Source organism: Ammodytes marinus, assembly GCF_949987685.1.
Source record: "Ammodytes marinus genome assembly, chromosome: 11".
Taxonomy (NCBI): domain Eukaryota; kingdom Metazoa; phylum Chordata; class Actinopteri; order Uranoscopiformes; family Ammodytidae; genus Ammodytes; species Ammodytes marinus.
Genome location: NC_137215.1, coordinates 30,875,856 through 31,164,213, shown reverse-complemented (window position 1 = coordinate 31,164,213; position 288,358 = coordinate 30,875,856). Strand labels below are relative to the sequence as shown.

The window sequence follows — 288,358 nt, the reverse complement described above, 5'->3', positions numbered from 1 at the left end:
AGCATTAACTAATGGTGTTCATGTTAACTAAGGTATTAATTACTACATTATTTAATGTTTATAAATATCCTTTATCAACCTTAGTTAATGCATTAATTAAACATGGACCAAACGTTGATTAATATAATAATAAGCATTAATTAACTGTTAAACAATGTCATTTTTGTAACATCACTTAAGCATAATTAAGCATTTATTAATGGACGTTGTGACCCTTATTGTAAAGTGGGAACCATTTCTCATGAATTAACACTTTATAAAGGCATACTGGTGCTGATTAAGCATCACTTAAGCATAATTAACCATTTGTTAATATTATTTGTGACCCTTATTGTAAAGTGGGAACCATTTATCACTTATTACACTTAATCAATGCAAAATAATGCTGAATAAGGATTATCTAAGTACAATCCATCAGTCAATCATCGTCTTGAAAGGTCACCGGAAATAACTGGGAAAAGCCGTGGAGGAGGAGTGTGTTTATACATCAACAAGAGGTACTGTAACACCGTTAAAATAAGGGAGAGGATATGTACCACTGATGTAGAATTGCTTTCGATCTCACTCTGCCCATTCTACCTCCCTCGGGAGTTTCAACAACTATTCTACACGATTGTTTACATTCACCCGCAAGCCAACGCGTCAGCTGCTGCCCAGCTGATCGCTGACACAGCACACAAACTGGACGAAATTTGCCCCGACGCACCCAAATTCATTCTGGGGGATTTTAATAAATGTGACTTTGGTAAAACTTTGAGAACATACGAACAATATATAACTTGCAGCACAACACAGAAACATACCACCATTGATCTCTGCTATGGTTCAATAGGTGGAGCTTATTGTTCCATACCCATGCCTGCCTTAGGGGCCTCTTATCACAACAATGTTTACCTCATGCCAGTGTATAAACCGTACTGACTGGGATTGTTTTCAGGATAGCACAGAGAATATTGATGCATTAGTAGACACTGTTTCATTATACATTACATTCTGTGTCGACACAGTCATCCCAACCAGGAACTCTGTCCATTACCCAAATAACAAACCATGGGTTACTAAAGAACTTAAATCCGTGATAAATAAGAAAAAGAGGACATTTTACACTGGGGACCTATGGGAGAAAAAAGCTGTCTCCAAGGAAGTGAAAAGGGAGATTAGAAAGGCCAAAATGAAATATAGAGAGAAGGTTGAAAAACTGTATAGTGGGGGCGATCTCAGAGCTGCTTGGAAGGGAATTAAGTCAATGGCATCCATAAATCAGAATTCTTGTGAATCCAGGCAGCTGATAACTGTTAAAGGTGTTGATGCCTCTGATTTGCCAAATGTTTTTAATGTGTTTTACTCACGTTTTGAATCATCTGATTTCTCTGAGAATATTTCTATGTTGAGGGAATCTCTTGTCCCTCACAATGTCATTGTGATAGCCCAGGAACTAGTAACAACTCTGTTAAGGAAAGTGAATATTAGCAAAGCTGCTGGCCCTGATGCTGTTTGTGGACGTACGCTGCATTACTGTGCTGACCAGCTTAGTTTGGTATTCACTTCACTTTTTAATACGTGTGCTAAGATAGGCCAGATACCGCAGATATGGAAAAGGTCCATTATCATTCCAGTAGCAAAATCAAAAAATCCGAAAGAGCTAAAAGATTTCAGACCTGTAGCACTAACATCCTTGATAATGAAAATGTTTGAGAAAATTATTAAGAATGAAATCATGTCTCTGGTTAGTGGAAAACTTGACCCATTACAGTTTGCTTATCAAACTGGAAAAAGTGTAGATGATGCAAAACTCTTTATTTTAGATACAATGTATAAACATTTTGAAAAGCCTGGATCTCATGTTAGACTGTTATTTGCAGACTTTTCTTCTGCTTTTAATAAGATGCAGCCGCATATTTTAATTGAGAGACTAGCTGCAGAGTTTGAGCTACCCCATCAGATTCTGCTGTTGCTTTTACATTTCTTAACAGACAGAACTCAGAGGGTCTCTGTAAATGGGCACTTGTCCCAGGCCATTATTTCCAATACTGGTTCACCCCAAGGGTGTGTACTGTCACCCCTGTTGTTCATTATGTACACAGATAGATGTCGGTCCTCTCAACCGGAAAGTTATCTAGCTAAATTCTCAGATGACACTGCGTTGCTGTCTCTTTTCCAAGGTCCACACTGCAACCATGGCCTTGCTTTGACATCATTTGTTAAATGGTGTGATGACAACTTCCTAGATCTGAATGTAGAAAAAACAAAGGAATTAGTCATAGATTTTAGGAAAGTGAAGGGAGAGCCTGAACCGAGTGTTATCCATGGGGAGGAAGTCCAACTTGTAGACACCTACAAATATCTAGGCACAGTATTTGATAACCAGCTTAAATTTCATGCACATACTGAGGTCATTGTGAAAAGGGGACAACAAAGAGTTCACTTGCTGAGAATGCTCAACTCTTTCAGTGTCTCCAAAGTTATTTTGAGAACTTTTTATCAGTCTTTCATTGAGAGTCTTTTAACTTTTTCATTTACATGCTGGTTTAACAGTCTGTCAGTAAATGAACAGAAAAGTTTAAATAACATTGGAAAGATCTGTTAAAAGATCACTGGAATCCAGCTGAAGAGCATACGTTCATTATGGAACAAACATGCATTACAGAAAGCTAAATGCATTATCAGCCAGCCTGACCATGTCCTCAGTGAGGAATTCACACTATTGCCCTCCGGGCGGCGCTATCTTTCAATCAGGGCAAGAACAGTGAGGTACTCACACTCTTTTATTCCTGCAACCATCATGTTACTGAATGATCACAAGAGTCAGGAGTAGGTGGAGAGCACCAGTGTAGCTGGGTGGTTGTTCTGACAGGTTGAGTTGAAATTAATGTGAGTTGAATTTGTGTGTTGGACTGCTGTTTGTCTATTTATGTTATTTTCTACCTCGTACTGCTTTTTATAGTATTTATTTAAATTATTTTTTACTGCGAACTGGAACTGTGAACTAAATTGCTCTTCTTGGGATAAATAAAGTTTTTTCTGATTCTGATTCAACAATGCTCTTTATGACCCGTGTAAATTCTATATAATAACAATATCAAACATACTAAAATATTTCCAACTGGAAATCAATTCATGATAACAATCTGTTATCGACACAATTCAGTCACAAAAAAAGAAAGAAAATGCTATTTTATTTAGAATATTTAGTTTAATTTGGAAACACGGCTCTCACATTTGACATGAATACCGTCAAAGAACGGTTGGTTACGTTGTAACCCAGGTTCTCTGAGTGGAGAGACTATCTCTCCACCTTACATATTCCATATGTACGGGGACTGACCCCCACGGGGGCAGTTGACGTGGATACTCTTTAAGACACACCACTTGTGGCGGCCACGCATGATTGGCCAGCCGTGGCTATATAAGCCACACGCATGCGTGGCCTCTTCGGTTAACCTTGATTGGAACGCGTTTCTGAGCGGCATCTTGGCTGGAGAGATAGTCTCTCCACTCAGACAACCTGGGTTACAACGTAACCAACCGTTCTCTATCGTGTCAAGACTATCTCTCCACCCTACATATTCCATATGTACGGGGACTTCTGTAAGACACACCGCGAGGAAACCTAAATAAATAAAAAATAAAACCTAAATAAAAAAGGCAGTTGAGTTCGAATGACACGTCACCACCACCAGAGTGTTCACCCAGTATAAAGGAACTATTTACAATTATACATTATGTACACACCCATCGCCAAGGCGCCAGACGCTACCAAGGCTAAACTGGCCCTGCAAGACGCTAAGGCTAGCCATGAATGGGTAGATGGCCTAGCCCAAACGCGCACCGTCCTACTGCATTGAGCCCAGCACTCGCTCCGAGAATGGGGTGCTGGCTGCCACATTCATGCAGTAGAACCGGATAAAAGTGGACGGGGTCGACCAAGAGGCCGCCGTACAAATCTCCGATAGAGGGGCCCCTCGCCATAGGGCCCATGACGTAGCAATGCCCCGTGTGGAGTGCGCCCGCACCCCTACTGGGGTCGGCTTGCCTGTCCTCTCATATGCCTGCTGGATAGCATCCACAACCCAGTGGGAAAGCCTGGCCTTGGAGACTGGCTGTCCAAGACGGTTAGGCTTGTAACAGACAAAGAGCTGGTCCGTTGTCCTATGGCCACGTGTCCGATGCAGATACACTGTTAGGGCCCTGACTGGGCACAGTAGTGACCGCCTACTCCACCCTGCTTCACCTTCCTGAGGAGGGTGGAAAGGGTGCAGCTTAATAGATCGACCGGTGTGGGACTCAGACCAGACTTTAGGGTGGAATGCAGGGTTCGGGCGCAGCACCACCCCAGCACCACCTGGCAAGAAGCGGCAGCAGTCCTCATGCACTGAAAGAGCATGCAGTTCTCCCATTCTCTTAGCAGACACAATTGCGAGCAAAAACGCTGTCTTGAGAGAAAGTCATTGTAGCCTAGCTGTATCCAGGGGCTCGAATGGCTCATTCTGCAAGGCCGACAGCACCACCTCCAAATCCCATGGGGGGACAACTGGGCTTCTGCGATGTGGAGTAACCCTACGAGCACCTCTAAGAAACTGAGCAATAAGGTCGCAACAGCCTTCTGCCAGCTTCCGAGGTCCAACACGGGCTGCCTTTATGGCTGCCACTATTCCCCTCAATGTCGAGGGAGATTTGCCCACCTCCAACATTTCCTGGAGGAACTGGAGAATGTCATGGGCTGTGCAGGCGAGGGGATCCACCTGTCTCGAATTGCACCATGATTGCAAGGTTCACCTGACCCGGCACGTGCATCGCCCTGAGGGACTTGAACCGTGGATACGCCCACTCCCATATAATCTGAGCCAATCTGCAAAGGCGCGGGGAACCCAGGCCCCCCTGCCTGTTTATGTATGCCGCCTACCAGGGAGGCGTCGGCGGACACCACCTGGCGACGCAACACCGGCCCCAGTGCATTGCCCCGTGCTAAATTGGCTGGTTCCTCCCACCAGCGGAGAGCTATGCGCAGTCTGCGTGACACCAACACTCTGGCATACAGATCTCTCTGTGGACAAAGTCCCAGGCTCAGGAGGCAACGCTGCACTGGGCGCATGTTCAGAAGGGCCAGGGGCACTATGTGCGGAGGAGGCAGAATCTCCAGGTCAGTCTGGCCCCCAAACGAAACTGGGACAAGCACGCCCTGAGGGCGGCCTGTCTCGCAGACGTGAAAAAAAGAGTTCCTGATTTGGCATCCAAACACATGCCCAGGAACTCTGTCGATTGCAAAGGCTGCAGCCTGCTCTTTCTCTTGTTGAGGCGCAGGCCCAGGTGCTCCAGGTGCTGCAGAAGCTGGGTCACATTGATGCGACACTGTTCCTCTGAGCGAGCACACACCAGCCAGTCGTCCAGGTAATTCAGGATGCGAAGACCTTCCTGCCGCAAAGGACCCAGGACTGCATCCATGCACCTTGTGAACGTGCGAGGGGCCAGTGATATCCCGAATGGGAGGACGCAGAACTCGAAGATTTGGCCGTTGAAGGCAAACCTGAGAAAACGTCTGTGTCCCTCCCATATTGGGATCTGGAAATAAGCATCCTCCAGGTCGATTGTGGCGAAACAGTCGCCTTGGAGGAGAGCCTGTCGAACCCTCTGCACCGTCAGCATCCTGCATCGTAGGGGCCTCAACCACTTGTTGAGCCCCCTTAAGTCCAAAATTGGTCTGAGTCTCCCATCTTTTTCCGGGATGAGGAAGTACCGTGAGTAGAACCCAGCCTGCAGATTGTTTTGCTCCACCTCTCTGATGGCCTTCTTGGCGAGGAGAGTGCAGATCTCTGCGGCTAGAATCTCCCTGCGCTGTGGGTCTTTCACCACTGTAAATGTGGCTGACCTCATCAGCGGGGGTGGGTGCCGAAACTGCAACCGATAACCCTGAGTCATGGTGGACACCACCCAGGGATCCCCCCCAAGGGTCTCCCAGCACCGCAGGCGTCCCGAGGGACGGCAAGGGGGGGCTGGGTTCCCACAACTGTCAGGACTGAGGGGAGGGCCTGGGGCTCTTCGGCCCCCGGCCCCTCCCCCTTGGCTGACCCCGTCTAGCCCTACCCCGCCGGCTGGCCTCCAAGTGGACCCTTAGGTCACCTGGAGCCCCAGACCGCAGGGGTGGCCCGGCCCTTGGAGTTGTTGGGGCATGCTGTTCACGGCCCTGCCGGAGCATTACCGTCACCTCCCGAGCACAACGGCGAGCCTCTTGGCCCTGCTGGAGCATTTTACTTGCATCCGGCCCAAACAAGGCCGATGGCACCACAGGCAGCCTGAGCAGACAGGCCTGGTCCTCCCCTTGTAGGCGTGACTGACTCAGCCAGAGGTGGCGCCTAACCATACAGAGAGAGGCCATAGCCCTGCCTGTTGCCACTGCTTGCTCCTTCATCAGCTTAGCTAGGATCGAGGACACCTGCTGTATCTCAGCAGCTAGAGCGGAGCCTTCCTGCTCCAACCGTTTGGACAACTGGCGCTGATACAAGGCTAGAATAGCCCCTGTATTGACCAGCTGTCCCTGGGTTGCCATAGCTCCGTGCACTCTGGTGAGCATGGCATCCATCATTTTAGTGTTTCTGCTTGGGCAGCCTGGCTTCCCCAGAACCGACTTGGTAGGACTACTATAGCAGCGTTAGCATGCACTGGTTAGCTTCATAGGTAACTTTTAGCAGTAAATGTAGCGGTGGCTAAATAAAGTGTGTGTTCATGGACACCAACCCGTATGTGAATAAATGTTAGCATTATTCCATATTCAAAGTGCATGTTGTTATTTCAAGCTAAAATGAGCTAAATCGGAGCATGTGTTGTGTAGAATGGTCATAGAGATTACATGTTGTTTGAATGAAAAAATAGTGTCATCTTGTTAAAAGTTCAGTGAGAATTTTCTTTGATTAAGGTACCAAAGATATTTCAGTTAAGCAATGCTCGGCATGATATTATAATGTTATAATCATAATAATAATACATAATGTGGAACCGTAATGCTTAGATAAAGGAAACAAAAATGCATTTGAACTGTTTAGTGATTATTTTATTTTTTTCTATGTAGCCTAGGGGAGAATGGGGTAAGTAGGCACACTTCTTACTCTAGTGAGAATTGCTTATCACCTAAACATCTTTCAATAGTCATTCCTACATTAAATTGAAGCTTAAGGTGTTGGCTTGAAATGTGTACCGCTCACTTTTTCTATCTTATTGTAATAAAGAAGAAATTAATCATCAAAGACACCCTTACACATTGTGACAACCAACCCCATCAAGGGGTCCGTTGTCAAACACTATGGGGTTGTTTGTCACAATGTTATCTTAATGGGAATAATCTTAAAAAGAAGGCAAGAAAGTAGAACTAAATTTGAAAGTTTAATTGCATTGTCAAGTTGACAAATAGGCCTACATAACTTACTGTAGCCTTGGCAGCTGGTCTAGTTTGGGATGCACTGGGTTGTTTTGATTTTGTTGCCCTTTTTTCTTTTGCATGCTAGCTGCCTTTTCCTGCTCTATTCTTTCCTTCTCTTGGGTGTCAGTGAGGATACAGCTTGACAATTTATTTATTTATTGGGTTCCATTTCTGGCTGCAGCCTTGAGATAATATGTGACAACCAACCCCCCAAAAAATGTGACGACCAACCCCAACTTGAATTTCTTGCTAGCATCAACAACCATCTGACAACTACTTAGCTTGCTAACCACAATCTAAACTATAGTTTACCCTTCACACTTTGTATGGGTAACAAGTGTTTTGTTATAAACCCATTGTGTAAAAGCCTAGAAGAAAAATACCGAGGAGCTAAATATTTGCAATTTGACATGAAAAACACAAACAGTCGTCTCACCTCAAATTCAGCAGTCTGACTCCAAGGAAGACTATGTAGGTGACCTCTGATCCCAATTCTAGATATTTACATACCAAAATTTCACAGACAGCGCCTTCTGGTTCCGAGATATAACGATTGTGACAACCAACCCGTGTGACAAATTACCCCGTTCTCCCCTACATCAACTGGGTGACTAGACGAGATTCTTGGATTCCAGCTGCTTCATTTGGAGAGGAGCACAGCAGGCCTGGAGTGGCCAGCAAACCCAAGAACAAGATCTAATGAGAGCTAGAGACTATAAATGAGGCTCACCCCTCAACTGATCTTTTGAGTATAAATAAAGGTTAAATTAAATACATATGTGCTCATTCAAATAACAATGATAGGGCCAGGTTAAACTAGTGTTTAGTCACAATAGAGTGATCATTATTTAGTTTTATCTTCAGTCCATAATTAAACATGGAACTGTTATGTTCTTAGTGTATTTTATTTTTGTTTATGTTGCAACAATGATATACACTTCAAGGAAGAGAGTAGAAAATACATATATTTATCATTAACCTCTTAAACCTAACTGTCGAGTCAGTGTGTCTTGTTTCACCATTGCTGTTAGTGATCCATTTCCTCCTGTTTGTTCCTTTACTGGATATAATTTGTTGAATAAACAATTTTAGAGTTCTTTGACGGTATTCATGTCAAATGTGAGAGCCGTGTTTCCAAATAAAACTAAAGATTCTAAATAAAATAACATTTTCTTTCATTTTTGAATTGTGACTGAATTGTGTTGATAAGAGATTGTTGTCATGAATTGATTTCCAGTTGGAAATATTTTCGTATTTTCAGTATTTTTAATATTGTTATTATAGAGAATGTACACGGGTCACAAAGAGCATTGTTGATTGATGGATTGTACTTAGGTAATCCTTATTCAGCACTATTTTGCATTTATTAAGTGTAACAAGTGATAAATGGTTCCCACTTTACAATAAGGGTCACAAATAACATTAATAAATGGTTAATTATGCTTAAGTGATGCTTAATCAACACTACTATGTCTTTATAAAGTGTTAAATCACAAGAAATTGTTCTCACTTTACAATAAGGGTCACAAATAGCATTAATAAATGGTTAATTATGCTTAAGTAATGTTACAAAAATGACATTTTGTAACAGTTAATTAATGCTTATTATTATATTAATCAACTTTTGGTTCATGCTTAATTAATGCATTAACTAAGGTTATGTAGTAATTAATACCTTAGTTAACATGAACACCATTAGTAAATGCGTACTTGACACATTAGTTAACAGTTAACTTATGGTTAGTTAACCTTTATTATTATTATTAACTAACCATTAATTAATGTACCCTTATTGTAAAGTGTTACCACGATGGAATTGAGCACATAAAATGAATAAACACAATACAAGCCATTTAAAACATTTTTGGGCACAAAATGAGCTGACTGCAGCTTCACTGAATGACTATAGATCCCTCTCAGAGGAGCCTGGTCTGGCATATTGGTGTGTTTATGTGAGAGGGGAAATGTAAACATGGCTACACAGCTTTCTGTGTCGCAGCACAGTTCTAAAGCATAAAGAATAGGCTAGCCAAGTTGTAAGACACTCTACAACAAAACACTTACAGCATGTAGCAGGGAAGTGCAACATTCATCAGCAATCTTCTAGAACATTTACACACCCAGTGTCAATATTTCTGAGACAGAGAGGAAATAGTGGAGCAGAGAGAGATGACCAAGACAAAGAAGCCAAAGAAAAGGAGAACCATGATAAAGAATAGCTAAACTTTGCCAAAATTGTGGGTATTGATTTGTATATTGTGCCAAACTAAGCCAATTAGAAGCTATGCTAGTGTACCATGGTTGGTTGAGTTCATGTTAAATCCAGCTAATTGGTGCCATCTACTGTCGTAAATGTGTACCTGCAGGGAGCGGTTGGGTCTTTAGGGCAATGAATTCTGTATTGAAGATTTTCCAAAGACATTGAGAGAATTCCATGAGGTAATACGTGTGTTAAGTTTGTGCGCATATTTAAATAATTAACTACATGAATTGGAGTTAGAAGTTGAGCTGTTAATGTTAAGTAGGAATAGATATGTTAAAGATGTGTTTTACCATGTTTTTGTTTGTTTTCAAGTCGTCTTTTGTATGTTTTATTGGTCAGGAAAAATTCCCCTTTAAGCTAGCTCACGTTATATGCCGTCCTTACAGTGAACACACTGCTCATCCATGCCCATCTTGATGACTTTCTCTGCACAGTAGCCGAGGCCGGCGCCAGCCAGGGGCCAGGGCTGTGCCCACCCAAATGTGCGTCTTGCCCACCCAATCAAAACTTAATAAAATTTTTATTTTTTCAGCCAATTAAAATATGTGTATTTACTATATCAAGACCATTCCTAGCTTCTGATTGGGTGGGCACGACGACAGCCCGCCTCCAAATTCACCCATCATCTGCTTTTCTTTGGTCAACCGTCTATCACGTCCACAGAGCGCAGTCTCTCCTTTACAAAGGCAGTTAGAACACTACCGCTACTCGCAACTTTTTTTTCATACGTTAACCTGTTCTTTCGGTTAGTAAAGCTGTGCGCAAAAGCTCATTTACTTCCTACTTTATCCAAACCGACTTACAAAACGTTCTGTGTAATGTATCGGTTATTTAAGCCTGTAAACAAGCCTAGTGCTGCTCCTGCCTCTCACAATGCTGCTGCATCAGCGGGGCGCTGTTTGTGAACGTTACTGTCCGCGACCTCGGCTCTATGAAGGTATATTTGGTGCATAAGTCTTTAGCACATGTAACTGTAGATTTTGAATACGTACACTAAAGTCACAAATGTGTAACAGTAAATTTTAAGTCGTAAATATTGTTTCTACCATTGTGGACACAAAATAGGGGCTACGAGTTCACAAATCGTTGTTACGGGTGCACAAATCCTATCCAGTGCATCACAACTTCAAGTAATCATGCACTTGACACTTTTGCTACAATCATTGCAGAACAGTTGGTGCAAAACACATTTGCACACCCGTGTTTCATAATGTGAGAACATGCCCAAAAATGTGTGCATATCAGCACTCCTTCAGAACGCATAGAACGTCTCTCGTCCAATCAAATCACTCGCTCAGAACCACTGCTGTATAAAGTGAAACAAATGTTTCGGTTTCGGCCCGGCCTCACGGCAGGAAGATAAAACTAATTCTTACTCATTCTGATAAGGCAATTACGTTCACAGCTACAACATTGGTCTCATAGGAAAACTTTAAAAAGCTAACTTAAGCATTTGAACATTTGTTTGGTTGATTTCAATAGTTAATTTAAGCACCATGGACCTATAAAGATGTGACACACGCTCTCAAAACAGCGCTAGCCCACTATGGTGCAGATGGCTGGAGGAATCTTTGTTTAGAACTTGTTAACCACTGTATTGCTTTACAAAAACGGAGTGTTTAAAGATCACATACAGCGATCACATATAGCAAATCATCGGGGGGTTAGTGACTTATACGCCTATGGTCGGTAAACAATGCCACTGTGCTCGTTAAGACCTTTAGCTTACAATGCTACAGAACGAGAATGATTCTACATCCGCTCCGCTTGCCGCCCTCTTTCTTGATAGGTTAGACCCTAACCCGTCCAGTTCTGTACTTGTCTGTGAAAATGTGGCCAGTTAGCCCTCTTTTTCTAGTTTGTGCTGAGTACTAAGCCTTAGTCTCTGTGACCTGGGCCAAAATGTCCAGTGAGGTAAATACATTCTTAGAAAGTAGGATGCAGGGATGCTGTGAAAACCATTTTGAACACGCACTACGTTCTCCATAAACCTTTTACAGTCATATGAAAAAGTTTGGGAACCCCTCTCAGCCGGCATTATAATTGACTCTGCTTTCATAAAAAAAAGATAAAAGTGGTATGTCTTTAATTTACCAGGAACAGCTAACTACTGGGATGTTTTCCAAACAAAGATTTTTTGAAAAGCAGTATTTGGTTGTGTGAAATAAAATAAAATGTGAAAAACTGGCTGTGCAAAAATATGGGTACCCTTGTGGTTTTGTTGATTTTAATGCCTGTAACAGCATGTAAAACTGATGACTTTAAACACAAAGTTGGTTGGATTATGTTGTTAAGCCTTGAACCTCATAGAAATGTCTGTTTAATCATGAGAAAATGTATTTTAGGTGCCTAAATGCAAGTTGCACTTCTCTTTGACTCTCTGCTGAAGTGAGACAGAATGGGACCATCAAAACTGCTCCCAAAATATCTTAAAAACAAAGATTATTCATTATCATGGTTTAGGGGAAGGCTACAAGAAGCTTTCCCAAAGGTTTCAATTGTCAATTTCTACTGTAAGGAACGTTGTCAGGGAATGGAAGGACACAGGCACAGTTGCAGTTAAACCCAGGTCTAGCAGACCAAGAAAAGTACAAGAGCGGCATATGCGGCGGATTGTGAGAATGGTTGCACACAACCCAAAGATCACCTCCAAAGACCTGCAAGAACATCTGGCTGCAGATTGTGTATCTGTACATGGTTCAACAAATCAGTGCAATGTTGCCGGCTGAGAGGGGTTCCCAAACTTTTTCATATGACTGTAACTAGTAAATGAGACAGCATTCAATTTCTCTTAGAGCCTGCATGAACGGGGCCTAAGATGATTTTGTTATGTTAACCTATTAGTTAAAATACATATGCAACCTCCTTGGTCAATGTTCGTGTATACGTAGGTGCAACCTTGTTTATTGTTTCTGTGATTAACAGTTACTGGTCACTTTGATATATTGCAGTTCTATAGCTGTTTCATTGCTATTCAGGCATACCATTTATATGTTAAGGTTTAAGGATTAAAAAGCTAGGTTGTAAGTTTGATTACATAATTACATGGAAAAATGTTGAGTTCACTAAATAATTTAAAAAACATATACAAAAAAATATATAACCCTTTAAACATTTAAAAAATATATTTTATAACAATATTTATGATGAAACAGTTGCTGTTACTAACCTCTGTCTGCATGCTCATCAAAGTTCAAGTTCAAGTTTCTTCAGCATTAAAAGATAGTGTTGTATTTGCTTGCACTAATTTATATTTTCAGTTTCATTGCAGGCTCCGCAGTGTTCTGTCTGTCCTGTTTTCCCTTTTTTTCCCTCTTACGTCTTGTGCCTTTTATTTTTTTTAATGTTTGTCCCGTCTTATATGTTCCCACTCCTGGTCTGCACCTTGTCGTGGTGAGTGGGCTTTCGACCAAGACTGGCCATTCCGAATCTTTATCATACCTGCTGTAACCTGTCATCTTTTCTTCAGGACACTTGAGTGTTTATCTTTCTCAAACTACTGAGCTGTCTCTCTCTGTCTCCCTAGTTTCCTCTCTGTCCTCTCTTCTTATTTAGATCATGCGTGCTGTTCAGTCAACCTCGAACCAGGTTCCCTCCTGCTGCTGGTCCCATTCATCAAGTTGATTTGATTGTACCCGGTAAAAGAGCGACAGTGTGGCCTTGCAGCGCACAGTGAAGGCTGCTGGATGGATTATCGGTGCCCCACTCCCCTCTCTCACATTGCCCCCAAGAACCCTGGACTAAGAACTCTGAACCAAGAACGCTTAATGTATTCAATATCAAAATGCCTTAAATGTCCCCAAGGGGAAATTATTTTTCACTCCACAGTACATTTATGGGCCGCACACCGACAGAAAATAGACAGATGGACAACAAACACAACAAAATAAACATGCAGACAGAATATATACACAGTGGGACAGGGGTCCAGTTGACTGCATTTTGCAGATATTGTAAATATTTTTCATCATATTGCACATTTCAATTTAACTTATCTACTTTTTACTTTCTATTATATTCTATACATACTGTCTTATATTGTAAAAAATTAATTTGCACTACTTAGCATTTAGAACTTATATAATGTTAATATTGTTTAGGTTATGTTTATCTTATTGCACTCTACATTTTTTATCATTCCTATTGTACTATTTTGATTCTGATGTATGTGTCTTGCAAATATCAGAACTGACAATAAAAAACTTTGACTTGACCCTTCATCTGGCAGAATCTGTAGTCCACCTACATTCACACTATTCTCATCTTATCTGCTTGTGATTATGCCAAAAATATTTCATACTTACAGCTTCTCCAATTAAAATTTCAATGCATAACTTGTATTTTTACAGTTTAGTATTTTTACTTTTACTTCAGTAAAGGATGTGATTATTTATTTCCCCACTGGTTCATATTTGAGTCTACCTTATACCAGCTAAATCGTTTTCATACTTAAGTACTTTTAATATAATTTCATTTTCTACTTTTACTCAAGTGATATTTTAATTGGTGACTTGTAAAAGATTCAATTATCTGATATGATGATGGTACTTTTAATGACAACACATCCAGGCTGGTGGAATTTGTTTTCAGTACAGCTCCTTGGTACAGGTTCCAATTCAATTAAATTTTCTTTTTTGAGATTTGTGATATGGAATCTCTATCATTACTCAAGTATGGTCTTTACACCACTGATGGACTGTAAAGCCCACTGGACAAATGTGTCTTTGTGATATTGTACTATATCCAATAAAACTGATATGATTTATAACGGCTGGGGCAAGGGATCTAAAAATGGTACCATTATGAGCTATTCTGGTCCCCTCTTCAACACAAAACATACTGGAGCCACAAAGTCTATTCGTTCATACAACTCAACTCTTGCACATGAACATAAAAACCTGCTCTAAATATTTTTTATTATATATACATATGTATATTATATTCCGAATTATAGGGTTCACATCTGTTAAGCTCTTATTGGGATTTAAAGGTAATAAACTCAATAGAATCAATCTGTTTTTATACTTTATTGACTCAACTTTGACATAAAGACTCACATTTCAATCACGCTACTTCAATCAATAAGTAAGTAATACATAGATGTATAACAGTCTGTTGGTGATCTCTGCTCCCCCTTTGCCTACTCCGTGCAAACGAAGGACACCTTCTCTTTCAAGATTCAAGATGGCAATTAAATTCTTAAGCTCTTCCAACAGTGCAATATAAGAAAAATAAAAAGTATAAGAGAAACACAAGTGGGAAGCTGAGACTTAAATAATAAAAAACAACAATAATAATAATACTAATAATAACTATAACTGCAAGCAGTTATGAACGGGGGGGCCAAGCCTCCCACGCTACTCGGGAACAGGCGTCGTTGTCGTTTTTGTTTCCTCTTCCACAGAAGCCCTGCTCCCTGACAGCAACAGGAAGCCCATTGCTGTGGAGAAAACAGAGCAGCACTATTATTTCTTTAACCTTTTGCATTGTAATGTGAGGAGCTGGCATCATTCTCTTTTCTAATCCAGTTTGTGTCTAGTGTAGTTTGAAAAGTGACAGGTTTCATAACAGTGCATCAGAGTTTTTTTTTGCAGCAGCAGCTTGATGAAATTATATGATCACGATTTTGTCAGATCTCAAACCATCTCTTTATGTATCAACTGACCATTTCCCAAAAACAATTCCATTAAATTTAAAAATAATGTCATAATATATCATATAATGGCCGAAGATTGCCTTAAATCAGTGGCGCTTGAACAATATCAAAATAAAAAACTAGAACATTTCAGGAAATTTAAAATGTGATCGCGACATGGTGCCATCCACTAAAGCAGTGCTTCTCAAATGGTGGGGCGCCCGTGAGTTGTCAGGGGGGGCGCGGGCTGCCTTGATTTCCAACTGACCAACATTTTTTATTTTTTTTAAAGTGCTAGCAAGCGTGATGTGTGCTTGTGTATGGTCATATCCGTGCGAAAGGCCGCGATTTGCAGTAAATAAATGTCCACATGTGTCTCCAAGTGTCTCTATAGGCTATTTAAAAAGAAATCAAGCAAGTAGACTAATAATAACATTAATGGATTATTGGTTATCGCATCACAGAAGGCCTATGGCCTATAATAATAAAAAAACACCACCTTAACTATGTTTACAGTTTAAAAATGTTTTGAATGAAATGCAAACCTCAGTGAATCATTTGCTCTTGTTTCTCTGTCCTGAGATTCACACAGACTGAGCAGTCTTGTTTAAATGTTACAAATTGAGCTAATAAACTGAACTTTGAATTTTTTTGCTGCAGAAGTTATCTCAGGTAATTTTTGTTATCTAATTTGATAATAAGGTGATTGTATGCAGAATGCTCGTGCCAGAAACTCATACAGTGGTTTTGTACAGATAAATAAATAAATATTAGCAGGTTCTCAATAGTATTTCAATTTAGGGGGGGGGGGGCACGAAAACATTTCTGTCCCCTAGGGGGGGGCATGACAGAAAATAATTGAGAACCACTGCACTAAAGCAAAGGACAGGCTTGGTAGAGATGTGTGTCCATGGTTGTGACAGCGGTATATAGTGTGAAGGTCAATACCTGTTGGTCTTCACAATCAGCTCCATCCATCCATATGGAGCCAGAGACTAGTGCAGTGGGATGGAGACTTTTACAACACGACACCCTGGGCAGGACAAAGAGCAATAAAAAAAGATTCACAAATCAGAAACTATGTTTTCTACAAAGTATAGCCTCCCTGTGATATTCTAGTCCAGATTTGAAGAGTCTGGGTGCAGTGGTTTTCAATCAGGACCAGATCTAATGCGGTCTGGACCCCAAAAAAGCGTTGACATGTGCCTTTATTTCATTTTCACAAATAGAAAAAAGGTTTCACAAATCAGAAACTATGTTTTCTATAATCTATTGCCTCACTGCGATATTCTAGTCCAGATTTGAAGAGTCTAGGTACAGTGGTTTTCAATCAGGACCAGTTCTAATGCGGTCTGGACCCCTAAAAACCATTAAAATGTGCATTCTTTGCATTTTCACAAATAGAAAAAAAGTTTCACAAATCAGAAACTATGTTTTCTATAATCTATAGCCTCACTGTGATAATCTAGTCCAGATTTGAAGAGGCTAGGTGCAGTGGTTTTCAATCAGGACCAGTTCTAATGCAGTCTGTACCCCAAAAAAAACATTAAAATGTGCATTCTTTGCATTTTCACAAATAAAATAAATGTTTCATAAATCAAAAACTATGTTTTCTATAATGTATAGCCTCTCTGTGATAATCTAGTCCAGATTTGAAAAGTCTAGGTGCAGTGGTTTTTAATCAGGACCAGTTCTAATGCAGTCTGGACCCCAAAAAAACCTTGAAATGTATCTTTATTGCATTTTCACAAATAGAATAAAAGTTTCACAAATCAGAAACTATGTTTCCTACAAAGTATAGCCTCTCTGTGATATTCTAGTCCAGATTTTAAGAGTCTAGGTGCAGTGGTTTTCAATCAGGACCAGTTCTAATGCGGTCTGGACCCCTAAAAGGCATTAAGATGTGCATTATTTGCATTTTCACAAATAGAATAAATGTTTCACAAATCAGAAACTATGTTTCCTACAATGTATAGCCTCTCTGTGATATTCTAGTCCAGATTTGAAGAGTCTAAGTGCAGTGGTTTTCAATCAGGACCAGTTCTAATGCGGTCTGGACCCCAAAAAAACCTTGAAATGTATCTTTATTGCATTTTCACAAATAGAAAAAAGGTTTCACAAATCAGAAACTATGTTTTCTATAATCTATAGCCTCACTGCGATATTCTAGTCCAGATTTGAAGAGTCAAGGTGCAGTGGTTTTCAATCAGGACCAGTTCTAATGTGGTCCAGATGCAAAAAAAGCAGTGAAATCTCCCCTCTCTTTCTTTTAAACAAACTTAATAAAGGTTAAATCAATTTTAAACAGTTTTTAAAGAATGGTTAGACTCTCTTAGATAATCTAGACTAATTAATGTGGCTTTACTGCGGCGATTTAGGGGGTTAAACAACGGAGAATCAGTCACTTCGCCGCTCCTTAAGAATCCCTTAACTTTTCCTTAACTGCCGAATCGGCTGCTGCGAATCAGCTGCCAACTTCAGCGTCGTCACCATTATTGCAGTCTCTAATTTATCAAGTTTGCAACAGAGCGCAGCAGCCTCGCGCTTGGTGCAATCTTTTTCATCTGCGTCTGCTGCCAACCTTCCAAATGCCTCTCTTATTGCACCGTAGTTTTCTTTCAACGCTTTAGTAGAGTCAGCCCTACAACTCCATCTTGTGCTGGACAGTGATTTAAGAGTCCTGCTGATTTTCACATCCTTGTTGTGAAATATGCGATTCCAACGGTGAGGGGAAGCCGCACAAAATGCATACAGTGACTGAAGTAGATCAAATAAATCACTTGCATCTTTACAGCTATTTTCAATGCTGTTCACACCTACAAGATTAAGTGAATGACCAGCGCAGGGCACATAATGAATGAGGGGATTTGCTTGTTTCAGATGCGCCTGAAGACCGTTATATTTTCCGGACATATTACTTGCATTGTCATAACTTTGTCCCCGGCAATCTGAGAGGTCTAACCCGAGATCATTGACCATTTTGACCACACATTCAGCAAGACTTGCTCCAGTGTGGCTGTGAATAGGCTCGAAACCAATGAATCACTCCACCACTTTTCCTTCCTCGCTGACAAATCTAAAAATGAATGTCAGCTGGTCAACGTGCGACAAATCAGGGGTTGAATCTACGATGATTGAGAAGTACTTAGCATGCTGTAGTTCGGCTGCAATGGTTTTTTTTACTTTCTCGCCCATCAAGTGAATGAACTCCTCACACACAGTAGATGACAAGTAAGATGTTGTGCCTCTTCCTTTTTGACCATGCTTCTCTATGTGTTCTTTTAAAAACGAATCAAACTGTGCAATGAGTTCCAAAAGTCAGACGTAATTGCCATTACTAGATGAGCCCAAAAGCTCATTTTCACCCCTGAATGCTAAGCCTCTCTCACTCAAGAACTTGATGACAGCCACAATGCGTCGCAACACCTCCTTCCAATATTTCCCCTCCGCATCTCGCTGCCGCCTGAGCGACGCATCCACTGTGCCCACATCGCTCGATCTGCGCAATAAGGCAAGCATGCTGTGCCGATGGTTTGCACTCTTCTCGTGGTCCGAAATACGCTCAGGATGTCTCCAGTCACAGAAACCAGACGTAAAAGCATTATGCTGTGATGATAGGAGTTTACAGGCAAAACAGTAGACCATACCTGCGGATGGTGAATAAATCAACCCGTCTCTTGGCACTACCTCCTTGTTTGGCAAGCAACAATGCAACAAATCATTTGTAAGAGCCCGCGTTTTACCTCCAAGACCAATGTCCCGCACAGATGCCGGGTATTTGGGAGCCCTGTTCTGGAAGGCAGCAGCACCTTTAGAAATAGCCATTTCGACAAGTTCCTCCGTGATTTCTCCCCATAGTCCAGGGTCTGATGAGATGGTTAAATCCTCCGGCGGCTGCCGATCGTCCATTATATCTCCATGGACCTCGTCCTCCCGATCACCCTCGTCCTGACTGCCTCCATTCACGACAGAAGCCTCGGCTGCCTGAGCCGTGTCTGTCGGAGCTTCATTAACGCCAAGGTTAGCATTGTTGCTATCAACACCAGTTGGTTTGCGCATAAAAAAGCTTCCGATTGATGGGACATTTTGAATTGCGGCTAAGTGTCGCAATTCTTTCTCTTTTTTTAGCTTTCTTTTTGCGAAACCGCTTTGCTGAAGCCTGTTCATTTTTGAATTTTTTGTTTACATATATTTTCGCACCGCTGCGTTGTTGTGGACTCGTCCATGATTGGGGGGAGGGGGGCCCTTAGTTTACACCCAAATAACAATATTTTTTTATTAATAATCCTATCAGTGGTTAATTTTGTATGTGTTTGTATCTCTTCTAGTGTATTAGGCTGATATAAAATATGTAAAATATAACAAAAATATGTTAAGGCTCTGGACATTGTCCTGATCATTTGGTGCCCCCCATTGGCTCAATTTGTCTGGTGCCCCAGGGCACTCGCCCGACTGTATACATGGATAATCCGGCCTTGGCTATCCGGGCTAGTGGTATAAAACATTTAAAGAGGAATTGTCACCACTTCTTTTGAACTCTTTTAATGTAACTCTGACAGAGGGTAAAGTGCCCCCCTCTTGGAAAGAGGCAGTGGTCTCAGTGATACTAAAGGGAGGTAAAGAAAAGGAATTATGTGAATCTTATAGACCTATCTCGATTTTAAATGTAGATTATAAGATTTTCACGTCAATCATCTCTAAAAGGTTTGAAAATGTTATGTCTGATTTGATCGATGAGGATCAATCAGGATTTATTAAGGGGCGACAGACTCAGGACAATATTAGACGTACTCTACATATCATAGATCACATCCAGAAACAGGGACTGGAAGCAGTATTAGTGAGCCTTGATGCCGAGAAGGCCTTTGATTGTGTCAATTGGGAATTTTTATATCAGGTACTGGAGAAATTAGGTTTTCAGAAACAGTCAATACAATGTATTCAAAGCCTTTACAAAGAACCCACAGCAAGGCTAAAAATCAACGGCCACTTAACCAATAGTTTCAATCTACAAAGAGGCACTCGCCAGGGATGCTGCCTTAGCCCCACTCTATTTGCCATATTTATAGAACCTTTAGCACAGCTGATCAGACAGGATAGCAGTCTGAAGGGAATCCAAATAGGAAAACAGGAACACATCATAGGACTTTTCGCCGATGATGTTATTGTGACTCTGCTGCACCCAGATAAAACCTTTCCTAACCTGATGGCAATACTAGATGACTTTGGTAAATACTCTGGCTATAAATTAAACATGGCAAAAACACAAATCCTCACTTTCAATTACTCTCCTAATAAAGAAACCAGAGAAAAATACAAAATTAAATGGAAGGCTAAAGTATTAAAATATCTTGGAGTGACATTAACAAAAACTCTTGGCAACACGTCTGAAATCAACTATAAACAGGTCAACGAAAATATTGAAACAGATGTCAGGAGGTGGTCAGCCTTTAACCTAGATATGGGGACACGTATAGATATAGTGAAAATGAACATACTACCAAGACTACTATATCTGTTTCAATCTATTCCACAGATGATCCCAGAAGCACAATTCAGGCTGTGGGACAAATTGATTTCTAGGTTTATCTGGGCCGGCAAGAGACCAAGGGTCAGGTATAAAACACTTCAAATAAATAAAGAGGAGGGTGGTGTGTCACTGCCTAACTTGAGGCAATATTTCTATGCAGCCCAAATTAGATTTGTAGTATGCGGAAGCTGCCCGCAATATGAAGCCAGATGGAAAGACATAGAAGTCAACATAGATACCTCTCCAATCCAAGCAGTGTTAGGGGACACAGTGAATAAAATGCGCCAAGAAAGCAACAATGATATCATCAAACAGACCCTGGGTATTTGGAACAAGATGGTAAAAGACTACAAAATGGAGGGAGACGCAAAGATTTTGACTTGGCCTGCCCTGGATCACAAATTTAAACCAGGAACAAATGATATTGGTTTCAGACAGTGGTGGGACAAGGGTATAACGGCTATATGTACACTCACACAGGGTGGGCACTTCAAGAGTTTTGAACAATTTCAAAAGGAATTTGATCTAGATAATAAAGATTTTTTCAGATATTTGCAAATTAGGGATTACTTTGATAAAAAAAAATTAAACCAGAACTATCTGTAGAGGGTAATGTAGTGGTTGAAATCCTAGTTGAAGCTTATAAAAAAAAGAGTAATAAAATTATTTCCAAAATATATCAGGGCCAGAAACAAAATGGAGAAAACACAGGATATGTTAAAGCAAAATGGGAGAAGGAATTAAACATACAAATATCACAGGAGGATTGGTGTTCTATGTGGAAAGCACAGCATTCATCCACAAGCTCAAAGAAGTGGAGAGAATTTGGTTGGAGTAACTCAATTCGTTATTTTATAACACCACATATTAAAAGTAAGCAAATTCAGTTAAAGGAGCAGTGCTGGAGGCTGTGCGGAAACACGAACGCCCATCACTCTCATATTTTTTGGCTATGCCCAAAAATTCAGATATTTTGGGGGAAAATATGTCTGTCTTTAAGTAAGATTCTGGGATATGAAGTCACAAACAATGTAAAGGTGCTTTACTTCTGTATTTTAAAGGATGTCATCTCAGGAAAAGATTTGTATCTATGTAAAATATTGCTCATGGCCTGTAAGAAAACAATCACTAAGAACTGGTATCAAGCGGACACTCAAACCCTCAAACAATGGATGGACATAGTAAAACAGATTAAGGCAATGGAAAAAATTACTTTCTGTCTAAGATCCAAAGGAGCGATTTTCCCAAGTAAATGGAAGAAATGGACTACCTTTATTGAAGAATTAGATGACGCTTCATTTTCAGGATAAGCTTTGGACAATCAAAGAAAATGTATATAAAACAGTTATACTGGTGCGCCCCCTCGCTATTGTTTATGTTATTGTACTTGTATTGTGTGTATGTCCTTTAAAAATGTGAAAAGACTTATATAAAAAGTTACAAAAAAAATGTACATTTAATGGGTTATGGGTGCATTATTCTTTGCCATTACAGCCTCGGCTGTATGTGTGTGTGTGTGTGTGTGTGTGTGTGAGTGAGTGAACAAGTGAAGACTGAGTGAGTGAACGAGTGAGTGAGTGAGTGAGTGAAAGACAACTTATCAAGTGTGTCTCAATCAGACTGAACTAGTGGTACTTCTCTTTCTGACCACCATGTGTCAGAAGTGACTTAGGTTGGGTGTTGGTGAATTGTCATAATGCATGCTGACTCACATGCTGAATCTTAATCCAGGGGTTGCAGCCTAGGAAGGCTGCATTTGAAGACCGATTGCGTCATAGCGGCGCGCAAAGGCTTGTTCCATTAGCAAGGCTCCTCATATGCAGCCGAGAAATGCAGCCTTCGTTTCACGGTTTTGAAGGCTGCATCAGATGTATCCTTCGCGGCCCAACATATCCCAAGATTCATTGCGTTTTTTTCAGAGATGGCATAAAATAAAATAAAAAATAACAAAACAGCAACGTGTTGCTCCATCTTCTTAACTTTTATCTTCCTTTCTTTTTTTCTTGTACTTTTTTTTTCCGTCTGGTAGGCAACTTCTTTTTCTTTTTTCCTCCGTTGACAAGGCTGTCTCCGTTGGCAGCAATCAGGGTTGCTAGGCAGCACAGGAGCGGCGAGTCGTCACGCAAGATAACGGCTTGTTACGCAAACCGGAAATGCTCGTAAACGTAAATAGTTGATTCTCAACAAACTATCAGTCGATATTCAACTAAGCATTAGTAGAGAGGTCTTAGGACTGTCAAATTAAAGTGAAAACAGTTTATTGTCTGTAGACACTCTACAAACTAGTAACAGTAGAAAATAGAGACAAGTTTTGCTCAACTGATGAGTAACACTGGATGACCCCAAAGTAAAGTTAAAAAATATATAGGCAGCATATCTGAACAGGAAAGAACATTTATTTGAAGTAAATTTAACTTTTTTCAGTAGTTACACAACATGTAGGTACACAGCAAGTACCATCAATACCTCTAAAAAAGACAATAAAACTAATGCATGTATTTATTTAGGTGTCACTTAGGCAATTGTTTAACGACAGATCGTCCAAAAATTGACATTCAAAAAGCTCAGTAAAGTGTACCATAACACCCAGTACCACTAGTTATGATACTGAGCAAACATATGTAATATATAACATCAGTTCTCAAGAAACGCTTTGTTATGGTAAGAAAAAGATATATAATTTTGTTATGGACCAGAATATCTGAAGCTCCTAGTAGCTCGGGAGAAAATGGATTACTAACAGCAATGGTGAAACAAGACACACTGATTCAGCAGTTAGGTTTGACAAGTAAATATAAAATACTTATTTTCTACTCTCTCTTCCTTGAAGTGTATGTCATTGTTGATTCTCAGTGCAACATAAAAAAAACAAAAAAACACAACAGTGCCATTTTTTTCATTATTAGTCCAGGCAAAATAGCATTTTACGACAGACAAATTGTAAAATAATTTTTTCAGCTCAGATCATTTCTATGAGGTGTCCAGAACAACATACTAAAAGTCCTAAGAAATCCTAGTTGAGGAAATATGTTTAATTCTCATCAATCCAAGGTGTGTGCCAATAAGGCGAGACACCAATAAATCCCAATAGGGCTATTTTTTTCCTTTAGTCCTATCAAAATGAAACTTTACACAATGAAAGTATCCATGATAATTAAAACATTTTGTATTACAAGTTTCTTTGAAAATTTATTTTAATATGCAAATGAGCTATACACTAATCGTACATGCCCAAAATCAACCCAAATAGGCTTAATGTTTTCCTTTACTCCTACCAAAATAGAACTTTACATAGTAAAAGTATACTAGAAAAGAAACTTTTTTTGTATTACAAGTTTATTTTTAAATGCATTTGAATATGCACATGAGCTCCACACTTATTGAATATCCAAAAGTTTGTGAACCCTGAGCTGCATTGGTTAACAATTTAACCAATGCAGCTCAGGGTTATGTTTACCTGCTCAATAGCAGGTAAACATAATCAGGTGGGCCAAATTGAGTGATGAAATGGACCAATGTAATGAGAGATCTTTAGGGTAGAAATTGGGTGGCACTAGATAAAACAGAGATCAAACCAGGTCAGTGTAGGCCCACCAAAGTGAACCCATACAGATCAGACTTGCCACAGATCAGACTTGCAACAAGAGTACTAACAAGTCTGTGTCATCACCTACTGAGACTGTGTCTTTTGTTCTGACAGAGGCAATGGCAGTTTGGACAATGAGCACATCTGCATCGTGCTTTGCATGGTTTGTGAAACACCATTTTTTGTCTTACAAGTTTCTTTGAAAATGAATTTTAATATGCAAATGAGCTATACACTTATCAAATATAGGCTACCCAAAATATGTCCGCATAGGCTTAATTTGAACCTTTACTCCTACCACATTAAAACTTTACACAATGAAAGTCTAAATGAAAAGTAAAACATTTGTATTAGAACAGGGGTGTCCAAACTTTTTTCACTGAGGGCCACATACAGAAAAATCTACGAAGGGCCGGGCCACTTTGCAAAAATAACACATTTATCAGGACATGTAGCTGCTCTGATGTTTAGTTTCATAGTGTCTTCGTAAATTGTAATCCTTCTTCACGGTAACACTTTCCTTGCACATTAAACAGACACATTTCCCCTCTTGCTTATATGCCAATGATACATCCAGTGTTTTCTGCCTTTGCGTCCAATATCCAGCAGGGTGAAAATAGTATCCAGCCGAGGTCTCGACCCTCCTAGGGGGGTCCGGGGGTATGCCCCCCCGGGAGATTTTTTTTACGTTTTTAAAGTGAAATGCATGAATCTGGTGCACTTTGAGAGGGAAATTAAGTTTTAAGTATTAATTTTGTATGAAAAAAAAATGGAGACACTGTGTCAGATGAATTAGAAGCTATTGGAGAAGGACATAGATTTTCCATAATAATATTAATTTAAAATAAAATATTATGCAGGGTCCTCTGGGATGGGCTCTTTTTCTTTTATGGGACATATTTCTCTGTAATATAATGAGTGCATTTAAATTATTTAAAAATTAAAAGCGCCATATTACATTATATTTTTAAAATGTGCCACAGGCCAATCAATCAGTGTTTGACACCCCTGCACTAGTGGGTTAACTAAGAAATGCAAAAAAAAAAAAAAAAAAAAAATTTTTTTTTTTTTTTTTTAAAGGGCCATATTACATTATATTCTTAAAATCGGCCGCGGGCCAATAAAAAGCGGGCCGCGGGCCGCAGTTGGCCCGCGGGCCGTAGTTTGGACACCCCTGTATTAGAAGTTAACCTATAATGGTCAAGGCTTTCCAGAAGGGGTTGGTTGAACGTCAGAACAGGGGTCACATCATACTGCAGAGCTTGAGTTGCCAAACACCTCAATGTTGAGTATATGCAGGATTCATCACTGGGATCAAGATCAATCATTGGAAGTAATGTTACTGAAGCTCTCCCAGGGTGTTCATCTAGAAGATGCAGGATCTGCATCATACCAGACCACGATGGCCTTTGAGAGTGAAGGAGTAGGGATGTCTTCCAGAAAACATCCAGCTGTAATGTTTTGTTATCTGCTGGCAACAGAGCCAGTGGCTGATACTCAATAGGTTCACGTATAGGAGGAATCATAAAGTACTGAATGTGTATGCGACCAACCGCAGCAATATCTGCAGGAGTCACTTGGATCTCTAAAGGAAAAAATGAAGCCTATGCGGATATATTTTGGGTAGCCTATATTTGATAAGTGTATAGCTCATTTGCATATTAAAATACATTTTCAAAGAAACTTGTAAGATAAAAATGGTATATCACAAACCATGCAAAGCACGATGCAGATGTGCTCATTGTCCAAATTGCCATTGCCTCTGCCAGAACAAAAGACACAGTCTCAGTAGGTGATGGCACAGACTTGTTAGTACTCTTGTTGCATCATGCTGATCTGAATGCACACGAGCTGTTTCTGGCACAAGAACCAAAGAAAGCAACAAAAATAAGACGGATATGGTGCATAAAGTAGACAAAGGAGTTACTTGGTCCCAAGGTGCGTGACAATCTCCTCTTTCTCCATGCCATTTCAGGTTGTGATTCTACATCTGGCATAGGAAAGGGAATGGCACTAGCCTGTAAATCCAGACCTGGCACTAGCCTGTAAATCCAGACCTGCCACTAGGCGCTGGCAAATTAAATGTGCTGCGCCTGTTGGTCTGGGCACTCTCCATTGAAGCTCATTAAATATGTCAAGAAATCCTGAGCTACGTTTCAATTGGTTCTATCTGATATGGGCGGGCCAGAGCCCTATGTATGGTGCTCTGGGGCGGACGTAAACGGATGACGACAATGCGCCGTCGAAGCCGTGATAGTAAACATCAAAGATGGCTGCGGATATGTTGTTTGAGTTTGAGATGGCTTTGGCCTCGACCCTTTACAATTTGGAAGACGGCACTCAAATCTTTCATTAGCAAGTAAGTGGAATGTTCGGTTTTGCAGACGACCACGGCAAAAGTTAAATTTAACAGTTAATCCCACTGTTCGCTAAATGAACGGGGCTTAATACGTCACATTGTTCATTGCTCTGATTGGTTGTAGTGCTATCAAATTGCGTGCAGTGGCATTTGAAGAGACAAATCTAAGTCATGAGAGGCACCTGTTATACCCCTGGCAGGTAAGCCAGGCAGTTTTTCAGGTTTGAGGCCAGTCTAAAAGTAGCATTGCCATCACCCATTGGCAGTAGGATGATTGGATATTCAATAAGTGTGGAGCTCATGTGCATATTCAAATTAATTTAAAAAGAAACTTGTAATACAAAAAAAGTTACTTTTCTAGTATACTTTTACTATGTAAAGTTTTATTGTGGTAGGAGTAAAGGAAAAAATTAAGCCTATTTGGGTTGATTTTGGGCATGTACGATTAGTGTATAGCTCATTTGCATATTAAAATTCATTTTCAAAGAAACTTGTAATACAAAATGTTTTCATTGTCATGGATACTTTCATTGTGTAAAGTTTCATTTTGATAGGACTAAAGGAAAAAAATAGCCCTATTGGGATTTAGTGGTGTCTCGCCTTATTGGCACACACCTCGGATTGATGAGAATTAAACATATTTCCTCAACTAGGATTTCTTAGGACTTTTAGTATGTTGTTCTGGACACCTCATAGAAATGATCTGAGCTGAAAAAAATTCTTTTACAATTTGTCGGTTTTTTGGCCCAAAAATGGGTTACTTTGCCTGGCCTATATGGACTCAAGATAAAACAACTTAATTATCACTCTCCTGTGACCAACCACTAGTTTAACCTGGTCCTGCCACTGTTATTTGAATGAGCACATTTGAATAATTTTTCGCTCTCTTTAGATCCAGTTGTTGCGTTACTAGCCACTCCAGGCCTGCTGTACTCCTCTTCAATTGAAGCAGTCGGGCTGAAGAATCCAGGAATCTTGTCCTATCACCCAGTTGATGAACATAGAAAGAAATTATCTGAGAATTACCACAAAATTGTTTGCACAAATGCATTTTGATTTCCTTTATCTAAATCATTATAGCATTGTGGTTCCACATTAAAACACATAATGCTTTATATTGCTTTAATGAAATATATTTGGTACCCTAATCAAATAAAATTCTCACTGAACCTTGTACAAATTGAATTTTTTTTAAATTAAAGAAACATGTAATCTCTATGACCATTCTACACAACACCACATGCATAGACTCAGTTTTTGCTCACTTTAGCCTGAAATAGCAATGTGCACTTTGAATGTGGAACATGCAAACATTTATTCAAATACAGTTTAGTGTCTATAAACACACTTTATTTAGACAGATACTTGTGAAGCTAGGCAGCGCTAACGTAATGCTAACGTTGATAATATAGCTAGCGTGCTTGGCGCGGCGCTAATGCTAACGTAGCTATGCTAGCGGGAGGCCGCTTCGCGAATATATATCACATTATACATACACAAAATGATATCTCACAAATACCTCAGTTAACTCACCAATTATTCCCTTTGGCTAATGGCAGCATACTTGTGACCACCACGGGTCTTCAATGCGAGATGGATGGGTTGGTCAAGCTGGCTTTAGCACATAGCTGCTGCTTTTACTGACCAAACACACAACTTTCTCTTTAGCTGCCAGTAAAGAACGAGACCACTCGCTTAAACAGCCCTTACCAACCAAGCTGGGGGAGTTCAAGTGCTTGAAAAAAGTGGGAAATCGTAATGTCGATACAGTTAGAAATTAAATATGTTTCCTAAATAAAGTCTCTCCAAACATATTTTCACCTTCCCAAAGTTTAAAATACACATTAATAGATCAATATATATTTTTTCATATAATTTCTGCTCACAATATTATCAATAATGTCCTACAGGTTATAGTTGTTATTTATCAGTAACCACTATACGTTCTCATTGTATTGCACACCACTCTATGTAGGCCTATTTAGGTCCTCTAATCTTGAGAGGTTTATACAGCCATTGTTGATATTAACAATTATATAAAAAAAACATAGATACATCTATAAATATGTATTTTAAACTTTGGGAAGGTGATAATATGTTTGGAGTCTTTATTTGAAAAAAAAAAGTATTTTCGAATCTTATCGACATTACGATTACCCACTTTTTTTCAAGCACTTGAACTGCCCCAGCGTGGTTAGGGCTTTTTCGAGAGAGAGGGCTCGTTTTTTACTGACCTGGGCAGCTAAAAAATGGATGTGTGCCTGGACAGTAAAAGCACAAGCTATGTGCTAAAAGCCAGCTTGACCAACCCATCCATTTCACACTAAAGACCCGTGGTGGTCACAAGTATGCTGCCATTAGCCAAAGGGAATAATTGGTGAGTTAACTGAGGTATTTGTGAGATATCGTTTTGTGTATGTAAGAATAATGTGATATATATTAGCGCCGCGGCCTCCCGCTAGCATAGCCACGTTAGCATTAGCGCTGCGCCTAGCGCGCTAGCTATATTAGCAACGTTAGCATGAGCCTAGCGCTGCCTAGCTTCACAAGTATCTGTCTAAATAAAGTGTGTTTATAGACACTAAACTGTGTTTGAATAAATGTTTGCATGTTCCACATTCAAAGTGCACATTGCTATTTCAGGCTGAAGTGAGCAAAAGCTGAGTCTATGCATGTAGTGTTGTGAATAATGGTCATACCTAGGGGGCAAAGTGATTTTTTGGACATGGGCTGTTGTAAAAGGTTGTTCACCAGAAATGATATCTAGGACCTTCAAGGATCACAACCTGGGTGGACAACCTGGTCAACTACCTGCTGGAAAGCTACAGGGGGCCGACATAGAAAATCAGAACCATGGTTTAATGCGAGGGTAAAATGGATTTTTTTTTTAACTTATAGATATCATCATGAAACTTTGCCAGTTGATTACTGGCATTAAAACCTACAGGGGGCCGACATAGAAAATCAGAACCATGGTTTAATGCGAGGGTAAAATGGATTTTTTTTTTAACTTATAGATATCATCATGAAACTTTGCCAGTTGATTACTGGCATTAAAACAATGATTTTTTGTATTGCAGTTTTTCTCAAGAATGTTTGAATATATATGCAAATTTAGCATATCTCACAAATGTGCACATCTTTAAAAAACTAAAATCTAGATATTGGCTAAAGCAACAGTTGAAATCTTTATTGCATTTTGACTTTATATAAGTGTGTTAAGTTTCTACATAACAAACTTCCTCTGTGAGAAATGGTGTGACAATTCTGGTCTGATAAATAACGTGATTTGATAGTTTTTTTCATTACTCTGACCCAGAAATCTCAACTTCTAAATCACTTACATCAACTCAACATTCCATAATCATTCTTAGCACTATTCTGTAGGTTATTGAAGATGGATTTTTTTCATATGTTGTTCATAGTCTGATTTATGAGACATTTTCTTCTTCAAAACCTGCCGTAATGCATTTTTAAGACCTGTACATAGTATTTTTTGATTTATAAAATTTAAAAAGGCTGCGTAAAAAATCCTTCTTTAATAACATTCAGAATAGTGCTAAGAATGATTATGGAAAGTTTAGTTGATTTTTGGGTCACAGTAATGAAAAAAACTATCAAATCATGTCAATCTAACCACTATCAAACCAGAATTATCACACCATTTCTCACAGAGGAAGTTTGTTATGTAGAAACTTAACACACTTAAAAAAACTTAACACACAATAAAGATTTTAACTCTGGCTTTATCCAATATCAAGATTTTTGGTTTTAAAGATGTGAAAATGTGTGCATGATTTGTGAAATATGCCACATTTGCATATATATATATATATATATATATATATTCAAAAGAAATTGAAAAAAAACTTCAATAAAAAAAATCATTGTTTTAATGCCAGTAATCAACTGGCAAAGTTTCAAGATGATATCTACAAGTTAAAAAAAATGTTTTACCCTCGCATTAAACCATGGTTCCGATTTTCTATTTCGGCCCCCTGTAGCTTTCCAGCAGGTAGTTGACCAGGTTGTCCACCCAGGTTGTGATCCTTGAAGGTCTTGGATATCATTTCTGGTGAACAACCTTTTACAACAGCCCATCTCTATTTTCCAAAAAAAGAGGGTTTTGCCCCCTGGGTATCATAGAGATTACATGTTTCTTTAATTAAAAAAATATTTCAATTTGTACAAGGTTCAGTGAGAATTTTATTTGATTAGGGTACCAAATACATTTCATTAAAGCAATATAAAGCATTATGTGTTTTAATGTGGAACCACAATGCTATAATGATTTAGGATAAAGGAAATCAAAATGCATTTGTGCAAACAATTTTGTGGTAATTCTCAGATAATTTCTTTCTATGTTCATCAACTGGGTGATAGGACAAGATTCCTGGATTCTTCAGCCCGACTGCTTCAATTGAAGAGGAGTACAGCAGGCCTGGAGTGGCTAGTAACGCAACAACTGGATCTAAAGAGAGCGAAAAATTATTCAAATGTGCTCATTCAAATAACAGTGGCAGGACCAGGTTAAACTAGTGGTTGGTCACAGGAGAGTGATAATTAAGTTGTTTTATCTTGAGTCCATAATGAAAAAAATGGCACTGTTGTGTTTTTTTGTTTTTTTTATGTTGCACTGAGAATCAACAATGACATACACTTCAAGGAAGAGAGAGTAGAAAATAAGTATTTTACATTTACTTGTCAAACCTAACTGCTGAATCAGTGTGTCTTGTTTCACCATTGCTGTTAGTAATCCATTTTCTCCCGAGCTACTAGGAGCTTCAGATATTCTGTATGAAGGTATTATTGTACCATAAGTCTTTAGCACATGTAACTGCAGATTTCGAATGCGTAAACTGAAGTCACAAATGTGTAACAGTAGATTTTAAGTCGTAAATATTTGTTTTGCATGTGTACTCCAAAGTCACAAATGTGTAACAGTAAATTTGAAGTCGTAAATATTTTTCTACCATTGTGGACACAAAATAGGGGCTACGAGTTCACAAATCGTTGTTACGGGTGCACAAATCCTATCCTGTGCATCGCAACTTCAAAGAGTCATGCGCTTGACACTTTTGCTACAATCATTGCAGCACAGTTGGTGCAAAACACATTTGCACACCCGTGTTTCATAATGTGAGAACATGCCCAAAATGTGTGCATTCGTAAACCCAAATGTGAACTAACGCATCAGAAGTTGCACATCTGTGAAAAATGTCCTCACAAATAAAATTATATCGAGCACAGCATTTTAATGAGCGAGCACAAATCCATCGATACAACTGCTCGAATCTGTTCCTACAAGTCTAAACTGAGGGTTTTCTCTGCTCGAATCTGCTCCTGCAAGTCTCAGCAGTGGGTTTTTTGCAGGTAGATTTGCACCACGTCCAGCTGCTATTTGGTGCAAAAGTATTTCGTACCTGTAGAACAGAGTTGTATCCGTAGAAGGTGGGAGGGACAACATTGTCGTATCATCCAATGAAAGCACCGGTTGGGACCTGTGACGTCAGCATTTAAACAGACTGAGGGAAAGCCTGTTTCCGTCGTCTCCCTCATATGTCCATGGCTGGTCCATGGTCGTCTCTTTTCACCAGAAAATGTAGGAAATGTAATAATAAGGGAATTGAATAAGAGGGAACTACAGCGGAGCCTTATGCCAGTAGTGAAAGTCATAAACAAGTTTACTTTAGCAGATATAAGGGCCAGCGTCGACGTCAGTTAACGTCTGCTGTGTGATTGGCACTGGTGTAACTGTTTAAACCTGCTGTTTTTCTCTTTAAAACCTTTACATTTTAATAAAAGTAGTCTTATTAAATAGAGAATGAATTTCCATTATATATTTGTTTAACCTTTATTTATACAGGTATATCCCATTGAGTCCGAAGACTCTTTTGCAAGGGAGACCTGTTCCCATTTACACGTTACCATTCACACACATTCATACACCGATAGCAGGCTAACTATCAACAATAGTTTATTGTCCCGCAGCCGCTGTCAAGGCTCCTGGCTGTTAAAACTATCTATGGTTAAAACACACCACACGCAGGGGGTGAGGAGGACGTTGCAGGCATTGAGGACCAAAGTAAATAAAGTAGGCCTACATATCTTGCTGCAGAGTATTCAGCATGTATCTAAATCCAGAAATATGCTTATAAATCATACACTTAGTCTTCTAAATGTAGTAAGCTTAATTAATTTAAACGTGTGAATAGTGAAGTGAATAAGTAACCTACTCTACAAGGCAATAGAAAAGTATAGAGGACACATTAAAACTGAATTGGAATAATTGTTTCTCTATCTCACATTTTCCATGTGAAATTATCACTACTTGTATCACAAACTGATAATTAGATGATCAGGTTTAACTAGTGTGCCTATCCCCCGACAGTTCTGCTATACACCTTACCTCATGTGACGTGTCCAGAAGAACAGGGTACAAAGCTTCATATAACCTCATTTCAGTGATTACTTTAATTAATCACAATCACAAAGTGTCACACCATAAAATGTTATGCAGTTTAGAACATGTTAATTCAGATCACGTGCTGCATTAATAAGTAGGTCTGCATGCTGCTAAAGCAAGACTAATAAATGCCCTATATCAATTATATTTATGATTTGCAGTTATCACATCAAAGCACAATCAGTACAAATGTATAGTAAAAGCTTACCCCACAAACAAATCACAAGATTTGGACTTTTTAAAATATTTGTGGATTTACTAAACATATACATACGGTCAAAATGAAAAATACAAATCAACCAGTTTAAAACTAGAATGCACTCACAATTGCATACCTCCAAGTAAAGTTTTGTATGGCGATATTTTATTAAGAGAAAATGAACAAAATACCCAAAATGCTCTGGCATGTGCCGGAACAAGACTTTATAAAACAAAACATAAAACTAGTAACTTAGTCCTTGGTCTGTAGCCCAACTGTTTACCATATTTAATCAAAATCTCCCCTACCTTTTTAATATGTCAAACAAATAAACATGACTGAGTATGTCACCTCATTTACTGCAATCAATATGATTATGAATTGAGTATGATCTGACTTTGTCTAGATTTATAATAATCACAATCTAAAAATTGAAAACAAATTGTGTGTAGAGTGTAGAGTCAGACTAATGTGCTGTGACTGCCAGGTGAGTTCCACGCTGCTCCATCTTCGGAGATCTTCTCAAGGCAGCAGCAGTGAAGTCTTCAGTTATCTGGAGTGTCCTTCCCTCAGCAATGCATACACTGGGGACGGAAACAATTGTTAGATCCCATTAGTGATGTTATAGTAAACACATGACGGATAATAGTTAGGACTGACTGTAGCTGCTCACTGTACAATGGCTTCTCCCTGGAAATCCCAGACACTTGTGCAGGACAGCCAAGATGAGTCTGTGGAAAAGCAGATGTCCCGTTCAGATGTTAAGATAATGTTAAAATTTATAAAATAAATAAAATACATGTAGGTTCGAGTTGATGAAGAACACAAAGCTAAAAACTAATCAATATAGTTTGTTATAACAGCCCTGCAATTCATTCTCTTCGTGGGGGGTATCTTGTCATTAGTGACTTTTAAAATTTGTTGTAAATGTTTTTTTTCGGGCTGGAAAAACAGATATAAAATATGATTTAAACACGATGGAGCTGCACAATTAAAAAAAAAATCCTTTGCATAATGGGACGCTTGTCTACCTGTTTTTATTCAGAAACAGCAACATGATGTTGAGACGGGCTGAGCAGAATAGTATACTGCTCACATGTGTTTATTTGGATCTTCATAGCCACTATTAAGACAGAAAACGCTCTATATGAGGTCGACACATGCTAACATTACATCCTGATGTAAAACTAGTAGGCTATGTATGAAGGTGCCGATGTCCCAGAAAAGCAGACATACAGACACGCTGATTATTATTTTAGCAACAAGACTCCAGTATTCAGCTGACTCATATTTCCCTGGCTAGCGCCGGGATTATTTTAACTGATTAACGGAAGGATTCATTGGTCAGCCTTCTTATTTTATGTTAACAGTTAATTATTAACATCCTTAGAAGTGACCAAATGCCTTAAAAAACGGTACATCCTTTAAAAGAATATGCTAACGAACATTAGCTGTTATACCCATTATCAGAGGTGGGCAGAGTAGCCAAAAAATTTACTCAAGTAAAAGTAAGTTACTTTAAGATTATAATTACTCAAGTAGAAGTAAAAGTACTGATAAAAATTATTACTCGAGTAAGAGTAAAAAAGTATGCAGTGAAAAGACTACTCAAGTACTCAAGAGTACAAGTAGGCCTACTGCATTACTCCGGATTTATTTTTGAAATATACAGAGCAACACAAACGGTACAGAATAGACACGAACATAATATAAAACAGCAATGTTCAAATAAAGATATGTTAAATAACATAATTTTAAATAAAACAATAAATAAGGTATTTAAAAATCAAATGAATAACCCTTGAACTCAAACAATAATAAATTAATTATCTGCCAAATTAAATACATCAGCCTTCAAATAAAATGATAATAAATTAGGCTTGTCCAAAATTATATTAATTAAAACCCTTATAACACTGTTGCAATTGTTTTGCACATACACATTTTAAAACAAATTCCTATATGTCACTGGCCCTGAGAAAATTATCTAGGTTGTGTTTAGCCCCAAAAATATAAAACACAAAATTAAACTTCGTTACACATCAAAACCTGCTAGCACACTCACTTAACGTATGAAACTACAGAGTGGCTGAACAAAGAGACCACTCTCAGACTCTCACACAGCCAGACTGGGGCATGCGAAGTGAGTAGGCTACAGGGAGAACAGGACATGTGTCAAAGAAGAACAGTTTCTCTGTAATTGCGAGTGTGTCGGAGTCTGTGTCACTGTGATTGTGAGTGTGTATTTGAGGCCACGGGTGTGGCTATTGCTCCTCGGAATCAGCGGTTTCTTCCATTTTCTCGACTCACCCAGATAGTCGGTAAAATATGCGTTTAACCTACATGGCACGGCCACAACATCGGTGCGGAACTGCAGCCTTTAAAAAAGTCCGCGGACATTGTTGAGCCCATGGTTGAGCCATGGACATATAAAGAAATGGACACCGTATTGAAACATGGCGCCCATTCATTCCTATGAAAGCTGCTCATAGGCGCAGAGAAGCAACAAGGAAGTATAATCCGGAAATTCCATGCGGCCCAAAGCATTACGTAGCATGGACGTAGTGGCATTATGGACCTATCAAGAAAGAGGGCGGCAAGCGTAGCGGACTGGAGGCGGGTGTCTCGTTCTGTAGCATCTAGCCTGGCGAAAACAAACTGAAAGCCGTTAAAAGCCGTTGGGCTAATAAAACGCTTGAGGTGGCGTTTTGAAATGAGAAAACTTACATTTTAATAGTATATGGTCTAAAGATAAGTATGAGCCTATGATTGATATCCAGAAAAAATGTGCAGAGACACAATCTTGTTCGCTGCTTGTACTGTGTGGACAGGGACATCTGCCTACGGGCCGCATGAAAATAAGCTCCACCCCTTATCATGCAATACCAATGGGTTGGCCACATGTCCATGCTGGCTGCTCGGAGAAGGCAGCATCCTGGGGGCCTGGGTTGAGCCCTATGACAACATGACAACACTTGTCATGTGACTGAAGTGGCTGCATTTGATTGGCAAGCTTTTGTAATGTGGTTTTTATTGGTTGAAATAGTCACGTGATAGAGATGTTGGCTGAAGACGTCCCCGGGGAGAGAAATCATGAGAGAAATAGCTCTTGCATGTAATAAATAAAATATATAAAAAAATAAGGTAACGACCGTCACGTAGCCAAATGGAACGGCGTAAAAGTACCGTTCTTTCTTAAAATATTTACTCAAGTAAAAGTAAAAGTATGTTGCAATAAAACTACTCCTAAAATTACAATTTATTCAAAAAGTTACTCAAGTATTTGTAACGGAGTAAATGTAGCGCGTTACGACCCACCTCTGCCCATTATGACTTGTTAGCTAGTGGTTAGCTATGCTGCCTGCAATACATTATAACCACACGTTGCTTCTCATCATTGAACGTATTATACCGACCAACTTTGAAGTTTAAAAACATAAGAAAACCAGACTTACAGTTCATAGTTTCCGTGGGATGGCTCCGTGTCCTGTAGGCTCTAGCTAAACCCTAGGTCTGTGTCCGAGACCGTCAGTCCAGACACTGCTGTGGCTCCGGACAGAGATTGTGAAGCAGCTCAACTGTTTATTAAACCACCGCAGGTCCTGGTGTTTAATGGGTATCCCCTCCTCAACTTCACCGTGTCACATAATAAGCCTCCTGTCCTGTCTAAAATGATCGGGAAACCACCTCAAAGCTAGCTAACGCGGCTTATTTACTGTTACAGACACCTTGGACTAGGCTACTTTTCCTCAAAGGCTGGAGTACATATAATATAATTCTCCATTACTTAAAAAATGCAATGTAAAACTACAGAAAAAGAGTTCAATTCACTACTACCTACTACTTCGCATTAGTTTGATAGTTGTTGTTGCTCATTTAGTCATTTCCTACACTTTCTGGTGAAAAGGGACGAAGGAAAAAGGCTTTTCCTCCGTTTGTTCACATGGTGACATCACAGGTCCCAACCGGCGCTTTCATTGGATGATGCGACAATGTTGTCCCGCCCACCTTCTACGGATACAACTCTGTTCTACAGGTACGAAATACTTTTGCACCAAATATAGCAGCTGGACGTGGTGCAAATCTACCTGCAAAAAACCCACTGCTGAGACTTGCAGGAGCAGATTCGAGCAGAGAAAACCCTCAGTTTAGACTTGTAGGAAAAGATTCGAGCAGTTGTATCGATGGATTTGTGCTCGCTCATTTAAATGCTGTGCTCGATATCATTTTATTTGTGAGGACATTTTTCACAGATGTGCAACTTCTGATGCGTTAGTTCACATTTGGGTTTACGAATGCACAAATTTTGGACATGTTCTTCTCACATTATGAAACACGGGTGTGCAAATGTGTTTTGCACCAACTGTGCTGCAATGATTGTAGCAAAAGTGTCAAGCGCATGACTCTTTGAAGTTGCGATGCACAGGATAGGATTTGTGCACCCGTAACAACGATTTGTGAACTCGTAGCCCCTATTTTGTGTCCACAATGGTAGAAAAAATATTTACGACTTCAAATTTACTGTTACACATTTGTGACTTTGGAGTACACATACAAAACAAATATTTACGACTTCAAATCTACTGTTACACATTTGTGACTTCAGTTTACACATTCGAAATCTGCAGTTACATGTGCTAAAGACTTATGCTACAATAATACCTTCATAATTCTGGTCCATAACAAAATGATATATCTTTTTCTTACCAGAACAAAGCGTTTCATGAGAACTGATGTTATATATTACATATGTTTGCTCAGTATCATAACTAGTGGTACTGGGTGTTATGGTACACTTTACTGAGCTTTTTGAATGTCAATTTTTGGACGATCTGTCGTTAAACAATTGCCTAAGTGACACCTAAATAAATACATGCATTAGTTTTATTGTCTTTTTTAGAGGTATTGATGGTACTTGCTGTGTACCTACATGTTGTGTAACTACTGAAACAAGTAAAATTTACTTCAAATAAATGTTCTTTCCTGTTCAGATATGCTGCCTATATATTTTTTAACTTTACTTTGGGGTCATCCAGTGTTACTCATCAGTTGAGCAAAACTTCTCTCTATTTTCTACTGTTACTAGTTTGTAGAGTGTCTACAGACAATAAACAGTTTTCACTTTAATTTGTCAGTCCTAAGACCTCTCTACTAATGCTTAGTTTAATATCGACAGATAGTTTGTTGAGAATCAACTATTTTCTCTGTTTTGCTTTGTTGATAGTTTGCAGACACTAAACTGTTTTCACTTTAATTTGACAGTCCTAAGACCTTTCTACTAATGCTTAGTTGAACATCGACTGATAGTTTGTTGAGAATCAACTGATAGTCAACTATTTTCTCTGTTTTGCTCTGTTAATAGTGTGTAGACACTAGGGGTGTGCACGTGTACACGTGTAACCGTTTAGTAAATCATAACCGTTAAGGAAAAATCAATAAACGAAAACCGTTTTTTTTTTGTTTTTTTTCTTCAAATTTCAAAGTTTTTAAATATGTTCTGGAGACACGCGTTTATTGATTTTACATCACTAATAAACTAATTGGGGAGGATAAAAGCTAGTCTGCCGAGAATCTGTCTGTCCCTCGGCGAGTGTGTGTGTGTGAGTGAGTGTGTGTATCGGCGCACACACACACACACACACACGGAGTCGCCGTGCTGGGGCTCGACTCACAGCCGCGGAAGAGTGATGAAAGATAACCTAAAGATTAAAGTTACCCGGTTGACGTGAACTACGCTCGTAAGTAGCCCGAACTTTATAACACCTGTTCAACATGCATTTAACGTGGACATGTAGAAAGCGATAGGCTATATTAATCAGGAAATGAATGAAGCGCGATTATGACGGCGAACGTGTGTGTGTGTGTGTGTGTGTGTGTACCATGGACCTATTATAAGAGGTGTGTAAACGAGCGTAGTTCATGTCAATTGTGTGTTTACAGGCGAACGAACGCGTTTGCGTGTGTGTGTGTGTGCGCGCGCCTACAAGACGGCGGGGGCACGAGGACAATGACGTCGCGGTTAACCGTGTACACGAAAAAAAAGGGGTCGTGTAACCGTTTACAATTTTTTGTAACCGTTCACACCCCTAGTAGACACTAAACTGTTTTCACTTTAATTTGACAGTCCCAAGACCTGTCTACTTATGCTAAGTTGAATAGTTTGTCGACAGTCATATGACAATCAACAGGTAGTCACCTACACAGGGTGCCTATTGATTGATAAAACATTCTCATCTTTATTTTACAATGAACATATATGATCAACAGAGGGTTGAATGTTCATTCATTAGATGTGTTCCTTGTGAGTGGGGGAAAGTTGATCCATATGAAACGTAATTTGAGAATTGGTTAATAACAGCAGTTGATAGTCAACTTACTAGAAGTTGACACTCAACTGATAGTTGAATATTTGTAAAGAACATGTAATAAAAAGTACAATGTCTGTTGCAGACTGTATTTGTAAAAATAAATTAACAAAATAAAATGATCGTATAGTTAACTAACACTTAGTTGAATGCATGTTACATATTTGATGACAAGCTTTGTTAAGTATCAACTAACCATCTACTAATAATGCAACTAATAGTTAACTGACAGTTAGTTGAATGCATGCTACGTGTACAAAACAACATCTACTAAACATGCAACTTATAGTTAACTGACAGTTGAATGCATTCTAAATATGTATCAACTTACTCACTGTTGAATATCAACTAAACATCTACTAATAGTGCAACCTATAGTTAACAGACAGTTAGTTGAATCCTTGTTTTTTTATCTGTTGAACAAGCTCTGTTGAATATCAACTAATCATCTACTAATAGTGCAACTTATAGTTAACTTACAGTTAGTTGAATTCATGTTACTTATCTGTTGAGATATGTAAACTCATTCACTGTTGACATGCAACTGCGTATCAACTGATGGCTTGTTGAGTGTCAACAGTGGACTATCCAACTAAAGTGTTACCAATGTTATTTGCAACACAGTTCTTGTCCTGTCAAAATGTCTCTGGAGAAAAAGGCCTAGCATGAGCCTTATTCATGTTTATTATGAAAAAGAGAGGAAGTATTCTCTGCAGAAGAGTTGTTGGTACCTTCCTGATTTATTTTATTTATTTATTTTTGTTTATCCTTTGTTTAACCAGGAGAAGTCTGATTAAATTAGCCATTTATTGTTATGCTGAGGTCTACATTTTCTACACCTCCCATTCACTAAAAACAAGTAGCTTGGGTCAAAAGTAATTTCAGGATTGTCCTAATGCAATTCATATTCTGATGACTGTACTTTGTAAACGGAAGTTGGATCTGACACTGATTAGATAGCTTAAAACAGTTTGAACAATCATTCAATGACAAAGTATCACTATTATTATTTAATGTATGTATCTTTCAATTATTTGATAAGGCTCACGTCAAACTGGATGTTGTATAAAAATCATTGTAGCACAATGACTGCACAGCTCCTTCACACAACTCTGATACAGTCTGCAAAATGATTGCATATTGAGGGCTTGGTAGAGTGATTTTGTTTAATGATCAATGCTAACAAGTAATATGACTTTACAATAAAAATATGATAATAAAAACAAGCATAAATATTGGGATTTCAAATCATAGTTGATTTTTCTTTTACCGCAATATACAATTATTAAAAATATATTTTTTAAATGTTCACTTCTGTTATGCATGCACAATGCAGTCCGGTCCTAAGGTCCTGACATGTATTCATTGTTGGTGTGTGTGTTACCATGCTGACATTATGGGCCGGTGTAGTGGAAACATAAGGTGTTGACCGTGGCCGAGTGGGCCAATTGTTCCACTACATTTGATATTACTTGAGGGAGAGGAGACATCTCAACAGGCTTCAAGATAGACACGGAGGAGAAGGAGATCGGTCTAACAGGATTCACTTTATTCAAAGGTTGACATAACAGGGTATCAGCTTAGTAGACAACTTCTACTATAAAACACAGGTATTATCTTATACGTTACAATAGATCAGATCTTTATCCTACCCTGCCCTACTCTTGACAATTGGGGGTACAGAGTTTTCATAAGCAGCTTTCTTCCCCGGGCGTAAAGGCGCCGATTCTAGTGAAGCCCTCGGCTTTATACTATCTGTGTGTGTGTGTGTCTGTGTGTGTGTATGTGTGTGTGTGTGTGTGTGTGTGGGTCTGTGCGTGTGTGTGTGTGGGTGTGTGTGTGTGTGTGTGGTGGGGGTGTGTGTGTGTGAGTGTGTGGGTGTGTGTGTGTGTGGGTGTGTGTGTGTGTGAGTGTGTTCTTTCTAAATGTCAGATCTGTGGCTATTCGTGGCACGATGTGGCAAGATGTGTCCCTACTTTCTGCTGTGTCTGCGTCAGCTGCTTGTTGTTGCAGTTTGTGTGCTGTGTCTGTCAACAAGGTTAAACCTAAAGGTTGCCCTGTTTTCTGATCACTCAAACCTTACTAACTTATTTTAATATAACTTAAATATGTTGGAATCCCACATACTCCCTCCTTGCACCGCAAAATGCGGTGCACAAAAGAATTCCAACATTTAAACCTTAAAGCATGAAAAATGCACAACCTTTAAACCCTTCAAAAATCACAAATCAAAAATGATAAACTTTGACAAAATAAAAATACAGTGGCCACTGTTAACTATATAGTATGAAACTTAATAAACCTATTCAGGGCTCAACGCTAAGGTTTTTTTCCACTGGCCCTTTCGGGCCAGTGGGTCTAAATTCTACTTGCCCGAAGTCAATTTTCACTGGCCCCAAATATAAATAGTTTTTTTTATTAGTGGTTATCAAATAACGACAAAGACTGAAGTAAATTGTTATATTTGATCTTTATTTACAATGTATGAATGCATCTGACATTGTTGGAACATTTGTATTTTTTATTTTTGAGGTTTTAACCCATATTTTAAACTTTGGCACTCGTAATATATTATTACATCAGTGATTCTTGAGAACCGGGACAAAAGGCTGTCTTCCATATGTAACGTTATGTTATGATTCTTAACAATAGATTGTGTGGAGCACAATTATCCCCTTAAATTTAATTTGATATTTTTTATGTCAAATATATGACACTTGTTATCTTCTCACGACTTACAAAACATGTGTCCTCAGAGAAGGTTTCAATCTTTCATATGCTACAAAACCTATTAAAAATGTACTTAAATGATTAAAGAGTTTTTTTCATCAAAAGCAACACACAAATAATCTCTCATATCAATAAAAAAACATTTTTCTACAAGACATTCATGTTTTATAAGGATTCTAAGTGGTGGGACCACTTTACTGTAAGTCAACACCGTCAAGACATTTCATTATGTAAAATTTAATAAAATCAGGCGAAATAAGGGGCAGCTGTCACTTTGAAGGACCTCTTGTCAAATTCTACCTCTGCAGAGTACATTAGAGTCAGACAGGCTCTGATAAGTGTAGTTTTAGAATATTTTACATTACATTACATTTTACAGTAATTTGCAGAAACATAGGGTTTGTATTTTTTCAACATTGCACCCTGTTTTGTCCCACTTCTCAAGAATCACTGACATCTAAAAAAACAACTAATAATCCTCTCACACCCGACGTGCCCTCTGACCTGCTGACAGCCATCGTCCTACAACACGTTCCGCATTGAAGTTTGCAACTGCTGGCCCCTCGATGCTAATGTATAGCAGTTTCCACAGCATATCAACGGCAAGGCTGCTACGCCAGTCTGTTTTTATGCGTTTCATTGCACTGAAGCCACGCTCACAGGCAGCAGTGGAGAGTGGGAGCACGAGGATTAGCTCAACCACCATCAGCAGGTTGGGGAAGCTCTGTAGCCTGTCAGGATCTTTAAAAAAGTCTGCCCATACCTTGCTTTGTTGAGCCTGGGGCAGCGCTTTTATGACCACTTTGGCACTGGGCCACTCTTGGTGTCTTGCCTGACTCCTGTCACAGCCCGCTCTATCCAGTATCTCTGCAAAGTGTTCTGTGATCACATGTAGATGGTCCGCTCCAAAGCTGGCCAGCTCTGCCACCTCTGTGGGCCACTCCCTTGGGTCCACCAACCTTGCAGCCGCCTGAAGGATTTTGTCAGACTCCAAGCTCTTGAACCGGCTCTTCAGGCTTTGGATGACCTCGTCAAGGAGTTGGCTCTTCAATCTAACAACATAAGATGTCTTTTTTAATTTTGTTTTATAGGCAGGGACACTGTTCAATTAAAACATTTAACACAGTAAACACAACTAAATGAGCCCTTTTATGAACAACAGGCTAATTGAACTGTTCTTATTTTCTCTCTTTAATTTACTACCTGTTAAATCTATCCCTGCTCTCCTGGTTAAAGCTCTGTAGCTGAATTGCATGAAACTGGCCCTCTGCTGACTCCTGCAGAAAGGTTTCAAGGCTCTCTCCGGCTGTTGTGTGCATGCTTGTAAGCATGAGCAGTGTCGTCTCAAAGGCCTGTATGGCCGTGGGGAGTGTAACACCGTCCTCCTGAAGCTTCAGACTTAAACTGTAATGGATTACAATGTCACCTATTTGATAAGACTTACTAATACTACACTTTACTATTCACTCAAAAGTATACAGAGGAAAAAGTAATAAGTAAACTGACCAGCTCAAAACATGCAGGATATCCTGCACCAGGACCACAAACAGGAGGCGGCTGTAGTCCTTCAGGATCTGTACACACTGTTTGGCTCTCCCGATCATGTCTGCACTGGCAGATCTGGAATAAACACAAACAGCGTATTGTTGTTCAGTGAGAATATAACTCAGTAATGATTATACAAATTTAAGGAAAATATTGCTTCAGAAAAACAACTTGCCTCGTCTCAATTGTGTTTTCCATGTGTGCCAACACAACAGGATAGTCCTTCATGAGGGTCTTAAGAGCTTTTTCAATATGTGGGAGCCACCTTGTTCCCCCCAGATTGGTCGGCTTCCAGATCTTCTGCTGGAGGACCTCGCTCAGTGCTTTAAGCTCTCTCCAGGCTTTCGGCGAATAATGATATTGTTTGTAGAGGCCTTTGAGGAGATCAGTCACCTGCATGAATAGGACAAAATAACTATAGGCAATAAAAAAATACTGTGTTAAACACACATTCATTTCAAATAAATTAATTCAGTGCTGTGACTTACTTTCTTCATTCTCTCATCCCCGTTTATGGCGTCCATGGCTGCCAGTTCTAGTCCATGGGCAAGGCACTGGATGTTGATGAGGTGGGGGACTTCTTCCCGGAGTAGAGTAGAGACCCCCCCTCGCCTCCCGACCATCACTGGGGCTCCATCCGATCCAAAGCCGACTAACCGCTCCTTCCACTCTGGGAGGCCAACTTTCTGAAATACTGTAGAGAGTGACAAGTTAATAAAGTATTTTTTTTAAACTACCATTTAACATATTTACATCTATTTATGTTTATGAACAAAGGTTATGTCCAATGAGTTTCAGCTTACCCGCATTAAGAGCTGCAAGGTGCCCAACTGCAGTAGCCTGCTGTAGTTCCTCTACTGCCAAAAAAAAGTTTTGGGGCTCCCCGTTTTGCAGCATCCTGACGTACACCCCCTCGAGGTCACGGGTGCTCACATCAGTGGCAGCGTCTGCCAGGACACTGAATAACTTTTTGGCCTTTAGGAGGCTCAAAAATGGATCCCAAAGGTCATCAAATATGACCATAGCAAACCTTAAGAGAGACAAAATGGATAGCGTTCATGAATCTTACTATAATTTGATGGCTGTCACTCACAACATTTTGCTTTCAAAATCAAAGCCACATACACACACACACCTTGAACCTAAGCACCATAACATAACTCTAATCACATAATTACACAACTAGTGTGTGTGTGTGTGTGTGTGTGTATATATATATATTTTATATATAAATATAAAATAAAAATGTAATAACTGTCTGCACTTTTCTGGAGATCCGGATTTTCAAAATAAAACGGGGAAAGCAGCAGCTCTAAACTGCTCCGCTGGATTAATGAGGAGCCCAGGCTCAAACGTAGCAATACATTTGATATATAAATAAATTCACAACGGGCCCATTTGGATGTAGCCTCAAAAACCATGATCAAAAGTGGGCTGTAGCTATGCATTTCATAACACGGTTGCTTCTCAGTTTATTTTTGCTGCGAGTTTGACTGACTAATTACAATAGAGCAACTTTACATAACGCTGATAAATTAACTACTCACCGTCGGCAAGCCATGTCAGTGTGGTACTGTGTACCCAGCCCAACCCCGTTCTTCTGTTGAAGAGTAATCACACTGGGGTACACGGTGAATGGTTGTCCGGTCTTCGTGATGTGATAAGCTGTAGTCATCAGCTTCGTAATAACCAGATTTGCCTCCGCGTTCTGTTTAGTAAAAAGAACCGGCAAGGCACCGGAGGACGGGTTATCAGCAGCCCGCTGAGCTGCCATGCAAGCAAGATGCTGTTTGCTTTTTTCGTGACAGTCCAGCATCTGCTTTCTGAAAGAGGACGTTCCTTTAAAAAACGAACCGCTTTTATCCGCCGTTGACGGGAACTTGAGGCAGACCTCGCAGAACATATTCGGTGATTCCTCTACATCCTTGAGTATAACCCAGGGGAAATCCTTCTTCCAGGATGCTTGAAAAGTTCGTTTACGCTTGAGCTCATACGCAGCCATGTCGGTCCGAGTTCTTCATCAACAGCGGGCCCGCTTCCTGCTGGCAGTCTCGCGATCGCGATTTTGATTGGCCGAAGCCACATTCAAATAATACACCAAGCATTACAAGCATTATCCGACGTGGGCAAGGGGAGGGGGCAACATAATAACTTTATCGATGATGATCATAAAAAAATATTTATATATATATATATATATATATATATATATATATATTTTTTTTTTTTGCTTCGAGTCCTCCACTTGCCCGGACGGGCAAGTGGGTTGTCATAGTTACTTGCCCGACGTGGCGTTTTACTTGCCCCGGGACGTTGGGCAATCCTTATTGTTGAGCCCTGCTATTAGACCCTCTTAAAATTCAACAACAATAACAATAATTGAACAGCATATAATGACTTTCACAATTGTCTTTCAGTCTTCGTTCTTCGGACTGATTTGGCCAGTCCCGCAAAACACCCGCGCCTTCGCGAGAAACGACACGAGCATATTTTTAGAATTGCTTAAACAGGCAATTCTTTCTGTGCGGAAAGGCACAAACGCAACAGCCCCCCCCCCCATTTCAACTATGGGGAGGCTGTGGGGAAGCCCAGAGGTGCACCCAGGCCTTGGTGCATATGGGTATTGATGACTTTGCAACTGGATTCGACCGGTGTCGAGTTGCTCCTCCAGGCGACAGGTGGCACCCTCCTGCTGGCTGTGTAGTTGTCTGGACAGAGCTGGATGGGACGAGTTGACGACCCCCGGTTTCTGGCTGGGATTGGGTTGGGCTGTGTAGAGGCGAAAAGCGACCCCCCTAGGTTTCGGCTGTCAGTTGTCCTGTGACATCACGACTTGGACACGGCAGTGACATCACGCTGATAGCACGAGTTGAGAGCGTAGCTTAGCATCAGATTACAGCACGATATTTCCCCAATCGTTCACAGCAGGAATCAGGTTCTGCACCTTGGTTTTATCGAGGCCATCGGAGAAATAGATATAGACAGAGAAAAGACAGATAGGGAAAGAATCCTACCTGACACAAACTTCTAAATAACTTCTCAGTTCTGGGGAGTTTGTGTTTGTTTTACTTAATTTTGTAACCTAGGTTTACTGTATCAATACACAAACGTGTAATCTAATCACACTTGATGTCAACTATGCAGTAATACTTTTTGGAACAGCTATGGATTATGACATTAACAACAACACTACAAGTATGTTTTGTTCTTACTTTATTTTAATAGAGTGTTGATCCTGAACCCTAAATAAATTACTTATAACTTACTTATTAACTTAAATGGATATTAAGTATTTTGATCATTCTCTCTTTTTAAACTTACTTTGTTTGTATAGTGCTTTCTCTATGTGGGCTTCTCATAATATTGTAATTATTACCTTTCTTTAACATTTACTTATATTATGTTTAATTAATGTGCTTTCTTAAACTCTTTACCATGTACTTCTATTATTTTTAATTTAATGTGCTCTCTCAACCTCTCCCTCCTTTTTCAAATTCCTATTTGAAACACAAAAAGGAGCATATCAAGTTAAAAATTCAGCTAAAAATAAGATGCTCACTTTGTGTGAGCAATTGTATTCAAACAGGAACAACAAGCGTGGCTTTTCCCAGCCCCCTTAACAATAACCCCAAAACGGTTTATACATTTAGAATGCTAACCCTTTTTCAAAAAATCCAATTTCTTGAATCGGTAAAATGTAAAGAGCAACCCTTTAAAAAAAAAAAAACTCAGGTATTCTGAAAGTGTGAGAATGAGATTGGTTCAAAATCCTACTTAATCAACAACTATTTCATTATTTATCCTTAATACAACTTCACTTGGGAAAATGTATCCTTTATTAACTTTGTTATCTTTAAACTTTTTTACTTGGGAATATTTAAAACACTAATCTCTGTCTGAAAAAAAAACATTCAAGTGTTAAACCTCTGGTCATGCTTGCTTTCTTTTTTTGCTGAGAAAGCAACAACACAATCTTTTATTGATTTGAAAACGGTAAACACTAGTTGTATTTTTTATTTGGAAATAACCCTAAACATGCTTTTCTTCAATGCATAAAAGGGGAAACCTATTAGTTATCAAAATAGTCCTTTAAACTTTTAATCTTACATCTCTTTTCTTTACAAAATCTTATGTTGTCTTAAAGGCATAACTAGATTAGTTTATGTCCAAAACAGACCTATTCCACTTGCTTGCACAAATCTAAATGTAGGGGAAACACCATTAATCAGAAAATTTTCACAATTTAAGTACTTGCACTTTTTTTTTTAAGTGGAGCAGTTGATTCCACCCTCCTTTTACAGATGGAATGTCCACTTTTTCAGTTCAGAAGCAAAGGAAACCCATCACATCGGCTCCTTCAATGTCTCTTTCTTTCCTATAACACAAGGCAGAAGTCAGCAATGTCATTATGGCACATATTACTTGCCATCCTTGTATTTTCTCCCATCCTGTAGTCCACACACAGGGCATTGAATGTCACTTTTGGCACGGTGTTACTTAGCCACGTGCTTACACGCCTCCATTTTTGTAGTTCAGTCTGGCATTGGCAGAGCAATCTCTGCCGGTATGCGTTGGCTCCAGTCAGACTGTTGGCTCCAGGACCATACTGCAACTGGAACTGTTCTGAGCTGAGCAGAGCAGTCCTCAGCTAAATGTCTTTTTTGCATTTCAGTCCATTTTTCTTATATATCTTTTTGTCTTTTGTCTTTTTACGGCATCGGTAATGCCAGGCAACTTGTCTTTTCGTCTTTATACTTTCTTTCCTTCTTTCTTGATATTAAATACATTTTGTGTTCTTCTCTTCTTCTTTGGGCAGAGAAAAAGTACTGTGGCCTGTGACAACCTTCGAATTTTAGTGCCCCAAAACCAATTGCAAGCATAATAATTTCTTCTAGAATGGTTTTTATAGATAATCTTTTATCAATAGTGAATTCTTTTTCAATAGTAGCTCTTACCATCCTGTCAGGGGATTTTTTTTTTTTTTTTTTTTTTAACTCTACAAACCAGATGCTAAACCTTCACTTTTTAGTGTACTGTAATTATTTTTTCCAGTGACTGTCTCAGTTAAACAGCTTCTGGAAGAGAAAAAAGAAATGTTACACATTTATCATAGAACCAAGGGATTCTCAAACCTTCAAAACTGTTGCTCACAAAATCTCTTACTCTTAAATTAATCACGATGTTATTCAAAAGATTTTATTACTTACCCCAAAAACCACAAGGTTTACTGTAATTTAGAGCACACTTTTTAGCCTACTCAGATGTAAACCTTAATTAAAATCACTTATTAACTTAATTCTTTTTAGTTAATCTCAACAGGTCTAACCCTTTTCTAACAATTCAATCTAGCTCTTTATTAGACCTACAAAATCAAAGATTCTGTTTTGGTTCCTTTTGGAAATAAAATATGGCAAATCACACTTCAATGATTCTTACTAGATTTAAGAGATCATTTTTACTTAAACACTGAACATTTTTACAAACAAAACAGACATTTTCATCCTCTTTCAATCACATGAACAACATACACTCACGTTTTCACACATGTTTCAGAGAACTATGTTTCAAATATCAGGTGACAAGGTAATTTAACGCTTCTATACAGCTTTCAAATCCCAATTGAGAAACAAATAGTTACACATTAGTGGAAAGAACTTCACTGTTGCTTCTTTTGTCTAAAAACTGAAAAACCTCTGTAAGGTTTTTTTTTTTACATAGTTTCAAGAATACTTATGCATACTTAGTCTAAATAATGCATGTCCTCACAGCTTAATAAACCCATATTCTTTCTTAGTTTAATTCTTACTAAACACACATGTCACCTTTTCTCTATTTTATCATAACTTTAGTGTCTTATAGGGCACAGACAACTTAACTTTAATGTTTCATTGTATCATATCTCCAGTGTCTTAAAACACAGGCAATTTAACTTAGATGCTTTATTTTCAGTACAAACCAATTCTTATGTTAAGCCAAATCAAAGAATGTACCATTAGATTTTATTCCCTAATCAATTTATTAACTGCAAACCGCTCTGTTACAGATTTTAAAATGAAAAATCAGAGCTACTGTTCAGTCTCTCCCTCAGCTGCAGGCAGCTATTATTAGCCCGGCCTGCATGTGAATTTGATACTCAGGCTTCAGCAAGAGGGAGGAGGGGGGAAGGGGGGCAAGGGGGGATTCTTTAACGAGGAGAAAAGACTGCCAAGGACTCGGTCCCCCTACCCAACACGATGAAATCAACACTTTTGACTGCTCTGTCCTTTAATCTGGCAACCATGCCACAGAAATTTTCAGGCTCAACACACAAATTCAGAAGCCACTCTTTTGCTTCAACAATATGGCAACACAACAGCTGTATCATAATACAAAATTCAACGCAACAAACAGCATACAATAGTTTTACTTGTTATTCCTTTTTCAAATTAAATTATTCTCTTTAATTTTCAACTCTTTATATTTTATTATTAATCACATTTAAAGCGCAAACCCTTCATCTGTCGGTAATCAACGTCCTAGACTCTGTAAAATGTCTATTTTGGGGAGAAAACGATGATCAGCTGGAATCTCTTTAGACAAAAACAGATTAATGCTGCTTACTTTTAATACGTTAAAGCTATCCCAGACTCTAACTGGAACTTCTTTGACGCAGTAACACTGTCATTAATTAGAACAGCAAACGTCTCTTTCCCGAATCGTTTTATGTTTTTATTTTTAAAGAGCATTACGGGTGTAAATAATGCCTTTCTTGACGTAATGTCCACCGTGGAAAACGGATCTCTCTGTACCAGTCAGAGGTTCGTGTGCTCATGGACGGGCCCCAAAACTCATCAACAGGTATCTCAGTACTCTTATTTTTTTTCTTTTCCTCAACGGGAAAGCTCATCACGCTGCAGCGATATTCATTACAAAATGGAATGACAAAACACGGAAAAAACAGCAAGAGTGGCCAGCCAAACTAAAACAACACAACCATTTCTTTTTCAACAAAACAAGTTTCTTAACAATCCACAGAAAAGCCAAGATCAGTTAATAACGACTAGCAGATATTTTTTACTGACAGTCTATGATTCTGCTTTCCTTATACAAAGCACGCAAGTTTAACAGACTTCAAAGAAAAACCACAGACAGGTTGACATTGGTTATGGGCAAAATATACATTACCCATTCCGCCGTTTGTCTGTCTGCTGCAACTTGTGAAGTCTTCCGTTACGACAACGCCATTTATGTAGTGGAAACATAAGGTGTTGACCGTGGCCGAGTGGGCCAATTGTTCCACTACATTTGATATTACTTGAGGGAGAGGAGACATCTCAACAGGCTTCAAGATAGACACGGAGGAGAAGGAGATCGGTCTAACAGGATTCACTTTATTCAAAGGTTGACATAACAGGGTATCAGCTTAGTAGACAACTTCTACTATAAAACACAGGTATTATCTTATACGTTACAATAGATCAGATCTTTATCCTACCCTGCCCTACTCTTGACAATTGGGGGTACAGAGTTTCCATAAGCAGCTTTCTTCCCCGGGCGTAAAGGCGCCGATTCTAGTGAAGCCCTCGGCTTTATACTATCTGTGTGTCTGTGTGTCTGTGTGTGTGTGTGTGTGTGTGTGTGTGTGTGGGTCTGTGCGTGGGTGTGTGTGTGTGTGTGGTGGGGGTGTGTGTGTGTGAGTGTGTGGGTGTGTGTGTGTGTGTGAGTGTGTTCTTTCTAAATGTCAGATCTGTGGCTATTCGTGGCACGATGTGGCAAGATGTGTCCCTACTTTCTGCTGTGTCTGCGTCAGCTGCTTGTTGTTGCAGTTTGTGTGCTGTGTCTGTCAACAAGGTTAAACCTAAAGGTTGCCCTGTTTTCTGATCACTCAAACCTTACTAACTTATTTTAATATAACTTAAATATGTTGGAATCCCACACCGGTTTCACAGACAGGGCCTAGATTAAGCCAGGAGTAGGCCTTAATGTGGACTAGTTAAACTGGGACATTTAAGTCACTGTCATGGATATGGCTTAAGTTTGGCTTAGTTTGTCTGAGACTATGAAGTCCTGAGGGGTATACTACGAAGCAAACTCAACAGAGCCCGGCTCTCTTTTCTTGATCTAGTTCAACATGACACATACCCTCGCTCAGAGCTAACCGGTATCACGAAGGAAGTTATCAACCTCTTATGTTGAACGAGGGTTTCAGCTTCAGGCTCTGTGCGCGTCCCCGTGAAAGGGGGCATTTGACCCGTCATTTGACTCTGCTTCCGCACAGACTGGACTGATCTTGTGCCGCTAACTTTACAGAAACGGACTGATTGCGAGCAGCTGAGTAAAAAAATAAGTGTGTCGCTGACTTCATTCAAGAGGAAGAGTTTGTCAGTCTGAATTATTACAGCAGAAAACAGAGAGCCGACAAAAACTCTTACTGCAAATAAGGAGAGTGGAATGCTGCCAGCATTGAAATGATTTATTTATCTTGCCGATCGTTCTCGCAGTGCGTATAACGTGACATTATAAAACAATGACACGTTGAACTCGGATTTAAAAACTATAGGCCTACATTTAATAGCCTAGATACAAAACCTGTAGTCAGTATTTTTCGGACAAATATGAATCTACTGTGAGAAGCTTAACCTGCGAGTCTGCAGCGATGTCCGAACTGTGACAGCTGTCACCTGTCACATCCCAACTGTAATCATTATTTCATCGCCCTCATCCTCCACTGATTTTCCAGTGACAGCCTATTCAAAGCCCCTTTTCATATTGTAAACGTCATACACTGATGAAAAGAAAGAAGCCCACAGTGAAATAATGTTGCAACCTGTGGTTTTATAGAACGCTTCATTAAGAGTGTAGATCGCCAGGTAAAATCATTTGGGAGGAGAGCATAGAGTGGCGCTGCGTACAGTAGGTCTAGGCCAGGGCTATTCAATTAGTTTTGAATGGGGGCCGGTTGGTGGAAATGATCCAAAATGAGGGGCCAGAAAAAAATGCCTAAAATTGATGAGCATCACATCAATAGCTACATATACTGTAAATCACTACAACGACATTGGAGTGCATATATTGTCTTTATTTGATCAAATAGAGTTCACCAGCTTATCAAAAAAAAATCCCTATTTGATTAACATAGGTTGCCTGTTGTTTAAGTGTTTAACAATCTTATCAGTTCAGGAAAACACAATAGGTTAACTCTTCAAAAGTTTATCAAAATACACAGAAATAAATGTACTCTAAGTGCAACAGCTTATCAAAATACAGGTAGGCCTAGGTTTACTAAGAGTGCAACAGCTTATCAAAAAACATATAAATAAATGTAGGCTACTCTAAGTGCAACACCTTACAGTGGTTCCCCCCCAAAATGTGTTTGTCAAGGGGTCACTGTCCAGGGTCATGGGAGGCGCGGCGCAGAGCGGCGCGGCAACATTTTTGGCTGTATTTTGCTCAAAGATGCCAATGCACAGTACAGAAATAAACAACTGCTTATTTGAATACAAAAAAACTACAGACACTGACTTTACAGTTGTGCAATTTTGTTTGCTATGTGAAGGTACAAATTTTGTGCAAACATGCAAAGTTCTACTGGTGCAATATTATGCAGACACACTAAATACAAATAATGGACCATACACTTACACTGCGGTACAATCGCGCCCGCAAAGCTGCATACACAGAGCAGCTGATAGAGAAAAGCTTGGAGACACATGTGCACATTTATTTACTGCAGATCGCGGCCTTTCGTGCAGTTATGACCATGCAAAAGCACACATCACACGAGCTAGTACATTGATTGTGCACCACTAAAAAAAAAAAAAAAAATGATTTTTTTTTTTTTTTTGGTTCGGTTGGTAGTCAAGGCGGGGGCCAGTAAATATTCCTTCGCGGGCCGCACCTGGCCCGCGGGCCGCCTATTGAATAGCCCTGATCTAGAGTTTGGTCCACATGAACCGCTGCTGTGCATAGTGTAGTTAGAGTTTTGCACTTGTCGTTCCAGTTGTGCCCACTGTGGTTTAGCAATCGAAAAAAAACTGTATAGACACAACCCCCTGGTCTAATGACTTCTAATAAACAGACACACATAACAGTTTTTCTCACAAGAATGTGGGAAACTGGGGGCGCCCTTAGCTCAGTTGGTAGGGCGTCCCCCCCGGGCCGGGCCCAGCAGCAGACCCGGGTTCGATTCCCGCCCGCAGTCGTTCTCTGCATGTCACTCCCCTCTCTGCCCCATTTCACCTCTGTCTCTCTGCACTATCAAATAAAGCATAAAAATGCCCCCAAAAAAGAGAACGTGGGAAACTGGGGTGGGGACCCTGGACCTACTAGAGGTGTCTGGGGGAATGCTCACCCGGAATTTATTTTTGAACCTGTCCAATTGAGACAAAAAGCAGAAAGAAAAATCCTTCTTTCTTTGAAGTCTTTGTTTTTTTTTACTGGCTCAATATAGGCCCCTGATCTTCGTATTTATTGATGGTCATGTCAGCATGGGCAACACACTGTAAAAAAAATAAAGATTTTTAGTATTTTTCCAAAAGGGCACTTGATTGGTCCAGGGGGCAAAGGGCAGGTGTTTAAGCACCACAAACCCCGGAATTCCATTGTCCGTGCGTGCGTTGTCCAACGGTTTTGCTCCGTGCGCCCACCGGCTCCGTTTTCAAAGCAGGCACGGCCAGCTCCGCTGAACAGCTGGAGTCGCAAGACCGAGGAGTTCCCGCGGCAATAAAAGTGACGGGCGATCGCTCTTGATAATATGATTCTCATATATGGTATTTACACAACTACGAACGCATGGAAGGTTATTGTTCCCATCCAAACGAGTAAAAGAACAGTGGACATGCTTGTATGTGTCTCTGTTTTGAGATTGTTACCTGCAGTGAACACCGAGTGTCTTATTTTGAAAATTAACCAGAGGTTTTATTGTTTTGTCGGCGCCTGTGTTCCTGTCCATTTCGATGTGTTCTGTGCTAAATTGATGCGGTGAGCTCCGGCTTCCAGCAAAAATAGAAGCAGTGTGTATTTCACCGGACAGCTGGAGCAGCAGCGGAACAGAGAGACGGTGCAGCGGAGCTAGTGGACGCTCACGCACTGACTAAAGTAAAAACCTGACCGAAGAAGGACCGGACAGGCAGCCGGTGGAATTAGGCCTTTAGGGTCTACCTGTGCACGCCCCTGCAGCTAGCGGTGCCCATTATTAAAGTAACAAGACTAGATTCCACAAAAGAAACCACTACCCCAACTCTGGTTGTCATGGTGTCCCTAAGTGAAACAAGTTCAATACAAATTGAAATATTTGTAGTTCTTACCATCTGGTAGGCCAGCAGTTAATGATGTTGGTGACAGTTTACATGTGTTTGATTCATTCATAGAATATAGTCAGATTTTGAGACCTCAGTATGTGAAGAAGTAAGAAACCATACTTTTCATTTTAAATCATTTATTATCGAACACTTATTTTGATAGTTCATTAAAGCGAAATAGAGCGGTCTAAGCTCTTACCTTGGTGAATAATGTTATTAGTACTGAGGAGGAGAAAGATAAATGAACTGTAAAATGACTGTGATCCAAGGGAAAAGTCAAGCATCGCTGAGTCCAGGGGTTTGATGAATAAAAATAACACAAAAACCTTGTGTACTCCTATCCCAGACATGAACAGGTATTCATAACAGGATGATGTGCAGTGACTCAATGTACACACTGGCCTTTATTTACTTATAAGTGTGTGGAAATGTTCCTAGTTGCCGCAAAAATAAATTGAGTACGCAATATCATTATCAGATTTACGAAACGTGCGTACCAGCCGATTTTGTTCTTACCACCATGCGTATGTAAGTAAATCAGAACCATTCTAAACTGACCGGCGCATGCCCGTTTTCTGCAATCAGCCTACAGAAACGCCCTAATTTCTCTTTATAAAGAAATCAGTTTGCCGAGGAGCGCAATAAAGTAAAATAATGTTTAAAAAAATAATAATTTCACGGCTGAAGTAATAGACAGTGTGTCTGAGGTGGAACAAAGAAAAGGCTTAACTTTTCCAAAGTGTTTCCACGGGGGTGATGCCGGGGAAGGGGGGTTAATAACAGAGGTGGTAAACTTTAAACGTTGTCACCTGATATACATGGCTAAGGGGAAAAAGAAACGGTTTGATATCAAAAGAGAAAAAATTAAACCAGTGGAGGACGGGGGCCACCTGCTCTGTCAGGCCAATATGAAAAAATGACTGGAATAATTTGACAAACGTCCAACACTGGCATTTTGCAATGAGGGAGAAAGTGATGAAATCCATTAAGGACTGTCACTTAAAAGTAATTTATTTCATAATTCTAAGATATTTTTTTCAATTGCCAATGTTTTTTCTTCTATAATGAACAACAATAATGAAATCAGAACACTTAAAATTTTATTTGAAAGAAAAGAGAAATGCAAACAATAGAAAAAATAAACTAAATGGTTATATTCTAATGTGAACATTCTCGCAATGCTGCAATGCAAGCAAGGACTGGGATCTCACCTTTAATAGTGGAATATTTTAATTATATCAAATAAAATAAATTATGAATATGAAATTGCATACATTTTATTGTTATTCAATATTTGGCCAATGCATTATTAAATGAACAGTTAATAACATATTCTAGTAATTTTTATGAATGAATGCGGTTTTAATATGCTATGCATTTAGTTAAAAAGTGTATATTTATATTTTCTAAAACAGTCAACAATGTGTCATTTGTGCGTACGCATGGTCTGAGGCAGTTCTAAATTAGTTCTCAGAATACTAATAAATTCAGGTACAAAAATATTGATAAATCACCGATTTGTGAGTGAAACGTTCGTAAACAAATCTGTGTGTACGCAATGTTAGTTAAAGTGACTACGAGTAACCTTGGCGTCTGGCGGCCCCTTTGGACAAAACCGGTAGTAATTTTACGACGCCAGCTGTCGTAAAGCTGTTTGCTAGCGCGTACTGGCGGGTGCGGGTGTCAAATGATTAGGACAAGTGTGAGGGCACGGAATCTTTTCACCTCTGTTAGAGTGGTTAGTGACACTGCATCAACTAATGCCAGTCAGTGCTACACACACCTGATTGCAATGAGTTGATGCAGTGTCACTAACCACTCTCACGGAGCTGAAAGATAACGTGTCCTCACAGAAAGCAAATGAGAGACGGCAGTATGGATCATGATGAGGTAATGTGTTTATGTTGTTGTAAATAAGGACTATTTCAGATGAATAATGGTCATCTGATGATGGTGAAGCAAAGTAAACTTTGTTTTAGTACCGCTCATTCATTCAGAGTAAACACTGCAGTCTAGTTCACTCCCGTGAAATTTTTACACGTTGCTTGGCAACGCCCTCCTCCCGCCCGTAGCCTATATCACTCTCCCTTTTAGCTTTTCTTCATTGCATTTTCTTTTTTTCTTTGATGGTTCAGCCCCCTTATCAGTCATTATGACGACAAATAACTGTCTCAAACAAGGCTCCCGCTCCCCTTCCCTTACCTGGAGGGATAGGCTACACTGAAATCTGCGACCAATACGAATATGTGACCATAGAGCCTGCATGCGCAAGCCGAAAATCGGACTGGGTGTGCCACCAGACCAAAGGCATTAACAAAAAACTACATAAAAACTGCTTTCTTTGCACTGATGGTCTCGTTTGCTGTTAAAGGTCATTTATGATTAATATAACAATTGTTGTGGTTAAAATTATAGGGTTGACGTGAAATCTGAGAAGAAACGTGACCTTGCCCATTTCACTGATTATATTATCAGAGTCACTGTTTGTCAGTAAATGTATTGTACTTTTCAACTTTTCTCTCTCTCAATTATCTTTCATTTGTATTCTGATTTGTAAAGATTGTAACACAATCTGTGGAATAGCACTGCTTCATTGACAGGTTATGTAAGGGAGTGCTGGAAGTATCAATATGCAATCCACTGTGATTGAAATATATAACACTAACGACAAGACAGCTTAAGCATATTTCTGTCTTGTTGCGTGAACACAGTTTGAGTGCAGGCACCTGCTGAGGTGGTGTTTGGTCCATTTGAGCACAACAGTAATAACAGTAGACGGGAAAAGAAATATAAGTATTGAATGACTTATAAATGGTTAAGGTACAGAAGAAGAGCTGTCTAACTCAAATGAAGCATGTTCCACACCACCGTAGCCGTTGATCTTCTTGAGCTTGAGCTGGTCCCCATGGATCAGGCCCTGGGTCTCCAGCACTGCTTTATTCTTACTGAAGAGTCGGCTGATCTCCATGAAGGTCTTGTTTTTGGTCTCTGGGATCACCACGTAGACATAGACGGCCACGGTCACACACACAGTGGCAAACACCAAGTAGCAGTAAGACCCCGCAGACATCTGATGGCATGTGGCAGATAGATGGAGGATGATTGGAATGATTAGAGAACAAGTAAGAGAAAGACTGAGGCTCTAGGGGTTGGTGTATAGGTTGGTGACATTAGACTACTAATAATCAGGACACAGGTGATCTATGAATTGTCAAAGAAGAAATTATTATTTTTGATAAAGCAGAGGGGACATCAGACAAGATGAAGCAAAAGTATTAGAGTACAGGGAGGTCAGTGATCAGTTCAACCAACCAAGTCTGATCATATACAATAGGGGATTGTTAAACACCTAAGCACCCCTTGTGGAATCAAAATGTTGGATGTATACAAGCATGCACAGGACACAGTGTATATCTTTCACCTGTAAGAATGGGAACACAAAGCCCACAGTGAAGTTGGACAGCCAGTTGAGTGATCCTCCGACAATGTAAGCTGCTGGGCGGTGGGACTGTTTAAACAGCTCTGCCGTGATCAGAAATGGTACTCCCGCTGGATAAGGAGCAAAGCAGAAGATTTGAAAATACTAATTTACGTCACACATTTCTGTTGAAGTGCTAAATTCATTGTGAGTGTCACAGTAGCCATTGAGTTATGCATTAGGTTAAACAGTTGGTGAGAGATAGTTAAAAAAGAATAGGAAGTCTGTAAAGCAGAGGCTTTGAGATACTATGATATTTTACTCTTTCAATAGGTGAAGCTTTTGATCCTCAATTTTCTACAATTCAAGAAGACAATGTCTTTCATAAGCTCATGACCTCCAGTTTATAATGTATGGTCTCCATGACCAAACTCAGATAATCCTTATTACATCACCATGACAACATCCAGGCTAGTTTATTCCAGAAACACAAAAGAGATCGCCTGACTGTTTTCACATCCTGAGGGGTATTGTCCATTATGAGGGGCGCTACTCCGTGAGTGACTTGCGGCGTGCGGCTCTCTGTGTGTTTGTATGTTTTTATGGTCATTTGTGTGTGAACGTCAAAGGCGAGGAATCAATTGCAACAAGTATGACTAACACATAAAACATTTAGCAAGTCTAGTGTTTCTGATCAGCTTTATAGAAGTAGTATTTGCGATCGGAACAGCCCCATGGAGGAAGTCACACCTAATCACGAGTGACTGCTGAATCTGTGGCCTGCTTCCCTGGATCGAAGAGGGTCATCTTTCTTAAATGGAATACCTCTGTTTCTGCTAAGGAATAATGATGGCCGAAAATCAAAACCTCTTATCTGAAAAATTTTCTTTTTTGAGAAATTGAAAAAAACTGTGTGGTTTTCTTGCAAAATGTTTTTTTCTTTTAGGAAACCCGATATAATACACTGTTTTTGGACTATATAACTATATTATGTGTTAAAAATGCTGAAAAAGGACTTCCGGTGACGCAATGAGAGCAGTGGCTGTGTAGCTGACTCGCTCGTCGAGAAACCCTCTGAAAACCAGCCATATATACAGAAAAAATAGAGGCAGATGCAAATTTAAGAGCTCTAACCACTAATTTAACAAAATGAGTCAACAAAAAACAAGCGAACGTGGAGTTAAGAGTAAGAGCGACAAACAAAGACAGACGGAAAAACCGCTCCACCAACCCACCCAAGATGGCGGTGACTCGGATCGAGAAGGATCGCTAATTCTCTCCGAGCTCCGTACGCTGAGAAAGGAACACAAAGAAGCCTCCGAAGATACCAAACAGAGGTTAGCGAGAGTGGAAGAAAATATGAAGGACTTAACCACCTGCATTGAAACGCTCGAGGGGAATTCAAAAGAAATGGAGAAGAGAATAAGCTCAACTGAAGACAGAGGAATGTGCCATGAGCGAGCCGTGTGGCACCTGTTACACAGAGAGGCTAAGCTGACAGAGAAATGCCTGGACTTGGAAAATCGGGCGAGGCGCAAAAATCTGCGGATCTACGGAGTTGCGGAAGGAAAAGAAAAGAACGACATGATAAGGTTCGTGACTGAGTTCCTAGCAGACTCACTGAAACTACCAGAAGACATAAATATCCGCATAGAGAGAGCACATAGGTCCCTGGCAGAGAAACCGAGGGCAGCGCAAGCTCCGCCGCGATCTATCATAGTCAGATTCTTGGACTACTACACAAAAGATGTGGTGTTACAGCAAGCTCGGAAACAAGGGCAGATAACATATGCAGGAGACAGAGTCTGTTTTGACCAAGACTACTCTCCAGAAATACAGAGACAGCGCAAGGAGGTGCGGCACGTGATCAAACAACTGCGGGAGAAAAACATCAAAGCCAAGTCTTCCTTCCCAGCGCAGATCAAGATCTTTTTGGACGGCGGAGTCAAGGCTTTCAGGACACTGACCGATGCAGCGCCTACTTTGGAAAAGATGGGGATCGCCGTCAGAACCGATGTCAGAGAAAAGCTCAACAAGGAGCTGCTAGAAGAACGGTGATCAACTATTAACAAAGGAGCCAGCAAGGGGGCAGCACGGACTAACAGATGAGGGACTGTAGTCAGGTGTGAAACAACTAAAGCAGGGGTGTCCAAACTTTTTTCACTGAGGGCCACATACAGAAAAATCTACGAAGGGCTGGGCCACTTTGCAAAAATAACACATTTATCAGGACATGTAGCTGCTCTGATGTTTAGTTTCACTGTGTCTTCGTAAATTGTAATCACAATGTAACACTTTACTTGCACATTAAAAAGATACATCCCCCCTCTTGTTAAATGCCATTAATACACCCTGCTTTTACGTCTAATGTCCAGCTTGGTGAAAATAGTAGCCAGCCGAGATCCCGCCCCTCCAAGGGGGGTCCGGGGGTATGCCCCCCCGGGAGATTTTTTTAAGTTTTTAAAGTGAAATGCATGAATCTGGTGCACTTTGAGAGGGAAATTAAGAGGCTAAATCTGAAGAATTTTGTATGAAAAAAAATGTAAACACTGTGTCAGATGAATTAGAAGCTATTGGAGAAGGACACATGGATTTTCCATAATAATATTAATTTAAATTAAAATATTATGCAGGGTCCTCTGGGATGGCCTTGGTGCTCTTTTTCTTTTATGGGACATATTTCTCTGTAATATAATGAGTGCATTTAGATTATTTAAAAATTAAAAGGGCCATTTTACATTATATTTTTAAAATGTGCCAAGGGCCAATCAATCAGTTTTGACACCCCTGCTCTAGTGGGTTAACTAAGAAATGCAAAAAAAAAAACATTTTTTTTTTTTTTCAAAGGGCCATGTTGCATTATATTTTTAAAATCGGCCGCGGGCCAATAAAAAGCGGGCCGCAGTTGGCCCGCGGGCCGTAGTTTGGACACCCCTGAACTAAAGGTTTGAATGATAACAGAAAGTTTATGTCACTACTGATTTGACAAGGAATTATTCTATAATATATGGGGTGATATGGTTTAATGGAGCTAAGTTATGCCATGTATTACAATACATATTGAGGCTGGTTTTGTATTTTATTTTTTTTATTTGAAGATTATATCTACCAGAGGGTTCTCCCTGAGTAGAGGGTTATAATTGTCAATCACTTTTTGTAACTGTTAGTATTCCCTGAGGGGACTTAGAGCAACACTATAGTTGCATCCACAAATTGTGGGCTCACCCAGGAGAGAGCTAGTCACATCTCTTCACCTTCACACAAGGAGCTGGCACTCAATTTGGTACAGGGGGCTCAGCTGGGTTACTTAGGTTGGAAGTATCCTTTTTTCGTTGTAAAGTTCAAATGTTTTTTCAAGTGTTTTTGCAAATGTTTTCTTATATAGTAATCAATATCACAGCAACGCATACCTTCTTTTTTCTACTGAGATGTAACGGAAATACGCAGACCAAACAACAACAAAAAATCAAAGACGGCTGTTTAAAGCAAACTCTAGAATATATTAGATAATGACTAATCTGAAGCCAATAAGCTATAATGTTCATGGGCTAAATCACCCAATAAAGAGAAAAAAAATACTTGCTCAACTAAGGCAGCTTGGATGCGGAGTAGCTATGTTACAGGAGACCCACTTGTTGGAAATTGAACACAAAAAACTTGAAGAGGGTGGGTAGGCCAGGTATTCAGTGCATCCTATGGTAAAAGGAGAGGGGTGGCAATTCTATACAACAGAGGTGTAGTTTTTTCTGAAGAAAAAGTGATTAAAGACAATTTAGGGAGATATGTCATGGTCATTGGTACAATAAGTGGTAAAGAAGTATCAATTGTGAATATTTATGCTCCAACAGAAGATGATTCTTCCTTTTTTTGTGATATTGCAAACATAATTGCAAACAATGCCAAAGGCATGATAATTGTTGGGGGAGACTTCAACTGCGTACTAGATGGGAAGATCGATAGGCTGCCGATGGAACGCAACCAGTCAAAAAAATCAAGAATACTGAACAACATGATAGGAGAGCTGGGTTTGGTAGACCCTTGGAGAAATAGAAATCCAAAGGGCAAGGACTTTAGTTTTTTCTCAAATGTCCACGGAAGCTATTCACGTATAGACATGTGCTTTTTCCCTAAACAATGTATGTATCAAGTAGTAGATTGCAAGATAGACTCAATAACAATCAGTGATCACGCACCTATAATCCTTACCCTAAATTTAGGAATAGAAAAATGCTTTAAATACTGGAGAGCAAATATCTCCTTACTGAATGACCCTGCAGTGACTAAGGAAATTAAAGAGTGTATAAACGAGTACTTTAATATTAATGATAAAGGGGATGTTTCACAGTCTGTCCTATGGGATAGTGCTAAAGCCACAATAAGGGGAAAAATGATAGAAATATCCAGTAGAATTAAAAAGAACAGGCTAAAAGAACAAGTAGATCTGGAAAGTAAAATAAAAATATTAGAACTAGAACATAAAAATAATAATAAAAACCATGATCTTTTGGCGGAACTAAAACAAAAAAGACACAAATTAGAGGAGCTCTTGACATATAAAGCGGAGGGGGCCCTACGATTTTCAAAACAGAAATATTATGAGAATGGAAATAGAGCCAGTCGCCTCCTTGCATTCCAGTTACGTAAAGAGCAGGCAAGTCGAGTCGTTTCTAAAGTTTTTCACCCAGCTATAAACAAGACAGTTACACGGCCAAGCGAAATAGCAGCAGCCTTTGCAGCCTTTCATGAAAATCTATATGACTCCCCTGAAATTACAGAAAAGGAAGACAAGATAAAACATTTTTTCTCTAAGTTAGATCTACCCTCCCTCTCCAAAGAAGAAGCAGAAAGTATGTAATCACATATAACAGAACAGGAAATAAAGGAAGTTATTCTAAAATTAAAGAACAATAAGTCCCCAGGGACTGATGGGATCCCGGGAGAATTTTATAAATGTTTTAAGGAAGAGCTCACCCCGACTCTTGCAAAAGTATTTAACTATGCCCTATTGGAAGGAGACCCCCCTAAGTCATGGGCAGAAACCATAATATCTGTCATTCATAAAGAAGGGAAGGACCCTACTAAATGTGAAGGATATAGGCCGATAAGTCTTCTGTGTAATGATCAAAAGATACTTAGTGCTATTTTAACAAAAAGAATCCAAAAAGTTATAACAAAACTGTTACACCCGGACCAGATGGGGTTCATACTAGGTAGACAGGGATCCAACAACATCAGACGTGTCCTTAATATCATGTCACATGCTAAAACAAAACAACAGCCATCTATGTTACTCAGTCTTGATGCGCAAAAAGCCTTTGACAGGGTAGATTGGGTTTATCTCAACCATACATTAAATAAGATGGGATTTCACACTAAGTTTATCGACTGGGTCAAAGTGTTATATTTGGATCCAAAATCAAGAGTGAGGGTGAATGGATGTTGTTCTCAGTTTTTCAAGATCAAAAGGGGAGTTAGGCAAGGTGACAGTAGCCCCTTTTACACAGAGATTGCTGCATATTGACGGAACAACATCACTCCAATATGCCGGCTTTGCTTGCTTCTGTGTTATTTACACAGAACCAAGCAACGCCGGCCTGCTGGCGCATCAGTAGTCCCTTTTACACAGCGCTCCGGAATGAAAGAGGTGCTTGTAAACAGCGTCAGGTGTGACGTAAACATTTAGCGCCGCGCCGGTCAGCTGCTTTACAACAACAACAATGGCCGGTGAATTGAGAGCAGAAGTGCTGGAGCTTGCAGTAAGAGGGCCGTATTTTACTGTCCCCACGATGTGCCAGTTGATCTCGCTACGCGCTGAGTCCAACATCACTGGGACTGTCCCAGGTTAACCAAACTGACTAAATCAATCCGACCGCTTCACCTCTGTGTGTGTGTGTGTGTGTGACAGGTTGGTTGTGAGCGAGTCTCTTTGTGAGGGCAGCGATCTGCCAATCAGACATACACATACACACAGTGTGTGAAGTCACGTTACTGTAGACAGAAATAAAGTGTGGATATACGCTCAGACTTAGGATATAATAGCGGCGGCGGAATGTGTTAGCAAAACAGTAGCTCTGTGGCTAACAGCTGAGCCGGAGCCTTCAGTCAGCTGAAGCAGACAGTCTAGCGGGGCGAGCAGACTATTCCCCCGTTACTAGGTCGACCTTCAAGCTGAACAAGAGCCCTCCGCTGCGCGTCGGGCTCCTGCTTCAGCTTGTCGGTCTTTATTTCTAGCAAGTGACCCGTTCGCTATACTTTATCCCTTACTTAGCCTAGCCTAGCTTTCCATTGTACAACTTCTCCTGGGCAGAAATAGACTCATACACTCTGCAAAATGAAGCGCGGGGGTTTGGATTGAGCAACGGACCTTATGATCAGTTAGATTATACACCGTTCCTTTTATTTGGTGATTTTTACGGGACATCAGGCCGCCGTGGTTAATGTTAAACACACGTCCTTCAACTGCTAACATGGTCGCATGTTTAGAACGTAGACTATGGAACGTCAAACGCCCCCCTGTTCCGCAACAACAAGCTGGAGCATTTAAACAGAGAGGCGGAACTGATCGTGTCGGGAATCTTACTACCCCCCGAGGTAGTAAAATTCCCGGAACGATCACTCGCACCTTTCTTCCCTCGTTCCGCAACTGTCGCATTTACACAGCTGGGGGGAGGGCCGAAAGGCCGGCATATTCCCGGCTTTCACTGGCTGTGTAAAAGGGGCTAGTCTTAGCCCCTTGCTCTTTGACATTTGTTTAGAGCCACTAGCTGAAACTATAAGGCAGGACAATCGTATAACGGGTGTAAAGGACGGTAGAGGTGTGGAACATAAAATCTCAATATTTGCAGATGACGTCATGTTGTATTTGAGCCATCCTTTCTCCTCAGTTCCCCGTCTGATTCAGGTTCTGGGCGAATATGGACTAATATCAGGCTACAAAGTAAATGACTCAAAATCAGAAGCAATGATGCTTTCGGGTACTTGGCCATCACAATTAGATAAGACTGTCAAATTTCATTGGTCGAGGGAGGGGTTTAGATACTTAGGCATTGTGATCACTCCCTCCACCTCAAAAATGTATGAGGCCAATTATGGAAAGCTAATAAGGGAGATAAAGGCAGATGTCCTTTAGTGGGAAATTCTCCCCCTATCACTAGTTGGGAGAATTGAAACGGTGCGAATGAATATCCTGCCAAGACTGCTTTTTCTATTTAACTCTTTGCCGGTGAAAGTCCCCATGGCAGCATTTGGCAATCTAATCTGGATAAATTGATATCAAGATTTGTTTGGCAAAACAAAAAAGCCAGAGTCAGACTCAAAACGTTGCTATTACCAAAACAAAAAGGGGGCCTGAACTTACCCAACATTAAATACTACTACTGGGCAGCACAGCTGAGGACCCTAACAGCATGGATAACAAATTATATAGAAATGGGTTGGGTGGGTATAGAACAGAACTCATGTCCAAGTATGCCCCTTGCAGCGCTGCCATTCATGAGCCCAGCTAGTTGGAAGAAATTAAAAATAGACAACGAATGGATAAAATTCACAGTGAAAACTTGGATGGTTATTAGAAAACAATTAAGCATCTTGAACTCTTTGTCAAGGGCATTAAAAATAGCAGTTATGCCGGAGTTTCCACCCGGAAAGATAGATAAAGGCTTTCGAATGTGGGCAGAGAAAGGGTTAATCACAGTGGATCAACTTTTTGTTGGGGAAACTTTGAAATCTTATGAAAACTTACGTAAAGAATTCTGTCTGTCAGGGATGGATTTTTTTAGATTCCTTCAAGTGCGACATTTTCTGCAGACACATGCTGATTGGGAGCTGATACGTAAACCACCGTCTAATTTGGAAAGGATGTTCATGTTAACAATGAAAGGAACAATTAAAAAGAACCTGATATCCCACTTTTAGTTTATTTATTTATTTCGATCAAAACATATTCACAACATCACTTACACAAGTTAAAAAAATAAAATAATAAAAAACACACAAAATAACACAAAGTTGTCATCGTAATTTATATATTAATTTCTTATAAATAGTATTGATCGAAAAGGTGTAGGCTGAAGCCTTAGCTTATTGCGCCTACCCTTTTTACATTATGTTTATTTATTAAATTTTTCGTTGGTCCCTCAGGATCTTATTTAATTATTATATATATATATATTTGTTTTTAATCATTTGTTTGATAGTTATTGTAAATATTATTGCTATAATTAATTCCTGTATATGTTAAACATATTACATGTAAAGTTATGACACAAGACAAAATACATCCACAATACATATTCACAGTGCCATTCATGCCTCACTTTTATATTTGTTAAGCATCTTCTTTTTCAATATTTTTTAAAATCTTTGTACCGTGTCACACGTTTTTTTTTTCATCCAAGACATTCCACGTTTACTCCTTGTACCGATATACATCTTTGTTTTACATTTGTTCTTATATTTATCTTGGTTTACAGGCGGCTTCAAGATAATGTAATTGGAAACACTTGGGAAACGAAACAGAAATGGGAATTATAAATGAATATTTGTATCACAGATGAGATGTGGGAAAATTCGCTCCTTAAAGGTCATAAATTAACCAGTAGTCCTACCTGGAGGGAATTTGAGTGGAAAACTAAAATAAGATTTTTTAAGACCCCACGTATGTTAGCGAGATACAGCAACACCTCAGATCTATGCTGGAGAGAATGCGGCAAGATTGGAGATCATACTCACATTTTCTGGGATTGCCCCAAACTTGATCAGTACTGGAGAGATATTCAGTTTGAGATCAAACTAATTATGGGGGTAGACCTGCCACTAGAGCCAGACATTTTTATATTGGGAAAGACTCCAGGAAACACAACAGGCAAAAATCTGGCTTATTTAATCTGGGTGTTGCTGTTGATCGCAAAAAAGATGATAACTGTGTTATGGAGGAATGTTAAACCACCAACTGTCCAACAATGGAGGGTAAGAGTAAAAAATGTATATCTGATGGAGAGTATTACAGCCAAACTCCAACTCAGGACTGATGTTTTCACTGCTAAATGGGAACCTATAATACTACAGCTACAGAGACTGATCGAGGGCACAAACTCTCCATAACAGAGAGGAAGTCTCTCCCGACGAGCACGTGATGTGGTAAAAATATGTTGAAACATGGTTGACTGAATATGGACTTGAATTAGACTAATTGGGTACCTGCTGTATGTGTATTATGATTTTAATTTGAAGGTCAATGTGGAGCGAACAAGTGCTATGTGATTGTTGTATACTTGTATTTTGTATGATTGCTGTATATTTGTTCTTTGTATGATTGCATATTGAAATAAATGTGAAGTAGCAAAAAAAAAAAAAAAATACTGAAAAAGTATTAGTGCCTTGTAAAGTGCAGATAGGAGGTTTTCCTTGGGCCAACGCTGGTTTGCAGCCAGTGAGAATGTGCTTCAAGTTGGGACTTTGGACATCACAGAGACTGCAGATTGTTTCTGTGCCGTACCAGAGATGTATGTTCTGGGGGCTTGGAAGGGTGTCATATGTGGACCTGATGAGGAAGCTAAGCCTTGCCTGTGGTATCTTCCACATGTCAGCCCATGTTATGGCTCTGGTTGTGACCGCCTCCCAGTTTGTCCACCTTCCCTGTTGCCTCTGGCTCACAGCTCTGATTGTGTATGTTTCATCCTCCATTCTGCTGACTTCGGAGACTACCAGCTCTTTCCTTTCTTTCCTTTTGGCTTTGGACCACATCTTCCAATCCAATCCAATCCAACTTTATTTATAAAGCGCTTTCATCAAACCAGAGCAGAGACAAAGTGCTGTACAGGCCTAAAATAAGGTACAATAAAAATAGATAAAAATAAGTAAAATAAGGTACAATAAAAATAGATAAAAATAAGTAAAATAAGATACAATAAAAATAGATAGAAAAATGAATACAGCTAAGGTAAAACATAATATCTAAAATAACAAAAATAAGGTACAATAAAATAACATCAAAACATCAAAAATCTCACACTGGGTCGAAAGCCAGCGAGTAAAAATGGGTCTTGAGGTGTTTTTTAAAAATTGTGATTGAAGGGGCCTGTCTGATTTGGAAGGGCAGATTGTTCCACATTTTTGGAGCAGCGATGGAAAACGCTCTGTCCCCTCTCAGCTTCCTCTTTGAGCGGGGTACTGCCAGGAGGAGCTGATCAGCTGACCTCAGAGAGCGAGCAGGAGAGTACCGGTGAAGCAGCTCAGAGAGATACGGTGGGGCAAAGCCGTTTAAGGATTTATAAACAAATACAATATTTTTAAAATGGACTCTAAAATGCACAGGGAGCCAGTGGAGCGAGGCCAGAATTGGTGTGATGTGATGCCTCTTTGGTGTCCCAGTTTAAAGTCGTGCAGCAGCATTTTGAATGCGCTGAAGACGGGAGAGGGAAGACTGGCTGACTCCTAAATAGAGAGCATTGCAGTAATCCAGCCGGGATGTTACAAAAGCATGGATTACTGTTTCGAAGTTTTTAGTGGACAAGATGGATTTTACCTTTGCCAGCTGCCTTAAGCGGAAAAGGCTGGACTTCACTACACCACTAATCTGCGTGTCAAGTTTAAATCACAGTCCATCTTGAAACCTAGATTTGTAACTGTTGGCTTTATATACTGTGCCAAGGGGCCTAAGTCAACTGGGGGGGGGGGCTCACGGGAGCTACTGGGACTAAACACTATGACTTCAGTTTTTGTGTCATTCAATTTTAAGAAATTTTGGGACATCCAGGCTTTAATGTCACTGAGACAGTCAAGTAAAGGTTTCACTGAGAAGGCATCCTTGCGTTTTAACGGTACATACATTTGTGAATCATCCGCATAGCAGTGGAAGGAAAGACCATGTTTTCTCAGAATGGAGCCCAGCGGAAGTAAATAGAGGGAGAAGAGCAGTGGCCCTAGAATTGAGCCCTGTGGGACCCCATAAAGCAAAGGAGCAGAGGAGGATGTAGAGCCAGCAATATTTACACAAAAAGTTCTGTCTGTCAGATAGGACCGAAACCATTCCAAAACAGAGTCATTTATACCCACAAGGTGTTGCAGACGAGACAATAAAATGCTGTGGTCCACTGTATCAAAGGCAGCTGTGAGATCAATTAAGACTAAAACCACATAGTCACCGGAGTCCGATGCCAGCAAAATATCATTAAAGACTCTTAGTAATGCTGACTCAGTGCTATGAAGGGTTCTGAAACCGGATTGGAAAACCTCAAACAAATTATGCTCAACCAGAAAGGACTTCAGCTGATTATGAACAATTTTCTCCAAGATTTTAGATAGAAAGGGCAGCTTGGATATGGGTCGGAAGTTAGCCAACACTGAGCGATCAAGACCAGGTTTCTTAATGAGGGGCTGGACTGTTGCATGTTTTAAACTAGTAGGGACCACACCGGAGGACAGACTGCTGTTTATAATGTTAAGAACTGATTGCCCTATGCTGGAGAAGACTTCTCTGAAAAGTTTTGGGGGGATAGCATCAGAAGGTGAACCTGAAAGCTTGATTTTTTCAACCACCTCCTCCAATAGGGGCAAAGTCACTGGTTCGAACTGATGAAGAGCAGCAGAACACGGGACAGAGACAGAGACAGAGGGGTCATAGGCAGCATTTGAGATCAGAGCTCTTGTGGAGATGACCTTATTAATAAAAAATGAAAGAAAATCATTGCAGAGTTCAGTGGAGGATTCCAAGCAGGCAGTCTGTGAGGCATTAAGAACAGAGTCAATGGTTTTAAACAATACTCGCGGGTTATGACGATTTGATGAAATTATGTTGGACAGATGTTCCGTTTTTGCTTCTTTTACAGTGTTTTGATAGTGACGCCAGCAGTCCTTTAAGATTTGATGTGACACCTGCAGCTTGTCTTTCTTCCACCTGCGTTCAGCTTTGCGGCATTCCCGCTTGACAGCTCGAGTTTTGTCATTGAACCAGGGTTCAGGCTTAGCTTTAGGTTTTTTAAGTTTAACTGGTGCCAGAGAGTCCAAGATGTTTATGCAGGAGGAGTGAAACCAAGAATTTAGTGCCTCTGTATCAGAGGACATCTGGTTAACTGCGACACACTGTTTAAATGCAGCAGAGAACTGACCGGCAGTGAGTGGGTTAATGCTCCGACAGTACCGAACAGGAGTGGGAGCTTTAAATGTAGCACATGAGAAGCTGACCTCAAAAAGCACAGGCATATGATCAGAAAGAGCAATATCACAGATCTCGAGGTTTAACACAGACAAACCACAAGAAAGCACAAGATCTAATGTATGTCCGCGTTCATGTGTAGGAGCAGACACAGACTGCACCAGGTTAAAAGAGTCGACAATGCATAAAAAGTCCTTCACAAGGGGCCTATCAGGACAGCACACGTGAATATTAAAATCACCAACAATAAGAACACGATCATGAACAGACATAATGCCAGCTAAAAAGTCTGAGAAATCATTTAAAAATCCTTATTGTATTTCGGGGGTCGGTAGATGACAGCGAACAGCACCGAGTCAGAGCGACCCACCTCAAATACTGTCGACTCAAAGCTCGAGGAAGAGAATGACGGAACGCGCTGTCTACATTTATAGACATTTTTGAACATAGCCGCTGTTCCACCTCCTCGGCCAGAACTCCGTGGACAGTTAAAAAAGCAACAGTCAACGGGAAGAAGTTCTGAAAGAGCACTTGACTCACCATCACCCAGCCATGTCTCGGTGACGCAAAGAAAATCCAGGCAACGGGAGCTGAAGAAATCACGTAGTATAAACGTTTTGTTAGACAACGATCTGGCATTTACCAGACCAATCCGGGTAGGAGCTGGAGCTGGAGTTTGTAGCCCACTAGGCCGCAGATCACGGGCCAGGATCCTCAGGTTTTGGAGATTCACCCCGCGCTGGAAGATCCGGGGAAAGCAGTGGCGGCGAGTCTGTGGTCCCTCAACCAGGCCGATGACAGGTACCGTGCAGGCGTCAACGGGATCCAGGAGACGCCGAGACATCAACATCATATCGAAATAATCCAGTTTCCGTACAGAGGCGGTGGACGAACGCATCAGACAGGTCTTCAGTCTCACCAGCCGACCGCTGCGTTTGCCACGGCGACGGTGACGCTTCCGCCGGGAGGCTGGGGCCGAACACCGGCACAGGTGAGTCGGGACTCCCGAACGGGGGTAAAAATCTCTGCTCACCATGATTGTTTGCGGCAAGTTTGTTGCAAGTAGATTTAATGTCCAAGAGTGTTTGGCGATCATTCACCAGCAGAGACTTAATTTGTTGAGAGACAAGGGACAAAACTAATAGAAACAACAATAAACAAATCGGGAGAGGGAGACGGCTAGCCACACACACCGGCGCCATCTTCAATCTCCTATAAAATAATCTTTGGGGCTGGTCCCCACCCCAGCCCTGTCTTTCCCTGCTGCAACCATCCTACTACCTCTTGATGTTCTAGTTGACTGATGGCCTGGTCAACTTCTTGTTCAGCCCTCCATTTGCGCCCTGTTCGGACTGATGGTCTGGCTTGGCTTACAACTGGATCAGTTGAGTCTCTCAGCTCGAACACGAACCTCACCTTTTCCAGCTTGTAGCCTAGGCTGATGGACTTCAGTGGTAGTTGGAGTGTGTTCCTATCAAATAAGGCAACATTGAAAAGGCAGCGAGGTAGACCCAGCCATTTTCGGATGTAGTTGTTTGCTTTTTGATCCATCCTCTGTACTGTTGACGCAGAGATCTCGGACAACTTCAGTGGCCACATCAGGCGATGATAAAGGGTGAATTGATAGCACCAGGTCTTGAATTTTCCTGGGAGGTGGCTTTCGTCTATCTTCACTAGGCCTTCTGAGAGTTGTGTTATGACAGAGTGAGCCATGTGTTTGTCTGAGAGGTCAGCAGTGTATTCTCTCCCAAGGCTTCTCACTGACTGCTCTGTCAGCAGTGGATTCTTCTCTACGTCGACAGCAAAGACGAATTATCATTTCTAGACCCTTTCCGGATTGACAGGCTCCGAGATTTGGCTGGTTTGATTTTCATCCTCGCCCAGTTGAGGAGCTCCTCCAGTCTCTTTAGCAGCCTTGATGTGCAGGCAGCGGTTTGTAGGAGTGAGGTGACATCATCCAAATAGCTTCTTAGGGCTGGGAGGCGCTGTCCTGACTCAGATCTCACTCCTCGGACCATCTGTCTTGTGCCGATGAGGATGACTTCAAATGCTGCTGTGAACAAGATGGGTGAGATCGAGCAACCCATTGCTATACCTTTCTGGAGCTGCTGCCAACCGGTTGTGATTTCCTGGGTTGTGTAGAAGGCATAGAAGTTATTGAAGTAGGCAGGGACAAGGTTTTTGATGCAGATAGGTATGTGGAAAAAATTGAGAGCAAAAGTGATAAGCTGGTGTGGAACTGATCCGTATGCGTTGGCTAGGTCCAGCCAAACTACATGGAGATCTAACTTCTTGCGCTTGGCTGTCTGGATTTGCTCCCAGATCATGGCTGAGTGCTCAACGCAACCAGGAAACCCTGGGCCGCCTGCCTTTTGGCAGCTAGTGTCGATATAGACTTAAACCCTATTGAGCATCTTTGGGGCATCCTCAAACGGGAGATAGAGGAGCGTAAGGTCTCTAATATCCACAAGATCCTTGATGTCGTCATTAATGGGTGGAAGAGGATTCCAGTGGCAACCTGTGAAGCTCTGGTGAACTCCATGCCCAAGAGGGTTAAGGCAGTGCTGGAAAATAATTATGGCAACACAAAATATTGACACTTTGGGCCCAATTTGGACATTTTCACTTAGGGGTGAACTCACTTTTGTTGCCAGCAGTATAGACATTAATGGCTGTGTGTCGAGTTATTTCAAGGGGACACTACATTTACACTGTTATACAAGCTGTACACTGACTACTTAACATTGTATCAAAGTGTCATTTATTCAGTGATGTCCCATGGAAAGATATAATGAAATAGTTGAAGAAATGTGAGGGGTGTACTCACTTTTGTGAGATACTGTAAGTCTCCACCTTTATTGGGCAGTCTTCCGTCCGGTATAGGCTTCTCTTTATAGGCTACTCATCTACTTTTTAAGTGTATAATTGTAACTCAGTTCAAAGAGTACTGGCTGTAAATGAACTTAGTTTTTACCTAAAAAGAGCTAGGCTAACAAAAACGCGTATTTATGGTGATCAGAGCTGTTTCAAGTATTATCTATATAATATTTTAGATCAACTCACCCTCTTGGTGAAATAAAATGTTCACTATTGGGCGATAATACCATAGATATCTATGGTTTATACAGTAATACGCTGATGCATAATAGCAATAATACGGTACCCTGCACGATTCATATTATTCTCATCATCTCAACAAATACTTAACTAGTAAAGGTGGAAGACAGATTTGATTAAGAAAACAATTGATTACTGCAATCTGACAGACATTAAGATTAGTTTACATACCTCAGAAGTCTCAAGTTTTGAGATAGGAAGTTTTGAACTTAAACATTTTCCCTGCGAACGTGATAGGTTTTTTTCATATGACTTTTCTGTCACAATGAAGGGCGGGAAAATGTTGCAAAACTACTGAAGAGGAGCAGCCTTCCTTGTTTTCATCATTTGGCTGATTGGCCAGAGACTACCGTCTGGCCAATCAGTGGCCGGCCGTCTGCCGACGCTTCTGATTGGCCAGAGACTACCGGCTTCATTCTGTTGTTTATTCTCCCCAACTCTCCGGGACTTTTGAGTGTATTTTGTCTCGCCGCGTGCAGCCTTCTCTGGCTCTCTTTCATTTGATTTGCATCACAGATCCGATTTTTTTTTTTGCCATATATTCGCTAAGCTCACCCAGTTGTGTTGGTTGTTGGGGAAGTTACTTTAAACATACGAGAGGAGACATGTAGGGCAGCTAGGCTAAATAGCCTATAGAAGCCAGCTGGGACAGACATGATAGCGAGCGATTACATTAAGCCTCGGACTGAACTGATTACCTCAATAAAATATTCAGGCTGAGACACGGCTTACATTTGAAAACACGTATCCTGAAACAAGCACTAAACAGTCAACTTTATCATGCCCGTGTTTACGTGCATAGGTACGTGACGCATCCCTACAGCTGACTGTGGCAGAGTCACACATCGGGATACCAACCCTCCCTTTTAATGGCACAATATTCTTCTACTTATTTTAGCAAACAGATACAAAAAAAAAATAATCATCCGTGTTTTTGGCGGTTGGTTCAGTTAATAGTGCAACAACTGCTCGTAATTTCTGCTTTGCTACTTTGCTCCGGAGTTGGCTTTCAGCCCCTTTGTATGACAACCCCGCCCACGTCCAGGAGGTACTATTTGCAGTGGAAAACGACCCGTGCTGCTATCAAACCAAGTTGAATTGAGTCGAGTTGAGTCGAGTCGAGCTATGTGTGCGGTGGAAAAGCGCCATAATACAATGGATAAAGGACTTCCTGCAGGACCGGCCCCAGCATATGGTAGTGAATGATTTTAAACACTAGAGTCCCCCAGGGCTGTGTTTTATCCCCGATTTTATTTTCCATTTACACAAGATAACATGCAATATCAATGACAATATTAAATATGCTGACGACATGGCCATGGTGGCCCGCGTCAAGGACAGGGACTCCCTAGCTGCATACCACCAACAGGTAGGGAACCTAATGTCCTGGATAGAAGAGATATCTCCAAGACAAAAGAGCTGTGCTGTGCAGGGAGCCCTCTCTTTGAACCCCTGTTAGTGAATGGGAAAGCAGTGGAGCAGGTGGAGTCCTTCAAGTACCTGGGTACAGAGATTGACAGCCTGCTGTCCTTCTGTCAAAAAACTGACTGTCTACAAAAAAGCACAACAACGCCTGTTCCTGCTGAGGAAATGTAGAAGATTTGAAGTACAAATCACTCATTGAATCTGTCTTCACTTTCAACATCTCATCCTGGTTGAATCTCATTTATGTTAAAGATAAATCAAAGTTTTTTGGATTGTTAATCAAGCAAGCAAAATAACTGGCCAAACCTTAACTGCTTCATCGGAACTTCATACACAAGCCAAACACATTACAACAGATCCCACTCACCCCCTGCATAGGTCTTTACAGTTATTACCATCAGGCTGTCACTATAAAGTCGCTCTTGCGAAGAAAAACAGCTACTCAACTTCATCCCTCTGCCATAAACATCCTAAATAGGAAGTAATCAACAACGCCCCTACAGAAACACTATGCTACTTTGTACTCATATTTAACACAATTTAACTGTTATCCTGTGTAAGTTATTTCTATTAGGTAATATACTCTGCACTATATGTTGTTTGTTTGAGCAACGGTTTTCTGTCAAAAAAGTGTTTCTTTTTATGCCTGGCCATACACTTAAAATACCTTTCTAACATATTTTATATGCACTTATTGGGTTTGTGGTTGATCAAACATTTATACATAATTATTATTGGTCTTTAGTATTATCATTGAGGAGGTTAGGTGTTGCATTTTTAAGTTCAAGGCCTAGTTATTGTTACAAGGCAATCCATTCTAACAATCAAACACACATGACCCTATGACCTGACCGTGGGGTCATGGGAATCACTCATTTAGTAAATAGTTTTTTGTAAAAAGTAGCTTATTTTTGCCTATAATTGCTTGAAGTCTTTTTTTAAACTTAAAAGAAGGGGAATTTAAAGTGTGCCTGTAACCATTAGCTGGATGCTGTCCCCCTCCAGCTAGAAGATAATGCTGAGCCCTGGACTTGAAATTATGTTTTGGTCATGTTTCTTGAAAGATCTTGCTAAATTTTTAAAGACATTTTTATAACAGTCCCCTAAGCCCGCCTATCAAATTTTGTGATAAAAGGTTGAAAATCCAAAACGTATATTTCCCATAACTGTATTTCAGTCTATGCAAATTAGATCAAATCTGTAATAACAATATTTTTTCGGGAGAACATTAAGCTGGACTTAAAATGGCACGCTAATTGGACTAACATTCTGAGGTACAATTAAATTATTATTTTCTTCACTTAATTTTGGAATCAGATTACAAACACACATATTAACTCACTTTCATGTAGTGGTATATCTCCATAGAGATAGTACTGATTGTCTTTGCCTAGATTTAAAGATATCTGTATTTGACATTTCTGCCTTGACCACAATACAACTTTGGTTGACAGAGTTTAATTGGCAAAACCTATAAGTCATTTAATCAATGTTTTAAATGGCAACTATTTTTTACAAATGATTAATTAATTAGGTCATTACTTTAAGAAAAAGTGCCTTAAGGTCAGTGGTCCAAGTTTTATAGCCAACACTAAAATAATAAAATTCTCTTTCTGGGATGAATCAGGTATTAATTATATCTATCTATCAAAAATACACTATAGAGCAACTTGCCTGGACCGATACAGAAGCCAGCGATGATGCCAACCATACAGCAGACACTGATGTAGCGCATGAAAGATAAGTGAGCCTGCAGGAAGGAAGAACAGCACAACATAAAGCAGCCAGTCTGATCACATTGATTTTTATGGGAATATTAAATCCGTTATTTTTCATAATTTCATGAAGATAAAATGAATAATAGTCCCAGTAGATCGCGCTTTTTGAAAGTCCTTGCGAAAGGTTCAACAGCACTGAACAAATAGGAAGGGGACTTGGCAGATCCATGGCCTAGGCTCTTAAGCAGTGCCTAGATTTGACACTTGTCCATTAGAAGCAGTTAACATCATCATCACCCTTACTGGAATGGTTTGGGTCACAAAACTTTAAGGGAAACACACACACACACACACACACACACACACACACACACACACACACCTGTAGAATGAGGGTTACTGTGATTCCAGCACTGCAGATTCCCATCATTGCAAATCCCCCAATCACGAGGGGCCTCCTGCCTAGCTTCTCTATGGTAAAACACTACAGGAGGAGACAGAGTGCATGTCAAACAATGCAACATGAAAACACACGATAATGCGATTAAAAATACCACAGTGTGCTCTAATACAATGAATTTGCATCTCACTAGTTTGTAAGTTTACCCCAATGAGTCCAGCGATGATCTCTATAATTCCTGTCCCTGCTGTGGTATACTGTATCTCTGGTCCTGGGATACCTGCATTCTTCAAGATGTCATTGGTATAGAACCAGATCTGTGGTGAAAAAATAACCACTTAAAGATCAGAGAGGTTAAACACAATGAGTCAGTCCAGTCACACTTCAAAGCGTTCAGAGGTTAGTTTGAAAGCCAGTCTATTTCTTACTCTGCTATGTTCTGATGTCATGGCATGTTGAAGACATGAAGCAAGTGTGTTTTCTATGATTCTTATTTCTCATCATAGGCTTAATTTTTTTTATTCTAAAAGGTGTCAATGACATTGACCATCTTTTGACCATTTTTCTTTTGTTATTACTAGGGCTGTCAAGCGATTAAAAAAATTAATCTAATTAATTACAGGCTCTGTGATTAATTAATCTAAATTAATCGCATACTTATATGACACTTTTACACCTGTTTATAAACAGCTGTATAGCCTACTACAGTTTGTTTCTCTGTCTCTCTCTCTTTCTCTCTCGCGCGCTCGCTCTCCGTCTCTCGTAACTTCTGTCTCCTCCCCTCAGCCAGCTTTATACATGAACTAGCGCCGAATTTTCTCAAAAAAACAAGCAGACAAAATTACAACTTTCCATCTCACACAACAGACAGCGCTGCACTGCCACCATTTCGTAGCCTACTCATAGGCAAAAATATTGAGACACACACACACACGGGGCGGGTGCTAGACAGCTAGCAAACAAAATTGGAGGAAGATTGCATACCTGCAAACTCGTCGCTTTTCGGCGAAAATCGCCGTTTAGAATCAAAATATATGACCCACGTGAATCGTATAGATCCGAAGAGTTTTTGTTTTTGGGAGGGGGGGGGGGGGGGTAGCGGCAACTGCCAGAGAAGTCAGCCAGCGCATCCCAGACTGGACTGTGTGGGCGAGTTACCGTAGTGTGAGACAAGGGAATAACGTTATCTTGGCAATAAAACATCTTTGGTAGACGTCATGAGTATTGTCCAATCAGCGTTAAGATCGGGCAAAGCATCACTGCTGCCGCTGTGTGTTCAGACTTTAGAATTGGCTAAAAGTCTCAATCAAAGCCCTTTTGATAATAAAAAATTAGAGGCTTTGATTAAACACTGTCAATGCTTCAGAGGTTAATGTAACAGCCTACTGAAACAGAAACTATACGGAGGGACGCAGCTACAGGTACAGTCCCTTTATTTCGTCGCGCTGTCAGTTTGCCGACATGGCTCTCTGTTAGACTCGAGACATAGAAAAAGATCGCGGAAGCCGTTCCCGTAGACAAAGTTAACGGGCAGGATATCCCCAACTGATTTCATCCATCAAACCACAGAGTTTTTTCTGAGCGGCGTCTCACTCGCTCACTGGGTCTCCCGGGTCCCGGTGATTTTCACCGTCACAGCGATCGACTCGCTGCTTTGCTGGGGCGGAGACTTTGTGTGAAGGTGATTTAACATCACGGTCGTAGACGAATGTTATAACTTTATGCTGCATAGTTTGCACTGCACTGTTGACCCACACAGGACTCTTAAAGGCCTACTTCACCGGTGGGAATATGAAGGTGTATTGAATTCTGAGATCCTATGTAGTATAAATGTGCGAAAAAAATTGAAATTGGTTCATCCTAGCCTGAGAAAAGGCAGAAAGAGTGTTTTTTTTAACCCTATAATTCTCTTTCTCGTGACATCACAGAAAGAGAAATATAGGGTTAAAAAAAACTTACTTTGTAAATATTACTGTGATGTCTTTTACTGTGACATCACAGTAATATTTACTAAGTAAGTTTTTTTTTAACCCTATATTTCTCTTTCTGTGATGTCACGAGAAAGAGAAATATAGGGTTAAAAAAAACACTATTTCTGCCTTTTCTCAGGCTAGGATGAACCAATTTTAATTTTTTTTGCACATTTATACTACATAGGATCTCAGAATTCAATACACCTTCATATTCAAACCGGTGAAGTAGGCCTTTAAGTGAAGCTGACAGTTTAATGAGCGCACATTGCAGAAATGAAGTGTCTGCAGTGCGCTCACAATCAGAGCCGACCGACAGGCCCCCCTCCCCCCCAATTTATTTTTATTTTTTAGTTTGTGTGTTTGATATTAACATCATATTATTATATCATACAAAAAAATTAATACAATGTTTTGATCTAGATAGCCTAGTTAATAGCCCAATAATTTAATCAGTTCATCTGGGAGGTAATCCAAGTTTAACTGATCACGTCACGTTCACGTCCAGTGTGTATTGAGTTTATTTAAAAACATTTGGAAATGGGGCTCAGATGCCCATGCACTGTATAACCTATTTCAGCCTCGTCTGTGGAAAAAAAGATAGCTGGACAACAGAGTTCTTCTGCTTCATTCCTCTCACTGCATTTAAATGTATTCATTATATTACAGAGAAATATGTCCCATAAAAGAAAAAGAGCACCAAGCCCAACCCAGAGGACCCTGCATAATATTTTATTTTAAATGAACATTTTAATGGAAAATCCAAGAAGCTTCTAATTCATCCGACCCAGTGTCTCCAAAGTATTTGTTCACACAAAATTCCTCAGATTTAGCCTCTTAATTTCCCTCTCAAAGTGCACCAGATTCATGCATTTCACTTTAAAAAGTTTAAAAAAAATCTCCCGGGGGGGGGGGGCATACCCCCGGACCCCCCTAGGAGGGTCAGGATCTCAGCTGGCTATTATTTTCACCCAGCTGGACATTGGAGGCAATAGTGGAGAACTCTGGTTGTGTGAATGATATTTAACAATAGCCAATCGTTTGGACAGTGAAAAACACCCGACCCCCCTAGAAGGGACGGGTGTTTGTCACCTTTTTCACCTCCTATGAGTTTGCAGGTCTGAGATTGAGAGATATGGCCTACTACTGTTTTGAACCTAGCCTACATTGTTGCACCCACTAAATAAATAATGCACGGACACTGCGGAGAATTAAGTAAGATGTCTTCCTACCTTCATGCATCCCATAAACCGTCCATAGAGCCCTCGAGTCGGCCCCTTTCCCTTGCTTCTCTCTTTACCTTTCTCCCTTTAACCCCGCGCCCGAGCTACAGGTGCAGCTCCGCACCACTTTTGCACCGGGTCAAAAGGCATTATAGAAGTGCGATTAATCTGCGTTAATTTTTTTAATCGCGTTAATTTTTCTGTGATTAATTAATCGAAATTAACGCGTTAATTTGACAGCCCTAGTTATTACGTATGTTTGCTACTGGATGTCTGAATTTCCTCCGGGATCCTATCTATCTAATCTTTTGATCAAGCTACCCTGAGATCCACTTTGATACGGTGTGGAACCAGAAATAATACTTTACTATCCCACTGTGGTGCATGACCAGTCAACCGAATCAGTGCAGTCAAGGATAGCCTTAGTTTGGCCCAAATTGCAGGTTAGACCAGAATAAATATGGCATGGCAAGGCAAGTTTATTTCTATAGCACAATTCAGACACAAGGCCATTCAAAGTGCTTTACAGGGGCAAGATTAAAATACACAATACACATTAGAAAAGCGAATGAATAGAAATAAAACATTTAAAAGCGAATGAGTAGAAATAGAACATTTAAATAAAATAAAAATTACAGGTTAAAATGGAAACAGAAAAGTCATCAGACTTGATTTAACAGAGCTAAGAGTTGCGGCAGACCTCACGTTTTCTGACAGATTGTTCCAGATATTTGGTGCATAAAAACTAAAAGCTACTTCTCCTTGTTTAGTCCTAACTCTGGGTACTTGTAAGTAGACCTGTCCCAGACGACCTAAGAGCTCTGGACGGTTCATACGTATCAGCAGATCAGAATGTATTTCGTCCCTAAACCATTTAGTGCTTTATAAACCAACATCAATATTTTGAAATCAATTCTTTGAGTGACAGGAAGCCAGTGTAAAGACCTCAGAACTGGGGTGATGTGATCCACTTGTTTGGTCCTAGTGAGGACTCGAGCAGCAGCATTCCGAATTAGCTGAAGCTGTCTGATAGATTTTTTTGGAAGGCCTGCAAGGACACTGTTACAGTAGTCAAGTCTACTAAAGATAAATGCATGGACATAAGCCATTTAATTCTTGATATGTTTTTAAGGTGGTAGTAGGCTGACTTATTGATTTAATGTGTTTCTTGAGATTCAAGTCTGAGTCTATGACAACACCAATATTTCTGGCTTGTGTGGTTTCTAACATAACATATTTAAGCTGTGCGCTGACATTTAAATGTTCATCTTTGGCACCAAAGACAATTACTTCGGTTTTGTCGTTGTTAAATTGAAGAAAATGTTGGCACATCCAATCATTGATTTGTTCAATGCACTTGGATCGGACTATAGTCTCCTGGTGATATGGTTATGTACATTTGTGTGTTGTCTGCATAATTATGGTAGCATAATTTGTTCTTATTCATAATCTGAGCTAGTGGGAGCATGTAGATGTTAAAAAGAAGAGGCCCAAGAATGGAACCTTGGGGGCCCCTGCATTCAATATTTGTTCGCTCAGATGTGAAATTGCCTATTGACACATAGTAGAAAATCACAGCAAGTTAGATTTACCAACACAGTATTTATTCAAACTGTTAATTATATTCGAGCAAAAACAGAGCTCAAAGCCAAACAAATGTGCATTCAAAAACCACTGACAGGAAATAACGATCATAATACAAAACTAAATCAAAGTGCACCTTTTTTCCATCATGTTTGTTATGACAAAGCCACCAAAAAACTGCATTCAGCAACACCTAACAGAAGAAAAACTTATAAACTAATGGCGCTTTTCCACCGCATGGTATCAGCTCAACTCGACTCGATTCAACTCGCATTTTTGGCGTTTCCACCGCAATTTCATGGTACCTGGTACCTGGTAGCGGCTGCTCTTTTGGTATCGCCTCGCTCTAGGTTCCAAGCGAGCTGAGCCGATGCTAAAAGGTGACGTCGGCAGACGGCCGGCCACTGATTGGCCAGAGACTATTGTCTGGCCAATCAGTGGCCGGCCGTCTGCCGACGCTTCTGATTGGCCAGAGACTACCGGCTTCATTCTGTTGTTTATTCTCCCCAACTCTCCGGGACTTTTGAGTGTATTTACGCCGCGTGCAGCCTACTCTGGCTCTCTTTCATTTGATTTGCATCACAGATCCGATTTTTTTTCCATATATTCACTAAGCTCACCCAGTGATGGTTGTTGGGGAAGTTACTTTTTTTTTTAAAGATATTTTTTGGGCATTTTTATGCTTTATTGATAGTGCAGAGAGACAGAGGTGAAATGGGGCAGAGAGGGGAGTGACATGCAGAGAACGACCGCGGGCAGGAATCGAACCCGGGTCTGCTGCTGGGCCAGGCCCCCGGGAGGGGGACGCCCTACCAACTGAGCTAAAGGCGCCCCCCGGGGAAGTTACTTTTAACATACGAGAGGAGACATGTAGGGCAGCTAGCAGCTAGGCTAAATAGAATATAGCCAGCTGGGACAGACATGATAGCGAGCGATTACATTACAAGCCTCGGACTGAACTGATTACCTCAATAAAATATTCAGGCTGAGACACGGCTTGCATTTGAAAACACGTATCCTGAAACAAGCACTAAACAGTCAACTTTATCATGCCCGTGTTTACGTGCATAGGGATGTACTTGACACATACCTACAGCTGACTGTGTGACAGAGTCACACATCGGGACAACAACCATCCCTTTTAATGGCCCGTAGCAATATTCTTCTACTTCTTTTAGCAAACAGATACAAGGGGGGTATTTCTTAAACATTTTTCATCCGTGTTTTTGGCGGATGGTTCAGTTAATAGTGCAACAACTGCTCGTAATTTCTGCTTTGCTACTTTGCTCCGGAGTAGGCTTTCAGCCCCTTACGACAACCCCGCCCACGTCCAGGAGGTACTATTTGCGGTGGAAAACGACCTGTGCTGCTACCGAACCAAGTTGAACTGAGTCGAGTTGAGTCGAGTCGAGCTACATGTGCGGTGGAAAAGCGCCATTAATTGCATATTTTTGCATTAGTATTTTTGCAACAGTTAAACAAAAAGAGAGTATATACCGTACTTTTCGGACTATAAGCCGCAACTTTTTCCCCATTTTTCGACCCTGTTATTACACAGCACAGTATATGTTCTGTAGCTACTAGGGATGGGCGTTAGTAATCAAGTACTCGAGTACTCCTCGTTTCAAATGAACTCGATTGGTGGATGAGGAAAATCTTTTTTTTGTTTGTTTTTTAGTGTCTGTAGCCTTTAGGCTGGCGGGCCGCTTCTATTTTAAAATGGTATATACAGTACGTGTACAAAACGGCACAAAACGGATAAAATAAAGTTAACAAAATGAAATATTTTGATGCAAGTGCAATAAACTGAGCGTTGTGTCAAACATCAACTGCAAACTAGAAATCCCGCGGAGATTTTGAAAGTACGGGCCGCCCGCGTAAATCGGGGAAGGAAAAAAATCACGGCCGACCCCCGCGGTCCGAGAGGCGTTACCGTAGAGCGACGCGAGCCGTGCACGTCTGACAAATGATAAGTCGATCGGAGTCAGGGGGAAAGGGCCGTGGCCTGTCAAACATTGCATCGGTGAATGACGGTTTTCGCATTTGTGGCGCCCCCTATGGGTTAACCTCGACAAGCTTAGAGGGCCACGCTAGCACATGTCTTCTGCACGTATCCTGCAAGTTTCACGATGATAGGACCTACGGTCAACGAGTTATGGCCAATTTGTAATTAAGCCCCGCCCCTGCGTAAACGTTTTAGTCAATGGCGGCCATGTTTTCCAAGCTATCCTACTAATATTTTTCGGAGACGTGCGTCATAGTCCCCCGGGGCTTCGTGAGACATTTGGTGTCGATACAGTAAAACTGGAAAAAGTTGTGGTTAAAACCCTGTTTTTCAGTTTATGTTAATTAGCCGAAAATATTTCCAGGTTGACTTTTATGGTCCAAGAGGCTTTTTTGTAGAGCACCCTAAAATACACCTGTGTGAGAAATTTCAAGTCAATCGGATTTACGGTGTGCGGGGCGCGGCCTCTCAAACTTTCTTCAGTCTGGGTTTAATTACAGCGCCCCCTAGCGGAAAAAAAAAAAAAAATTCCTTGAGGCTATATTGTAGAGCACCATGAGCTGTACAAGTGTAATCAATTTCAAGTGAATCGGAGTCGGGTGACATTTGTGGCGCCCCCTATGGGTTAATCTCGATAAGCTCTGAGGGACATGCTACCACATGACTTCTGCACATACCCAGAAAGTTTGATGATGATAGGACCTATGGTTAAGGAGTTATGGCCAATTTGTGTATAGGCCCCGCCCCTGCGTAAACTTTTTGGGCAATGGCGGCGAAAAAAATAATCATGGCTGACCCCTATTGTCCGAGAGGCTATATTGTAGCGCACCATGAGCTGTACAAGTGTAATCAATTTCAAGTCAATCGGAGTCGGGTGACATTTATGGCGCCCCCTATGGGTTAACCTCGATAAGCTTCTATGGACATGCTACCACATGACTTCCGCACATACCCAGCAAGTTTCATGATGATAGGACCTATGGTTAAGGAGTTATGGCCAACGTGTTATTAAGCCCCGCCCCTGCGTAAACGTTTTGGTCAATGGCGGCCATGTTTTTCAAGTTGTCCTACTAATGTTTTACGGGTATGTTTATTGTAGTCCCCCGGGGCTTCACGAGAAATTTGGTGTTGATACAGTCAAATTGCAGAAAGTTGTGGATAACACCCTGTTTTTCAGTTTATGCTAATTAGCGGGAAATATTCCCAGAAGAATTTTTATGGTCCCAGAGGCTTTTTGGTAGAGCACCCTAACATACACCTGTGTGAGAAATTTCAAGTCAATCGGAGTTACGGCGTGTGGGGCGTGGCCTCGCAAAGTTCTTTCAGTCGGGACTTCATAACACCGCCCCCTAGCGGAAATTCAAAAAACTGTATAATAGCACACCCCGTGGGGTGGGGACGCACGTTGTGTGAAATTTTGGCATGTCTGCGTGCAACGGTGTGGGAGGAGAAGCAGCTAGAAATTTGAGGCAGAAGTCAGAAGAAGAAGAAGAAGAAGAAGTAAGAATAAGTAGGAAACAGAGGACCTCTGTAAACAGAGGACCCGTACTTAATAACTGCCACCTCCGTGCCACCGCAGCAGCCTGTGTTCTCCACAGCACCGCGGAGCTGAACACGGTCTCTCCTTTCTTCTCCAGAACATTTTCAGGAATATAACTGTCCAATTATTTCAAAGCAGATGATAAAGTTACGTTTATAAAAAGGGGAGATGACACCTGTTACTCTCAGTTGGTAATGAGTAGACTCCAGGTGAGCATGCAAGGTGCTCTCCGCATGGAAAGAAAAGAAGAAGCAAGGCTTACTTCAGACACATTCGCTCCGAGCCAACAACAGTTAAGAAGCCTTCAATAGGGAATATGGGGATAAGATTCAAAAACCGACCGATGTACCGTTCCGTTAATGAGGAATTAGTCGCGGTAATTATTCACAGACATGGAGTGAGCATTACGAGGTTGGATATAGGCCTACAACTATCTGCTTTGGTGAGTTATTTATATGTATTTAAATTGTAGGACAATAATTTTATATTATCTGCTGCCCTTCTTATTTTAAATGGTGACTTACGGCCCCCACACACATCCTACCTCTACTGCGCGTCTACCTCGCGTCTGCGTCTGACTTTTTGTCACAGACTGTGAAATCAACGTAGAGCGAGCACACATCCAACCTCAGACGCACTGCTGAGGCGCGTCGGAGGCACGTCTGCAGCGACGCTCCCCTTCACCTCAGGAGGCTCGCCTATTTTTTTTCTGAGAGCAGCGCGTCTCTCTCGCGTCTGTGCTTTAACTGATAGAGAAATACTCTGCTGACAGTCATACCAGCAGTATTCACTCTAGTTACACGTTTACCCGGTGTGTTTATTTCAAAATAAAACATCCCTCAGTCGTATACGCGAATAATCCCTTTATTTCACGATTTAATTGTGCAATCAAAATCCGAGGGATTTAAAACCTAATTTTCAATTAGTTCTGGCATTTCATTTTTGGATAATTGACACATATAGAGATCCAATATAGTGAAGAAATAAAAAAGATCATGATGAGCGCAACAGTTTTCCGTTGCTCTATCTGTGTCTACGGCCTTCTTCTTCCCCGACCACACCCCCCTCTCTCTCTCCCGTATAAATCAGTAAAGTGATTTTTGAAATACTCTGCTGAGAGTCATATTGACTTCATACTGGCAGCTTTCGCTGTAGTTTCACCATTTCCTGGTGTGTCCCCTTCAAAATAAAACTTCCAACAAGCGAAAATATGGCAAAAAAAAGAAAAAAAATGGCAATCGGGCGCACGGATTACTGTCCAGACTCAATATTAATCATATGCATCATAGATGACATGAAATAACTTCATTTTTAATGGGAATTATCTATGAAAACTCTATGTAGAAAGATAGGGCTTTTAGAAGCAGCGCTGCAGCAGCAGTAGCTGCTGAGACGTTGCATGTGTGTCCGAGAAAAGTCCGAGAGAGGCAGCAGTAAGGTAACGCGACGCGCTCCAGAGGTAGACGCAGGATGTGTGTGGAGGCCGTTAGGCAATTTTTTTTGTTACAACTACAGCCCATGCTTTGTTTCTCTTTTTTTCTCCCCATTGCAGACCTACTGGATCGGTTTAAATTGTGGCCCGTCTATTTAATTACTTTCAGTGAGGAAAATGTGTTTTGAACTTGTGGAAAAAAATCCTTAATATCATATGGCAACTGTGACTGTTTGACATAAGCATTGAGCGCTTTATTGTGGTCAACCGTTGTTCTGTAGACAGATGCGTTGCGTTCTAAAAATAGAAAAAAAGTTTAACGAGGAATCGAATGATCCTCGAGGAATGCAAGCGATCACACGAGTAGTGAAAACACTCGTGCCCATCCCTAGTAGCTACTATTGCACTAAATGGTAACACTTACGTACGTTATGCAAATATGCAACTTGTTTGTTGAAATGTTAATAAATGGGAGCTTCTTCAAGCAGCCATCTCTTTCCCGACAATCCCCTCTGTGCACGAACTCTTACATATGGTAATTAAACATAATAACACCTGCGGCTTATAGTCCAGTGCGCCTTATAGTGCGGAAAATACTGTAGCTTTTTTTTCTGTCGGAGCCCAAGACTTTGGAAACGGCACGCTCCTGCTCCAGCACCCTCTCAATAATTTTTTGTCTGGATCCCCACCTGGTAGGAGACTCGCTGATCAGCTGGTGTTCAGGAATGTTCAGCTCTTGCTGAGCTTTGGCCAGGTCTCTCCTTCTTTTCCAGCTAAAAGAGAAGCTGCTCACCACCTTCTTGCATAGGCTGACAGCACGGTCGATCCGGGGGTCTTTCATACTTCTCTCTCTGAGATTAAAAACAAACAAACATTTTAATGTTATAATATTTGTAAAGAAATCCATAATTCAGGAACACCAAATTAATTTTTTCAAACATAATTTAAAATGACCTTTTCATCTTTTGTATATTTTCTACAGATATCATTTAGATTTTAAAATCAACTCTAACTTCGAATAGTTTTTCTTTCAATATACACATGAATATGCATAAATCACATACAATGTTTAATTATTATTGTATCCCATAACACTATTTGAAGCTCTCTTAAAGTTTTAATAAACAGTAGGATGGCTGATAAAAAAAAATCTAAAATAAATGATGACTTTACTACCACTAGGTGGAGACCAGAACTCACCAATTGCCAGGTGCAGCCGGTGGCCAAAACACTGCAGTCTTGTCCAACTAATCAGGTTACAAGCTTTAACGATGTTGGCCCTGTTATCTGTGGTGATGGAGACTTGACGGGCTTGTTGTAAATTCCATGCTGCCAGTGCTTCTTCCAAGTCGTGCGCCAATATCTCGCCGGTATGATCTTCCAGGAAAAAGCTTGTTTGAAGGCACGCGCTCTTCAACTCCCAGTTGGCAATGTAATGTACTGTGAAACTTAAATAAGGATCACACGTCCTGCTGGACCACAGATCGGTGGTAGAAGAGTACAAAGTCACGTCTGTGAGCGTGTGGGCCAGCTTCTGTCTCTCTGATAAGTATAGCTCTGGTAGAGCTCTTTCGGCAAAAAACTTGCGACCAGGCAACTCATATTTAGGGTCAAGCGTCTTAACAAGGTTTTTTTGAAAGGCTTTTCAACGACACTTATTGGGGCCATATCTTTGGCTATGTAGTGTGTGACAGCGGCCGTAATTTCGGACTCTTTTTTCTTCGTACGGGACTGCTTTGGAAAATGACAAAGCCAAAGTAATTTGCTACTGGTCTGGTTGTTTGTGTGTTTTATTTTGTTATATATATTTCATGCACTGTTTTTGGCATTCTTCGTTTTGCAGTGAGTGGTGGTTCTTCAAATGGTGAAATAAATGTGTGGTGCTGCTTGCTCTCGTGGCAATGGTTTTGCGGCATATTTTACATATTACCGTTGTTTGTTCCACATCTTCCTTTCGGTGGCCAAACCACTGCCAGACGAAGGATCCAGAGCTATTCTTTTTCGAAACCAACTCCTCCTTTTCCATCCTATTTTCTCTCTTGCAGTCCTCACTCACCGGTTGGAGGTACACACACCTACAGCAGCGCTCCTTCCAGACTACATCACACACGCGTGCACTGCAAACTACGTCACACGCGCGCGTCCATGAGAATCTCGCGGACTCGCAATGGACGGGGGTGGGGGGCGGGGGGGTGAGTGTGTTTAATGCATGTGAGTCAGTGAGGCAGAGAGCCGCAGGAAAGAGCGAGATAAGCGAACACTAGCGAGTATACCGGCGGTGGCCGCAAAACAAAACATTACCTGCCAATTTGTATTCGATGTCCGCGACAAGGGCATTTTATACATCCGGAGAACATATCGCGATATATCACATATCGCGATATGTTCTCCGGATGTATAAACATACTTTGTTTGATTATTTGTTTGCACAGAGATTGTACTTTTAAAAAATAAACAGGAATGATCGGAGATACACACATCAGACACTGCTACTTTTGATATGTCCATGCCCCAGAGTGTGCCCTTTGTCAACATGCTGATAAAGCTCATAGCTTTCAAGGACACAGCACAATTCTTTTGCAATTCTGTCTTCGGGTTTGTCAACATGTATATTAAAGTCTCCAACAATTAATAAACAGTAAACTCAATACAGATTACAGACAGCAGTTCAGCAAGGTCATCAAAAAAGTGTGCGCAATATTTAGGTGGTCTGTAGATATTAATAAAAATGTCTCTAGAGGCTGACTGTAACTGGAGAGCCAAATATTCAAACGAGGCATAATTTTCATAACACATATTTTTGCATTGGAGAGATTCATTAAACAAAATAGCAACTCCACCCCCTTTCTTATGAACTCTGGCCTCACTCATGAAAGATAAGTTTGGGGGAGTTGATTCAAGACGAACAGCTGAGCTGTTATCTTGGTTTCAGTTAAAAACATATAATCAAGATTGTGCATAGTAATAAAATCATTAATAATCAATGTTTTACCTGCCAAGGAACTGATGTTTAATAAAGCTACATTTAGTATGTTCAAAGCATTGTCAGCCCGATTTATTTCTGCAGACTGTGGCTGTAGAGAAATAGATTTTAAAATTGCAGGATTTAACCTTGTTCTGTTTCTTGAGAGGAGTTTCCTGTTACTTGAGATAAACTTTGAGGTATATATCAACTAGTGCTTTTGTTCTGTAAACAAGCAGGCTCATCAGGCTTAGGAGGCGGTGGGAGGGGGTGTTTGTCAAATGTTTTTAAAGGATGGAACAATATGTTTAATGCCAGGGTCTCTCGTAGTGACTAACCAACAAATAATGATCTCGAAATGTTAGCCTCTTTAAACTCTTTTCTTTTCTTCTAGACCACAAACTTAATTTGCAAATAAGAAGCTCTTGAGCTCTTGTTAGTGAGAGATCTGCGCAACAAGCCCAGCACTGAGCACTATAGAAACAGCAACAACCTATGAAATCTAGAACAGATGTCAATGTATCATTCTCATTTTATGAAGAAAAAAATTCAGCTTGAATTACGTAACAACAGCTCCACCGAGCTAACAAAGCATTTCCCCCAAAATCAATAACACATTTCACGGGGAATATGACTGGCGAACATGGGCTACAGCCTGAAGTTACGTGAGGCAGTGACTGACAGCAGTAGCCTGTGTCAAGATAGACAGTGAAGCCGGGCTTTGGTGGCTGAACACATGTAAACTCAGTTACAAACCTTTTTCAAATTAAACAGGGGTCTTACTCACCTTTTTAACGAGATAACCATTAAAGCCAGAGGACATTAAGTTTAGCCACTTTATTTTACTACTATCGTTACTAGTTGTGTTGCGAGCGCCATCCTGTGGTGGTCAGAGGCTATTGCACGGCAGGATATTTTAGGATTTATAAATCCCTTATCAACACTGTTTAATCAGCGGCGACCAGTGTTGGGAATGTTACTTTAAAAAAGTAATTAGTTGTAGTTACTCACTACTTGTTCCAAAAAGTAACTGCATTAGTAACTGAATTACTTTATAATAGAAGTAACTAGTTACCAGGGAAAGTAACTATTTGCATTAGCCTACTGTAAGATAATTTGGATTTTTCTGAGCAGTTTTCACAAGTCAGTTGAAATGAGTAGAACAGGTCGGCCTACTTGTACATAACCTTCGATATTTATTGCACATCAACAGACAGCACAAGGTTTATCCTGCACTTCATGTAGGCCTAGGCCTATTTTGTTCTCAACAAAAGTAAACATTCATTGACCTCAATGAATTAGAAGTAGTGCTCATATCGCCACCTTTGTAGTAGAGGAAACTGGTGGATGTACCGTTACAGCGCTGATCTGCTATATCACTGGATTCACTTCAGGGGTGTCGGCCAAAAACGTCAGACTAAGAAGCATGAGACGATGAGAGGAGGAGTAAGGATTTATCCGCTGTTTATTTCTTCTTTAACAGCAATACTCCGCTCGTGATGACACGTTAAACAGCTGTTGCGACCCGCGAATCGCGTCCGTTTAATAGCGTGCATAAATTATAGCTTAATACAGCGATCGGGAAACTCCATGCACTTACTCACAAGGGCGATGCAAACAAACTCAGGGAAAGCACTTTTCAACCGTGGAATGATACTGCGGCAACTTGCACGCTCACACAACAGAGAGAGAAAGGAAAGGAAACTTCACTTAACAGACACTCCGGCTGACTGACGTCATCCACACTGAATAAAACACATCTTAAAACACTATAAGAAACAACACACACTGTAACCTATAAAAACGAAACCCACCTGGTCTCCTCACTAGCAGTTTGTGTATGGAGCCAGGGGTGCGTTCGGATTACAGTGTTCTCAATCAATTCAAAGTAACTCACCACATTTAACGTTCAGTAACGATAACGGCGTTGTTGTAACGACGGAAACAGTAATTAGTTAGATTACCCCGTTACTGGAAAAATAACGGCGTTACCTAACGCCGTTATTTTAAACAGCGTTATTCCCAACACTGGCGTTACATTCTTTCATTAAAGTGGAAAGAATGTAACAGTTCCATCTAATGTAGGTGTCCATACATCAGGGGTTAATCCACACCTATGGAATGTTCTTCAGCCAATCAGAATAGAGTATTCACACAGACTATGGTATAATTAGTGTGAATGCTGGAGCATTCACACTATTGTTATCCAAATCTTTATTATTTTTACTTCTTCCGTACGTTTTTTGGACCTTCATACCTCCTTCAAATCTTCAGCTATTTTAACCATACAAATACCAAAATGTTCAGCTCTTTAAGGACATGTGTGGACCTCTTTTAAAATGTTTCTACCTTTTCAAATATTTCAAATATTCAGCTTTTTAACAAATTATTTTAACATTGAAGTGGATAGGAGCAGCATTCCAAACCGCTAAAACTTCCTCTGCTTTGAAACCTATCTCCTCCCGCATTTTTTCAGCTAGAGACTCCATTCAAACGTTAAACAATTCACATTAACTACAGCTATTAAATTCTTATTCAACTTTTTAAAATCTTCAACTGTCTTTGAACAAACATAGTTTTAGTTTTAAGCTTTTTTCAACCTCTTTCTAAATTTATAATGGGATCCAGATGGGACGGAATGTTCAGAGGCAGAGTGGGGAAACCAACTGTTAAAAATACACCAAAACCTTCCACATAATTGCCTCTCACTCCCACAAATTAAACCCTACGTGGATAATTTTTACATCAAAATGTAGGACATATTCTGCCGGTCGCATAGATGTGACTACTGAAGCAATCGGACCTACACAATGGGAGGTCTGGGTTTCCAAGCTAAATGGTGTCCAACCAACTGCCGCCTTGATAACTGAGACATGACATTTCTGGAGAAAGGCAGACTGTACCACACTTTTAAAATGCTCTGGTTCTCATATTCTTCATATTACAGGCACAATCTTCACACTGTGTCTTCATCAGATTCTTCTGGTTCTAACAATAAAATAATTTTGTCAGTTAGACTCACGGTCCGTCAGTTAGAGACAGTGGTTTGAGGTGAAGTTTCGGATGAAATTACCTCTCTGAGGCCTCTAAAAGGTGGGATTTCTGCCTGATCAAAGACCCTCAATAAGACATACACTCAGCTGGGTGACTCACTCTGCCCATTAAAGGGCAATTTCACTTTTTTTTCTAGATTTTTTTTCTTCTTTTTTCCGCTTTATTAGACAGTTTGGAGAGACAAAGTTGAAATGGGGCAAACACTCTGCTCTTTGAAGGCCTATTTCACACATGAAAAACATTTTCATGTCTTTCAATAATAATTTTATCTAGAAATGTTTAAATATTCCACATTGTTTCAATTAGAGTTCAACAATTCACTACCGTTCATACTTTAGACTATTTCTTACTTTTCCACATCTTCATAGTCCTTTAGCTGATTCATATACATTCTCTCTCTAGGTCGTCTCCATCAAGCCATCAATGTACTTTAGCTCCAAGTCTATTCAATTACTATTTCACAGTTTTAAGTTTTTTATCCATATCTTTCAACGTATTCATAATTTCAGAAATAAATATTATTCAAACCTCTATATATTCAACGTTTCAACTCCCTTTAAACTCCTTTTATACAATTATGACCTTCATAAACTTTTTCAAATCTTCATACTCAGCTATCCAGTTTAGCGTAAGCTGTTTCAGCATTCACACGCATTTTCAGCAGGAAATGCATTTTCTAGTTCAATTTATTTATCCATTTATCTTATTTGTTCCAGTGTGTATACACACTGTATCAGTACGACTAACCTTATAGCTGTGTTGACACTTTGATAAAAATGTAGGACATAAATACTAGTGAGTCAGACTCCCCGTTCTTTTAGGAAACCATAAATCAGTGTCCTTACAGCATCAATCCCAGACAGCTGCATGCCGATGTTAATGACCACCACACTGATGACCTGCCAGCGGACGGTGTCATCTTGCAGCAGCTTCCATACTGACAGTGTGTCTACTGAGGATAGGGAGCGCTGCTCCTCCTGCATCTCTTCAATCTCAGCCTGGATGTTACACTTGGCTCTGTACCACTTCAGGGCTGAGACAGGGGACAGGAGGAACCATGGTTACACACATCATTAAGAGATACAATGTGATACAACAGCACATACGAAATTAAAGGTCAATGCATACAGCTACACCAGTTGATGTATTTAATAAAGGTGTGCAGATATGTCATTTACTGTATCTGTTCAACTTACAAATGATCTGTATCTGTAATCGGGTAGAACACCGTTAGTGGGGAAGAATTAGTACAGCTAAAAACAAGATGGGAACAGTCATAATCAAATAAAACATATGAACATTGGATAAAAGGGAAGTCACATTAAATCTTGCAAATGTATTCACTGACTTAATTTTCAAATGTGATGCAATAGTAGTGCAAAGCATTACGTTGATTTCATATTGGCATATCATTAATTATCAAACATATTTCAACCTTCACATTCAGTTCTCTTCATCTGTTTTAACTAGGGCTGTCAAGCGATTAAACAAATTCATCTAATTAATTACAGGCTCTGTGACTATTTAATCTAAATTAATCACATACCTATATGAGACTTGTAGGCCTGTTTATAAACAGCAGTATAGCCTACCGTTTGTTTACCTCTCTCTCTCGCTCTCTCTCTCTCTCTCTCTCTCTCTCTCTCTCTCTCTCTCTCTCTCTCTCTCTCTCTCTCTCTCTCTCTCTCTCTCTCTCTCTCTCTCTCTCTAGTAACTTCTGTCTCCTCCCCTCAGCCAGGTTTCTACATGAAATAAATTTAGGAATTATGGCCGCATTTTCTACTTAAAACCACAAAAAAAAAAAAAACAGGCTAAATGGCGACTATCTATCTCCCACAACAAACAGCACTGCTAGAGGTGCGCATAGCCTGTGTCAAAAATATTGAGACACACACACACAAACAAACAAAAGAGGAAAAAAGGCAGGCATAGGCTAGGAAGTGACATGGGGCACACGTAGGAAGATTGAGAGATACTTTGAGTTTTGAACCTACATTGTTAATTAGGCACCCACTAAATCAATAATACGCAGACACTGCGAAGAATAACATCAGATGTCTTCCTACCTTCATGCTTTCATAACACATCCCTCGGCCCTTTCTCCTGCTTCTTTCTTTACTCTTTAATCCTGTGGTGCGGGCCGTGTCCGCAAGCTACAGGTGCAGCTGTGCTATCATCACAACCCCTTTTGCACCGGGTGAAAGGGCACTATAGAAGCGCGATTAATCTGCGTTATTTTTTTGTGATTAAATAATCAAAGTTAATGCGTTAATTTGACAGCCCTAGTAAGAATCTCTCAGTAAAAAATAGATTGTATGAACTAAACAGGCAAAATGTTTGCAGATCAGATATTTAAAGATGGAGTTTGACTATAAAATGACAGCCGGCAGATACACAGCCCGCTGCCTGCAGGAAGACAAGATCCTTAAAATTTAGCAAATTACTTTTCCATGTGTACAAGCTCCAGTGAATTCAAACACGTATATTTTTGAATGCCAACGTTTTTTTTTAAAGATAATAAGGAGCATTTTTGGTAATAAACAAGGCCTATCTCATTATTATTTATTTTATTTTCTAGGTGTATGCCCTATTTAATATATTGATGGCTTTGATCATTGACACATAGCTACTGTATATCTCGATTTAATTGTAGCAGCTGCTATGGAGGTAGACGCAATTCAAAACTGTCATAGTGCAAGAACCGAAACCTAACTTTGACAAAAACCAAAATGTTCTATCCATGATGCCTGTTATGCACGTTTACTCAAATTCAATTGTCTTTTGTGCACAAAATGTTTAACCAAGTTTTTTCTTTTTTCTTATAGCTTCCCCCTTGTTCATATGCAGCATTCTGACAAAACTGACCTGTGATGGTGGCATGGACATTGTGCTTCTCAATCAGCAGGTACCTGGGACTCTCTGGGAACCATGGCAACAGCATCAACTGAATAAAGGTGGGTACCACCACCACCGAAAGAAAAAGGGGCCAGTGCTCCTCCTGTAATAGTTAAATACAGTTAAACATACACACATTCTAAGAATATTACTTTCTTCTGGTCATTTTAAAAGGACAGTAGGGCAGACGTAAAAACAACAACATTGCCATTATACAACCCCAATTCTGAAAAAGTTGGGACTTTCCTAATCCTTTTCAACATGTATTCAATATAAAAGAGTACAAACACATCATATGTATTTGTTTAAACTGATAAACTTTATTGTTTTTTGTAAATATACACAAATAAAAAATGTGGTGCCTGTAACACGTTCCAGGAAAGTTGGGACAGGGGGCAGGTTGTCCACTGTTCTACATCACCCTTTCTTTTAACAACACTGAGTAAGCGTTTGGGAACTGAGGACATTAATTGTTGACATTTTGAAAACAAAATTATTTCCCATTCTTGCTTGAAATACAACTTGCTCAACATTCCGGGGTCTCCATTGTGATATTTTGTGCTTCATAACGCACCACATCTTTTCAATGGGAGACAGGTATGGACTGCAGACAGGCCAGTCTAGTACCCTCACTCTGTTCCTATGAAGCCAAGCTGTATTAAGACGTGCAGAATGTGGCTCAGTATTGTCTTGCTTAAATAAGAGGGGACGTCCCTGAAATAGACGTTGTCTGGATGGCAGCATGTTGCTCCAAAACCTGTATGTACTTTTCAGCATTAATGGTGCCTTCATAGATGTGTAAGTTACCCATGCCATGGGCACTAACCCACCCCCATACCCTCACAAACACTGGCTTTACAACTTTGTATTGGTAACAATCTGGATGGTCCTTTTCCTCTGGAGCCCTGAGTCCATGATTTAGCGACGCACTGTGTTTACTGACAATGGTTTTCTGAAGTGTTCCATGGCCCATGTACTAATATCCTTTATAAAATCATGTAATTGTTTTAATGCAGTGCCACCTGAGGTCATGGTCATTACATTTTCATTTTTGACCTTGCCCCTTATGTGCAGAGATGACTCCGGATTGTCTAAATATTTTAATTATATTATAGATTGTAGATGGTGAAATCTTTGCAGGAATGTTGTTTTTAAACTATTGGACTGTTACCTCTTTTCTTCCCAAAGTGGTCAGCCTCACCCCATTATTGCTTGTGAAGACTGAACCTTTATGAGATGCCCCTTTAAATCCATTCACGATAATATCACCTGTTACCAGTTAACATGTTTTTGTGGGTAATGTTACAGGTATTTTTTTAAACATTCTACATTCTTTCCCAAACCTTTCCCTTTATATTAATACAGACATTTCCACCTGAAAGTGTGCAAAGAGGGGGCGCCCTTAGCTCAGTTGGTAGGGCGTCCCCTCCTGGGCCGGGCCCAGCAGCAGACCCAGGTTCGATTCCCGCCCGCGGTCGTTCTCTGCATGTCACTCCCGTCTCTGCCCCATTTCACCTCTGTCTCTTCAAACCATCAATAAAGCATAAAAATGCCATAAAATATCTTAAAAAAAAATAAAAAAGTGTGCAAAGAAAGTCACAAATTGGTGCAGATGTGTTGAAAGGAAAGCTACGCCCATGGTTTTGCTGAAATCCTAGAAAGCAGTTTTGACTACCTTCCCTAGAAGCTCATGTAGGCCGAGGATTTGGGCAGTGAAGACTCCGGTTCCAATAAAGATACTTGGCACGAGACCCAGGAATCCTCGCAGGTTCTTTGGTGCTATCTCACCCAGGTACATTGGAACAACACTTAGAGAGATGCCTGCAATAAAGAAGAGGAAGATCTCTGCTACTATGCGCTGATTTACTTTGGAGAAAATGTTCCATTAAGATGTCATAGTGTAATTCAACTAAACTTAGCAGAATATAAGGCAATTTGTATTAGGACGAGTATTTCTTTGTTGTAAAAATGCTTCTTGGCGACATGAATCCGTTGGTAAGCCTGTTTATTTCCCTTTTAAATGGAGCCACAATTGTAGATAAAATATATTTATGGGTTGAGCAACAGAGTTGAGTATGTGGGTTGCGCCCATGAAAAACAAGCCAGATATTCTTTGCCAATGCCAAACAGCTTATTCTGCTATTGACGCTTATCTGCTGTTGTTTATTGGATTGGATGAAGTCTGAAGAAACAAAACATATTGGCAATTTAACAATGTATTCATTTCACAAACAGGGGCCTCAGTAGCATGTGGAAGAACATACACAGCCCGGCACCTGCAAACAAGCTGTTTGGCATTGACAGAGAAGATGTGGCTTGATTTTCATGGGCACAACCCACATACTCAACTCTGCTGCTCATCCCACAAATGCATTTTATTTTTTACAGTATTTGTGGCAAGGGAAATAAACAGGCTTTTTAACAGTATAAGATGTATTGGCAAGAAGCATTGTTACAACAAATAAACACTAGACCAAACACAAATTGCTTTACTTTTTGTGTTAAGTTTATATTGTACAAATAGGGAGCAGCCAAGCAAACAGAACCAATAGAAAGACACAACAAGTACCAAAGTACCTGGACACTTGATCGAAGTGCAGATGTCAAAACACCAAAGCCGTACAAAATTGTAATTTAAATGTATGTGAAAAATGTGTTTTAAATGTACTTTATTACAGTAAAGCTGATCGTGTGCCTTTTGTGCTGAAATGATGAGTCAATGAATTGATGAATTCATCACGAGAAGATCAAACTGTTTGAAAATCAATCATTTCAGTCTATAATCAGCCAATATGTTATATGCTGGTTTTATCTTCATCTAAAATATGAAGATTTGTTGCTTGTAAATTAATATCTTGGAAAATATCTTGGGATATTTTAGACTATTAGTTTGACAAAAAAAGTCATTTTAAGTACATTCCATTAGCTCTGGGAAATTCTGGCATTGCTCACTATTATGTGAAATGTTTAAATACGACAATGCACATACATTTTTGGGATCAGTGAGGTTAGGTTTTGTTTATGTTAGGGTAAGTCTTCAGCCAATGAATGTATAATTAAAGGAATACTTTAATTCCGATACGGAACCTGCGTTCTATCATTTTAAAATCGCTATTATAATACGTATAATGAATGAGGTTTTTCTTCCCTCAGTCTTCTCTTGGCCCAGCTATGCTGTTAATCCTAACCCTACATTTTTACTAGTGATACACTAGTACACTAACTAGTAAAATGTACGGTTGGACAGTGAGACCATAAAACACTCTTTCTGCCTTTTCTCAGGCTAGGATGAACCGATTTCAAAAATGTTTGCAAATTTATACTAAATAGGATTTCAGAGTTCAATACACCTTCATATTCCCACCGGTGAAGTAGGTCTTTAATTGTGTAAATGTGGCATAAGTAAACGTGTGTGTGTGTACCTGAATGAATTCCTGTGATGAAGCGACCAATAATGACCATCTCAGGTGAACCACAAATCCGGCTAAAGCCCATGAGGGAGCCAGCAATGAACACCAGCACTGTTGTGTTTACCACTGTGCCTTTCCTGAAAGAAATGGCATACACACACACACACACACACACACACACAGTAGTCCATTTCTGCAGGCTCATTACATTGGTAACTGCACTAGCCAGCTCTTAAGGATCATTGAATATTATGAGAAAAGATGGATTCATTTGTATTGTTGATATAGAAAAGCAGTTGATAGGTGTATTTAGATTTAATTTTTTTAAAGTGTAGGTTTTTTTCAACTTTGATCAATCTTCAATTAATTAGGAGTAGCCTACTCTATAACGACACTAGCTGTAGGATCAATAATAACAGTTATATTTCTGTGCCCTTATCAAGAGGAAAAAACAGGGATGCCCCTTGAAACCATATTTATTTATAATTGTAATGTTGCATCCACACCAAACATGAATTTTCACGTTGCGCCGCAAGATAATGTGCCTCGTGTACAACTGACAATAAAGATAACTTAAACTTTATGATGACTTGTAAGGCAGGGAATGTTTAATTAATTTTTGTCATTTATTTTACATTATTTTATACATCCTTTGCAGCATTCAGAAAAGAGGGTGTAAACTAATGGAGATCCCTGTCACATGTTTGTCATCAGACTCAAGCAGTAAAGAGAAACGATCCAAACAGAGCTGTGGTGTCCTGGTGTGTTTCTAACTCGTTACAAATTTGGTGCCTTGACCCAGATCAAGAGATCCGCTGCTGCAGATGGCCGGGGCCAGGGCTGTACGCTTATTTTTTTAGGTGGTAGCTACGGTGGCCCTGAGAGGTCACAGCACGCAACATCAGAAAACACATGCAAGAAGACAAAACACCAGCAAATTAAGAAAACATCTTCATCAATTTGACAATATGCGCAGCATTTAGAAAACGCACAGCAAAGACCACAACACAACACATTAAAAAAACGCTGCAAATAGGCCACAACACAACGGAAATAGGCCACAACACGACGGAAGTGTTTCCAGAGGACACTTAAAAGTGATGCACACGTCCAGGCAGGCTTGTTGTTTACGCATATTTTCTATATGGTCTAGATGCAGCCGCTGCCGCCTACCAGTGCAGCTCGGCCAACATGCCAAAAACGCCCATATCTGCCAAACACGCCCATATCGGCCAAAAACGCCTACAGCTTGTTGCTATGGTTGCTCTGCACTAAGCTGTGTGACGTTCTTCCTGTTCCGTTCTGTTGGTTAATATCGCGCTAGCCAGCTAGCTGCTCTTGCTGCCGTCGATGTTGAGACCATTTCACCAGCAAAATGTTTAAAACAGGACATTACAGCACAGTTAAAAACAAGAGAATCAGCATCCGCAACATTAAACATGAATACTAAGTGCTCATCATAGTACAGGAGTTACGTCTCCAGCGAGAGTATGGATTACAACAGTCAGCTGGGACTGAAACAGACACCCCCCTGCTCTTCTATATCAGGTAAGTCAATACAAATGTTTTATTCGCCTACTTCGTTACCTAATGTTATGTTTGTGTTATTCAAAGGATTTTGTTGGTTAGAAAATAGCTTAACGTTACAGACCAAATAGCTTCTTTATAAGTCTTATCTGAATGATAATTAGTATATGATAAAAATGATTAACATGTGTTTGTTTATATATTAAATTAGACTGGCATCTGGTCAGCATATGAGGTAACAGGTTAGGTGTTACTGTTAACATTATTTTGGTGGCAATGTATAATTTATTTGACTATGTTAATTAATGACTAACATGATTTTTATGTGATGTGTCTTTTGTGAATAGATTTGCAAGCTACGAACACCTGATGACATTTTGGAGCTTTGCATCAACAAAATGGTCAGGGTCTCCATAGCCAAATCAGCTGCCTAAAGAAATTAAGTTGTCACACCTGCACGTCCTTCAAGTTCAATGGTGCTTTGTTGGTAGTTACATACTTTATAATACATAAACAAGATGTCATTGTATTTGTGTAGACTTAAAGGCTAAACTAGCGACTCAGTCCCCTCAAATACATCAGTGTAATTAAGTGACTGTTTTTCTCTATTTTTAGGTGCACATGAACTTTGTACAACATTTTGTCAAAATCAATGAATATCTCTTCACAATATGCTACCTGTCCGTTCTGTCTGAGCGCTGAACAAAAATCTGATGTTGATACACAGCCTACATGCTGTTTTCGCACATCATTCTTTTTAGTTTTAGTTTTATGTTTCTGTGTACCTTGTGTTAATGTGTATGCTTTACTGCACTGCTGTGTGTCGGCCATGACCCTCTTGAAAAATACCTTTCAGTCAGAAGAAATGGATTAAGGGCAGTTATATATGTTTGATTGCAATGAGCCTCATGAGAGACTCTGCTTCTGTTCCACATAGCGAGTCTCAGAGCTATACATCTGAACATATTTAGTGGGCTTTTTCTAAAAGCTCCAGCTCTTCTATACGTGCAGTAATCACAATTAAACAGTACTTGCTGGGTTGCCAAGGTGGTTGTCCGCAGGTTTGGGGGCTGCCTTTATTTAATATATTGTGTATTTTCTGATAACGAAGGTTTTTTTTGTCCCAGAGAGCCTGCAATTCATATCAAATCAAAGATGTCACTGACCAATGGGTCTGCCATATTCAGTGTCAAAAACTTCTTGTCTGATTTTGCTACACTTTGCATTTGATGATTTCCCACAAAGTGCAATGTTTCAACATATTTTTAAAACAAAACTCATTTTCATATCATTGTTGAGAAAATATATTCATAATTGTTTTGTCTGTAAATAAACTATTTGAATATTTTTGTCAGTGAAGTCCATCATTTAAGAACCTGGGAAAGTGTCTGACTACACAACAACAAAAGCAGAACAGTTCATCAAAATAATATTTTTTTTTTAAGATACTTAGACACTTTACAAAAAAAGTGCATTATGCACATACAATCAGTATGGAAAAGCATGTGAGATGTAATATATAGCCTATATATAACATTATTATAATTTAATAATACTTCAGTCTCTTATAATATTATTAGCGACTGAAGGCTATTTACTTTTTATACAGTCACATAACTGTTAAATCTAAACTTTCACGAAGCATCTCAGTCCTGGGTAAAGGAAAGCATATATTGGATCACAAATCATTGCATATTCTTTACTGCCCAATGATCTTACCTTATTTAAATTACTGTGTGGAGGTCTGGGGACCACTTACAAAAGCTCACTGCAACCACTAGTCACACTTCAAAAACGAGCCATAAGAATAATCAATAAAGCTGGATATTATGATCACACCAACCTCCTCTTTTTTCCTGCATCATAAAGTTCAAGGACCTGGTTGAATATCAAGTTACACAAATCATGTTCAAAGCTAGAAACAAACTGCTACCAGGTAACATTCAAAAACTTTTTTTTGACAGAGAGGGGGGTTACAATTTGAGGGAACAGTTAAACTTTAAGACACTGGCTGCACGCATGACTTTAAAATGTCATTGCATCTCAATTGGTGGCGTGAAACTGTGGAATGGTATGAGCACGGAGCTAAAGCAATGTCCAAACATGATTCAGTTCAAAAAAAAATTCAAAGCAATGATTTTTAACAGGGATAAGGGAGAGATTTAAGACGGAAAGTATGTATGTGTGGATATGGATATGTGAGTTGTACAAATATGGAGATATGGACATATGAATTGTGCTGATGCATATGGTGGATGGATGTATTTTTGTATGGATGTATAGTGGATATTTCATTTCATTTTTCGTTTGATTTTTGTTTATCCTCAGGAGACCAATTGAGGGGTGGCCCTCATTTGCAATGGTGTCGAGTATATATGGATATATGGATTGTATAAATATAAAAATAATAATAATAATAATAATATAAAAAATTATTATAAAGTTATTGAGCTGTGGAAAAGGGGTTGGATCAAATAAGTTTATACTTCTTCCTACTCCTTTTCAGGCATATCAATTCAATATGTTATTTGTTTATTTTTTGGTTTTTTTTGTTTATTTTTATTTGTGAAATCATTTGAACATATTTTTTATTGTATTTTCATGCTTTTAATTTGTCTTTTTTTGATATGTCTGAAATAAAATTGAATCAAACAATTGCATAGAAAACCGACGTGATAATGTTAAGTCTAGCAGTAATCATACATGCTCACAGTTTCAATAAGCACTACTCTTAAAAGAGGGGTACTACAACTGCTAATAGGGATGCTAAAGGAACACTAGAGCAGAGAGGTGTGTATCTCCTGCTCTGTCCGCAGCTGCGAGGGACTGCTGCGCGAGGACTCTGCCGCCTGTCAGTGCTCTAGGAAGGGGGACAGGCAGGGGAGGCACCCGCTGATCGTTGATTAGAGTAAAGAGCGATACTTGAGCGAAAAAGTCACCAATAACACCAGAAAAAGTAGCTAGATTTGTCTCTGGTCGCTTTTTTGAAGAAAACGTCGCCAGAGGTGTCTGAAAAGTCGGTAAATATAGCGACAACATCGCTAAGTAAGCAACAATGGGACTGAGCTGCGGGCTTGAATTAGTTCTGTAGCGTTACGCATGCGCACAAGCTGTAGGCGTTTTTGGCCGATATGGGCGTTTTTGGCAGATATGGGCGTGTTTGGCATGTTTGGCCGAGCTGCACTGGTAGGCGGAAGCGGCTGCATCTAGACCCTTCTCCATATTTTGACCATGATTTTGACTCACAGTGCTATTAAGGTTATCTTTCCGTCTACACTAGCCTACGCTGTGTAGCAAATGTTGGCAATCTAAAAGTGTGATTAAAGCCGTTTTACTGGACTGTGGAGGAGAAGACTGAGACACCATCTGTCCGAAATGTAAGTAGCCATATTTTTTAAATAATCATGGCCCATTGTTAGTTGAATGTCTGTGATGTCCTTTATCATATCCCTCCTATAATAACCAACACTGACTGAAATTAGATAATGCTGTGGGGTTTAGTAGTTAGCTAGTGTAGACGGAAAGATAACCTTAATAGCACTGTGAGTCAAAATCATAGTCAAAATATGCGTAAACAACAAGCCTGCCTGGACGTGTGCATCACTTTTAAGTGTCCTCTGGAAACACTTCCGTCGTGTTGTGGCCTATTTCCGTTGTGTTGTGGCCTATTTGCAGCGTTTTTTTAATGTGTTGTGTTGTGGTCTTTGCTGCGCGTTTTCTAAATGCTGCGCCTGTTGTCAAATTGATGAAGATGTTTTCTTAATTTGCTTGTGTTTTCTCTTCTTGCATGTGTCTTTTCTAAATGCTGCGCATGTGTTGTCAAATTGATGAAGATGTTTTCTTAATTTGCTGGTGTTTAGTCTTCTTGCATGTGTTTTCTGATGTTGCAGTGCTGTGAGCTCTCAGGGCCACCGTAGGTAGCACTGGTGCTAGCAATCAAAAAAATGCAGTAGCACAAAAACAAATTTGGTAGCACACAAAGATCGAAAACTTGCATAACCTTAACCCTTACATTTTGCTCTAATTACCTTTGAGCATGTCATCCTGGTCTCATTTGAGATTCTCAATTAATATGATATCCTAGTGTGTGCAGTAATAATTATAGAAGAATTAATAGGGGTGCACTGATTGCAATTTAGACAAAAGAATCTAACCTCCAATTGCAATTTTTTTCTGATTCAGAATTATTTCTCCCCATAAAAATATAAAAATAATATCTATATCTATATATTGTTTGTATATACATATAATTATTATATTAATAATAATATTTTTTTTTAGAAAATGTCCTTCTGTTAATTAAAACCAAACTTTAAAACATTAAACATAGCCTATTAAATAAATAAGTATACATATTGGTACAATTTAGGATAAATTAAATAGGTTGTTGTGAATATGTTGGGAGTAGTTTTTCAGTGGCTTATTGTGTAACTTACACAAAGTTTGAAATAAGTTATTTCAAACTTTGTTTAAATAGACTACTGTTGACTGCTCTCTGCAGCTGAATGAGTTGTCTTTCAAGCTAGAGCACTACAGTGCTGTAAAGCGCTAACTTTCTGTTCTTACCGGCTTCAAAATAAAAGTAAACTCACGTTTGGCTAGCAACAGACTTTTAATGTGAAGGCCCACAGGAAATGTTCTGTTTGCACACACGCTAACTTAAAGGTGCAGTGTGTAATATGACATCATCAAGTAAGTTCTAGAAAGTTCTAGAATGCAACGCTCCCTGGGTAACCCCACCCCTTTCGAATAATAACAAGCTACAGTGGCCTTCAAGGACAAGAACAATTCTAAATTTTAAACAATGCACCTGATGACATTCCAACTATGACACTTCCAAAATGGCGGCGAATAGGCCTCAGTCCAAGGTATGGAGAAATATGGACATATATGAGACCCTTACTAAGGGAAAAAAAAATAATTCTAAAAATGTTTTTCAGCTATTATGCAGTAAATTAAACGTACTTCTGGTTATTATAACTATTTTCTACAAAATCTGCTTGGAAATAAAACCCAAAATTCTACACACTGCAGGTTTAACTGCGGTAATGTAAAGAGAGCAGAGAGCAGAGAGTGTCCTTCCGGTACCGTTGGTGAAGTTTATTAGACGCTAGAATCGCCGCACAAGCACAGATCCCGAGCACACATCTTTCACCAGCCAAATTGGAGGGTGGACTCAATAACTTACTTGCCTAAGACTCATTTACCCGCAGTGTTAATGTAGAGCCCTCTAAGCAGTGTTGTGCAGCGCTCCTCTGTGTTTCAAAGACAGCCTCTCCTCATTAGCACTAGTGTGAGTGGACTTGTATTCATCATCACACGTGATCAATTTCAGTAGCGATCAAAACTGTCGCACAGTCATGGACGTCGATTTGGCTAAACAAGTGGGGGGGACAAACAGGCAAGCTGGAGTGCATTTTCAAAAGTGGGGGGGACAATGAGGAAACATCTTTTTTTCTCTTTAGTGCAGGTAATGAACGGTTCTGAAAGACGGCATACCCGCTCACTAATGAATAAAATGTATACAAAACACTGATGTCTGATAGGCATTTTGACCGTGCTCAAATCGAGCCGAAGCACGGCTGGACTGTCGCACAACAATATTACTCCGCCTCGGTCTCCATGGCAACCTAGCTAGTAGCATACATCAGGTCGGTACTACTAGCTAGGTTGCCATGGAGACCGAGGCGGAGTAATATTGTTGTGACACATACTTTATCCCGCTTATTACATGGCTACTACAAAAAAGCAGCAATTCATTTTAGCAACATGTTGTTTTTATGGTTTTAACAGCCAAAAACAGTCCGCTACACGGTCGGAACTCACTCAGTAGCAACGGTTACTATGTCAAGCTGCGGCCAACCTAGAAGAGTTTAACAAAAAACAACTCATTTCCCCAGCAACCCTGAGACCTTGTCTAACAACTGGAATAGTCATTGCAAACCCACTAGGTTCTTATGTAATGAAAACGTAGTTTAATACACCAGTAAATAGGAACGACCAAGGATACGACCTAGTAACGGGGGAATAGTCTGCTCGCCCCGCTAGACTGTCTGCTTCAGCTGACCGGAGGCTCCGGCTCAGCTGTTAGCTAGAGCTACTGTTTTGCTAACACAACTCAAGACTCGCACACTGTACAAATAATAATTGTAATCGGCCAATATGTTTAACAAGAGCTCAATCTAGCTAACAAGCATCATCCCCCAACATAAATAACACAATTCACGAAGAAAATGACTGCGGAACAGTTACATTGCAGGCTGCAGCCTGAAGTTACTGTCTAACTGTCAATATGCGGCCAAAGTAGCCTACTCACGTCGTGTTGACTGGAGTCCTGTCGGACATTAACCATGACTCCTGTGTTCCCTGCTCTCCTGATACATGCAAAGTCATGTTGAAAAAGTATTCCATTGTTTTCTGAACGAGTAGTAGCCCTGTTTGTGGACGTCTATCCATCAAAACTGTGACGTAGGTCCTTAGCAACGGCCCTTGACAGCGGTCTGTCTTGCTGGAAATAACAGACCTGTAGAATGCTGTGATTTACATAGGATTCTCAAAGTGCCATGTAATAATTCTTGATAAACAACATCGTCAGTATCCATGTGCCGCGACACAAGCTGCTGTTAGTGTCCGCTACATTTACAGTCATTAGTGGGCATAGAGGATGGTAATCCCTACAGTTTACACTTCACAACGGGACACTCGCCGTTGTCTCTCTGCTGCTGATTGAAATGCATCAGTCTTCTCTGGTGTGCAAACTAGCGGAGACTTCGGAGCATGTTCACTGTTTTGACGTTGGTATCCACTGCTGTTGTGCTATTTAAAAAAAGTTTACGGTCTAAGCCTACTAGTGCCGAAACAAGGATAGGCGGCGGCCAATCACGGTCGCGCGCGCCCGCACAGAGACAGAGAGAGAGAGAGACCTTGACGCTGTGTTTTAATAGGGCTGGACGCACTCCATGTCCGGCTTAAAAAGTGGGGGGTACAAAATGAGTCTTGACGAAAAGTGGGGGGTACATGTACCCCCCATCCCCCCCGTAATCGACGTCTATGCGCACAGTACAGCCCTGGCCGGGGCCCTTCTCTACACCTCCTCGACATCACAGGTGGACCATAGTTGGAAAGACAGACTGCACAGTATGGTTTCTCCAAATAACGATGACCCTCAAGGGGCTGCACATTTTTTCCCCTTCACAATATGTCAATATGCCGCAACCAGATGGAATTGTGTCAAATAGTGATTTTGTCTCTGTGAATGTTACTCCTGCTTGCAATGATGGTAATATTTTGAAAAACAAAAATGGGGATCCATAGGGTGGGTCCAGGTGGCTCGTATTTTAGAACACTTGTCGGAGCCTCCCATGTTCTGTCCCCAGCAGGTGACCATGGTTTGTCAGGTAAAAACCCAATGGGGGGTACACAACTCAATCAGCTGCAAGATATTGCAGACTTAATCAAGCAGTTAGGCATTGAGATAGGGAGTCAAATCTCAGCTAAAATGTCACAAGCAGGTGACATAACCTGTTATCTTCAATATTCTCAAGAGAACACTTTGGAGATGCAATTTCATCGGCCACCCCATTACAGGACTTCTATGAAACCAAACCAAGGCAATCAGAGAGTGGTTTAAATGACTGGATCAGACTCAATAAATCTATTGATCTCGCAACACTCAGACCCTGTTTCCACCTGGCATTAATATGTGGTTCTGAGGAATCCGATCGTTATATGTAAATAATAATAATAATAATAATAATAATAATAATTGATAGGTTTTGTATAGCGCTTTATTGCCTAGGCACTCAAAGACGCTTTTCATTTCCTGGTTCAATTCGTTCACACTCAGTCATACCGGTGATGGTAAACTACGAGAGTAGCCACAGCTGCCCTGGGGCAGACTGACGGAAGCGTGGCTGCCATTCAGCGCCAACGGCCCCTCCGACCACCACCTCAAACATACAGCAACCATACACATTCACACAGGGCAAGGTGGGTGAAGTGTCTTGCCCAAGGACACAACAACCATGACACAGGTGGCCGGGCGGGGATTGAACCGCCAACCCTTGGATCGTTGGCCAACCCGCTTAACCACCTGAGCCACAGTCAAATGTAATATGCTTGTTCACACCTGGCCTTAACAATGCGTCTTCTATGCGCGTTTGCGATCCGGATTCAAATTCCCCGCGCTGTAAATCAGCTCGTACATCATTTCCGCTTATACACTCCATCTTCAATGTTTTCTGTTGTCTGTTTGGTCTGTTTACCTGCAACGGTGCGCTTTTATGACGTGAATTGTCGCGTGAATGAGTACGCGTTTCCGCCCAGTCACTCGCCGCCGTTGAGTGGGCGGGGCCTAATGTGTATGAGATGCGCATACGCGTTTCCACTGTTAATGGGTATGTGGATAAGTGGTCTCAAACCACCTCCGAATGTGGATAATTTCAATGCGCATTCAATGCGCATTGAGCGTGTTTCCACCTGTAGTTAGCGCGATCGGATCCTAAAAACCACATATTAATGCCAGGTGGAAACAGGGTCTCAGCTCATGCAGGGTCTGTAGAGCGCCAGATCATTCAACCAAGGCACATTGCTTCAAAGAAGGCCTATGTTTCAGGTGTTATAAGACGGGACACAGGGGCAAATGTAATCACAGCTCATGTACCAGACCCAGCTTTAAACTAGGGGGCCCACACCCAAAGTGGCCTGGTGTGGGCGCATACAGGGGCGTAGCACCAAATTCTGGGCCCCTATACAAAAAATCCTGATGGGCCCCCTGAAAGCCAGACAACTCCACAATATTTCATTTGATGAATGACCAAATCATTACTTTTACCAGTGTTTCCCCAAGAAAGTGTCTTAGTCAAGGTGGTCACTGGCCAGGGCCACATTTTGGGGGTATTTTGCTCAAAGATGCCAATGCACACTATAGAAATAAACAACTGTTTATTTGAATACAAAAATACAACAGACACTGACCTTACAGTTGTGCAATTTTGTTTGCTATGTGCAGGTAAATTTGTTGTGCAAACATGCAGACAGTACAAAACACAATTAAAGAAAACTTCTACTGTTTTGGTGCAATACTATGCAGACACTAAATACAAACAATAGACCATACCCTTTATGGATGGGGGGCTGTGATTATTGTGGACAATAGGCCTACTGTGATGCAATTCATTAATGGTTATTATTAGCCTACTTTCTTGATTTCTTTTTAAATACAGAGGTTATTGGTCGTTTTAGAACATGTCTTTCCCAATTTAAAACATAAAAATAAAGCAGCATTGAAAATTCAGAAAATAAATCTTGTTGGCTTACACTAGCATGCTGTTTGAAAAATAACTCAATAGTTGAAATAATAAATACAATGTGTTTTCCCCTTAAAATGTCTAAATGCATTTGAAAGACAGTAACAGTGTGGCACTTCTTTAAACTGAAACTTGCAGGGGCCATCACTCTCATGTATAGTATTCATCAGACTAATCTTTGCGCTGTCTGAGCGGATAGATAGGTTGTGTTGCCACAGTGATGTGGAGTCTTAAACTGTTCTAGCTTTGCTAGCACTTTTTCTGTACAGCTAAATATCCCCATAGAAACATCGCTGTGTTTATTTTCGCCACCAGTTAAATTCAATGTCGGCTTGCTCCTGCTTACTCTCCCGCATACATGCCTTAGTCATGAGCAGGCCCCTGATCTCCTTTCAAGGGTCAGGGCCCTTTCATGAGCCAGTCAATTATTTCTTTTTTTGGAATGGCATTGTTCAGGGCCTTCAAAGATCGGAGCCCCACATTTAGCTTGTTAAAAAAAACAAGTGCCGTCGCACTTGCCCCCGCAGTCCGACGGCCCTGGGCGCATATAATTACACAATCCCAAATAGCTCAGCTGATGTTAAACCTCAATGTGAAGCTTATTCAAAGCAATATGTGATCAACAAAAAAATATCCACACCCCTAGCAGCAGCCTCCATTGGTCTGATGCAGGAGAATCATTACCATAAAATAGGTGACGAGGATGATCTTTTAATAATAATTGATTGGATTTATATAGCGCTTTTCAAGGTACTCAAAGCGCTTTACAGGGTTCCAGGTTCAATTTGTTCACACACAGTCATACCGGTGGTGGTAAACTACGATAGTAGCCACAGTTGCCCTGGGGCAGACTGACAGAAGCGAGGCTGCCATTCCGCGCCAACGGCCCCTCCGACCACCACCTCAAACATACAGCAGTCATACACATTCACACGAGGCAAGGTGGGTGAAGTGTCTTGCCCAGGGACACAACGACCATGACACAAGTGGCCGGGCGGGGATCGAACCGCCAACCCTAGGATCATTGGCCAACCAGCTTAACCACCTGAGCCACAGTCGCCCCGACTATGTTTTTCTATGCCCCAGCCCTAGTTGAAGGACAGGTAGAACTTTTAGCTCTTGTAGATAGTGGGTCCACAACCTGCACCTTGAGCAATTCCGCTGAACAGATCCTCCGAAGTGGCAAAGTCATAGATGAAAAATCGAGCCAGCCAACAGACAAATTCCTGATTGGTTGTGAGGTAAAACCTAAATATACTTATGAGTTGAACATCGATTTCCTCAATTGCTAAATGACAGTCTCTTTCCTAGTTGTCCCAGGGCAAGTAGAGGATATGATAGTGGGATCAAATGTGATGAGACACATAATGAGACTCATCAAAAGTGACTGGTTTTGGGATCAGGTTTCACAGCCAGCCAGAGCAGACTCTTGTGAACCCCTACTTGGTCTGCTGTCCAATGTGGACCGCTGGCATGGGGACAAGATACCAAAAAGAGTGGGAACTGTTGTGCTTAAGCAGTGTGTGACATTGGAGCCACAATGGGAGCATTTACTTTGGGGAGTAAATGAGGAAGTGCCAGTGTCCGTGGGGAGCACTGTTATGGTAGAACCCAGTGAATCAAGGTCTGCACCAAGAAATCTGTTGGTAGCATGCACAGTCTGTCCCTTGCGGGGGGATGAATGGATCCCCATGAAAGTAATCAGTCCCATCCTCCTCCGTCGTAACACTAAGCTTGCTCAGTTACACCCATGTGTGGCCCTTGAAGAACTACAACCTGATGATTATAGTGAAAGTTGTAGTGGTAAGGCAGAGGCAGTTTTGAAGAATGTGACCCAGGCTGAGACACCACACTCAGAGTGTTCTAAGAAAGTACAGGAGGAGTACATTTCCAAATTGCACCTAATAGGGCTAACAGAGATAGATGTCCAGTCTTGTGAAGTTTCTGATTTCTGGAAAATCAAACTTGTTGACTTGGTTTCTCAATATGACGGAATCATCTCCCGTAACGAGCTTGATTGTGGAGAAGGAAAGTAAGTTATCCACAGAATTAGATTGAAGGACGAACGACCCTTCCGACTGCCATGTAGAAGGGTTCCACCATCCGACTACCAGAAACTGAAGCAGACTTTGGATGCAATGGAGGAGTAAGTGGCTCAGGGGTAATGTAACAGCCCAGTAACATTTGCCAGAATGATGACGTCAATATTTGGAGATAAGAATTATCTCTCTCTTCTCTGTTACCTGGGTGATCTTCTTGTGTTTGGAAAAAGTGAGCAGGAGGCACTAGATCGTATAGAGATGGTGTTCTCTCGCCTCAGGGAGCAAAACCTGAAGCTGGTACAAAAAGATTTCCTCACACAGTCAGTCAAGTTCTAAGGTAATTTTGTAACTGCAGACGGCATCGGAACTGACCCAGAAAAAGTGTCCGCTATCAACCAGGTAACAGCAGCAGATTTGATGAAAAGTGACGGTGAAACCCCTTCACTAACCAAGATAAGATCCTTTCTTGGTATGGCTAACTACTACTCAAACTTCATTGAAGGTCTGTCAGGCATTGCAAAGCCATTATTTGCTCTGACTGCAGGACAGAAAATCAAGATGAGGAATGGAAACTATGTGCCAATAGGCCAAAACGTCTCAAGCCAGAGGACTGGACTACTGACTGCGATAAAATCAAGACCGCAGTTACTCAGACCGCTATTCCGGCCCACCCAAACTTCAAGAAGCCATTGTCCTTTATACAGATGCTTCAATGGATGGGTTAGGAGCTGTCCTCAGTCAAATACCTGATGGTAAAAAGAGACCAAGACCTGTAGCCTTTGCAAATACGTAAGTCATTGTCTAAGTCACAGTCACGATACCCGGCTCATAGGTTAGAGTTTCAATACTGAATGAGGCTGCGGTGAAAGCCTGGAAAAGCATCACAAAAGAAGAATGCAAAAGTTTTGTTATGTCAATGGGTCACAGGCTGGATGCAGTTATTGCAAGCAAAGGATTGCAACAAAACATTAAGTCTTATTCACTTAAATGTATTTTAAGTCTATCTGTTCCAATACTTTTGCTCACCTAAAAATGTGGTGTTCCTTTACAAATAATGCTTTCTTCACAGTTGTGTATCAGATCCAGATGTTAATACCTGGAAATTAAAGTTGAAATGTTGATCTATTGTCTCATATTCATATTTTGGTGTCAAACCCAAATGTTTCCAGTCTACAGCAAAAATAAAGGAATTGGCCTCACTGTTCCAATACTATTGGAGGGGACTGTACATACTTGGAACACAGAATGTACCTGCTGATCTTCTGAGCTGGCGCCCATTTGCCAAAGTCTTGGATGCTAGCGAGGCATTTTGGTTGTCTGTGAATGTCCAGACCAATGACAGTGACTTACCACAAAACCAAATTGGAGGTCAAAGTGGTATTTCTGAAGATGGAGTGAAAGCCCTCTTGGAATCTTGCTCAGAGTGGCAAAGTGGCCGGCAGGTACACGATGTCAACCTTGCCCAGTGTCCTAGCAGTCTGCTTCAAATGGGCCTGCCAGCCCTCCCAGCTTTGTCTACAGCAGACATCGAAAGGAGCCAGAAAGAATATTTTGTTTTATAACGTGTAAGATTCTTTGTTGAGAGGAAGAGGAGGCCCTCCCGTACGGAGAGAAGCCATGAGTCTACCCAGGTTCTGAGGATGCTAAAACACTCGGAAAAACCTGAGATGATAAATGATATCCTTTACCGGAGATCCAAGGACAGAGCTGGTAGGAAAAGGTATCAGCTAGCCGAACTCACTTAAGATGGTCACTCTCAAAGGAACCCATGACGATGCAGGTCATCAGGCCCAAAGCAGAACACTTCATCTGGTCCACCAAAGGTTTTTTTGGTCTGGAATGGATGGAGAAGTTAAAGCTACTACGAGTAAGTCGGCACGTTGGCGACACCTTTGAACAAAAGCGGTAGTATTTTTACGACGCCAGCTGTTTTCTAGCTCGTGCTGGGAGTCCAAGATTCAAATAATCAGGAAGCAATATGGTGCGTGTCCGTGTGTTGAAAGTGTGAGGGCACCGGACTCTTTTCGGCTTCCAGAGAGTGGTTAGTGACACAGCTTCAACTAATGCCAGTAAGTGCTAAACACACCTGATTGCAATGAGTTGATGCATTGTCACCTCTCACGTAGCTGAACGAGTCCGTGTCCGTGAGATGGCAGTTAGTTAGTAGTCTATGGATCACGATGAGGTAATGTGTTTATGTTGTTGTAAATAATGACTATTTCAGATGAATAATGGTCATCTGATGATGCTGGTGAGGCAAAGTAAACTTTGTTTTAGTAGGCTACCGCTCATTCATTTAGGAGTAAACACTGCTGTCTAGTTCGCTACCGTGAAATTGTGTATACGTTGCTTGGCAACGCCCTCCCGCCCGCCTATTACTCTCCCTTTTCGCTTTTCTTCATTGCATTTTCTTTTTTTTCTTTGATGGTTCAGCCCCGTTATCAGTCATTATGACTACAAACAACTGTCTCAAACAAGGCTCCCGCTCCCCTTCCCTCACCTGGAGCCATATAGGCTTCTCAATTCACGTTCCTGCGCCACACTGAAATCTGCGACCAATGATATGTGACCATAGAGCATGCACGCGTGAACCGAAAATCGGACTGGGTGTACGACCAGATCAAATGCAGTAATAAAAATTATATAAAAACGTCTTTCTTTGCACTGATGGTCTCGTTTGCTGTTAAAGGTAATTTATGATTATGAGAGGAAACATGAGGCTGTTTAAAAGATATTTAAAAGTTACTCGTTGCCGCTTTAAGTAATATGTTTCTCACTGCAAACGCTGTGAGGTTAGCAAAACACCTGAGCCAGAGGCCAGGGCGCCATTGGAATCTATCAAGACAAGTGCACCACTCAAGCTGGTTTGCACAGATTTGTGGTCAGCTGAAGGGAAAAGAACGGGAATAAAGTTGACAAGAAAAAGAAAAAATAAATTGTTGTGACGGATCATTTTACAAAACTTGCCCTTGCTTTCCTTGTCCAAACCAGACCGCTAAGGTGTTGGCACAAAAGTTATGGAATCAGTTTTTCTGTACCTATGGCTTTCCTCTATGGGTCCATTCCGACAGGGGGGCTAATTTCGAGAGCCATTTGATTTCAGAACTGTTACAGGTCAGTGATTCTTAAGAAGTGGGACAAAACAGGGTGCAATGTTGAAAAATTACAAACCCTATGTTTAGGCACATTAAATAACATGTATGTATCCAACATATAATAAACTCAGTGATGCCGGTAACGCGTTACTTAGTAACGCGTTACCGGCATCGGACCTCTTTTTTCAGTAACGAGTAATCTAACGCGTTACTGTCTCCAAACCAGTAATCAGATTAAAGTTACTCATCAAAGTCACTGTGCGTTACTTTTTCTGTCATTTTCCTTAGTAAAATGTTTTACATAACTGCACAAATGGCTGCGATTGCGATTTAATGTAAATAAATGTGCGCGCATGTGTCTCTAAACGCTCCAACTGCTCCAACCGCTCCTCTCGTCTTTTTGGTAGCGCCCCTCGTCTCTGACATGCAGTGTGTGTGTGTGCCTGTGTGTGTGTGTGTCTGTGTGTGTGTGTGTGTACGGCAGCATTACGGCCGAGTCTAAGCTGAACTGTGGCGCAAAACAAACGTTTTCCCCCCCCATGAAATATAGCGTCTGCTATGGGGATATTTAGGATTCGGGTACGGTGACGTTGAAGAGATAGAAGTGTTTCAAACTTGAAAACTTAAAGTCACGTGGCGACCGGTGGCCGCACACACCCAGTCTATCAACACATGAGACATTGCAGAGAAAAGTCAAATTAATGCATGAGAGTGAAGGGCCAAGCACGTTAAATTTAAAGACACTGCTACATGTCTTTGCACTTTGGAGGAATGCATTTATTTTCGTGGGGGGAAAACTTTTTTTTTTATTAGGCTACATTTTTTAAACCATAATTTTTATTATTTTGAAAAAAGTATGCCTATAGGCTACTAGCCTACACGCTTTATTTGATATATTTTCAATGATTCTTATGTGCATGTTTTAAATTGAGATATATGGGTTTCAAAACCTGTAAAGTAACGTTGAAAGTAACTTGTAATCTAACGTAGTTACTTTTAACATCAAGTAATCAGTAAAGTAACTAAGTTACTATTTTACTGAGTAACTAGTAATCAGTAATTGGATTACTTTTTCAAAGTAACTGTGGCAACACTGAATAAACTACTGAGCTAAGCTTGACACAATCTCCCAGCTTTTCTCCTTTTTATCAAAATGGGCTTTTTACCTTGCCATTCCTTATTTTGTGTCAGGCACCAAAAACACAAATTAATTTTCCCTCAATGTATGCTAGACCAATGAGATGCACAGTGCTGCTTGAAAGTTTGTGAACCCCTTGAGCCTTTTCGAATTTTATTTATTTTAACCATAATTAATTCATTTTTATCAATACCAGTATTTTTTATATGAAATAACAGATGTTTGTTTATCAATTCAACATTTTAGCATTTTGCATTCAGCTTTAAGAGTGACTGAACATCTGCCTAAAAGTAGACTTCCTTCAAAAATATCCAGAAGCGCCACAAGAAAAGTTATTTTTCAGGTAAAAGCAAACCCACACATTACATCTAGTGATTTGCAGACCTCTCATGCAGCATCTGGGACAGATGTGCATGGTTCCCAGTGTTGGGAATAACGCCGTTTAAAATAACGGCGTTAGGTAACGCCGTTCTTTTTTCAGTAACGGGGTAATCTAACCAATTACTTTTTCCGTCGTTACAACGCCGTTATCGTTACTGAACGTTAAATGCGGTGTGTTACTATGAATTGATTGAATAAACTGTGTAATTCGAACGCACCCCTGGCTCCATACTACACAAACTGCTGGTGAGGAGACCGGTGTGTTTTAAGTTGTGTTTTATTCAGTGTGGATGACATTATAACTGTCAGTTAGCGCCGTCACGTCAGTCAGCCGGAGCGCCTGTTTGGTGAAGTTTCTTTTTCTTTCTCTCTCTACTGTGTGAGTGTGCAAGTTGCCGCAGTAACCACCTATCAATCCACGGTTGAAACGTGCTTTCCCTGAGTTTGTTTGCATCGCCCTTGTGAGTAAATGCATGGAGTTTCCCGATCTCTATAAATTATAATTTATGCACATTATTAAACGGCCGCGATTCGCCGGTTGCAACAGCTGTTTAGCGTGTCATCACGAGCCGAATATTGCTATTGTTCTTTTCCTGGGATCTGTGTGCTGCTGTGCATGTTAAAGAAGGAAATAAACATAGGATAAATCCTTACTCCTCCTCTCATCGTCTCATGCTTCATAGTCTGACGTTTTTGGCCTTAAGTGGTGTTTTAGCCGACACCCCTGAAGTGAATCCAGTGATATAGCAGATCAGCATGGTAGCCTGCATTCAGCAGTTTCCTCTACTACTTTTGTTGAGAACAAAATACTTGAAGTGCAGGATAAACCTCTTGCTGTCTGTTGATGTGCAATAAATATTGAAGGTTATGTAGCCTACAAGTAGGCCTACCTGTCTGTTCTACTCATTTCAACTGACCTGTGAAAACTGCTTAGAAAAATCCAAATTTTTTGACATATAGCAACCTTTTATCTTTTTTACAGTAGGCTAACGCAAATAGTTACTTTCCCTGGTAACTAGTTACTTCTATTAAAAAGTAATTCAGTTACTAACTCAGTTACTTTTTGGAACAAGTAGTGAGTAACTATAACTAATTACTTTTTTAAAGTAACGTTTTCAAAACTGATGGTTCCACAATAATAAGAAAACTCAGTCAACATGGCTTTCAATGGAGGGTTGCTGAAGAAGCCTCTGCTCTCAAAAAAGAACAACACTGCTTGTCACAACTTTGCCAGAGAGCACCGAGAGATACCTGCAGTCTTATTCTGTGGACAGATTAGTCGAAAATGTAAAGGTGAAGTAAGTGATTTATTTATATTAATATAAGTGTTAAGTCGCTCTTTATTCATACAGTAATCACTTACACGATGTGCGCGTTTCATAAAGCCAATCTCTTAGTCAGCTGCTCTGCATGTAATAAGCATATAAACTTTATGTAGTATCCCGAAATTGTATCCAATCACAAGAGAGAACGCTACAAACCGACACCCGTCCGCACCCGTCTCACTCATGGTCTCACTGCCGGTGCACGCCAGAGCGACACATGGGTGAATGTTTATGCGCCTACAATGGCGGAGCAGGTAAAAATCCTTCCCAATGTCTGTTTTGATGGTTTTTATCATGTTTTATCACACTTATGGATTTGAGATGATGCTAGATAACTTGCTGCTCGAAGACCGCAGTGCATTAATGTGGTGACGTAGGGACGAGTGAGGGGACTGCTAACTGCAGTAACTGACAGAAAGTTAGCTAAAAGAACCATTCCGCTTATAGCTCCTTTAACTGTTTGGTCATAACCAAAACCGCCATGTTTGGGCAGAAACGCAACTCTGCCTACCACCATGAGAACCTTCCCCCAAGTGAATAATGGTGGTGGTAAATGATCTGCAAATCTCCAGATGTAATGTTTGGGTTGGCTTTTACCTGAAAAATCACTTCTCTTTTGGCGCTTGAGGATATTTTTGAAGGAAGTCCACTTCTAGGCAGATGTTAAGTCATTCTTAAAGCTCTCCATTTGTAGATGATTTGCCTCAAGGTGGACCGATGGAGCTCAAACTTTTTTTAAATGAATTTATAGCTGTCCCCAGACAAATGTGCAGCATCAAAACTCTATTCCTGAGATCCTCTGAGATTGTAAAAAAACAAACATGAAAGTTTTAGTTTAGAATGTAGAATCCCCCCTTGAAAAAGATGTGGAAACAACTGTTTTACCTGCCAAAGCGAGTGACCAGAATGCCCACGATGAGGGAGCCCAGCAGACCTCCAATAGCAAAGACAGACACAGTGAGAGAGTACATGAGGGTCAGGGTCTCCTTGCTCAGTCCCGTCCCATTACGACCCAGGGCCGTCTTGTTGTAAAAGTCCTTTATGTACTGAGGAGTGAAGGGATACAAACAAACAGGAAGGAGAGGTCAGAAGATGGTGCGGGAGGTGGCAGAAACATTTAAACTCTCAAACATAGTGATAGCAAGTTTGTATAGTGACTGGCCAGATGTGAATCAACGTGGATCCACAAGCTCTGCCAATTCTGTCTGGGGCCTTGGTTGGGTTACACCGGCTGAGCTAGTGGCGGACTTCCTCCACTCTGAAAGGGGCAGGGTTCATATCCGGTAGGGGTGTAACGGTACACGTATTTGTACCGTACCGTGACGGTACAGGCACGTATTTGGTGTTACAGAGGTGGACCGCGGTCCGTTCGTGGCGTACATAGCGTTATGGCGAATGTACAGGCTTGTTTTGCGGTGTGGAACTTAAAACTTGTGGTCGGAGTTCCCCCCGGACCATTTAGCCTGCGGCTCAGCTCGCACGTGCGCAGTAGCAGCCAGCGATAATGAGAGTCTCTTATCTCCATGGTGAGCATGAGGGTCAGGCAGTGTTAGCAACTTAGCCGCTATATTCAGCGACTTTTCAGACCGCTCTGGCGACTCTTTTTTTAAGAAAGCCACCAGCGACCAATCTAGCTACTTTTTCTGGTGTTATTGGTGACTTTTGGAGACCCTGTGCTGTCGCTAAAGCATGTATCGCTCTTAACACTTCTAAACAAGCAGCGGCCAGCGGGTGCTCAACGGCCACTCCCCCCGGTCCCACAGCACTGACAGGCGGCCGAGTCCTCACGCAGCAGTCCCTCCCAGCTGCGGTCAGGGCAGGAGATACACACCTCTCCGCTCTAGTGTTCCGTTTGCATCACTATTAGCAGTAGCAGCGTCTCTCCCCCCCCCCCCCCCCCCCCCCTCTTTTACTGTCTATGAGTAGTGCAAGTCAAAATGTTATACAGTGCTTTCGAACAGAGAGCGAACTGCATGGCGAAAGACAACAGGAAACCGGAGCGCGCAGGCGCCCCCCTGTCATTCAAATCCCGTTTGAGGGATAATTTCGGATTCCAGGTGAATTATGAAAACAGTGATAGACGTGTGGAACAATGTCGGCACACAGGTTATTGTTTCACCGCGATCGCTTATGTAGGAGGCAACACGTCGAACATGCATACGCATTTGAAAAGGCACCATCAGGTGTTTGGCTACTCTCACCATTACTGTGAAGAAAGACGAGCTGGGCAAAACCCAGACATTATTTTCTTTTTTATACTGAATACAAACAAGCTGTCATTTAATTAATGCTGCAGTAGCACTTTTATTTGATAATTTTTATATTTATAAGAGCACTTTAGAGTTTAAGAGAGCTGCAGCAATATTTTATTTTTTTCAAAGAGACCCTTAAAGAAGACATACCCTTTGTTTACACCAGCTTACAGAGCCTGCTGAGCATTAACACTATATTTTTTCATTGCAATTTTAGTTTATGCTGCACCTACACTGGTATTTAATAAGTATTTTATTTATTGGAGAATTGCAGCAGTATTTTATATTTGTTATGCATTTTATTTATATCAATCAATCAAACTTTATTTATATAACACTTTTCATAGAATCAAATGTAACACAAAGTGCTTAATACAACTCCCCCCCCCCCCACATCCCCCACCCAGAGATATGCATACATGCAAAAACATCCCCGTCCCACCCATCCATACCCCAAAATAAGAAATTCATTAAAAACAGGAAGGAAACTGCGCTGAGGAAACGCCATCAGAGAGAAAACACTAGAGACTGTAAAACTAAAACAATTCAAAATAAATATATGTTACTGTCAGCTAGTTACTGACAGCTAAAGCTGTTCATTCTCCGTTAACTATGAACCGTACCGTACTGTACCGTACCGTGACTTCAAAACCGAGGTACGTACCGAACCGTGACTTTAGTGTACCGTTACACCCATAATATCCGGTGAGGGTTTTTACCATCTGAAAGGCTTATTTTGTGTTTGTGTTGCTATACTTATGCTCTAGTTTGTTTTTGTATTTTGGCCATGAAGATTTTATTTTTAAAGGCCGAATTCCACCGGCTGCCTCTCCAGTCCTTCTCCGCTCCAGCACGGCAGCCGTCTCTCTGCTCCGCTGCTGCTCCAGCTGTCCGGTGAAATACACACTGCTTCTATTTCTGCCGGATGCCGGAGCTCATCGCATCAATTTAGCACAGAACACGTCGAGAGACAGGACACAGGTGCCGACAAAACAATAAAACATCCGCTACATTTTCAAAATAAGACATTCTGTGTATGCAACAGATTGTATTTCTCTTAACTACATCGACCAAACGTCATAAAAGGCGGAGCCTGTCAAGAGGTTACAGGTCAAGGGGCCTCGCGAGGTGAAAACAATGGACCAGAGGCTGATCATCGAGGTGGAAAACCACAGAATTATTTATGACACAACACATCCTTTTTATAAGGACAACACTAAAAAAGAAAAGGCTTGGAAAACCATATCAGAAGTTGTGGGAGTGGATGGTGAGTAACTAATTAGGCTATTTTCAGTAAATATTGATAAAATGCTCATTGTGTAGTCATGTAGCATTTACTTGTGTTATCCATTTTGAAACCCCTATTAAAACTGTTAAATAGCCTCTCATCACAGGGTGATTATTTGCATTTAAAAGCAAAATGTATGTATAAAGGCATACAGCCGTGGAAAAAATTAAGAGACCACGCCAATTGTTCAGTGTCTCTTGTTTTACTATTTACAGGCATATGTTTGAGTAGAATGAACATTGTTTTTATTTTATAAACTACTGACAACATTTGTACCACATTCACAATAAGAATATTGTCATTTAGAGCATTTTCAATAAGTAATGTAGAGATGAAGATTGAAGAAAAATCCAGACTGGTCCCTTACTTTTTTTGGTGGCTATATACTGTATATCAGCCATTAGATCATTTAAAGTTCAGTTATATCTATGTTAACCCTTAGTTACTTAAATGACGTAGCCATTGCTTTGCTATGATATTATATGTTCCTAGAAATATATAATATACTGTGGGGAATGTCTTGTACTTACAACCTACCTTGCTTTAATTGATGTCATAACCTCTTTTCATAGGTCATGACACACTCGTTAAAGATTTGAAAGGGCTCACAAGAATTTGGCACAACAAATGTTTTTAAAAAAAACTAGATTTTTATTTTTTTTGGCATTTTTATGCTTCATTGATAGTGTAGAGACAGAGTTGAAATGGGGCAGAGAGGGGAGTGACATGCAGAGAACGACCGCGGGCTGGAATCGAACCCGGGTCCGCTGCTGGCCGAGGCCCATGGGGGGGACGCCCTACCAACTGAGCTAAGGGCGCCCCTTCATCCTTTTTTTAACAGGGGAGACCCACTGAGCCAAGACTCATGTCAGGGGTGCCCTTTGACACACAAACAATATATTGTATTTACATCAAAACATAAATCATAACATCAAACATAAGAATGTGCATAGTGTAATAAATACCCACACTTTAACAATTATTTGCATCATACAGGGAAAACAGCAACATCCATCAATGAAAAAATACATAACAACACAACTATTTACAATTATGTACAGTAATTAGATCATCCTGTCCTGCCAGGACACAGTGCCTTCAGGGGAGGTAAAGAAAGTGTCAAAGCACTCCCTCACAGCACAAGCCTCTCTCGAACCCCTGTTTCCTCCCATGTTCCTTGTCGGTGCCATGTGTCTCCCCAATTCTTCCGCCTCTTCCAGCAGCCTGGTATTCTCATTTGGGGAAAGGAGGAAATTGTGGAGAATGCAAGCAGCCATAATGAGGTTGTCTACATTCTTGAGGTGCAGGTTAATCCTGTGATGAAAAACCAGCCACCTTGATGCCAGAATGCCAAAGGCTTTTTCAACGACCATCCTCGCTCTAGAGAGGCGGTAGTTGAAGACCCTCTTTTTGTGGGGAAGATTCTGGCCAGGGAAGGGTCTCATAAAATAGGGCTTCAGAGGGAATGCTGCATCACCCGCCATGACATACAGCACATCACCAACATCATCAGCACCAGGCAGGGGTCTTCTCTCTGGCACATGCAGTGTACCACTCTCCATCCCTCAGATGCTGCATATGCCCCTCCATCACTTGCTCTCCCGAAGTCACCCACCGGAATATAGCGGAATCTGGTTTCTGCATCCACAAGAGCCAACAGCAGGATGGAGAAGGTCTTCTTATAATTACAGTTTTTTACGATTGCTAAACCACAGTGGGCACAACTGGAGCGACATGTGCAAAACTCTAACAACAGTATGCAGAGCAGCGGTTCATTCGGACCAAACTGTAGCTCGTTTTTCATTGCTTAAACACAATTTTAAAAACTCTACACACTTATCTCATGGCTTAACCACAGCCTGCACAACACTGTGGATTTCCAGCACTTTTTTCAAATGCTAACACACTGCTGCCACAACTGTAAACCACACATTCAAAACAGAATGAATACCTAGTGCATTTCAAACACTGCGGATTGCAATTTCAACTGAAACACTAAGAAGGTGTCTTGTTTTAGACTTGTTAGTGAACATACTGTATATACAGTATAAAGGGAAAGCTTTTTGTTGGGGAAATGGACCAATGAAGACAGGTTGTTGGAGGGAGAAGAGTGGCAGTGAGAGTGTGGATGTGTGGAGGAAGACCTAGAAGACATAGAGCTGTAATGTCTGATGAAATACAGTAAGGGCTACACAGATAGACCCTGTTGTGAAACATGGTCTCACATTGAGAGAGGCAGGGTTGAGAGTGCAACCCAATCTGCAAAAATCTAAAGTTGCATCTGTAATACGAATTTTCCAGCAAACAAACAGCTTAGAGTTGCATACTTACAGTAAATGACAACATTACAGGAATTGATTTCTGTATTACAATTATAGAATATTTACACAGATAAATACTACATTTGGAAATGTTTTCAATAAAATATTCAAAATGTGTATGTATTGAAGCAAACTTCTGATTTTAATTTCTTTTTGTTTTCCTAAAAAAACTGGTATGTTATAAAATAAACAATTTCATGTGAAAGAATTTCACCCTTTCATCAAAGAAAATATTTGTGCGAAATAGCTCAAATTATTCAAACTGTAAAGATTAAAAGTTTGTAATTTGTGTATTGGGGTTTGATGCTAGTGTTTGTACTCTGAGCATGTTCTGAGTGACAGTGTGTGTTATCTCAATGAGGCTGGTTCATAGTGTTTGCTGCACTGAACCTGTTTTGCAGGTGAAGTGAATTGTTCAGCTCCAATGACTGTTGGTAGTGCAAACTGTAGTTAGAGTTTTACACATTGAGCTACAGTTGTGCCCACTGTGGGTTAGTGATCGAAAAAAACTGTAACACATTGGCTGCCGGACATAGGTGGTGCCTGGATAACAACATGTTTCCCTTCAAGGACTCCCAGACAATTTGGAAAGTTCCATTTGTCCCAGATGTGCCACCTCCTTCCATGTGTCTGGGGTTGGCTTTGGGAGGAACGTCTCCATCAGATTGTTTGTGATAGCTGCACACACCATATGTACTGAGTTTGACACTGTCGTGTGAATAAGCAAAAAAAGATCAATTACATGTGAGATTACTTTAATAATAATCTGTCTCTCTTCTTTGTTTCAGCTGAACTTTGCAAATCGAAATGGAGGATATGGTTAGAGTGAAAGATGCCTTTGTCAAAAACCGGAAGAAAACCTTTGGAAGTGGCTAAGCAGGAGGCACTCCAAAGGAGTGTAAATACAAGGAGATCAATGTATTTTCTTGTGCCCCACCTACAGCCGAGAAGGTATTTTTGAAATTATATAATCCGCATTTTGATGACAGTATTAATTACAATATTAATTGTATCATTCTTCACTTTGCAAATAAACTGATTATTATAATTATGCCATCCCTAAGGAAATACTTGTGATAAATGAATCCCAAGGACTGTATAATGCATTTTCTTATGTGCTTTTTTTCTATATAGTTCAAAAAGCTATCTATGTTATAATCCAGTGGATGAGGAGAGATCTTCAACTCCACTTTTTGACCAGTCCAGAGTGACTCCAGCACCATCCCTGTCTGGACCTACTTCCTCTGGGGAGAGGGACAGGCCCCTGAGGTCCTGTAGCCCAAAAGAGCAGGTGAAAACAGCGAGACGTGCAACACTGGAGACGAAGAAGGGCCACAGATCACAGGCAAGCGAGGTGGAAGAGCGGAGCCACATCCCAAACCAGAAACTGACCTGGACGAATCTTATTATTTTGCAATGAGCCTTGTCCCACTATTAACCAAATTGGAACACCACAAGAGGCATCAAGCCAAAATTGGAATTTTAAACTTTCTTGTTAGCTTGGATAGTTTATTCAATGGGTCAATTTACCCAAATGCTGGCTTCAAGCATCAACCCACAGTGGGAAGAAAGCACCCCCTATGCAGACCTGTAAGGCAAAGTCGCCATTTGTACTGTACAGGAGCGTCAGATATGTTTAAAGAACAAAATTATGGAAATTGCTTATTTAAGTTATTGGTACGGATTTTTCTTTAGTTTCAATAAACCTCTTTTGCAAATTGCATGTTGTGTCCTGTGTTTGCTTATTAGTGTGCACATCTTTGTTCTGTCTTGTAGGCCTACAATATAACCAAAAACAATAATAATACAGAAACAAAGAGCATGTATTATATATTATATATATATTTATAAATATGCTACTTACCCATGGTAGACATAGACAATATCAGAAAGGTCCAATCCAAACAAGTAAGCCTTCACCTTCCTTCTACTCTTTCGGATGGGGACAATAATTGATTAATTGTTGTGCTATTTATACACTTCCAACGTCACAACATCTCACACGATCGCACGTGATTTTGTAATTACCGTGGGAACTCCTTGGTCTCGCGACTCCAGCTGCTCGGCGGTGCTGACTGTGCCTGCTTTGAAAACGGAGCCGGTGGGTGTTGACGGACATGAGCGCGTGGAGCAAAACCGTAGGACACTGCACGCGCAGCCAGTGGAATTCTGGGGTAATACTAGAAAATCCCTCTGAGATTTTTAAAGTACAGGCCCCCTGGCGCCACCCACCAGACCTCACATTTGTGGCGCCCCCTATGGGTAATGCTTGAAAAGCTTTGGGGACATGCTACCACACGTGTTCTGCACATATCCAGCAGGTTTTATGATGATAGGACCTATGGTCAATGAGTTACGGCCAATTAGCTGCTAAGCCCCGCCCCTGCGTAAACGTTTTGGTCAATGGCGGCCATTTTTTTAAAGCTATCCTACTAATCTTTTATAGACATTTTTATCTCATTCCCCCGATGCTTCGTGATCAATTTGGTGTTGATTGCATAAGATGTGAGAAAGTTATGCGAATTGGTGAAAAATATTTCCAGGTGGACTTTTATGGTCCCAGAGTTTTTTTTTGTAGAGCAGCCTCACCTTTACCTGTGTGAGAAACTTCTAGTCAATCGGACTTACGGTGTGAGGGGTGTGGCCTCTCAAACCTTTTTATTTGGGGCTTAACAACAGCGCCACCTTGTGGAGGATTCCTTAGAAAACAAATTGCACACTCCCCAGAGTGGGGACACACGTCATTACATTTTTGGCATTTCTCTCTCAAATATTGAATTTTTGAGCTATGTTTTTCTTATTTGTGGCGCCCCCTATGGGTTTAGCTCGAAAAGCCTAGAGGGACATGCTACCACACGTGTTCTGCAAATATCCAGCAAGTTTAGTAATGAAAGGATCTATGGTCAATGAGTTATGCCCAATTAGCTGCTAAGCCTTTGGCCATAACTCATTGGCCAATGGCGTATATTCTTAACCGTTTTGGTCAATGGCGGCCATGTTTTTCGAGCTATCCTATTAATCTTTTACGGACATCTGTATCTCATTCCCCCGGTGCTTTTTGATCAATTTGGTGTTGATTGCGTAACATTTGAGAAAGCAGTGGAAAAACCTGTTTTTCAGTTTATTCTAATTAGCCAAAAATATTTCCAGGCGGACTTATATGGTCCCAGAGGCTCTTTTGTAGAGCGCCCTCAAGTGTACCTGTGTGAGAAATTTCAAGTTCATAATAGCACATCCCGTGGAGTGAGGACGCATGTTCTGTGAAAAGTCTGCATGTCTAAGTGTAACGGTGTAGGAGGAGATAGAGCTATGAAATGTGTCGGAAGAAATAATAATAATAAGAAGTACTGTACTTATTGTTATCCACCATACTTCCTATTATTAAAGAGGACCTATGATACTTTTCGACTTGTATGACCTATAAACGTTGTTATAATGATTTATAGTCATGTTTAACCATACTAGAGTATCAAATAATTACGTACATGCATTTCGACGTATTCCCTGCTGACTGTCTGGGGTGGCTATGCAGAGCACTAAACACTATGGCAGCCGGTCGAGAACTAACTTGTTCAAATTTCCGGGTAGTTTCTGTCACGCTCGGGTAGTTTCTGTCATGTTTCCATGTATGGTAAAGCTGCTCAGGCAAGCTCCGGCTGCATGCCCCCACCTTCCTGAAAATCTCCCGCTGCTGGAAGGAAGGTAACCAATCACAACGGAGTGGGGATGCAGCAGGGGGGGAGGGGCGGAGAAGCTCAAACCAGTGTGTAGAGAGAGACTGCTGTGCTCGCTAGGGTAAGAGGAAGAGTGTCCCGAAAATCTACATAGTTTTTTGTGATGTGATTCGTGTCAGGTTGCTCTATAGCAGTTTTTAACAAGAAATTAAGACCAGAAAAGTAGTATAATAGGATCTCTTTATTTACAGGCCCTCAAGCATTGAAGGCCTGTAATTAAGTACGTGTAACTTATTGTTATCGACCATACTTCTTCTCATTTCTTCCGCCACATTTTCTAGCTTTATCTCCTCCCACACCGTTTCACTTAGAAATGCAAACATTTCCCAGAACGTGCGTTCCCACTCCATGGGGTGTGCTATTATTCAGTTTTTTGATTTTCCACAAGTGGGTACTGTTATTAAGCCCCTCATAACGTAAGTCCGATTGACTTGACATTTCTCATACAGGTGTTCTTCAGGGTGCTCTACAAAAAAGCCTCTGGGACCATAAAAGTGAACCTGGAAATATTTTTCGCTAATAATCTGAAAAATAGGTTTTCAACCACAGTTTTCCCAAATGTTACTGTATCGACACCAGATTTCTCACGAAGCCCTGGGGGACTAAGATACACATGCCCGTGAAAGATTAGTAGGCTAGTTTGAAAAACATGGCTGCCATTGACCTAAACGTTTACGCATGGGCGGGGCTTAGCAACTAATAGGCCATAACTCATTGACCATAGGTCCTATCAGTGGTGGGCCGTCAAAATCAAATTAATATATATATCTTTTTTTTTCCAAATTAGATTAATTTGTGTCTGAATTCAATAAAAAATGGCAGTACGTTACAATAATTAGAATTTTTGCGGATTATGGCTATTTTATGTGAGGCTGAGCTGGATTTCCCAGGCATATGTCATCTAAACGCACCTTCACTAGAAGTATTGCTAGCCTTTCATTGAAGCTGCCGTCTCCTATTGGATAATAACGTTGACTGGCGAGTGTCCAAACCTCTGAGGGAACATGGCACATCACGGATTTTAACAGTCTTAATGGTTTATAGGATCTGAAGATGGATTTCCTCTACAAGTGATGGGTGAGTGTTACTTCTCACTGTGAAGCGATAACGTTTTTTTGTGGGGTTTTAAAAGCCTTTTTTGTTTGTTATTTTTATTTTTGTTGTAGCCTATATTGCTGGGACTTGGGCTTTAGAAGGTGATTTGAGCTGTTTCTAACTGCTGTCAATACAAATAATAGCATTTATTTATTGACTGTTACTCACTATTACAGACTATTAAGATTTTTCTATGTTTTTAAATTTTATTTACAAATATGTTTTTCTAAGCAAATGATACCACTATACAATCACTGTGAACAGAAGTAAAAGATGTTATGATGTGGTTCGAGCGTAAACAGACTTCCTATTAACTGCACTCAAATACACTGGTTGTGTATTTGTCCCGTGTTGCAGAAATAAACCACTCCAGAGTAGGGCTGGGCGATATGGACCAAATCTTATATCACGATATAGGTAATTTTATATCACGATATGGATATATATCACGATATAGTATTTTTCCTTAAAATTCAATGGATTACAATAACCGTACTGAACTTTAATCACGTAAGATTATTTTCATCTTTTGCTTGGAACTTAAATTTCCATACAAAAGAGAAACTGGTGCAAAATACCACACCAGTCTGGCTTTAGTCAGTCAGTGCAAAATAAAAATGACAGCATCAACCAAAGAGCCTAAATTTTCCAATTGATTGTAGCCTATATCAAAATAATGAAAGACTTGAATTTTACTGCAGTATTTGCTCATCTTCATTTAAAAAAGCTGTCAAAATTAACTAATGAGCAAATGCCTGGTAATACTTTAACTCCAGCTTCAACACAAATAATATTTTCAAGTTTGACATGTTTTAAAGTTACATAAAACCAGCCTTGCTGGCTGTCTCCAACAATAACAGCACGGGGGTGAAGCCCCGAGTAGGCTAAAGGTACGAACACACTGCACATCGCCGCGCGGCGAGTTTCAATAGAAAGTCAATGTATTTCGAGCGCCGCCGCGCGAACGAGAGCGGATCACGCGGCGCGGCCAGGGGCGGCGCGGCGCGAATGGGGCGGCGCGGCCGCCGCAGAAGTTGAAAATATTGAACTTTTCGCCGCCGGCCGCCCCGCGATAGCCAATCACCGTCGTTGAGCTCCTCCCGAAGTCACTCGGGTGAGTCTGCTGAGCTACAAGACACGTGAAACCTGGCTGGCGGTGCAGTCGGGAAAGGAGGGATAAAGGGAAAAAAGAAGGAAAAGACAGAGAGAGAGAGAGAGAGAGAGAAAGTTCCAACACATCGATACAATGTATGACAGCAGTTTAATGAGACACCTTTTAGTAAAAGGAGCAAGGAATAGACTCACATTATAGAAGAGAGAAGGAGAGAAAGCCAGGGAAGATGTACTGCAGATGAGTGAATATGCAGAGACAATAAAAACTAAATACGACAACTGACACTTCCAAACATTTCCCTAAACATCTGAAAATCTGTTTGGGTTTTCTCTACATGTTGATATGCCGGCGTGAATGTGTAGCCTATATGCACGGCCATCGATACGTGCGTGTGTGTGTGTGTGTGGGCGGGTTGTGTGTGTATGTGTGTGTGGGTGCATGTGTGGGTGTGTTTACGAAGCTTGGGTGGCAGGTGGCGGGGAGAAATGTGTGAGAGGTGCAGTGAGACCAATACAAGGGCCGATGGCAGAGATGATGAAGGCAGAATAGCCTACTTCAGAGACGCTCCCAACAAAAACAAATCAGTGAGGATGACGACGATGATGAGAGAGATGTAAATAGCGGGAAGAAACTGGGCGTGCACATTCAATGAGTCATCGGGCGGCGGCCGGCGGCGGACACAAATGAGCCAAAATGACCACGCGGCGCGGAACCTGCGATTCGCGCGGCCAACCGCCGCGCCGCGCTGTGCAGTGTGTTCGCACCTTAAAGATGTCATTATTAGCCAGCTAGCTCACGAGAGCTAACCCATGTAGTTTGCGGCTTAAAACAAGCCAACTCTGCGTCACGGCAACAGCATGCTGAAGCAGCAAGCAAGTTTCCTTTGCCCGATGACATTTTTGACCGTTAAAACCAGCTGCTCTGCCACCGTGACACGTAGTTGGTTTGTTAACTTTAGTGACGGCGCACCGAAGCTAGACCATGAGCTAGACAGCTAGAGCAACAGATCAGGCTTCTTCTGTTGCGGGTAGAGAAGCTGTATTGCAGCTCAGAACTCTGCAGCAGAGCCCCCGTGTGGCGCGGCGGTGTAACTGCAGTGTAACTATAGGGACTCGGAGGGACAGCTGCCTCCCGCTCCATATATGCTCCCGCCCGCCACATGAACTTTGTATCTCCGCGATATAAACGGTATGGCCAAATCTCTCCCGGTAGACACTTTCATATCGTCCACGATATGATATCGTCATATCGCCCAGCCCTACTCCAGAGTGCTCCATCCATCCTGTCACCGTGAAGTGCATGCAAATAGCAGCAGAGCAATATAACAAAGGCACATTTGTCAAAATCTAACTAATTATGCATTCATTCAAACTCTTTAAAAACAAAGAATCTAGATGTTGGATAACAAAAGAGTTAAAATCTTTTTTTCATACATATTATTGTCTTTATTATTGTAACTTTTAACAGAACATATTTTGGAGACAGCCTTTTTTAAATTTTATAAATTTTAAAATGCACTTTCATCAAGTTTTGAAGAAGAAAATGTCTCATAAATCAGACAATGAACAACCAAGCCCCAACCTCAGCAATTTTTACCAGCATCCAAATAAGGAAGTGACCACAACTGTAGTAACCAGGAAGTGCCACTGGGGTGTGGTGCCAAGACCGAGCAGTTTTTCTTTGACTCACTTGTTAGTTAGGCCGTTTTCAATGTCTTATTAAACCTATTTACAGCCTGGGCCACAAAACCATTTTAGTCTGTATGTTTAGGTCATATCTCCATGACAACACTGAGGGGGGTGAATTTTTTTGGACCACGCTAGTTTTTATTTTATCGGAGGTTAAAATGTATTGGTGCAATCTCTTGAGTGACAGCTCTCCGTCCGTTGTCCCTCACTTTGCCTCGGAGGTATACGTCAGCTATGTCCCTCCCCCCGACGTGAGGCGGAGTAAAAATGGCGACGCGCACAAACCAGGATTATTGGATGCCGTGTGAATAACTGAGGTCAGCCCGGATGCTACATCCATATTATTTACTATCTATGTCAGGGGTGTCCAAACTACGGCCCGCGGGCCAACTGCGGCCCGCTTTTTATTGGCCCTCGGCCGATTTTAAAAATATAATGTAATATGGCCCTTTGAAAAAAAAAATTTTTTTTTTTTTTTTGCATTTCTTAGTTAACCCACTAGTGCAGGGGTGTCAAACATTGATTGATTGGCCCGTGGCACATTTAAAAAATATAATGTAATATGGTGCTTTTAATTTTTAAATAATTTAAATGCACTCATTATATTACAGAGAAATATGTCCCATAAAAGAAAAAGAGCAACATGCCCATCCAAGAGGACCCTGTATAATATTTTATTTTAAATTAATATTATTATGGAAAATCTATGTGTCCTTCTCCAATAGCTTCTAATTCATCTGACACAGTGTCTCCATTTTTTTTCATACAAAATTCTTCAGATTTAGCCTCTTAATTTCCCTCTCAAAGTGCACCAGATTCATGCATTTCATTTTAAAAACTTTAAAAAATCTCCTGGGGGGGCATACCCCCGGACCCCCCTAGGAGGGTCGGGACCTCGGCTGGATACTATTTTCACCAAGCTGGACATTGGACGCAGAGGCAGAAAACACTGGGTGTATCATTGGCATATTAACAAGAGGGGAAATGTGTCTGTTTAATGTGCAAGGAAAGTGTTGCCGTGAAGAAGGATTACAATTTACGAAGACACTATGAAACTAAACATCAGAGCAGCTACATGTCCTAATAAATGTGTTATTTTTGCCAAGTGGCCCGGCCCTTCGTAGATTTTTCTGTATGTGGCCCTCAGTGAAAAAAGTTTGGACACCCCTGGTCTATGTGAACAACATATGAACAAATCCTTCTGTAATGAACTTGCGAATAGTGCTAAGAACTATTATGCTTTAGGGGGCTTTCACACCTAAAAGTCTTCACCAAGGTCTGAACCAAGGTTAATTTTGAAATCCCCTGTATAGATTTGATCTGCTTAGGTTTGGTTTCACATTGCATTTTTTCCAGCGCACTTAAGAACTTTCCATGACATACCTACATCCTGTGTATATCTCCTACATGGGCTGCATCCCCATATACTTAAAATGATGCATATCAAATGGAAGTTTTGACACTTTTATTATGGGTATGATCTATTCAGGAAGTCATTGGTCTAGCAACAAAAGAAATACCAAAAAATGCATCTCATTTTGATTCAGAAATTGCTCACTGGGGCGCTCTGCCCAATTCAAACCAAAATGGAAGAGCCAGGCCCAATCCCAATGTCCACCCTTACTGTCAAGTTATCTCCCTTTTGTGTGCAGTCTCCACTTGAAGGGGATGGACATCTACACAGAGTTGCTGGGTTTCACTCAATAACCAAACTTTTCTTCCTCTTTATCTTCTTTTATTTTCATTAAATCTGTTACTTAAACAATAAGCAAATTATGAAATGAGAATCAATACATGACACACACTGGCTAGCGCTTGCACAAACATTTAATTTTAATTGTCCACAGTCTCTGTTGATGGGCTCGGTGTCTTACCAGATTTATTAATTATTGCTTTAGTTTGACTTCACACCTCCCACTCAATCTTTGCCTGGAAACAGTGTGAAGATTGACATCTTCAAAGGCAAACTTGGGTCTCCTTTCCCAGCTGCTTTTGGCTTTCTGTCTGTTCCTCTGCAGGTAAAAGGACAACGAGATGCCTGATGTCCCTGTGAAGGACGGTGGCTTGGATCTTTTCCCTTCTGATTCCAGGAATTGACTTGCCTTTCTGAGCTCTCGTGACAGGGACACAGTAGCTTGGGAAAACTCTTACATTGACGTCCCTTACAACGACTTTATCATCTGGATTCGTGTTGATGACTCTGCCAAGCTTGAACTGCCCTCTTGGTGCATTTTGGTCACACAGCCAGACAACATCTCAAATGGCCACCTTCCTTCGTCCAGTATGCCATTTGCTTCGGACAAATAAGTTTGGACCAGCGAGTTGTCTCCAGCTCCTCCAGAACTTGGTCACCTCCGACTGCATAGCTCTCAGTCTTTTGTACGGATAGTTGTGAAAGTCGAAGGTTTTAAAGTCCCCACTTTGAGAGGCCCGGCCTAGTAGGAGAGTGTTGGGTGTGACATACTGAATGCAGTCCTCTCTGCTCTGTGCTCTTGCGTCAATTGGGCGCTCATTTGCGAGGTTGGCTGCGATGTAAAGAGTTGTCTGGAACTCACTGTAACTAAGTGAAGCCTCATTCCCAATATTCTGGAATGCCTTCTTTGCAATCCGCACAGCAGCTTCTGCAGCACCATTCCTGTGTGGAGAATCGGCTGGATGAATTTTCCACTGCCACTCCGTTCCATTCCTTGCTGCCATCTCCTCCAGGTTTACTTTGTCTAGGTCCAAAAACCTGTAGAGCTCCTCGAGGACTGGTTTTACTGCAATGAAATTGGTGCCTGGGTCCGACCACATCTTTCTTGGATTACCTCTGATTGCTTTGAACCTTTGATAAGCCATTAGGAAACTTTCAGTTGTCAGGGTGTTTGCCAGCTCAGTGTGAATGGCACTGCTGGCCATGCAGCAAAAGACAACTCCCCAGACCTTTAATGTCACTCTTTTCTTGACGTCATCTTTGACTTGGTAAGGACCAAATAGGTCAACTGATGTGAACTCAAATGGCGCAGCAGGTTCAGTCCTTTCTGGCGGCAAGTCAGCCATTATTTGTTGACAGGTCCTTGCTTTTGCTTTCCTGCAGACCAAGCAACCATCGACAACTTTTTGTGCAATCCTCCTCCCTTTCATGACCAATGCCTTCCTCCTCATCTTTAGGAGGGTTCCAGCCACTCCCTCATTACTTTCATTGTGGGCCTCTCGAGCTATCAGCTTGGACGCCCAGGCGTCATAGGGTAAGAGGGGGACGCTAACTTGAGCTTCTTTGAAGCTTTGTACTCGGCCTCCACAGACCAGTAGCCCAGTGTCTTTGTCTTTGTGGACCACCAGCCTGTCTTATCGTGGTGCCAGGGAAGGTTGTGTTTTCTTGTGCTGCAAGAAAGATGTCTCTCAGGGGATCCTCTCGTTTCCTTACAGAGATGACTCCTGTGGATGAGATTGCCTCCCACTTTGGACTTTCCGCGGCTTGACTTTGTTCGCCAAACTTTTTTGCCGCTCTCCAGATCCATCCAACTGTCTTTACCAGACGCCTCAGAGAGCTGTATCTCCTGATATCCACAAGCGTTTGGATTACTGACCCTGCAGGTGGCCTCCTTTGTTCTGTGTGTGCCTCCTGTTTCAGTTTGTGTTCCACTTGCTGCTTCTTAGCCTGAGCTCTTGTCAGCGCAGCAACAAATGCTTCTTTTAAAGTTTTGTGACTTTCTCCCTGGCAGTGGCTGCGAGTTCTTTGGCTGATGTGATTAGCCACTCCTCCACTGGCAAGCTTAGAAACTTGGGACCTTTTTGCCACTCTGAGTACTCATCGAGGTCTTGATGGCTGGCTCCTCTTGTGATAACGTCCGCAATGTTTTGCGGGCCAGGAATCCACCACCAGTCCTGCACCCTTGTGTTGCTTTGAATCTCCCCGATCCTATTGGCAAAGAATGTCTGATAGCCATAGCTTTCCCGCTGTATTGCATCAAGGATGGTCTGGCCATTGACAAAATGGTACCACCTCTGAATCTGGATTCGGCTTTGCAGTTCAAAGTACTTCTTCAGCCGTGAGGCAAACACTACCCCACACATTTCTGCTTTGACAGCATCCCCTCCTTGATCCAAAGGAGTTAGTTTTGCTTTGGACTCCACCAGCCGGATGACCGGGCCCTGGTCTGAACTCCATCTGAGGTACATCACTGCTCCATAAGTATGCTCGCTACCATCAAAGAATGTGATTGCCAGGGGACCATCAGTAAAGCTTGGGGTAGTCAGTGCTCTGGTGAACTTCACTTTGGCAAGTTGGCCATATTCCTGAAAGAGCTTTATTGCATCCTCCCGAGTGCATCTGAGAGCGCTTGTCACAGGTACACTTCCACCCTTCACCTCCTGGAATGCCCTACGTACCAGGATAGCTCCCTTCTGCTTGACGGGAGTTACCAGGCCGACAGGATCATACAGCCCTGACACTTGGCTCAGTAGTACTCGCCGAGTCAGGGGATTGGCTCTTATCTGCTCCTGCAAAAGGTCCTGGCCGAGTCTCATCTTTTTCTTTCTCTTTGAGAAGTTTATTCCTACCATGACATGGAGTTTGTCCTCTTCTACCATGTATCCCAGGTCAAGTGCTTTATTATCCTCGTCTCACATCTGGTTTGGTAAGACCACAGCCTCTTCCAGCTTGTCACTGCACTCTTTCCTCCCACTTTGCTCAGAATAGACCCAAGGTTTGAGCTCGAACCCTCCAGCTTTCAGAATCTGTCGCACATTTGCTGTGATGGTTTTCAGCTGGTTTAAGTCATTGTGGGACGTGAGAATGTCATCAACGTAGCTGTCTTCTTGAATAACCTGCAGTTTCTCTTTGAGGTGAGTGAAAGGAGGAAGGTTGGCAGTTTCACGCATTGTAAGCTGTGCGATGCATCCTGCTGGCTTGTCACCGATGTTTACCCTGGTGATTGCATATTCCCCCAGCTCTTTGTCCTCTGAATCACGCCAAAATAATCTATGCAGGTGCATCTCCTTTTCTTCCAGCCAGACTGAGTTGTACATCTTCTTTATGTACCCCAAAGCAGCATGCACTCCACCCCTGAATCTCAGAAGCACTGCACAAATCTGGTTGAGGACATCTGGGCCTTTCATCAGTAGGTCGTTCAGGCTCACACCTCTGAACTTTTGACTGCTGTTCCAAACAAGTCTCACAGGGGTTGTAAGAGAGTGGGGGTATGGAACAATGAGGTGACTCACATACCATACTGGCCCATGCCAGCTGATGACTGTGTCTCTGGATAACTTGGTTGCAGCTTTTCTATTAATCATGTTGTGGACTTGTGCAGTATAGGCAACCTTCCATTCAGGTTCTTTGGCCAGTTGCTTTTCCGTCCTGAGGAATGTGGCCTCCACAATCCTTTTATTGTTCGTCAGGGAGTATGGATCCTCTACCCATGCAGTGTTTCCCCTACCATTATACAGGCCTGGCGGCCCCGCCAGGCCAACAGCAGCCTGACTTAAATATATATATTTTTTTAATCAATCTTTCATTGATTCCGTAATAATCATTTGCGCGCGTCTGCGCGGCACTGTCGGTCTACCCCTCGTGTGCGCATGTCTTTACAACCTCTCGTTTGATCATCCCATCAGCTGATCTGTGTGTCTGCGCGCGGTGCGATGCGCGTGTGCATTCGGTGCGCACTTGTTAAACACGGAAGCCAATGAGCAGAAGCATGACTAGCAAGCAAACGCTGAACTAGTGGCGAAAATAAAACCAGCGCCTGCTCTGTGGAAATATTAAGGACTCAGTAACAGGGACGTTGAACAGGAAAAAGTGCTGAGCAAAACTTAGAAAGTTAAAATCGCTACGTCGCCGTGGCAACACAACTAATCTGTATCAACAGCTGAGACAGCGCTGAAAAAAACGGCATGCACACGTTCCAGTAAGTTTACAGAAGTGCCACACTGCTACTGCCTTTGGCATTCTTAGAAGAGCATTAATTTATTTTCAAGGGACATATTAATGTATTTATTGTTTTAACTGTTAAGTTATCTTGAAAACAGCAGGCTGTTGTAGGCCTACAAGTTTTATTTTTTTGTATTTTCAATGCTACTTTATTTTTATGTTTTAAATTGAGAAATAGGCTAGATGAAATATAACGGTCGGAATAGGGAATTTGCCTTATGTAGCACACATGTTGATAGGCTAATCATGATGTGTAGCCTATGTTAATTAATTTATTTTCAACAAGGCTATTTGCCTAAAAAAAATAAAAAATAAATTCAGTAGGCTAGCTTCAAGGTGAGGTGATTCAGATTATTCCAGAAATTAGTCCTAGACAGGACCTGTCTATATTAGATCTTAGTGTTTATTGTTTTTTATTGAAATCCATGTGTTTTTCTTCAATAGTTTACATGGCCTGTGTCTCCAAATTATTACAGGAAATAGTTATAGGCAGGACATATGGCAGTTGTTTACAGAGCACAAAATTAATCAGATTTCACCCCTCAAAGTGCACCAGATTGATGCATTTAACTTTAAAAGGATAAAGTTTTCTTCTGCAGGGGGATGCCCCCAGACCCTCCTAGAAGGTCCATTCTCACCCAGCAGGATCTAAAAATCCTGTGAGAAACACCACATGTACAAACGTACTGAATGTGAAAGCATAACCCTATGCCCTCATTCTTAACGGGCTGTCAAAAGAGGCTCATTCCAAATGGGGTTCGTTTTGGTCAATTTCTTCCAGAAATTTGATACGCACGCGACGCGCATACTCTTCAGCTCTTACCACCGGGCCTAAAAAAAATTCTAGGGGAAACACTGCCATGGATATCTGGCATGCCAGTGTGGTTCTTTGCTGTGGGTGTCTCCTGTGATGTAGGTGAGACCATCTTTTACTACTTGGAGTTCTCGCTCCACAGCAAGAGTCATTTCTTTGCCACCCGGCTGACAGTTCCCACAGAGTCAGCCCCCACACTTTGGCTCACATCCTGCACCAATGCTGTCCCATCTCCACCACTTTAAAACGTCTTGGTTGGTGGCGGAAGTGCTTGACTCACAGAGCTGGATGGTGCCTTGACTTTTTGCCAGCGAACGCTCTGGAACCTGGCTGGTGAGTTGTTCCTCATATCTTACAGCCGCTGTTCTCATCGACCTTGCGAAGTGTGTCTTGGACATGTGGGCTGACACGGTGAGTTCTTCAAAGAGTTCAGGATGCGTCCCTCCCACTGTTCTCCCCAGTGGGCCGTCCCACAGCACAAGGTCTCCAACAGCTCTGATCCTCTGTGGCGCTAGCTGACCTTCTTTGTGGCTAATGAGCAGACTTATTTCTTTAGGTCTCTTGAGTTCATCCAGGGGTACATCTGGGGAAAATCTCTGGAGTTGCCTTGGTGCCACATGTTAATGTATCTCTGCAATGCTGTCAAGTCCATAACACACCAATTGGTGGGCTCTGAGAGTGCCTTGGGGTGTCTTTACTCTGATCTTGAGGAGGTATCGTTTTGTCTCTACACAAACCTCCATGCCCCCAACTCCATGCACGACAAGTGTGACTTTTTCATTTTTGAGGTTCAGTCTGCTTGCAGTTTTGTGGGCGTTTGATGTAACCTCGACAAGGATCATCAGTACTGGCAGCTCTTGAAGTCCGCTTTCCCCTAAAAGGCTTGGTTGGTCTTTGACAGTATTGAAAGCCCTGGATGGAGTGTTGGAAAACACATTTCGGCATTGGTTTGCCAATTCAGGTGAGAGTCTACCAAAGAAATCCTCCTGCTCCTCCGTGTACTCCCTCCTGCCTTTATCCCCTTCCGGACCAAACCTTCTCCTCTTTTGACCATCACTGCTTTTCTTTGCCTCAGCATTGGGGCACAGATAGAAGTGACGCTCAGGAGTATTTGCATCCTTGCAGTCCTGGTTATCCACACAGGAATCCAGGTTTGCACTGTGAGCCATCGTCGTGAACCTCCAGACATCTCTTGCATGCTCCCTTTTTTACTGCAGCTCTCTTCTCTGCTAGTTTCAGTGTTCGGAATTGTCTGCAAAAATAGATCTTCCTCTTGTGTTTTCCATCACCGCAGACCACACACCCTTCCTGGTCGTTGCTTGATTTGGTTGACTTGGTTCTGGCATATCTTGGCTCAAACTTGTTTTTCTTACTTGGCTCCTCCTCCTTCAGTTGATCAAGCTGTTCATATATGCTCTCCTGGTCTTTGAGGAATGCCAAGAGACTGTCAAACCGATTTCTTGATGTCACAGCATTCCTTTTGTCAGCTGCATGAACAAGCCATTCCTTCTTGAGTGTCTCTGGGAGTTTACTTTCAATGGACTTAGTAACAAGGGGATTTTTAATAGCGCCTCTGTCTCCAAGGTCACTCAAATCTTGTGAGTGCCTTCTCCACAGCTTGAATTAAATCAACAATTTTACGTGGCTGATGACTTTTGACAGCTGGCATTTTCTGTATCTCCTCAATGGCAATGGATTGCCATTGCCATGGTTTGGTTGCCGTAGCGCAGGGGTGCCCACTGTTTTTCAGCTTGTGAGCTACTTTGAAAATGACCAAGTCAAAGTGAGCTTCCACCTACTATTAGGGGTCAAAAGTCACAGTTCGGTACGTACCTCGGTTTTTAAGTCACGGTTCTGTTCTGTACGGTACGGTTCTCAGTTAAGAGGAAAAATGTGTGCAGAATTGCAGCCTAAAGGTATTTTCCAATATAGAAAAGAAAAAACTGCTGCATACAACCAAAGTCTCCAATAAATAAAATACTTCTTAAATAAATTGTCACAGTGCAGAAGGCTCTCCACTTCCTTGACTTGGATTAACTTTGGTTAGCTCACTGGCTAACAAACTGATACGTACTGTATGTCAAAATAGAAAGTGGTGTCCTCTCTCCCTCCACAGAACGTCGGCGCATGCTCGCACGGCTCGTTCGCTCTTTCATAGTAAAAAATAAATAAAAATGAAATAATTTTTTTTTTCTTCTTTTTTTCTTTTTTTTTGAATGCCACGCGATCGACCCTACGACCTAGTGGGCACCCCTGCCGTAGCGGTTCTCTAGTACACGGAAGATGTCGTCAGAAGTGTTGTAAGCCGTGAACCGAAGGTCTCATGTGATTTTATCCTCCAGGCTGTCTAGTAGCTGGATCTTTTCACTTCTTTTGAGCTGGTTGGCTCCCCCTAACTCTGCAGCGCTTCCCAGTCCTTTTTCCACATGTGAAAATCATGTTTGATGCCACCGAACTTGGGGAGGGCTTTTGGCTTTAACTTGATGGTTGGTATGCGATAATTAGATGTAGCTCCCACCTGGACTTGTCTTTCAGTATCCTCCTTTATGGTTGCTTGTATGAAATCAGCCTTCTGGAGACCATCAAGGGGACGTGAAGTTCGAGCCCTCTCACATGACTCTGTAGGCCATGCGCTTCCTTAGCTGTCCTTACCAACCCTTTCAGTTGGTCCATCATGAACTCATAAGCCTCCTGGTTGATGTTTGGTTGATAACACTCTTTTGGCTGTAGTTCTTCCAAGCTTCATTCGTTCAACTGATTTTCCAGCTTCCTGATCAGCCATGTTTATTTTTATTTGAAGGTTCTTCAAATGTGAATTAGGAAAGTGGAGGTAGGTGTAACTCTGCAATGGTGCCTTTAATGTTGCTTATGCTTATTTCCCTTCCAGGATTCTAGGTTCTTGCTCCTGCTGTTCCAGCTTTCAGCTCCTGTTCTTTTTCCTGGCCAGCTTTATGGTACTTTTCACTGTGAAGTTATCTTTTGTGTGCAGTCTCCACTTGACGTGGATGGATATCTACACAGAGTTGCTGGGTTTCACTCAATAACCACACTTTTCTTCCTCTTTATCTTCTTTTATTTTGTAAGGTTTCAAGGTTTCAACTAAGTAGGTTGTAAGCAAGGTGAAAAACCTTTAAAAACAATAAACAAGAAATGTGTTGTTTATTTTTACAATGTGCAGGAAAATATAATTTTTTACAATTCATGCCTTATTTCCTTTAAATTAAACAAAGTGCAACATAAAGTCTCCCACTGTTATCATTATAAATGTCATTTCAGGGATTTTCTTAACTTAATGGTATAGATTTTAATATTTTACATTTACTTATTTAAATAATATCAACATCCCATCATAATAATTTTAAATCATTTATCTATAAATTAAACAGTAAGCAAATTATGAATGAGGATCAATCCATGACACACACTGGCATTTAAAGGGTTAATCACGGCATTGCCGGTTCGGCCCCGTGGCTAACTCTAGCGGCTAGCGCCTGTACAAACATTTCATTGTAATTGTTCACAGTCTCTGTTGATGGGCTCGGTGTCTTACCGGCTGCCTCTCTGGTGTTTGTAGATGCTTTGTTTGCATGGGATTGCCGTATATGTAGATATTTTCGCACTAAACTCTGCTTCAGTTGGCGTCTTGTTCTCTTTCACTTCCGTATTTAGATGTTGTGTGCCGCTTCCTTTATAGCGGCAACTCGGACTGCCAAAATGTTCCTTCCGGTTTGCGGCATAGATTTATTAATTATTTCTTTTGTTTGACTTTACTCTTACAGACTGACAGACTTTGTGGCGTGCTCCCTCTTAGTCAGTGAGGGCTTAGGGCTGTTTCACGGTCACATCATCTGGTCCACCAGGGCTCTCTATGTGCCCTTTATGCATCTTTTCTGTAAAGGCTCTTATATGCTCCAATTTTGTGCGTAAATAGAGTCGACATTATCAACGTTATATCCGTCACTGCCCTCATACCTTCATGCGTCCTTTACGTTGGAACGGACGTTGAGCAAAACATCCTCTAGAGGCCGTCGCTCTGATTTCAAAAGTTATTCCAAAAAAGTTTTGGGGAAAAAAATGTCAACAACAAACATGGCGACAATGGAGGAGATAATAATCATGCATCTCTGGAGAAGGAGGTAAAAACGCAGGCAGTGTTGTAGACGGCGGTGGTCAGTGAGACCACTCAATGCATCCCGGAGTGTGGACGGATAATTCCAATCATTGGTTTTACCAATGAGAGAAATTGACGACAAGCTTAATTTCCAATATTTTAGAATGTCAGTCATTTTCAGTCTTTCAATAACTTGCTTCGCCGGGTGGCTCCCCACATTAAACATGGGAACTCGCACAGTGCGCCGGTCAGTGAGGCTGAGCGACTAGCGGTCACCAGTCGGTTTCTTGCTTCAGGGATAAGTCAGCAAGCGTTGGCCGCAAGTTACAAGCTGGGTACTGCAGCTGTCCGTTGCATTATCAGGGAGGTGTGCCGGGTTTTATGGACTGTACTCCAGGATCAGTGTATGGCTTTTCCAGTGGGGGAACAGTGGGAGGCAATCAAGAGGGATTTTTGGGAGCTGTGGATTATCCAAATTGCATCGAGGCCATAGATGGCAAACACATCAGGGTGAGAGCCCCCGCCAACAATGGCAGTAGTTTTTTTTAACTATAAAGGGTATTTTAGTTTCATCCTGATAGCAGTCTGTGATGCAAAGTACAGATTCAGGTACGTGGACATTGGAGCTTATACTGGTCCTTCTCATATAATTAGCATATTGTGATAAAGTTGATTATTTTCCATAATGTAATGATAATAATTGAACTTTCATATATTTTAGATTCATTGCACACCAACTGAAATATTTCAGGTCTTTTGTTGTTTTAATACTGATGATTTTGGCATACAGCTCATGAAAACCCCAAATTCCTATCTCAAAAAATTAGCATATTTCATCCGACCAATAAAAGAAAAGTGTTTTTAATACAAAAAAGTCAACCTTCAAATAATTATGTTCAGTTATGCACTCAATACTTGGTCGGGAATCCTTTTGCAGAAATGACTGCTTCAATGCGGCGTGGCATGGAGGCAATCAGCCTGTGGCACTGCTGAGGTGTTATGGAGGCCCAGGATGCTTCGATAGCGGCCTTAAGCTCATCCACAGTGTTGGGTCTGGTGTCTCTCAACTTCCTTTTCACAATATCCCACAGATTCTCTATGGGGTCCAGGTCAGGAGAGTTGGCAGGCCAATTGAGCACAGTAATACCATGGTCAATAAACCATTTAACAGTGGTTTTGGCACTGTGAGCAGGTGCCAGGTCTTGTTGAAAAATTAAATCTTCATCTCCATAAAGCTTTTCAGCATATGGAAGCATGAAGTGCTCCAAAATCTCCTGATAGCTAGCTGCATTGACCCTGCCTTTGATAAAACACAGTGGACCAACACCAGCAGCTGACATGGCACCCCAGACCATCACTGACTGTGGGTACTTGACACTGGACTTCAGGCATTTTGGCATTTCCTTCTCCCCAGTCTTCCTCCAGACTCTGGCACCTTGATTTCCGAATGACATGCAAAATTTGCTTTCATCCGAAAAAAGTACTTTGGACCACTGAGCAACAGTCCAGTGCTGCTTCTCTGTAACCCAGGTCAGGCGCTTCTGCCGCTGTTTCTGGTTCAAAAGTGGCTTGACCTGGGGAATGCGGCACCAGTAGCCCATTTCCTGCACACGCCTGCACACGGTGGCTCTGGATGTTTCTACTCCAGACTCAGTCCACTGCTTCCGCAGGTCCCCCAAGGTCTGGAATCGGCCCTTCTCCACAATCCTCCTCAGGGTCCGGTCACCTCTTCTGGTTGTGCAGCGTTTTCTGCCACACTTTTTCCTTCCCACAGACTTCCCACTGAGGTGCCTTGATACAGCACTCTGGGAACAGCCTATTCGCTCAGAAATTTCTTTCTGTGTCTTACCCTCTTGCTTGAGGGTGTCAATGATGGCCTTCTGGACAGCAGTCAGGTCGGCAGTCTTACCCATGATTGCGGTTTTGAGTAATGAACCAGGCTGGGAGTTTTTAAAAGCATCAGGAATCTTTTGCAGGTGTTTAGAGTTAATTAGTTGATTCAGATGATTAGGTTAAGAGCTCGTTTAGAGTACCTTTTCATGATATGCTAATTTTTTGAGATAGGAATTTGGGGTTTTCATGAGCTGTATGCCAAAATCATCAGTATTAAAACAACAAAAGACCTGAAATATTTCAGTTGGTGTGCAATGAATCTAAAATATATGAAAGTTCAATTATTATCATTACATTATGGAAAATAATCAACTTTATCACAATATGCTAATTATATGAGGAGGACCTGTAGAAGAGACAGCGATGCTGGAGTCTTCGCGAGGACCCACTTTGGATCCCAACTCATCCAGCGAAAGCTTTTACTTCCACCCCCGTCACCTCTACCTGGAACTGAGATCCTCACTCCACCAGTTTTTGTGGGTGATGAAGCCTTTCCACAGAAAGTCAACCTGATGCGACCATATTCAGGTCAGTTTACCTAGAAAGAAGGCTATAAAGATTACAGTATACATCACTGTCTCTTCCATAAGCTCCAATGTCCACGTACCTGCATCTGTACTTTGCATCACAGACTGCGAGGATGAAAGTGTACAGTTTCATTCACTATTAATATGTGTGCTATTAGTAGAAATGTATCTGCTTAATCTCTTTTAAATTTTCCAAATAAAATAAAAATTTAAATCAATGCTCTGGTTTGAAAAAATGTGTTAGTATTATTCGTCCCATAAAAGTAATAAACAGCAGCAGTATGACTTGACAGGGGGGCGCCTCACAGCCGATCAGTGGACCTATAACTACCGGCATTCAAGGGCCAGGCGAGTTATTGAGAGCTCCTGTGGCATACTTGCTGCAAGGTGGAGAGTCTTCGGAAAGTCCTTGGAGTGTTCTGTTAATTTGGCAGAGGACATCACCAAGGCCTGTGTTGTGCTACACAACTACCTGTGCGATGCTGATCAGGCCCAGCCGGAAGCTACATCACGCCGGTACTGATGGACACAGAAGGTGTACCAGGAGAATAGAGGCAGGCTGTTCAGGGAGACACCAATTCAATCAAAGAACTTTATTTTTCCTGTGAGGGAACTTCATTTGTGGTCAGGCACATACACACAAGACATACTTTAATAGTCAGTAATCATGTACGAGAATAAATACATTCTTAAAAGCTAAAAACCCTGTGGGTAGGGGTAGAGGTGTGGGTAGGGAGAAGGCTTCAATAGGTTGAAGCCTGTAGTGATGGGTTGGGTTTGGCGGGCTGGTAGTAGGCCCTGTTTATTCAACAGCCTGATGGATGCTGGAACAAAGGTGGACATGGCTCGTTTGGTACTTAGGGGCAGGGAACGAAGTCTCCTTCCTGAAGGTAGCAGGTGGTACTGGTTGTTGAGGTTATGGGTGGGGTCCGATATGATCTGTCTGCTTTTACTGACGGCCTATTTTTCATATATGGCTGTAAGAGTGGTCTGTGGCTGTCCAATTATCTTCCCACTCATCTTTATGATCCTGTTGAGGGGACATTTGTTCACCTCACTCAGGGAACCAAACCATGCCAGAATGCTGAAGGTGAGGGTGGATTGGATGAAGCAGTTGTAAAATGAGTATTGACTTGTCGACTTGCAGTCGTCGCAGCTTCCGGAGAAAGTAAAGGACATGCCTTATTAACATATACACCCAGCCCACCCCCAAATCATTTCCCACTGTTGGCGCAGTCTCTGTCCGACCTAAGTGGCACGCCAAATCCATCCAGTAATAATTCAGAGTCAGGTATAGTGTCATCTAGCCATGTCTGGGTGATACAGATCAGACTGGCCTCTCTATATGCCCACTGTAATTTGCAGTTTGCTTGTAGCTCATCAAGTTTATTGCGAAGTGAGCGGACATTTGCCAACATTATAGAGGGCAGCAGAGGACACACCCCCTTACCGGCGAGTCTCTTCAGCCTCTGTCTCAATCCTCCTTTTCTTCGTCGCTTCCTGTTTGTTTTTCCTCTGCGACCCTGGCTCTGGTCACCCGATCTCCCTGGGTCAGATAAAAGTCCAGCCTGATAGGTCGGGGGATTGCGATATTGGAGGGACAGCAGGCACTCCCGCGAATACCGGATAACTCCATTCCTATCAGAGACCCATGGTGCAGCAGTCGCGCCACAGCGAGATCCCCACAGCAGATAGAGTAGCAGAATGAGATGAACGCTGCAGCCTTGCATCTTTGCCCAGTGTGGAAAGTAAAGTAATAATCCAGTAGCTTATTAGTTCAGAGATCTGATTTACAAAAATATCTGGTTTTAGTAGCTAAGTACAGACACAGTACGTAAACACACACTACACGCACACACAGCAGCCAACACCAACTGTCGCCACAACAGCACCAGCTCTCCAACCTGCTCGACACACAGCGTTTCACTGCTGCCAGAGCAACACAGGATGGCATGGCTGTTTGAGACCCCTTCAAAGAGAACTTTCAGATGGATGAAGGAAGGGTTCCTTGGCAGGATGCTGTCATCCAACGTGGCACATTACATTAAAAAACAACACAAAGGCCAAACATACTGTAACAGCATAGTAATCAGTTTAAGTTCAGCAGTTTTAAATGAATGTTCAATATTTTTCAGTTTTACATCTTCAGCTCTTTTACCAATTCTGAGAAAATTGGAACAATGTACCCTGTGGCTTTTTCTAACCTCAGTTTTTATGCCACTGCATTTTTGCTGCAGCTTTTGTTACTTGCTTTGATGGCGTCCACCATGAACATCCGTTTGCGGTCAATACAGATTGGTTGGTAAAAATTCAGAAAAATAATGACAAATTCCCTCACGAATACAAAATAAGACATCTTCAAAAGGAAGCCAGTTAGAAGCTTCACTGGACATTGTGCCGGAGGTAGATGCTGGTGAAGGAGGGTCGACGGTGTACAGTGTCACAATAGTCTCATCGCCATCCTTTTTTTTAGTGGCTAGAACAACAAGGACACCACATGCAAAGGGTTGTCAGTGACAGTGTGAATGGATAGACGGCAGTTGTGCAATTCATACTTAGTTAAATTGTACTCTGTGAAAGTAATTATTTATCAACCGTGTCAGTATAGTGTAGAATTGAAGAAAAGTGCATTTTCTGAATACTACCAATAAAGGACTTACCGAATCGGGAGGGGAGAAATTGGTTGCTGTCATTCGGTGATTTACAAAGACCTTTAGCCACCCCAAATTGGAGGTTCTCCCCCCGTCCGCGACATCCCCACTCCACTTGCTGAGCGTCTTGTTGTGTGCTCGGACAAAGCAGTCTCGCATTGACCTCCACTTCTCCTTCGCTGCCGTCCAACTCACATTCAGCCCCAGCCCGATCTCCTCCCAGCTGTTCAGCAGCATCTGTCTGTTCCTGTGACCTGGCATTGTGACGTCATATATGTGGGGATAGTTTCGAACAAGCTCGCATACCCTGGGCCTCTACGAAAAGTCCGATCTCCTAACCTATAAGCCTCTTTTCCTATGTCTTAATTTTGTTTTAGCCGAGTTAAATCTTCCTCTCTTCTCCTCTCCTCTCTTCTGCTTTACCTCTCGATCGTATTCGTGTAGAGTCGGTAAACTCAGTCGGTGGCTTGTTGCTTTAAATATTGCCGCCGTAAAGGATTATGGGATACCACTATCTCCTTTCCTTTCGCATAGGTTGGTCCGGAGTAACCTATGCTAAAGGAGGGTTAAATAATGAATCGAGGCTCCTTTCCTATGCCTTTCCTAAGCATTTTGAGAATTCATATAACCTATCCGCCGAGTACTTCCGGGTCATCTCAATAGGAAAGGAAATTTCCTATGCAAAAAAGAGAATCCGTAGAGGCCCCCTCTCTTCAAATAACTCCGCCATTTTTCAAAGTATCTTTTTTGTGTATACTATTCACGGCATCTTTTTGTGTATCATGCCCGACACTGCCCCCACGATATCCGGTGGTAATGCAACGTTTGGTCGGTTTAGGCAAGTGCCCCTGACTGCAGTTCGCAGATTGATGAGGGGCTCTGGTGGCGCAGATCCGGTGTGAGTACCAGATATGCTTGGCTGCCAGATAAGCTCGGGTTGCACAATGATGACGCACTTCCTGTAAATTATATTCAAATAAACTTAAAAAAAAACAGTTTTCCCTACCTTTTCCTGAAGCGAAAATGTATTTACTGTATTAAAACCAACATTAAGCAACAAGTTTGCCATTCGCCTTTTATTAAATAAAACAGAGAAAAAAGTTTCATGTTCGGGCTGTATTGAACGCTCTCGCGAGATCTCTTGTAACGCTGCGTGATCTTGGGGACAATAATTATGTATTCCACAATCCCTTGCTATTCCGAACGATAGCTTATCTATTTTTTCCGAAAATTACACGTACTTTCTTTCTACATGTATCTTTATTGTAATGTTTATATTGTGAATGATAATATTATAATAGATTGCAGTTTGCAATAGATTTGTAAGAAAGAAGTGGATCTCGCGTAGTACAGGAAGTGCGTCGTCATTATGCAACCCGAATTTATCTGGCAGCCGAGCATATCTGGTACTCACACCGGCAGCACATTGTTTTGTAGAATATAGCGATAATATTATATTTGATAGGTCTATATACATATTATATATGTAGGTTTTAATATTACTATATAATATATGCTAATTTGATAGTTAAATTTATGTTTTTCAAGGGGACACTGTGAGGACCCCAAGACCCACTTTCACTCACTCTAACTCGGCCTCATCCATAACGCCAAGCTCATTCGCCACTTCCAGGTGACTCTGGGTCGGCCGCACTTCATTCAGAACTCCCCGCTGGTTCACAACCTACAGTCTCGGGCTATGTGCATCGCACATTCTTCGGGCGGGGTTAAACGTTTAACCCAACCCACATTTAGCCCCTCCTCGATCTGCGAGCTGCAGTCAGGGCATACTCGGTTTTAGGTACCCATCCGCAAGCTTGGAGGATACGTGCAGAAATACGGGCGAAATGTACGCAGAGTACGGACAGAAGGCTCCATCCGTATCCTTATGCGTACCTAACGTAGAGCATAAATGAGCCTTTAGTCAGCATCTCTGCAGACTTTGGCTAAGGGTATTTCCCAAAGTTTATAGCGCTGTGACTTTAAATACAGGGGAAACTCCTTCTCCGGCGCATTTCATCACACGTCTGGCATAAGGGATGAGGTATGAATGTGCTTACAAAAATTACACGCAAAAAAAACCCACCATTTTAATATGGATTAATACTATGGCGTATTATAGGGCCACTGTGGAAAAATGTTCTTGTCACTTTACGCTGCAGCTCTGACTGAAGAATGCCAGTAATAGTGAAAAGTGAAACTGAAATCACATGCACATTTTTGGAATATGTATTTACTAGGACTTTTACCGGTTCATAATCCAGCCCTGGGTCACACTTTGTGTGTGTGTGTGTGTGTGTGTGTGTGTGTGTGTGTGTGTGTGTGTGTGTGTGTGTGTGTCTGTGTGTGTGTGTTTGTGTTTCTTACCACAGCAGGGGAGTTGACTACAGCCAGATTGTAGCCATAAAGCATGGAGCTCCCGAAGGAGGTAAGAAATGCCACTGCCAACAAAGACCGAGTCAGTTGCTGCAGACAGAGAATGATATGTTAGTTAAGCAGAATACTAAATATAATGTTCATCCATAAAATGCTCCTGAATGTGTTGCATTAACTTGGTGCCCAATCTTCCAGCAGTCTGTGGATTTTCATACTGTTCCTTCCCTGTGAAAAAAATCCATTATCATTCCAATTGCTAAGAAATTGGTCCAAGTCCAGAGGTCCATTGGAACTTGACCCATTCCAATTTCCTTATAGGCAAGGGAGGGGCACGGATGACGCCATCAACAGTATCACCCACCTAACTGTCAAGCACTTCGAAGACCACAAGGCTTATGCACAGATTTTATTTTTTGTTTTTAGCCCACACTCCAACCCCATCTGCTTATCTCAAAACTGCAGCAGATGTGTCAACCCTTTTTTAATTAAATTGTATTTTTACATTTTAACCATTGTCAGCACATATACTGTACTTTCAGAATGGGGATCCATTTGCACCGGACAAGTGCCCCCCGGGTTTGTGTCAGCTCCCGTGTACTTTTTACACTGTTCACATACAGTGGCTTGAAAAAGTATTCATACCCCTTGAACTTTTCCACATTTTGTCACGTAACAACCACACACGTACATTTATTTTATTGGGATTTCATGTGATAGACCAACACAAAGTGGAGAATAATTGTGAAGTGGAAGGAAAATGAAACATGGTTTTCAATTTGTTTTATAAATAAAAAACTGAAAAATGTGGTGTGCATAAGTATTCAGGCCCCAATACGTTGTAGAACCATTGTATTGCTGCAATTACAGCTGCAAGTATATTGGGGTATGTCTTTACCAGCTTTGTACATCTACTGACTGACATTTTTGCCCATTCGTCTTTGCAAAATAGCTCGAGCTTCAGATTCTGCGTCAGATTGGATGGAAAGTGTGAACAGCAATTTTCAAGTATTTCCAGATATTCTCAATTTTATTAAGGTCTGGACTTTGACTGGGCTATTCTAACACCATTCCATTGTAGATCTGGCTGTATGTTTAGGGTAGTTTTCCTGCTGGAAGGTGAACCTCCACCCCACTTCTTCTAGCCCAGCAAGCTTGCCAAGCCCAATCATCTCGCCTCATTCCTAAACTCTAACGGGTGAGGCTATTACAGACCACTTGGAAATTTACAACAACTTCAAACATTTCCACAGTAATCTATATAGCTCTGAATGTGATGATAACTATACACAGCTCAATCCCTTTTTTAATAACCTTCACTTTCCTTCTGTTCCAGCTGAACAAAATTCCTTACTGGGAGGTGCAATCTCCAATGCAGAGATTATGAAGGCCACAAAATCTTTGAAATGCAACAAAACTCCTGGTCCGGACATTTACTCCTCCGAATTTTATAAAAAAAAATTGCACTCAAGCTATGCCCTCTGCTACAGGCCATGTTTAATGAATCTCTGTCATCTGGACAACTCCCTCCAACCCTACGACAGACCGAGATAACGTTCTTACGAAAAGGGGGTAAAAATCCACTTCAGTGCTCCTCCTACCGCCCATTCTCTTGCCACGGACCAAAGAGGCTTCATCCTAAATAGAAATTTTAGAAGGCTTTTCAATATTGTTTATTCCCCTCCGTCCCGCACCCCGAAATGGTTATATCGCTTGACGCTGAAAAAGCTTTTGACCGAGTTGAATGGGAATATTTATTTGCAGCCTTAAAAAAAATCCGGTTTCATCTCCTGGATAAAACGCCTCTATTTTCAGCCTACAGCCACAGTAATTACTAATGGTCAGAAATCAGAGCAATTCTCTCTTGGCAGAGGTACACGTCAAGGCTGCAGTCTGTCCCCTTTGCCCTTATTATATTTGCCTCATTATAACTTCCCACTTTCTCTGTCAGATTCTACTTTTGGAACTTGGTTCTCAAATGGCATTAAGTCCATTTCGAATCTATACAGTATGTGGAGGGTAAGTTCTGTTCATTCTCCCAACTTTCCCAATTATATAATTTACCAAAGTCTCACTTCTTTAGATTTCTCCAAATTAAACACTTTGTCTTTCTAAGAGCACACTTGACCAAGTCAAGACTGGTGAAAATCTTCCCTAATGTTGACCCCTCATGTCCTCGCTGTAAAGGTCAACCAGATGACTATATACACATGTTCTGGTCTGCCAACATCTTTGGCACCTACTCAAAAATACTTCAAAGAGTCAACACCCCCATCCCTGTATGTGCCCTACTTGGTTTTACCCCTGAAAATCATTCCCTTATAGCAGTGTTGCTCATTGCGCGGCTCGCCAAGCTTCTCTTGGCGGCTCGCATGGCAGTAAAAAAATACTGACATGATCATGCAGTTAATACAGATATTTCATAAAACCATTAAAAACAAGCAGATCTATAACATTAAACCTGTTAAAGTAACGTGGCTGCTCTCTTACAAATAATTATTAAAATAATAAGTCAACAGTGGCATTACAAGGTGGAAATACAGACTAGAAAATATATTTAAACTTGCTCAGCCCTACGCAGACTGACAGCGAGGTTGCCAGATTTTCGGTTTTCATGCATTACAAGGGAGAACGTGCTCTTGGATGGATTGGGCTACTGTGGGCAAAAAATAAATAACTCACGGCCAATAGAAATAGGTTATGCATACCGTCTATCACAAGCATGCTCACGAATATGGAGTATATTAAATCATTTGCAAAAAATAGATCTCGTTTTATATCGCTAAATTGGACATTTAAATTGGAGGATACTAACAACCTGGCAACCATACGCACGGTACCGCAACAACGCTAGCTTGGATGCGATTTCAACATTTCATGCTGGCTATTTAACTGGTGTTATAAGGACTAAGATTGACTGAACATGTGCTGATAATTTATAGATTTCTAGTCATAACCACTTGGGCACCAGGTGGACAGATACAGAGCTCCACAAACGAGGAAAATGAAGTGTTTTGGCTAAACTGCATATTGTATGTTCACTTTGATCAGGCAGGGTTCCCAATTATTCCAGAAAAATAATAGGCTGCTAAATAGCTCACATAGGACAAAGTTGAATTAGCCTCTTAACTTTCCTCTCATAGTGCACCAGATTGATGCATTTACCTTTGAAAGGTAAAAAAAAAAAAAAATTATTCCAGGGGGGGGGGTATTATATGATGAACCCATTTTGATTGATTATATGTAATTCATATTTTTTTTTACAAATATTTGAATAAAAAGTAGGATAATCATGTATTCTTCAATAGCTTCCATGTTATGTGACCCAGTGTCTCCAAATTATTCCAGATAATAGTACACAGTCACACAGTTCTTCATTTTCCTCCAAAGGTGCACCAGATTGATGCATTCTGGGTTAAAAAGTAGCAAATTTTCTTCAGGGGGAGCATGCCCCCGGACCCCCATAAGGACTGGGTTCCCTATGTCTCACAACATTCTGTGGGAAACACTGGTTCATGAATTACATATTAATAAGCAGGCATACTTATGTATGACTGGATGTATAGCTTTTGATACTCAGCGGTAAAAATGGCTCTCCTGTTGACTTTGTCCTGTCAGTGTGGCTCTCCTGAAAAAAATAGTGAATACCACTGCCTTATAGCATTCATCTCGTTGATTGCCAGACGTCTCATCCTTCTCTCTTGGAAGGATCATGTACCCCGTGCTTCACTAGGTGGATTATTATGCATTTCCTGAAGCTTTAAAAGATCAGATATACTCTTAAGGTTCCTTGCAAACATTTAGGAAGGTTGGGAACCCTTTTTAGAATACTATGAGAGCTTGCAAATACCATTAAATAAAGATGACTAAAAACTGAAAGAGAAGTTTGGGGTTCCCTGCTCAAGCTGCTGCCCCCGCGACCCGATTTCGGATAAGCGGTTGAAGATGATGATGATGATGACTAATGGGCTATTATCAGAGTGTAGCGGTGCACTCCCCTCCCCATCCCCCTCCCCCTCCCCTCTCCCCCTTCTTTAATTAGGGGGCCAAGTTTTGCAGAGCAACGCGGTTCCATAGCCCTGCTGGGCAGGGAACCCTATTGTTCTTGCTGGGATTATTTTTCTTATTTGGCGTTGTGCAAAACTGGTGCTGCAGGCCAAACCGTAAAGGGATGGGACATGCCACTTGCATGACTAGATCCAGGTCCGTGCCTGGTACGCAGACGAAATAATTCAGACATGCTGGCCACTAGGTGGCGCTACACCAAAGGAAAACGCGTTTGGGGCTATAACTCCCACACCGAACGTCCGACAGTCAAAAACTTTATATCCACAGATGCCCACAAGTCGGCTGCATCTTTTGGGATAGGCCACGCCCATTTGCGTATATATATACATCGCTACATCGCAAAAACTGTGTCAGTCACCAAAACATACTCCTCCTACAGTTTTCGCCCGATTTGGACAAGACCAAAAGCATTATGCTCTACTGACTCCCACGAGCAAAAGTTGGTCAAATAATCTTTCTACGACCATCGGAAGACCAAACGGTAGCGCTTTAAAGTTTTGAGAAAATCCCTTAAAATAAATAAATAAAGGGATTTTCTTAAAACTCAAGGGAGACTATCATGGGGCATACCTGAGTCTATAAAAAAAATATGGCCAAGAAATTCCTATGTATGCCGGACTTATTAAACAAATTAGTTTTTCACTTTTACTTCCTGTTTCCATGTTTGCTCTGTTTTTTTTCTGAATTGCCGAGGAGATTAGATCAGAGTTATGAGACAATATCCCGTTAATTCTTCTCCATAGGCTACCATAAACTCATTCGTTAATATTTCTAACTCAGTGGGAGGAGCGGAGATTTCTTTTTTTCTTTTTTGAGAAGTGGAGAAGTGGGAGGATCAAGCATTTGTTTCTTCTGTTTCCATGGTGAATCATGTTATCAGCGATCCATTGACGATGGCTTTTACGCACATGCTCCACCTAGAGTGAACACGCTCAGAGTTGATAAACCCAACGCTGATCCACTGTTCTGAAACCGAAAACCCAGCGTTACTCATCAACCCTGCGCTCTGAGTTTACCAACTCAGAGCGCAGGATTAAACTCAGAGTATGTAAAACCAGCTACCTGAAATAGGCCCCAGTCTGTGCGGAAGCAGAGTCAAATGACGGCCAAACGCCCCCTCTTATGGGGACGCGCACAGAGCCTGAAGCTGAAACCCTCGTTCAACATAAGAGGTTGATAACTGCCTTCGTGATACCGGTTAGCTCTGAGCGAGGGTATGTGTTATGTTTAACCAGATCAAAAAAAGAGAGCCGGGCTCTGTTGAGTTTGCTTTGTAGTATACCCCTCAGGGCTATTGAATATTTACTGGCCCCCGCCTTGACTACCGACCGACCCCCCCAAAAAAATAAATAAATAATTGTGGTGCACAATTAATGTACTAGCACGTGTGATGTGTGCTTTTGCATGGTCATAACTGCGCGAAAGGCCGCGATCTGCAGTAAATAAATGTGCACATGTGTCATACTGTGTATGCAGCTTTGCGGGCGCGATTGTACCGCAGTGTAAGTCCATTATTTGTATTTAGTGTGTCTGCATAATATTGCACCAGTAGAACTTTGCATGTTTGCACAAAATTTGTACCTTCACATAGCAAACAAATTTGCACAACTGTAAAGTCAGTGTCTGTAGTTTTTTTGTATTGTTGAGATAGGCAAGAATATTGCAATTTTTCATTGTAAATATCTTGTTCTTACACTGTAAAACCGAACAAGTTCAGAGTACTCAAAATGTTTGTCGTAACTGATTACCCAAAAATGTTTGAGTAGTGGTAATATTTATTTTAAGTAACATATTAAGTAAATAAAATACTTACGCTGAACTTAGTGTATTTATTTATAAACATAATAATTTAAATTCCACATAACTTAAATACTTTATTTATATTTCTAATATGTTTAATTAATGCAAACTTAATTAAATTGATTTAATTATAGTCATGATGAACTCAAAAAAGTTATTGAGAACAACTTATAATCTTTGGAGAAATCAACTCAAAAGATAAAAGTGTGCTAAACTCAAACACCAATGGAAATCCACTCAACAGAATTACAATTAGTCAACTTACTATTTTAAGTACAACTACTTAAAATGTTTGTCGTAACTGATTACCCAAAAATGTTTGAGTAGCGGTAATATTTATTTTAAGTAACATATAAGTAAATAAAATACTTACCAAAAAATCAAAACAACTCCATTGTTACAATTCAAGTTTTGTTTTATTTAGAGATAAACATTAATGTCCTTACAATTGGACAAACTTTCTGAAATACTTGCACTGTATTTGTAAGTTAGCCCTTTATAAGCAAAAAACAAAAACAAATTGTAAATAAAATAAAGAGCTTTTAAAGGTGCAAATAAAAATACATACTAAAATTCTCCAAAAATAATCAAAATCAAGATCCCCCACTGGGATTGTTTAAAAAAAGTGATCTCAAACAGTGCAAATTGTGAGCTGAGGTACTCATTGGAACAATAAAACTGAGCATTTGCTAAATGGATCCATATATTTGAACATGAACCTGGATGCTTCACATGCAGCGCATGGATGTTAATGCTTGGCTTACTCTCTCAGCAAGTCATTTTTCAATGTCAGTAGGCACGGTTGATCTATGCATTGCATTTAGACTATCCAAAGAAGCTTATCCATCTATTTTAACATGAACCTGGATGCTACATGCTTCAGAGAGACATGTGGATGTTAATGCTTGGCTTACTCTCTCAGCAAGTAATTTTTCAAAGTCAGTAGGCACGGTTTCAGTGGTTTGTTGTCATCGAGACACATCAGTACCTTCTGAATGAAGGTGAATGTGTGAATAAGCTTCTTTGGATAGTCTAAATGCAATGCATAGATCAACCCAAACAACAGTACAAATGCATCAGTCATCCTTGGAAGATCACTCACAACAACGTCATCTTCTACTACAACACAAATGCTGTTTGGGCTGAAGATGTCGTGATCAGTAGTGTTGTGGGGTGCAAATGTATTCAGCCCCCCTGAGTCAATACTTTGTAGAACCACTTATCGCTGCAATTACAGCTGCAAGTCTTTTGGGGTATGTCTCTACCAGCTTTGCACATCTAGAGACTGACATGTTTGCCCATTCTTCTTTGCAGAATAGCTCAAGCTTCAGATTCAGCGTCAGATTGGATGCAAGTTGTTCCAGAGTCGGACGCTCTGCATCCAATCTGACGCTGAATCTGAAGCTTGAGCTATTTTGCAAAGAAGAATGGGCAAACATGTCAGTCTCTAGATGTGCAAAGCTGGTAGAGACATACCCCAAAAGACTTGCAGCTGTAATTGCAGCCATAGTTGGTTCTACAAAGTATTGACTCAGGGGGGCTGAATACATTTGCACCCCACTGTATATAAAATAAAGTGCTTTCAAAATTCTCCTAAAATAATCAAAAGTAAATCAAGATTAAAAAAGCAATCTCTAACAGTGCAAATTGTGAGCTGAGGTAGTCAATGGAACAATACAAACAATACAACTGAGCATTTGCTAAATGGATCCATCTATTTTAACATGAACCTGGATGCTTCACATGCTTCAGAGAGACATGTGGATGTTAATGCTTGGCTTACTCTCTCAGCAAGTCATTTTTCAAAGTCAGTAGGCACGGTTTCAGTGGTTTGTTGTCATCGAGACACATCAGTACCTTCTGAATGAAGGTGAATGTGTGAATCAGCTTCTTTGGATAGTCTAAATGCAATGCATAGATCAACCCAAACAACAGTACAAATGCATCAGTCATCCTTGGAAGATCACTCACAACAACGTCATCTTCTACTACAACACAAATGCTGTTGGGGCTGAAGATGTGGTGATCAGTAGTGCCCACAGTGAGGAGAGCCAGCGGGGTGTCGGCAATATCTGGCTCATCTTCCCCCTGAAAAACACAAACAATCCAATTATAAAAAGGACAGTTCCAGCAGCAAGGTCAGACAGACAGACAGACAGACACACACACACACACACAGACGTTTCTATGTTCTAAGTCTGTCTCGTTACATGTTGAAAGTTACTAGTGGTTATAATGACTGCCTACTTTAATATGGGCTCTATAATCCCTTCCTAATGTGACTCCACATTTCTGTTAATGCTTGTGTGAGTACTTACATTGCAAGTCTTGAAGAACTCACTGTCATCCTCGCGCAAGTACACTGGGAGTGCATGGAGGGCCAGGGTTCGTCTCATGTGGACATCATGTTGTTCCTGGATTGGCAATCAAAAAATAATAATACAAATAGTTTACCAGCACATAAAGCCAAGATTCCTCAAATCTATATATACTCAGTGACAGAAAATGGGTTTACTTGCAGATGTTCATTTAACATCTAATTAGAAACATCTGTCCATCATGTGCTTGTGCTACTAGTGAACGCCCTCAAAATACACTATAGAAAAAAAGTGAAGGTCTTTGTTTTGTATTATTTGTTCAGTGCAGCCTAAGTAAACATTTTAAATTATAGAGCTTGTAAATGGCATTTTAAAGTAGTAATGTATGGGAACATTTGAACAGGTGAGAAAACAATTAGTAAAAATCACAAATTGCAATAGTAATTAGATAGCAGTATCAACCTAGACATTACAACACAATTACAAACTCAAATGTGGTTTATGTTGTCCCCATGGCCAAGTTAATCTTAACTCACCTGGAGATCATAAATCCCTAGGGTCCGCCGCAGAGTCTCTGCCGTCTTGCCAGACCGTGAGGCCTTCTGCCTGTACAAGGCGATCAATTTTGGTGTGTACCGATCCAGCTCGCAGTAGAATTGGTTTTGCAGGTTCACATTTGTGATGCGATGGAACTCGGCAAACACCTGCAGACATACAAATACACACAAACATGGAAACATTAATGAAGCGCTTTTAACTTGGGTTTAAACAGCAAATGTGAGGAATCAATCACTAGTTTTAAGCTATAAAGCTATATGAGAAAGTTTAAAATATTTGTAGTGACAATGACACTTTGCCTGTGTAAATGGATAAAGGGTGGTGGGGGATGGCAACAATTATTATGCGGAAAAAAAGAGGAATAGTTTTTACCTGTGACTTCATGCGCAGAGCTGGCCAGCTCTCCAAAAAGTCCCGCACAGATGTATCACCCTGAACAATATCTTGCCGACGAAGGGCAAAGGTTGTGTGCATTAGCTGGTCTACCAATGTCTGATTTATCTCGGTCTTTTCAACCTCTTGTTGGATTTGAAGTTTCAGTTGTTCCAGAGTGGCCTCGTTCTCTCCTCTTGGAAAGTTGGGTAGGAAGTTTACTTCAGCCCGCCTGGCTCTCCTTATGTTTGAATGGGGATGTTCTCTGTCCGGGTTGTTTACGCTCCTCCTGCCTGCGTTAACTGACACCTCCGCGCACCCAGCTCTGGCAAGCTTGGTGCGGTAGTTCCCCATCTTGAACTTCAAGCAGACCTTCCATCCATACCATCCACTTTTGCTGCCATACTCTGTGAGACACGGGTGAGCTTTAATCAGAGCTTCAGCAGCCTTACCCACTTCACTGTCATTTGGATATGGTTTGAAGCTGTGCATGGTTTCGGCCATGCTTTCCAGGATGTTGTGCTTTTGGCACCTTGTCAAATTCACAGTCTTTCCGGATCTCTCAAAAACACCATTTCCTTCTTCGAGTACATGCTGCACTTCATATGAAAAAGTAGGCAGAGGGAAACAATCAGGCCAGTTCTTCTGACGATGTGTTAAAGGTACATGTGGGAGTATGTCTGTATCGGAACTTGTGGTTGAGGTGGCATCACTTTCAGATCTCAGTATTCTCAATGTGCCCTTCTCAGGCAACTCCTGAATATCCGCAAGAACAGTAAGTTGACCGCCGAAGTCAGGATCCTCATATTGCAAGGTAAAGTCACCATCCAGTCTTGGCCTGAACCTCTCTTTCATTACGTCCATAAGCTCTTCTACAGAGGTTGGTCGCTCCGTTAGAGTAAGTTTCATGGCAACATCTGTTGCAACATATACACGTAGCACAAATCTCTGGGGAGTAGCCATCTTCTGTGTTGATTTCTCACAGCCCTGATGTACACACACAAACGAGTAAAAGAAGTTAGTTTGATTGCACTATTTTGGAAAAACTAGTAGTACTATATCACCAAACCATACACTCAACAATGTTTAAAATTTGGGCTGAACTAGACTGCTTTTTTTTCCAGGCACAGGAAGAACTACTTTTCAGTCTAGTAATATGAACCTTTTAGGTGTTAAGAGCAGTCTTCCTTCTATGTTGTATGCACAGAGAGGTGATTTGTCATTAAGCTCTGATACAGTGTTAACAGCCAAATTCCCTGCCGAAAGTTCATAGGAACGCAAGTGTTCGATGTAGTATGACTTGTGTTCTTGGCAAAGAAAGACAACATGGTGGTTAACAAGGAGAATCTGTTCAATTTTGTTAAACTGTGGCAGTCCTCCCTCCTGCCCCACAGACACAAACATTTCCTTATCATAATTAGTCCCATCAATGTTGATATTTGATGTGCTGTAAATCATGTTGCTGTCCGTTATTTGTTCAATGTATGCCCTTGCAACATCAGGAAGCACCGATACCATCACAGAAGAAACATTTGATGTCTGCTGATGAGGTTTAAAGAATGATGGGGAACTAAGATAGTATGCAACCATGTGCTGATGCCTGTTTGCCAGTGTTTTTAACACATTCTTAAAGTTCTGTGTGTCATGTACAACACGCTTGAAAAAGCGGTGTTTGCCCTCAAATCTTATCGTCCACAAGTGGACAAGAGGCCCAAAGCAGCGTATGAGGTCGGGGTAATGTTCGATGTAGTGATGTTTAGGTCGGAGTTTGAAATCGGGAAAAGTCTCCTGCAGCATGCGTCTATGGTCTTGTATTTTTGTCTGCAAGTACTGGAGGGATTCTTCTGTAAATGTGGGAGAAAGCACTATCTCAACTACATCTTTCAAATCCATCAGTACAGTCCATGCCACATCTCCTTCAGGAACTATATTACCAATAATCAAAGGGAGGAGTCTTATTAAAGTAGCATTTTCATGGCCATTGCCGCCAATAGTTCTCTTTACTTTGAAGGTCTTTGGAATAGGCTGGGGTCTGTCTACCTTATCTGTGCGCTGGTATGGAAATGATGCTATTTTCCTGTTTAAATACTCAAGGGTGAAATATTTGCAACGGATCATTTCTCCAATACACAAGGCCAACTCTACAGGCACGATGCCCTCAAAGAGATCATGGAGGACATCAGGTGGGAAACCAGTGACTGTATGGAAATACTCTAGCTGGCTCAAAGTACAGTCTCCCTGTACACCAAACTGACTCTGAAAATCCCCATGCATTACAGCATGCACATCACTGTCATGGCTGGCTTTAGTCCTCAGACTAAATTCTCTACCCCCAACATCACAAGACTGAAGTTTGTCTTGAGTAGCTGTGCAGAATCTGCAAAAGTATTCAGCTCTGAAACACTTTGTAAAGCCTGCTAATGCATGGGCTGCAAGATTATCAGACACCACACACATGACTGTTCCCCGAACTGCCTTACCAATGGACTCAATAAATACACCATCTCGTTCAAGGGTTTGGATGTCTCGTAAAAGAGGACCAAGGGCTCTTTCGTAACCAAACTTCTGAACGTCTGTTACTTTACACAATGCTGCTAGCTGAATCACATGCAAGGCTGATCTGTATTTACTGGGTAAATCAGCAAGTATCCAGTACACTGAACAGAGTTTGTGGATTTTCCGTGATGTGCCAAGTGGATTTGCAATTTCAAGATCATCGATGTACAAAAGGAGTGGTAGCTTTAGCTCATCTGAAGAAGATAATAAGTCATTCCCTTTATAGTATAAGCCATCTTGGTGGCTCTCATAATGATCATTTTGAGCTGTCTTTGTTTCCTGAATTTTTTCCAAAATGTCAGTTTGTCTGAAAATGTTTTGGATCATTTCAAGAATGGGAACATGCACTGCTGTGTGCCCCGGCTCTAGTACATACTCTACAGGTGGTACCACCGGGTAATTTTTCTCAACATAGGTTTTCCTTCTTTTGGTTGAAGATAACTCCTTACCTCTAGCTGTGGCACTAACAAGAATGTTACTATCCATAACAGCACTCACTACCTCATCAAGAGTAGTTTCGCTAGCAGAGATATCGTGACTTTCCAAGACTTCTAGAATGGATTTTTTGAGAAGAGGTTGGGACAAGGTAAATATCTGAGTTAAATGTTCCACTATTTCCTGAGATGCCATGTCAGATACGTGAAGAATAGTTTGCATCTTTAGGAATAACGATGCCAAGTTATGCTGCAACTGTGCTCTTAAACTGTCAGTGTCACATTGACTCTCATCCTCAGAAAGATCAAATGTGTCTGTGCTCTCACACTGAGCAGGGGCGTCACCAACACATTCAGCAGTAGTTGTGACTGGGACACTGTCATTTTCTTCTAATATAACATTATCATCAAAGTCTGAACTACCTACATGTTTTCTACTTTTGTGTGCATTAAATGAAGAATACACATTGGTGCTGTAATTGCAGTTCTTGAATGGGCATGGTACCATTTCATGGCTTCTTAAATGACTCCTCAAATGACCAAATAGTGTTTCCTCAGAAAAGGGATGCTTAAAGTTACACAAGGGACATGTAAAAAGGGCATGACCTGTGTATGCTCCTCCAGGTGCAGCTATTCTGGGTGTGTCATTATGAACCCGTGACAAATGAGCTTTCATTGCATTAAATGACTGAAAAGTACAAATGCAGTCGCCATACAGACATGGCAGAGGGCAGACTCTTGAAAAATGGCCATGCTGCAAACGATAGTGCCTAAATAACTTTGCCCGGGTGTCTGCAGATACTGAACACAACTTGCACTTCCACTCCATTGAATCACCCTGTAATTTCACAAAACAATTGTTTTAGTCTGTAGTGAAAACTCTACACAGTTAATACTTAATCATTCGAAAAACTAAAGCACACTACTCCTGAAGTAGAAATATGCTTATTGAAAGCATACCTTGGATTGATGTTCGAACGGCAGTCGCTGTATACTCAGGTTAATCCTGCGGTAACAGATTTTACAAATTATATGAATTAATTGCTATTATTCCAGTCCAACAAGATTGACATCATGAAATGTGTTTATTTATTTAAGATTTGTCCGACTCACCGAAAAAATAGCAGCTTTTTGATGACTGATCTTGAAAATGCTGCAGTGTCTGGAGCAGCACTCTGTAGTCCTACATGCACATAATATTTGAAAATACACTTTTGATTAGTTTGTAAAATAAGGGACACGTTTTAAATTCAACCTCAAATATACACTTAGTTGGCAGTTTATTAGGCTCCCTGGCTCTCTCTCTCACACACACACACACACACACATACACCATCCCAAAATAGTTTGTGTTATTTGTGAATTAATGAATGTGTGTCTCCAGAACATACTAAAATAATGTATTGATTTTTCTTAAATGGTTACGATTTACTAAACGGTTACACCCCTATCTACAATATATCAATTGGTCATAATATAAAGTTCAAACTGCTTTAAGGAGGAGTAGATTCAACTGATGTTCTTTGTGTTTAATTGAATTGCATTACACAGTGTTATATCAAGGCGGCCAGTTTGTACAACGCAATTCCTTTACTTACCAATGTCTTTAAGCTCAAGGAAGGACAGCAGCATTCACCTTCCACTTGAGCCTACAAAGAAAGAGCAATAATAACAGATGTAAATTCAAGTGAAATATGAAGTACTTGTAAATGTTCACACAATTATACAGTACAGTTTAAGTCAAGCTAATTATATCTTTAAGCAGCATCACATTTATTTTTAACTTTTAAAAATCTACATTGGATGTTAAAACAAATCAAATGTCTGAAATATTATAGATGTAAAATAATTAGTGGTATTTATTCAAGTTCTCCTCACATATAATTTAGGATACTTGTATTCTTAGTTTCATACGTTGCCTCATTATATCTTTCTGCTGATTAGAGAGAACCAGGCTTTGTGTCATTATCTGTGCTTAGTTTACGCTGTCCCAACAAACTTTAGATGTGCTGCACGGTGTCTCCACCATGGACATATAAAGAAATGGACACCGTATTGAAACATGGCGCCCATTCATTCCTATGAAGCTGCTCATTGGCGCAGAGAAGCAACAAGGAAGCTGCCATACTGCTTTCATGTGAGCCTGGCACACCCCTAAAGCATGACGCGCAGGGTACGTTTCATTCTCGAGCAGTGTAACGTTATAATATGTCCGTGCATTAAGCTAAGCGGGACGGGCACAGTTGCATTGTTTATCGACCATGGAAGTATAAGTTACTAATCCCCGATGATTCTCTGTATGTAATCTTTAAATTACACCCCGTCGTTGTAAAGTAATTTAGTGATACACGAAGATTCCTTCCGCCATCGGAGGCCGGGCCGGCCGAAGCAACGGTTGTTTCACTACGGCTCCTTTTAGCGGCTACACGCCTAACGGCTAAAACTGAAAATAAAACGGCTATAAAACGCTTTCGGTGGCGTTTTGAAAAGCGAAAACTTTCATCTTATTAGTACATGGTCTAAAGAAAAGCATGAGCCTTTGATTGATATCCATAAAAATTTAGCGGAGATACATTCTTGTTTGACGAAATTGTATTGGGAATGAATGGGGCTGAGCTCATGTGATCGCCATTTTGATTTACGGACCCGTCCCAGACAGTCTAATGCGTGTTATACCAGGCGTGGCCACCTGTCCATGCTGGCTGCTCGGAAAAGGCACAATCCTGGGGGCCTGGTCTCCACTGCACCACGTGCGGCGCAGAGGGATTGCACCGGAAGGACTAGTTAAGTCACCAAACTACTGGCCTGGCATACGTACTACAACCACGTATGTCCATTTAGCGGATCCGTGTGCATCTGAAGAATATTCAAAGCCATGTTCAAACCTAAACCACTGTCGTCTAAATGTGGAAGTTATAAAAACATGAAGGACATATTTCGCTTTTAAGCAAGAAGGTTGCATTGTCAATGTAGCCTTAATCATAATTAATTCCATAGTTTTTTCCATTCTTTAATGACATGGCTATTCCCATTTATCTGAATTATTGAAAATGCCCCCCAAGTTGAGTACACTTACACTTACCTGCCACTGCCAGTGTAACTAAGCTATATTCTTCCTCGACATGAATACTTTAAATAATTAATTGTCATAACTAAAATCTAATAAAAAAATATACTATGTATTCTAATACGTTATTACCTCGTGTTTAGTAAGGCAGAGCTCGGCCTTCTTCTGAGAATACAGCAAACAGCACAACGTTATGTGTCTGCATTAGCCAGCTAATTAACACTAGCCATATTGCCACTGCACCCGACAAGATTACAGAAAATGTATGAGGTTTTTACTCACCAGATAAGAGCGCTTAGCAGAAGAATAGACTGTACCATCAGAAGCATCAGCACCACACTTTGAAAAATTACCCTTGAATCGGCGTCGGCTGCTGGCATTGCGTGTACGTGACGTTAGCTCTTAGCTAACGTTACTCTTAGCTAACGTCAACGCGCCAAAATGCAAAAAGGCGTCGACAAAATGATAGGCTTTTCCAAAAAAAGAAATAAACGTATAAAGTGTATACAAGACAAGGATAGTCAAAAAACAAACTAGTCTGTGTAAAAATAGCTAAGTAATCGCTAGTTTTGCTCGTTTACATGCAGTGCTTTCTCTCTCGCGAACGGGTAGCCATCTTGAATTCTCAAGAAAATTAAAAGACGGAGCCTGAGCGTCGTGACGTCAATGACGTCAGACGTTGCGTCCCCCTGTACACTCAAAAGTTATAAACTAGAGATAATCCTTCACTCATAAACTTTGATGAATACAAAATTAAAATGACCTCAGTAGTAAAGAGAACTTAATGGTTTTATTTTCACCTGACTTAGTGGCTGGTTTTGATTTCTGTACCCTAAATGTTATGAGTTAGCAGTACTGTTCGGGTTTACAGTGTAGGAGAATGTGAAATGTATATTTCTTGTTTTCGTAGGGAAAAGTATGATATTTTTAATAAGACAGGCAAGGTAACAAGTGACCTTTAATATTAAGGTAGAATCACTAAAAGTGTTGTATTCAAGTTTTTATCCTGAAATATATACATAATTGTGAATTCATAAGGCCTCTCTGAAAAGGCATGCCTGGGCTTGTCCTGGGACAGGTCAGGGGTGAGAGAGACAAGTTAAGTTATCTTTATTTGTCAGTTGTACTCAAGGCTTTTCGCATATCCCCTCTCAAGTTACCACACTTCGGAGGGGGTCAGAGCGCAGGGTCAGCCGCAGTACAGCGCCCCTGGAGCAGTTTTTGGGGTTAAGTGTCTTGCTCAAGGACACAATGGTAGAGATGGTGGGCACCGTAGACGCAATACCAGCCTCTGCTAGTTTTACAACTAACACCCTCCTGTCCGGTGCCGGGGATCGAACCAGCGACCTCATGGTTACTGGTCGGCCACCTTTTCCTCTAGGCCATCCTACCACCCACAAGGGGGGCAGTGGGTCCTTGAGCTGGACACACACACCCTCATCTTTACCCCCACCCTCTCTCCTCCTAATACACACACACCCTCTCTCTCTGTCTTCAGACTATTTAAGGCCAGGGTTTTGAGCAGGCTGCTGCTGGTTTTTGGGGAAGTTGACTGTTCCACTTTTTTGTTCTTTTAGCATGGACGAAAGACTTAGAAGAAAAACTCGAAAGAAACACTGAATCTTTTTGAGTGCAAAATACTTAGAAAAATTGAGAGCAGTTATTTTTTCTTTTCAAGAAGGGGAAGAAGCTCTGAACCAATTCTTCTTTTTTCTGAGAGGTTTGGTAAGGGACCATTTGGGTTATTGATAGGAACTAATTGATGAACCAGGTTGTAAAATAGCATCGAGTTGAGGTTTTAAAACTGTTGAACCAACTTTTCCTGACTGTTGCGTTGCAAAATCAACATTGTCATAGCATTTGAAGATATTCAAATATATATGACATTGTTGAAAGCTCGACCAACACCCAGACTGTGTAAAGTTGTGTAGACCGTGGACAAACTTTTATACTTGATAGCACTCCAAATAGGATCTCTGTGGATCAACCAAATAAACTGTTGAACCAACTTTTCCTGATTGTTGCGTTGCAAAATCAACCTTGTCATAGCATTTGAAGATATTCAAATATATATGACATTGTTGAAAGCTCGGCCAACACCCAGACTGTGTAAAGTTGTGTAGACAGTGGAGCTTTGAAAAACCTGAAGATGAGAATACTCCTGATCTCTTGTGAATCAACAAAATAGACTGTGAACACCAACTTTTCCTGATTGTTGCGTTGCAAAATCAACCTTGTCATAGCATTTGAAGATATTCAAATATATATGACATTGTTGAAAGCTCTGTGTAAAGTTGTGTAAACAGTGGACAAGCTTTGAAAATTGGAGAACTCATGAACTAAATTCAATGTGAACAAAATACATAAAACAAATAAGTTAAGTCTTATACTTCTCTACATATATTAACCACATTAATGGGAGTGTAGGTACTTATTTTCCTTCCTTTCATTTTATTTTATCTTTTCTTTCTATATTGTGAACGTATAATCTTTTTATATTGGTTGAATAAAATTTCTTGAAAACGTAATAAATCTTTGGCCTAAGTTTTTAGTTTAGAGTTGGGAACAAGGACCTAATTAGGGTTTTTCTTTAAAGAGATCGCGGCGGCTCTGAGGTAAGCAATTCAAATCTACACTACGGCTACACTACTGATAACAAAGAATACACATCCCATAAACACACTCCTTGAATTAGGAGGGAATTGCATTTATCTATTGGCCTAGCTCATCCAGGTGTATGAACTTAGTGAGGACTTAACGGTAGTCTTTTGAAGCCAGGGGTAAATGTGAGGTATTCATCCACCAGAATAATTAAAAACCTATTATCTAATCTCCTCCTTTCTAAAAACTTATCAAGGATAAAGGTCTGAAATCTGGACTTAACCTAGGATAAAATTAGAAGTGACAATTGTAAAGGTGCGAACACACTAGGCATTTTACACGCGTAAGATTTACGTGCGTAACGCAGCTAAAATGTTGCTTGATCATTTTGTGTCAAAAATGGTTATACGCGCGTAACGTGCCTAGACTCCCTCCCGATATTGTATTTCCCTTAACAACCATGGCTGATCAGACCCGACACAACAGCGTGCATGTCCGCACAAAAACAACAACAACACGGCCAACAACTGTGCCAAAAGACAAACTGAACAGCACAAATAGCCTAGCATTAAAACAGCATTGCATATTCACGGCAGCTACATAACAAACACAGTTACAGCAGCATCGGTGCACGGCGGCACAACATAAAGGCAAGTAGCCAAAATTACCCTACCTGGCTGTGACAAGGGACCGTGGCTGGCGTAGATCAACACCGGTGCTTCGCTCTACTTGTCGTGAAAGTCCCGCGGACAGTCGTCATGTTTGGGTTCATAATATGAGGCGCTAGCCGCCCGCACACAACAGGGTGAGTTAACTAATGCTTATCGGCTAAAGCACAGCCGCACATATGCACTGAATTAACCAGGAAGTCCATTCTCCTGGTTTACTTTCCCCACGTGTTCTAACCCCGAGCGGCTTCATACAGCACCGGCCGCCCGCAATACAGTTTTCTCCTCGGTGTCTCTCATCAGCCTTTGTGTACAGTACACTGTTCTCCGACCCTGCCAATGTATGTGACGTCGCGGGTCAAGCTCAACGCTGATTGGCCAACGCGGCTAATCGTCTCGCGTAGGAGCAACAAAAGTTCAATTTTTTGAACTCCTCGCGTAGCTATACGCGCGTAATATATACGCACGTAATATATACGCGCGTAAACATGTTGCTTTAGCGCGAATGAAAATGTTGCTTTAGCGCGAGTGACGCATTTACGCGCCATGTACGCGCGTAAACCAATGGTTCCCTATGGAAAAGGGGCGGATTTCATACGCGTCTGTACGCGTGTAAAGTGCCTAGTGTGTTCGCACCTTAAAGGCCTACTTCACCGGTTTGAATATGAAGGTGAATTGAATTCTGAGATCCTATGTAGTATAAATGTGCAAAAAAAATTAAAATCGGTTCATCCTAGCCTGAGAAAAGGCAGAAAGAGTGTTTTTTTAACCCTATATTTCTCCTTCTCGTGACATCACAGAAAGAGAAATATAGGGTTAAAAAAAACGTACTTGTAAATATTACTGTGATGTCACAGTAAAAGACATCACAGTAATATTTACAAAGTAAGTTTTTTTTTTTTAACCCTATATTTCTCTTTCTGTGATGTCACGAGAAGGCCTTTTCTCAGGCTAGGATGAACCGATTTCAATTTTTTTCGCACATTTATACTACATAGGATCTCAGAATTCAATACACCTTCATATTCAAACCGGTGAAGTAGGCCTTTAAGGGTCATTAGGGGATCAACACAGGGGGAGATCTGGAGATAGGCAGGGGTCAAAGGGTAACATGCTTTAAAACCAGAGCCTTTAAGGTAATATATGGTGTGAAGGTTTTTGGGTGAAAAGTAAAACCTTTTGGGAATTGTGTAAATCGGCTTTTGGTCTTTTTTTGCCATATAAAAGTGTAGGGGTCGATGAACACATAAACTTTATAGTGGAACAGGTTTATTCAAGGAACAAATAGACATGGCGGGCTATATTTACATAAACACGCCTTAATATTAATTTAGGGGTGTTTAATCTGGTGAAGGGAATACCGGCATAATCATTAGTATTCAAATAAGCAGTTGTTTATTTCTGTACTGTGCATTGGCACCTTTGAGCGAAATACAGCCAAAATGTTCGCCGCACCTCCCATGACCCTGGACAGTGACCCCTTGACAAACATATTTTGGGGGGGAAACACTGTAAGGTGTTGCACTTAGAGTAGCCTACATTTATTTCTATGTTTTTTGATAAGCTGTTGCACTCTTAGTAAACCTAGGCCTACCTGTATTTTGATAAGCTGTTGCACTTAGAGTACATTTATTTCTATGTATTTTGATAAGCTGTTGAAGAGTTAACCTATTGTGTTTTCCTGAACTGTTAAGATTGTTAAACACTTAAACAACCTCTTAAACTTGATTATACAGCTCTCCCACTCAAAGTGGTGACAGATCATCTGAGTTACCTTGGGGTATGTTTTACCAGAAATTTTAAAAACCTATTTTAATCGAACTTCCTCAAATTATTGGATCAGGCGAAGCAATTATTATCGAAGTGGTCTCCTTTGGCTTTCTCTCTTATAGGTAGAATAAATTAAATTAAAATGACATTACTCCCAAAGTTCCTATATCTATTCCAATGTCTCCCCATTTTTCTCCCCAAATCCTTTTTTCAGGCCCTTGACTCTTTAATGATAAATTATATTTGGAATGGTAAACACCCTCGGTTACGGAAAGCTTTTCTTCAAAGACCCAAACAAACAGGTGGAATGGCCCTCCCTAATTTCCAATACTATTACTGGGCTGCTAATATCCGTTCTTTAGTGTATTGGGTGCATTTTCACCTTGACGACTCAGCCCCAGTCTGGGTAACAATGGAGTCCAGCGCTATTAGCCCATTGTCTCTATCTGCCCTCTTAAGCGCCGCACTTCCACTCTCTTCGGCTATTCCCAACAGTAGTCCCGTGATTAAGCACTCCCTTCGAATTTGGACCCAATTTAGGAAGAATTTTGGAATGCAGAATTTTTCACTTTTCAGCCCAATTGCAGCTAATCATTTGTTTACTCCCTCGACGGTGGATGGTGCATTCAAGATCTGGCATAAAAAAGGCTTAAAATGCATCGGTGATTTATTTATTAATGATCTATTTGCTAGTTTTTCTCAATTGACAAAACATTTTGGTATCGAAAAGACTAATTTTTTCCGATTTCTGCAAATCAGGCATTTTACGCAGAAGTCAATTCCCCAATTCCCTTATAAACCGCCAGCCAATCATGTCGATTTGTTTCTTTCTGTAAACCCCACATTAAAAGGCTCAATTTCTGTGTTTTTCAACCTTATTTCGAAGTTGCATAGCCCCTCTTTAGCAGCTATAAGAACCCTGTGGGAGCAGGACCTAGGTTCTGCCTTCACAGATCACATGTGGGATTCAGTCCTGGATCGGATACACTCTACCTCCATGTGCGCCCGACATGCTCTTGTGCAATTTAAAGTAGTACATCGTATCCACATATCTAAAACTAAATTAGCTCGTATGTTCCCCGATGTAGACCCGACCTGTGATAGCTGTAAGAGCGCACCGGCATCACTCTTTCACATGTACTGGTTGTGTCCCACCTTGACTGAGTTCTGGACATCAGTTTTTCAAACAATTTCTGAAGTACCTCAGCATCAAATTGAGCCGAACCCTTTCACTGCAATTTTTGGCATTGCTCCAAATCCGGGCTTGTCTAAAGTGAAGCTGAAGGTACTGGCCTTCACCTCATTACTTGCTCGTAGGGTTATCTTACTCAAGTGGAAAGATCCTGCTCCTCCTTCCCACTCACATTGGATTAGAGACATTATGACATGTATGAATTTAGAGAAAATACGTTACAGGGATCCGAGAATAAATTTGACAGAATTTGGCGCCCCTTCCTAAATTATTTTAAAAAACCAACAACAACAATAGAAGAGTAGCTACCTCCTCCCCTCTTTTATTTGATTAAATTTTATTTCTTTATGTTTTTTTCATATTGATTGTTTATTTTTGTTTCTTGTAGCGTGTATTTCGTTTATGTCATTTTTAACATTGTGTATTGTTTTTTGTGCTGATTTTTTGATGCAGGATTGTTTGTAGTTGGGTGTGGGGGTGGGATATGGGCGGGGTGTGTCCGGGGGAAGATAAAAGGGGTACAAACTTGTACTGTAATTGCTTCGCAAATCTTTTGTTGAATAAAAAAACCTTTGAAAGAAACACTTAAACAACAGGCAGCCTATGTTGATCAAATAGGGATTATTTTTGATAAGCTGGTGAACTCTATTTGATAAAAAAAAGACAATATATGCACTTCTATGTCGTTGTAGTGTTTTACAGTATATGTAGCTATTGATGTGATGCTCATCAATTTTAGGCATTTTTTTCTGGCCCCTCATTTTGGATCATTTCCACCAACCGGCCCCCATTCAAAACTAATTGAATAGCCCTGGTATATAGACAGGACATCATGCATCAATATACAAAACAGAAATTATCTCTGAAACAAATGATCAGTCAATACTCAGCAACATGTAACAACAGTTTTACTAATCAATCAATGAAGTCATATTCAAGCTAGACATTTTCCTCATTTTCTTTTTCTTAGTGTACGGTGCTGTATGTTTAGTGCAAAGCCAACTTAGTATAAAACAGCTCTGGCATACACAACTATGAAGTGTTTACTTAGTACTTCATGAATGTGTTTGTTATGTTCGAGTTTTTAGAACAAATATAACATGATAAAATATAACATGACAAATATGCTCTTCCATTTGTAAATCAAACCACAACGTCTCTTTTCCATTACCAAAGGGGGGAAACAGCGCTCCCCAAAATCAATGGCAAAATCCCACATGTGGCCAAAAATAGATTACATCCATAGTGATAAGGGCTACCAAAGAGAATGAATGGGAAAATACGGCCTGTGGCATGCTGGAGATCCAGGTTCGATGGTATTAAAAAGCCCAACTACTTAATAAATTCAGTCATTTAAGGTTGATGACATTTTCAAACAAACATTAGTTGGTGTGTAAACAATCCTAATAATTTATTGCAAAACAAGATTGAAACATAGCCTATCCTTCCCTACTCCACCTTATTTTTCACCCTATAAATTGGGCTGTGAAGGGGGGGTTTCCAGCCTGACTAAGAAGAAGGCTTGGGAACAATAGTCTGTCAAGGGGGGAAGAAAGGAGAAGAACGGGAAAAGAGGGGGAAGAAGAAATAATGAGAAAAGGCCAGAAAACGAGGAAACATTAAACATTTTGGGAAAATGAAGTGAACTCAGAGTTAGTCTTCTACATCAGAACATTAAAAACTGTTTTCATAACACATTTGAAAATGTCAAACTAGAACAGGCGTTCATTGATTGACCAAAATGCAATCTCACATTGCAGAGCGCGTACACTGATTGACCAAGCTAAACAATGGCCCGAATGCCGGGCCAGACGGCCTGCACTTATTAATTAATTTAATAAATAATTAGTCATTAATCATTAAAGTTTCTACCACTTAAAAACACAAGTTAAACATTTATTATCTCTTAAACATTTATTATTTCTTGTGAACAACTATAAAAAAAAATAAGGGGGTAGGACCAGAAAAGATTTTCTTAACTTCTTCCTATCCCTTTTGAACATGAACTACAGTCCCCTCCAATAGTATTGGAACAGTGAGGCCAATTCCTTTATTTTTGCTGTAGACTGGAAACATTTGGGTTTGACACCAAATGATGAATATGAGACAATAGATCAACATTTCAGCTTTCATTTCCAGGTATTAACATCTGGATCCGATACACAACTTAGAAGATAGCATTTTTTGTAAAGGAACACCACATTTTTAGGCGAGCAGAAGTATTGGAACAGAAACCTTCAAAAAATAATGAGTAGTATCACTTATAAACTTAACATTTTCGATGGAATCTGATGCAACAATTTTAGGTTTTACATTGTGACTAATATTGCACTAATGCACTCATACTCTTTCAAACCGTACAGACAAACAAACACACACGCAAAGGTGTTGCCTGTGATCTATGATCTAAAATAATACGTTGACATGTTACATACATTTTATATACGTTATTGTTGAGGATGCTGCTGGATAACCATGGTTATAGCATTATTATAAGGCCAAAACAACGTATGTTGGTTGTATGATCTAAAATCATACGGTGATATATTTTACATTATTGTCCATATGTTATATTATTGTATTCATCATATTAATTGTTCAAATATTGATTGCGTTGTGTAAGATACCAAAGTCTTCAAATATGACAGAATACACGGACCAGTGACTTTGTATGACACCTTCACAACTTTCCAACTTTAATGTAGTCTGAAGAATAATTTGAGGTGTTTTAAAGGGCTTTTCTTAAATTATACTGTCCAACTATATTATTCACTTCCTTCTGAATATAAGTTCACCCAACTTCTAAAAAAAATATATATTTTAAAGGGTTTCATTATCATGGTTTATTCTATGATTATAATAGTTCATCACCTACCTCAAATATCTCATTAGATTAATTGAGTGCAGCCTACTTTCACCAAGTAGTAGGATGCAAGTTTGAAAAGTTCATTGTAAATGCCATTAGCCGCTTCCACTCTATGTATTCAATAATATGGAATCACTCCACAGACGGCTGTGGCCCTGGATCTGACCTGCAGTCAGTCTGAACTTACCGATGAGATGTTTCCTGACGAAGGAATTAGAACCTCCTCAGCCATTTAAGAAATATGTCAGCTAGTCCCAAACAGCAAACAGCAGAAGGTTCCAGGTAACTGCAGGTTAACGTGGTGGAGACAGTTCTTGTGCACACAGCAGGCCTCTTCTCCATGGAGCGGCATTCACAGGCCCCTGATAACAAGCACAGTGTTATCACATGACTGAGTGCAGCGTGACGGACGGAGAGAAATGCCTGCTGGAAGCAATTAACTCTAAGTGAATTTTGAAATAAGAGGTAAAGCAAAGAGGAAACAAGAGAAGGAGAGGAGAAAAACTGTGAAATTAAAGGAGACAGAGCAGTCAGTAGTAGAGAGGGAAACAAATAGAAGAAAAGAGCGGAGCAAAGAGAGGAGAAGAGAAAATAAAGGGGAGAAGGGAAATGAGAAGGAGCATGAAGGAAGAAAGAGCTGGAGAAGGAGAGACAAGGATAGAGATGGAATGAACAAGTGGGGAGAGGAGGAGAGAAAGGAAACATGAGAGAGGCAGGAGAGGGGGAATGGGGGATAATAAAAGAACAGGGGGAGTGGTGGAGAGGTTTATGCACTAAAAAAATTAATGGCAACCCATAGATGCAAAGAAAATGAAATCAAAAAATGTTAAACACACCAGAATAGTTTGCATTGTTAACTGTGACCTAACTCAGCTGGCACATGACCCACCTTCAATATTGAAATATGGTTGATATGTTTTTCCATTTAATCAAATTATTGTTTTAACCTATGATCATTATTATTATAATATAGTAGCATTTCATTATATTTTGAACACAAGACCACACAAATGTAAATGTTAATAAAAAATGTAATTAGTACTACAGTTAATAGTACTATAATAATTGTTATTTTATTAATAATAATAATAATAATAATAATAATAATAATAATAATAAAATCAAGGTAATCTTGTAACTGTGAGGCTCCAACCCAGTCTCACAGTGAAATGTATGATAGCTACGTTGGTCCACATCGCAAAATGTAGAAGTTTCACAATAACGGCCCTGAAATTGTGGAATGGCAACATTACTTTCCCCCGTTAATTTTTAATGACCAGCGTCCATGTCACGTGACTGTCAAGTTTTTCTGTAAAAAAAAAAAAAACATGGCTTATTATTCTGGGTGGAAAATATGATATTTTAGGATAGTTACGCCATTAAAAGTGTTTATGAAAACATTTTTAGCGAGAAATGTTCATTTTACTTTCATAATCTACGCTCGGTGAATGTGTAGGGTATTTGGTTTGATAGTTATCACGAAGATTTGTTCAGGTCTCGGCAGACAAATGTTGCACTGCAACATTTGCCATGGTTGCTATGGTGGTGGTTGCTATTGACGCTGAAACCAGCAGCTCGCATGGCGTTTTAAATAATTGCTATAAACCATCGTATTTGCTGATTATGTTATTTTATGTAACCGCATAATGATGTTCTTATTTAAACTTTTTTTTAAACGTTTATAAATATTTAGAGCAGGTATGGCGCACTGACGTTACTCATTCTCGAGCAGTGTAACATTCTAATATGTTCGTGCATTAAACTAAGCAGGGACGAGCACAGTTGCATTGTCTATCGACCATGGAAGTATAAATTACTAATCCCCGATGATTCTCTATATTTAATCTTTCAATTACACCCCGTCGTTGTAAAGTAATATAGTGATAAACGAAGATTCCTCCTGCCATCGGAGGCCGGGCCGGCCGAAGCAACAGTTGTTTCACTACGACTCCATTTAGCGGCTCCACCCCTAACGGCTAAAACTGAAAATAAAACGGCTATAAAACGCTTTCGGTGGCGTTTTTAAAAGAGAAAACTTCCATTCTATTAGTACATGGTCTAAAGAAAAGTATGAGCCTTTGATTGATATCCAGAAAAATTTAGCGGAGATACATTCTTGTTTGACACAATTGTATTGGGAATGAATGGGGCTGGGCTCCTATGATCTCCATTTTGTTTTAGGACCCGTCCCAGCCAGGCCCCCAGGATGCTGCCTTCTCCGAGCAGCCAGCATGGACTAGTGGCCAACCCATTTGTACTGCAAGCTGTGAATGGGAGCTTATTTTCATGGTAGCCCTAAGGCAGATTTCCCCGTCCACACCAATACAAGCGGCGAACAAGATTGTGTCGCCGCAAACATTTTCTGGATATCAATCATAGGCTCAAACTTATCTTTAGACCATTTACTATTAAAACTGAAGTTTTTTCATTTCAAAACGCCACATAAAGCGTTTTATTAGCCCAACGGCTTTTAACGGCTTTCAGTTTGTTTTCGAGGGAGGAGGAGGGAGTGGGCAGCCGTGGGCAGCTGAACAGAGTCGTAGTGAAACAAATGTTTCGGTTTTCGGCCCGGTCTCCGAGAAGGCTCAGTGCTTTCTTTATAGGTCCATGCTCAGTGCACGGCTCCATTACCTTCTCGTGTCTGAGGTTTTTTCTTTTACTTACAGTTTTTCACAATTGTTTAAACACAATTTTTGGAACATCAAACACAATGTGCACAATCTGAAACTAATTTACCAACTGCTTAACCAATTCTGCTGAACTCCAAACACATTTCCTGCCTTAGACTCATATTTTCATTCCAAAACACACATTTTTCACAACACTACACACAATTCTCTATATCTTGCACACTCTTCCTGAATTCTCTCTCATGATATTCACACAGAACCAGTGTTGTGCTAGTTACTGAAAATAGTAACTAGTTACAGTTACTAGTTACTTTGTAAAAAAGTAACTGAGTTAGTAACTCAGTTACTTAAACCAAAAAGTAATGCGTTACTGAGAAAGTAACTTTTTAGTTACTGTACAACGTTTTTCCAATGTCCCCATTAAATAAAGGTTGATTGATTGAGTTCCCCTCTAGCCGTCATTTCAGTTCTGTACTGATACTGAGTAATACAGACTGTTGATTACAGTTTTTCACAATTGTTTAAACACATTTTTTGGAACATCAGACACAATGTGCACAATCTGAAACTAATTTACCAACTGCTTAACCAATTCTGCTGAACTCCAAACACATTTCCTGCTTTAGACTCATATTCTCATTCGAAAACACACATTTTTCACAACACTACACACAATTCTCTATATCTTGCACACTCTTCCTGAATTCTCTCTCATGGTATTCACACAGAACACACTGCCGATCAAATTTCTAAACTCAAAAGGCTTTTGTGCAGTTAGCTATAGAAGGGTCAGAGATGAGCTCCTGGTTGCTGTGATTTACAGTAGACTGCACATTTTGGTACAAATACAGTTTTTGCCGAATACTGTAAACACTAAAAGTGACTGCTATGACCACAGCATCACAACCTCTAACTTTTGTAACTATGCCCTAAACCAAAGCACCAACCCTACAACCCTTTTGCACTGTGTTTGAAATTCTCCAACACACTTCTTGAAAAAATAAATAAATAATTGAATACCAATCAGTCTAAACCTTAGCACTACAAATAGACCCCAGGTGAGCTCAGCTCCTTTCTGAGACAGTAAGGGTGTATTCACACATGCTGTGTTTAGTTCGGTTGAAACGAACTCAGGTGCACTTCCACCTTCGGTGCGCATCTTTCAGACAGGTGTGAATACAGCAATCGCACTCGGGGGCGGACCAAACAAACGCTCCGAGACCCAGCTGAAGAGGTAGTCTCGATGCGCTTCAAAACGCACTCTGCTGCAGTTCGTTTGTGGTGTGAATTTGGCCGGACTCGATCCGACCCAATTGCAGGAAGCACTGCGCCTTTTCTTTCTTTTCTTTTTTAATAAATCGCCATCAGCTTCACATTATGGGAAAGTGTTGTTGTCGCCATTGTTAGGAAGATTAGTTGTGGTTTGACCGGGAGCCCCGAGCGAAAATATTACATTTGATAATGATGCGTGCGGATCAGCGATCAGATGGAGAGGAGCGTCTCCCGTAGCCTACAGTGCCAACAGGTTCACGCTGCGCTTTGCATGAAGTGTGTGTTTTTATTGTTCTTCCCAACGGGACCGTCAATACTGTCCCCGTGTCAGTTTGGTGCTGAACTGCGCCGAACTGACACCCAGCTGATACACAGCTTAATCAGCTGTGTTTCAGTTTGAGCCTATTCTTCACGCGAGTCGCGCGTCCAGCAGCAAAAATACAGTAAAAATGATGTTTCACATCGTAGGCTAGAAGCCACATAACGTGGCATTGTCATAGGGCTACATATTATAAACATATGAAACAACAATAATTAGATTTTTTTCTTCTTTATTTATAGGCTAGATGTAGGCATTTTTATTATTTTTAACTCCATATTATATCAATGATAAATTCGCAGTTTTTACTTCGTTCTTCCTGCTTCTCTCCACCCCAGAATGTCTGTCCAATGAATGAATGACCTTAGATCACGTGTGGTTTTGCTTCGTAATGCTGGTTCACTTGCAAAAGGGGCAATATGAAAGTGGACCACACCAAACAAAAAAATCCAAATTCTATTTGGTCTGGACCAAAGCAAGTGAACTAACGGACTTTCCATGTGTGAATACACCCTAAGAGTCAAGGAAAGAGGAGGAGAGAGAGCGACAGGAGGACGAGGACAAAGAAGGCAACAGACAGAGACACATACAACAGGGACACTATAGTGGACCATGTTATAGATCATGGCCCATCAATGAGGGAGCCTGGACAGAGAGTGCAGCCCAACCTGAGTCGCTCCATAATTAGGAGATTTAGACTGGATATCAGATGATCCTTTCCCTGTTGCTTCTCAAAAGATGACATTGAGTGTGATGTTGATGAGGCGATGTGGCCAGACGCAAACAGGAGGCGGTATCCATAAAGGGATTCATAATCCAACCACCCAATTCCTTACAACGCTGTTTTTTTTACCATTGTTCCCTAATTTTACTGTAATTGTTTTTTACTGTACAGTACAGTAGTTTATACTGACACACTGAATTGCTTGAACTGCAGTCCTACCTATTCATTGTGTTTGTTTGAAATGGTAAAATAAACTATTCTGCAACATGTGTGTTAGCATTTGGCAAAAACTGTAAAGTATTTGTGGTTACTGTAGGTGAAAGTGTATGCACATGCAAAGGCATAATTCTACTGATAAAGCATTCATATAGTGGTTTGAATTTATACTATAGTGTTTTCCATTCTGCACACCAGTGTTCAATGAGTGCTAGAAATGTCTAGTCATATGATGTGTGTGTTTGTCATTTGAAATGAAAACACCATTTAGTGAAGAGTTAACATTGTTTTGAGGGTAAAGTGTGCTTTTGCAAGAGAAGTGAAGGATTTAGCATTTTGTGTTTGAGTTTTGAAATTTGTGTTTAGGGTTTTGAAAAAGTGAGGTAGTCTATCAGGAAATGTGTTCAAGCAATTGTGAAAAACTGTAAAACAACTGTTTCAATTCATTTGCATCCATATCACTGGATCTAATCATCCAAGCAATATGATCCGTTGTGCACCAACACAAACCTTGACACAAACACCAAAGTATTTTTTCAATGCCTATTTATTTCAGTCAGGCCATAAAGTCTTCCATAGGCTATAAACTGCAAGCCTATCTTTCTTATTTGGTATTCAAAAACAAACTGCAAAAAATTAAAGTGGCTTAAAAGCAAATACAGACATTCTGATCTAAATTATTATTCAGAATCAAGTTGGACAAATTAATGTGTCTTCACTCAGCACCTGAGAACTATCACTTGAGACAATGAAATATGATAATGATGCATAACACCACCAGCTGCTCAAAATCAAACCTGAACAAGGGTCAACATACAGTATCCATGAAACAGGTGAGAGAGAATGCCAGTTATAAAGTTTCATGACAGCATTTTATGCCAACTAACAGAGTGAGCTGATAGATCATTATTCAAAAAGTGCAAAGAATGAGCTCACTTATTTAAAATAACAAGTGCTTATAACAAGTGCAAGAGTGCTTATTTGCAGAGATCTGAATGATTGTGGAGAGTTAGCGCTGAAACCAGTGGTTATACCTCATGAGAAGCAGCTTCTCAAACCTTTTGTCCCGTACTCTGTGGCAGCATCAAGTACATCATTAACATCTGTGAAGGTGACCTCATTATCATCATCATCACCACTATCATCACTATCATCATCAGGGGGCTGATACATTTTAAATGCTTTTACAAAATTTGAACCGGTGTCAGTAACAGTGGCTGTGACCTTTGCTGACAATCCATACAGAGAATGAATATGGTCTATCTCACTAGCAACAACATCATAAGTGTGACTACCTTTAACCCGTTTACAAGCCAAAGCTGCTTTCTCATGTTTCAAAGTAGTTCGGTTTATCCAATGAGCTGTAACACCTAAGTAGCTCCTGTTATGGATAGACCAAATGTCTGCTGTAGTTGAGATGTAGTGTAGCTCCTCATATGCTTTCTTGAGCTCGTGTTCCATTTTTGAATACTCTCTCTCCAGGTAGTTGGAGAAGGTTTTCCTTCCCATCTGCCGTATGCCACCTATTAAAGCAATAATTTAAACATATTAGGTGGATCACAGTCAAAGTAGTATTGCTATACAGAATAGACTCTTTTATTTTGGCTGAAAATGATGCCTTGTAAAAAAAAAAAATTCTCATTCTGAGCTGTTACGTTTTTACATTTAGATAATAATAATAATAATAATAAAATTTTATTTGACAGGGACAATACATACAACATTGCCACAAAAAAATGGGAAAATGTGATGCATATAAGACGTCTAGCTTCAGCTAATTTGCAGTCTTTGTCCCTGGGTCAGGCTTTAAAATACAATCAAATATACTAAATACAATAAATGCAGTGATAGAGATACAGTGAATAATACAATTAATAGGTACCATGAGTCAATACACACAGCTGTAGTTATACATTTCAGATTAAAACATAATTCAATTTAGCATTAAACATTAGTAAAGTGCTCTATTAAAATAACTTGAGAGACGTTAATGTTCACATTTCTGCTGCTGCTTGAGCCACTGTTTAACTTTCACACTAAAACTCTTTAGTTCTGTTTGGGATTTAATCTCTGATGGTAGAGAATTCCATAGGTGTGTACCTTGCACTGAGAGAGATAATTGGCCAAATGTTGTCCTGCATCTTCGAACTATACAGTTTTGTTTGGTTATACTCCTTGTCATTGTCCGGCAGTTATCAGTCTTTTTAAAGATCTGAGACATTGCTTGTGGGGCCAGTCCATTTAGGCACTTAAAAACAACTTTCAAGGAACAGAATTTTATAAAGTTGGAAAAAGTCAACAATTTGTATTTCTCAATAATTTTACAATGGTGCCATTTCTGTGGCTTCTGGTCTAAAATTTTTAAAGCTTGTTTATAGAGTGAGAATAGAGGTCTAGTAGCTGACTCAGTGGCCTGGCCCCAGGCAGTGATGCAATAGGATAGATGTGAAAAAACCATGGCATGCAGATACAAATGAGATGCCTTAAAGGAGAGGCATGACCTGATAAGTCTAAAGCAGTTCAGACTAGTTTTTACAGTTTTAGATAGCTTCTTTATATGTGAGTCAAACTTAAGTTGAGGATCTAGAGTTATACCTAGATATTTAAACTCATTTACCACCTCAATTGCTTTACTATCTATAGTGATGTCAAATTTCTCTAGGACTTTCTTTCTTATTGAGAAGCACATTGATACTGTTTTTGTGTGATTAAGTGTTAAGTGATTCCTTTGTAGCCATTCTGAAACAGTAATCATCTGTCTGCTTAAGATCTCTGAAGCTTGACAGGGATTCTTTGCTGAAACATAAAACACTGTATCATCAGCATACATCTGACATTCGGTGTCTGTGCAAATGTCAGGTAAATCATTTATGTATAAGCAAAAAAGAATAGGACCTAAAACTGATCCCTGTGGCAGACCAGTCTTAGTTTTCAGAGGAGATGTTTTCACATTCTGTAAGCGAACACACTGTTGTCGATAATTCAAATATGAGCTTAGCCAACTGACAGTAAGAGCAGAAAAATTAAATTTATGTCTTAGTTTACTGACAAGTATGTCATGACTTACAGTGTCAAAGGCTTTCTTCAAGTCCAAAAACACTGCTCCAACCACATTTCCATTGTCAAGGGAACATTTTATTCTGTCAATGAAGTGGCACAGTGCCATCTCAGTTGAATATTTTTTGCGAAATCCGAATTGCTTAGAATGATAAAACTGATTGTTTTCAAGGTAGGTCTTTAGTTTATTAGCGATAACCTTTTCAAGTACTTTTGACATTGCTGGGAGAATTGATATCGGTCTATAATTACTGGCATCAGTTAATGCACCAGATTTATAAATTGGGGTAATAATAGACATTTTAAAACTTTGTGGAAATTTCCCTTCTTTAATGGACTGATTTATTAGATGAAGTAATGGGCTGATCAAAATGGCACTATATTTTTTCAAAAATAAAACATCAATTCCAAATGTATCTTTTGCCTTTGAGTTGTTTAAATTCATTATGATTTTTAGAATTTTTGTATGGTCAGTTGGTTTGATGTTAAAATAAGAAGTCTTATCATTAGTTATGTTATTTAAGTTTTGTAATCGTTGAGAATCTAAGTTGGGTTCATCTGTGGTAAGAGTTTTTTGGAAGTTTGATGTAAGTTCATCTACCGATTGTATGAAGTATGTGTTTAATTCATTAGCTATGTCCTTGATATTAGTGGAAATTATTCCTTTAATACTAAGTTCCTTTATTTCTGCATGGTTCTTTGACTTACGATTTAGAAGTGTATTGATATGTTTCCAGAGGCATGAACTGTTCCCACCTGATTTTTTTATTAGTTGCATGATCAAACCTAACTGACATCTTTAAGAAATAATAACTTAAGGATATTCTGGTAATGGAAAGAAAGACAGTCACAGAACAAAACAAAAACTATGTTGGGCGCATTAGTGGGACATGTGCCTGCTTTAGAGAATAAAGTCTATTTAAGTGTTTGTTTATGCAGGAGAGTAGCATAAAGGAGGAGGTTGGGAAGGTAAGAGCAGCCAAAACGTGTCCAAACACAGTTGACCATACTACAGTTTCATTGTTTATAAAAATCGATCCTTTCTTGCGTGTGTAATTGCAGTGGAGACACGAGCAGCGCCCAAGAGGCTTGGTAAACAATGACGGTTGCCCTAGCAACACATATGTTTTGCTTGCATGCAAATTCCATTTATTATAATCAACATTATTATTATTATTACCTGCACACGACACCATGCTGATGATCTGCCTGAAAGCAGGGCTCTCCACTGTGGAGATGGGTAGCATGTTCTCCACTACATATCTGAGGGGAAAAAACACGTGTTTTTATCTGTAAAATTTTACCACTGGAATAATAGCCTGATATTGCTAAAAGAGACCCAAATAAACAATTAAACATACCGTGCTATTGCTTTATCAACTTGTGCCTGGCTATGGGTCCGTCTTTCGAACTCCAACCGCTGCTGCTTGGGTGGAGTGGGTGTGTGCTCGCTGCTGTGTGACTCCGTCTCGGATGCTGCGTTAGCTACCTTAGCTGCTAACTTTGTTGAAGCATGCCGCTTCTCCAGGTGCTTCAGCAGGTTGCTGTTGCTGTTGGTCGCCGTTGAAAGTACTTTTGAACCGGGACACAGTCTACAAGTTACCGAGATGTTGGTTTCCCCTATGCTCTCCAGTTTAAAATAATGTGAAAACCTCCACGAGTAGAAACTTATCTTCCCCTTCTCGCTCGCCATCATGCCGTGCCCTGACCTGTCCAGTCCTCTTCATGGCGCGTGTTTGATTACGTGTGGGACGCTACAGGGCGACAAATGCTTTGTTTTTCAATTCAATTAAACTTTATTGATCACTATGTTATTGGAACTGTGTGCCGTTGTACAACCAAACCCTCTTTTTTATCCAAAAGGAACGGAGTAACGCAGCGTTTGGTAACGTTAACGGAGTTACTGAATTTAAAAAAACAACGCGTTACGTTATTAGTTACTGAAAAAAGTAACGGCGTTACGTAACGGCGTTACTAATAACGCGTTACTACCCAACACTGCACAGAACACACTGCCAATCAAATTTCTAAACTCAAAAGGCTTTTGTGCAGTTAGCTATAGAAGGGTCAGAGATGAGCTCCTGTTTGCTGTGATTTACAGTAGACTGCACATTTTAGTACAAATACAGTTTTTGCCGAATACTGTAAACACTAAAAGTGACTGCTATGACCACAGCATCACAACCTCTAACTTTTGTAACCATGCCCTAAACCAAAGCACCAACCCTATAAACACGATTTATGCTTTGCACTGTGTTTGAAATTCTCCAACACACTTCTTGAAAAAAAAAAAAACTAATTGAATACCAATCAGTCTAAACCTTAGCACTACAAATAGACCCCAGGTGAGCTCAGCTCCTTTCTGAGACGGTAACGAGTCAAGGAAAGAGGAGGAGAGAGAGCGACAGGAGGACGAGGACAAAGATCATTCAGGTGATCATTTCCCTGTTGCTTCTCAAAAGATGACATTGAGTGTGATGTTGATGAGGCGAAGTGGCCAGACGCAAACAGGAGGCGGTATCCATAAAAGAATTCATAATCCAACCACCCAATTCCTTACAATGCTGTTTTTTTTACCATTGTTCCCTAATTTTACTGTAATTGTTTTTTACTGTACAGTACAGTAGTTTATACTGACACACTGAAATGCTTGAACTGCAGTCCTACCTATTCATTGTGTTTGTTTGAAATGGCAAAATAAACTATTCTGCAACATGTTAGCATTTGACAAAAACCGTAAAGTATTTGTTGTTACTGTAGGTATGAACATGCAAAGGCATAATTCTACTGATAAAGCATTCATATAGTGGTTTGCATTTATACTATAGTGTTTTACATTCTGCACACCAGTGTTCAATGAGTGCTAGAAATGTCTAGTCATATGATGTATGTTAGTCATTTGAAAAGAAAACACCATTTAGTGAAGAGTTAACATTGTTTTGAGGGTAAAGTGTGCTTTTGCAAGAGAAGTGAAGGATTTTGCATTTTGTGTTTGAGTTTTGAAATTTGTGTTTAGGGTTTTGAAAAAGTGAGGTATTCTATCAGGAAATGTGTTTAAGCAATTGTGAAAAACTGTAACATGAAGGACGTTGATAGTTTTTTGGCATTTTGGTGACTTTTTAACACTTAGGGTGTATTCACACATGCCGTGTTTAGTTCGGTTGAAACGAACTCAGGTGCACTTCCACCTTTGGTGCGCATCTTTCAGACATGTGTGAATACAGCAATCGCACTCGGGGGCGGACCAAACAAACGATCCGAGACCAAGCTGAAGAGGTGGTCTCGATGCGGTTCCATACGCACTCTGCTGCAGTTCGTTTGTGGTGTGAATTTGTCCGGACTCGATCCGACCCAATTGCAGGAAGCACTGTGCCTTTTCTTTTTTAATAAATCACCGTCAGCTTCACATTATGGGAAAGTGTTGCCGTTGTTGGGAAGATTAGTTGTGGTTTGACCGGGAGCCCGAGCAAATATATTACATTTGATAGACAGGACGTGTAAACATGCTGATGTGTTCAGCGATCAGATGAAGGAGAGGGGAGCGTCTCCCGCACAGTGCCAACAGGTTCACGCTGCGCATTGTATGAAGTGCGTGTTTTTATTTTGCTTCCCATGTTACGGGACCGTCAATACTATCCCCGTGTCAGTTTGGAGCAGAGCTGCGCCGAACTCACACAAAGCTGACACACGGCTATATCAGCTGTGTGTCAGCATGAGCCTATTTCCTCGCGAGCCGTGCGTCCAGCAGCAAAAATACAGTACATATTATGTTTCACATCGTAGGCTACAAGCCACATCATTGACACAGGCCTACATATTATAACCATATGAAACAACAATAATTTTATGTTTTTTTATTTTATTTATAGGCTAGATGTAGGCCTATTTATTTATTATTTTTAACCCTATATCGTATCAGTTATATATTTCGCAGTTTTCACTTCGTGCTTCCTGCTTCTCTCCACCCCAGAATGTCTGTCCAATGAATGAATGACCTCAGATCACGTGTGGTTTTGCTTCGTAATGCTGGTTCACTTGCAAAAGGGGCAATATGAAAGTGGACCACACCAAAAGAAAAAAATCTAAACTCTATTTGGTCTGGACCAAAGCAAGTGAACTAGCGGACCTTCCCAGTGTGAATACACCCTTAGAGTCGCCGAGGGATTTGTAGGACTAGTTCAGCTGTTTGACGTGTGCGCTCAATAACTCTCATGTCCCTCTGCTTACGATCATTGCTATTCACCATTTATTGATCCATTTGTTCAAAAGATCCAAATACAAAGAATGGGTGCATTACGGGATCATGTTCAAAAACTAGTTGCTCATCAAGCCTCACAATCACCTCCAGCTGTGCTGATGAGCTCTAATAATCTCTTGTGGGTGCCATAGCCATTTGCGCTATCCATGGTTAAACACCAAAACACACATATCATTGAAATGCCTGTAACATGTAGGCCTACGGACGTATTGATTACCTGAATGATTTTGGGAGACTTACGTGATTTTTATAATATTGTTTGTGTAATATAACCATTTCAGTTGTGTTGGTTTTTAATTTGCAGTTGCTTGTTAAGTTATGTATGACAGTTAACAATGTTGGTGTATTATAATTCATTATATTGGTAGGCTACTCCAACTTCGTTGCTGTTCAATATGTAACCATTTATTTTTATCTAAATTATTGATTGCATTTTTCGTTAATAGTTAAATGTAAGGAATCCGTTTCTTAAACAATAACATTGATTGATAACAATAACATGATAACAGCAATAACATAGAACTGTATTTTTTCTATGATCTAGGCCGAATATGTTGTTGGTGTTATTTGGAGCAACCGTGCAAATTAATGAAGTTCCCAGATCAATAAAGTTCTATCTCTTTTTAATTGAACTGCCTGTATGTCCCTTGATTTAAAAATAATAATAAGGTATAACAGTGTGTACGTTTGTTATCACATATCATGACATGGTGTAAGTGGCTGCTTGTGTAAGAAAATGGATTTGAACAAAAAGTGTTTTTTTCAAAATTTCAGGATTCAGTTTGAGATTCAGTTTCAGTATAAATTTGGAAACTAACGTGACATGCACCATCATACCTGTCTGATTTATTGCACCCACACGTCACAATCAGAAGAATGAGGTCAACAAACCAGTGGCTGCTCATCCAGGAGAGTTTTAAATCTCACTGAAGATACACTTCTTCTGCACTTGCTTTAATCCATGATTTTGATTTTTAAAATCACGTTATTTGATTTACAATGTGCTGCTTGCTGGTTCCATGTGGGTAATTTCAGACTACTCCTTTGTTTCTTATTATCTTGACTGAATCTGTGAGTTCCCTGGGTCCACCAGCTGATGGGTGTGTGTCTATATATTTGGTCATTTGATTCTTGTTTCAGAAACAGAAATATATCAAAAAACTAGTGGTAATTTTTTAATACAAGGTGTTTTTATCAGGTCAAAAAAACGGAAAAAATAATCTAAAGAAAACTGTTGTTTAATGACTGTTTAACTGTATATGGAATTATAAGCTTGTGTGATTTTTATATACCAAAAATGCTCACGATAGGAAAATAAAATGAATATAATTCTGACTCATTCTGATTAGGAAATTGCGTTCACAGCTGCAACATTAGTCTTATAAGTAAACTTTAAAAAGCTCACAGCATTTGAATATTTGTTTGGTTGATTTCACCCCTCAATTGGTCTCTCGAAGATAAATAAAAGTTAAATGAAATGAATTTCACTTAAGCACCATGGACCTATAAAGATGTAACACACGCTATCAAAACAGTGCTAGGTTTAGCTTTCATTAAATGGTAAATGGTAAATGGACTTGACTTATATAGCGCTTTCTAGCCGATTTTCTCAGCCCCAAAGCGCTTTACATATCTTACCACATTCACCCATTCATACACCGATGGTAGAAGCTGCCATGCAAGGCGCTCTCTGAACCATCGGGAGCAATTTGGGGTTCAGTGTCTTGCTCAGGGACACTTCGACATGTGGCGGGGAGACAGGGGATCGAACCTCCGACCCTGCACTCCAGAGGCGATCTCCCTACCCACTACGCCACTGCCGCCCCGCATTAGGTAATAATGGTTGACCAGATGACAGAGGAATCTTCGTTAAGAAATTGTTAACCACTATATTACTTTCCAAAAGCGGAGTGTAATTTAAATATCACATATAGCGACTCATCGGGGGGGGGGTAGTGACTTATAGCAACTGTGCTCGCAAAAGGCTAAAACCTTTAGCTTACAATGCTACAGAACCAGGATGAGGATTCTACATCCGCTACCAGTCCGCTACGCTTGCCGCCCGTTGCCGCCCCCTCTTTCTTGATAGGTCGATGGCGCCGCCACGTCATACACTTGGGCGTGCCAGGGCTTACATGAAAGCAATATGGCAGCTTCCTTGCTGCTTCTCTGCGCCAATGAGCAGCTTTCATAGGAATGAATGGGCGCCATTTTTCAATACGGTGTCCATTTCTTTATATGTCCATGGTCCCAGCCAATCAAAACTTGTAATACCAGGGAAATGTTTTATTTATTTTACTTTTTTTTTATATATTATATACAGTCCCCTCCATAAGTATCGGAACAGTGAGGCCAATTCATTTATTTTAGCTGTAGACTGGAAACATTTGGGTTTGACACCAAAAGATAAATATGAGACAATAGATCAACATTTCAGCTTTCATTTCCAGGTATTCACATCTGGATCCGATACACAACTGAGAAGATAGCATTATTTGTAAAGGAACACCGGAATCCTTTTGCTTGCAATAACCGCATCAAGCCTGTGACCCATTGACATCAAACTTTTGCATTCTTCTTTTGTGATGCTTTTCCAGGCTTTCACCGCAGCCATTCAGTTGCTGTTTGTGTTAGGGGGTTACTCTCTTAAGTCTCCTCTTTAGCAGGTAAAATGCATGCTCTATAGCGTTTAAGTCTGGAGATTGACTCAGCCAGTCTAAAACCTTTCACTTCTTGCCCCTGATTAACTCCTTTGTTGTGTTTAGGGTCATTATCTTGCTGCATGATGGAGGATCTTCCAATCAGTTTGGTTGCATATTTCCTTAAATTGTCAGACAAAATGTTTGTATAAACTTCTGAGTTCATTTTGCTGTTGCCATCATGTGTTACCTCATCAATGAAGAATAATGAGCCCATCCGAGAAGATGCCATGCGAGCCCAAGCCATGACATTGCCTCCACCGTGTTTCACAGATGAGCTTGAATGCTTGGGGTCTTGAGCAGATCCTTTCTTTCTCCAAACTTTAGCCTTTCCATCACTTTGGTAAAGGTTCATCTTGACAACAACACAGTAACACATGATGGCAACAGCAAAATGAACTTAGAAGTCTACAGAAACATTATTTATTTAACAATATTTAAAATAACAGATACATATGTAAAAAAAAATTCCAGGGGTCAATATTAAGAAAATGTAAAAATATCAAAACATTTATTTAAAATCAGTAAATTTTTGAAAACAGTCTGTTTTGATTGCATTCTTATTTCTAAATTGTCCCAATGTGGTGCAATATACCGTTGAAGTTCCTGGTAAAATAGTCCAAAGTTTGGTTTTAAGTCCGCCCATCTGGCCCTGTGGATATGTAATTGTCCCAACAATATCAACTGTACAAAATGAACATCACCTTCCAACTCATTGTCCTCAAACCTTAAAAACATTTCTCTGTCCTGCCATTGGATTGCTTGCCCGGTTTTCCTTCCTACATTGAGCTGAACATCCATATAAAATAATCTGCTATAAATACAGTTATAAAACCAATTACAGATTGTTACTTCTGATATTTCACAGAAAGCACAAGAAAATGCATTGTGTACTCTAAACTTCTCTAACGTCTTTTTAGCTGGATATATTCAATGTAAAATTTTAAAAGAGACCTCGAAATGTATTTTTAAGACAAAATGTGTCTCCAACCAGCCAAATGTTCTGCCACTTATGGGGCAAAGTTACATCTTGTTTGTAATTCCCAATGTATTTATTAGAGCATTTATTTTTGGCAATGTGACCAAAGGACGAGAAAAGGATAGTTTACTCATTTCCGGGTCGTACTGTTGATATGCGCAATGAAGATCTTATCCCATCCGTAGCATAAAAAATAAAAGTCTAAGTCTTTTATTACATTTTGACTGTGGTTTTGAATAATATAATAATATATATATATATATATATATATATATATATATATATAAACAAGACACTAAATCATAAAATATACTGTAATTATATTATTAACATTAATGAATAAATTACATTTACAAAAACAAGTGCTCTTACTCTTACCTATACACCCTAAGTGCCATTCCACAAGAACACCTGAATCAAGCAACCTGATAGAAGCAAGAAGACTATATGATATATTTATTTTATATACACTGAACAAAAAAAAAACATTAATTATAACATTTCAAACAAGCAGCGTGTGTGTGTGGTATGTAGAGACTCTTCAAGGGGACTCCTTAGGCCTTCGTATTCTCCTTCTCTACCCACTGTAAGGGCCACGTCTTCCCACTGTAATCAAATCAAATATTTCTTAGCCATGAATGGAATTAAATACATGAAAATGGTGAAGGGCAGATATTCATAAAAGTAAATGCACACACTTATGTCATTTCTGTAAATTACTTGATTATGGTAATAGTGTGATTAAGTTTTTTACATAATAGTCTGTGTTTATGCTTGTCTTTTGAAATTGTCAGCAACGGCAAGGTGTTGTAGAACAGGGTTCCCACTCCACTAATTCCATTGGTTTTCCCTGAAAAACATTAAAACACATGTATCCCCATGTGTCAAGTGACCTTAAGTGGTGGTAAATTCAAATCAAAATCAAAAATCAAATCAAATCAAATCAGTTTTATTTGTATAGCCCAAAATCACAAATACATTTGTCTCAGTGGGCTTTACTTTTCATACAATATGATACAATATGACACCCTGCCCTTACACCCTTAGCTCGGCTGAGAAAAAACTCCCAGTAAAAACCCTTTACCGGGATTAAAAAAAAATTGAAAAAATCCACTAAGTGAATCTTTTGCAATGGTTTATTTGTACTGACACAATTGTATTCATGACAAAACAAACCTTCAGCCTTTTGGTTCTTACAACCCCCTTCACTGGGTAATACTGCTCTTCTCCACCAATCCTATGGTTGCATTCTGAAGGAGAAAATAGTGTATGCTTTATTTTATTTTCTTCTTTTTACCCCACGTAAGCGCCAGGGGCCTCATTTATAAAGCTTGCGGCGCACAAAAACCTTGCGTAGACGGGAAGAAATTTGCGGGAAAATGTGCGGTGGCAAACGTTGGTATTTATAAAGACATTATTTGCGGAGAAGTGTGCGTATTCCTACGCCAACCTTCGACCATGCGTAGAGCTACCGCAAGGTTTTCCTGACTCGGGGAATCAGCGACACTCAATGGCAACACCACGAAATAAAGCTCAGTCATCAGAAAAACACAGACAAATTATGCTTGGCACCCAATATATTTAGTCAATAAAATATATAAGCTTACCTATAGTTGTGAATATATGGCTACTGTAGTCTATGGCATGCAGTTGTGATGTAGGTTGAATTACTTATCAAGTAGCCTAGGTCTACATGCTTTGGTTATATTTTATAAGTTGAATCTTATAGCGCTACTTTATAATAATATCCTATACGTCGGGAGGTGTTTCCGTGAGTGGCCAGCGGGAGAGCAAATTTTAAGAGGTGTAAAAAGTAGTTTTGTACAAAGTTAAGCCCAACAGATATTAATTAAAACTGTAATTTCGTTAGATAAAATCATGTTATGAATTTAGCAAATCATTACACACATCTCTTTCCCATAACAATTCACCCTGGAAGATTAAACTATAATCTGACGTTGTTGGAAATGTGTGGATCTCACGAGAGATAGCCTAAACAATTCTCTTGAATTGACTATAGGCATTATTTCACTTGTCACACCATATTTTATATAGGCCTACATATAGGACTAGTAGGCCTACGCTAATACGTGATATTTCATACAGTACAAAGTTGGGCGAAACTGCTTTACAAAGACTACAACGACTGTGTCAATCATGATATGTGATAAGCGCGCGGGTGTGTATGTGTGTGTGCCAGTTTCTGCAGCACATGCACGACGTCACAGGCTTTCTTCCTTCACAGTCGCTTTCTTTGCGGCCGCGTTGCCTCCCTTTTTTCCTCATGTCAGTCAAAATTCCGTGCTTATTAAGTGCGTCATCATATTCAGGAGCTATTTAGCATTCGCCATGTATGGTAGATTGTGGGATGAAACTGGGAGGTGAAGTGGGAGGACACGGGGTGGAGATCGTCTGCGCACAATTCACCGCAGGTGGGTATTTATAAAGGGAAGATTGCGTGCAACTGTGCGCCGCACAGTTTTATAAATCTGAATTTTTTTTTGCGCAGCACATTCTTGGCTTTCTGCGGACGCAATGTTTTAGGATGGTTTCTACGCACACCGTTATAAATGAGGCCCCTGGCGTTTCCTCATGGAGCACTCCTTTGCCTTTCTGTTCACACGAGAAGTGCAATGCGATGCAGTGGGGGACACGCGACAACGGGAGCAGAACGTCGCTTCCCATCCGAAACAGCCTTAACGCATTTTTATATATAGAGTGGCCAAAAAAGAACTTCTTTAGTAACTAGCTTCTTGTCCGTGAAGGCCACGGTGGCATCTAATTTCCATTTAACGGAGGGGTAACAACCGTAGCGTTCCAATCTAGAAGTTGTACCACTAGATGGAGCTAAAATACACCAATACTATACACTAAACCTTTAAACAATACAAGATGTGTTACATAAACAGAGAACCTTTATATAATTGTTATGTCATTCCAGAAGAGCGTCAACTTCCAGCATATCATAATTTAAAGGCCCTGGTAACCCACAGACATTAATATATGACATTCATGTTGGGTTTCTCTATAAGCTGTTTACATTTATCCAATTAAAAATACATTTTCATAAATATTATAAAATGTAGTCTAAAAAACTGCTTTTTTGCTGTCTAGAACATTTTGCAGGGCGGTGTGGGCGTAGCCACAACATTCTGTAAGGGAACGTTCTCTCAGCCATGGTGCTGAGCAGGTTTAGCCCAGTTCAGACCAAAGATTCCCCACACAACGAGACGCAAACTTGACAATGTTGCAAATGCTCACAACGAGCCTGACTGGCAGTTCACACTACTGCACCGGGCTGCGACGGTAGCTGGTTTCCTAGCAACGGCGAATGCTTTGGCACAGCTGAGAGCCGCAGCTCAGAATCACTTGCATCCTGCTAGGAAGTAACTTATTATTATTATATAGGCTTGCAATTAGTTGTAGGCTATTTTTCCCCACCACAACTGCAACGTATTTAATTGAATCAGGTGTCAGTGTCACAATGAAAATATATAAAAAGATATCTGTCTCGTATTTATTGTAGGCTATATCTCTTATTAGTTTATTTCTCGTTTAACTTGCAAAAAATCCCCTATCCATTTAAGCCAGATGCATTTTTAAAATTAGATTTTTCTGAGGATAGGAGTGGGAATAGAGAGAGAGAGAGAAAACGGAGTCTGATAATATGTTGCTCATCACGTGAGCTAATGTTGCGATAGGCTATGCGATTTGAATTAAGAGGGCAAGGAGTAAACTCGTAAAATATAGGCTAAAAAAGACAATCAAATGAGTTTAAACCAGCCGGCCAGTTGGATCCTAAACATGCAGGCTAAAGTTGTCTGGGTGGATCAACAGTGTGTAGACCCACTGTTGAAGTAGGCTGCAGGCATAGCCGCGGCAACATATTCTCAGACATTGCTGACAGAAAAAAAGCTCAGCCTGCACTTGATTCGTAACTCGTTACATTGATTAAAAAAATGCACCACCAAAGCAATAGGCTATTGTTACATGCAGTGAGGAGAGCTTGTAGCCTGGAAATCCAGACCCTGATATCACGATCAATACAACAAGAACAGCCTATTCAAACTGACACGCTAAGCAAGATTACTTTCCAGCTTTCCTTCCTTTAATTTCATGAAGTGTGACTTCAAGAAACATGCATTTATTGAGCGGTTGCTCAGCCTGTTTCTGAGCTTTGTCACGAACTGACCGCACACTGAGAACGCTCTTTCAGCTTCCACGGACGTCGGCTGTATAGTGGAAAGTGCAGAGTAGAGCTGCTGCATGTGTTTGGGTCGCTCTTCCGTTGCCTCGAAGAGCGCAAACTCTTTTGAAATTATTTTGTAGAGGTCATTCTTACACTTCTCGTCTGGCTCGGGACATAGCATGCAGTCATTGCTTGCCTGCTGCAGATGTGCGGTAAGGCTCTGGGTCATCGTCTGCTTGGTTGGCTGATACTCATATTCTTGGGTATCATCAGGCTCTTCGTCGGACACAGCACTTTCAGTATTGTAGAGGCGCTGGAGTAAGCCGACTGCTGTCTTCAGCAGCATAGCTCTGGAAGGCATGTCAAATATATCTGCGCCGGCATTTCCCGAAAGGACTGGGTTTTGTAGATACCTATACAAATAATGAATCATGGTATTAGAGTAGCCCCTATTACATTTATTGCTATTATTATTATCGATTATATAGGGTCATGATAATAAACTGTGCGCTATTGCATACCTGTAAAGAGAGACAAGGTTGTTATGCCTTCTGTCACCGAATCGTGTCTGTATGGCCTCGTGCATATCCCTACAGATTGTGGTGTTGGGTTTTTCCAGTTCGGAAAAAATGAATCGGAAAACTCCATCCGCCTTCAGGAGAGTGCATCCGCGTTCGCATTATGTTTTCCCTCCCATCTTTACAGGCTTCAGGCAACTTGAAAGTTCCCTGAGTGTCAGGTTTTCACAAAATGGCAGGCAAGAACCCAATAGCACGACAGACAGCAGTTCAGGTGCAGCAACAAAGTTTTAATGATAAGCAGAAGTCAAACCAGGTAGTCCGACAGCATGGCAAACAAGTCCAGTAGGGGCAGGCAAAAGGGTAATCCAAGGTCCAAAGGGTAGGTCAAAACACAAACGGGTAGGCAGCTGATGGTTAGCTGATGGGGAGCAGGTGAGTATGGGGAGGCCAGGCCATTGAATGCAATTAACCGGTAGTGCAGAGCAGGGGGGAGTGGCCGGGTCTGAAATGACATGAGAGTTAGAATGGAAACCAGGAAAACAGACATGTGAAAAAACTAAATTGTGGCTGAAGTTGTGACACTGAGACGTGTCAGCTCCTCATCGTTCAGTATGAGTGATGGATGTGTCTATTAGTGCCTTGGAGGCGGGGCGATGCAGCAGAATGTAACGGTCAACCATGTCAGACATGCTGTCCCATCTTGTGCGACAGTCAACAATCAACTTCATTTATTTGCCTAGTTCTTCTTGAACATATGCTTGAAGTTTGTCATTGTTTCCTCCGGACCTCCTGAAATGACGCGCAATCTTTCTGACCTTAGAGAGAAATTAGCCATAGTACATAATTTCTAAGTGAAAGATAAATATGAATGATGTAAACAGATTTAATGGTTTCGCATATTTAATTTGTTTGCTATTAACAATCACCTTTTCCACAGTTTCCTGTAAGGCCAGGGGTGGATTACTGCACGGGCACACCGGGCACAGGCCCGGGGGCCCTTAGCCAGAGATACTGATAGTAACTTTTCATGTCGCATAGTCAAAGAGCTCAGTCACTGATGTCAATAACAGGGTCCAAAAAGGAAGAGCCTAAATATAAGGATACTCATTAAAATTTAACAAGATAGAAATCATCATGGGCCCCTCAACTAGTAGGGGAGAAATACAAAAGCAAGTTAAAAACAACAGCATTAGTAGCTATGTCTAAGGGGCTCCATGAGGGGCCTTGAAGTCCCCCTCACACATACAGAGATAAGCTTCCTATGTGTGAATTCTAAATTGTTCATAAAAAGTAGCTATCCACCCTTTATCTGTTGAAATGGGCCCCTCCACATCATAGAACATGGGTCTGCAGACCAATCTACTGTACTGTTTTTGCAGTTGCAGAGTAAAGAGTGCTGCCTGTTTAAGAAAAAAAATCTGAAAAATAATGTTCCTTCTGCATCTCAGGATTTGATAGAGCCTCTAAAAGTCCCTCCAACAGTACCCCAAAATCATGTGGGAAACACTGACTTCCTTAATATGTTTTTGCCATTAATTGTATGTATCTGTGTGGAAAAGTCAGTGTACCTGACTGGAAAGGGACGAGTGGGGGGCCCTTAAAGAGTTTGTGCCCAGGGGCCCAATATCTCATAATCCGTCTATGTGTAAGGCTACTCTTGACAGATGTGCGTTATTGTGAACGTCGGGGCCGGGAGCCTGTTCTTCTTCATCTTCGCATTCAGTATCATCCTCATTGTCGGGCACATTTACAGGCGAATAGAGGACATCCATCACTGCCAGGTGTACTGCATGTGCATAGCACAGCTGATGCACCATCCGTGGTGGCACACACGGTATGCTCGTCTAAGTTGAGAGTGTATGCACCCAGTTGGCAATTAACCAACCATCGATCGGCTGTCATGCTCCCTTCAATTCGAAATATTCCCAGATTCCAATGCTCAGTCGGAATGGATATTTACATTCATGAATCTTCGGTTTTGCACAGACGTGTACTCATCCATGGTTAGGGAGAAGCGAGTATCCGTTTTCACCATCACCTCAAATGCTGCTGCTAGTTTACTTTGCTGTTGCGCAGCATAAGAAAGAACCATATTGGAGATGTCTGAGTGGTTCTGAGGCACAATGTATCCATCTTTGCACAGGGCAGACTGAATATACTGTATGCGCTAGAACTGATTGCATTAAATGAAAAGCCATCTAATGCTGCCAACTTGGAAAGGATTTTTTCGACGGTTCTTTTTGGCCCAAGGAATGAGTGGATTTTGTGTGATTTCGATGATGGGCCAGGCTGGACGTCGTTGTCACACCCTGTTGGCCTGTGGTGGCTGTGTACATGGCGGAGCAAGCTACTTGTTGAACCCCCTACACATTTTATAATTTTCTTGCAGGTTTTGCATTTGGCGTCTGTGGCGCTTACTTTGAGGAAAGAGTCCCAAGCTGCTGAACTTCCCACTGCCATGTTGCATGTGTGGATACGCGAAGCCTACGCAACACGTGCTTCTTTTTCTCCAAATCTGCGAAGTGACAGCTTATAATTGGTCCATAAGTGACAGTGTTTTTTTTGTGGATGGACCTATAGGCATACAGTACAGGTAGTTCGTATGCCTGCCTGTCTAAATAATATTTAAAAAAATACATTTCACACAAAATATTGGGTAGCCTTTGTTTTATTCGTTTTAGCTTATTAAAAAATTATTTTGCACATTTATACTTCATAGAATCTCCGAGTTCAATACACCTTCATATTCCAACCGGTGAAGTAGGCCTTTAAGGATCCAAGAACATGAAGCCTCTGTTATTTTATTATTACAGCCTTATGATCTCATTTCTCACATCTGTTCTAAGTTTCCGATACAACCCCATAGACTGATCACACTGTATCCCTTTTTCGGGCGATAACAAAATAGGAATGGGTGGTAAAATCTGCTTAAAGGATCACATGCTACATCCTTAACCCTAACCCTTTCAAGCGTACACAATGGTGAGCTTAAGGCCTGCTTACAAAATCATTTATAATACCGTAATGTACACTGTTTAAATTTAGACTAACATTTTTTCCGGAAATCTGGCTAACAAACTGTTGTAATTTGGTTTCATCCGTTAAGACTTAAAAATAAATGCAACAGAATTAACCATTTAGCAACCAAAGTACCAAATTGTGTTTGTACTATGAAAATTGGATGAACGTAAACATTTTTGAAGAACTAGGAGACCCTGCCTCATTCGTTTTCAGTGCCCACTCCTTCAACAGTGAGGTAGATGTACAGTCCCCTCCATAAGTATCGGAACAGTGAGGCCAATTCCTTTAGTTTTGCTGTAGACTGGAAACATTTGGGTTTTACACCAAAAGATGAATATGAGACAATAGATCAACATTTCAGCTTTCATTTCCAGGTATTCACATCTGGATCTGATACACAACTGAGAAGATATCATTATTTGTAAAGGAACACCACATTTTTAGGCGAGCAGAAGTATTGGAACAGATAGACTTTAAATAAATGAATGTGAATAAAACATACTATTTTGTCGCAAATCCTTTGCTTGCAATAACTGCATCAAGCCTGTGACCCATTGACATCACCAAACTTTTGCATTCTTCTTTTGTGATGCTTTTCCAGGCTTTCAACGCAGCCTCATTCAGTTGTTGTTTGTGTTAGGGGGTTACTCTCTTAAGTCTCCTCTTTAGCAGGTAAAATGCATGCTCTATAGCGTTTAAGTCTGGAGATTGACTTAGCCAGTCTAAAACCTTCCACTTCTTGCCCCTGATTAACTCCTTCATTGTGTTTTGGGTCATTATCTTGCTGCATGATGGAGGATCTTCCAATCAGTTTGGTTGCATCTTTCCTTAAATTGTCAGACAAAATGTTTCTGTAAACTTCTGAGTTCATTTTGCTGTTGCCATCATGTGTTACATCATCAATGAAGAATAATGAGCCCGTCCCAGAAGAAGCCATGCAGCCCAAGCCATGACATTGCCTTCACCGTGTTTCACAGATGAGCCTGTATGTTTGGGATCATCAGTAGATCCTTTCTTTCTCCAAACTTTAGCCTTTCCATCACTTTGGTAAAGGTTCATCTTGACAACAACACAGTAACACATGATGGCAACAGCAAAATGAACTTAGAAGTCTACAGAAACATTCGGTCTGCCAATTTAAAGAAAGATGCAACCAAACTGATTGGAAAATGCTCCATCATGCAGCAAGATAATGATCCAAAAAAACTGCAAAAACAACAAAGGGGCATCAGGGGCAAGAAATGGAAGGTTTTAGACAGGCCAAGTCAATCTCAAGACTTAAACGCTATAGAGCATGCATTTTACCTGCTAAAGAGGAGACAGAAAGGAGTAACCCCCCAAAACAAACAGCAACTGAATGAGGCTGCGGTGAAAGCCTGGAAAAGCATCACAAAAGAAGAATGCAAACGTTTTGTGATGTCAATGGGTCACAGGCTTGATGCAGTTATTGCAAGCAAAGTATTTGCGACAAAATATTACGGTTTATTCACTTCATGTATTTAAAGTCTATCTGTTCCAATACTTTTGCTTGCCTAAAAATGTGGTGTTCCTTTACAAATAATGATATCTTCTCAGTTGTGTATCAGATCCAGATGTGAATACCTGGAAATGAAAGCTGAAATGTTGAGCTATTGTCTCATATTCATCTTTTGGTGTCAAACCCAAATGTTTCCAGTCTACAGCAAAACTAAAGGAATTGGCCTCACTGTTCCGATACTTATGGAGAGGACTGTATGTGCTGCTCTTACACTCTAAATTCTGTTTATATGGAGCACTTGTGTGTGGCTGTTGAGCTGTAAACTGAGCTCAGCCTGCCGTCTAATCTACTGTGCTTTAGTCCAAACCATCAAGTCTGACTCAGAGAGGTTATTTACTTACACTGTAATCCTGTAACCATGGAAATATGGGAGAAATAGAAGAGGTAAGGCAAGGGGTAGGACCTTATATACTATCTATGGGTAGGACACAGGGTAAGGGTATGTGTGTGTGTGTGTGTGTGTGTGTGTGTGTGTGTGTGTGTGTGTGTGTGTGTGTGTGTGTGCTGGAGAAGGGGGTATGCTGAAAGAAGAAATAACAGGAAGATAGAGAAGTGTTTTGCTCATGTGTGTACTAATGTTTGTGTGTGTGTGTGTGTTTGCACATGCGTGTGTGTGTGTGTGTGTGTAAGTTTGTGTGCTAGTGTGTGTGTATGTGTGTGTGTGTGCTAGTGTGTGTGTGCAGTGGTACCTGTGCTCTATCTTAATCTGTCAGCTGCTCTGACACTAAGATCTATCTTTCAGCAGTGGGAAGGAGAGAGGGAAACTAAAAAGGAGGACAGCAATTAAACTGCTTGGTGGATGGTGCATGACTTTATATGAATGTCTATGCATCCGTGTAGATGCTAACTTATTAGGGTTTGATCTGCTTAGGTTTGGTTTCACATTGCACTTTTTCCAGCGCACTTAAGAACTTTCCATGACATACCTACGGCCTGTCTATATAACCTACATGGGCTGCTTCCCCCTATACTGGACTGGATTGGTTTGTAGATGGGCGTGTGTCTGACGTCTGATGAAAGCGGCTCATATTTCGTTTTACCATAATTGATCCTTAAGTCCAAACCATCCAAGTACTGGAAGCTGACTGAACCATGGTTCATTATAATCCGGATGGAGACCACCTCTTCAGGTCAGACCAAGGCCCGCCTGTTAAGTCCGGGGGAGGTTCACACCTGTAATTCAAGTTTGAAACTGAAAAGTCTGAAAGTCCGGACCAAACAAGGCAGATGTCAAAGCCCCTTTAGCCACTGTACAATGTTACCCCAGAATTCCACTCGCTGCGCGTGCGTCGTCCAACGGTTTTGCTCCGTGCGCCCACGTCCGTCAACACCCACCGGCTCCGTTTTCAAAACAGGCACGGCCAGCTCCGCTGAACAGCTGGAGTCGTGAGACCGAGGATTTCCCGCGGTAAGTGATAATATGATTCTCCTATATGGTATTTACACAACAACGAACGCACGTAAAGTTATTGTTCCCATCCGAACGAGTAAAAGAACAGTGGACATGCTTGGATGTGTCTCTGTTTTGAGATTGTTACCGACAGTGAAAACCGAGTGTCTTATTTTGAAAATTAACCAGAGGTTTTATTGTTTTGTCAGCGCCTGTGTTCCTGTCTATCTCGATGTGTTCTGTGCTAAATTGATGCGGTGATCTCCGGCATCCAGCAAAAATAGAAGCAGTGTGTATTTCACCGGACAGCTGGAGCAGCAGCGAAGCGGAGCAGAGAGACGGTGCAGCGGAGCTAGTGGACGCTCACGCACTGACTAAAGTAAAAACCTGACCGGACAGGCAGCCGGTGGAATTAGGCCTTTAGTCTAACCATGCATTAATTGTGTAGCTGTATGTAAAAGTCTCTACATATTTGAGTGTTTCGCAACATGCATGTGTCCACATTTTCCTTTTCGCATATCCTCTCTGAAACCACACACAGTGGGACCTGGCACAGGGTCAGCCATAGTACAGCGCCCCTGGAGCAGTTTGCGGTTAAGTGCCTTGCTCAAGGACACAATGGTAGAGATGGTGGGCACCGTAGATGTTATACCAGCCACCACAAATCTTACTACTAACATCCTCCTGTCCGGTGCCTCAAGGCTATCCAACCACCCGTCCTACCAATATGCTGTGTGGAGTGCATCTACTACGACTCAGTATGGTGTCCCAGCATATGTGTGTGCAGGTGCATGTGTGTGACATTTTTATTGCCAGCAGATGGAAACAATATCTCATCTCCAAGTCCAGTCTGACAAAATGGCTGCTTAATTTCCTACAGGGTGCAGTGAAGATCTCCATCAACTCTACATCAGTACTAAACTCAATCACCCAACAGGCCAAGTGACAGGCCCACATTTTCATTAGTATAATGCTAATTTCCAGCTGCAAACCCCAAGCAGCCTTTACATTATTGCGCACGGATCCCATTTCATCCAGTGTGACAATAATTAAGTCAGGAGTGGGTTAAGTTGAGGAGTGGAGCAGAGCAGTGTGTGCTCAAAGCCATGCTAAGGTTGAGTGCTGGAATCTGTTTAGGTTTCATTAAAGACTAAGGTTGCGTTCCGAATCGCATACTCTTTCTTTTTTCTATTCTACATACTACATCCGACGATAAAAAGAATCTAGTTAGGATGCAGTAGGCATACTATTGGGACATACTTTACTCTCTTATTTCATCATAACATTGCGCCTTGATCTTGCCTCTTGCTTTTATATCCATCGCATACCCGTTTGTTTTCATATGGAGGCTTCGTCGATGTTACGTCACTTCACGTGCGCACTGGATTGTGGGTCAGAATCGCCCAAATAGGATGCAATTTTCAACACTAACAATCTTGGCCGCATGAAGTAGGACATCCGGGTACTTCTAACCATCCTAAATCTGGCCATAAGAATCGGGACATCCTAAATCTTTTTTCTACCATACTATATAGTAGAAAGTATGCGATTCGGAACGCAACCTAAGACAAGTGGCTTCAGGGTCCAGGGGCCCTTTTTCAGGAAGCGGGTTTTGAGGCAACCCAGAGTTTGTTCGCTCTGAGTTATGCTGGGCTTACACTACACAACTTTTCACGCAATTTGACAGTCGCAGACAATCTTCCAATGTCGGACTGAAATCACGGGAGTCGTGCTGGAGTTGTGGCGCGCGCATGTAATCTCAGTCGTTTGGTGTATGGTGGTCTTCTGACCCGATTTCAGCCAGTCTTCTTCCCATCTTGACGTTCCGACATTATCAAACATGTTTGATATTATCGCTAGTCTTAAGGGGTTGGCTCAAGCGCAACTTGAACACTCTACCGTCAAATACAGGGTTAGGAGTTAACGTTATTGGGGGACGAGATCAGCAAATAAATATGGTCAAATAACTAAAGGAGGTCCCCCCGCTTAAGTCTTTTCAAAGTCTTTTAAAAGTCCTCTAGTGTAAGCCCAGCATTAGTGGAAACTCTCGGTTTTCAGTTTCAGGAAGAACAACATACACCGTGAGTCTAACCTGCTGGATAGGTGGTTAGACCAGGGGCCTATCCGAATAGTCCAATTTCCTAACCTATAAGCCTCCTTTCCTATACCTTAACCCCTAAACGTCATCGGGGTTAAGGAGATATGAAAGGTGCTTCCTATCGAACATAGGAAGAGACAGCACTGTTTCAAATGAATTTGACTCCACTTTAGAGCTGCAACGATTAATCGACAAATCGATTATTAATCGATTATTAAAATAATCGCCAACTATTTTGATAATCGATTAATCGTTTCAAGTCATTTTTTAATAAAAAAAATCCGAATTCTCTGATTTCAGCTTCTCAAATGTGAATATTTTCTGGTTTCTTTAATCCTATTATGACAGTAAACTGAAATGTCTTTGTGTTTTGGACATAAAACTACATTTGAGGAAGTCAACATGGGCTTTGGAAAATCTATCAAAATGTTTCACCATTTTCTGAACAGTAATCGATTAACCGAGAAAATAATCGACAGATTAATCGATTATCAAAATAATCGTTAGTTGCAGCCCTACTCCACTTTTCCTAACCGACGTCATTGCGCAACGGCGAGTATTGCTGACGTGAGTCACTAGCGTGAAACTACACTATTCTCCGAAAATTTACTAAAACAAGCGCTCGTTTGATCCATGCGTTCTTTTCATATTGATTTTAATCAGGTTGTCGCCAACAGAGTGAGAATCACTCCCATATATCCCAATTCACATGTGGAATAAAAAGAGGCTACACTTATGTTGATGTTGAAATGAACTGCCCCCAGTAACTTCATTAAATGTGAAGTTGGTATTTTATTTTCTTATGGTGTAAATTATGTGCTACGAAAATAACTATTATGATGTTGGTCTTTTATGAGTTCTTTATTATCTTAATGGGGGAGGGGAGGGGGGTATTTTGTTTTAGCCGAGTTAAATCTTCCTCTCTTCTCTTCTCTTCTCCTCTCCTCTCTTCTGTTTTACCTCTCGTTCGTATTCGTGTAGAGTCGGTAAACTCCGGCGGTGGCCTGTTGCTTTAAATCTTGCCGCCGTAAAGGATTATGGGATACCACTATCTCCTTTCCTTTAGCATAGGTTGGTCCGGAGTAACCTATGCTAAAGGAGTGTTAAAGGATGAATCGAGGCTCCTTTCCTATGCCTTTCCTAAGCATTTTGAGAATTCGGATCACCTATCTGCCGAGTACTTCCGGGTCATCTCGATAGGAAAGGAAATTTCCTATGCTAAAAATACTATTCGGATAGGCCCCTACTCTAAGCCCCTACCCTTTACAGTTTGAAGCAAAAAAACTCCATAGAAATCTCCATCGGGATGTTTTTATCATGTACTGATGATTTTATGTTTGATCCATCATTTATCTGATCAGTATTCTCAGCCCTTGTGTCGTTCAAAACGTCTGTGCCTTGAACAGATTTCTGTCAGGTTGAAATGTAATTCTGCAGCTGCTCGTGATCGTTACTGTTCACTTGTGTGATCCCAAAGTCACAGACGAGCCTTGTTAAATAGGCTAGCCTTATACACTCAACAAAAATATAAACGCAACACTTTTGTTTTTGCTCCCATTTTTCATGAGATGGACTTAAAGATCTAAAATTCATTCCAGATACACAATTGTACAATTTCTCTCAAACATTGTTCACAAATCTGTCTAAATGTGTGATAGTGAGCACTTCTGCTTTGCTGAGATAATCCATCCCACCTCACAGGTGTGCCACATCAAGATGCTGAGCTGACATCATGATTAGTGCACAGGTGTGCCTTAGACTGTCCACAATAAAAGGCCACTCTGAAATGTGCATTTTTCTGCTTTATTGGGGGTCTGGGGACTCAGAACCAGTCAGTATCTGGTGTGACCACCATTTGCCTCATGCAGTGCAACACATCTTCTTCACATAGAGTTTATCAGATTGTCAATTGTGGCCTGTGGAATGTTGGTCCACTCCTCTTCAATGGCTGTGCGAAGTTGCTGGAGACGGCTTATGGTGGAGAAATGAACATTCAATGCACGAGCAACAGATCTGGTTGACATTCCTGCTGTCAGCATGCCAATTGCACGCTCCCTCAATGCTTGTGGCATCTGTGGCATTTTGCTGTGAGACAAAACTGCACATTTCAGGGTGGCCTTTTATTGTGGACAGTCTAAGGCACACCTGTGCACTAATCATGATGTCAGATCAGCATCTTGATGTGGCACACCTGTGAGGTGGGATGGATTATCTCAGCAAAGCAGAAGTGCTCACTATCACACATTTAGACAGATTTGTGAACAATGTTTGAGAGAAATGGTACAATTGTGTATCTGGAATGAATTTTAGATCTTTAAGTCCATCTCATGAAAAATGGGAGCAAAAACAAAAGTGTTGCGTTTATATTTTTGTTGAGTGTATGAATATAGAAAGTATTTAATTATATTATGAAATAATATCCCCGTTAATTCTTCTCTGTATGAACCCATTCGTACAATAGATTAAAAAATTGACTAATTAATCTCAAAATTGTATGTAATTAATCTTGATTAGTTTATCAATAAATTAATCACGATTTATGTAATTTTTCTTCTTAAGACCGAAGCTTGTAACAGATATTTACTTGAGAAAAATCATGGACTTAATGTAGAATTAGGACTGGGCGATATGGGCTAAAATATTCTTTAGTGCTTTCCATTAGAACAATTTTAAACTTGCCCGTGGCAAAGATTCTGTGCATTTTATTGATTGTTCCACATCCTTCACCACTCCCATACAATGGATCCAGCATTATTTTATTTTGAAACAAATGTGTCTTTTTCCATTTTCTGTTAATCTGTAAACTGGGAACACTATTAATGACTCATTACAACCACTCACTAATTGATTATTATCACCACTAACCCCCTGAAGATGCAGCCTCCTGCCATATCACATTGATGACATAGCCTAACTGATATCACTTTACACGCAGAATAGGTTTTGCTCTATAATAGCCTAGTAGGTTTTATTTTATAAAAAATACAGGCAAATTTACTTTACATATACTTTTAGTTAATTGTTCACAATGAACGGTGTGTACCTCCCTTGGTGCTGCCCATGGTAAATGTACTGCCATGGTTGTGTGACGTCGGACCAATCTTAATTAGCGTAATCTTCCACCTTGAGTCACATTAATTTGTGGTCAAGTGATATCTTTATACCATTAAGATTAAATCATAGCCTTATTTCCAGTGATCTTAATGGTCTGGGAATTGTATGTTACATGTTTGTCACAGCCCGGCTCAAGGGAATGACAAAAGAGACCACACATGAAGTTTAAGATGAACAAAATAATAGTTTATTTAAAGTGTTGCATGAAAGTCAGTAATCAGTAATGAGTGCTGTGTATGTGTGAGTGGAGAATGTGGTGTATGTGTTAAGCAAAGCTAAACCAAAGTAAACCATAGATCGATGATGAGAGAGAGTGGCTGACTCCTACAACTTATGTAGCAGAGGAGATCAGCCAGCATGGGTGTTTGCCATTACACTGATCACCTTTTTGAAGCCTGCCAATCAGGAGGTGCCAGAGGGCTATCACATGTTACACATCATAATACATTTCATCATATCGATCTCTACTATAATAATAAGGGATCTTTTATTAGACCTTCTTTCACTTTCTTTAGGCCTATGATATTTGTTATGTGAAGGGATAAATACTAAACCTCCTTTATTTGGATTTGTAAATGATTGTACATGATGAGAGTGTGTGGAATGGGGATATATCTATTTTCTCGTTTTAAAAATGTCCCTCGCTTTTGAAGTGTTTACTCCTCTTTGTTTTGTGTTCGGCTTCTAATCGGTTGTAGCATGTGTAGCTCTTCTACAAATATGTTTCTATTAGGCCTTCAAAATAAAACTAGAAAACTAACTGCATCCGCAACAAAGACGCTACCTCCGTCGGCACATGCAAGTCGAGCAGACTCGGAGCTGTCCGGCTTCAGTCAGGCTTTTTGCTCACTCCCCCGACTGCACTCGGCTACTAAAGTCTACTTTTTTGATGAGCCGCAACTGAACTCAAACGAGCCTAGTGACTGTCGTCTAACCAGGCCGCTCGCTTTGTGTAGTTTGGCTGCACACGCAAACACGTGACAAAACTGCGTTAACGGCCTTAATTTTTTTGAACGTGTTATATCATTTGAATTAATCTCCAAAATTAACGCATTAATTTTGACAGCCCTACAGAAAACAAATCATGTGTAAGTGTAACAAGTTCAATGTAAAACTTGAACTTTAGATCCAAATGAACCAGAAACAGCCATGGGTCCCAGGTCTCTTCACTGGTTTATATATTTCCTTGAAATACTGTTCACACTTTGAGGGATTCCAGGAAAATGATGATTAAAAGCATTTTTTGTCGGTATATTGCTGTCAGAAGATTAGACCTTTGAGTGAGAGCCATTCACTTTTCTGTAACTCAGAAAATTATTCCTACCTTATCACAGGTTTCACAATGTATTTGTACAATTGGAAACCAGTTAGTTTTGTCTGCCTGACTCTCTACCCTGGTGCAGCCTCCAACTAACGGACGGAAAGTGGAGAGTGTCCGGTCAGACGAGAGACCTGGTGCATCATGACTTAGATTGACGATAGGCCAGACTGGGAATGAATGGGACATCTCTGGAAGAAAGGAGCTGAGCCAAGCTCCAGCTTCTGTTGTGCAGGACTGGACTGCAGGGCCATGGAGTTGGACTGCAGGATTGGTCCTGGCCCTCAGGCTGGGTGTCGGCTGGCCCAACCCATGGGGAAGCTTTGGGTTGTTGAGTCGCCGTCACTGGGGAGCCCCGAGGCAGTGATACATGGGAGGCCTGAACCAGAGCCTCTGGGGGGTGGGAAGCTTAGTCTCCTAATGACCACCACATCTCCTTCTGTGCCTGTACCTGCAGGTAGTGTCTGTATCTGGACCAATCTGAATGTCAATAGTTCAGACAATACCTAGTTCATACAGCACCATAACCTTACTGAAATGTAAACGACTGCATGGACCTCATCTACCATCCATCTGGCCTCTGGCCATCATCTCAGCTCTGTGTCTGCCTGTGTGGGCGTGTTTGCATGTGTGTGCCTGTGTGTGTGTGTTTGTGTGCCTGTGTGTGTGTGTGTGTGTGTGTGTGTGTGTGTGTGTGTGTGTGTGTGTGTGTGTGTGTGTGTGTGGTGGCTGTAGGGAAGGTGACTATACATAGCCTAGAGCAGCTTTGAGAGGGTAATCCATCTCCATCACTTAATTATCCCCATTAATCTGTTGTAAAGTAATAAAGTAAACAGCACTCCCTCCTCCGCCTCTGCTCTGGATGGAGCTTCATTAAGTCTTTAGTAGATTAATACATCTTCATGTCATCCTACCATTCATATCACCTGGTGCTACGGGTCCCATGAGGCCCTGATCTCTCTCTCTCTGTCTGTGGGTGTGACATGGGAAGAGGAGAATGAAGCTCTGTGTATTTGTGTGTGTGTGTGTGGGGGGGGGGGGGGGGTGCGTGCATGTGTTTGTGTGTGTGTGTGTGTGTGAGAGAGAGTGTGTCTGACTCCTCTAAGAGTGTGTTTTGACATGAAAGTAAATAGAGCTGTGTGTGTGTGTGTCGAGGTGATGAGCTCAGTGGATTTAATTTTGCAGTGCGGTTCTCAGATGGCCCCAGCAGTCGCCACGGTAATTTGCCTGATCAGGTTAGAGCATCATTGGTGTTGGTAATCAATCATCTGGGTTGTCACAGTGACTGGAGGCCTGTTCGGCAAGGATTCGCTTGTAATTGGAGATAGATTGATGTGGTCATGTTTGCCTAGCATGTCGTACAAAAGTTTGGTCAATTAAATGTTGTTAAAATTACAACCCGTCCTGTATTCACACACACACACACACACACACACACACACACAGCTGTGCTGTCCATGTATGGGAGGATGACAACGACAGGGCGAGAACAGGCTGGATACAGGAAACAAATGTCTCCTGTGCTTGTGGCCGTATGCAGGGTTCTAGAAATAAAGAGGTAAAAAAACTGAGCTTGGTAGGGGGGTTTGATATTTGGATTTCCCTGATCCAGATATGTGCTGTTAAGACGTTTAGAAGAACAGATGCCTGCAGAAGAGGCTGAACATGAACTAAAGTGATACAAAGGAGAATACCACTCGTATTTTAATTTTACCGTTTTCCTGCTGGAATGAAACGAAAATACCAGCCGGATTCCCCTTTTCTTGCATATTGGTACAAAACCAAAAAAGACTATGACAGAAACAAAAGAAAGGGAGAAAGCAGTTTATTTGTGACTCTCGTTTCTGACTGTAATATGAATAAACGAGCCTCATTGGCTATTCCATCTGTGGGCGGGCTTTCTCCTGATTGGTTGGTGCGCTCTGTCAACTGTGGCTGTATTTAAATTCACAAGCCAGTCTCTGAGTGCACAGTGTAGGGAGCTCACGGCACTGTGCACTCAGAGACAGGCTTGTGAATATAAATACAATTACATTAAAATAAAAAATAAAATAAAATGGGTGCTCGGAACAACTGTTTTCCATTTATTAAGGATACGTGATTCTGTTTTTGAACGACGCACGCTGAATAGCCTATTTTAATGTCCGATTCGGCAGCTAAGGAAAAAGTTAAGGGACACTTAACTTAAGCGTGGAGCCAATTATTTTTTAACCTCTGAAGTCCCGTTCACAAAGCTTAATCTGGTCTATATTATCTTAGATATTATAAACGTTCTTTCAAAAACAGTCTCCTCTTGGGAGTGAACATCATGGAGGACCTGACCTGGGGCGTCAACACCACTGGGCTAGTGAAGAAGGCCCAGCAGAGACTCTACTTCCTGAGAGTTCTCAGGAGGAACAATATCCCCAAAAAACTGCTGGTGTCCTTCTACCGCTGCTCAATAGAGAGCATCCTGACATACTGTCTGTGTGTCTGGTTTACAAGCTGCACAGTGGCACAGAGGAAAAGGCTCCAGGGGGTCATAAAGGCAGCGCAGAAGATCACCAGCTGCCCTCTTCTCTTCCCTCCCTGGAAGAACTGCACAGTTCCCGCTGCCTCAAAAAGACTCACTCCATCCTGCAGGATTCATCACACCCCGGTCACAAACTGTTTGAACTACTGCCATCAGGCAGGAGATACCGGTCCATGAAAACAAGAACAAACAGACTACAACACAGTTTTTACCCAACAGCAATAACCTCACTAAATGCTGCTAAGACTAGGGCATAGTTTTGTGTAAGCACATTTATGAATGTGGATGTTTGTGTGGGTGTGTCTTATGTGCTTCTTTCTTAATGTCTATAGTTGACTATTTTTATAGTTTTAATTTAGTTTTAATTTATTTATTTATGGATACATAATCTACCTTGTAATGTTTTTTGCATTAACAAGGACTGCACTTCATGTCGTTGTACCTGTTACAATGACAATAAAGATATTCTGATTCTAATTCTGATTTATGAAACCTTTATATTATTTGTTAAAAAAGAAGAAGGGAGATTTCATTGTTTGTTTGTTTTCACATCCAGACCACATTAGACCAGGGGCCTATTGCATAAAACTAGGATAAGGGATTAACCTAGGATTTTTCGGTTATCCTGGCTTGCGTTAGCCATGATCCGGTTGCATAAAAGCGGAGGGACATAAATTACCCTGGAGATTTATCCTTTACGTTTAGCCTGGTCCCGACCAGACTAAACGTAAAGGATAAACTTATTCTGTTGCCTCAGTCAGCTGTCACTCCGATCTGAAGGTGTTTAACAGTTATTCCATGATCTTCTGTGTAATGCTTAAGTTTCAATAACCTGTTTTAAAGTACCATATAAAAGACTGCATTGTCATTTAGTTAAATAGTTCTTCTTTTTTATTATTTAACCTGAACCATTTATAATTAACTTAATTATAATTACATTAAGATGAAATTATATAAATTATAATAATTTATGTAATAGTCTGTTCATATTGCGGGCTATATTTATACAATTGATTATCGATGGTAGATGACGTTGCAAATGTGGGTCAAATAAATTCACTTTGTACTTATAACTTTATCGAGGTGCATCTAAAACAAAATTAAATATCAATGAAAGTTTCCTTTTTTCTGTAATTTAATTAAAAAAGTGAAACTTAAATATGTTCTAGATTCATTACACGTTAAGGGAAATTAATCTAGAATAAACATACTTTTCAGAAGGTCGACATTTCTGATTGGTTGTATGCAATATTCTAATATTTTGAGATACTGGATTTTTTATTCCATGATCAATCAATCATCCAAAAAGAAGGCCTGACATATTTCACTTTGTGTAATGAAAGTTTAACTTTTTGAATGGACTTTCCATGATATTCTATTTTTTAAATGCACCTGCAGACTGCTCACTGTCAACTATTTTATCATAAAACAATGCAGGGACATCAAGATTAGTTGGCAGAGATGACATCCCCTGTATAAAATGAACTGCCCCCTGATTTACGGTTTAAACTAGCAAGGCATTGTGGGAAAATGGGCCGTCTTTTACATTTTTACATCAGTAAATCTGTGTTCGATCTCTGGGTCTACTTCTGAAAGCTGTGGGCTGGCACTTAACAGAATGACTTACACTTGACAAAGCGGCCCCTTTACATCTTGGATTGGCGTTTATGCAACTGACTAATCCAAAGTGCCCAGGCTAAACTTTGTCAAGGCTGGCTTTATCAATCATCCTGGATATCTTAAAAACACTTTTATGCAATAGGCCCCTGGTCCTGATTGAAAACCACTACACCTAGACTTCTCAAATCTGGACTATATTATCCCAGAAAGGTTCAACATAATTAAAAACACAGTTTCAGATTAGTGAAACCTTTATTATATTTGTGGAAATGCATCACAGCATCACAACCTCTAACTTTTGTAATCATGCCCTAAACCAAAGCACCAACCCTACAAACACGATATATGCTTTGCACTGTTTGAAATTCTCCAACACACTACTTGAAAAAAAAGTAATCTAATTGAATACCAATCAGTCTAAACCTTAGCACTACAAATAGACCCCAGGTGAGCTCAACTCCTTTCTGAGACAGTAAGAGTCAGGGGAAGAGGAGGAGAGAGAGTGACAGGAGGACGAGGACAAAGAAGGAACAAGACGGAAACCTGAGTCGCTCCATAATTAGGAGATTTAGACTGGATATAAGGTGATCATTTCCCTGTTGCTTCTCAAAGGATGACATTGAGTGTGATGTTGATGAGGCGATGTGGCCAGACGCAAACAGGAGGCGGTATCTATAAAATGATTCATAATTCAACCACCCAATTCCTTACAACGCTGTTTTTTTTACCATTGTTCCCTAATTTTACTGTAATTTTTTCTTAGTTTACTGTATACTGACACACTGAATTGCTTGAACTGCAGTCCTACCTATTCATTGTGTTTGTTTGAAATGGTAAAATAAACTATTCTGCAACATGTGTGTTAGCATTTGGGAAAAACTGTAAAGTATTTGTTGTTACTGTAGGTGAAAGTGTATGAACATGCAAAGGCATAATTCTACTGATAAAGCATTCATATAGTGGTTTGCATTTATACTATAGTGTTTTCCATTCTGCACACCAGTGTTCAATGAGTTCTAGAAATGTCTAGTCATATGATGTATGTGTTTGTCATTTGAAAAGAAAACACCATTTAGTGAAGAGTTAACATTGTTTTGAGTGTAAAGTGTGCTTTTGCAAGTGAAGTGAAGGATTTTGCATTTTGTGTTTGAGTTTTGAGATTTGTGTTGATGTGTTGAAAAAGTGAGGTAGTCTATCATGAAATGTGTTTAAGCAATTGTGAAAAACTGTAATACGACAGTGTGTGTCCTTATATCTGTATTCTGATAACCGCAGCTAAATACAGTAAATAAGTAGGCTGTAAAGAGCAAACATATACAAATAATAATAATAATAATAATAATAATAATAATAATAATAATAATAATAATAATAATAATAATCTGCCGGTTAATTACTATCAAATCATTATCTGGCTTTAATATGAAAAAATCGAATTAAATAAAAACAGGTTAAAGTAAGCATCTCATCTTTGTTCATTATTTGGCCTAAAATGACCGATTTAAATGACACATTTAAATCACCTCAGAGTCAGTCAGTATTAATCGCATATGAATAAAGAGAAGAGAGAAGAAAGGAAAGAGAGAAGGAAAGAAAAGAAACAAAAGCTGCAGGTTCATCATTCATTACATTCCGGCCGACCCAAAGCTGATTCACCCCGAGTTGTCATCATTAAACTCCACAACCCGAACGACAAGATGAAAATTCTTACGGCTTACAGTAAGACCAAATCGCTGGAGTTTGACAGAGCTAAAATAACTATTCGCCAGGATATCCCCCCAAGTGTTGTGCAGCAACGCAGGAGTTTCAATACAGTGTGCCAACAGCTGATCGAAAATAATATCCGATTCAGGATGCACTACCCAGCCACTCTCCGATTCTCCTTCAACAAGAAGGAATACTCTTTCGGCACCGCCAATGAAGCCCGGAGAGTTGTGGAGACAATCACACTGGTGCCGTAGGTAACGTTAACCTTAAAGGCCTACTTCACCGGTTTGAATATGAAGGTGTATTGAATTCTGAGATCCTATGTAGTATAAATGTGCAAAAAAAAAAAAATCAGTTCATCCTAGCCTGAGAAAAGGCAGAAAGAGTGTTTTTTTTTAACCCTATATTAATCTTACTGTGACATCACAGTAAGATAAATATAGGGTTAAAAAAAAAATTACTTTGTAAATATTACTGTGATGTCACAGTAGGAGAAATCACAGTAATATTTACAAAGTAAGGTTTTTTTTTAACCCTATATTTATCTTACTGTGATGTCACAGTAAGATTAATATAGGGTTAAAAAAACACTTTTTCGGCCTTTTCTCAGGCTAGGATGAACCAATTTCAATTTTTTTTGCACATTTATACTACATAGGATCTCAGAATTCAATACACCTTCATATTCAAACCGGTGAAGTAGGCCTTTAAACTGCCTACAGTGAATTAACTCCAAATTTAAGATGACAATCTCAACACAAGTTTAAAAAAAACTACAACAGCATTACTGATATCTGAGATGCCCAAAAGGTTAAGACAATGTACACAGGCCTACAGTAGGTATTACTTAAACATGGGGGAGAAAGAAAGGCAGGCATGTAATTAAGATCTAGGCAGATATAGTGATAATATGCAGACAGTAAAAGTGCCTGGGCGGAGATTTAAACCTTACTAATTTATTTTTATATACATACATAATAATGCCTGTAACATATTAAAAAGCTGAATCGTTTTCTTCATTACAGGAAAATAGCAAAAACATGTTTTCAGTATTGCCATTATATAAATGACTGATAAAATAAAGCATATTCAGATTAAATCTAACCCATTCACTGATGTCTAATTGTTCTTCCCTCCCTCTGCACACTCTCTGCCAGCTGTGAAGACCCCTGTCTCTCTTCCTCACGAGCTGATGTTTCTATTGCTGGAAACAGAAGCTCTCCTGTCCACACAGATGGTCATCACAGCTCCAGGTGTGTGATATTTAACCTGTATTCACATTTAAAAAATATTGATGTACTGTATTTATAATGATAAAGCTTTATTGCAGACACAGGTCCATATAACACATCATACAGTAAACATAGCATACAAAAGGAAATACATAAAAATTGCATATTGACCTTTAGGATAAACAGGCTATTGCACCAATGCCATCTAAACCTTATAGCAGCTTTTCAGAGGGGACACGTAAAACATATTATGCTACCTTGAGCCTCTGCATACCCTTTTTTCACAGTTAGACCACAACTGAGCAGTATATAACGGTGTGATGTAGGTTCTAAACAAAGAGCACTTCACAGAGTCAGAGCACATAGAAGAAACTTCCTTATAAGCATGTTAGCTTGCTTAATATTTAATATTCTATACAGAACGTCTGTTCTACTGAGCCGTCTGCAGCAACCACTGAAACTCCGCTGTCACCATAAGCAAAGAGAGCTCAAAGTAAGTATTTACATGTTTCTGATTTGGTTGCCAAAGACATGATATGAAGTCACATACAAAATCTTAAACATTTGCTGTGTCTTGATTCTTGTCCGACTAGGTCTGCCGCCTTCTGTCCCGGCTGTCCCCCTCATCCACTTCCTTCCTGTGGCTGTGATGTCAGACCGTGCCGCTCACAACAGTAGAGAATACCTTGCTCTCTGGATGGCTCCATCCCTGTGTGCAACCTCATGAAGATGTCCTGCGTTCCAAATCCCGTGCATTTTTTTCTATTGTACATACTGCAGCTGACCATAAAGAGTATAGTGTGCATGCATTATGCTACAATTGGGAAGTACATACGTATATCCCTCGAATTGCTGTTGGTTTTCACTGGGAGGCTCAGTCCATGTGATGTGACTTCCGCTGTGTAGAGGATGTAGGTCAGAACCTCCATAAAGCTGCTGGTTTGCACACTGAAACTTACTACAGGATGTAGTAGGACATCATGTATTGGGACAAGCTCAATCTTTACACAGAAGATTTTATATTTGAAAATTGTCTTTTTTAATGTAATGTATCATTACTCCTGTGCAGCTACTTTATTTCAACCTGATGTGGATTCTTTATTTTATAGCCTCTTAATAATGTATCAGCGAGTATTTCATATAATGTGTCAAAGGATTCGATGCAGTTAATTAAAAGCATTTTTATTGTGTGACTATTTGTTTGTTGAAATCTAGCTGTCATTGTTGTGAAGATTTTTTAATAAACAACACATTTGATCCATTTATGTCTGTGTCAAGTAAATAATGTTTACTGATTATTAAATGCATTAGTAGTTAAAAAGTAGCTGCATTTTAAACATGTTAAACATAATATCAAAGGTTTTTAATATTATTGTTTAATAGCCTTGATGTAATTCTGCATTTAAATGTCCAGTGTAGTTTTGGTTTAGTGTTTTATGTTCACACAATGAATTTAAGTTAATTATTCTGAAGTTCTAAACTTCATCTTTTGTCTGAACTGGGATTTGAACCTGCAAACTTTGAGTGATTTGGCCCGTAAGTCAGCAGGGGATAGTGCTGCAATTTCATTGGCTGTCAGGCTGTGCCAACTATCCACGTCTTGCCAAGATGTGAACAACTCATTTTGTGTTTATAAAATCGCCAGAATGCGAGAAACAGTGTCTTTTAAGCTCAAATTTTTCCTGGGGGGGGAACCCCAGACCCCCCTCTTTGGTGTGAGCCCCACCTGTTTTTTAAACCTACAAACGCCACTGCAACTGAAAAATGCTTGAAGATTTAGCTTTCCTATGAATCACTGAACTAATATTTAGTTGTATAACCTCTGTTTCTGATAACTGCTTCACATCTGTGTTGCAGGGAGCCGACCAATTTATGGCACCTGTGAACAGGTGTTTCAGCCCAGGACGATTGGACTACATTCCACAATTCCTCTGCATTTCTTGGTTTTCCCTCAAAAACAGCATTTTTGATGTCACCACATAGGTTTTCTATTGGAATAAGGTCCAGGGATTGGGCTGGCCACTCCATAACGTTAATCTTGTTGGTCTGGAACCAAGATCTTGTTCGCTTACTGGTGTGTTTGGGGTCGTTGACTTGTTGGAACACCCATTTCGAGGGCATTTCCTCTTCAGCATAAGGCAACATGACCTCTTCAAGTATTTAAATGTATCCAAACTGATCCATGATCCATGCTATGCGATAAATAGACCCGACACCATAGTATGAGAAACATCTACATAACATGATGTCTGTGCCACCATGCTTCACTGTCTTCAAAGTGTACTGTGGCGTGAATAGGGGCCGCAGACAGTTTGTCAGACGACCCCCAAACACTGAATTCAAGCCACGATAAGGATTTTGATCTTTACTCACTTTTTTAAACACACTGCTATTATTTTGAACACAACTGTATACAGTATAAAGGGAAAGCTCAAAAATATATATATTTTTGGAATTGGACCAAGTAAGACAGGTTGTTGGAGGGAGAAGAGTGGCAGTGAGAGTGTGGATGTGTGGAGGAAGACCTAGAAGACATAGAGCTGTAATGTCTGATGAAATACAGTAAGGGCAACACTGAAAACCCTGTTGTGAATCATGAGCCCATTTTACACAGCCAGTGAAAGCCGGGAATATGCCGGCCTTTCGGCCCTCCGCCCTGCTGTATAAATGCGACCGTAGCGGAACGGGGGAAGAAAGGTGCGAGAAATTGTTCCGGGAATTTTACTACCTCGGGGGGTAGTAAGATTCCCGACACAATCAGTTCCGCCTCTCTGTTTAAATGCTCCAGCTTGTTGATGCGGAACAGGGGCCCAGCGGGGGGCGTTGGCTGGGTTTGGGAGTGTGAAGTTATGTACGTCCTAAAAGTGCGACCGTTACCAAGGGGACTGTCGGACACGATGGAGTCACACTTGTTTGAACCACAAACCCACGGAAAGAAGACGAACAAACTAAGAAGACGACATGGCCGGCAGCAATTGGGGCGACAGCGAGATCCGCGAGCTCCTATCCAACAGGGCTGAGGGGGAGATAAATCGACACATCTCCGGGACAGTAAAGGACGGCCCTGCACTCGAGAAGCTGACGAAGCAGCTCAACGAGAACGGCTTTAACCGGACCAAGGCGCAGGTCACAAGCAAGCTAGTCTCGCCAAGCCAGACCAAACTACAGCAAGTAGTATGGTCTGGAAGCACTCCGTTTAGAGCCGTCTATTCGGGGGGAAGCTGGCCTGGAATGTTTTTATTTCTTTAAACCAATCACAATCATCTAGGGCGGGGTTAACCCCGCGAAACAGCAGCGGTGTCCTGCAAAATAGTGCCGGGGGGAGAACTTATTTTGATGGAAGGTCTTCACGTCCAGAGGCTGTCAGAGAAATGGCTAAATCTAACCCGCAAACGGCACAAAAAAACTATTAAAGACAAAAGGAATACACATAGACACACCATACACTTTAGCCCCCGAGGAGCTCACGGGATAATTTAACCGGAATTAACTAGCCACGTAGTCACGCAGTTATCTCTGGTAACATTATCATCGGCGGCCCGCTGTGCTGTAAATCACCAAAGAAAGGGAACGGCGGATCTTAATCTAGCTGGTTATAAGGTCCGGTGCTCAAGTCAAACCCCCACGCTTCATTTTCCAGAGTTTATGAGGGTATTTCTGACCGGGGGAAGTTGTACAATGAAGTTGGACAGCTAGGCTAGGCTAGGCTAGGCTGCGTCCCGGACCACCGCCGCCAATATTATTATCCCGAAATATCGCCACACTTTATTTCTGTCAACAGTATTATTTCTGTCTACAGTAATGTGACTTCTCACACCCTGTGTGTGTGTGTGTGTGTGTGTGTGTGTGTGTGTGTGTGTGTGTGTGAGTGTGTGTGTGTGTGAGTGAGAGAGAGGGAGAGCGCTGCACAGAAGCACACAGGTTGACTGTGAGCGAATTGTTTCCTAGTTTGAGGGGGAGCTCAATACGGGAACGCCAGCAACAGGAAATAGAGGCGTAGCGTTGTTAGCCGACGCCAGCGCTAATAGACGCTGGCGGAAACGGTTCAGCCAGACTACAAGCAAGCTGAAGGCCTTGAGGAAAAAATATCACCAGGTAAATGACCACAATGGCCGGAGTGGAAGAGGGAGGCTGGACTGGCCATACTTTGATCTGTGCCAAACTATTTGGGGGTCTAGCCACTCCGCCAACCCCGTTGCCCTTCTGAGCAGCATGCAGGAACAGACGGAAGACGCCAACACTTCTGGTTGTTTTCCTGAGGCGTCTCTTTTGCCTGTGCCCCGCTGCAGCAGCCTGGGTTCCGGAGAGGGAAGCGGCTCCGAGGACAGGAGCAGCGCCAGAAGCTCCGTAACGGCACCGGAGGATCGACAAGGTAAACATAATGTTTGGTCTTTGTGATCTTGTTTCATTAGTGTGTGTGCCGTTAGTTAAAGAGCCTTCATGCTAATGTTGTGTGTGTTTGTTGTTATTCAGCATGCGCGCCAGCACATAAACGGCGCCGCCGGTTAACCAGGGCTCAAGAGGTGACCGAAGAAGTAAGACACATGTTGCTGGAAATGGACCGAAAGGACGAGGAGAAGGATCGTCTACGAGACGAGAGGCACGAGAGGCGATGAGAGAGGCACGGGAGGAGATGAGAGAGGCACGGGAGGAGATGAGAGAGGCACGGGAGGAGATGAGAGAGGCACGGGAGGAGATGAGAGAGGCACGGGAGGACAGCAGACGGGAGCGGGCAGAGCATGCCTCGTATTTTGGGAGTCTTATAAGGGACATTCAACAAGATATGCGGGATCAGGCCTCCCTCCTGCGTGACCTGGTCTCACGCATGCCAGGGCCTACAGGACAGCATGCTTCCCCACACCACTACTCTGTTCCCCCACCCAACTACTCTGTTCCCCCACCCCGAAATTACAACAACAACAACAACAACAACAGTAGTTTCCAACACCCTACCGAGTCCTCTTTCACTCCTGGATTGTCCTCTTCCTTCCTCCAGCAGCTGGAGTGAAAACTAGGCTGTATGTAAATACAGCCTCACTGCACGTTGTAAATAGTTATATTGTAATTTAATGTGTTCCCCTTTTTAAAAACACTTATTTTCTTTGCATGTCACTTTAAAAATAAACCATATTTAGATTTTGATTGATGCAGTCTTTTATTAATTTCACAATCATGATTAACAGTCAGAACACTTGTAATTTGTTGTTAAGTATGGGCATATTTGTAACATTGACATCAAGGTATGACGGATAGCAGTGTAGCTATGTGCACCTTCATAGGGTACTTTCTCAGGCTCAGTGAGAATATATTTATCAGCTATACACATCGTCACTCAACCACGACAGTACATTTATTATGGGCAGACTCTTATAATAGGTCCATGGCAGCACCAAGGGAGGTGCAGGTTAATTATGAACAATTAACTAAACGTCTAATTTGCCTGTATTTTTTTAATAAAATAAAACGTAATATTAGAGCATCTTCAGGGGTTTAGTGGTGATAAACTATTAGTGGTTGTAATGAATCATCATTAGTGTTCCCAGTTTACAGAAGATTAAAAAAGACATAATTTTGATTGATTAATGCCTTTTATTGATTTCACAATCATTTTTAACAGTCAGAACACTTGTGATGTTAAAGTATGGGCATATTTATAAGATTGACATCAAGGTTTGACGGATAGCAGTGTAGCTTTGTGCTTGTGCACCTTCATAGGCTACTCCCTCAGGCTCAGGGAGAATAGCTTCATCAGTGTTCCACTCTGGCAAGAAGTGTTCCTTGTTGATCTCACAGATGTTGTGTAAAATGCAGCATGCGACAACAACATCTGACATGAATGCAGTTTCAACATAATTTCTTTTGCCCAGGCACCTCCAGCGACCTTTAAGGCGGCCAAAAGCATTTTCGACCACCATCCTTGCTGAGCTCAAGCGGTAGTGAAATGTACGCTGCTGTTGGTTGAGTGCATGGTGGTTGGTGAAGCCCTTCATCAGCCACTTCCTCAGGGGGTATGCAGGGTCTCCAATGATATGTGCAGATACTTCAACTCCTTCAACGGTGATGGATCGCTGTTGGAAGAGAAATGCAAATGTATAAGTATGTGATGCTGCTCAAATCAAAATCAAGCACTAATGTAATTTCCACTTAGTTATTTACCATCATTGTGCATTATCAAGTACTGCAATGTAGATCAACACAATACAAAATTACATCAGGGGCATATAAATGGATGAATATAAAAACGCCTGTGTAAAAAGGCAGTGCAAAAAATTAGATGCATGTGTTTAGAAATGGTAAGTAGATTGTAGTACTGCTGCACATGTCCATCACTCTGTATTATTTTTGTTTCCTTGTGTATCTTTATGGCAGTATTTGCCCCACCCTTTGCAAAGCTATAAAAAAGGTAAAATACTTTATCATTTATAAATCGGTTGAATGAAAACTTACTTCACGTGGGAAAAGGTAACCGCCTTGCTCTTCTGCCTTCTTGTAGAGGGGCGAATTGACCAAAACTCGAGCGTCATGTGTGCGACCAGGCCAGCCAACATACACATCTGTGAAGCTGGAACAAAAAGAATAATATCAACTAGAAATCCCGCGGAGATTTTGAAAGTACGGGCCGCCCGTGTAAATCGGGGAAGGAAAAAAATCACGGCCGACCCCCGTGGTCCGAGAGGCTTTACAGTAGAGCACCGTGAGCTGTACATGTCTGACAAATGATAAGTCGATCGGAGTCAGGGGAAAAGGGGCGTGGCCTGGCAAACATTGCATTTTTGAATGATGGTTTTTGCATTTGTGGCGCCCCCTACGGGTTAACCTCGACAAGCTTAGAGGGCCACGCCAGCACATGTCTTATGCACGTATCCTGCAAGTTTCATGATGATAGGACCTACGGTCAATGAGTTATGACCAATTTGTAATTAAGCCCCGCCCCTGCGTAAACGTTTTAGTCAATGGCGGCCATGTTTTCCAAGCTAGCCTACTAATATTTTTCACAGACGTGCGTCATAGTCCCCCGGGGCTTCGTGAGACATTTGGTGTTGATAGAGTAAAAGTTGAAAAAGTTGTGGTTAAAACCCTGTTTTTCAGTTTATGCTAATCAGCCGAAAATATTTCCAGGTTGACTTTTATGGTCCCAGAGGCTTTTTTGTAGAGCACCCTAACATACACCTGTGTGAGAAATTTCAAGTCAATCGGACTTACGGTGTGCGGGGCGTGGCCCCTAAAACTTTCTTCAGTCGGGGCTTAATAACAGCGCCCCCTAGCGGAAATTAAAAAAAAAATCCTTGAGGCTATATTGTAGAGCACCATGAGCTGTACATGTGTAATCAATTTCAAGTCAATCGGAGTCGGGTGACATTTGTGGCGCCCCCTATGGGTTAATCTCGATAAGCTCCGAGGGACATGCTACCACATGACTTCTGCACACACCCAGCAAGTTTCATGATGATAGGACCTATGGTTAAGGAGTTATGGCCAATTTGTTAATAAGCCCCGCCCCTGGGTAAACGTTTTGGTCAATGGCGGCGAAAAAAAAAATCATGGCTGACCCCTATTGTCCGAGAGGCTATATTGTAGAGCACCATGAGCTGTACATGTGTAAGAAATTTCAAGTCAATCTGAGTCAGGGGGCATTTGTGGCGACCCCTATGGGTTAATCTCGATAAGCTTCTATGGACATGCTACCACATGACTTCCGCACATACCCAGTAAGTTTCATGATGATAGGACCTATGGTTAAGGAGTTATGGCCAACGTGTTATTAAGCCCCACCCCTGCGTAAACGTTTTAGTCAATGGCGGCCATGTTTTTCAAGTTGTCCTACTAATCTTTTACGGGTATGTTTATTGTAGTCCCCCGGGGCTTCACGAGAAATTTGGTGTTGATACAGTCAAATTGCAGAAAGTTGTGGATAACACGCTGTTTTTCACTTTATGCTAATTAGCGGGAAATATTCCCTGAAGAATTTTTATGGGCCCAGAGGCTTTTTTGTAGAGCACCCTAACATACACCTGTGTGCGAAGTTTCAAGTCAATCGGAGTTACGGTGTGCGGGGCGTGGCCTCTCAAAGTTCTTTCAGTCGGGACTTCATAACAGCGCCCCCTAGCGTAAATTCAAAAAACTGTATAATAGCACACGATTCGGGGTAGGGACGGACATTCTGTGAAATTTTGGCATGTCTAAGTGAAACAGTGTGGGAGGAGTAGCAGCTCAAACTTTTGAGGAAGAATAAAAAGTAAGAAGAAGTAAGAAGTAAGAATAAGTATGGTGGAGAGTAATAATTACGGGCCCTCAATACATTGAGTGCCCGTACTTAATAAAGTTAAGTAAAAGAGTCGGGGGCTTTATTCAGATTTTAAAAGTTAGACATGAAAGGGAATGTATTCAGAGTGATTCTTACCAGCAGTTGTGGTCAACAACAGCCTGAAGCACAATGGAGTGCCACCCTTTCCTGTTGTAGTAGGATGATGCGTCGTCACGGGGGGCAATGATGGGTATGTGTGTACCGTCGATGGCACCAGCACACATGGGATACCCACGTTGAGCAAATCCGTCCATTGTCTCCTGGAGGCGGGCACCAGTTGGGAGGTCCACAAAACGTTTTAACAGGGCCCTCTTCAGCGCTGTAGTAACCTGACGCACTACCACACAGACTGTGGCGATACCGACCCCAAATATGCAGCCAATTGATCTATATTCGCTGGGTGTAGCGTACCACCAGAGCGCAATTGCCAGTCTCAGCCGAGGCTCTAGAGGCTGTCGCCAGTTGGTCTTCTTGCGCCTAATGTGTGGCTCCAGGATTTCAACCACAAACTCAAACGTCTTCCGAGACATACGGAAATGAGCCCGCCATTCATCCTTGTCAAAATTGCCCAAAACATTCGCCCAGAAAACTGAGCCTTGTGGTCTCTCTCTCCTCCACATTCGTCTAATGGAGATGCATGCCAGTTTGGAAATGACCAACAACCGTCTCCGTCTCCGGCGCCTGAGGTCTGTTTCACGCCTTTCTTCTTCAAACCGCTTCCTTGTCCTCTTTAATTTCTCCGCCAAAGTAGTTTGTATTCTTCCAATTCGTTCCTCACACGAATCTGCTGGGTTTAAGGAACTCAACAACATACTACACATTAAACTAAGCATCCGCGCACGAGCCTGTAGCATTGTAGACATATAAAATGCTAGCACCACCGCTTCTGCTCTCAATTCGTCCGGCATGGTTGTTGTTGTAGCGGGTACAGGTAGTTCAGATTAATTCAGCTATTAGAAATTAATCTGAAGATTAATAATACTTTAATAATTTATTAAAGTTCAAAAGGGTCACCACCATTCATCTAAGAATGGAAAAGTAATAGCAAATTGTCTCGTTTAATCAATGATTTATTCTCAAATGTTGATTAGTTTAATGTTCAGTTAAATAAATCAATATTAATAAATCCTAGTCTCAATGATCATTTCCATAAAATAATGTAATCAAGTAATTACTATTATGAATTTGGTAATATGATCTTAACACTGAAGGCTACAGAGTCTTTCACTTGTTGATTGTTGACACTCCAATAATATCCACACAAATAAATTACAAACACTTCTGGTTACAATATAAGAACATTTATTTTAACCACAATGAAACTTAAGGTAACATCCGTTTTATACACGCATAAAGCAAATACACTTAGCAAACTTAATCAAAGAAAACGTCTAGAACATTGTTGTCTGTATAGCCATGTACCAGTATGTGTGTGTGTGTGTGTGTGTGTGTGTGTGTGTGTGTGTGTGTGTGTGTGTGTGTGTGTGTGTGTGTGTGTGTGTGTGTGTGTGTGGGTGGGTGAAGCGAAGTAGGAAAAGGGACGGGGGAGTTCCCACGTGACTTATGACTCGAGGGGTGAGTCAGACCGCGCGGGGGAGCTAGGGAGTCGGTCAGTGAGACTAGGGGGCGTGTAGAATAACCCTTACCAAAGGTACAGGGAGGGGCGAAAGGCCCAAAATGGCGGCGGGCTAGGCTATTAAGGCCCAAAATGGCGGCGGGCTAGGATAGGCTAGGCTATTCTACCTCCACCCGATAGGGGAAGTAACTGCCACTGGTACTCAAAATGGCGTCTACTTCAGAACAAAGGACATGAAGAAGGGGTTTTGGAGGTGGGGGATTTCGAAAAACCACTCGCTCTTTCAATGGATTCTACCGCCGATCTTAACACCAATTCTATCTGATCAAGACTACAATTAGGGTTATCTAATGTGGGACTCTGGTTAATTTACAGCATTGTACTGGACATTATGGGAAAAAGGTGTACTGTCCAGTGCCGGGAATCATCCACCCCCACCTGTATATTTTATTGTAGGTTGTGTTTATTTATTTATTTTAAGTTAAGCTGTGACTGTATACTTACGTGCAAAGTGAAAGGAATTAAGACATAGTTATTGTGGAATTGTTAGGATTTATGGGGAAGCCACGCACAGGCATGTAGTGGCAGCCCGCAGGGGGTCTTAGTGGTCCTGAGGAAAGCGCGAATGTTGATAAAGTTCCCTAGAGAGCTGCATATGAAGAAGTGTGGTTTTCCGACCGTATGTTTAATGTGTTGCAGACCGACGACAATAAATGCCACGTAAAATCATCCCAACGTCTGATTAATCCAACCATAAGTGTGCTACAAAACTGGGGGCTCATCCGGGATGGATTAATGCAACTATTTGGAGATTTTATCGTCGGAGGAAGAAGTTTTGATTGACGTCGGGGCCGCGCCTTACTAGAGAGCGCGCTGCACACGGAACGAGGAAAATGGAGGAGTTGGCAGAGCGAGTGGCACAGCAACTGTGGGACCTGCAACTCAACGAACTCAAAGAGGTGTGTGTGCGTGCTAAAATACCAGATGAAATGGCCGCGACCAGGCGAGCAGTAATAAAAGCCATTATGAACGCTATTGACGAAGCAATAGAACACGAAGAAGAAGTTGTTGTGCAATACTTGAACACACTATTAAAGTATGCAAAACAGTCAACTGAAACGGCTGTAAATACGATGGAAGAGGGAAACCTGCAACAACAATACTCAGAGCTCCAATTAAATAACCAGACACTTCAGGATGAAGTGAAGAGGTTAAAGCGGCAACGAGTAACTTTTAAATATCTTTTAAACAGCCTCATGTTTCCTCTCATAATCATAAATTACCTTTAACAGCAAACGAGACCATCAGTGCAAAGAAAGACGTTTTTATATAGTTTTTATTACTGCATTTGATCTGGTCGTACACCCAGTCCGATTTTCGGTTCACGCGTGCATGCTCTATGGTCACATATCCGTATTGGTCACAGATTTCAGTGTGGCGCAGTTACGCGATTTGAGAAGCCTATCCCTCCAGGTGAGGGAAGGGGAGCGGGAGCCTTGTTTGAGACAGTTGTTTGTCGTCATAATGACTGATAACGGGGCTGAACCATAAAAGAAAAAAAAGAAAATGCAATGAAGAAAAGCGAAAAGGGAGAGTGATAGTCGGGCGGGAGGGCGTTGCCAAGCAACGTATACACAATTTCACGCAGCGAACCTAGACTGCAGCATGGACTGCAGTGTTTACTCCTAAATGAATGAGCGGTAGCCTAATAAAACAAAGTTTACTTTGCCTCACCAGCATCATCAGATGACCATTATTCATCTGAAATAGTCATTATTTACAACATAAACACATTACCTCATCGTGATACTAACTAACTGCCATCTCTCGTTCATTCGCTTTGTGTGGGGACACGGACTCGTTCAGCTCCGTGAGAGGTGACAATGCATCAACTCATTGCAATCAGGTGTGTTTAGCACTTACTGGCATTAGTTGATGCTGTGTCACCCATAGACTCACGGAGCCGAAAAGAGTCCGGTGCCCTCACACTTTGCTTTCAACACACGGACACGCACCATATTGCTTCCTGATTATTTGAATCTGCACGCCCTGCACGCTGCCTGCACGAGCTAGAAAACAGCTTCACGACAGCTGGCGTCGTAATAATACTACCGCTTTTGTTCAAAGGTGTCGCCAACGTGCCGACTTACTCGTAGTGGCTTTAAGTGACATGGTAAGCAACCCCTCCTCTATTAATCCTTCAGCTCAAATAAGTGCCCCTAGTTTGCCTGGAAGCAGACTACAAGAAGTGACAATAAGGAGAGAGTTTAAAATCAGTGGCCAGATTGGAGAAAAAGGGCAAAAAGATAAGCTCTCCTACACAAACCTGATGCATCAGATGGAAAGGGGGCTACATAAGGGGCACAGTGAGGATGAAATAGTGGACGCTGTGATTAAAGCGGTCAGCCCAGGTTTGACACTAATAGGCCTTTCACACCGCCGCAAAATCGGCGCTAGTTCTGGGCTTGTTCGGAGTTAGAGCCAGTGTTTTGGTTTCACACCGCCAGAGAGCCTGCTCCGGGCCGTAAAAACCGGGGGAACTCATACCCCAGGATTGAGCTGGGCTTGATAAGAACTGCTTGCGCCAGCGGCTGGGGGAGGGATTATCCTGACCAACCAGAGCAACTCAAACCTCATGCCCGCCATATTTAAAAACACCGCTACTACGAGACGTAAACATAACATAATTACCGAACGTAGCGATCAAATTGACCGGCGAGAATACGCTGTATGGGTCCTGTTTGCTTAAGAAAGCAAAGCGAGAGCCAACACGTGTAAAAATAAGACGTATTCGCCGCTGTTGTTGTGCTTAAAGCTAGCGGTAGCTTTAGCGTTAGCCACAAGAGCAGCGGCGTCGGGTCGTACACACACGTTTACAGTGACGTCATGACGTTGCTCTCTTGCCGGCTCCATGGCTGTCTCCGGTCGATGTGAAACCAACCGGTTCATAACTGGGATAAGGCTGTAACCAGTTTTGAACTGACCCCAACACCAGCCTGGAACTGACTCTTGGTTCATTTTGGTGTGAAAGGCCTATAAGGGATATGCTTGAAGTGAAGAGTGATCTAAATCTAGCTCGGCTGAAGACAATATTAAAGGGCCATTTCAAGGAAGATAGCTCAATCAAGGTGTTTAACAAGCTAGTGAATATCACACAAGACAGCCGTGAATCACCCCAAAACTTCCTATTTAGGGCCATGGAGCTAAAAGAAAGGCTCTTAAATAACACAAGGGAAGGAGGGTCAGAGGATAAGTACAGTCCTGATCTTATTCAGAAAAAGTTCTTGAGGTCCATCAGTACAGGGCTCACCAGCGATCACATCAAGTTCCAGTTAAAACAGTATTTAGATGACGTAGCAGTGGCAGATGAAACCCTGATAGACAAGATGAATGAGGCAGCCAGCGTAGAGACAGAGCGCCTGTCAAAACAACGCAAAAGTGCAGCTAGCAAGGTTGCAAAAAAAAACGAGCTGCAGGCAGAGGCACAAGGGGTGGTTAGCCACAGTAGAGCAGCATCTGAGATGATGGTGGCCTCACAAGAGACTCTACCTGAAGGCGTTAAAGTCAAAAATCGCAAAACACAAGCACCTCAAAGTCCAAAAGACGCTGAACTATATGAGACTGTGCAACTACTCAGAGAAGAGATGGCTGAACTAAAGAAAAGTTTAAACGCCCAGCAACCATTCCCCCCCAGCCAAAGACGCTTTGCAAGAAGAGGCTGTACAGCATGTCAGAATAGGGGACTGGGTGATCAATGTGAACATTGCTTTAAATGCGGGCAGTCAGGACATTTGTCACGGGGATGCAGGGGGTCAAGAAACCCACCTAACAAACATGACCCAGTAAATGTTAATGTACACCAGGTAGTGTCTCCACCCTCACAGTTGCCAAATCCTGATGAGACAAACTGTAAAGTACAAGAGCTCCTCTGGGAAAGAATCAGGCAGCTGGAAGCTGAGTTGGAAAAGACTACAGACACACAGCAGGCAGTAAGTGCCACGTACACCAGTCATCTGTCACTCCGTCGCCAAGCCAGACTGCAAGCTCTTATTGGAAAAAAATGTCTTGTCGACTGCTGCTTTGAGGGAGTAGCCACAAAAGCATTATGGGACACGGGTTCACAAGTGACTCTCATCAATGAAAATTGGAGGAACACCTACTTACCGCACACTGAGTTACGAAGCATGGATGAACTCTTGGATGAAGGTGAGGCACTGGTGGGTAAGGCGGCCAACCAAACAATCATCCCTTTTGCTGGGTGGGTAGAGTTAAAATTCAAGCTAAATGCTTCAAGCAGAGTCTCCCAAGCAGAGCTGTTGGTCCCTGTGCTCGTCTCAAATGAGCCTGGTGTTGCAGAGCCAACAATAATTGGCTACAACGTCATCGAACAGTTAGTAAAGAATGGAATGGAGCAGCAACCAGATCTCACCTCAGCAGCAGTAGAACAGGCTTTTTCCCTAGATTGTAAAAAAACCGACGTGTTCATCCAGCTAGTTAAAAGTAGTGAACAGGATGTGAGAGAAGGAGTACTGAGAACAGGGCATCACAAAGTAGTTATTCCACCGGGCCACACCCAGATATTGAAGTGTAATGCACGGACATATCCCCTCACTGCCAGACAAGAAGTTCTCTTTGAACCTATAGACAGCTCCAGGTGGCCAGAAGGTCTAAGTTTATCAGAGACAGTTGTATCCCTGCAGAGAGGAGGATGGTCCAGAGTCGAGGTCCCTGTCACTAACGAAAGCAGCCATGAAATTACTCTCACTCCACGTACAGTATTGGGTCAGTTACAGCAGGTTAAAGCTATCTATCCAGTGGATGCAAGACCACTTAAGACTGAACCAACAAAGATTGAACACATGAGTGAAGATTCAGACAAAAAGAAACTGCAGAAAGAGAGTGTGATAAAAGAACCGGAAAAATACACTGAAAAAGAAAAACAGAACACAGGGGAGGAACTATGGGACCCCCCAGTGTCCGTCGACCATTTAACACCAGAGCAGCAGGTAAAGGTGCAGGAGGTGCTGAGGGCTGAGTGCAATGCATTCTCTAGAGGGGACTACGACGTAGGCTGCATTCCCTCACTGAGACTCCAAATCAGGCTCAAAGATACTACTCCTGTGACACGCACATACACCTCAGTCCCCAAGCCACTCCACAAGGAGGTGAAGGAATATCTGGAGGACCTCTTAAACAGAGGCTGGATTCAAAAATCACGTTCCCCTTACTCCTCACCCCTTGTATGTGTCCGAAAAAAAGACGGGACACTGCGTCTCTGTGTGGATTATCGCGGGCTAAACCAAAAGTCAATACCAGACAGACATCCCATACCTCGCGTGCAGGATATTCTCAACAGCTTAAGTGGCAGTGCATGGTTCTCTGTACTCGACCAGGGAAAGGCATACCATCAGGGGTTCCTAGAAGAGACCAGCAGACCACTTACCGCCTTTATTACACCATGGGGCCTTTATGAGTGGGTAAGGATCCCCTTTGGTCTGTCTTCAGCCCCTGCAGAGTTCCAGCGCAGTATGGAGGAATGCCTGTCAGGTCTGAGGGATGAGACATGTCAGCCATACCTAGATGACAATTTGGTCCATAGCAAAACATTTGAGAACCACCTGCATGCCCTGACAGAAGTGTTACGCCGCTACCAAAAACACGGTGTAAAACTAACACCAAAGAAATGTGGGGTGTTCCGCAGCCAAGTGAAATTCTTGGGGAAAATTGTGAATGAGGACGGATATACAATGGACCCTGCAGAGTTAGCGCCAGTACAAGCCCTGAAAGAACGCAGACCTGCAAATGTGGGGGAATTAAGAAAACTACTTGGGTACATCTCTTATTACCGCCCCTACATCCCACATTTCTCACGGATAGCCAAGCCGCTATATAGTCTGCTGTCAACTGAAAATGCACCAAAAGTCAGTAACGAAATTAAGAGAAAAGGCAGGAAACTACCAAATAAGACCAATCAGCTGCTATCAGGTCATGCCATTATATGGACTGAACATCATCAGGGTGTAGTATGCCAGCTATTTGAATATTTGCTGCACCCACCAATACTGGGCTACCCTGACTTTGAGAAGTAATTTGTGCTTCACTGCGATGCCTCACAGGAGGGACTTGGTGCCGTGTTGTATCAGAAACAACACAGTAAGCTCATGGTTATAGGCTATGGCTCCCGAACCCTAACCCCTGCAGAAAAGAACTATCATCTGCACTCTGGCAAGTTGGAGTTTTTAGCAATGAAGTGGGCAATTTGTGAACGGTTTAGGGAATATCTTTACTATGCGCCATCCTTTGTCGTTTATACTGACAATAATCCCCTAACCTATGTTTTGTCTTCAGCTAAGCTCAACGCCACAATGCACAGGTGGGTGGCAGAGCTCGCAGATTTCGAGTTTGCCATTAAATACCGACCGGGGAGGGCGAATGGAGACGCAGACGGGTTGTCACGAATGCCACTTGACATGGAGCAGTATATGCAGGCCTGCTCAAAAGAAGTGGAGCCAGACGTGCTAGCCACTTTAACCCAAGCCATACACTCTGAGTTTCAGGAACGCGAGCCCTGGATGTGTCCCCTCACTATAACCACTGCCTGCGCAGAAGTGGAGAGTGAACAGGAAACTTTAGCAGTAGCCACCATACCGCAGCATGACCTGAGGAGAGCACAGGAGGAAGACCCAGTCCTCAGGAAGGTGAGAGAGTTTATCATCACAAAGCGATGGCCCCGGACTAAAAGCAGAGACCGTCGTGATGACTTCACTGTGCTTCTGAAGGAAAGAAAATGACTGTATGTGGACAACAGTGGGATAATGCACCGAAAGACAGCAACCGGAGCTCAGTTGTTGCTGCTAGGGTTGCCGAAAATTCCCGGAATTTACCCTTTTCAATTCCCGGGAAAAAAGAGCCTCCTCCCGGGAGATCCCGGGAATTCCCATTAAACCGGAAGTGCCTCTTTAATACTTTATTTTGTACCCACGTACTCGGCCGAGTGGTTTATTGGGCACGTTATAGCCTCATAAGCCCAGGGCAGACTGGATGCTAGCTCTAGAATGAACTAAGGGTATTAAAAGTTAAGTCATCTAAAGGCGTTTTCAGACTGTCTGTGCACTCGACATGGACCGGCGGAGATAGGAGGCTCCGCGAGGAAACGCCGTGCGGTAACAATGGAAACAACTTTTGTTTACAACCCTGTGTCGCTGCTGTTAAATATCTACTCATATTGTTAACATTTGTTTAGTTAATAAGTGGATTAGTTATTCAGTTTGGTTTGGTTTAAATGTCTACTTTGTGGATTAGGTCTAGGTTTCACTTTAGTGTTTGGTGGAAGGAACGGGGCGAACAGCGATGCTCCAGCTGTTTCATCTCATTAGATTCATGTCACTACAAGAGAAAGCAGCAAAAGAAACAGGCTGCTTTATGTTCATCATACAATCTTGACTTGAATACAGAAGAATGGTGAATATCACCATCTCATTGAGGAGAGAAAAGTAAAACACTGTTCAGCTGTGCCAGGCTGCCAGCGCGTGTATGTGTGTGTGTGTGTGTGTGTGTGTGTGTGTGTGTGTGTGAGAGAGAGAGAGAGGAGCACAGACGTGACAGTTTAGCTGTGCGGCCGCTTGTCGCTCCGTCTGTAGAACTGCGGACTCTTCTCTCTCCACTCGCATGTCAATAGCTGCGTTACAGACGTAACAACAGTTTAGTGCGGCCGCTTGTCGCCACGTCTGTAGAACGGTAGTGCGTCTCTCTCCACTCGCATGTCATTGAAAATGTATTACCAGACACGTCAAAAGCCTCCCTTATGAAAAGGCCATGATGGCAAGAGTATATTTTATTAGTAAAGGCCACTATTAATGAATTAAAAGAATAAAAAAAATAAAAAAACGGGAGGACGGGTCCCGTGGCCAATTTCCGGTACTCCCAGACTGACTCATTTCGCGGGAATCCCGAAATCCCGGGACCCGTCCGGCAACCCTAGTTGCTGCCCAAGAAATTCCAGCCACTCGTCTTTAAGGAACTACATGAGGAAATGGGACACCTGGGCGTGGAGCGGACGCTCACTCTAATCCGTGAAAGGTTTTACTGGCCTCATATGCAAAGGGATGTCGACCACTATGTGACACAGGTGTGTAGTTGTTTAAAACGCAAACGCCCATATCGGCCCACAAGAGCACCCCTCACCAACATAGTAACAACACATCCATTTGAAATGGTGTCCATTGATTTCCTTCATCTAGAAAGTTGCAAGGGGGGCTACGAGTACATACTAGTAGTAATGGACCACTTCACAAGATTTGCTCAGGCGTACGCATGCACCAACAAATCTGCCAAGACTGCAGCTGAAAAAGTGTTCGGAGACTTTGTGTTGAAATTTGGCTTTCCTGCCAAGCTCCATCACGATCAGGGCAGAGAATTTGAGAACAAGCTGTTCTACAAACTAAAAGAATATTGCGGCATTCAAGGCTCTCACACAACACCATATCACCCAGCTGGAAATGGTCAGGTAGAGAGATTTAACCGAACTTTTATTTCCATGCTGAGATCTCTGCCAGAGCAAGCTAAAAGCGATTGGAAAAGTTCCTTGAATAAAGTGATACATGCGTACAATTGTACGTGGAATGAAGCAACCGGCTTCTCCTCCTATTACCTGCTCTTTGGTAGGAGTCCACAGCTTCCGGTAGACATCATGTTTGGCCTGAAGCCTAATGAGGAGGAGCAGTGGCGCAAAAAGGGGGTATGCAGTATATGCGGCGCATAGGGGCGCCGCACTAGAGGGGCGCCGATGCGATGGGGAAAAAAATAATTTAAAGTCGGCATTTTCGGTATTTAACAACGTTTGTTTAAATGATATGATCAATAACACAGGCACGTCACGTCACTGATTAGGCGCCCCGCTCCCTTGGCTCCCTCCTCCCCACACTCTCGCGCTCCAGTGCGCGCCCCCTTGAGCACGCGCTGGAGCGCGAGAGTGCTTTCGTTTGAATCTTTTCATCTGACAGTTAGGAGTGGAAGTCGGTCAGTCGGAGTCCATGGAGAGGCAGAAGAAAAAGCTCTCGGGGGCTCAAAACAAAAAAAGGAAGCTTGAGAAGGAGAAATCTTGCATGGGCATGAAAAAAAGCCTTACAAACTGGTTGAAAGACAGTGGGTAAGTTGAGTGAGTGTATCACGAGGAGGGTTGCAAATATTCAGGTTAGCTAAAAGCTGATAGTAAAACGACAGGTTACTGGTGTTGTCTTGCACCTGTGTAGCTTACTGATCAGTTACAATATAACAGATCATGACAAAAAAATAAAGGAACTTGTTTGTGCTTATTATGTTTTGCTTCAATCTCTATGCCAGTCTTTGTTTTATGTAAATAGACCCAGTAAAAACGGAGTTATGATATATGTCCAGCTTAAAAAAAAGCATACATATTTTTGTTACCCACAGTAAAAAATAATATAATTTTTAAACTCAGTTTTTACATTTTCTTGTGTAGTTTTTGGTCCATCATGTTCATATAGTATGTATCCAATAATAAGGATACAATTTAAAATGAAATGTCATATTTTTTTATGTGGTTTGACTGCTGTATTTTTTAAACCTCTTTAACACACAGTTCATGTCATTCAGGTGCGAGGATGGAGATAAAGAAAAGAGACAGAGGGAGAAAGAATCAGGAAAGACAGGGGAAGGCGACAGGTTGGTCTAATATTAGGTGGAAGTGTAGGAACAGCCACTTCATACCAAGTGATTAATTTCTAAATATTATTTATATTGGAAAAATTGCATTAGAAAGATATGTAATTTATTCAAAGCTAATAAATAATGTGTGTTTGACAATATGACTTAGTGGAGGAGAACACAGGCAAGGGGTGAAGGAGACAGACATGAGGTTGGTGATGGAATCTGCTATAGAGGAGACCAGTGCGAGCATCAGGTAGGAATAATTAAAGTAGTGAGGCCACAAACACCTAGATGCCCATTATGGTTTTAATTTCTACTGACCAACCTATTCACTGTTTTTGGGAAAATTAGTGCAGGCAGACATGGCGAGGCAATTGCAACAGAGGAGAATGTTGAAGAGAGAGGTGAAGATGAGGGAGAGGAAGAGAGAGGTGAAGATGACGATGAAGAAGAACAGGAACAGAGAGCTGCAGAGGAGAGGGCAAGATCAGAAGATCCATCTAAATGGCCTGCACCACAGGAAATGGGGGACTCATTTAGACAGCATATAGTTGAGAGTGGCCCACAGAAATGTCCTGATGGGCCATATCCGAGAACAAAAAAGAGTAACAGGTGTTTTGCTAAATCCTACTGTTTTCGTGTAATGTCCAATGGCGAAAAAGTTGAGCGGGACTGGTTAATGTACTCTAAAAGCTCTAATAGAGTCTATTGTTTCGCATGTAAGCTCTTTGGTGAAACTAAAACTGCTGCTGACACGCGCCTTGTGGTGGGGTATAATAACTGGCAGTGTCTATCAAAAACACTGAAGCACCACGAAACAAGTGGGTACCACATAAATGCGTATCTAATGTGGAAAGAATTGGCATCCCGCTTACGCCTAGGCAAAACCATTGATAGCGAATTACAGAGAGCCATGGCTGCGGAAAAGGCACATTGGAGAAGTGTTTTGACAAGAGTAATTGACTGCATACTGTTCCTTGCCGAAAGAAACCTGCCACTGAGGGGTAAAAATGCACAGTTAGGAAATCCAAAAAATGGAAATTTTCTGGGGATCCTTGAACTCATTGCAAGATATGATGTGACACTGGCAGAGCATCTACGAAAGGCTGCCTCTAAAAAAACTACGGCATATCTGTCCTGGTGCACACAGAATGAATTTTTAGATTCTATATCAGAGTGTGTACTTGGTAAAATTTGTGCCCAAATCAAAGCTGCAAAGTACTTTGCAGTAGAATTGGACTGCACACCTGACATTTCAAAACAAGAGCAGGCCTCTGTTATCATACGGTGTGTTCAGACAGATGAGAAAAAAAAGGTCAGTATTACGGAGTCTTTTGTGGGGTTCACTGCGGTGAAGGACTCAACTGGGAAAGGCCTCACAGACACACTGACAGGGGTTCTTGATAGTCTGGGTTTGGATTTGGCTAATTGTAGGGGGCAAAGTTATGATAACGGTGCAAATATGAGGGGAATTCACAAGGGAGTCCAAGCTTTAATTCAACAGAGGTGTCCAGAGGCTCTGTTCATCCCCTGCTGTAGCCACAGCCTAAACCTTTTGTTGTGCGATGCAGCCTCATCCAACAGAGAGTGTCTAACCTTCTTTGGCACTGTTCAAAGATTGTACACCATCTTTTCGTTGTCAGGCCAGGACCAAAAGAGGACTCAGATGCAAGGAAAAATGATATCAAACTCACTTTATTGAGTTCTAAATCTCTTCTTACAAGAAGTGTTTAAATAGGCTAAAAAGTACTGTCTCTCTGAAAATCTGACTAAGAACAGAATTCAAGAATATCACAACAGGGGCTTAGGAGAATGAACAAACGAAACACTTCAGCACAGGACAAAGGGAAGACGCCGACTAAATACACATGAGGATAATGGGGAACAGGTGGAAACGATTAGGGATCAGGTGAGACAATCAGACCGGTGACACATGAGGAAGGGCAAGTGACCTGAAACGAGAGGAGAGTTAGATCTTCAAAATAAAACAGGAAGTAACGAGACCAAGAACCCAAGACGAGACAACCTCACCGCGGTGTGACAGTACCCCTCCCTCTAGGGCCGACTCCTGACGGCCCAGGCTGGTCAGGGTGGTCCCTGTGAAAATCTGTGATGAGGATCTCGTCCAGGATGTGTCTAGACGGAACCCACTGTCTCTCCTCGGGACCATATCCTACCCAGTCCACCAGATACTGTTTACCACGGCCCCGGTTGCGAACTGCCAGTAACTGCTTAACCTTGTACACCGGACCACCGTCTATTACTTCTGGGGGTGGCGGCGGGGCAGCGGCTGGAACCATCGGGCTCTCCTTAGCGGGCTTGACTCGGCTCACATGGAAGGTCGGGTGGACACGGAGGGATCGGGGCAGGCGAAGGCGAACTGCTGCAGGACCGATGAGCTTGGTAATAGGAAACGGACCCACGAACCGCGGCGCCAGCTTTCTGGATGGAACTTTTAGGTGCAGATCCTTGGCGGAGAGCCACACTCTCTGTCCTGGCTGGTAGGCAGGAGCGGGCCGTCTCTTGCGGTCCGCCGTCTTCTTGACCCGGTCCCCTTGGCGAATTAACACTTGCTTGGCGGCTGCCCAGATGCGGTGGCAGCGGCGAACCATGGCATGGGCGGAGGGTACAGACACCTCCAGCTCGTTGTCTGCGAACACAGGGGGCTGATAACCAAACACACACTTGAATGGTGAAATACCTGTGGCCGAGGTGGGCAGAGTATTATGGGCATACTCGACCCAGACCAGGTGTTTGCTCCATGTTGAGGGATTCTGAGAGACCAGACACCGGAGGCCGGTCTCCAGTTGCTGGTTTAGGCGTTCGGTCTGGCCGTTGGCCTCCGGGTGATAACCCGAAGTCAGGCTGGTCTTTGCTCCGATGAGCCGACAGAACTCCCTCCAGAACCGGGAGATGAACTGGGGGCCCCGGTCTGAAACAATGTCCTTGGGAAATCCGTGAATCTTGAAAACATTGTTCATCATTATCTCCGCCGTTTCTTTGGCGGAGGGCAGTTTAGGTAAAGCAATGAATCTAGTCATTTTGGAAAATCTGTCCACCACCGTGAGGACAGTGGTGTTACCTTGTGAGACCGGGAGCCCCGTGACGAAGTCCACCGAGATGTCGGACCACGGTCTGGAGGGAATGGGAAGAGGCTGCAGGAGACCCATACGTGACCCGGAGGACGTCTTGTTGCGAGCGCAGACCGAACATGCCCCTACGTACTCCCGGACCTCCGGCTCCATGGAGGGCCACCAGAACCTCCGGGCGATAGCGAACATAGTTCTACGAACACCCGGATGACAGGAAAGCAGCGAGGTGTGGGCCCAGTGGATCACCTGTGGACGCAATTCAACCGGGACAAAAAAACGATTCTCTGGACACCACTAGGTGACGGAGCCTCACCATTAGCCTGCTTAACCTCATTCTCTATCTGCCAGGTCAGTGCTCCAACCACACATGATCGTGGGAGGATCGGTTCTGGGTCCTTGGCAGCAGGCTCGGGGTCGAAGAGACGGGACAGTGCGTCTGGTTTGACGTTTCGGGACCCCGGCCTGTATGAAAGAGAAAAGGAGAATCTGTTAAAAAATAGCGCCCACCTGGCCTGGCGAGAGTTGAGTCTCTTGGCTTTCTTGATGTACTCCAAATTTTTATGATCAGTCCATACGATGAATGGATGGTCAGCCCCCTCGAGCCAGTGTCTCCACTCCTCCAAGGCGAGTTTGACCGCCAGCAGCTCCCTGTTGCCAACATCATAGTTTCGCTCCGCCTTGGATAGCCGCCGGGACAGAAAAGCACAAGGATGCATCTTACCGTCCTGCTCTGATCGCTGTGAGAGAATTGCCCCGACCCCTTCGTTGGAGGCGTCCGCCTCGACCACGAACTGCCGTTGAGGATCTGGCATGGTGAGAATGGGAGCCGAGGTAAAGCGTTGCTTGAGGGTCCGGAACGCCGCATCCGCGTCTGGAGACCAGTGGAACTGCACCTGCGTGGAGGTAAGAGCATGGAGAGGAGCAGCTACTGCGCTGAAGCCTCTGATAAACCGCCTGTAAAAGTTAGCAAAACCCAGAAATTGCTGAACCTTTTTGCGGCTATCAGGTGTGGGCCAATCGAGCACAGCGCTAATTTTAGCCGGGTCCATCTGTACTCTTCCAGGGGCTACAATGAAGCCCAGGAAGGAGACAGTTTCGGCATGGAATTCACTCTTTTCAGCCTTGACATAGAGTTGATTGTCTAATAGTCTTTTTAACACCTGGGTTACGTGGTCTTGGTGTTTGGTCAGGTTCGGGGAGTAGATAAGTATGTCGTCTAAGTAAACATACACGAAGTGGTCAAGAAAGTCTCTCAATACGTCATTTATCATGGCCTGGAATACTGCAGGAGCGTTTGTGAGACCAAATGGCATGACTCGGTACTCATAGTGGCCACTGGGGGTGTTGAAACCGGTCTTCCACTCATCTCCTTCTCTGATCCGCACCAAGTGATAGGCGTTGCGAAGGTCCAACTTGGTGAATACTTTGGCCTGTTGAAGCTGGTCAAAGACAGATGACATGAGAGGAAGCGGGTAACGGTTCTTAATTGTTATGTCATTGAGTGGGCTGTAGTCAATGCAGGGTCGTAGTGAACCATCTTTTTTCCCGACAAAGAAAAACCCGGCTCCGGCTGGGGATGATGAGTGGCGGATTAGCCCGGCTTTCAGGGAGGTCTCGATGTACTCCCGCATAGCTTCCCTCTCGGGTCCTGAGACCGCGTACAAGCGCCCTTTGGGGATGGTGGAGCCCGGAATTAACTCTATGGCACAGTCATAGGAACGGTGAGGAGGAAGTGATAGCGCTTTGGCTTTGTTAAAAACCTCTTTGAGGTGGTGGTAGCAGGACGGCACAGAGCTCAGGTCCGGGTAGTTGGGATCTGTGGTGGGGTTAACAGAGACCATATTAATGTCTGCGATTCCCCCTCCCCGAACTGAAATGTTCATACAGTCACGCGCACAGTTCCCCCCCCATCCCACAATCTTACCCGTTCTCCAATCTATGTGGGGATTGTGACGTGAGAGCCATGGCTGTCCCAATATGAGGGTCTGAGATGGGGAAGTGAATACATAAAAACGAATGTTCTCTTGGTGATCGTTAATGCGCATTTTGAGGGGGGTTGTGATGTGGGTGATAGTAAACAACTCATGTCCATTAAGAGCTTTAGCTCTGATGGGTCTAGCTAAAAGTTCTATGTTAAGATCCAGTCTTTTAGCTAATTCCCAGTCCATCAAGCTTTCATCAGCCCCTGAGTCTATAAGTGCCTTGAGTTCAGTGGTGGCGTGGTGTGTTACCTGCACTGTGGTGAGAATACGTGAAGGGGTGTCTGTAGTCTTGAATTCACTCACCATCGTGGTCCTTTTAGCCGGGCAGGTGGAGACGAGATGCCCGGGTTCACCGCAGTAAAAACAGCGACCCTCCTGTAGTCGCCTCTGTCTTTCCTCCGGTGATAGCCTGGCTCTCCCCAGCTGCATAGGCTCTTCCTCTCCTTCCTCTCCTTCTAGGCGAGGATAAGGAGGCTGTTCTGGTGGAGGTCGCCGGGTGGTCGACCAGCCAGGTGTCTGCATGCGTGATGGTCTCAAGGTGCGCTGCTGTCTGAGTTGACGAGCTCGGTTATCCGTCCGGATCGCGAGGGCGATGAGCGAGTCAAGGTCCGGGGGAAGATCCAGAGGAACCAGAAGATCCTGAATAGGAGCCGCCAATCCCTTTAAGAACACGTCGTATAGAGCCGTAGTATTCCAGCCAATCTCGGCCGACAATGTGCGAAATTGGATGGCATAGTCACACACAGAGTTGTTACCCTGTTTCAGTCCGCTCAGCTCCCGAGCCTTTTCCCGGTTGGTAGTTACTGGGTCGAAGATCTTTCGCAGCGCCGTCTCAAATCCGGTGAGTGATCTGCAAACAGGAGAATCTTGGGCCCACTCTGCTGAGGCCCAGGCTTTGGCTCTGCCGGCAAGGTGGGAAATCATGAAGGCAATCTTTGATCGGTCAGTGGAAAAAGCGTGGGGATTTAGCTCATAGTGTATGGAGCAGTCTATGAGGAAAGCTTTACATAAGCCCAGTTCACCAGAGAATCGTGTAGGTGAAGCCAACTTACATGTAACTCCCATGATGGTCATAGTAGTAACGGGATTTACTGGTAGAGTGGCGGCCACTGCCGGAGGCGCGGGTGCTGTATCCGTCTGCACTAGATGATCGTGCAGGCCCTGGAGTTGAGAGGAAAGAAGCCCCATCTGGGAGGCCATGGCGGTCTGGAACTCCTCCTGACGAGAGAGTCGGGCTTCTTGGGTTCGCAGGGCATCAGTGAGTTGATCTATCCCTGCTGAGTCCATACTGGCTGAAGTGTAATGTCAGGCCAGGACCAAAAGAGGACTCAGATGCAAGGAAAAATGATATCAAACTCACTTTATTGAGTTCTAAATCTCTTCTTACAAGAAGTGTTTAAATAGACAGGCTAAAAAGTACTGTCTCTCTGAAAATCTGACTAAGAACAGAATTCAAGAATATCACAACAGGGGCTTAGGAGAATGAACAAACGAAACACTTCAGCACAGGACAAAGGGAAGACGCCGACTAAATACACATGAGGATAATGGGGAACAGGTGGAAACGATTAGGGATCAGGTGAGACAATCAGACCGGTGACACATGAGGAAGGGCAAGTGACCTGAAACGAGAGGAGAGTTAGATCTTCAAAATAAAACAGGAAGTAACGAGACCAAGATCCCAAGACGAGACAACCTCACCGCGGTGTGACATTCGTCTTCTGTGAAGAGGTGGGATATTCTCACAGAATTTGTTGACATCACACTAAAGCCTCTGAGTGACACCCGGTGGGAAGCAAAGCTAGACTCTGTCAAAGCTGTACGTTTCCAGTTGGGGGGGATTTTAGATGCGCTGGAAAAGCTGGAAGATGTGGCAGCAGACAGCAAAATAGTCTCAGAGGCAAAGTCACTATCTGAAGAGATTGTAAGTATGGAGTTCCTTGTGTGCCTCTTGATTTGGTATAACTTGTTGTCAGAGATCAACTTTGCAAGCAAAGCACTACAAGCAGCAGATGTCTCAATGGACACAGCCATTAGATTGATCGATTCTCTGAAAGAGTTTATGCTCAAGTACAGAGAGGAGGGCTTTCAGAAGTCACTTGACATTGCACGCAGGCTAGCCATTGAAATGGATGTTTCTCCAGAATTCAAAGAGCGACGTTTCAGGAAGCAAAAGAGGTTCCAAGATGACAATTCCAGCACTGGTCATCAAGAACAGGAACCCGAGAGGCACTTTAGGTGCATGGTTTTCAATGTCATTGTCGACACAGTCCTGCAAGAGTTGTCTGACAGGTTTTCCAATTTTCAGCTTGTGTCTAAGAAATTTGAATTCATCACTAAAATGGAGCAGATGACACAAGCTGGGCTCGAGGAATCAGTTACCAGATATGCCCTGACTACCTGTGATGTTTCCAGAGATATCATTCAAGAAATATACCCAGCGAGCCGTCTACTGAAGGGTTACAAGGCTCTTGAGAAGTTACAGTTCCTCATACAGGAGAATCTTGATTTGGTGTTCCCAAATTTGGCTGTAGCCCTTAGAGTTTTTCTGACCATGCCTCTGACGGTTGCATCTGCAGAGAGATCCTTCAGTAAGCTGAAGCTCATAAACACCTACCTTCGTTCGAGTATGAGCAATGATCGCTTGTCCCAGTTAGCAGTGATCTCAATCGAAAACAGTGTGGCACGGTCTATTTCATTTGATGCCATTCTTGAAAAATGGGCGAGTGCAAAGGCACGACATGTAACAATTTAGTTTAGTTTTATGTCACATACACAGTTGCACAGGGCAATGCGTAGTGAAATTCTTATATACCAGTCTGGCTGTAAATCAACTATATAAAGAGCACAATTATAATAATGATTGGGTGGTGGGATAAGTGACCTTGTCAGTCTGGTTGAACAGTCTGATGGCCTGTGGAAAGAAACTCCTCCTCATCCTCTCTGTGTTGGCCCTCAGCAGGCAATTTAGTGGTAACATTGTTAGATAAAGTATAAACTGTTGTGCAGATTTTCCAGTACAGAGAATGTATTGAGCACTGAGTGCCGTTGTTACATGTTATTACATATGTATAAAGGCTTTTTTGGCTGTTTTTCGGGTGCCTGTCACTTTTTGAGCCATTACTTAAGTCTTACAGTGCATGTGAGTTAAGTATTGTTTCTGCCGTGTGTGTGTGTGTGTGGGGGGGGGGGGGGGGGGGGGGGCGTCTGCTGTGTGTCTGCATACCCCCCAGAAAGTAGGTAGTTGCGCCCCTGAGGAGGAGAGTCGTTCTCACAGCGAGTACGCAGACAAATGGAGGAAGCGCATGGCTGAGGCATATCAACTAGCCTCAAAGGAGGACCAGAAAGGACAGGCCAGAGCAAAAAAATATTATGACAAAAAGACGTACGGAGGTGAGCTACAACAGGGCTGCAGGGTGTTGGTTCGCAACTTGTCAGAGAGAGGAGGCCCTGGTAAACTCCGGTCGTACTGGGAGGAGAAGGTACATGTAGTCATTGAAAAGAAACAAGACAGTCCAGTGTATGTGATACGGCCTGAGAGAGGCCCAGGAAAGACTCGAGTCCTCCACAGAAACTTACTGTTGCCTTGTGACTATTTGCCAGTGGAGGAGGATGTCACATTAAAAGACACAAGACCTAAAAAGGAAAAGAAAAGGAACATACAGACATATCAGAGGGAAGATGTGACGAACAGCGGTTCAGAGGATGAAGGCGAATGGAGAGCCATCATCACAGCATCACCAGCACGACCCACTTCAGCCAGGAGCCGGCTGAGAGCAGGAGACGAAGAGTTTTATCTACAACAAACCCCTAGACACCAAGAGCACCGAGACACCGAAGAGCATCCTGGGCAGGATGATGATTGATGATGAAGAGCGGGAGGCAGATGGCAGCGGAATGGTGGACGAGACGGGAGCAGCGGCAGTATCATCTGATGAAGCAGACGACCATATTCCAGCATCTGATGAAGAGGTCAGCGCGACGATGGCGGGCGACGAAGCAGATGACGGCACCATGGCAGCAGCAGAGACGGCAGGCGTTCATCCGGCAGCATCATCTGATGAAGCAGACGGAGATGAGGAATCTCAGCCACTCTCCAGAAAATGCAGAAAGCCATCTAAGATGTTTACTTACCACCTTAGGGCAGCCTTCCATTACACATAGATAAAAGTAACAATACAGTACATTGTTAACAGGGTTACATGTTAATTCAGTTCAAAGGTCAAAAGTTAAAAAGGTCAAAATGTTTTACACACACGAATAGAAGCAGCGGCTAGTATTTAGTTATTTTATTTTGCAAACAGTACCAGATTCCAGACTGCTAACACATATTATGGTATTACTATGGGTATGTGAGGCATACAATAGAACCACATGTGAGTCTGTTGGGTGGGTTATGGGATAGGAATAAGATCATCATCTTCAGTAAAGGTACCTATCCTATATGACATGGCAAGGAAACGGGAGATACCTGCCATGTTTAAGACTGTTCATGAACAGCAAGTACCTTTGAAATGAGACTGACTCCCGTTCCTGTTCCATGGCTCTTGGGTTGAAGACACATATTCTGGAGACAACATTTATTTTGTAGGGGAGAGTGTGGGACTCTGGTTAATTTACAGCATTGTATTGGACATTATGGGAAAAAGGTGTAATGTCCAGTGCCGGGAATCATCCACCCCCACCTGTATATTTTATTAGGGCCCGAGCACCGACCGGTTAGCCTGGCTCCGCCCGCCTACCTACTTCCGCCAAAATTTCATTTTCCCTTCAGTAGTCAGTCTGGTGGTGGGGCGTATTAGTGAGATTTTTCCGAACAGATTTCTGAGTATCCAATCAGCGAACAGAGGAAGTGGCTGAGAACGATGAGGGTCGAAGTCACGCTCCAGTTTCAGTTGACTGCTGCGTTCCCTTACGCTCGGAACTCGGAAACTTCCGACTTGTTAGTTCCGAGTTCCGACCTGTCTGTGTTTCAGTGCATCTGCTCGGGAAAGTATGGACGCCTACAACCTTTCTCATCCAAATAACTAAACGTTAGGCTCTAGCAAGTTACCGTTGCCAGGTACCGGTAGATCCATAGACTACAATATGTAGTGAAGTCGGAAATTTCCGAGTTCCCTGAACGCACCGTGAACAGCCGGCTCACGACCAAACGTTATGCGATTGGTTGGATAATCCAGAGTGGCACTGCGCAGATCCAATAGTTTTAAACTTCAACAGACACCCGCCTCCAAGTGAGTGAACGTTTGCCAATTACAGCACTTCCAGACCTTCTGTACAAATGAAATTAAGTACGATGGTCTGGTAGCGCCAGGCTACCGACCGGTGCGAAGCCCTATTGAAACCGCCAGGATTTTTCTTAATATTGTTCTTCCGACTCGTTTTTGGCACTTTTCACCCCCTTCCCCTGGTACAATAGTTGTAAAACTCTGCAAGCAGGTCAGACCTGCAGAAAATTGCAACGTATCAGTGGTTCAGGATTTGTGCATAAGAACGGCGCCCCCTTTGGCCAAAAACAGTTTTTCAGCAAATGCATGCTCACAAATTGGGCTAGAAGCCTGAAATTTTAGGACAGTATGTAATGGCCCAAGGCGCACATAAATGCAATTGTATATCATTGGCCAAAATCAACAGGAAGTCGGCCATTTTGGATTTAGTGCCTAAAACCGCCAAAACCATAATTTTGCATTTCGACGAACTCGTCCTAGAGTTTTTACGGCAGGGACGTCAAACCACTGCTCAAGTACTCAAGACGCTTGCCCGACGTTAAATTGCGAAAAGATAAGGAACTTATCACGGAACCAGGGAGCTTTTTGGGGTCAAAGTTGAGGTACACATCATAAATAATGCACCTCATGAAACTTTAATTCATCATAACTCAGGCTGTGTTATACCTAGCTGCACCAAATTTAAAACCCAAATGTATCTTAGCAGGCCCCACAAAAAAGCCGCATGAAGCCCCGCCCCAAAATCAACAGGAAGTCTTTTAATTTGAAATATGTGAATTTCTGACTCTCAAATCATCACAATGTTCAAACATTTTTAGCTCCTAGCAGGAACATATTTAGCAAAACGAACACTAATCAGACAATGAAGATACACCAAAAAAAGTTTTGATTTATTTCGAATAACTATGACGCAATGCCAGCCGATATTCGCCAAAATTCCGTCATAAGTCCACATTACTCTGCAGGATTGCAGAGTAAAGTGCACACATAACAACTTTTTGTGCAAAAAAAACATGATAGGGTATGTCCTCCGACATGGAAGATGATATACCCGAAAGCTTGTTTTATCCGGAACTACCGTCTTGCAGCACCGGCGCCTCATTCGCCAAAAAACATCGAAAATGGACCTCATGAACCCTTTGATTGATCATAACTCAGGCTGTGTTGTACTTAGAACCACACAATTTCATACACTAATGTACAATCCCAGTACAAACAAAAAAGCCTCTTGACGCCCCGCCCCAAAATCAACAGGAAGTCTTTTATTTTGAAGTATTCGCCAAAAAAACAGGAAGTTGGCCTAACTCCACCATACTGTCTCATCTTCTCAACTTATTCACAGGGCAGCTCACTAGATGGCAGTATTACATTACATTAAGTAGGAAGAGAGTGCCACCTGCTGGACAATGTAAATACTGCATGTTGAATATTTATCTACACATCCTACAAACTTGGTAGCCTGGAGCTACCAGACCATCGTACTTCATTTCATTTGTACAGAAGGTCTGGAAGTGCTGTAATTGGCAAACGTTCACTCACTTGGAGGCGGGTGTCTGTTGAAGTTTAAAACTATTGGATCTGCGCAGTGCCACTCTGGATTATCCAACCAATCGCATAACGTTTGGTCGTGAGCCGGCTGTTGACGGTGCGTTCAGGGAACTCGGAAATTTCCGACGTCACTACATATTGTAGTCTATGGATCTACCGGTACCTGGCAACGGTAACTTGCTAGAGCCTAACATTTAGTTATTTGGATGAGAAAGGTTGTAGGCGTCCATACTTTCCCGAGCAGATGCACTGGAACACAGACAGGTCGGAACTCGGAACTAACAAGTCGGAAGTTTCCGAGTTCCGAGCGTAAGGGAACGCAGCATTCAACTGAAACTGGAGCGCGACTTCGACCCTCATCGTTCTCAGCCACTTCCTCTGTTCGCTGATTGGATACTCAGAAATCTGTTCGGAAAAATCTCACTAATATGCCCCACCACCAGACTGACTACTGAAGGGATAATTACATTTGGGCGGAAGTAGGTAGGCGGGCGGAGCCAGGCTACAAACTTGGATCAAATCAAACTCAAAGCAGCTCAGGGAGGTCTAGAGTAGGGTTGCTGAACGGGTCCCGGGATTTCGGGATTCCCGTGAAATGAGTCAGTCCAGGAGTACCGGAAATTGGCCGCGGGACCCGTCCTCCCGTTTTTTTTTTTTTTTCGTTTTTTTTGAGGGGGGATATTTTTTTTAATAAGCTAAAATGAATAAAACAAAGGCTACACAATATTTTGTGTGAAATGTATTTTTTAGACAGGCAGGCATACGAAATACCAGCGCCTCTACAATACTGAAAGTGCTGTGTCCGAGGAAGAGTCTGATGATACCCAAGAATATGCGTATCAGCCAGAGCCAAGCGAGCAGACGATGACCCAGAGCCTTACTGCACATCTGCAGCAGGCAGTCATTAGCCTCGTTAGAGATGTCGCCGTCTTGCTCAGACCTGCGCAATTATGACGCTCGGCTTGCTGAGCGCACAGCATTTTTGTTGTGCGCTCAGCAAGACTGGCTTCATAGTTGCGCAGGTCTGAGCAAGACGGCTCCAAGTCGAACGAGGCTAATGACTGCATGCAATGTCCCGAGCCAGACCAGAGGTATGGGAATGACCTCCACAAAATAATTTCAAAAGAGTTTGCGCTCTTCGAGGCAACCAAAGAGCGACCCAAACACCTGCAGCAGCTCTACTCTGCACTTTCCACCATACAGCCGACGTCCGTGGAAGAAGCGAGCGAGCGTTCTCGGTGTGCGGTCAGTTCGTGACAAAGCTCAGAAACAGGCTGAGCAGTGTTTCTTGAAGTCACACTTCATGAAAGTAAAAGAAAGGAAAGCTGGAAAGTAATCTTGCTTAGCGTGTCAGTTTGAATAGGCTGTTAGTTCATAAGTCATGTCTTATTTCACACGTTAACAGCAATCGGTAGTGCATTTTTTGTTATTTGCCTATCCTTTGGAAAATATTCAATTCAAACTGATTTCGTTCATAGAAATAAAAATAGATTGTTTGAAATACATTTGTTCGCCAAACACCGTTTTTTGGCCATGATTTGATATTGAACCTCTGTGAAACATTTTTCGTATTTTCTTCATAAAAACACCGTTTTCAATAGGCCTATTTAACTTCTGGAAAATATTTTGCCTAATTTGAATGGCTTTTCTTCATGTTATTTAAGTAGAAATAAAACGTGATGTAATATAGCCTTGTTCTGCTGCATTTATGTATCTATTGGCATTGATTTAGTCCCATTAAAGTAGTATTAAAGGGCAATAATGGTTTCAACGGGAAATCCCGTGAGGAGCTCTGAAATCCCGGGATTTGAAAAGGGGCCATTTCGGGAAATTTCAGCAACCCTAGTCTAGAGACAGCCACCGTCGGATCATCTCAAAATTGTATATGGTTAATGAGAACCAAGGCCTGAGTAAGCCCACACAATAATATTAAGAAAAAGTGAGAGCGCCAACTGCTGGGTAAAGTAAATATTACATGCTAGTTATTTACCTTTAAGTCCTACACACATGATCAAATCAACCTCAGAGCAGCTCAGGGAGGTCCAGAGACAATGATAACACAGAAACCCGGTTCTATCGGCTCCGTGGCCTTCGTAGTTTCTCGGCGTCGTCACCACGAAACAGGAAGTCGCTGTAATTTCGCTCTGCGCTGTCCCATGTGCTCCAAATTTCACCCGCCTGGTAAGAGCCCAGGCCTGAGGACTTCCTCGTATCCGTATCAAGCGCGTCGCGGCAACTTCCACACTTCCGGTGACAGGTATTAATGTGCCGCGTGCTGCGAAGAGGAGGAGACTGCGGCGCGTTCTCTCACGCGGTCGCCCGGAGCGCCGACGCCGGCCAGGTGCGAGGGCCCGGTCATCACTGCTCGCAGTTTTAATTGTAGGTTGTGTTTATTTATTTATTTTAAGTTAAGCTGTGACTGTATACTTACGTGCAAAGTGAAAGGAATTAAGACATAGTTATTGTGGAATTGTTAGGATGTATGGGGAAGCCACGCACAGGCATGTAGGGGCAGCCCGCTTAGTGGTCCTGAGGAAAGCGCGAATGTTGATAAAGTTCCCTAGAGAGCTGCATATGAAGAAGTGTGGTTTTCCGACCGTATGTTTAATGTATTGCAGACCGACGACAATAAATGCCACGTAAAATCATCCCAACGTCTGATTAATCCAACCATAAGTGTGCTACACTAACGTGTGTGTGCGTGCAGGAGAGGAAGAGGAGGAAAGACCACGCTTGAGCGCGGGGAGGGGGGGAAAAAAAGTGTGAGGTTTTAAAACACACAGCAGAATTAAACCACACTGCAATCACTCGCGTTGAATGGAATGATCAAACTTTCCCCGTTCTGGTTCTCCGTGGGGGAGGACAAACGGAGATAAATCACACAGCTTGTTCAAAATAGCAAACACAAATTCGAAAATAAACAGTATTGTTCAACACTTTAAAAGTAATAATAACTAAAACATCTGCCCAGGTAATTATAAAGCCAAAATCTCACTTGGGGGGACGCCTAGTGTCCACTGCTCGTCGTCGTTGAGGCGGGCAGTCCAATCCTTTCCAGGCTGACGGGGCTCGCAAGACGGCGATCCAAATCCAGGCTCCGAACCTTTGGCGGGTGAGTCGATCTCTGCGGTCTTCAGATCGCAGGAGAGAGGCAAAAGGGGCACAGCTGATTCTGTGCGGAGGATGGCGGTCGGAGACAAATCGATCGGCTTACGGTCCGCTTGTCCAAAAGGCTAGTTTCTAGGTAAACCGCCTGTGTCCTAGTTCTTCTTCTGGTCGTTCCAACGGAACAGTTTACAAACTCACTTTGTTGTTCTGGAGTTCGCCGCGGCCGCAGGCGAAGGCTTTAGTAAAACATGTGGTGGTTGGTTCAGGGGTTGAAGAGGGCCCTGTAGGTTTGTACAAACTTGTTGTCTCTATATGGATCAGCTAAACAGCCGAACACCAGAGGACAGAGAATAAACAGCGCGCGCGTCCTTTTAAAGTCCCCGGCTATCATCCGGGGTGGGGTTTCAGGCTGGCGTTTTGGATACGCCCACCTGGAGAGGTAAGGGTGCACTGCAGTGTTTTGGCCGCACGGTGGCGGCACAGAGTTGTCCATAGGTTTGACCCCCTACATTGTTGTTGTTGAATAAGCAGCTGACCGGTGCAGCGCTTAATTTATACGTCACACCCAACGCTGCTTACGCTGTTGTGTCACACATGGCACTCCCCCCACTCCCCTCGTTCCGGAATGTGGAGCTCTGTGCTTTCACAACGGAACGCTGTGTAAAAGGGACACAACACGCTGCCTTTGCTTGGTTCTGTGTAAATAACACCTAACCAAGGAGAGCCGGCAAATTGCCGCTCTTTCGTTTCGTCAATATGCCGCAATCTCTGTGTAAAAGATTGAGAGAGGCAGGGTTGAGAGTGCAACCCAATCTGCAAAAAAGTTGCAACTGTAATACGAATTTTCCAGCAAACAAACAGCTTAGAGTTGCATCCTTACAGTAAATGACAACATTATAGGAATTGGTGTATTACAATTATAGAATATTTACACAGATAAATACTAATACTTGGAAATGTTTTCAATAAAATATTTAAAAAAATGTGTATCTATTGAAGCAAACTTCTGATTTTCATTTCTTTTTGTTTTCCTAAAAAAACTGGTATGTTATAAAATAAACAATTTCATGTGAAATAATTTCACCCTTTCATCAAAGAAAATATTACGTAATTTGTGTGAAATAACTCAAATTATTCAAACTGTAAAGATTAAAAGTTTATAATTTGTGTATTGGGGTTTGATGCTAGTGTTTGTACTCAGAGCATGTTCTGAGTGACAGTGTGTGTTATCTCAATTAGGCTGGTTCATAGTGTTTGCTGCACTGAACCTGTTTTGCAGGTGAAGTGAACTGTTCAGCTCCAGTGACTGTTGGTAGTGCAGACTGTAGTTAGAGTTTTGCACATGGAGCTACAGTTGTGCCCACTGTGGGTTAGCGATCGAAAAAAAACTGTAACAGTGATCATTTGCACTTGAACAAAATTCAACTGTCATAAAAAAAATACAAAGAAGTTTTCTGGAAAGATAAGACCACAACTATCAACTTTGACAAATTAACCATTTTTGTGCCGAAAAATGAACATGTTTGCCCTCTCAGGAAGGATACGAGATCTTTTATGTACATGCTGTTCTAATGTGCAGGGCGCTGTTTATTATTAATATAAAGGCCCTTCATCAGACACATGTACTGGATGGATGTAAACACATTGATCGCTCCGTCAAGTTATCCAAGTCAGAGCTTTTTGTATGGGCAGAGATCATTATTTTAAGTGTGTCTTACTGTCTTTATAAAGTGTCTTGTTTATCGTTTCCTTATCACCGGACCGCCGAGTCCCGCTGTGTGTTGTTTTGCGTTCGTCCCCACCGCCGTGCGTAAAGGCAGCATTATAACAGCTGATGAACGAGAGTAAACAGCGGGCCTTAAGGCAGCGGTCAAGAAATCCTTTTTGCTTTGCTTCATGCTGCTCTCACCTTTTTATGTATCTCCCTCTTTTATTAGCCCACACCTAGGCCTACACACACACGTTCATTCTCACACATTTTATGTTCAAGTCCAAGTGTTGGGAAATTCTGGTGCTGACTAGTAAGACAGCGGACGTTTAAACGTTTAACCGTCAGGATTCGCCGTCTGCACACTTGCTTGTGCGCGTGTCTTTTGACGAAATGGAAACTTTACAATTGTCGCAAGTGTCCATATTGTCGCCTTTTCGCATGAAATACAACCAAACTGTAGAGCGCTCCTGCCTCGACGCCATGTTTGCTGTGTTCTGAAACAAAACAAAGCAGCGCATGTGTGAAGTCATGAGGCATTTGCAACGAGCGGAACCATTAAGCAGAACCATTAAGCGGAACCATTAAGCAGGCGTGCTGACGATTCCAAGGAACTGATTCACTGGGCACTGGTTCTGAAGAAGAACCAGTTCTCAATTCCCATCCCTACACTAAATCCCAAATTGCTTCTGTTAATGTAAATTAGCAGCACAACATAATGGTTCGAAAATACTTGACAAAAAGGAATCACACAATTTCCTAAACAGTCAAGTGCTTAATAAACAGCTTGAGAAAGTTCCCAAACATTTTCATGTTACCAAATTTCTTCAAAAAACTCTGACCTAATATAACGTATTTAAACTGCACCCGTCTATTGATCAAAATTAGAAAGGGGCTAAACTTATCCTCACATCCGGAGAAACCCATGCGTCTCAAGGAGCCCTGACAGTTTCTGGTCATAACTATGGGAATGTCTGTCATTAAGACGAATCGGCATAGTGCGACCATGTTTTTGGAATGTACTTTCCAGGTCAAGGTCAACAGTTAGCAGCTATCATAACTCTTGGGTGAGTGTGTTTCTCCAGCTTCCTGGAGCTGGTCGGAAGCTCTTGACTGCATGCCACTCAGGACTATCACACTCAGCAATATTTATGAGCTGAAAAGCCCAAAGTTCACACATACAATGATAGCCAACTGATGCTGCTCCATAAATACATAGTTGAGCCAACATGTAGTGTGGCTCTCTATTCGTCTCCTTGGGGACAAACTGCAGCATTCACCTGGTCCAAATAAGTCCATGTGATCAGACCAACATGAGTCAGAAGTTGACTGATAGCCTCTTTCTCTGGTTGTGTACAGTGTTGTAAGGGCCAGTATGTCTCAAAGATTCCATTCTCTATGTACCCTATTGGTTCCTGTCATTCAGTGTGTTTGCCTGTTACTAAAGAGAATATGTGTATAAAACTGATGTCTCAGGACACAAAAAATAAGGAGCTGTCTAAGTCTGCCAGTCTATCCATCCATCTATCTATCTATCTATCTATCTATCTATCTATCTATCTATCTATCTATCTATCTATCTATCTATCTATCTATCTATCTATCTATCTATCTATCTATCTATCTATCTATCTATCTATCTATCTATCTATCTATCTATCTATCTATCTATCTATCTATTTCTAGGAAAAAGCTTTCTTTAGTCAGTGGTTTACTGGGCACTTCAGTTTCATTTCAGAAATGTGTTTTACTATTGCAAAAAAACAAAAAAAAAACACCCATCCATCCATTAGTTCTTTTGATGATAAAGACTTGTGGAGCAGCTCGGTCATTCTATCTGGCTGTTTGATGGCAATGTTTTGACTAGCAGCAGTGTGTTTACCTGCCTGTTGTTCCTGTCAGGTCCTGGTTGGCCTCTGATCCAGGCTGACCTGAGATCTGCTTGTTGTGGGTCAGGACAGTCCATTAAGCCAATTAGAGCTGACCTTTGACGTCTGGAAACGCAAACAGTGGGCCAAAGGGGAAAAATAAATTAACACGCACACACACACACACACACACACACACAAACACAATTCTATGTGTGTTTCTTTTGCCTGTCTCTGCTTTTAGACACCACTTCAGAGAGAGCTACAAACAGTGTTGATGCAAAACTTGTTAGTTTGCAAAAGGTTAAACTGGGTGTAGTGTCACAAGCTGCTCATTCAGCTGTGCAGCTCACCAATGCCACACATCCTTGATTCACTTTTTTATAATAAAAGCAGAGAACACCAGAATAACCTGAAACACAAGACAATCAGGAAAAATAACTTAGCCTACTGCTGCAATTCATTGCAACTAAATGAAGTGACAGGGAAGGAGCGCAGATAGAAGGGGAAAATGTAACATGAAAAAGAGGTAGGAGGAGATAAAGGAGCAGGCCCTGGATCAGTAGCTGAGTGAGTCTGGAGAGACCACACCATGATCTGGATCTAAAGTAGTCATTAGGCAGCCTAACACATCCCTGGGGCTACAACGGCACCGGCCAGTCTGTTTTTTTTTAAGTGTGTGTGTGTGTGTGACAATAAAGACTTTCTATGTATTGAATTGTATTATATTGTGTTCTATCTTATAGTTTGGTTTGGGCGTATGGTGCTGAATCATTTTGAATACATTACAGGCCAAATACATGTGTGCACATTCAGAGCCTGAACCTTTGTGTTGAAGGTGAGCATAACACAGTTTTTGCTGAAAGCTTTTGACACAACATCAAAATGTTACAGTTTTTGCCGATTGCTTACACACGTTTCAGACTTTGGCCCACTGTGTCAAAACTTAACACACAGGCCAACACCTGGACACATCCCCACACAACACATGGAGATAAACTTCTAACTTATACGAAGTTAGAAAATGAAACTCTTGAAACAAAACCTAACAATCCCATCTAAAAACAGTTTTTAGCATCAAACCAATACACACATGCACCTTTGAATTACTCTTTCCTAGCAGCAACAACACACCACTGTGCTTTATGCAAAACACAGCTGTTTTCAGTACTTTGGATGGTTTTTGACTTTAAAAGTCTCATACTGATTTTTTTTGTGAAAGATTGATCCACTACCGTTCATCAAGACACATGAAAACAAAAATAAAAAAGCTTCTGAAAAAAAGTGTATTTTGCAATGTCATGGTTTTGGCCAACAAAAAAAACAAATAGGTAGGATTGCAGTTCAACAAGCAATTCAGTGTGTCCCTATAAACTCTGAAACAATTACAGTAAAATAAAAAAACAGTGTTGTAAGGAATGGGGCGGGTGGATTATGAATCCTTTGGATACCGCCTCACGCTTGCGTCTGGCCACATCGCCTCATCGATCACATGCAATGTCATCCTTTGAGAAGCAACAGCAAAGATATTCCTGATATCCAGTCTAAATGTCCTAATTATGGAGCTATTGTGTTGCTGGGCTGGAATCTCAGACCAGCCTTCTATATTGTTAGGCCATGATCTATAACATGGTCCACTATAGTGACCCTGTCTCCGTCTGTTGTCTCCTTTGTCATCGTCCTCCTGCCGCTCTCTCTTGTCCTCTTCCACTGACTCTTACTGTCTCACAAAGGAGCTGAGCTCACCTGAGGTCTATTTGTAATGTTAAGGCTCACACTGATTGGTATTATATTAGCTTTATTTTGTATATTTCATGTGTGTGAGTCTGTGTGCTTTTCCAATTTTAGTTGTGTTTTGTATTTTAAATAGATGTGTTTTCCCAATGAGTGCAGGAGATTTCATTTTTGAACGATGTGTCTTAAGTAAAAAACTGTGTTAGGGCATGGTCACCAAAGTTAGAGGTTGTGATGCTTTGGGCATAGCAACCACTTTTAGTGTTTAAGCATAAGGCAAAAACTGTAAGGGATTTCTCTTGATGATACAAACTACATCCAAAAATGTCCCACAAATTGTTAAAAATGCATCCACAAACCCACAGCGTTATCCTCAGCTCTTACTTTCAGAAGAACCTGAATAAGTGTCACAGACAGAAGGTGAGTCCAGCAGGATAGTCCCATCTGTCTCCTGGATGACAAGTGGAAAGTCATCCCACTCACTGAGACACAGACGACAGGAAGCACACACACACTCCCACACAGGACAGAGACACCCACAATGCACCAGAAGTGTGGTGGGGCCTCAGGGTGCTGACAGGGGCTACCGTTCCACCAGACACACTCCACCTGTCTGGTGTGTGTGTGTGTGTGTGTGTGTGTGTTTAAGCTACAACAATGTGTGTTAAGGGGTGATTTGTATGCAATGAGTCTTTTATGCACCAACCAGGAGTGGCACTCCTTGTTGTATCCTGTACAACTATCCAATAAAACAATACAATGCCAATAAAGTATTTTGTATTGTATTGAACTGTAGTGTATTGTGTTATATTCTATAGTTTTGTGTGTATGTGTGTGTGTGTGTCAGCGTACCTGGAAGGTATAGAGATATGAATCCATAAACTAGTTCCCTAGCTATCTTGAGTGTTTTATTTGACTTTAGCAAGAATGCATATGATAAAGCAGGAACTGTGAATTCACAAGGTATCCAGATGGCAAAGTTACACTATACCTAATGACACTTTCACATTAACTTTTTCAATTCTCAACATTTTGTCAAAATATCCAAAAGTTTGATCAGAGGGGGATTATCAAAGGTGTATTGATAAATCTACTAGTGTTAAAAGATCATTCCAATTCATGAGTTGTTTTTGGTCATTATTCCTATCAGCACTAAACACATTGTATTCAACAGCTTTATAGAATAGATCTGGGAACATGATGACAAGTCAATAAACACAAACAGTCAGATAATCTGGTTGGAAACAAAGCTCCACGTTTTACAAACGTATTCTCAATAGAAAAGACAAAAGTAAAGCATAAAGTTATCACCCAAAGTCACTCATCCCTTCCTGCTTCAGGATTGACTGAATTTATTGTAGTCACTGACGTACTCCAACAGTTTTCTTGAAAGTTTTTAAAAAAAATATAATTCTATTTGAATTTTACAAATAATAATAATGATAAATATGAATTGTATAAAGCACTTTTCAAGACACAGTTACAAAGTGCTAAACGCTAAAAAGCACAAATAAAAACAACAGGACATGAAATCCACAAACATGCGAATGCCCCATGCAATATAAAGGGAATAAAAAGAAAGGATTAAAACAATTCAAGAGACATTAAAACACATCAAATAACAGAAACTGTCTCAAGTCAATTCTGGACAAGCTCTAGAAGGTTTAGAGGAGAGACAATGAGTGAAGCACGTGAAGAGCCAATCAAATCTTCAAATTCATCCTAAAACAAAGCTAAAGCCAATGCAAAGACACTGGATCAGGCTTGATATGACCTCATGTGTTTGGATTCAGTCTGCTGAAAAGGCTTTTGTCAAGGTTAGAGGAGATAAAAGAATTGAATGCTTTCTGCGTCTCTGAAATTAAAAATAGATCATATTGAGAAAAACATAATTTTACAAGCTTAGGGATGTGTAGTTTAAAACATAAATTGTTGTCCAACAGGACTCCAAGACTTCTTGCAACAAAAAAGCGGCATAAAATGAAAGACATTGAGAAAATGTTTGGTGTGTCCTATAGCAAGTACCTAACTAGTTTCACATCCTAGTATAACATTTGACAATAAGAAACAGCTTTATACTTAAAGTTAATTTGCTTTTCTGGGTAAGAGCAGGTCAGCTACATTGGCATAAAAAGAAAGATTAAAAGTTCTCTTAATATCAAAGCATGTAGCAAGAAAAGTTCTCTGAATGAATCTAGATATATATTTTCAGTTTTTATGAATGAAGAAATATGATGTAGTTAGCAGTTGCAAGAGCACGTGTTGTTATGGAAAACACTTCAACCTAACTCAAACTGAAAACTGGAAGAAGAAAACAAAATATTTAGCACTATTTCTCTGTTTGGCTGTGAGGATATGGTGATAACAATGAAAAAGCTAAATTTGAGTTATAATTGGGGATGTTTTTTGCGGTTCAAAATGCTTGACATATAAAAAGGTGTGTGGAAGCCAGGACGGCTTTGTGTTGATCCTGCGGAGAGCGTCCTGCGTCATAATGCTGGAATGTTGACTTGGTCACTAGACACTGATAGTTTCATAGTGTGGATGTGTGATAGATTGTGTTTGGTCTAAAGAGAGACATTTCACATGAGGCACTGCAGTATCACAGCTCTGGTGTTGTGTCTGACTGCAGCTCCTGTGACCCATGTTGCCCTAACTGTGGGTATAGGGGCGACAGATTGAGTGCTGCATAATAACATTGAACAATTCACTCAGTTATTTAATATTTGATTCATTTTAATGTACACTTTAAAATTCTACTTGTAACCCATCGAATTAAAGTGATTTTAGGTTTGGAGCTGCACCATTTTCTGCAGGTCGTTTGTAATTCTAACAATGTTCTGTACTCTTTATCTGTTTGATCGAGAGACTTTGATAACCTTAACACACTCAACACTAACTGATCAGTTCTAAGGTGACTGACATGTTAGTCTTTGAGACACACTGGCCTGTACAATGGATGAAACATGGAACTGTTGTCCTATAGGCAGAATTACACTCTTCTCTTTACCTTTGTTGAGATACAATATTCCCTCAGATACTCAAAAGCAATAGTATGCAAGTGCGTCCGTTAGATGCAGGGGAAAAAGGAAATTATTTGAATGTATAGAGTGAACGGCTGTGAGGTCACGTATAAACACAAACAATTTATTTGGGCCCTTCCTTGTGTTTTGAAATGATTTAGGTATTTCCTTAATGATATTCGCCTCTGGCTTTTGGAGGGAGGTGTGTACCAAAGATATGTTGAATAGGTTGTGTCTCTCAATTATTATTTTTTTAGAAAAGTGAAAGAAGAGTGGAATGAATTGATGCTAGCAGGGACTGCTGATGTGAATATTGTAATGAGGGAATGAATGCTGTGGAATGTTCCCTCATAAAGGCCTGCTTCATCTTTTTTCATCTTCAGCTTTGTGCGCTCAGGCCAAGCATCAGCCTCAGTCTCACAGAGCCCACTATTCCTCCCATCATCTATTCTCCTCTAAAGGTCAACCACACTGAACCTGACTGACAGGAAGGCCTTATATGGGAAAAGCATTGGACCATGGGAATCACTGTGAGCCCTATTGGCTTCTGTTTATCTGTGCACCAATACAACCCTTCTAATAAATACTTACTTATTATAACAAACCAAAGCCAAGTAACTAATATGAGAATATACAGATGTGTGACAAATGAATGGCAAAGTGGCATAGTAATGTGTCATTGATTCTCCAGGTCTCTTACTGGAGGGATGGACTCCATTCCAGTCCGAAATACGTTGGTCCAAAATCTCCCAGATGTGTTCTATTGGGTTGAAATCTAGTTACTGCAAAGGCCTTGTGTGTCCTATTGATAGAGGCATTGTCATCCTACAAGAGAGCATCTCTCTGTCTCTCTCTCTCTCTCTCTCTCTCTCTCTCTCTCTCTCTCTTTAACTGTGGACAGAATGTTCTTGATGACACACTGTCACCTGAAGAAGAGTTGCTCTTCCTCACATATCACACTGAGCATCACGCTCATCCAATGCTCACTGTCGACAACACTTTCTGAACCTTTTTACTTTCCCTTAGTGTAGATGTTACTTTACTGTTCCCATGGAAAGCCTAGCATGTTGTCAGTCTGTGTGACTGAAGCTCCAGCCATCAGTGTCCCAACACTCACTTCACATTATACAAAACATCAGATTGATAAGTTAAGATGCTGAGAAAGCTTTTGATTGTATCAGCTGGGATATTTGTTTTTGATATTGGATCGTTTTGGCTTTACCAATAATTCAATGAACAATATCAAAGCCATGTGTGTCACTTTGGGTGAGCTACCAGAAGGAATAACAGGAAACGATAGATACATCTTAAAAATATAGTGGCAAAAAAAGCCATTCATCACAAATGGTTACAGGTAGACCCTCCTTCTATAGAAAACTGTCTCCAAATGATTTAAGAGTCCAGGAAATGGAGAGACTGACCACTGCTTAGATTTCAAAAAGATCTGTACACAGCAAGATGGAAGAAGTAGATCTAATGTTTGTGCCTGGCTGTGTTGTTCTGTTTGTTTTCTTTCTTTGTATTGAACATTTTAATATGAATGTCAGTATCTTACTACTATAATAGCAGGCCTGTCGGAGAGAGTTAAGACACTTAAGACAGATACTCAATGTGCGCATTGGCAGTGCGCATATGTGGGGTGACATGCTAGGGTCAGATGGGGGGTGGAAATGAACCATGGTTTTAATTATTTTTTTAAATAAAAAGATGAAAAATGTGGCGTGCATAAGTATTCAGCCCCCCTGAGTCAATACGTTCTAGAACCACCTATCACTGCAATTACAGCTCCAAGTCTATTGGGGTATGTCTCTATCAGCTTTGTACATCTACAGACTGACATTTTTGCCAATCTTTCTTTGCAAAATAGCTCGAGCTTCAGATTCAGTGTCAGATTGGATGGAGAGCGTCTGTGAACAGCAATTTTCAAGTCTTTCCAGATATTCTCAATTGTATTTAGGTCTGGACTTTGACTGGGCCATTCCAACACATGACTATGCTTTGATGTAAACCATTCCATTGTAGATCTGGCTGTATGTTTAGGGTAGTTATCCTGCTGGAAGGATAACTACTATAACTCTGCCCCATTCTCAAGTCTCTTGCAGCCTCTTAACAGGTTTTCTGCCCTGTTAAGAGTTTTTTTAAGGCCAAAAACTTCATATTTGGTCTCATCTGACCAGAGCACCTTCCTCCAACCCTTGCCACAAACCATTCAGGGGACACAGCATAGTCAGATGAGACCAAACGTGAAGTTTTTGGCCTTGATTCAAAATGCAATGTGTGGTGGAAAACTAACACTGCACATCACCATGAACACACCATCCCTATCTTGAAACATGGTGGTGGCAGCATCATGCTGTGGGGGTGCTTTTCTTCAGCAGGGACAGGGAAGCTGCTCAGAGTTGATGGGAAGATGGAAGGAGCAAAATACAGGGCACACAACCTGTTTGAGTCTACAAGAGACTTGAGCCTGGGGTGGAGGTTCACCTTCAAGGAGGACTACTACCCTAAACAAACAGCCATATCTACAATGGAATGGTTTAGATCAAAGCATAGGCATGTGTTAGAATGACCCAGTCAAATTCCAGACCTAAATACAATTGAGAATATCTGGAAAGACTTTAAAATTGCTGTTCACAGACACTCTCCATCCAATCTGACGCTGAATCTGAAGCTTGAGCTATTTTGCAAAGAAGAATGGGCAAACATTTCAGTCTGTAGATGTACAAAGCTGGTAGAGACATACCCCAATAGACTTGGAGCTGTAATTGCAGGGATAGGTGGTTCTACAATGTATTGACTCAGGGGGGCTGAATACTTTTGCATGCCACACTTTTCAGTTTTTTATTTATAAAAAAAATTGTAAATTATATTTCATTTTCATTCCACTTCATAATTATGCGCCACTTTGTGTTGGTCTATCACATGAAATCCCAATAAAATAAATGTACAAGGGGTATGAATACTTTTGCAAGCCACTGTAGCTATTCACTTTCCACTGACAAGAGGTTGAGTAAAAACTATAGTACAAATAAAGAATGCTGACCATTGAGGTGCTGTGTCCCTGGTCTCCCTCACTTCTCTATCAGCTCCTGGCTGTTTAACAAGAGAAAGAATGCTGTCCAGATGTCCCATGAGCCAAATGGTCAGGGCACCTACACATGACCACACCATTCATTAGTTTAATCACAGCTCAGAATTATGCAACAAACCTTCTTCAGGTTTTCATTTGAAGGTTATTTTTGAAAAAATCTGACTGATGGTGACTTGCTTTCTAAAAGTCACCTATATATCTCCAGCTGAGCTTTGTTTATTTTTATTTCATTGATCAGTGTTATCGCCAGTGGCGATTTTGGGTTGGAAACTCTGGTGGGGCCATGCAGGAAAATAATCTTATAACGCAATCCAGAAATACCACATATGACTACCATCAGAACAAACACAAAGTAGCAAGTGACAGAGGGGACCAAAATTGCAGCTGAATAATGCCATCACTCAAACGCGAATCTGATGACATATATTTGGCTATTATATCAATAGCACCACCAGTGTTCAAGATCTCACAAAATCAAAAACTCAAGATCGAAACAACAACGTGGCAACAATAAAAACACAACGGGCCAATAGGCCTACACAGCAATCAATATACAAAGCCACCACTCACAATATACCACAGCCAAAGAGCCATTTCACCACCAGAGACAGGTGAACAGCTCCCTCGGGGAGCCCACGTGAGGTTGTGCCCCCCACACACACACGTATCGCCAGTTACGCATGCTGTAATTCTAATTCAAACAATAATATGTAAACTACATTATAAATTCCACTTAGAATAAAAATAATTACAAATTAGACTCACCAATGACTCACCACTCTCTGTGACTTTGCTGTTAAAATCCAAAAGTCCGTGGAGGAGTTCACTTTCACTTTCAAAAGTATCGCCAGGGCGTTCAGTCTCCGTGTAAAAGTTTTGATTCTCCCGCCGGAAACCCCGCCCTTTCTACAAATCAGCCAATGAGAAGCAGTCTGGGGCCCTAATCTTCTGGCCCCACTGTCGAAACTAAAGTGTGCGCTGCGCACGCGCTTGCTCGCGCACCAGCTCTCCAGTCCGCGGCTACACAGCAGCAGGGCCATCTCGGCTGGGCCCCACCGAGCGGAACAGACGAGACGGAGCAACGAACTATTTCACACACAACTACTACACTACAAAAAAAAAAGACAATTGCGTTCATCAAATTAAAACTGCGGACATGTAATTCATTATTAACAATTAATTTATTATTAACTTATGCTCAATGCACATTTTTGACAAAAGAAATTAAAAAAATTGTTTATAATCCTGCCCTGCACGGCAGTGCCCTCTGGTGGGGCCGTGTCCCACCGGCCCCTAATGCAAAGACGCCACTGGTTATCGCTCAAATAATATGATTAAGCGTAATATAAAAGTAACTGTCGCTATTTCTTTAGGTGATGAAAAATTGGTCTGACTTAAAATCGCCTCTAAAAAAGAGTGACCCGGATCAGAAAAACAAGCCGAAAGGTGTCGCTCAATGGTGGAAATAAATCGCTTGCAGCGCTCAGTGACACAATCATAAGAAACTTAAATCTCAAGTGCGTCAAATAAATAAAATGTTAAGCTGAATGTTGTGCAGTGTCTTTTTCTCATAAAGAGCAGCCTACCACCTGCACACATATTTATACTTTTCATTTAAGAAGCGATGAATGGATGCAGCCCCGCGCTGCAGAGTCCCTCCAGCTACGCCCACTGCCTTTACACAGTCCCATGCAGCGCTACAAAGTGACCCGTGTGTGCACTATTGAACCTACTCAGTGGCACACCATAGGCTGCACATTTTTAAGTTATAAATATGTTTATCTCGGTCTTACCAAACACTGCATGTATAATTTACTAACAATTGTCCGACAAAGACATAGGCTATGGCACAGCCATCACTGCGAGTCCATGCTGTTTACAAACTTGCGTACACGAGGTGAGCGCTGGCAAGAGATTTGAGCGTACCCTACACTCACGTCCAAATTAATAAATGCCAAAGTGTGCATTGGAATGTGCATACAGCCATTATTCTGGTGTATGCACGGTTGATAAATGAGGCCCAATGTGTTTAGCTTGACTGTTTTCTCATGTATTGGCGAAGGTTTCCCTTTTCTTTTTCACTCACTCTTTTCCTTTCCCTCTCTCTCCATCTGCTGCCTGGCCTCCATCCATCACCTGACAATGGGATGTGGTGGAAGTGTGTGACACTGTGATGATAAGTGCACTGATAGGGAGCTGTCAGTCCTCTGCCTCAGTGCAGAGCAGGAGACCAACTCATTTCTTCTTGCTTCAGAATGTAATGGTGAATATTATACAGTGCTGCTTGAAAGTATGTGAACCCCTTGAATCTTTTGGAATTGTATTTATTTTAACCAATAACCTTTCATTTTTTATCAATACCAGTATTTTGTATATGGAATAACAGATGCTTGTTTATCAATTCAACATTTTTCTTTTCCAGAAATCAATTGTTTAAACAGATAAAACAAATGATTTGCCAACTTTTGTATGTGCAAAAGTTTGTGAACCCTGAGCTGCATTGGTTAAATGGAGCAGGTAAACCGATCAGGTGGGCCAAATTGAGTGAATTTTAAGAAAGTATAAACTTCTGAGCTGGGACAACCTAATAAGGTATGCAAATGTTTGCCTAATTTTTTAAATGTTGCACAACGAAGCCCCCCCCCACCTCTTCAACAGTGTATCTCTCAGAGGTCAAATACAAACCGGACAACCAGAGGCTAGTCCCGGGGAGACTGTGTAGTACCCTTTAGAAAAAGTGCCACTCTGCATTCTCAGTTACAGCGTCACAGGAGTGGAACTCACTACCAGCTCATATTAGAGAAATTTGTTCTTACCGTCCCTTTTCAGGACAGCTGAAAATATGGCTCATTAGTAATCTTTATGTACACACTAGGACTGCAATTGCTTCTCCTGCCGACTTCTTTGTAACTGTCGTGTCCTGCTTGCTTGTCTCTTGTGTGCTCCTGTCCTGTGCTGTTCATGTTGTTCAGTGTCTAAATGTATATGTTTGTGCTGCATGTTTGTGCTTTATGCTGCTGTATATGTGTTTTTATTGTAGGCGTGTTTGTCCTGCTCTAATCTACTGTTTTGTGCACTTTCCTATAATGTTTAATGTACACTGTGTTTTATTGTCTGCTTATTTATTGTTTGTTTGCCATTGTTAGTCAATTCATTCTTACTATGTGTTACCGTATTTCCTGAGTCGACTATGTTGTTTTTTAAACTTTGTTTGTACATGCATTTTATTTCTGTCATTTTAGGTTGCCTTTTACATATCTGGCAGGGGACATCAGATGAAAACTAGCCTCTTAGGCTAACTCTGGCTCACTTACATTTTGAATGTTGATTAGTGTGTAATGTCCCTGAACTAAACCAATAAAATAAATGTAATGAGAGATCTTTAGGGAAGGAATTGGGTGGCACTAAAATAAAACAGAGATCAAACCAAGTCAGTTAAGGCTCACCAAATTGAACCCATACAGGTCAGACATGCCAAGAGGAAAGAAAATCTCAGAGGATCGCATGGAATAAAGTTCTGATGTTGCACATTTGTCTGTGGACAGCTATAAATGAATTTTTAAAAGTTTAAGCTCCATCGGTCCACCGTGAGGCAAATCATCTACAAATGGAGAGCTTTAAAGGCCCGTCTACACCAAAGATTCGCGACGAGCCCGTCTGCAACGAGCCCGTCTGCAACATTCTAAAACCATTCAGTCTACACCGCTGCAACTGGTAGAGACGGTGGCCGGTTTCAATAGCAGTGGCGAACGTTCTTGCACAGCTGAGAGCCGCAACAGCATCGGCACCACACACTCCTTCAACATTATAATAGCCTACTATACACAAAATAATTAATGAGATTAGGCTACAATAATTCAATAATAGGCAAGGCTACATTTTCATGATTTTATTTTGAAAAGGACAGGCTGGTTTGTAATGCAAAACACATCACACCTGGATGACCATTTCATTATTGCCGTGTTTTATGCCTAATCTCTGTATTAGGCAATTAATAGCCTATCTATGACTGCCATTTAGCCTACCAAGCCATTGATGAGAGCACTGACAGCCCAGATATGCTATAGCTTAGTCCCGACACTAGGCCTACGTTCGCTATGTTGATGGAAAGCAGCTTCTGCTTTTTTTGCGCCGGTTAATGTTTGTAGCCTATTGCCCCATTCTTCTTTCTAAAAAGCCGTTAATGTAAATGCGTTTCTTATGTGCGACGCGCTGTATAATATTAAGATAACGTCCTGTCATCAGACACACAGCCCACCGGATGGATTTAACACATGGGTCGCTCCGTCCAGTTATCCAACTTGAGCTCTTAGTATGGGCAGAGATCGTTATTTAAAGTGTTTCTTCATAAAGTTTCTTGTTAAACGTTAGTATAGGCTACTGTTTCCTTACCACCGGACCGCCGAGTCCAGCTGTGTGTTGTATTGGGTTTGTCTCCAGCGCCATGCGTAAACTGACGGGAGGAAAAAGGAAAAGAAAAAGAAAAAAAACGGCCGACGAACAAGAGTAAACACAGCGGGCCAAGAAAACCTTTTTTGCTTTGTGCTCTCACCTTTTTATCTCTCTTCCTCTTTTATTAGCCCACACCTACAGGCCTACACACGTTCATTCTCACACATGTAGCCTAATGTTCAAGTCCAAGTGATGCGCAATATAGCCTACATTATAACCGACAATTTCTGGTGCCGACCAGCGAGGCAGTGGACGTTCAAACGTTTAACCGACTAGTCCTGTTCATCAATAAGCCATAGTAGGTCTACTGCGGTGTTTTTATTTATTTAGCCTATTTATTTTTACAGCCCACATGCTGGCTATTTCAGAACCAGGCGCTGTCTACTAAGCCTACCTGCCGCCAGACTGATAGGCTATAGGCCTACGTGAAATAGGCCTAAATGTTTTAAAGTAGCCTGTGTCTTTCATAGCCTATTCACAACATGAATTAAAAAGGCATAATGTTACACCTTTCCTCACAGCAGCACTCATACGCTATACAGGATACTCTCTCTGTCACTCCGCTAGCGCTCGCTCTTTTCGCTCGACCACCCACCCACACACACACGCACAAACACACACTATTCTCGTAACACAGGCATTCTTCGCAGGGCTATTTCCTAATATTTGTGACTTTCAGTTCAATTTTAGTGAAAATAAAAACACAATCAGAATAATAGAAATATTCAGAATAACCTGGCGGGACAGGTATTATTTCCGGAGACAATTAAGGCGTTATTCGGCAGCTGAGCCCGACCGAGGCCGGGGAAAGGGGGGAAGAGCCTCTGGGGAGGGAGGTTGGAAGGGGCAAACAACCCATTCATTGCACTCTGCGTTCTAAAACTTGACCGGGAGACTTGACATGTTCAGTCTTTGGGGACTCCTTGCAACGGCGTCAGCCACGGCGCAACTGTCAGTCTACACTGCTGCAACTTTCCCCTGCGACGTTCTAAAACCGTTTTGTTTCGTCTCGTCGCGAATCTTTGGTGTAGACGGGCCTTAAGAGTGACGGAACATCTGTTTAGAAGTGGACTTACTTAAAAAATATCCACAAGCACCACAAGAAAAGTGATTTTTTAGTTAAAAGCCAACCCAAACATTACATCTAGTATGTGCATGGTTCCACAATAAGAAGAAAACTCAGTCAACATGGCTTTCATGGGAGGGTTGTGAAAGAAGCCTCTGCTGTCAAAAAAGAACACAACTGCTTTTCACAACTTTGCCAGAGAGCACCTGGAGATACCTGAAGTCTTCTGGAAGTCTATTCTGTGGACAGATCAGTCCAAAATTTAACTGTTTGGTCATAACCAAAACTGCCATGTTTGGGCAAAAACTCAACTCTGCCTACGACCAAGAGAACCTTCTCCCAAGTGAAGAACGGTGGTGGCAAATGGTCTGCAAATCATTAATGTTTGGGTTGGCTTTCACCTGAAAGCCAACCCAAACATTACTTTTCTTGTAGCGCTTGAAGATATTTTTGAAGGAAGTCCACTTCTAGGCAGATGTTCAGTCACTCTTAAAGCTCTCCATTTGCCTTGATTTCCAACTGACCAAAAAAATAAAATAAAATAAAATACTAAATCAAGCAAGTAGGCTAATTATAACATTAATGAATGATTGGTTATCGCATCACAGAAGGCCTATTGGCCTATAATAATAAAAAAACACCACCTTAACTATGTTTACAGTTTAAAAATGTTTTGAATGAAATGCAAACCTAATTTGCTCTTGTTTCTCTGTCCTGAGATTCACACAGACTGAGCAGTCTTGTTTAAATGTTACATATTGAGCTAATAAACTGAACTTTTAATTTTTTTGCTGCAGAAGTTATCTCAGCTAATTTTTGTTATCTAATTTGATAATAAGGTGATTGTATGCAGAATGCTCGTGCCAGAAACTCATACAAACAAATAAATAAATTTATTGTCTGAAAAATGTCTGTCCCCAAGGGGGGGCATGACAGAAAATAATTGAGAACCACTGGCCTAAACTGACCTGGTTTGATCTCTGTTTCATCCAGTGCCACCCAATTTCTTCCCTGAAGATCTCTCATTACATTGGTCCATTTCATCACTCAATTTGGCCCACCTGATTGTGTTTACCTGCTCCATTTAAAGGTGAAGTAAGCGATTTATTTATGTAAGTGATAAATCGCTCTTTATTCATACAGTGATCACTTATATAATGTGCACATTTCATAAAGCCAATCTCTCAGTCAGCTGCTCTGCATGTAATCGGCAAATAAACTTTTCGGGGATCCCGAAATTGATATCCAATCACAAGAGAGAATGCTACAAACCGACACCCGTCTCACTCATGGTCGCACTGCCGGTGCACGCCAGAGCGACAGATGGGTGAATGTTTATGCGCCTACAATGGCGGAGTAGGTAAAATCCTTCCCAATGTCTGTTTTGATGGTTTTTGTCATGTTTTATCACACTTATGGTTCTGAGATTATGCTAGATAACTCGCTGCTTGAAGACCACAGTGCATTAAAGCGGCTACGAGTAACATTTAAATATCTTTTAAACAGCCTCATGTTTCCTCTGATAATCATAAATTACCTTTAACAGCAAACGAGACCATCAGTGCAAAGAAAGACGTTTTTATATAGTTTTTATTACTGCTTTTGGTCTGGTCGCACACCCAGTCCGATTTTCGGTTCGCTCGTGCAGGCTCTATGGTCACATATCCATATTTGGTCGCAGATTTCAGTGTGGAGCAGCAACGTGATTTGAGGAGCCTATCCCTCCAGGTGAGGGAAGGGGAGCGGGAGCCTTGTTTGAGACAGTTATTTGTCGTCATAATGACTGATAACGGGGCTGAACCATCAAAGAAAAAAAAGAGAATGCAATGAAGAAAAGCTAAAAGGGAGAGTGATGTAGGCTACGGGCGGGACGAGGGCGTTGCCAAGCAACGTGTATACAATTTCACGAGAGCGAAACTAGACTGCAGTGTTTACTCCTAAATGAATGAGCGGTTGGTACTAACACAAAGTTTGCTTTGCTTCACCATCATCAGATAACCATTATCTGAAATAGTCATTATTTACATCAACAACACAAACACATTACCTCATCGTGATCCATACTAACTGCCGTCTCTCGTTCATTCGCTTTCTGTGAGGAGCTCCGTGAGAGAGAGTAGTTAGGTGACGCTGCTGCATCAACTCATTGCAATCAGGTGTGTGTAGCACTGACTGGCATTAGTTGATGCAGTGTCAAAACCACTCTCTCGAAAAGAGTCCTCACACTTTCAACACCCGGACATGCACTATATTGCGCCCTTCTCAGTTCACACTCGCACGCCTGGCACGAGCTAGAAAACAGCTTTGCGACAGCGGGCGTCGTAAAAATACTACCGCTTTTGTCCAAAGGGGACGCCAATGTGCCATGTTACTCGTAGTGGCTTTAATGTGGTGACGTAGGGACGAGCGAGGGGACCGCTAAATGCAGTAACTGACAGGAAGTTAGCTAAAAGAACCATTCCGCTTACAGCACCATTTTTCACAATTGCTTAAACACATTTCATGATAGACTACCTCACTTTTTCAACACATCAACACAAATCTCAAAACTCAAACACAAAATGCAAAATCCTTCACTTCACTTGCAAAAGCACACTTTACCCTCAAAACAGTGTTAACTCTTCACTAAATGGTGTTTTCTTTTCAAATGACAAACACATACATCATATGACTAGACATTTCTAGCACTCATTGAACACTGGTGTGCAGAATGGAAAACACTATAGTATAAATGCAAAACACTATCTGAATGCTTTATCAGTAGAATTATGCCTTTGCATGTTCATACACTTTCACCTACAGTAACAACAAATACTTTACAAATGCTAACAACACACATGTTGCAGAATAGTTTATTTTGCCATTTCAAACAAACACAACGAATAGGTAGGACTGCAGTTCAAGCAATTCAGTGTGTCAGTATAAACTAAGAAACAATTACAGTAAAATTAGGGAACAATGGTAAAAAAAGACAGTGTTGTAAGGAATTGGGTGGTTGGATTATGAATCCTTTTATAGATACCGCCTCCTGTTTGCGTCTGGCCACATCGCCTCATCAACATCACACTCAATGTCATCCTTTGAGAAGCAACAGGGAAATGATCACCTTATATCCAGTCTAAATCTCCTAATTATGGAGCGACTCAGGTTGGGCTGCACTCTCTGTCCAGGCTCCCTCATTGATAGGCCATGATCTATAACATGGTCCACTATAGTGTCCCTGTTGTATGTGTCTCCGTCTGTTGCCTTCTTTGTCCTCGTCCTCCTGTCACTCTCTCTCCTCCTCTTCCCCTGACTCTTACTGTCTCAGAAAGGAGCTGAGCTCACCTGGGGTCTATGTGTAGTGCTAAGATTTAGACTGATTGGTATTCAATTAGTTACATTTTTTTTCAAGAAGTGTGTTGGAGAATTTCAAACACAGTGCAAAGCATATATCGTGTGTGTCGGGTTGGTGCTTTGGTTTAGGGCATGATTACAAAAGTTAGAGGTTGTGATGCTGTGGTCATAGCAGTCACTTTTAGTGTTTACAGTATTCGGCAAAAACTGTATTTGTGCCAAAATGTGCAGTCTGCTGTAAATCACAGCAAACAGGAGCTCATCTCTGACCCTTCTATAGCTAACTGCACAAAAGCCTTTTGAGTTTAGAAATGTGATTGGCAGTGTGTTCTGTGTGAATACCAAGAGAGAGAATTCAGGAAGAGTGTGCAAGATATAGAGAATTGTGTGTAGTGTTGTGAAAAATGTGTGCTTTGGAATGAGAATATGAGTCTAAGTCAGGAAATGTGTTTGGAGTTCAGCAGAATTGGTTAAGCAGATTGTTCACATTGTGTCTGATGTTCCAAAAAATGTGTTTAAACAATTGTGAAAAACTGTAAGCATTGCAGCAAATCATTTGTTTTATCTGCTTTAACAATTGATTTCCAGAAAAGAAAAATGTTGATAATAACAAACATCTGTTATTTCATATAAAAAATACTGGTATTGATAAAAATAAATTATTATTGGTAAAACTGAATAAAAATCCAAAATGTTCAAGGGGTTCACATACTTTCAAGCAGCACTGTATGTGACATAACAGCCTATAGTGTCCTTTCAATATCCATGGTGCTCATGTGGCGTGATCACACATGTTTTGAATGTTTTTTATTCAGACTGAAATTAAAACTTTTCTCATTGTAAACCTGCTTTTATTTCTAAGTGGAAAATGACTAAAGCCCTGGGTATTACCAAATAACGACAGATGAGAAATATACACAAACATTCTTTTTGTTGGATATATAATGCTGCACGTACAGTACAGATACTGTTATAATATCAATCATTATGGAACGGGTGGCACGTGCACATGCCTCATTCCCACTCCTACACATAGCAAATAGATGTTGACACGGCCTTAATCATGCATTTACAAACTGATCCTGGTCCACTTCTTATTGGACCTGTCAATGAGAAGAACTCCAAAGGAACAGTGCAAATCCACCATCTGCAAGTTTCTCCAACTGCACTCAATTATTTAAAATTATGTCTTCAAATCGGCCTTTGAGTGACATTTTACAGAATTAGGTGTAGCCTGCAAAATACATAATCAGTGAAATTGTCAGACAAACTAACAAGCAAAGGTTTCCTCAATGGTTATGTCTCTCATCAATATTTCATATCCACCTTATCATTTCAACCACAGATATCTTTTACAAACCGTGTGTGAAGTGCCAACATTCTTACTGTACATTCTTCTTTGTAAATACAGTGGGAGATGGCATATGCATATGGAATAAAACAAAAACAGCTTATATCCATGACAATGTGTATGCCTATATACAGTAAGTCTACAACATGATGTGTGTGTGAGCGTGTGTGTGAGCGTGTGAGCATGAGTGCGTGCGTGCGAGGGGAAGCAGAGATGTTGTGGGGTTCATGAAGGTAAGTGCCCTTGTGTGGCTGCCATTTCCCTTTGTTACTATATAAACAGGATGGTCATTGAACCAGTCCCTGCTGTTTCAGAGCGGACAGACAGAGGATCTCCAGTGGAGAACATTAGACATGCCAGCTCTCACAGTGGATGTCAGCTTTCCAAATAATTAACGTCAATCAGAAGCTTAAAGATATATCACTGGTTCCTTCTTACCATTGTATGTGATGGGACTGACACTGAAAAGGCACCAACCAACAAGCAGGACACAACAGTCATTTAAGAGCATGTCCAAATACTTAAGTCAACACCAGGTTGGCACCTTGAACTTGCTTCATCTCCTCACCTAGCCTAAACCTCAGCAAACCTTGATCTTCTCCGTGGCAGACCAGATCTTTCTTCCATCTGATTAATAAGTAACAGTGTGGGAAGGCACTGACAAGGGTTTTCATAGTGAGTACAATCAGCAATGGCTCCTTTAGTCACTGTAGAGCAGCACTGTTTCATCTCTTAGTCTAGAGGAGGTTGTCAATAGAATTCATGATTATCAGGTCTTGCTGAAACTATATTGAAGTGGCGATCCTTAAGGCCAGACAATGCAGGCAAAACAATACTCTCAACCAAAAATTCTACTCAATTTCTAAAGCACTTACATCAACTAAACTTTCCATAGTCATTCTTAGCACTATTCTGAAGGTTATTACAGAAGGATTTGTTCATATGTTGTTCATTGTCTGATTTATGATACTTTTAGTTCTTATAAAAATGTGTACCACCATTGACCGTCAGGTGTGGAGGTCTCTTCAAAACACAGAAACATTACTGGCTTCATGACATAACTGTTTATAGGTCAACCTAAACACTATTCTGTTGTCCACATCACCAGAGAGCGGCAGCACAATGAACAAGCAAAGTCAATCCAATAGGTTGTTCATAGCACAAACAGAGCATACTTTATATTACTGTACAGGCTTTTACATACAAGTGAGCAGGGTGTTTACTCAGGTTTAATCAGTCAGTACAATGTATTCCTATAGCTCAGTATCACAACATGACGATCTGCTACAGTATTCAACATGCTCTGTCCTTACACCTTCACTTTGGATAAGGAACAAACATCTGTCCTAATTGCTTGCCCATTCCTACTGTATGTACGACTTATGTCACTACAAACTTTCCACCGACTACAGGTTGAACTAGCTCAAAGCGTGCACGACAACTCTAGTATTTTTTTATAATGAAATTCTCTTTTTCTTTTCTTTACTATCAACATACAATACATAAAGGTAGTAACAGTATAAATTAATTTCATTTCACAAGCCTGAGCTTAATACAATAAAGAAAAAAGTAAAAGTGAAAAGAATTAAAGAAAAATTAAGAAAAAGGACCGTGGCTCAGGTGGTAGAGCGGGTTGGCCAATGATCCTATAGGGTTGGCGGTTTGATCCCCGCTCTGCCACTTGTGTCATGGTTGATGTGTCCTTGGGCAAGACACTTCACCCACCTTGCCTTGTGTGAATGTGTATGACAGCTGTATGTTTGAGGTGGTGGTCGGAGGGGGCGCTGAATGGCAGCCACGCTTCCGTCAGTCTGCCCCAGGGCAGCTGTGGCTACTCTCATAGTTTACCACCACCAGTATGACTGTGTGTGAATGAATGGAACCTGGAACCCTGTAAAGCGCTTTGAGTGCCTTGAAAAGCACTCTGCAAATCCAATCCATAATAATAATAATAATAATAATAATAATAATAATAATAATAATAATAATAATAATAATAATAATAAATACATAAATAAATGAATGAATTATAATACATTTGAGAAGAACACATGATTGTCATTTTGGAAAAAAATCAATACGTTTCACGCACAGGTGAAGCAGCTGTGATCATACTGCTTTATACACACACTAGGATCATTTCATTGCATTTGCATTCTGAATTAAGTTGTATAAGATCGTTGTATTAATAAAGCTGCTCTCATTTCCTCTTATTTTAGCGCTGAGTCTTTCCATAGGAAATACTTCAAAGATTTCTCTTTACCATTGCATCACAGATTGTGTTTTTTTCTTGAATCCAATTCAGTAATATACATGTTCTTGCCATGAAGACTAGTTTATCTAGTAGTTTGTATTGTACAATAAGATCTAATAAAAGTGATTCTGATTCTGATTTGAACCTGTTCATTTTTGAATGGCAGCCCTTATAAGCACTAACCAGGATCTATACAGGTTTTACATTTCAATGTATATTTGATCTACAATACAAGACCAGAAATGAGAGATTTTAGAACAGTCCCAGAAACAGTGCATATCAGTTCCAATTGACATTTGGTACATTGGGCAGATCTGCTTGGATCACTTTTGTTTAGTATTTGAGGTGTTCTGTGTTGTCTATGTAATATTCAATATGGACTTTCCTTTTATCTGTGTGTGAGAGGTTTGGAAAGACTTTTTATAGACATCATTCCCATAAACTGCTTGGAGGTCCTTTTCCCACTGTTCAACCAAACTATCTACAACTCTAATAATAATAATAATAATAATAATAATAATAATAATAATAATAATAATAATAATAATAATAATAATAATTGGGATTTATATAACATATAGCTCTTTTCCAAATGCTCAAAGACACTATTATTCCATCTTTCATTTCACACTCTTCCTGTCACACAAACCCTCATGAGGACGTGTGTGTGTGTGTGTGTGTGTGTGTGTGTGTGTGTGTGTGTGTGTGTGTGTGACTGTCAACGTATATTGTATGTTCTCATGCAAATGAAAAGCTTTAAGGATCAGCTGCTGCCTGTCTGTGCGCACAGGTCACCGCCCTGCTCCTCTCTCCATTCGTCTTAGTAATAAAGCTCATGTCATGTTTATTATTGGCCCGCTTAAATAGGTGCGGCTCAATGAGCAGATAGGCTACTGCGTCGTTCTATGGGCCAATGAGAAGAAGGCATATTAAATAATAATACTTTAATGACCTGTTTGAGGTAATTATGTCCCAGCGGCTTTTACAATGAGATTAAATCGATGATCCGTGTCTTTTAATTTTTAATGTCATTGTTGTGGAATGTGTTCTTATTTGTGATCTAGTATTAAACAAAGTTCTATCCATTTGTCATGGTGCAATGCATCCCACTCGTTTCAACCTCCAGGCATAAGACACTGATCATTTCATTTGGATTCAATGATATTTTTAATAAATTAAGCCTATTGTAAATGATGACTTATCATGTATTTGTATTGTAACTTTAACTCTTTGGAATGCTTTTAGTCACGGAGACAATGTACCAGCATGTTCCAGCTGCGTCTTGTGTTTCCGCAGTAAGATGAAAAGGCCTCGGTGTATCCACTCTGAACATGAATTAATAATGGCTAGAGCCTGCATTAAACATCAATCATTTTTCCTTGATTTATGCAGTATAATTGAAAACTATTAGGCGAATGTATTAATGTTAATATATTTCTGCAGCATTAGTGAAAACATGCAAAGTTGTAGAAAAAGGTTCTTTTGAGTTGAAAGAATAACCGGTAATGCATTCCTGTGGCTTTATTAGCCTACATTAATGCTATTTATTTTCTTGGGCTAAATGCATGTTGATTATCACTAACGCTACACTATAGCGTCCGTGTGTTCGCTGCAGTTTAACTCTAACATTCTGTTGTTCCTCCACATCTCCCCACTGAACATTCCTTCCTTATCATATCAACACTGATACTTCCACCAAGATTATAGAAACAACACTATAGCGTGGAATACACTCTACACAATATGGTAGGGAAGCATGAAAGGTGTAATCAAGATAATAGTACATAAATAAATAAATAAATAAATTCTATTTTACAGTTTTTCTCAGTCGCTTTGGTGCTTTTCTCACATCACTATTAACATTTGCACAGCAGTTAGTGTATTTCTCAAAACAATTAGTGCAAACTGCAAAATAGTTGTAGTTGTACTAGTGGATAACCTGCAAAAGTACGTCACTTGCTCAAAATGGATAGTCTATTCCTCAAAAGCAAGTATTCATGTCAATGAAACTGCCAGTGTCATCAAAATGAGATGTCTTGACACCATCGTTTATGAACAAGATAGTCAAATGGCTTTGTCATGTTTTCATTATGACAGTTTATTCTCTCAGTGTTTTCCAATGCAAAAAAAAGGTCAGAACTCGGTGACACTACCTGAAAATGCTCAAGGCAGCACTATACACTACTTGTACAGCCATTTGAAAACTACAGTAAAGTTACACATTGTTGTGGGAGTAAGTGAGTACAAGACACTGAATACGTATGTTTCACATTTTTACTGTATATGCTCTTTGCAATTCTACAGCATTGTGCAAAAGAAAAATGCACTTCAGTCACTTATTTAGAACAAACATAAAAAAACACCCTTTTGGTAGAGCTGTGCACAAATGTGAACAATATAACAGGACATATTGTAACTGAACTTATATAGGTAAATCATTCTGGCACATCCAGACGTTCCTGTCTGTCTGGCCACATATTTTCATCTACATCACAACGGATATTATCCCTTGCAATGCAGCTAGGAAAGTATCTATGATAAAGAAAAGGTATAACATTTGTTTGACAGAATTTAATAACTAGTTCAACAATTTTGTATGTAATGACTCAAGCAATGAAATGAAGACTATTAGTTTTATTGGGAACGACTATTCAGCATCCATAAGTATAGTTCATTTTGACTGACATGACATAAGCAAATGACAATGTTATAAAACAGCAGAGAATTGTATGAAAGCAACTGATACATGTCCAAAAGCATTTGCAATTTGTTCAGAGGAAGGAGAAATTGCTACTATGATGTGCTCAAATGACTAAATGTTGCGGAGGTTGAACTAATAGTTATGAGAATTTTCATTCTGATCTGAGAAAAGCACCAAAGCAACTGAGAAAAACTGTAAAATGTAAGTAAGAAATGATATGTTAAGACATTCAGTCCAGGAAAAAAGGGTAGGAACAAAAGCAGTGCAGAGCAAAAACAGCAGCTTCTCCACGTGTGTGTGTGTGTGTGTGTGTGTGTGTGTGTGTGTGTGTGTGTGTGTGTGTGTGTGTGTGTGTGTGTGTGTGTGTGTGTGTGTGTGCGTGTGTGTGTGTGTGTGTGTGTTATTGATGCGCTGTTAATCAGTGTTTTATGAAGTCTTCCTCAGCTCACAGTCACAGATGAATCTGGTTTCCAGGAATTGCTTCTTAATGTGGTCGCTGTCTCTTTGTCAGTGATTGATGTGGTGTGTGCCTACATACATACAGACAGACAGGCAGACAGACAGACAGCGGGTTGGACATTGGGTTGATGTGGTAGGCAGACTGAGATAGATAGATAGATAGATAGATAGATAGATAGATAGATAGATAGATAGATAGATAGATAGATAGATAGATAGATAGATAGATAGATAGATAGATAGATAGATAGATAGATAGATAGATAGATAGATAGATAGATAGATAGACGGTGAGTTGATGTTGTGGGCCTACAGACAGAGAGAGGGGCTGGACACATCGCCTCGTTCTCTCTCATGGCACACGCAAACACACACACACACACACACACACACACACACACACACACACACACACACACACACACACACACACACACACACACACACACACACACACACACTGCAGCAGTAGACCTATAGGCTAGATAACGAGCGGAGCGGGCAGACGGAGCGCAGACTAGAGTGTTGGCCCTGTGCGGCGGGGGGAGGAGGCCATGGATCACACAGCGCACTGCCTGCAGCAGCACGCCCAGGGAGAGCCCATCAGCTTCGGCATCGATCACATCCTGAGCACCGTGGAGCAGAGCTGTATGCTGGGGCTGAGGATGCACGAGCCGGACTACGGGCACGCGGGCTACAACGGCATGAACGGCGGGGGCTTTCCCTGCGCTAACAGCGGATATACGGCCAGCAGCAGCGCGGCCCTTGGCGGGGCTTATCACTTCAACATGGGCGGCAATGCGACGGGGACCAACGCGAACACCGGGGTCATCCGCGTCCCCGCGCACCGGCCAATCAGCTGCGGTAACTCCGCAGGGCCTAACAACATCAGCGCGCTCACCTTCCCATGGATGGAGAGCAACCGACGCTACACCAAAGACAGGTTCACAGGTAGATCATTAAATATAATTTAATACAATAGAATAGAATTTGGCACAAAAAATAGGCCTATTAGATTAAAAAAGACAATAAAAGGCAGCCTAAAATATTTATTTTGAAAATAGCCCATTGTTAGGCTATCATTTCACTAATTGGCTACATTTAACACAACCACCTCATTTCCCTGCAGCCTTGAACGAACCTCAGTGTATCTGTGATTCATGGTACATATCAGAGGGAAGGAAGGATTTCAGCCGTTGCGATCCACCAGTCTAATAATGATTTAAAAGTAAAGATCAGATAAGGATGAAGCTATGGGCCGAGTCATGGCGCAACATTGGCATTTTTGATCGCTTCAAAAAAACATTTAATACTGACAAATAAAAAAAATCCATTTACCATGTTGTGTAGAAAAGCAAAGTCATCTATCTCTCTCTTGTGCTGTATTCTTCCTCACTCCATTTCATTCTTATATTTCACTTGTTACACTCGATACTAATGTAAAAGATCATTACAACGGTAGGCTTGTTGTAACTATACTATTGTCATTATTTCACTAACATTTTAAAAATTGTCCAGTTATTTTTCTGTTTCTTTATATCTTAATCTTATTGAATACGAACTCTCCTGTTTAATGAGACCCGTAGGCCTATACCGTGCATGCTGCCCACCATCAGCTTGCTGCCTCGCTCATGTTCTGACTGTCTCCACTGCGCACACCTTGCTCTGCTCTATCCTCTCTCGCCCGATCTCCCCCGGGTCCAGTGTCCCTCTCACCGCTGCCTGTACCGCGCCGTGTAGGTCACCCCTACCAGAGCCGCACGCCTCCCAAGAAGAAGAAGCCCCGCACGTCCTTCACGCGGCTGCAGGTGTGTGAGCTGGAGAAGCGCTTCCACCGGCAGAAGTACCTGGCGTCCGCGGAGCGAGCAGCGCTGGCCAAGGCGCTGAAGATGACCGACGCTCAGGTCAAGACCTGGTTCCAGAACAGACGCACCAAATGGAGGTGAACAGTGATATCTCATTCTACCAGAAGTAGGCTATAGGCCTATAGTTGCTTTTTCGTTTATGTATGCTTAAGGAGCCGACGGCGATGTGAGTATTGTACCGCCACTAATCCCGGAAAAGAGGTAGCTTTCTTTACGCAGCCCCATCTGGTTCCAAAGGGCTGTCCCGAAGGTCCTCACGACCCCAACTCAAGACATGGTTTAGAACGGACTGTTATTTATTATGTAGCCTATAAGCAATGACTGTATTTTGCCTCTCACACCATCTGTTGTGTGCCCTGATCTAGAAGTGGAATTATATCAATTAGGCTATAATAACAAAAATATAGGCTAGCAAATATTCGCTCAGCTGGCAATTTATAAACTGCGGCTAAATAAGAATGCAATTTATAATCCACTATAGTAGGCCTAATAAAGCACATTTCCATTGACCGTTATATGAATGTAATCATTTTAGCTAGATGTGATTGATTTAAACCATTCCGTGACTGTTAATAGTAACTTCTAACACAATGCCTCCACGTGAGACATGGAACGCGTCCTTTACATGAAATCAATCTATTGTAAAACTTTAAAATCAAGATAGTGTGATAGTAGGCTAATAGAGCCGCAAATAGCTTGGCGACTGGTTTGAAAAAAGGCTGAAATTCGTTTGCTTAAGTTACTATTATTTTATTTTAAACGTGAAATGGTTAAAAGATGGTTTGAAAGGGTTAACTCATAATTATTTATAAAGATAAATAAATCAAATAGGCCTAACATTCACAAACCCCTTTGGTTCTGTCAGGCCTAATAAGCCTATAAATGGATTCAGCATATTATATAGGCTAATTAAAATATCCAGTTCTGATGTTTTATTAGTAAAGAACAATATTTCAGAGATTAAAGGTAAGGGGCAAAACTGCTCATTTATCTCCAGAATTTTTTATTTATTATTATTATCTAAAACGTCAGATCAGAGGCCTGTGCGGTCAAATTGTTTGTGCGCAATATAAATGTGGGCGTAAAGATTAACGGGTTTCACTAATATTATTTTTATATTAACCTGAAAGAAATGTAGGCCTATAATTTCTAAAAGGTTTATGGAAAAACCAGAAAATATCATTAACAAACGTGGACGCGTTTGAGGCTGCACTGAAGAGTGCGTTTATTTGTCAAGTCCTGCATGTCGCTGTTTTTCATTGACCTGTTCAGTTGTTGAACCAATATAACAGGCTAATACACATTGAAATATACTGATTTTGAAACAGTGTTTGTTTTATTAGGTTATTAATCGCTGTTTTTGTATGAGCGTCATTTATTTTTACTTGAGTTTTCATTGAGCTTGTTGACGCACGCTGGCCGCGGATCCTTTTATTCTGTGCACGGCTGATGAAAAAATGTGTTTTTCACCACATATAAAACCTGTGGATTTAAGATCCAGGTTACTGGCGCCGGCCTGTTGTTTTTATATTCATAAGCTAGCGTTCTTGTCTGTAGAAATCCGAAGCGCATGTCCTGGCGGTCAATACAATAGCCTAATGGAGCACAGAACCCAATGTGTGTGGCTGTATGAGCGTGATAGTAAAGCTGTTGTAATATCGCAGGCGGCAGACGGCGGAGGAGCGCGAGGCGGAGCGGCAGCAGGCTAACCGGATCCTCATGCAGCTCCAGCAGGAATCCTTCCAGAGGAGCGTCCAGCAGCCGGCCGCCCCGGACCCGCTGTGTCTGCACAACAGCTCTCTGTTCGCTCTGCACAGCCTGCAGCCCTGGGCCCAAGACACCAACACCATCGGCCAGGTCTCAGCCTGCGAGTAAAGCGCCACACCCAGCCTCTAGCGCCGGGACCAGCGGGCTGCTGGAGACTGTGGGCCGCTAAGGAACTCCAGGCAGCTAAGGCTGTCGGTTCTCAGGCCCTCTCTCTCCTCTCAGTACTAGCCCATGGGCTCTGAGCTGGGTCTGAATCACTGCCTCAGCCCCACAGAGAACACACTCACTTTGGAGATATTGTCTGGGGCCCGATGATAAAATGATGGCTCCATAGGACTGAGGAAAGGCCCTCAGAGGACCAGGACAGACAGGCAGCAGAGAGTTGGTGTGTGTTATCTAAAAGGGACTTGTTTCATAAACAGCATATTTTCATATTTGATATCTGACAAAAAGCGATATGTGTAAATCTGTGCTCTGTGTTTGTCAGTACATGTCTACTGTTAATAGATCTTTCACTTTACTGCAAAATAATGGCACTTGTTTTAGCACCTTAAATAAATATTATATCATCACATCCCCTGGTAAAATGAAAAGGACTCACAGCAACAGTCTATTATACTGTTTAATTATTTCAAAATAAATGGGCCTAAAGGCCAACACACATACAGCCTATACATATACTGTAGGACTATACAACAATATATATATATATATATATATATATATATATATATATATATATATATATATATATATATATATATATATATATATATATATATTATTCAGTTTACCTCACTTGGATTGTTATTCTTATTTTTGTATAAACGTTGTTCAAATTGTATTTTTTTGTGTGAGTGTGTGATCTCATAGCTGAGAGCCAACAAGCTGACCAATCCGTGTACCTTCCGTTCAATCCATATCCGTTTGGAAATCAAAACACGAAAAACGAAAAGTGACCTGTTTTTTAATAATCATCCTCTCATCTACATCATATATTATACTAAAACACGTTTTTATCCATTTTTAATCACAATTCATGACCAGGATATCAAATATGAGAATAATTGCCTAAATGTCGATTTTGAAAAATACATGTTACAATTTAGTGAAAGAAGTGCGTGCGCACGCGTGTGTGTGCGCGCGCCCAGAGGCGAACTTAACCATTGGGCAAAGGTAGGCAATTGCCTTGGGTCTCATAATCATCTGATAAATGTTTGTTTTACTCTTCATTCATTAATCACCGATTACGTGCGGACGTCAGCATCGCACTGGGAACTGAAGGACACATCCTACATTATTGATAAGTTATTGATACTCGTGATCAGCTGAGGCATGAGCCCCAGTGCAGACAGCTGCATATGAAAGCATTTTTATTGGTTAGGTCCACGAGTGAAAATTGCGTCTGAGGCGATCGTCGTCTCTGTCTCTCTTTTTTCCCTGTCTTCACTTCACTTGTCGTCGAGTCAAAGTGGGCAATCACCCAGTTTAAGGGCGCGCGCGCGTCTGTGTGTGTGTGTGTGTGTGTGTGTGTGTGTGTGTGTGTGTGTGTGTGTGTGTGTGTGTGTGTGTGTCGAGGAAAGAAGAAACTTGTCTCGGCTATATTTTGTCCACGTTTAGGCTATAGCAGGGGCGTCACTAGGTTTTAAGGACAGGGGGGGCTTAGCCCCAAGGAGATGCACAGAATGTGAGCGAACTTTAATTTCACCAGTGCCGGCCCAAGCCTTCAGGGGGCCCTAAGCGAAATATGATTAGGGGGCCCCTCTCCAATTGTAGCGCTGCTGAAACTATAGATCTTTGTTAAATATCATTCACACACCCAGTATTTTCTGCTAGTGCCTCCACTGTGCAGCTGTGCGAAAATAATAGCCAGCTGAAATCCTTACCCTCCTAGGGGGGTCCGGGGGTTTGCCCCCCCGGGAGATTTTTTTAACTTTTTTAGAGTGAAATGCATGAATCTGGTGCACTTTGAGAGGAAAATTAAGAGGCTAAATCTGAGGAATTTTGTGTGAACAAATCATTTGGAGACACTGGGTCAGATGAATTAGAAGCTATTGAAGAAGGACACATGGATTTTCCATAAAATATTAATATAAAATAAAATATTATGCAGGGTCCTCTGGGATGGGCTTGGAGCTCTTTTTCTTTTACGGAACATATTTCTCTGTAATATAATGAATGCATTTAAATGCAGTGAGAGGAACGAAGCATAAGAACTCTTGTCCAGCTATCTTTTTTTCCACAGACGAGGCTGAAGGCTATAGACTATACACAGTGCATGGGCAACTGAGGCAGCCCCATTTCCAATTGTTTTTAAATAAACTCAATACACACTGTGCATGGATGTGAACGTGACATGATCAGATAATTTCGGATTACCTCCCAGATGAACTGATTACATTTTAGGCTATTAAATATCTAGACCGGGGGTCGGCAACCCAAAATGTTGAAAGAGCCATATTGGACCAAAAAAACAAAAAACAAATATGTCTGGAGCCGCAAAAAATTAAAAGCCTTACATAAGCCTTATAATGAAGGCAACACATGCTGTATGTATCTATATTAGCTATATTAGCCTACTATCAAAATGACTAAGTTGGCTACAAATACATTATGAGCCTTCACAATTAAATGTTTTTTTCCCCGCAGCGCATCCTAGAGAATGACGCACCACGTGACTACTCTGTTGTACGATGCCGCCTCAAGTTTAACTTCATTACAATATTAATGAATTATGTTTCATTGCTTTGATGAAATTAAAGAAATGCAATAAAGAAATCAGATTTTTTATGTCGTTTTTATTTTGAGGATTCGAAAACAACAACAACAAAATGGAACGTGCATAACGTGCCCCTTATCTGGGCAACAAACGGAGTGTAATAAAACGCAGCCTGCATTTATAAAAATAAAACAGCAGCCTTTTGAAAAGGTAAAGTATATAAAATCAAATTAAGACAGTTTAGTTTGATTTCTGTGCAAATGCCAAGCAAGTCAGTGTAAGGGTAAAACGCAGCAGCATCCTCTTCACTTTTGACACGCAACCAACGCAGCTAAATCCTCGGACCTGAGCAACAAAACACAATAATGTCCCTAAGTGTCATTCCAAATATACACTGACAAAAATCAGAAATCACTTTATAAAAAAAAGCCACTTTGTTACTAAATATGTGCCTATGACAGGATTGTGTTCTTACCCGTTTAATGTGACTTCTGTTTTCGGACATCACCCGTCAGCTTCTCAACATCGGGCATGTAAGATGTAACTTTAATCTTGACGCAGGACTGCAAGCTGTCATCTGTGAGGCGGGTGCGATATTTTGATTTGATGTAGTTCATGTTTGAGAAGATCTGCTCGCACAGGTATGTTGATCCAAAGATGAATAATACTCCAAATGCATATAACTTCATGTTCCTGTAACTGTCAGGAAGAGCATTCCATGTGTCATAGACAAGTTTCTCGGGTGTTGGGAGGCTTTCCATTTCGCTCCATTTGTGGCTTTGGGCAAGCTGGGCTTTCTGGCGAGTGACGTCTTCAAGCTCGGCTGTCAGATGTTTGAATTTGGACACCCATAAATCTTTGTCGGCTATATCAGCCATTTCCATTTCAAGGTCAGCCTGATTTACTCCTGGGGATGTGCTCAACAAGGATGGGTCAATCTCCAGGGGTGTGACAGGGAAAGACAGTGTCATTTTTTCCTTTCGGAACTCGCAAAATCTGCTCCCAAATGCAGTCTCCAGGGAGCCACCAGGGCAGCGCCAAAGAGCCGCATGCGGCTCCAGAGCCGCATGCGGCTCCAGAGCCGCGGCTTGCCGACCCCTGATCTAGACCAAAACATTTTATCCCTTATTTTGTATGATAACTTACATTTGCATAATATGATGTTAATATCAAACACACAAACTAAAAAAAAAAAATATATATATTAGAGGTGGGCATAGATTTTTTTTTTTTTAATCTAGATTAATCTCATTGAATTTTGGAATTAATCTAGATTAATCTAGATTAAAATGGCTCATTTGAATTCATTCATAATATGTGTGTGCTCCCTAAATAATGACTCAAAGTAAGTCTTTGAGAATGTGTTTCTCAAGCCAGGTGGCTTTCATTTCGTCATCAGAACGAGTGTCTAATTATTGCGAACAAATAATATTCTAACAATTTAATCAGATATAAGGCTAAAAATCACAACATTGCACTGTTTTTTGTGCTTAAAAAAAACGAAAAAACTAATTTGTTGGGTAGGCTATAGGCTATAACAGAAAATAAAGCCATTACTTTTGTGCTTCAAGTGAAACATTAAATATTATTTTTACATAAATAATAAAGTCCTTATAAACTTTTCAAGAAGCTGGACTAGAGTGGATATTGGACAGGCTTTATAGGTCCATGGCTTTTACCTGTGGGACAGCCGCTTCACCTAACAGCTGGCTGCAACACCAACCTACAGTCTATTGTGCGACGGAGAGCTAGTTATCATTAGCATCAGCGTTAGCCGACATCACGGCAACAGCTGAATAATGTAACACATTACACAAGTTACACTACATGAAAACAACGGGCTGTTGACGCTAGAGTTATAATTGCGTGTAGGAAACATTGTTGAGACTGGAATTTCGTACCACAGCGGCCGTTCCATAATACAACACTCCCTTTAGCAATGGCTGAATATAAGACCTCCCTCTGCTTTGTATCTGCGGGAGCGAGTGGCATTAATAACTGACGGCGAACAGCCATCGGCCCTGGAGGGAACCATCTCCCCTGAGCCGAACAGGAGGTGGAATAAGAGATTAACGGCGATATTTTTTTTATCGCCGATAAGAGTTTTGCGTTAACGCAGCACGTTAACGCCGATAACGGCCCACCACTAATATATAAATATATTTTTTTTTGGAGGGGGCCCCCTTGGCAGTATTAACAACAACAACAAAAGAAAAAAATCCACAGCTCCGCTCCCGGTACACACACTGCAGGTACCCAGGTACCGAGTGCAACCTAGGTTGCAGGGAAAACGTGGACTGGATTTCAGTGTAGGCGTGCTCTATATGAACAAGTGGAATGGACTGGATAACGACGCACTGACTCTGACTCTCTACCGCTTCCACTATGAAGTGAAGGGAAACTAAGATTCATGATCACATTTAAGTTAATAATAGCTGGTTTATTTATTTAAACTCATAGTCTGGACACATTATATTGAATTTATTTTTTATTTTTTATAAATAAACATAAAATTATTTAGGGGGGCTTAAGAATATTTTAGGGGGGCTGAAGCCCCCCTAAAATAGGCCTAATGACGCCACTGGGCTATAGGCTATCTGAATTGAGCTTTTTGTCAAATAAGGCTCTTGATGGCAGCCAGCCAAAATGTGTTTCCCCTCTCAATAAAGATTATACATTTGGTGTCCCGTTTTGATCTGGATCAACAGCTGTATGTCTGTCGCTGTTTAGATCATGCCTCGTTTCCTCTGAGCAGCACAGTTCGGTTCGGCACGGTTCGGCAGGGTTACCCTACTAGATCTGCCATGCGTTTCCACTACCGACAAGAGGCTTTAGCCTACTTAAAAGACAGAGATAGCCACGGTCAGAAAACAGCCTATGGGTCCGAGCCATCACAGCGATGGCCGCGCATAGCTCGTGGCATTGTGGCAGCGGGACACAGTTTAAACCGCTGACTAATATAAATTATTATTTGGAACTTCAAAAATGAAAATGCACATTTCTTACATGTTCTGTTTGTCTCCTTTCCCATTTTCGTATGTAAAGGGCGACATGGAAAATAAAAAATAAGAAATGGCAATCAATTCATGTTTTACAGGCATATTTTGAATAAAACAGTCCGTTTTTAATTTTTTTTAAATGAAACAAATTATTAAAAAATGAAATCAAACAGTTTTTTTCGTTTTTCGTGTTTTGACTTCCAAACGGATATGGATTGAACGGAAGGTACACGGATTCTGACCAATCCAAACTATTAGCAGCTGTGTGTTTGTGCAGGTCTTAATTTGTTTTCTTGTCAGCCACTGTGTTGTGTTTGTGTCAGAGACAGAGGAAGTGTTGACCTAACACATCCATAGAAGGCTGTTTGAGCCAGGGAACAATAAGAGTAGACAGTCAACATGGTGTCTGGTTACACACCAAGGTTATGTGTGTGTGTGTGTGTGTGTGTGTGTGTGTGAAAACAGCCAAAACATATTTTTAATATATTTTTACACTGAATTTTAGTTGATAGTGCAAATAAATTCAAAAACTTAGCATGAATGTTTTCCACATTTGAATATCTATATTTAATGAACATCTTTAACTCTTGTCATTAGGCAAAAAAACGGTATCAGTGTTTTTGATTTAGATAATTATCATAATTAAATAAAAAGATAATCAATGAAACAATTCATATGATGAAACAACATTTGTTTGAAGGGTTTATACATTCAAATTGAATGAAGTGTAACGCGCCCCACACACATCCTACCTCTACTGCGCGTCTACCTCGCGTCTGCGTCTAACTTTTTGTCACAGACTGTGAAATCAACGTAGAGCGAGCACACATCCACCCTCAGACGCACTGCTGAGGCGCGTCGGAGGCACGTCTGCAGCGACGCTCCCCTTCACCTCAGGAGGCTCGCCTATTTTTTTCTGAGAGCAGCGCGTCTCTCTCGCGTCTCTGTGCTTTAACTGATAGAGAAATACTCTGCTGACAGTCATACCAGCAGCATTCACTCTAGTTACACGTTTACCCGGTGTGTTTATTTCAAAATAAAACATCCCTCAGTCGTATACGCGAATAATCCCTTTATTTCACGATTTAATTGTGCAATCAAAATCCAAGGGATTTAAAACCTAATTTTCAATTAGTTCTGGCATTTCATTTTTGGATAAATGACACATATAGAGATCCAATATAGTGAAGAAATAAAAAAGATCATGATGAGCGCAACAGTTTTCCGTTGCTCTATCTGTGTCTACGGCCTTCTTCTTCCCCGACCACACCCTCCTCTCTCTCTCCCGTATAAATCAGTAAAGTGATTTTTGAAATTCTCTGCTGAGAGTCGCATTGACTTCATACTGGCATCTTTCGCTGTAGTTTCACCATTTCCTGGTGTGTCCCCTTCAAAATAAAACTTCCAACAAGCGAAAATATGGCAAAAAAAAAGAAAAAAAATGGCAATGGGGCGCACGGATTACTGTCCAGACTCAATATAAATCATATGCATCATAGATGACATGAAAGAACTTCATTTTTAATGGGAATTATCTATGAAAACTCTATGTAGAAAGATAGGGCTTTTAGAAGCAGCGCTGCAGCAGCAGCTGCTGAGACGTTGCATGTGTGTCCGAGAAAAGTCCGAGAGAGGCAGCAGTAAGGTAACGCGACGCGCTCCAGAGGTAGACGCAGGATGTGTGTGGGGCGCGTAATGTGTCAAGAATACAAATGTAGAAAAGCTCCTATAGGCACAATCATATACTTGCGTTAAGGTGTGTCCACACTGTGTGCTTCATTGATGGGCTCCAATGAAAAAACAGTATCAGTCAGTGCGTTTACAAGCAGACTCATAATCGGGTAAATACACGAATAAGACTTCAACAGGACTTGTAAACTGCATGTAAACACCTTTATCCAATCTACTTAGCACACAAATCGGCACATAAACGAACAAGCAAAGTCGGATAAGAACACCTAGATAACTCGTTCATTGTCGGCATTCTCTGTGCATGTATACAGGGATCGGACATCGCATATCAGAGTTTGCTTCTGCGCCTGCTCGAGAATCCCTGCGGAGGATTTCACAAGGAAGTGGAAGGAGACAACATAAAAAAATAGTAGGGTTATTGCATAGATAGTATATAAAAATATAAATAAATATTTATATATATAATAATTTATATATATAAATATATATATATATATATATATAAATGATTGCAGGAAGGGCCCTCGGTAAATGCAGGGTCAGGATAGAAATGACATTTGGGTTCATCAAGTCCCGCTTCAACTGCCTTCGTGGCCTGAGGGTAACTCCTCAGAGGGCATGTGAGGTCACTGCTGCCTGTGTCATCCTCCACAACGTCACCACAATCAGGGGAGAGAGAGCCCCTGCTATACCTTTGGTGGCCCCTGACCTCGTGGACCCCATCACATTGGACTTTCCAACTGGCAGAGCTGTCAGAGAGGCCATCACCAACCAATATTTTGGCGAATAAAACACACCAATCAAAGCCTGTTTCAA

At 41.3% G+C, this 288,358-nt stretch overlaps 3 protein-coding genes across 3 annotated transcripts; 1 reads left to right on the top strand and 2 right to left on the bottom strand.

Moving 5' to 3' along the window:
- Positions 1-43,025: 43,025 nt before the first annotated feature.
- Positions 43,026-46,091, bottom strand: LOC307257923 (zinc finger protein 862-like; the record flags this gene model as incomplete). The annotated part of the gene is made up of 7 exons (XM_080037285.1): positions 43,026-43,596; positions 43,748-43,948; positions 44,051-44,164; positions 44,265-44,482; positions 44,578-44,783; positions 44,893-45,119; positions 45,637-46,091. The coding sequence occupies 7 exons, from the start codon at positions 46,089-46,091 to the stop codon at positions 43,026-43,028; spliced, it is 1,992 nt and encodes a 663-aa protein (XP_079893411.1).
- A 12,092-nt stretch (positions 46,092-58,183) lies between these two features.
- On the bottom strand, positions 58,184-174,768 carry slc2a15a (solute carrier family 2 member 15a; the record flags this gene model as incomplete). Its single annotated transcript, XM_080036588.1, has 12 exons — positions 58,184-58,438; positions 58,790-58,917; positions 77,157-77,232; positions 77,583-77,684; positions 77,807-77,917; positions 94,216-94,403; positions 96,236-96,368; positions 97,941-98,086; positions 99,688-99,812; positions 119,377-119,537; positions 150,261-150,359; positions 174,724-174,768. 12 exons carry the CDS (start codon positions 174,766-174,768, stop codon positions 58,184-58,186), a joined length of 1,569 nt encoding a protein of 522 aa, XP_079892714.1.
- Positions 174,769-277,054: 102,286 nt separating this feature from the next.
- tlx1 (T cell leukemia homeobox 1) lies at positions 277,055-280,240 on the top strand (the record flags this gene model as incomplete). Its single annotated transcript, XM_080037284.1, has 3 exons — positions 277,055-277,451; positions 278,205-278,442; positions 280,030-280,240. The coding sequence occupies 3 exons, from the start codon at positions 277,055-277,057 to the stop codon at positions 280,238-280,240; spliced, it is 846 nt and encodes a 281-aa protein (XP_079893410.1).
- Positions 280,241-288,358: the final 8,118 nt, after the last annotated feature.